This window comes from Cibotium barometz, chromosome 66 (assembly GCF_041138505.1).
Source record: "Cibotium barometz isolate CiBa-2024 chromosome 66, ASM4113850v1, whole genome shotgun sequence".
Classification (NCBI taxonomy): Eukaryota; Viridiplantae; Streptophyta; class Polypodiopsida; order Cyatheales; family Cibotiaceae; genus Cibotium; species Cibotium barometz.
Window position 1 is genome coordinate 2,286,413 of NC_141111.1, and position 277,733 is coordinate 2,564,145.

The window sequence follows — 277,733 nt, forward strand, 5'->3', positions numbered from 1 at the left end:
GAGAGACGGTGGCCCTTAGTGAGGGGACCCTCCACCCTTAGTGAGAGAGAGACGGTCACCCTTAGTGAGGAGGAGTAGGAGAAAACGGTCGCCCTTAGTGAGCGTTTGCAAGAGAGGGAGAAGAGAGAGAGAGACAGTCGCCCTTAGTGAGTGAGAGAGAGAGAGAGAGAGAGAGACGGTCGCATTTAGTGAGGGGACCCTCCCCTCACTAAGGGCGACCGTCTCTCTCTCTCTCTCTCTCTCTCTCTCTCTCTCTCTCTCTCTCATGCCTCCCCTCTTCCCCCCTCCTCTCTTTTGCCCCTCTCTCTCTCTCTCTCTCTCTCTCTCTCTCTCAAAGGCCCTCCTCCCTTACTCTCTCCCTTCCTCCCCTACCCTCTTCTTTTTTCCTTGTTTTTTTTTTCTCTTTTTCTTCTCAGCTCTTTTCTATTTCTTGACTCTTTTTTCTATTTTTAGCCAAAACCCTAAAATATTGAATTTTTTCCTATTTTATCTCTTTTTGCCCTAAAAGTTTGTTTTGTTTCTCTATTTATATCTCTCTTTTTTTTTAAATCTTCTCTTTCTTTTTGGATCTCTCTGTTGTTCTCCACGTTGCTTGCTTATTCTCTTTCTTTCCTCTTCCAATCTTCTTCCTTCTGGTGTTATTTAGCAATCTCTTACCTTTCTCTCTCGTCTCTTGCTTGTCCACTTTTCTACATGGTGCCTCCCCAACTTGAAAAAGGGACACGAGTGTTCTTAACATTCAACAATACGAAAGTAGCTACTGGCACCATGTTGCATGTAAACCCCACTATCAATACAGTCCATGGAGTTCTATTGCCACCGGGGTATATTGGCATATCGATTAAAGATGTCGAAGTGGGAGAAGTGCCCCTTCCTTTTTCCCTTGAAGATGGTGATATCCTCATGTTAAATCAAACCACTCTCTAACTATTCCCACCACCTCCCTAGCTCCCTCCACCACCACCAACCTTACTCCTCCCTTTCTCTCTCTATCTATTACCATCTTCCCTTCCTCTCCTCTCCTCTTTCCTACCATCTCACATCTTTCCGTTGCCTCTCTCTCTCTCTCTCTCTCTCTCTCTCTCTCTCTCTCTCTCTCTCTCTCTCTCTCTCTCTCTCTCTCTCTCTCTCCTCTCTCTCTCTCTCTCTCTCTCTCTCTCATGGCGTGAAGCTGCGCAGACCCCCCCTCCTCTGTTCGCGCTGTGTGCTAGTGACCTGGTTGGTGCTTTCTATCGCGTTGCGCCTTTATTGCCCCGCTTTCGCCTCCCAATTTCCAGCGCACATACACCCTTTGCCGCGATGCGCCCCTGCTTTCATGTTGTACACATGCGCGCTTCCCCTCCACCTCCCTTGCTGCATGCTACTCGTGCTCATCAGGCTGCGCATGTTCGTATACTGTGTGTTCCCAATTTTTAGTGCACAGACGCCCTTTGCCACGCTACGCCCCTGCTTCCGTGCTGTACACAGGCACGCTTCCCCTTTGCCTCCCTTGCTCTGTGCGCTCCTCTGTGCTCGTCGGGCTACGGCTATTTGTATGCTGTGTGTTAGCCAGCCCTTTTCCGAGCCGCCCTTGCTCGGACCCCCAAGGCAGCAACTAGGGGGAAATAGCACAATGAACCTATAGGAGTTGGAGGCATACATCAAGATAGTGGAGGACAACACCAAGAAATTATTGGGCGAACAAAAGAAGGTGCTGGATAGGGTTCTGAACCAATATAAAAAATAGTTAGAAGGCCTCCGCAAGGAGATACAGGGAAAGAACAACAGGATTGAAGAACTGACAGCCCAAGTGAACCACCAGGAAGAGGTGATTCAGATGTTGAAAGAGACCCAGCTGCAACAAATAAGAATGCAAGAAGCTACCCCAATGATAGGGGAACTACGGGCAGAAATGGAAGCCCTAAAGGCTATGGTCAAGGACCATATAGTGGAGGAAGGGGAACTGAATATTCAGGAGGGTTTAAGGACTAACTTGGAGCAGTTGAAAGCTGCGAGTGATAAGCTGTGGGAAGAACTGCAAACCACTAAGAAAGATTGGGTGAAGGTGGTGAAGAAGCACAAACCCCTGCAGAGCATCATACATGAGACTCTGGAGGAGGAGAAATGTAGGAAGGATAGGGCCCTCCATCTGCAAGTATAGGGGCTACAAGTGGGGCCTTCCCCAAAGGAGGATGCCATGACACTTTCCCAGATGCTAGGAGTGGATGAGATCACCCCCCTTTGCAAATACATGGAGGGCAGGAAAGGATATGACACGAGAGCGACCCCTCATCATTAGATTCCCTGATGCCACCAGCAGACAGGCAGGCTGCCCTCAAGGGCACACAGGTGTACATGGGAGATGATCTCACTCTAGCACAGGTGGGACACTAGCGTGAGGCATGGTGACTATTCACGAGGCCCTGTAGAGTAGGCAAGTGGGCTATCTACAGAGATGGTAGAGTCATTATCATTGAGCAACATCCCAAATAGGGACGTGGGGTCTATGAGACCAAACACTTGGGGTTGGCAGTATGGAACTGCAATGACATGTTGTGGTCGAATCATCCAGGAGGCTTGAGGGAGATTCTCACAGTAGGCAAGGATGTCATTTTTTATACAGAGACTCATCAGAGCCCTGAGAGGGGCTTACCATACATAGCCAGGTATGAGTGGGAGTCAGCTTTTCAAGGCGAGACCCACACATTAGGAAGAGTACGTGGCTCTGGGGGGTAGCTATCCTTTTTAGATCCCATCTCTGATAGATTCTCAGCATCGCCCAAAAGGACGAGGATGCACGATATCTCTAGGTGCAGTTACAACTTAGCAGTTGACAGAGTCATCCACATTGCTGTGTGTTAGTTTGCACCACGCCACTCCCCTTATGCTGCACAGCATGGCCAGTCATCGTACTTACCATTATATGAGGATATCATGGAGTTCTCATAGTTGAGGGAAGTCCTCCTGGGTGCTCGGGGATTTCAACGCCAGGATGGGAAGTCAACAGGTCTCACTACTCGATCTAGACAACCTTATCAGACTACAGGAGCTGGACATCACTGACACAGGGCTACAACGATCATCACAGGACCGTGAGGAGGTCACAGTGTACAAGAGATATTTCTTAGAGCTGGGAGCTGCACATGGTCTCATTATCAATAACGGGATATCCCGATGGCCCTCCTCTAGCGCCCTCACCTCCTTCCCTCGCTCAGGAGGTACTAGCACTGTGGACTACCTTATGGGATCTCCGGCTTTGGCACACCTTATCCCCGACTTCTCCATTCTACCACCCCCTTTTGAAGCTGACCATGCCTACCTCTCTTTCACTCTTACCTACACACCATCCGTCCCTCCACCACCCCCCATCTCACATTACACTTAGGTCCTCTTTGATCATGAGGTTGACCTTGTTTACTCCAACCACATCTACCGCCAACTCCAAGATGTGGAACCTATTGTCCCCCTATCCACCCTCGCAACACAACTCACCCCACCATACTCCACACATCCACCACGGCTTCTTTCATCTGCACGTGGTGGTCTACCGCCAAGCCACCTCTGGCAAGTAGGTCGTTTAAAAAGGGACACCAGACTTGAGCGGCAGTGCTTCCAGGCACATTTTTAGGAACCCAGGACGAAGGGTTGGCTTTTTGACACCCTTGTCACACCAGCCTTGATGTATGGAGCAGCTTTCTGCTGGGGGCCAAATTTATCCAATGAGGATTGGCAAACGAGTTAAGAGGCCCCAAGTCACACCAGCCTTGACGCGGGGATATGCAGCCTTGAGCTTACTTGAGCGGCAGTGCTTTCCAGGCACATTTCCAGGAACCCAGGACGAAGGGTTGGCTTTTTGACACCCTCGTCACACCAGCCTTGATGTATGGAGCTGCTTTTTGGGGGCCAAATTTATCCGATGAGGATTGGTAAACGAGTTGAGAGGCCCCAGGTCATGATGTTATCCCGTATGATCCGCAACAAACCATTAGACCCACACAAGATTGTCCAGGCAGAGTTTGTTGTAGCCCCAATGATAGTGGAGGCGCTCTTCCAGACAATCACATACCTCCATCGCATCAATCACATGGATCACCACAGGTACCTGAGGCTTGCCCTGGAGTCCTCCAGATAGTTAGCACTTGAGGGGCACTCTGGAGTATGGTATGCACTAGTTTCCACTTTGTTCTCAGTATATGGGCTCTGCATGGACCGCAAACCCCCCCTTCAGTACAGTTTGGACTCCCCTTTTTTTCAGGCTATCTCACGAGGATACCAACCGAGGTATCCAGTCAGATCTTCTTAGCCTCTACACACATTGCACATGGATCACACCCCCGGAGCTCCCCACGAAGATGCACTTTTACAGAGACCACTCCCTCACACACACTCCCTCACACGAGGATGTATTCATCCAGCAGCCGGGCTCCTTGAGTGTTCACATGTCCCATGCCATGCGGATTGCGATTGGCCAGATATGGGTTTCTTCTCACCACATCAGAGTGGAGACAGGTAGAGTTGAGCACATCTTCAGAGCCGAGAAGCTCATACGGACACCCAGAGAGGAGAGGACATGCCAACTATGCCACACAGAGGTTGAGACGACGACGGAGGAGCATTACATATGTCGCTGCCCAGTATACTATGAGATCCGCGGGAGGTCTCACGATCTATTTCGTGTGGGATTCGGTCCACTCTCCAGGATCATTCACTTCCATGACCAGCGTTGCTTGGGCCTCTTCCTGCTTGAGCTCTGTAGACACCGGGACACCTTCTTGAGACACAGGCCCTAGCCACCCTGCCCCCTCCCTCGACAGCCAACCATCACCAGTTTCTTCCGGATCTAGGAGGTGGAGGACACCAACATAGTGGATCTTATGGACCCTCCACGAGCTGCTCTGGACCTTCCTCACTCGAGAGGAGTTACCTCGGACCAAGCCTCTGCACTCCAGCATGCTCGACGCCCTCGACCTCCCCATCGGCCCCACGATCACCTCATCAACTCTAGATCTAGGACATGCTCCACCGCCATCGAGCTACCTTTCCACATGACATAACTGAGGGAGACCTCTCGGCCATACTCCATGCTTAACATTTTGGAGAGTGGTATACCATCTACTCGGAGCTGATGTTACTCCCATATTTTTATGTTCTTAGTATTCCATGACGAGTTTCCATGAACAGTTTTGTATCACCCCAATGAGAGCTATATTTATGTTTTCTTTCTGTTTTATTTTCCATTCCATGATGAGATATGCCATGGACATTATTGTACCACTTTGGTCTCATAGGCCCATTGGGTCTTTAGTAGACGCTTAATATATCTTTCTTTCTCCTCTCTATCCTCTCTCTCTCTCTCTCTCTCTCTCTCTCTCTCCATCTCTTCGCTCAATGTCTATAGCCTCCTCTCTCTCTTTCTATCCTTCTCTTTGCTCACTCTCTGTATCCTCCTCTCTCTCTCTCTCTCTATCCTTCTCTTTGCTCACTCTCTCTATGCTCCCTCTCTCCCTCTCTCTTTTCTTCTCTTTGCTCACTCTTTCCTCCCTCTCTCTCCCTCTCTTTCTTGCTCTCTCTTCGCTCACTCTCTATAGCCTCTCTCTCTCTCTCTCTCTCTCTCTCTCTCTCTCTCTCTCTCTCTCTCTCTCTCTCTCTCTCTCTCTCTCTCTCCTTCCTTTGCTCACTCTATCTATCCTCCATATCTATCTCTATATATATCCCTCTCATTTCTCAACACAATACACTTAACTCATGTTTTGTGTACAGATCATTTGAGTCTACAAACTTAACACTACCTTATTCATCCACACAATACAAAAATGGTCAATTCTTTATTGCTTTATATGACATGTTGAGCATAAACGTTGTTGAAACTAGCAATGCTATCTTATTGGCAAAGCCCCAACATGCATTGCTATCGTCCTCTCTCTCTGTCTTTTTTAATATAAAAAATAAGATCATGACATAATCCTAAACAATTGTTAAACCCAATCACTTGAATATTCATAAACAAATATGTTCATTACACTATAGTGACATCTTCATCAACACACCCTCCTCCACAATGTCCTCTTTGGGAGGATCAATACAAACAATGTTCATGCCTAATTTGCATGCTACCATAGAACAATCTCCACATCCTACATACAGCTCTACTATCACTTGTTTTTCTTTTACATGACGCTTTAACAAGCTATCCCAAAAGTCATATCCATGTTGACATCCACCTGCAAAGAAAACATTTCTCTTAATTCTTAAAAAAAATGTAACACCCTTAATTTGGAGAACTTGTATGTTTAAAATAACATACCTTGCCATGTTGTCCCATCTAGGTGTCTTGCCCAGCACATCATGGTTCAAGGATCAATGATATAACCAGGTGAGAAAGGTTGTGCATGGTTTATTCTAACTATGCTCGTGAAGGTAGCAGCAATAAGGGTGTATGTATGCACAAGAAAATGAGATGAGTTATTGTAACAGAAAGTGATGTTCAATGGCAACCTCTATGGTTAGTGTTGCTTAGCTCTTGTCCAAATGCCTTTCCAATCTGCATTATACACCACACATTCGCTAGGGTGTCTAAGGAGAAGCCACATTGCTCGGCCTGCGCTATAATGGTTGTCACTTGATACATAGTACCAATGACAATAAGAGAGCCATTGTCATCTAGGATGGTCTCACAAATCTAAAGTAATAAAGGCTCATCTCTATCTACGTGGCAGACATAAAACGTGAGAATTTACACCCCAACATATACACAATAACACTTCAGGTCTTAATGATGGAAAAATCATCTTAATTAATCACATGTACAGAGATTCCATGGCGGGACAATGTCAACGGGGTAGCCATAAACAGAACCTTATGTGGGCAACCTCACTACAATACAATCACATGTTGTGCTTATATTGACACCTTTAATATTAAAAGTCTAATTTTCATCTTTCATGATCTGTAACATATCAAAAAGATGTACTAGCTCCACTAGACACTCCTGGTTCTGAATTGCACGGCCTAACTTCAAAGAATCCCCAACAAATGCCCTCACCTTTGGAGAATCATGTCCTGCTACACCATGTTGAGAAGAGTTACACATTAATTGTCATTACACAATATAAAAGAGTTACACCATGTTGAGAAGAGTTGCATATTAATTGTCATTACATGATATAAAAGACACACATTTACAATCCTTACACATGTGTTCACAACTGATTAGTATACCTGTAGTGCCTAGGTTTCTATAACAGTGTGTTCACAATTGATTAGTATACCTGTAGTGCCTAGGTCTTAATGATGGAAAAATCATCTTGATCAATCACATGTAGAGAGATTCCATTGTGGGACAGTGTCATTAGGGTAGCTATAAACAGAACCTCATGTGGGCAACCTCACTACAATACAATCACATGTTGTGCTTATATTGACACCTTTAATATTAATGGTCCGATTTTCGTCTTTCACGATCTACAACATATCTAAAAGACGTACTAGCTCCTTTGGACACTCCTAGTTCTAAATTGCACGGCCTAACTTCGAAGAATCCCCAACAAATGCCCTCACCTTTGGAGAATCGTCTTGCTACACCATGTTGAGAAGAGTTACACATTAATTGTCATTACACAATATAAAAGAGTTACACCATGTTGAGAAGAGTCACACATTAATTGTCATTACACAATATAAAAGAGTTACACCATGTTGAGAAGAGTTGCATATTAATTGTCATTACATGATATAAAAGACACACATTTATAATCCTTACACATGTGTTCACAATTGATTAGTATACCTGTAGTGCCCAGGTTTATATAAAAACAATGGAGGATCTAGCACTTTGATGTTGTAACATGCTCGAAATACTGAGGACTACTGTCGAGTGTGTACAACGAGACAATCCTACAAAGCATACATTTTTTAAGTGCATGCACTACACATATACATTACATTATCATTACTAATGAGTAAAATCATATCTGGCAATTAGTGTGAGAACACCTAGGCTAGGTGGATTATTATGTTGCAATGGTGCATTTTACGTTTCACCTCTTGCCAAGCTGGCCAAGCTGATCTGGATCCATAACTTATTCATGTATATTAGTATTCCAACCCTATAATAATCAAACCCCTCACATCTTTCCAAGCATCTCTGGACATATAACTAAATCATGTACATTAGTATTCGAACTATTTAATTATATAACTAAGGAATCATGAGTTAAAGAGTGTCCTGCCTTGTTGTTGCATGACCCACTTCGTTAACTTTTGGGGTTGCCTCGATCTTGCGAGAGTGCTATCCTCAAAATTGCTTTTGTCATACTCCGATGTAGAGAAATCAGAGTCATCTTCTTCCCCTCGTGCCTTTGATTTTTTCTCTTCCTTGCTGGCATCCTTCTTTGGCGCTTTTGCCCCTTCATTCATTGTCATCCTCTTCATCTTCATCAGCCCTTCATAAGACCTTTGCCCTTGACTTGAACATGTGATTGGTCACGTAGAATTCTAGTCTTCACGATTCGAAAAGATATAAGAAACAATATTATAAAAGAACTGAAATATCTAATTGCATAGTACATACCATCTTTGATTGCTTTTATTCACAAGCTCGAGTATACATCTTTGCTTGCTTTTATTCACAAGCCCGAGTATACATCTTTGCTTGCTTTTATTCACAAGCCCGAGTATACATCTCCTTCTCGCTCTTGGAAAAATTACCATTTGGAAAGTCAAGGAATCATGGGCATCTCTTGTATATCCCTGCATCCCAAAGGTCTCGAAGTTACTGCTATGTGTACATTGGTTCTCTCATGTCATGGATCGCGCTAGTTGTTCATGATGGCAGCCATGATTGCAATATATTTCTCGGCATGGCACTTACAAATCCATCTACATATAATTGTTTCCATATAAGAGCACAATAAAGGAGTAAGTAAGCTTTCTATAATGTTGCGTATCTAAACACTGCACACTTGGTAGCGTTGATGATAATAGGATTTGAAGTTACCATGGCTTGTTTTTTTAGGGACCCACCATTTCCTCAAATAGCTTCCCAAAATACAGTCTCTTAAGATCGGCGAGGTCCTCCTGAAATGTATCTAGGAAAATTATTTTTTACTTATCTGGATGGCCACACCCTGTGCTCTAATCTTGTGCCATATGACTTCTCTTCTTAGCCAATCCCTAAATAAACTAGCATTTGTTGCATTGCCATTGAAATTGTTATTCTTACAAAATATAGTGGTACAGGAAGCTATCCGCCACCTACAGCATGGACGGGCCGCCGACCATATGGGCGTGCATGGTGAGCATCTCATATATGCAGTGGATTCTTTGGCTCCTTTTCTTACACACCTGTTTAACAGGGCACTAGCAGAGGGTTTGCTTGCGGAGTGGACGATGCACACCATTGTGCCGATTCACAAAACAGGGGATATGCTCGATCCGAGCAACTACAGGACGGTTATGGTTGGCCACGTACTGGCCAAACTCTATGGTGCAGTGTTGGAGCAAGAGCTTAGCTTATATGCTGATGAGCGAGCATGTTTACGCTCATTAGGGCAGGCAGGCTTCAGGAGAGCTTTCTCTACCACTGACCATGTATTCACTTTGAGATGTATGATTGATCAGGCCAGAGTGAGGAAGAGAAAGCTCTATTGCTGCTTTGTAGATTTTCGCAAGGCATGACACAGTACCGAATATGTGAGATCGATGCCTTGGGTAATCTTGGAATATGTGATCGATGCCACATCGTTCACATATGGGTTACAAAATGTCATTGATTGTGGGTATGGAAGTATTCCAAATTGTGTAGTCTGCCACTTTGTGCAAGCTTAATGGCTTCCTGAGCAGTTTCTACCCTTTGGATTATTTTTGTTTAAGGTAAGGACGGTTGTAGTATTGATTTAATTATAGGTGAATTAGGACATTGAGATGTGTCGTGACCTAAAGCTTTACAATGTTTGCAAAATAAAAAGACATGCTTAGGGTAAGCACATTGGGGATTGGGGTGGTAGTGGTGGCAACAATGAACACAAGGCGTTAGGTCCATCAATTTGAGAGGCATCAAGGATGTTTTGTCTTAAGGGAGCTCATTCTCTCTTGGATATTTTGGTTCAAAGTAAGCAAGGTTGTATAGAATTCAGGGAATGACAATTCTGAGATCAATTTTTTTCTTTAGCATTTGCTTCACTCAGTTTAGATGAGGAACATCTAATATCATGATCATCCTCCATCATGATGTCATCTAAACGTATTGCTTCTTTACAACATTGATCGAATGTTTCCACATTGGATAGAATGATCATCCTCCATCGTGATGTCACTCTCATGTCCAAGCCTAACAATAGAGCAAAGATGAGGTAGATGTTCCCAATTTCAACCGCGCAAAGAAGGCATGGAATACCCTCATCTTACATCAAGGAGTTTATTAATACATGTACATGCAATCGTAGCAAGAGTCAACAACTCCCTTTAATTAGGCATCACAAATGGGATCTAAACAAGGAGCCATCATATGCTATACATACAAATAGGGCTGATGTGGACATGCAATTGAAGAATATAATGATAGAGCATATGGTGAGACTAGTCATGGTGCGATCATCAAAGAGACACCATGACTAGTCTCATGCAATTGAAGAATATAATGATAGAGCATATGGTGAGACTAGTCATGGTGCGGTCATCAAAGAGACACCACCTTTCCAAGGCTATGGTGGACTATATGTGTCATAGAGGAGGTGGAGCTAAATGAAGCGAAAAAATAAAGAGGTTACATACATCAAAGAAATGTGGATGCACTTTCAAAGTGCAAGTGGAATACATGACGGGAAGGATGAAGTGTGTATTTTCATTAATCCAATCCATACATGACATAAACCAAGCACAAAAAGTGACTTATATCACTTGCCAGTTCACCCATCTATTATAGAATGTTGCGCGAAAGATTTGTTTGATGTAGGAAGCTCTCGCCATGTTGCAAAAATGTCCTTATCTAAAGAACGATATCATATGGAGAGAGCATCTACTCTTGACTGCACTATCTATAGGTTCTTCATGATTCCTAAAGAGGTTTCTTCATTGTCATATCGAATTCGCACTGAAGGTACTTTCTTGCTCTTTGTTCATGACTAAATATGATTAGATAATTAAGAATTATATTTATAGCTTTGTGATATATGCAAACGTTGTTTGTAAATTCAGGTTCCAAAGGAGATGAGAGATGATATATATACTTCAATGTCAACCCTTATGCATTCCGTTATTACGGAGGATGATTTTGAGGGAAGGTATAAACTACTTCTATAGAAGTATTCAATCCAAAACAATGTCATCCGTTATGTTACAAGAGGTGTGGACAAAATTGTATGTGGAGAAAACGATGGCCCAAGTTTGGATGCCTTTTCAACTATGGAAATGTTGACACAACAAATTTGGTGGAACGGCTATGGCAATATATCAAATACACGCTCTTGGAAGCTTGTATAAATCGATCCATTTTGGATTTAATGCATGCACTTGTGGGCGATTCAAAGACTGGCAGTCACATGGGTGGAACCTTACTTGGTTTCTTTAAGCATAGAAGCAAGAAATAGGTATATGTTTTTGACTTGTTTTTGTATAGCTTGTGTCATCAATCCAACAAGGAATACCTAAGAGAGGTGCCAAAGAAATGGAATTGTCTTGCATCAATTGAAGCTGTCTAAAGATACTCTTGCATCATTGGTGTCTCCAAGCTAAATCAATATGCCAACTCGCGAGAATGTGCGGCAAATCCAAGAAAATGTAACCAAGACGACTTGACTTGGACATGGGGAAGCACAACCAAATCTCGTATCACCAATAGAGATGGGTGCACAAGGTTCCACTTGCAAACCCAATAAGCCAACACATCAAAGTGGCATTCTTAAAAAGAAGCATCAACGTGGTCAACATCGTGTATGTTCTGAGAGAAGGCCTCAAATTTGGTGTCCACATTGTTGCACCAAAATGTTGCTAGTGGATCTAGAAATTACTATCTCATGTCATACTTGTCATGCCTTGCTACCTTTGAGCAAGAGACATGGATCTATTGAAGTACAAGCGAGTCTCATTGGCAATGAGGTTAAAGTTTGCAATGATGCTAATAGTTTTTACTATAAAGTCACTTCTTGCAAGTATGGTAACTTACAAGATGAAGAGCGGTCATTCTCTTTGATTCTTCCAGATGCAAATGAAATTCATAACATTTTTGCATCTCAAGTAAGGATCTTGCTCATGTATACACAACACATGCCAACTAAGTTATTGCTATGTTAACTCCCTTGAAACTTTCCAACAATTAAAGTTTTTGGTGTTTTAAATGTCTTATTTATGCAGTTAACTTTAATGCATGAAAAACATGTCAACATATTTGCTTTTTGACTCAGCTGTAAGAAGAAAGGTGAAAGTAGGGACGGAACCCGAGATTACTTTCACAGTCCGAGATTACAATCACAACAGAGACCCACATGCAACTCACTTGCATGTGGGTCTCTATTGTGAAAGTAATCTCGAGCTATTAAAGTAATATCGGGTTCTCAGGTTTCTGTTGTGAAAGTAATCTTGGCCTGTGAAAGTAATCTTGGGCTATTAAAGTAATCTCGGGTTCTCAAGTCTCTCTTGTGAAAGTAATCTCGGGTACTCAAGTCTCTGTTGTGAAAGTAATCTCAGGCTGTGAAAGTAATCTTGGGTTGTGAAAGTAATCTCAAGTACTCAGGTCTCTATTGTGAAAGTAATCTCGAGTACTCAGGTCTCTGTTTTATAGCCTGAGATTACTTTCACAGCAGAGACCTGAACTGCATGTGTGTCTCTATTGTGAAAAGTAATCTAATAACAAAGGGTAAACATATAAATCTTGAGCACAACAACAGTAATCCACATGCAGTTTAGGTCTCTGTTGTAAAAGTAATCTCGGGTTGTGAAAGTAATCTCGGGTTCCCGAGATAACTTTCACAGCTTGAGATTACTTTATGCAACATTACAGTTTAGGCCAATAAACATAATTAGCAATAGAGTTAATAGTCGAGATTACTTTTACAACACTGCACTCGGGTCTCTGTAGTTTAGGCCAATAAACATAATCAGCAATAGAGTTAATTCTCGAGATTACTTTTACAACACTGCACTCAGGTCTCTGTTGTAAAAGTAATCTCGAGCTATTAAAGTAATCTCGGGTTCTCAAGTCTCTCTTGTGAAAGTAATCTCGGGTTGCTGTGAAAGTAATCTCGATGGGTACTCAGGTCTCTGTTGTGAAAGTAATCTCAAGCTTTGAAAGTAATCTCGGGTACTCAGGTCTCTGTTGTGAAAGTAATCTTGGGAACCCTTTGTCTTACTTTTATAGCCTGAGATTACTTTCAGAGCAGAGACTTGAACTGCATGTGTGTCTCTATTGTGAAAAGTAATCTAATAACAAAGGGTAAATATATAAATCTTGAGCACAACAACAGTAATCCACATGCAGTTTAGGTCTCTGTTGTAAAAGTAATCTCGAGCTGTGAAAGCAATCTCGGGTTCCCGAGATAACTTTCACAGCCCGAGATTACTTTATGCAACATTACAGTTTAGGACAATAAACATAATCAGCAATAGAGTTAATAGTAGAGATTACTTTTACAACACTGCACTCAGGTCTCTATAGTTTAGGCCAATATACATAATTAGCAATAGAGTTAATAGTCGAGACTACTTTTATAACACTGCACTCAGGTCTCTGTTGTAAAAGTAATATCGGGCTGTGAAGGTAATCTTGGGAACTCGAGATTACTTTCACAGCCCGAGATTACTTTATACAACATTGTAGTTTAGGTCAATAAACATAATTAGCAATAGAGTTAATAGTTGAGATTATTTTTCCAACAGTGCACTCAGGTCTCTGTTGTAAAAGTAATCTTGGGCTGTGAAAGTAATCTCGGGAACCCGAGATTACTTTCATAGCCCAAGATAACTTTATACAACATTATAGTTTAGGTCAATAAACATAATTAACAATAGAGTTAATAGTGCAGTCAGTAAACATAATGAGCATCCACTTTAATACAAACATATTGTGATCACTTGTTGTTGGCATAAGAGTACCGTGAGATTCCTTGGTATTGTGAGAGTACTTGGTATTGTGAGATTCCTTGGTATTGTGAGAGTCCTTGGTCAATAAACATAATTAGCAATAGAGTTAATAGTGCGGTCAGTAAACATAATGAGCATCCACTTTAATACAAACATATTGTGATCACTTGTTGTTGGCATAAGAGTACCGTGAGATTCCTTGTTGGTATTGTGAGAGTACTTAAATGTCACACAAAAGATGTCGAATCTCATATAGAAAATGTAGAATGTCATACAAAAGATGTGGAATCTCAATGATCGTCTCCCCGAAACACTTATGGAAGAATATAAAACCCAAAACTGCAACCATAACTTACTTTTAACAAGATTACATGAGCCATGACTCATACAAAAGATGCAAAATCTCATACAAAAGATGTCGAATCTCATATAAAAGATGTAGAATGTCATACAAAAGATGTTGAATCTCAATGATCGTCTCCCCGAAACACTTATGGAAGAATATAAAACCCAAAACTACAACCATAACTTGCTTTTGGCAAGATTACACGAGCCATGACTCATATAAAGGACGCAAAATCTCATACAAAAGATGTCAAATCTCATATAGAAGATGTAAAATGTCATACAAAAGATGTCGAATCTCAATGATGATCGTCTCCCCGAAACACTTATGGAAGAATATAAAACCCAAAACTACAACCATAACTTGCTTTTGACAAGATTACACAAGCCATGACTCATACAAAAGATGTAAAATCTCACACAAAAGATGTCGAATCTCATATAGAAGATGTAGAATGTCATACAAAAGATATCAAATCTCAATGACTGTCTTCCCGAAACACCTATGGAAGAATATAAAACCCAAAACTGTAACCATGACTTGCTTTTGACAAGATTACACGAGCCATGACTCGTACAAAAGATGTAAACTCATCTAGCAACATATGACCATCTCATACAAGCACCCACATCATCTAGCAACATATGACCATCTCATACAAGCACCCACAACATTTAGCAACATATGGCTGTCTCATCTACTGCCGCATGGCCGTCTCCAACATACAAGTTTGGATCAGGATCGGAGGCCCCCCTTCTACCTCTCTACATCCGCATATGAAAACCAAGCTTTTGAAAGCTGAATACGACATATCAACAAGGTAAATGAAATGATAAATTAACCATAAAACTAAAGAACATGGAGAGATAAACTAACCATGAAACTAAAGAACATAGAGATGCAAGCTCATACCCAATTTCTAGGCTTGGAATGTTGTAATCCACCCTTGATAAAAAAACCACATGGTAGCCATAATATAATACCCGCAATCGTACCCATTAGGTTATTGAGGAATCTTGTACATAAATTATAAACCACATAAGCATAAAAGTAGTTTTGTTTTCTATAATAGCTAATTGTTTAATGGTAAACATACCTCTACTGTCGTGACATGTTATGAGAGAATGTCGAATCTCATATAGAAGATGTACTAGGGACTAGTAGGGTGCCAAGGATTAGGGTTAGGTCAATAAACTATACATAAGGCTTATGCATAGGCCTATTGCATAAGCCTATTGCATAAGATACAATAGGCTTATACATAAGCCTTATGCAATAGGCCTATGCAAGCCTTTATACAATAGGCTATGCAACAGGTTTATGCATAAGGCTTATACATAAGCCTATGTAATAGGCTATGCACAAGCCTATTGCATAAGGCTTATGCATAAGCCTATGCGTAAACCTATTGCATAAGATACAATAGGCTTATCTTATGCAATAGGCCTATGCAAGCCTTTATACAATAGGCTATGCAACAGGTTTATGCATAAGGCTTATACATAAGCCTATGTAATAGGCTATGCATAAGCCTATGCATAAACTTATTGCATAAGCCTTATGCATAAGCCTATTGCATAAGGCTTATGCATAAGCCTATGCATAAACCTATTGCATAAGCCTTATGCAATAGGCTTATGCATAGCCTATTACATAGGCTTATGTATAAGCCTTATGCATAAACCTGTTGCATAGCCTATTGTATAAACTTATGCATAAGCCTTATGCAATAGGCTTATGCATAAGCTTTATGCAATAGGCTATGCATAAGCCTTATGCAATAGGTTTATGCAATAGGCTATGCATAGGCCTTATGCAATAGCCTATGCATAAGCCCTTATGCAATAGATTTATGCATAGGCTTATGTTATGTATTCCTACACTAGACTAACAGGAAGAGTGATCGAAACCTTACCATTTCGGTTTGTTACAGTCCATCACTTCCGGCCGGGACTTCTTCATCCTCGTCTTCACTTAATGAATCCTTGTTGAATCCTTGTTTTGCTGACTTGGGAGGGGTCTGTTAAATCTACTAGAAGAGGGGAGAATCTATTATGGTTGATTCTTCTAGGGAGATTCTTGGGGGTCTGATTACGATTTAATATCGTTCCCCTTCTACCTACCTATTGAAAGCCTTGACTATCCTCTTTTGTGGTCGGTTCCTGAACAGCGGGCCCTGGAGGTGGTGGGGTGAAAACTTAATGGGGTAGTTCCTAGTGAAGTGTTCCTTTAAGCCACAATGAAAGCAAGTGTTAAGCACATTCTTGAAAACTAGAGGTTGTTCTAAGATTATGTTTGATCCTACATTTATATTTAGAGACGAAGGGAGTTCCTTACTTAAATCAATCTCAATCAGGACTTGAGGGTGCCACCTGGGGTTAAGCTTTGAGTTTGCCCTTACCCCCAAAAGCCTTCCTATCGGTTCTAGCAACAACTTAATAAGCGGATGGAGATGCAACAAAAGATTGGGAAGTTCTCCCTAGACATGACACAAGGAGGATTTGTGGCCTATCGAGAGAACTCATCAGAGAGAACTCAGGGGTCCACGAGAAGAGAGATAGGGGGATCTTCTAAGGACCCACTATCCTGCACCCAAAGCAGGAAGAGCACCCTGTAATAATAACATAACTTCCATCTTAACAAGCTTGTGGGATTACTTCTTTACACAACATATATAATAAAATGCTAAAAGTAGATTTACACCTGTAAACACATGGCAAGTAGTCTGTCAAACAGTGCATAGACAAGGAATCAAAAAACAAGATTGCACTTTGCTCTCATATAGAAGATGTAGAATGTCATACAAAAGATATCAAATCTCAATGACTATCTTCTCGAAACACCTATGGAAGAATATAAAACCCAAAACTGCAACCATAACTTGCTTTTGACAAGATTATACGAGCCATGACTTATACAAAAGATGTAAAATCATCTAGCAACATATGACCATCTCATACAAGCACCCACATCATCTAGCAACATATGACCATCTCATACAAGCACCCACATCATCTAGCAACATATGACTGTCTCATCTACTGCCGCATGGCCGTCTCCAACATACAAGTTTGGATCCAGGATCGGAGGCCCCCCTTCCACCTCTCTACATCCGCATATGAAAACCAAGCTTTTGAAAGCTGAATACGACATATCAACAAGGTAAATGAAATGATAAATTAACCATAAAACTAAAGAACATAGAGAGATAAACTAACCATGAAACTAAAGAACATAGAGATGCAAGCTTATACCCAATTTCTAGGCTTGGAATGTTGTAATCCACCCTTGATCAAAAACCACATGGTAGCCATAATATAATACCCGTAATCGTACCCATTAGGTTATTGAGGAATCTTGTACATAAATTATAAACCACATAAGCATAAAAGTAGTTTTGTTTTCTATAATAGCTAATTGTTTAATGGTAAACATACCTCTACTGTCGCGACCTGACATAACGTATCTGGATCCAAAAGCTCACTCTGTACCACAGGATGAGAACTGTGGCGTGCTAAAATTGCAAGCACCCTGCAATAATAACATAACCTCCATCTTAACAAGCTTGTCGGATTACTTCTTTACACAACATATATAATAAAATGCTAAAAGTAGATTTACACCTGGCAAGTAGTCTGTTAAACAGTGCCTAGACAAGGAATCAAAAAACAAGATTGCACTTTGCTCTCTAGGCAGCCCATCGACACGTTGAATGGGTCCATGGTCCAGTGAGATCTGTATCATTACGCTTATCACAATTGATTTCACTCTACAAATGAAGTTAGCAACATTCTAGTTTTACAATTCACAAGTGGGCTTACCTATCAAGGATCGGGAAAAAGGTGAACGTATAGCTCTCAAGATCTAGTGTCCCAAAGAAATTTTGAAGTGACACATCATCAACTTGAAGGGACATAAAGGACAACCATAAGCTGTCCACGAACCACACATGATCTAGCACATTATTTGGCAATGTGTACTCCATCTACCCATATGAAACTTCTTTAATATTAGGACACACACAAAAATGTTTTTGAAAAAGAGATGCAACAAAAAAAACTTACAAGGCAAAAAGATTCAAAGAGTTTGTGTGCTAGCCTCCACATCCACACCACCTCCATCCACAAGTTTAAAGTCACAGTCCACATGTAGTCTTGATCTCAAGGATCTCAAATGGTAAATCATACCATGTCTTAACCTATTACATTTTACAAATGAACTTAGCCAAAGAACGGATATCATACAAGTAAGATACTGTGAGAAGCATACAATGATAACAATTACCTATCCATGTAAGCTGACATGGAGTTCGGGGCTGGACTTTGGCAATAAAATCTTCTATTATTGATAACAACGTTCATATCTCTATTTTCGCTACTGTCTTCAAGAGACGCAATGATAATGTGTGTAGATGTTTTCTTATTTTGGAGTCAAATATTGGCTACATTTTACCGCACAAGGGATTGCATCAATTAAAAATGCATATGAAAAATAAAATATAGTATGTTTGGAAGTAATAGATACCTACTAATCTACCTTGCTTACTATGGTATACACTTTGCATGTGCTTACAAAGAGAAAAATAATGCGTAAAGAAAAAATCACCTGTTGACACTCTCTACCACCCTTCTCATTGCCTATTGGAGATTTTTTGGTTCTCGCTCCCTTTTGTGGAGCAAAAGGCACATGCACATATTTTCAGAGGGTCTCAAACCCTAAACCAAAAGAAATAACAATTACGAATTAAAAAAAAAAGAAATTTTATGCAATAATGTTTCTTGAACAAAGGCTTACTGGGGTAGTGACAACATCATCTCTCATGTCATGGACATCGGCATCTCCCACCTCATTCAAACCAACCTTATCATCATCTTGAACATCAACCTTATCGCCATCATGAACATCGATATCTCCCAACTCATGGATATCGACCTCATCATCATCCCCCATCTCATGGATATCAGCCTCTTCTTGATTTAGCTTATTTCTTCTCTATAAAACCTTATGAATATTAGTATCTAAACAAACACTTTGTGTGTAATTTACCATTGCTCAAGACTAAATAACTATACTTATCGCGAAATTATAGCCTTGTGCAATCCTTCTCTACATGCCGGCAATGCGAGTAGGCATTCCCTTCTCCCACTCCTCCATTCTTTCTTTACATAAGCTTCTTCCCACTCCTCGTAGGAACTCTTTTCTTTGTCACCCTTTGACTCCCAAAGAGAGTGTGCTTTTTTGATTACCTCTTTGTGGAATTTTTTCTTTGCATTTTTAATCTTTAGATCAATGTTTGTAAATCGGGCATCGGGCTTCACATTGATGAGAGGATCGTGTGGGTAGAAGCCTAGGGGGTCTCTTTTGTTGTCTTGGTCTACCCATGGGACGCTTTGGAATCTCAACATGAAGCATATGATCCCTTTTTAGGTGACACATCATATCTAATCTTTTACTATAAATGATATGTCTTTTGGGACAATCTTGTGAGGCACGACACTGGCGAATAACATGCCCATTATCTCTCTCGAACTCAACATAATATAGAGATTCGTTACGAAGTGACTCACACTTTATTCTACTATTTTAAAAACAACATAAAGTCATATTCTCAATCACGTAGTATAAAATTAGTTTCCACTTTCTTTTCAAAATTTTAAAGATCTCTTACAAATAACACAAATGAGACTAACATGTGTTTGCATAGTGCCACAAGAGTAGTCTTGGTTGACAAAGATACTTTTTGAAAATCTCCAACTACATGGAAGAGACATACACACATATTAGAGGCGGTTTTTGCATACCACTTACATGTTAAGCATTCATACATACAAAAGACACATACACTCTAATTCCCTCCCTACCTCTCTCTCTCTCTCTCTCTCTCGTTTAGACACGTGTACAAAGAGTGTTTGCTTATATCTTCCTCTCTTCCACACACACATTCCATTTTGATATCATGTACATGCGTATGGCACACATACATATCCAATCGCATTATTCTAATCATCATGTATATGCGTATGGCGCACATACATATCCAATCTCATTATTCTAATCATCATGTGGTTGAGAGAGAGAGAGAGAAAGCCCTGCAATCGCATTACGATAATGACCTTAGCTTTTTATATACAACCCTACCTGGTTGGCGATCGAAAGTAATCGAGCACGCTATCTTGACGCAGGCACACTCGAGCAGTCGCCTCAGCTGGGGGGGGCTTGTGATTGGAGGGCTTGAACTCTACGTTAAGCAGACGACGGACATTAGCCAGGAGTGTTGTAGGTGCATTCGACCAATTGCCTCAGTTGGGGTTGGCGAAGGGTGGAGAGCCCAAACTCTGCGTTAAGGGGTAAGGGGCGTAGCTGATTTTTCGACAGGTAATCTCAGGATAATGCAGGTGCCCAATTTTCGAGTGAAAAAAAGCCAAAAACCCTGCAACATTCCTTCATTAATGGCGGCGGCCAGTTGACGAGAATCTAGGGTGCCAGAGGGCCAGTTGGGGAGACTTCAAATCAGCTGCCTAGGCTTCAGATTACTCAACCGCCACCTCGATCAACGGCGCAGACTGGTCTAACTTCTCCCACCGTCGATCCCCATTGGTCGTGCCCGTTGGCAAATAGAGCCGTCGATCCCCATTGGTGGTGCCGTTGGCAAATAGAGCTGAGGAATGGTCATGTGCTTTTTTTACTTGTTTGTCAGGCTGTTCACACACATGTTGCGAATGGCAAGAAATTCCATCCATGAGGTGGTGGTGGGCAGTGGACGGATGTAAAGTGTAAACCCCGCGTGGACGGTGGCTTTGAATTTTACCGGCAGGTTTGCTGTTTTACGCTGCTGGCAGCTGGATCTTGAAAGTAAAGGGTGGGGGCTTTGTGGCCGGCATCATCTTCGCATCAGTATCATTTGCTGATGATCACAATAGGATGATGATGATGGGGGGCTTGCTCTTCTGTGAGTAGGACTGAAGTTACTCGTAGATTCAGTAACTCGTGTCGTGTTGGCCTTGGCCGGCTGACGATATTTTTCGTGTCGCATTTCCGTTAAGGGAGGGAGGAGGCAGGGAGGGGCCGCGGGCCCATTGGTGCGGAGGAAAACAAAACCCCCACCCACCCTTTTGAATGTGGGCGGAATTTACTTTAGTTTTATCAACACCACCGACAAATCATCTCTTCTTCCTCCTCCTCATACGCTTAATCGCTCCCTCCGGCAGTCCGGACCAGAAGACGACATGAGCCAGTACGCACTGCTCTCCAGCCAGCCTGGTAAGTTTGTATCTCGTTTGCTCCTGGATTTTAGTTTCGCGGCCCTTTATTTCACATGCTCATTGTTTCCATTCCAACCAGCTTCTTGATAGGAACTGTTAGGTTGACTTTGGTATAGTAGTCCGCAAGCATGTAGACAGTACAAGAATTGGAGCGATCCACAATGAAGGTGAGAGTCACTCCTTCACAGGCCATACTACCAATCAGGTAGCTGATTACGCCAAGAGATATGGTAAGAGAGGTAGAAGGAAGAGCAATAAAGTTCTCATGCACGCTTCCCTCCCAAGCTCTGTCATGTTAAAACTACCTTACATTCTTGCTTTACATAGCAAACAAGGTGCCAATCCAGAAGATATCACACATGAAACAATAAGGCCATGCTCTAAGCCTAACAATGATCTTCCAATTTGAGTCAAGGGTGTGGAATGTGAGGTACAAGTATCAGGATGGTCATTGTGACAATCTTATAAAAAATGCTTGCTAGCTATTCAGAAATTCACGTGACCTGCCATCTCCTCTATGAGCTCCTTAACTTTCTCTATAAATAACCTTGGGGGGTTAACTTAGTGCATTTATGGGATGCTACCTTCACGCATGAACCCTTGAGAAATACCCTTACTTACTGGACAACTTTGGAATTTCTATATTCTTTTTAACATGGAAACCCTCAAATAAAAAAACCCTTATTTACCATCTACATAAGGGTTTGTGCATTAAAACCCTCTTTCCCTTTGTCATTTCGTGCACCCACATGATATACACACGCAGATGAGTAAATCCCCCTTAAAAAGTAACCTTTGTGTATTGTTAGAAATGTGCTCTCTATTTATTGATTTCTCCTAGACAGAAGGCAGGTTGGTGGCTCTTAACTGTACCCGTACCCTTTTTGACTGTGTAATCAAACAATGGTATATTTTGCAAAGGTCTATCTGCATCTATTCATCTCCAATCTCCAGGTTATACTGTAAATCTTTTGTGAGAAACCACCATAGATCCAAGGTCTTCAAGCTGGTTGACCACTATTTTTGGAGAGGGTCAATGTACTAGTGCTTGTCTATAGTCCAAGACTCTTGACATGATGTACCATAGCACCAATCAACAGATGCATCCATCCCTTTGATACAGAAGGTAAATAGTGTGTGAGAGAGGTCCAATGTTGTGGATAATCGTCTTCCGTACACTTCCAAAGCCTTGGGGTATTTTAAGTCAGTTTTACTCGGGTAGCCCTTGTGTGAATGGACTTATGGTCCACTAGCTCACCTATTTAAAGGCAAAGCTAGAAGGCATTTGTATGGTGTAAAGGCCAAGTTGTATGTCTAAGCAACTTAATAAGCAAGATCTCTTCTTGTATTTTGGGGTCTCTCTCCTCCACATTTTTGAATCTAGCATGAGCACCACGAAATCTCAACATGGTATCTAGAGCTTGGGTAGATTAGGTCTCATATTGTGTGGTGTAGACTAGGTCACCTTCTATCACTTTTTGTGGAGCTAAACCCCCTGCTAGTGGAGGAGCTCTAGCATCCTGTGGAGGCCGAATCGTGGCGATCCTAGGAAGTGTCAAGGACATCATGGCGGTTTGATTCGTACCACTAATTAGTGGGGTTCGCTTCTTAGAGCCACGCCATTCCGACTAGTTCAAATTGCTACAAGTTTTCGGCTGTCGTCGATTCCGTACCTCCACTACGCCTATGCGTGGAATCACAAGCCCTAAGACCTTAGGGCTTTTGAAGCCCATGGTCTGAAGGTCCTTCTACTCAATTCTGAGCACTAATGATTCACCGACGCGAGTGCTAGAGCCAAAAGACCAGGCTTGGGTCTCTGCTTTCCATGGTAGCTTTTATAAAAGCTTCAAAATTAGTGTTTTTTAAAGCACTAAAGTGTTATTAAACACTATCTCTATGCATTAATCTTCAAAGGCATTCTTTTTGAGGTTGAGGAGCAGAACTTCTTCAAGCCAAGAAGAAGTGGATCAAACAAATCCCGGTGTGTATGCCATTGAAGCCATTTGTAAGCTTCAAAATAGTGTTGTTTAACACTAATCTTCTTCTTAATCAGCATTAGTCATCAATACATTTTCTTCTCAAGCCTTTCTAAGCTTTTGGTGAGTGTTTTGAAGTGATGGGGCATTCACCATTGATTGGTTTATAAGCCTCGACATCAACAAGCTAATCACCAATGAAAGTGTCATTTGACACTAAAAAAAGGTGCTCTTAAGTGTTGCTAAACACTAATGGTGATCTTAATCACCAAAGAAAGTGTTTCTTTGATACTAATGAAGCCCATCTCCATCAGAATTTGTGGCCGGTCACACACCCTAACTGGTAAACCATAAGCTTCATCAACTTAATCACTTTCTATGCAACATCCTTGGCTTGATTAAGGGTTGTTGCACTCTTATAAGCCATTCTCTTTCTACTTAAGCCAAAACATCACAAATTTTTTGGTTTTTTTCTTCATATATCAGCCCATCATACCCATGTCAAAGGAAAACACCCAAATTAAGAAGTTCTCAGGAGAGGGCTTTCACACTTGAAGTTCTTGTCAAGTATAAGATGATGTCCAAATGTTTTTGGCCATTCATTTCCGGCACTAAGGTTATTTAGCGAACTAAGGTTGAAGATATTGAAGATGATGAGAGGGCACAAGCCATCATCATGCTCCATCTTGATGAGGCTCTTATTCATCATGTGGACCAGCTTCCGACTGCAAAGGAGAAATGGGATGAGCTTGATAAGCTCTATGGAGCTCGTGGTAAGAATTCCAAGATCTCACTTAAAATTGAATTTTTCAGCTGGAGCTCAAAGAGGGAGAGAGCATTGGAGCCTTTATCTCTCATTTGAAGGGTCTTATGGCTCAACTTGCATTAGTAAAAAGAGAATGGATGAAGATGATGCAGTGGCAATTTTGTTAAAAGCAGTCAAGAAGGTGTATCCCACCTTAGTCACCACCCTAAAGAACATACCTAATCCCACCCTTGAAGGAGTCATTCAATCTTGTCTTGATGAAGAAAAGAGGCCAAAGGAAGGAGCTGTGCAACCACTTCATTGAATATCGAACAAGCTTTGTTACATCAAGTGATCAAAGTAAGGTGTGTCCATTGCAAAAAGGTAGGTTATTTGGCAAATAATTGTTGGATCAAGTATCCCAACAAGATGAAATGTAACAAGTGTAAACAAACGGGACATATCACTTCTAAATGTTTTAACAAAGAGTCAGAGGCTAACTTTGCATCAGCCTCTAACTCCACTAAGCACTTGTTTTAAATCTCAATGTAACAACACCTATATTCCTAACCTTGTACGCCTAATGTTATAAAGGCAACCTATGTCCAATACCACCTATTCCAAATTTTTCATAGTTGGTATTGAGGGGGTGTATTAAAAGACTAAGGTCATGTAAAAGGGTAGGAGAAGGGTGTGTGTGTGAATGGACTTATGGTCCACTAGCTCACCTATTTAAATTTTAAAGGCAAAGCTAGAAGGCATTTGTATGGTGTAAAGGCCAAGTTGTATGTCTAAGCAACTTAATAAGCAAGATCTCTTCTTGCATTTTGAGGTCTCTCTCCTCCACATTTTTAAATCTAGCATGAGCACCACGAAATCTCAACAAAAACCTTCCAAGGATCAATAGTAGAGGTTGGTCCTATCTCACATTCCAGACAACTGCATGTATCTAGCGGCTCCAAGGGAATAGCCCATGTCAAGAAAAGACTTCCTGTGTAGCAGGTTATATGCTTTCCATACCACCTCTCTTTTCTGGGGAGTGTCTACAGCTGCAAGGAATGGGGGCCTTGGGGATTTGATGTGTATGTCCTTCTAGTGCTAGGCATCCAAACAGTGCTGAAAGGGGGACTTGGGGATTTGATGTGTATGTCCTTCTAGTGCTAGGCATCCAAACACTGCTGAAAGGGGGACTGCATAAGTTGATCGATTAGAAGAGTATTTTAAGGTTGATTACCTAGAGGAATCCCCTAACCCCAAGTTTCCCCAACCTCAACAATAAAGCTATGCACTGCACAGTGCATATTAGGGTCCATGATTTCCAGTCCAGCCTGTCCTGCTGGTCCGTCAAGTTTTGGTCAAAGGTGATTCTGTGTAAGCCTCTTAGCTGATCTGGCTGCAATGTACTTGGAATGATCTGAAGTACACATGCAAACTGCTGTAAGGTAGTGACACTGTTACGTACCCGATGCTAACTGCAAGGTTACCCACACTAATCTTGGGTTGGGGGACCCTGAAGATTAGTGCAGCAGGCTGATTACATGGGCTAGGGTGTTAATTAGTGTTATTTCATATGTTATGGCTATTAAACCGTGGGCGTAACAAACATCCACTTCTGCCGAACAGCACAAATATCTCATTGTCAGTGCTACGAGAACCTAATTGACACTCAAACGAAGAGGTGGTCACATCCGAGATCCAAACACAGTGATTTCTTTGAGGCGTTTGGGATCCTGCTTGCAAGCAGGCTATAAATATTTTTAAGAAGGCCATGGTGTTTTGCGCCGAGCAGAGATTAGTAGTGAGAACTAGAAGGAATTATCAAAGATGTTGCTGCCCTCATGAATTAGACCTGTGTATGATAATTGTCATTCTTAGAATTTTGTGTTTTGCGCTAAGGCAGAGACTAGTAGTGAGAACTAGAAGGAATTATCAAAGATGTTGCTGCCCTCATGAATTAAACCTGTGTATGATAATTGTCATTCTTATCGCATATTAGATGCTGGAGTCTCTTGCTGATTGCCTAGGCAAGACTTTGTCAACTGTGCTGGGGATGATAATGGGTCTCCTTCATATAATCAAGGATCTACTCCTCCCTCTTTAAATGAGGTGGATGAGCATGTCTGAAAGCAAAGAAGGCATTTGATTCTCGCGCTAAATCTCCTGAAGGCCCACAAGTAACAATAGAGCAGATCACAAAAAAAAGATGGGTGTTTAAATTTGTTGCTTCTTGTACACACTTCCAATATGGAATTGCCACTCCTGAACACTTCCAACAATGCTCTTTGCGGTTGATTTGTGCTTTGAAATGCTCTTTGCAGTTGATTTGTGCCTCAAAGCACCTGAAGAGCCACAAGTAATGTTAGATCAGATTACAACAAAGAAGGCTGGTGTCCATTTTCTCATTTCTAAACACTCCAGCATGGCATTGCCTTGCAATTCTCAATTCAGCATCCATCACTTCTTCCATCTTCCAAGTGACCATTTGAGGCACACGTCTCTAAAGTATGTTTAATGCTATGCACTGTCTAGAGACTATGGAAGTATACATATATCTATGTCACCCCTTGCTGCACTACATCTGGATTCCTGTAGCATCTCTAAATCTCTTGATGCTTGTTTTTTCAGGTTTTACCATAGAAAATGAGTGATAGTCACTAGCCCATTGCTTTGTGACCAAAAAGAGTGTGTGGCTTGATACTTGAACCCAGAAGCTGATTGCATTGCGTTGGTCTCCTTGAGCCTCCAATAAGCTTGGTACTTAAACTCAGCTTCTCTGTCCAGAAGCAGATTACCTTTTTTTTTCCCCGGGAAAAAGATCCTTCCATTAGCTATCAATAAAAACAGCCATAATGGCTAAGTACAAACTCAGCTCCGCATGGGGAGCGAGAGTCAAGAAACACAAAAGGGGGGAGGATGCTCTTTTCCTCTGGCTGGATGCCACGCACACAAAGGCATGGAGAGTGGGAAAGAAGAGAGAAGGTAGTGGCGAATCTTCTAAGGAGAGAGCACTTATCATTCGTTTCCCCTCCATGGAAGCGAAGGACTTCTTGAGGAGACGTCCTACACTCAAGAAGACGGGAATATTTCTTGGAGATGACCTCACACTCTCACAACTTGCCCGAGATAAGGGCAGCCCGAGAGAAAGGGAAAGTGGCCTTCTATAGAGATAGTAGAGTGGTGATTATGGAGAGGCGCTCTTCATGACGGCGCGAGACCTATGGGACTACACTCAAAGTTGCTACTTGGAATTGTAATGGATCTCTACGCCTTGATGTAGGGGTTAGAGAGAAAGTGCAGCTAGAGGCCTTGGGACTGCCAGTGTCTTGTTGTGACTAGAGTGCTCTTAACCCTTGGCATCTGAATCCTACGGCCCAGCCGTGCAGTGTGCAAAAAAGGGGGTACCTGAAGTTTCCTCCCTGTCCTCTAGATATGTCCACTCCCTCAGGTCCCACTGGAGGCGTGTGACATACCGGCCCTCCCAAATCCACAAATGCCTCTCTCTCTGTGGCCACCTTGGCAAGTGGAGGGTCAATGTGCCACTCATGTGCATGGAAACCAATCATCCTCACCCTTTGCAAGGTGCATCCCCTGAAATCCTCCAAGGGGGGCTTTGCTCTCTCAAAGTTGCCATGAGGTCCTGTAGACAAGGCGAGTAAGGCGGAGCTCGCATCCGCGCCATGAATTGCCAAGGGTATATCATGCGTGGTGAACACTCCCAGCCACTGCGGGGAAGGAGGGTCCAGGATCGGGCCAAGCCACTCTGGAGGGATGAAGAGTCGATGTCGAGGCTAAGTCTGTCCCTGCCTTGGATCTTGGTAAGGCATGTCTCCTGGGCCTCTGGGGGCAGCTGTCTGAATGTAAGCCAATCTCCAAGTGACCTAGTGGGACCGATATGTGCGGTTGAGCCCCAGGCATGCGACCACAAGACAGACGGATGAGGGGGTTCACCGTTCCAAATCAGAGGTTGTCGGAGATGCTCCTCGGGAGGCTATTGGAATTTGACTGCTGAAGGGCTGGCTTGAGATGATTCCAAGCACGTGTAACTCGCGGCGGTGCCTGGGGGACTAGCACCTTTGACACACTTGTTGATACCATCAATGCTTATCAAAACATTTAAACATGGCCACAACCTTAACACATATCTATCATCACTTTGAATAAAACATAAAAGTTGGACAAAACATCCACAAATGCTGAAAATGGAGCTTGCACGTGTGACACCGCATAGAGGTCGGAATGGGCCGACCCCCCCCTTGGAGTATTTTATCACCCAAGGAGAATAATATCATGTACAAGCTTTGAGGGCCTTACTCTCCTCACAGGAGATGCCGGATTATCCATATACAAATGCTATAACACAGCCCAACACAAGGCAACTGAGCCGGAACATGGGCTGTAGAAATGCCGAGCCAACAACATAATCCATATACCTCCGTGTGGGTACTGATTCTTCCCCAAAAACCACGGGTCTTCATGCAATAGAGCTGGTACAGTAAGTACAACTCTCCAACAGCCGGTACAGTAGGTACAATGGCTGGTACAGTAGGTATAGTGGCTGGTATAGTTGGTACGGTGGTTGGTACAGCAGGTACAACAAGTACAAATGCTGGTACAGCATGTACAGTGACTAGTACAGCAGGTACAGTGGCTTTAGTATTTCTTCACGATGGAAGCCTCCAAAACAGTCCCCAACAGCCGGTATTCTTCATGGGCAGCCTTCAAGAGAGAGAAAGAGAGTAGCCATCATTAGGGCAGCCTGTTAACGGTGGTAGAGGCTAGTGTGCAGCAAGAGAGCCTCCATTAATGAAGAGAGAGGGCTCCAATTTTTAGATTTGGGCCTCCCATGAGCTAAAATGGCAAGAGAAGGCTACAATGACAAGTGGAGAGCCACACAATAGATGAAGTGACAAGTGTGAGGCCACTTGTCTCACTTTGATCCACTTTCTAACAAGTGTCAGGCCACTTGTCTCACTTTGGTCCACTTTCTTGCCACATGTCCCAATCTAAGAGATGGGTCCTTCCATAAACTTTATCTCTAAAAATATTCCAATTGGTAGACATTCTGTCATAGGCACTTTGCCAACTCTTGGTATCTGCTCAATTCCAGATGTAATGACGCGAACAGAATTTCCATCGGAGTCGGGCCAAAAATAGCAACTCTCCTAAATTTTAGGAGTGTGGTCCTTTGTATTCTAGGATAATCCCCCATTCCCAAAGCTTGTACTTTCCAAATATTCGGACATCCGTGAGTCCACCAGACCCCTTTCATACTGGGAAATGTCCAGGCTGGTGACAGCACGCAAGAGATTGGCTGGAACTCTGTCCTCAAATGTTGGGCTAAAGCCACGAGCTTGCAACTCCGTGAAAATCCATCTTGTGCTTTGGGGCCAACGGCCTCCCATAATTGGGGTGCGGGTGGCAATCCTAGCCAGGAGGGACTCCTTCTAGGGCTTGGTGCCCGGAAGAAGGCCTGAATCAACTTGCCCCCAAAAGGGCACGGCTCTGAATGGAGGGGTCGACGATGCCCAGCCCCCTCTGCATCGCAGGCTGAATGATCATTCTCCAGGCCACCTTGGCTCGGGGAGGCCTCCTGTTGTTGCCAGCCTATAGAAAGTTGTGGATCAACTGCTGAGCCCGACCAATACAAGTTCGGAAGAAGGCTCAGCAGAAGGTGATGTACCACATGGTGGCGAGAAGAACCTAGTTCGCCACCACAAAGCTTGGCTGAACGCTAGTATAACTTCTTTTGAATGCTCAAAAGAAGAGGGGCTAGTTGCTGCCTAGGGAACATATCGATGCCTAGCTGGCATCCAAGATAACGAACTCAAGTGCTCGGTGAACTCCAATACAGTTGAGTCTTCTGAATGCTCAGAAGAAGAGGGGCTAGTTGCTGCTTAGGGAAGATATCGATGCCCAGCTGGCATCCAAGATAATGAACTTGAGTGCCCCTCGGGACCCATTGGAAAGCCTCAATTGGACACCAAGTCGGGGCGGGCGATGAGCCAATCCAAAATCTGCACAGCTTGTGCCAGTTGATCCTCCCTCCGAAAGCACGACATAAGATCTCTTATCGCCTTGGCGAATCTCTGGAGGTTCCCGTCGTCCCCAGACAAGTATGCTACTGTTTCATCCACGAACTTGGAATCAAGCAGCTCCTTTACGCGGATGGGAAGACGCACTCCTTGAAGCCCGGCCTCCTGGGTGGAGAGAAAACTACTCATGGCCTCGACTACAAACAGAAAGAGATAAGGTGCTAGTGGGCCTTCCGGACTGAGCGAGAAAGTGGAAATCTGTCGCCTCTGGCTCCTTGAATGAGAATCTGGTTGTGTGAAGCCAAATAGAGTCGAGAAATAGCTTGGACCCACTACTTTGGAAATCCTATCTTGCCCATCGTCCCCTCCAAAAACCCCCAATCTACTTTATTATAGGCTTTCTTGAAATCAAGAAGGAGAACAATGAGATCTTGCTGAGGCATCCTAGCCGAAACGGCTGCCTCCCAGAAAGTGAAGATGTTGTCTAGAATGCTCTGATCGTGAATGAAACTTGTCTGTGTACCATGTATCAAGTCGGGAAGGAAGGGCTGCAGTCATCGGCTGATGGCCTTGGCCATAATTTTCTAGGCAGTCCCTAGAAGGGTGATGGGTCTCCACTATCGAATCTCCAATCTGTAACCACCCTCCTTGGGAATCAAATGGTTCAATCCCTCTGACAACCTCTCTTGCATGGACCCCGTAATCGTTATCTCATTGAAGGCAACTCTAAGGCCACCTTCCATGAAATCCCGGTGTCGGAGAAATAAGAAGACTGGAAGCCTGTCCTCTCCTAGGCATTTGCCCTTAGGTAGTGCTGTCATAGCCTCCGCCAGCTCCTCTATTGTGAAGGGAGTCAACAGGAAGGTCCGGAGAGCGGGAGGAACCACCTCTCTTGTATGTCGCCAAACCCGTTCAAGCGCATCCAGCACCTGTAAAGATATGGGGGCACCCATGAGAAGAGAGTTGAAAAAATATGTGGCAATGGCTCTCACATGGGGGGGGTCGGTAACAATGGATTCATCTTGACCTCACAACTTGCAGATACCATCACTCCGCGTGCGTGGGCCCGCAATCTCAAAGAAATCCCTAGTAACCTTGTCTCCTGCCTGCGTCCTGAAGGAGGCTCTGGCATGGTATGTGTACTCCACCCTCGGCTCCTCTATGGATCTGAGCTCTGTACGGGCGGCCACCAACTGCCCCTCAATCCACTGGCTATTTGGTGCACTCTCTTGAAGCCGCTATAGGGAATCTAGGCCGCGACGAATGCTCCTCTCTTGCTCTTGGAAGCCAGCCAATCAGCTGTGCATTGCCTCCTGTAATAAATTGCTAATCTCTCTAGGGCCTACTTCAATTCGTAGACCTTTCCACCTAGTATGTCGGTTCTTGCAGGTTCTAGTGCACAAGTGCACATGCTTTGTGTGCACTTAAAGAATGCATAAGTAATCGTGGCACCTGAGGGACTTGTTTTGCCTAGCATTTCACACTTCTTGTGTGAGAGGCAAGGAGAGTTGGCTCTGTCAATATGAGCTTTGTGCACTTGTGCACTAGACCCTGCAAGAACTTAGAACCGACTACAATCGTCCTTGTGATCTCCTAGGCCATGTCCAGTATGAAGGATCCAAAACCTATGTATAGATAGCTCCCACACTAACAACAACTCCTACAAATAGATATGCATAGACCTACATGCACATGCAACAAGCATGATAGATACAGAGTTTCTAAAAAATGCTCAGTGTCTTGGATGAGGCTATCAAGGATCCGGGTGCTTAAATGTCTGTCCTACCTAGAGGAGTCTTCCAGGGAAAGAATAACTGGTGCATGATTGGAAAAAGTAGTGCCTACCAAATTACCAGCATTCTCTTCAGATTATGTTCTAGTTAAAGGCCATGCATGACTCTCAAAGTGCCTATCTGGAAAAGGGGGGAAAATTACTATTTGTAATGCTTACATTTGTCTCTAGCTCACTTTCTCCAGTTTGGTTTTCTTATTACAGCCATGTGATCTTCTTCCAAAATCTGTTTGCTTTCTTTTGCCAGATCTTTCTCTTTCTCAAATACTCGAGGAAGCACAACATCGTTGGCTTCGACCACTAGAAGTGTGTGGGATTTTGATGAACTATAGAAGGTTTAATCTTGAACGAGAGCCACCCCAAAAACCACAAGGTAAGACTTTCTTCGATCTCTCTTTTGGCTTGCAATAACTCCGCAATCATGCTGTTGGTGCTTTTTCAGAACTAATTTATCTGTTCTATAGGTTGTATCGGCATTTTAAGGGTTGAGATTGCATGCCAGGTGTTGCAACTGATGCATAGGCTATGATATTCTAATGTGTGCAGGTGGAGCAACCTTTTTGTTTGATCGGAAGGCTGTGCGCTACTTTCGCAGAGATGGCCATAACTGGAGAAAAAAGAAGGATGGAAAGACTGTAAAGGAAGCTCATGAACGGCTGAAGGTATGCATGCGGATGTGAAAGAGTCCATAAGACCTTTTCTTCACTTCATTGTTAGGAGGTATTTCGCAGTAGCTGCAGGAAGTATCACCAGTTACTTTTCTATCTACCATACAATCCAAATGCTGTCTACTTGATTGACTCTGGCCTTTTTGAGAACTAGTGGCACAAGTGCTTATTCTGAGCAGTTGAGAACTATTTCAACACAGAAAAATGCCAAGAAACAAATATATAGTATTTTCTATTGGTCATGCCACTGGTGGTGGCTGTATGCAATCTACTAAGGTTTAGTCCTCTTCTCTTTTTTGTTTGAGTTGTTTTCTAACTTCTTCTATTTTTTCAGGCTGGAAGCAAGGAAGTTTTGCACTGCTATTATGCACATGGTGAAGATAATGAGAATTTTCAACGACGGAGTTACTGGATGCTTGAAAGGTGAATACCTTTTAAAGGATAATAGTACCCATGGTTATGAAACTTGTATGCACAGAAGTCAAATGGAGTAAGGAGAGTCACATAGTCAGGTTTTACTCAACAAAATGAAGACCTGATATATTTCAAGACAGACATCGATCTTTGGGGTGATCCAAGGTTGGTCCCGCAACCTTTAGTACCTGAATAGATCAGGTGCATTTGAAGGCATAAATACGTAAGACCAAGGGAGGCTTGCAGCTCTAGACTGCCACAGTACCGCTGCTAGCATACTGCCCTATTACTGGTGGAACTTAAATAACCACTTCTGGAGAATGATAATGCTAGTAGAAGCACCTGGACGCCAAAGAGATGAAACTAACTTCCCTGCATAAGATCCGGCTCATGTGGAACAAAGGACAAGTCCTCAACCTCTACCAATTCCTGAGGTGTAATGTCATCCTCAGCCCTCACTTTCTCCTTGAGTCTACTCACATGAAAAACTGGATGAACTTTCACATTAGGAGGCAATTCTACCTTATAAGTCACCTTTTCATCAGGCTCCTGTAAGGTCCACAGTACCTAGGGGACAACTTCCAAACCTTTCCCGTCCGCAACATCTCAGAACACTTGGGTATCCTTAGATATACTAGCATTCCCTTGGATAATGCCCTCGGCGAATGATTCCTATCACCAAAAAACCGCCTAAGATTAAGGCAGAAGTCTAGGACTATGTGGTGAAATGTCATCAATCTCAAGTGAATAAGGTTGAGTGTCACGTGCACACCCATGCCATGGCATAATCTCAGTGTATTTCAGCATAATCCTTGTTTAGGACAGCATCATAAGCATCCTCGAGGGCATGGGCACCCAGTTGGCAGCCATGAGAGCTTCCATACAGCCGTCGGCAGCCAATAGGGCACCCAAGCATGCAGTCGCCAAGCTACAGCCAGTCAGCCAACAGATTGGACAACTAAGGGATTCAGCGCAGCTTTAAAATAGCAGTTTTGGCAGTATTCCTTGTCCACAGCGCGTCGACAACAGTGTAGTGAACTGACTTGCAGCTTCATGCCATATATAAGTAGAAGTCATCATTTGCATAAAGTGTCACCTTTTGAAGAAGTTTAGAAGTCAGTAGAAGTATGTAGAAGGCTAGAGGTCACCCTATGGGGTAGACCAAGGGCCAAGAAGTTGTAGACATTTATGTCACCTTTTTGTACCATAATACAAATAAAACCCTAACACCAACTCTCTCTCTCTTCTCTCCTATGTCTTAATCATTTCATTAATCAGCATATTGTTCTTAATCAAGCTTAGGGCTATGGATTAGAGAAGTAAAGCTTCCGTGCATGCAACATTGGTATCAGAGCATTTAGGCTTAGCCACTAAGCATAATCCCAAGGAGGTGTGCAGATCCATCGGACGAATGTAGCTAGGGTAGCATATGGAGTGGTCTGCACAACAGGCGAAGCTGGAGGAAAGCATTCTCTGGGAGTATGTACTCAGAACCAGTACATCATTAGCAATTCCAGAGGCCTAGCAATAGGCATGATCAGTTCTGGCAGGTGACTCGCCATTGTGTGAAGGAAAAGGGATAGTAGGCATGGTGACAGCAGTGGAATAGATGCTGAGTTCTTGAGCAAGACTTGGAAGTGGAGATTAGAAGTGGAAGGTGTTCATGCAAAGTGTCAAAGTCAGAGGAGAAGGACAAAGTCAGAAGTCCAGGAAGGATGACAGAGTGTCCACCCCGTCGTCAAGTTTAGTAGGAGGGGATGTGCACGCCCATGCCATGGCATAATCTCAGCATATTTCAGCATAATCCCTGTTTAGGACAGGGATTCATAAGCATCCTGGAGGACATGGGCACCCAGTCGGCAGCCATGAGAGCTTCCATATAATAGTTGGCAACCAATAGGGCACCCAAGCATGAAATCGCCGAGCTACAGCCAGCAACAGTGTAGTGAACTGACCCTTGCACCTTCTTGCCATATATAAGTAGAAGTCATCATTTGCATAAAACATCTCCTTTTGAAGAAGTTTAGAAGTCAGTAGAAGTATGAAGAAGGCCAGAGGTCACCCTATGGGGTAGACCAAGGGCCAAGAAGTTGTATAGACATTTATGTCACCTTTTTGTACCATAATACAAATAAAACCCTTAAACTTTCGTAAAAAGCCTGTAAAACCCAAGTAAGGTTTTACTTGTCGTATGGTCTTCGGAATAGGCCATTCACGAACTTGCTTCACCTTATCTGGATCTACTTGGATACCATACTGACTGATGATATGACCCAAATATAGAAGCTTTGATTTGAAAAAATCACATTTGGATTCTTTGGCATACAACTCCTCCTATTTGAATATCTGCAAGACAGTCTTGAGATGCTTCATGTGCTCGTGCAATTACTTACTAAAAATAAGTATGTCATCCAAGAAAACCATGACAAACTTTGCCAAATATGGACAAAGCATATCGTTCATGGTGTTGTCTCTTCTCACTTATTCAGAATCTCTTGTATTTGTTCAAACAAGTTTGCTTTTATTACTCAAGTTAGCCAACTTATCAATTTGCTTGTGCAAAAGGATTATTGCTTTAAAAAGGTTTTAAGCAAAGTTTGTTGCTTTTTGAATCGAAGTAGATATATCTTTGAGATTTTTGGTTTTGGAATGTTTAAGATTATAAGTAATAAGTTTCACAAAAATGGGGAGCTTAAAAGCCCATTTTCTATTTAGATTATTTTAGCTCTTAGTTGTTATTTATCATTGCTTCTAGTCTTGCTTAGTCATTGCTTTAATAGGAAAGTGATTTGTTTTTGCTAGTCTAGTTGTAAGTGCTAGCCTTCATCATGGTTGAGTTTGCTCTTCACCTCCGAAGAAGTGATAGAAACTCAGCTTGTTGGTCTCTGTAGAAAAATTGTGTCCTCTTGGTTGGGACAAAATTTTTATATGTAAACTTGCACATACTCTCGGGCACTGACGACGTGAGTAGGGATGTCGTAGCACCTAGTCCATGCTATGCATGATGAAGTTAATGATCTTATACTTCATGATTGGACAATCTTTGAGGTAAAGTTCGCACTTTTTGTATTCTTGTCTTTACTTGTTTTGTTTTAGTGAATTAGTCATTTAAACTTTGTTTTTGCTAATTAGTTATTAAATTATTAGAAATTATTTTGTTGTGGTTCAATAAAGAATTTGTTTGTGTGTATGTGGGTGTGTGTGATTTAGTTATATTTTTGTCTATCTTTGCAAGTTATTATTACTATTATTATTATTATTTTTTCTCGGGTGTCTCTATTTTATTTTATTTTAATAATAATAATATTATTTTTAATTTAAATTTTGTTTGTTTTTGGTGATTCTCTTCTTTCTTTTAAAATTATTCGTAAGTTCAAATTCATCTGGCCTTATGATGGTATATATATATATATATATATATATATATATATATATATATATATATATATATATATATATATATATATATATATATATATATTGCTAGAGCAGGGGTTAACCCAAATGCTAAAACCAAAAACTCGTAATGGCCATATCTTGTGCGAAAGCTAGTTTTTGGCACATCCTTAGATCTAATCTTGATCTGGTGACCTTGGAGAAGTATTTAGCTCCCTGAAACCAATCTATAAGATCATTTTTGAGGTAATGGAAACCCATTCCTAACGGTAAGTTTGTTTAACCCTTTGTAATCTACACAGAAGCGCAATGGTGCCCCCCATGGAGACTTACTAGGTCATATAAACCCTCATTCGAGGTAATCTTCTAGCTACCTTTAAATCTCATCTTCTTTGGTTTGACTAAACTGATAAGGTTGCTTCGAGTAAGGCTTTCTACTAGGCAAAAGCTCAAGAATCCATCTCTGTGTGTGAAGGTAATCCCTTCGCTAAATAGGCTGGAGACCCATTTGCAAATTTACGTTTTATATCTCTTACCGCATGTGCCTTATCAAATTCAATAGGGATGTCGTTCGCATAACAATACACATCATGCTGAAGACCACCCACCGAATCGAATCGACGTTATCGTAAAGAGAAACTAGACTGAAACAGACTAATTAACACAACTAGACATCATACTCAAAAGCGGTGTTACCACGGAACACCGTTCGGCACTCCTGGAACGTGGGAATAGTGGTCCTTGCAAGAAGAAAATCTGGAATGCGCCGGAACGCCTTGGAACGTTCCAATTTGTGGAATGGCCAGGTGAAATGTTTCAGAACATTCCGTTCCGGGGGTGCTGTGTTTGTGGACAGAAAATGACGGCCACCTAAAAAAAAAACGCATGTCTTTTGAGTATTGTGCCGCTGTCTCTCCGACTCTCTGTGCGACCATCCACCGGCGTCTTGCCTGCAGCCTGCTTTTCGCCTGTGCTAGCTGCGCGCTGCTGAGTGCTCATCGCGTGCTAGCTGCAGCCTGCTGCTTATCTCCTGCTAGCTGGAGCCTGCTCTTCGCCTGTGCTTGTTGCCCGTAGCTCATCGCTTGCACACTGGCTGTTGTTCACTGCTTGTGTTCGTTGTTGACAGCCGGCTGCCACTCAAGCCTCACGCCCTACTACTTAGGACAATAGGGCTAGCTAGTAGCCGACAAGGGCCTAGCCTCCTACACTGTATAGCAAGGCTTAAGCACTTGTCACTATCCGTCTCCAAGCTGCATGGCTTCGAAGTGGTGGGATGAGGTTGATAACATTAGCAAATATTCCAGCAAGGAAGGAGCAAGGAAGTGGAAGTGCCGCTATTGTGGCAGCGAGAAGAATGGAGGAGCAGATAGAGTTCATGCCCATCTCATTGGAGAGAAAGGCCACTGCATCAACTTTTTCCGTCTCATTCGAGATGCAAAAAAGCTTGTCTTATCGCATTTGTAGCTTCATTGGATGCACCCAAACTGGCAAGGCCGCTAGCACCTATGGCACGAGTTATGTCTTCTTCATCAAGCTTAAGTGGAGCCTCCTCTTCCACTCCTTCTAGGGCTTCTCATGTAGGGCCCTCTGCGGTTCCTTCTCGTGCTCCTGTTCCATCAGGTAGGCAGGTGAGCCTTGCAGCTACATGGCATCCAAGTAGGAAGGCATAGGTAGATGCGGCTATTGCTTGTTTCTTTTATAGTTGTGGCATATCTTTAAATGCCTCAAGATCTCCTTATTACAAGGAGATGGTTCAGGAGATTGCAAGGTTTGGTCCCTCTTATGAGCCACCAAGCTTTGGTCCTTTGAGGACCAAGCTTTTGTGGGATGAGAAGGCATCCATTGAGCTGGCATTGGAGACTGTCACAAGGAGGTGGGCAAAAGCATGGGATCACTCTCATTGGTTGGAGCGACACAAGGTGTCGCTCCATTCAGGGCATCGTCGCATACTCATGGGGTGAGTCATACTTTGCGAGTTCCATTGACAACTCCGAGGGAGGGAAGACCGCTAAGAGACTTGTTGATATTTGGAGTGAGGCCATGGAGTATGTTGGGGCCTCAAATGTCTTGGAGTTTATTGGAGATGGGGAAAATGCCAATAGGGAAGTAGAAGCAATCATTGATGCACGCTATCCCTAGATTTGTTTTAGTCCATGCATTGCCCATTGTCTTAACAATCTCTTGAAGGACATTGGGAAATTGCCTTTGTGCTTGCGTGCCATTGAGATGGGGAGAGATCATCACACGCCATCATTATATTCTTGTAGTCTATCGCAAGATTGACTCTAAGGATCTATTGAAGTACTCTGACACATGCTTTGCCTATAACTTCTTGATGTTGGAGCGGCTGGATGAGTGTAAGAATGCATTGAGGCAGCTTGTGGTGAGTGATGAGTGGGTGCATTGGCCACACTCTCACTCAAGTGTAGGTACAGGTTGCTCTTAGACTGTACTCGATGAGAGCTTCTGGGAATAGGTTCATCATGTGCTTGCTATTATCTCTCCTATCATTTGCATGATGAGACTTGTTGATGGTGATGACCCTTGCATTGGCAAGGTATATGAGAGACTAGATAAGATGGTGGAGCACATTAGGGAGATTGAGCTAGATGCTGACAGGTTTGAGGACTTGAGGGAGCTATGCTAGTCAGAGTGGGGATAGTTACCACTCACATTTGCAAGCAGCAACATTTGTATTGGATCCAGAGTTTCAGGACAAGGGACAGGAGACCAATGGCGAGGTGGCTAGCGGGTGGGAGAAGACTCTCAAGAGTCAAGAGATTGGTGCTAGATCAGACTCAGAGGAGAACCATCAAAACTCAGTTGGGCTTCTACAGGAACAAAATGGGTCTATTCTCATATGCAGATGCCTTGACAGACATGTTTGTAGCTGGATTAGCTTTATGGTGGGAGGATTATGGAGTTGACACCCTGGAGTTGCAGCAGTTGGCCGTTTGCATTCTTAGTCAAGGGGTTAGTTCCTCTCCTTGTGAGCGCTTGTGGAGCTCATTTGGTCACATAGCATCAAAGAAGAGGAATTGCCTTGGCATAGCAAAGGCGAATGATCTAGTCTTTGTTAATGCAAACTTGCGTTTGCTTAACAATGTTGCTGGGGAGTTCGTGGAGGAGCGCTTCATTGGCTTCGGGTCTCTCATCATATTATCTTTTGTACATCTATAATTTCAATGTATTCCCCGTTTCCAAGGGTCAAAATGTTCCTCCGTTCCCGTTCCTTGGTAACTCTCTCAAAAGAGATATACTCGGGATGGAGGGAAGGAGCAAAGGCCGAAAGGTTATGGTACTTTTTGACAATGGCTGTACGCATAACTTTGTGAGTTCTCGGTTGGTGTAGAAACTGTGGCTGCCAACGGCACCAAGTGACCACTACTATTAGGCACCAAGCATAGTCCCGGAAGTTTGGGACAAGACAGTTCCGAATTTGGAGTTGCAAATTGGAATGTATCGCGAGAACCTGGACTTCCACATCATGACACTGGATTGGGTGGATGTAATTTTGGGAATTTGTTGGTTCAAGTCTAAAAATGAAGCCCTCCATATAGATCATAAAACCCATGTAATCACTTTTGTCCATGATGACTATCTGATTATTACCTGAAATTTTGTGGATTGACAGCGACAACTTGTTGTGCTTTTTCTTATTAGGGAAATCTTTGGCCAATGACCCGGCTGGTTGCACTCAAAGCAAGCTCCTTTCTTCTTTGCTTCGGGTTTCGGTTCCGCCCTCTTCTTTTTATTGCTTTGCTGAGTTTGGTTGGATGAGCTTTGCTTTGCACAGTTCTGGGGCCTCTTTTTGCTTTGCTGCTAGGATTTTAGTTGAAGGTTCCTTTTATTGCCATGTGTGTTATTGAAATTCCGGGCATATTGGATCACATCCTCTAGCATTTGAGCATGATTTCTATACACCTCCGACTGGTAGTCTGGATCAAGCCCAAGACATAAGCCTTGTTCTTTAAAAACATATGGACTTGGGGAATCCTACGATCGTTAGGTGCTCGGATCAACTCAAAATATATAGTCCACTGGTCCAACTAGTTTCCAACCGCCATCACACTCCCTTTTCTTTCCGGAAAATGGAACACCTTAAAACTGCAACGTAGCTTGCTGCACTTGAGGACCAACAAGTCGACACAAGTTTTGAAGCATAGTTTCAAGGGCTATGAGACATGACTTACTTTCTTGCTGCTCGACAGTGAAGGATATATTCATGTTTGGGTACAAAGGAGCCTGAATTGTTGCCGTTGAAGCCGATGCGATGGCTTCCGGGGTAGGAGTTGTAGGATTAGTTTGATCCGACGTGGTGAAGGAAGCGAAAGGTTAAAGAAAGGGTAGATGAGAAAGGTCGGGGGGTGAGGCAAAGTGTCGTGTTGCGAAGAAGGTGAAGGAGAGCGTTGAATTATGTGAACTCCGTGCGCACAAAAACACCTAAAAATATGAGGAAGGAGACCGGAAGAGTGTGTGTATATAGTTGAAGAAAATTGCAAGAGTCGTGTACCGTTAAAGAAAAGCTGGTATGAGGCTTTTGTTAAAAAAAGAGACAAATGTAAGCTTTTTAGAAAACCCTTTATCCTGTTTTTTGTTTTAAAAAGACCCACCTTGTTATGCTTTACACTACATGCTTTTGTTTTTTTTTCTTCCCCCTGGGCGCACCTATGCGGTACCCGTCGGTAGCACGTCACCCAGCTGATTCCTTCGCTCTTGCAGGGCACCCGCTTCCACTACTGCAAAGAACTGTTGCCCGCTTTCACCCTTCTGCGCGCATTGGGCTATCTTTGCCGGCTTGTGTGCCTAGGGCTGCTTTGCCCATGGCTGCCTACGCATCAAGCACTGGCGGGTCCATCGCTGCCTGCTATTTGCACTGGCCAGCCCACGGCCTTCATGGCCAAACTTGTCACATGCACTCTCTGTAGTGCATGGTGACAAGATGGCTCATCATCAGTGCAACATTGTACAACAGTAGAACCCTTTAAGATTTGATATTTGTCGTACGCCATGACCCCATTGTAATCCTCAGTCCAGGATATGTCAGGCACGAGCTACGTAGGTCATTCCTTAGCCTTAGAGAGTCAATCAGTTAATAAAGTCCCTTAACCCACTTGGAGAGAATCATTCATGCATATAGAAGTCAGTAGAAGCCTTAGGGTTTGCATTAGATCATGTTTGCATTTTGCATAACATTCATCCCATATGTATATAGATCATCTAGATCATTGCAGAAGATTCAGAATATCATCTAGTATTTTTTCCATATTTTATAGCATTTATCTGGCATTTTTACCATATTATTATCAACATTATCAATTTTATGCGAGACATGATGCAGTCGGCCAGCTTTCAGCCAGCCGACCAGCTCATGAGAGGCATATAAATAGCTCAGCCTTACATTCATTCATTCATATCATAATCATTGGAGTCAAGCGTTTCTCTTCAGCACAAGTAGCATCTACGCATGAAGCATTCAGCCCTACATCAACAAAGCGCAGCATCCACAACATTCAGCCAGTAGAAGCACATCAGTACCTTGCGTTTTCAGCATTCACTCACATCATCCTTTTGCTACAGCCCTACCGGTGAAGGTAAAACACATTCATTCATTCATTTTCAGCATATACATGCAACCTAGAACAGTCCCAATCAGCCCCTTCTCTCAGCCTCATATTTGTAGCCTTCCTACATTCCCTTGGAAGAGTGCATAGGCTTGAGATCGGTCATCATTGGTGCTTCTATAGCCGTGTACAGTTCAGCCCGACTCTTGGTCTTTCAAAGGTCTTGTGTTTGGCTTATCTACAGTCCCAAGGCAATACTTCATTCATTCTCTTCAAAGATAATAAAGCAAATACTCCTAGCAATAGGTGGGGACCCTTGAGTGGGTAATTTGGGATCCAATAATGTGTACAGATCTCTCTCTCTCTCTCTCTCTCTCTCTCTCTCTCTCTCTCTCCCATCTCGACACCAGCGGACACTACAACAGAGGATCAGGACCATACTAGCACGGCATGGGAGACGTCCAGTTAGAGTACTCACCATGGAGGACATTGAGGATATCTGCCATCGACCGATGAGAGACATCTTTGGATAGTGATGTATATGATGCTTACCTTTTTTGCTTGAGTTTTCCTCCCCAGATGTTATCCATTAGGAGCTCCTAGTACCTTACTTTTCCTCATAGTTATTGTTTCAGTTTCAGTTAGTTGTTTAGTTGTTTTAGCTTTTCTTATACAGACATTGTATCAGATCCACCAATTGTTGTAACCTTTTTGGTCTCATAGGTCATTTTGGCCTTTTGAGGACGTTAATATATCATTTCATTTCATTTGATTTCTCTCTCTCATTTGTTAAAGTTTCAAGTGATAAAAGTGGATTGCTAAAGACTCGCAAAACTCAGGATAAAGAAGGCGGTGTGAGACTTTGTGTGACAGGATCCCTTATTACGCATAATTCCACTGCATGTTACATTGGTATCAGATTCAGCTTGTCCACATACACCGCATCCTAGCGTGAGAGCATCCTTGGATGGTCATACTTTGCTCACCACCGACTTCAGTAACATCTCTACAGAGGAGAGTACGCATTAGTAGGAAGACGTCTCCCCCGAAGGAGACCCTTGCTCTTCCGCCTACTACAGATACCATAGCTCTACTTCGAGCACAAAACCAGCTTCTTATGGAGCGTATCCAACTCTTGGAGGCACCAGCAGCAAAAACAACTCCTCCAGTTAGCCTTGACTTCGTCACCCTCTTCTTTCAGATGGAACAACAAAAGGCGAGAGGATGAAGCCAGACAGCGGGAAGAAAAAGTAGACAGATGCGACTACGAGGAAGCTCAACGTAGGACTTACGAAGACCGGTGTCGGGCTAAACTTGCCGCTCGGGAGCACCAACGAGAGCTCGATCGAGAGCGCATGTTACTCGAATACCAAAGGAAAAAGGAGGCTATACATCTGAAGTATCAACACCTCTCTTCAGTTTTCCCACCCATAGGTGCCACCAGCCAGAATCCCGCGACATCAACAACCATCGTTCGAACTCAACCGAAGTTTAGTAAGTATGATGGTAAGTGTGATCATTTAGCTATCAATCAATTTATTCATCAATTTAATGCTTATTTTCCATTTGCAAAGCCAACCGTTCCTCAAGACAAAGTCTACGCGGCTCCCCACCTCACGTGTGAGGTGGCAGCATTGGTCTAGTCTCCATACAAATCACATCACAGGTGTCAGTTTTTTGCTGGGATACCTTTGTCCATGATCTTAAGACTAGATTTCTCTCTCCTTAGTATTTGACCAACCTGGTAGATGAGTTCTATGGACTCAGACAGAACGGATCACCCGTGCTTCACTCTTCCGGAAAGGTTATAACTTTAGCACAACAGTTATGGTTATTTGAGCAGGCCAAGATGGATCAATTCATTCGTGGATTAGATCCTAACATCCCGCTCATAGTTTGTAACTTTGAACCCAGTAGATATGACTGGGCTTTGACTTTGTCTCAAAATGAAGAAATGAAGATGAACGGAGGCAAGCCTAAGCAACCACAGTCTAGTACCAAACTCCAACAGTAGCAATCTGCTTCGCAACCGCGGAAAGGTAATGCATCTTCTAAAGATGCTAAGAAGGATGACAGTGCTAGCTCTAGTTCAGGGGGTAAGAAGGATAAGGAATCCAAACCTAAGAAAACCCCCGAGGAAAAGGCTAAAGTAGGCATCACTGGAGGCTATCTTCTTCTAGAGGAGCAAAGAAAGTACTAGTCAGAGAACATATGTTTTTTCTGTCATATTGTTGGGCATGGTAAGAAGGATTGCCAGAAATGGCAAACGGAGCAAGCCTCCAAACCACTTTCTTTCACAGTTGCCAGCGCATCTCTTGCTCCTCTAGTCCTGCCTACTACCACAAATGTAGTTTAGCTTTTACCTTCTATGCATCCTATGCTATCCGTGGTATTTGATGCTAAGCAAGAGGGTGAGAGTGATGTTGCACAGAAAAGCCTCATCCGAGCTTATGGCTCTGCCAAGGGCCGCGAGTTTGTAGTTATATTTGACATGGGCAGTTATGAGGATGCCATCTCTCCCCAGTTGGCTACCAAAATGAGTTGGACATTAGTGTCCTATCATTTGGATGTGGACGGGTTCACACTTAGTCTCCGCACCCACATATCTCAAAAGGCACAGCAGTTTGCCTTCTTAGTTGAAAAGGCCTCATTCCAACAAGATTTCACTGTCTCACCTCGTTTGGGGTGTGACATGATCTTAGGAATCCAGTGGTTTTGTCAGTATGAGCCTATTCCCAATTGGGGACAAGATACTTTTACTATTTGTAAAGGTTTTCCTGAGCCTGTCATGATTCGTGGGGATAGAAGCATTCTTGGCATTTTGTTGATTTCTCACCTCCAGGCTCGACGAGCTATCCACAAGGGAGCGGAAGGAGCATTGATTTATGTTCGTGCTCAAACATCCTCTACCTCTTCGATAGCAGCTATCTTATCTTCATCCCCAATCCCAGAGTTAGCCCAGTCTCCTCCCATCCCGTCTTGAGGACCATCATATCGACTTGGTCCCTGGATCAGAATCTCCTAGTAGGTTCCCCTATCGTCTTTCCAAGACTTTAGAGAGCGAGCTAGAAAAGCATTTATCTGAGCTCCTCCGAGCCGGATTCGTTCGGCCATCTTCCTCACCATTTGCTCTACCCATCCTCGAAGGACAAGTCTGCACGCCTTTGTGTACACTAAAGGGCATTAAACAAACTCACCATTAAGAATAAGTTTCCTATGCCAAGGATTGAGTACATTTTGGAGCGTTTAGACGGTGCAATTTTTTTCACTAAGATTGACCTCAAGAGTGGTTACCATTAGGTCCGCATTTTTGAAGCTGACATTCCAAAAACAGCTTTTCGGGACAGAGCGTGGTGACTAAAAGCTCGTAGCCAGCCAAACCAAGACGGTCGGCAATTGCTGTAGCCTCCTCCTCGGAAGGCAATTGGGTTTCATATGTCCTAGCTTCATCGAACGTCTTCTTTAATATCTCCATGCCAAGCAGGTACTTGGAGTCCTGGACTGCAGAATCAGCTAGTAGATAATTGTCAACTCCTTCCTCTATCGAGCCCCTGTCTGCTTCACTAAAATTTGCTAAGGCAGCCAAGCAATAGTCTTCATGAATATTGAAATGTTGCATAATGTCTGTTAATAATACATAATCAGCTTGGGCTGCCATAGTAAAGCTGGGCAAGGAAAGGTACACTACACACATGTCCTTTGGGCTTACCAATGCACCTGCAACCTTCAATAAAATGATGTCCAGGATTTTCGCAGTCCTCATTGGTAAGTGCGTTTTCATATTTCTTGATGACATACTTATATTCTCAGCCACTGTGGAGCAGCATGAGAAAGATGTGGATAAAGTCTTGCAACTTTTGCGAGATAATGGGCTCTTCATAAACGCCAAAAAGTCTATCTTCGGTGTTACAGAGGTTCAATACTTGGGCTATATCATCGGTTCCACTGGGATTCGATTGGATCTCTCAAAGGTTCAAGAGATCTTGGATTGGGACATCCCTCAGACCGCCCAAGAGATCCATTCTTTCGTAGGTCTTTGCCAAGTCTACAACACTCATGTTCACCGGTTTTCCAACCTTGCAGCACCTCTCACTGACTTGCTCAAGGGGGTGAAAACTCGTATACAAAAATTCACAGACTACAGTCGCAGGCAAAGCGCTTGATGCATTTCGTGCACTCCAAAAAGCAGCCTCAGAAGCGTCTGTTTTGAAGTTAGCATCTTGGGATGAACCTTTCGAGGTCATTACCGATGCCAGTAATGTAGCCATAGGTGCAGTTCTTCAGCAGGACAATAGACCCGTGGCCTATTGCAATAGAAAGTTGGATGTTGCCTAAAAGAATTATTCGGTTTATGATAAAGGGCTTTTGGGTGTGATTATAGCGCTCAAACATTGGAAGTCTTTTATTTGTGGACAGTTTTTCACAGTCAAAAACTTAAGTGGCTTCAAACCATGCCAAGTGCCCAGTGGAGTGATCGGCAAGCTAGATGGAGTCCGATCTTCCAACAATTTGGAGGAATGATCGAGTACATCCCAGGTAAGCATAACCCAATCGCAGATGCTCTTAGTCAAAAGGCCAGCATCTAGACCATGCAGGAGTCTATCATTCTCGAAATCATTGGGAAAGACTTAGATAGCATGAGAGATTAGTATGTCGATTTCCCTGAGTTTGGTACTCAATATAGTTTGGCCCTCACTTCTGAGCCTGGCCATTACTCAGTGCAGAACGGTTGGTTGTTCTACAAAACCGCCTCTGTCATTTGGGAAAAGCGAGCAGCTCTTCTCCGTGATGCCCACCATGACTCCTTAGTTGGAGGACATAGAGGTATCAACAGAACCCTCGAGAAATTGGAACGATCCTTTTATTGGCCAAAAATGAGACATGATGTTTATTTACATGTTCAAGCCTGTAAGATTTGTCAAAAAGTTAAGGTTCCACATACGAAAACGACTGGGTTACTTCAACCTTTGCATGTCCTCGACGGACCTTTCATCAACATTTCTATGGACTTTGTAGGGCCTCTACCAGCATCCACCGGATCTTGTAACACTCGGTGTTTTACCATTGTGGATCGCTTCAGTAAGTTTTGCATGCTCATCCCATGCAAGCATACGGCCACAACTAAGGACATAGCCCGCCTTTTTCTCAAGCATTGGTACACCATTTGTGGTTTGCCTAGCACCATTACATCAGACAAGGATTCCAAGTTTCCCTCGCATTTTTGGAGGAAATTATTCGAGAACTTTGGGACCAAGTTACAGTTGTCTAGTGCATTCTATCCACAGACAGACGGCTAGATAAAAATCTATAACCAATTGGCCTTTGATGTTCTCAAGTCATACTGTCATGACCAGCAGCCTAAATGAGAACATTATCTTCCATTGGTCTAAGCCATCTTGAACGATACTTATTCATCCAGTGTCGGATGGACTTCATATGAGGCAATCTTTGGTCGCCGTTTCTCTTGTCTTTTGACAAGAATGGTGTCTCCTCCTCTTGAGGCTAACAAAATGACGGAAGCATTTTCGGAAATCATTGAGTTAGTTAAAGACCGCTTGACCAAAGCCGAGGAAGCTTATAGCAAACATGCAAATAAGTCTAGACAAGATGTCCACTTCAAGGAAGGGGATTGGGTCTATTTGCGCATCATGAAACAGAGATTGAAACAAGTGGGCAAACGCTGTCCCAAGCTTTCTTTCCATAGTTTTGGACCCTTCTCTATAGTTAAAAGGATAAGTGATGTCTCCATGAAGTTGAAGTTGCCTAAGAGTTCGACGATGCATGATGTTTTCCATGTTTCTTGGCTAAAACCGTATGTTGGACCCATAGTAACATAAAAACCCGTTTTGCCCTCTCGAAACGGCACGAAACGTTTCTGGCACGAAACGTTTTGAAACAAAACGAAACCTGCCCATCGAAACGGTGTTTCGCCCAAATGTAAAGTGAGGTTAAAAAAACGGGCCACCCCTCCTCTTTCTCTCTTTTCCTCCACGGTCCACCCCTCCTCTTCTCTCTTCCTCTTTCCTCCTCTTTCTCTCCTTTTCTTGTCTTTGAACTTTCTCTCCTTTTCTTCTCACCTCCTTCCCTTTTCTTCTCACCTCCCTCTTCCCTTCCAACTTGTTTCTTTCCTCCTCCTCCTCTCTCTCTCTCTCTCTCTCTCTCTCTCTCTCCTTTTCTTGCCCAAATTTCGAAAATACCAAGAAACTCCCAAAATCATGAATTTCATACCCACTAGTCTCAAAAAATGCATCTTCATCTTTCTGTTGGCTATGTTATAAATTTGGTATGTGTATATAAGAAGTGTCATTTCGAAACTTTTGCGTTTCGTCCAAAACAAACGAAATGGAACGAAACCTTCAAAACGACGAAACAACGAAACGGACGAAACGTTTCATGTTACTATGGTTGGACCAGAAGTGTTTGACGATTCAGATGAACAACAGCCAGACGTGGTAGACGAATCAAAAGTCATTGAGCATAAACAGATCCTTCTTCATCGTTGGAGGCATGGTTCTGGTCGAAGACTCTATCAATTCTATACGAAGTTCCGAGATCGAGGTACCCACGAAGCAGTTTGGCTAGACGAAGAGTTCTTTCAAGAGTATCCCTAGTTATTCGCGGACTACTTGGAAGCCATGAACTTTCCGCCAAGCTAAGCAGGAGGGAATGTCACATGCACTCTGCATTGTAGTGCATGGTGACAAGATGGCTCATCATCACTGCAACACTGCACAGCAGTAGAACCCTTTAGGATTTGATATTTGTCGTACGCCATGATCCCATTGTAATCCTCAGTCCAGGATATGTCAGGTACGAGCTACGTAGGTCATTGCTCAGCCTTAGAGAGTCAGTCAGTCAAGTCAGTAAAGTTCCTTAACCCACTTGGAGAGAGTCATTCATGCATATAGAAGTCAGTAGAAGCCTTAGGGTTTGCATCAGATCATGTTTGCATTTTGCATAACATTCATCCCATATGCATATAGACCATCTAGATCATTGCAGAAGACTCAAAATATCATCCAGTATTTTTTCCATATTTTATAGCATTTATCTGGCATTTTTACCATATTGTTATTAACATTATCCATTTTATGCAAGAGATGATGTGTGATATGCGGCGGAAGTCTTTGTATTGGTTGATCTTGTCACACAATATGCTCACACCGTCTTCTGTATCCTGAGTTTCGTGAGTTTAGCAATCCATTTCATTTACTTCAAACTTTAAAGAGTTGAGAGAGAGATAGATGAGAACTGTACACCAGATTGGGTCCCGAATTACCCACTGAAGGGCCCCCTATCCCGATAACGAGATAGTATTTGCTTTATTACTTTAGAGAGAATGACTTTGGACTGTAGATAAGCCAAACGCAAGATCTCGGAGGATCGGAGAGCGGCTGATCTGTGCACTGCTGTAGAAACACCTCAATGACTTGATCTTGAGCCTATGCACTCCTCCCAAGGGTATGAGGAAGGGCTGCACACCTGAGGCTCAAAGAAGAAGAAGGTGGACTGTTCTACACACTGTTAGAATGCTGAAAACACATATGAATGCTGTGTTACCTTCACTAGATGACTGCTGAATGTGTTGATGATGCACAGAATGCTGGGTACTGATGCAAACAGCAGATTCAGGGCTGGAAACTGCTGTGGACTGAATCTTCAAGGCTGGATTCTGCTGTAGACAGAAACGCAGGTGTCTGGAGAAGACTATGGACTGAAACGCAGCAGCAACAGATGATTTCAGGGCTGCTACTGTGGCTGGAGAAAAACGCAGCACTTCTGTACTTGCTGGATCAGAAAACGCAGGTAAAACAGGCTGCAATCTGCTGGATTCAGGCGTTGAACTGAGATGAAGAGGATGCTGAATCTATGGCAGGAACTGATGCTGAATTCAGGCTGATTAGAGGCTGAGGACAAACACCTAGGGCTGGACTGAAGCTATGGTTCTCAAGGGCTGGAGAAGAAAGCTTATGGGCACTAGGGCATGGATTAGTCTTATGCTGAGAGCAAGAGAGAGAGGAGAGCTCTTAGCACAATGAAGACTGAATGAGCAAAAGAGGCTCTAGGCAAGCCTATTTATACTAACTGGGGGTTGGTCATTTAATAAACTTAATATTTATAAATGCCCAATAATGCAAATAATGGTAAATAAATACTAATAAATATGGGAAAAATACCAGATAAATCCCAGTAAATTCCCTAAGGCTTTGGGGATGTTCTAAATGATGCACAGGCATATGTATGCATGTTATGCAAGATGCAGAGTGCTTTCTGATGCAAACCCTAAGGCTTCTACTGACTCTACATGCATGAATGATTCTCTCCAAGTGGGTTAAGGGACTTGACTGACTGACTGACCCACTAAGGCTGAGGAATGACCTACGTAGCTCGTGCCTGACTTATCCTGGACTGAGGATGTACAATGGGGTCACGGCGTACGACAAATATCATCCTACTGGGTTCTACAACTGTACAAATGCTGCACTTCTGATGATGAGCCATCTTGTCACCATGCACTTAGTGCAGAGTGCATGTGACATGATGCACTTGGCCAGCTTTCAGCCAGCCGACCAGCTTATGAGAGGCATATAAATAATTCAGCCTTGCATTCATTCATTCATATCATAATCATTGGAGTCAAGTGTTTCCCTTCAGCACAAGGAGCATCTACGCATGAAGCATTCAGCCCTACATCAACAAAACGCAGCATCCACAGCATTCAGCCCGTAGAAGCACATCAGTACCTTGCGTTTTCAGCTTACATACAGTTTTCAGCATTCGCTCACATCATCATTTTGTTATAGCCTACCGGTGAAGGTAAAATGCATTCATTCATTCATTTTCAGCATACACACCCAGCCTAGAACAATCCCAATCAGCCCCTTCTCTCAGCCTCAGATTTGCAGCCTTTCTACCTTTCATTGGAAGAGTGCATAGGCTTGAGGTTGGTCATTATTGGTGCTTCTACAACCGTGTACAGTTCAGCCTGACTCTTGGTCTTTCAAAGGTCTTGTGTTTTGCTTATCTACAGTCCCAAGTCAGTCCTTCATTCAGTCTCCTCAAAGATAATAAAGCAAATACTCCTAGCAATAGGAGGGGGCCCTTGAGTGGGTAATTTGGGACCCAATAAGGTCTACAGATCTATCTCTCTCTTTGATGATCGTAAATAACAATTGAGCGTACATTATGCTTATATTGGCCACTGGGCTTTATAACTGGCCCCAATGCTATAATTAGTTAATAACCCATAAACCTTAATAACTATGCCTCTACTTATAAGCCTCCCCCCTTATGTGTTAGCTCCTACGAGGCGCTTAGTATCCTTGGCCTCCGGCCTTGGCGCGTAGTATGGACTTGTCCTTCTTATCATGAGAGGTAGGCGGCTGTGTCATTTGCAAACTTGGAGTCTAGATATTCCTCCTGCTATCTGATAGGGAGGCAAAGACCATGTAGTCTCGGGCGGACAAAAAACTGTGTATGCCTCTGCAACAAAGAGGAAGAGGAAGGGGGTGAGCGGACACCCCTTGCGATCTGATCTGGAGATTTGGAATCTGGCCCCTTTGCCCCCTGAATGAGGACCTGGCTGTGGGCGGGAGAATAAAGCACAGAGATTCCTTGGATCCAGCCTGCTGGGAATCCCATCTGAAGCATGGGATTCCCAACGGAAGCATGGTGCCCTCTAGGAAAGCCAAATCTACTTTGTTGTAGGCAGGCATGTGTCTACCTCCAAGGCCTCCAATGCAGCCTCCTCATAGTAACCATAACTCGTGTGTATTCGAGAAGCTCCTACCCCAACAAGGAGATGGAGACCCACGAACCCTGTTGTTTTTGTGTGTAGAAAGTAGCATAGTGTAATGCTTCTCCTCTGGCTTTTCATTTGATTATTTGACTTTGAGCCCCTTTAAGTAAAGAGAGTCCACTGGCAATGCATGATTCCTTGAAGCCCAATCTGTGCAAAGTACCCTAACCCAATTCAACTCTATTCTATGCCTTCTGAAGTCTATGTGAAGGGCCCAAAGTGGACCCCAAAATCAGCGTTCACTCCTTGTCCTCTCAAAAAGTAAAAATAGTTGCAACAAAATGCATTAGTATGGTATGAAACGGAATGAAACATAACAATATGTTGAGGGAATAGTCCGTGTTAGGTGTAGAAAAAACAAAGACCACAGCAGCTGCAATGGTCATATTGGCTCCTTTCTATTCTTCTTGGTTTGCTGCTTTGGATTCACCGGCGAGGTTTGTCATTATGCTCAGTGGAGTGGAAACATTACCCTGCTGAAATCTTGGTGGTAAACTACTCCTTGGAGGGAGGAGGAAACTAGGCTCCACTAGAAGTGCCCTCATCATCTTGGCCTTGGCCTCTCCAATTGTCTTAGCCTTTCAACTTCTATGGACTGCTCTTTTGCTTGGCAGCATCTCTGCTTTCAGCAACCTTTCCAAATGAACCACATCAACAACACATGCTTGGCTGAACATACGAGTCCAGATTATTTAAAAGCATCATCCAACTCGTCCAAAGTGGGCTTGATTCCCGCACCCTGAAAGTTCTCTCTCACCCTACACAAAATTTCCTTGCTGACCTTTGTGAGCACTAGCAGCTAACAATGGCAAGAGAAAAAATAACTGAGCACACCTCTGAGATATAATTTGAAAGTACTTGTACTTTAGTTTTGAGAGGAATGGATGAAACAATATCGGGGCTCGAGGAGTTCATGCTGGTGCAGATGATTAGAGGGGGAACCAACAACCACACTTGGCTGCAGCCAACACTGTGGACGTTTGCCCTCTTATTGGGTGTGCATCTTGTCATGCCAATCAGAGAATCCTGCTCCCCTTGCTCTTGCAGTGTCACCTGGCGAGAAAGAGTTGGAGAGCTTACAAGCAGCAGCCAACTGTGTTGCCAATGGTGGTCACAAATTCAAACTGCCATGTGGTGACTGATTCTGGAAAGACACTCCAAGTGGGCGTGGTTCCTCCATCCTAGAAACACTTTCTTACCCTAAGAAGGTTTCCTAGCATAACTGTGCGAGCACTAGCAGCCAACAGTAGCCAGAAAAGAAAAATTGTGCACCCCCCAAAGCGCTAGAGTGTTTCAATTTGAGGTTTGTGCAACGAAGTGCTGAACTTGCTATTTTACTGCAGGGATTTGGAACACATCGTGCTCGTTCACTATCGAGAAGTCAAGGAGGTACTTTCTGCATACGGAATATGTTCTGCATGATTGGAGGAAGTGATCATCTGTTGCGTGATTCTACATGTTCTTTATTTTACAGGGGAATAAAATACGAATCCTTCATCCTTTGAATGATCATGTTAGAGGCTTTGCTTCTCAAAGTCAGGAAACAATCCCTTCATCATCTCAAGTGTCTGCTTTGGTTTCTCCAGAAATATTCAACCAAGCTACAAGTCCAAGTGCATCTGGGCATAGTTTACCCTTATTTTCTCCACGAAATGATGGTTATGAGTCAAGTGATGATCCTGAGCAATGTATGCTCTCAGATCTAGAGTTACCTAGGAACTTATATCAAGAGGGGGTTGCAAAGGGGAAAAATTCTTCCTTTTCTAGAAGATATGAAGCAAAGACTCAGATGGATTCAACAAATCCAGCATTTGGTTATATGCAAGACACAATTTTCCAGGAGGGTAGGTTAAGCTCAATGGTGACAGAGGGTTTCTCTTCAATCCTGGGAAGTGAAAGCATAGCATTGAATGAAGCTTTAAAAAAAAACCACCACCATCAGCAGTCTTTCCCATCGCTTTTGGCAAACTTTCATTCGGTCAAGTGGATGGAACCTTTGAAACGAGTGAGATCTGAAACTCCAGGAAGTTCAATGGGATTTCAAAGACAAGAAACTTTGTCACCACCCACTTGGTCATGTATGCCAGATCAGAAGTCAAGTCTCCAAGACCATAGTCCAATTGATCATGTTTCAGATTCAAGGACACATGTCGCTGAGCACCTTGGAACCACACAACAGTTCGTGGGATCATTTGGGGTAGGAAAGGCTTCATTGACACAACGGGTCATTGATCTGCAAGATGAAGGCTTGTCTAATTTACAGATATGGAGACCCTACATCAAGGTATTTTATATTTGGGCAAAGGGCCTATATGAATCTCAAATATTCCACCATGCTTTTTTGTTTTCTTTTGTGTGTTGTGTGAGAAAGAAAGAAAGATAATGTCTATAAAAGACCCGAAGGATCTATGAGACCAAAAAGATGTTACATGTCATTCATGAATAAAGTAGGTGTCATGACAACATGAAAAAAGAAAACTAGCTGCTAAAAGAGGAACACGGCCACCAACGTAGTACGTAGGTCCTTTGCATACAATGGAGTAAGCAGCAAAAACCACTCATATGAGGAATCATCATGTGTCATCCTCCCCGTGGATGCAGTACAGGGCCTCTGTATCCACTACCTATTGTGGTGCCTCTCTATGTTGCTGAAGAATGTCCCGGTCTGGAGTCACTGAATGGAATGTATTGATCTCTGAGGACGGGTGTCCCGTGCTTTCTCTTAGAGGATTCCATGAGTGCTTGGTTGCTCGTTCATTGGGTTGCCTTGTTTTCTCCTAGTTCATCTGTCCTGATAGATCTCGTGTTGGGTTCTCTGGTGAGGGTATCTCGCCTCTCGGCTTGCTACCTTAGTAGTATATCTCTGTGGACTAAGTATAGTGCCAGGCATCTCTCATCCCTGTGATTCATCACCTGTGACAGAGGCCTGAATTTCTCCTTGAAGAGAGTGGAAGCGTCCCCGTATCTTATAGTAAACTAGGCATCTAAGCATGTAGTGCTCCTGTGATTGTTTCTCCGTCTCCCTAGTGTTAGGCAGTTTACATATCTGTCTATCCCATGGGATGCCATCTGCTCTCCTTGCCTCAATCCTAAAAGGATGTGATGGCATCCTCTTGGATGGCCAATGAGAATCCTCATGGCATGGGACATGCTTGTGAAGATAGGCCTGTCAATGAATTCATCCTTAGTGATCCTCGGAAAATGCGAGCTTGGTCAGGGATACCCATGTATGAAACGGGATCAAAGCCTGGCAGATAATGCTGTTGATCTTTTTCTGTGAGAGATCAAGGAAGGGGAATTCTAGGCTGCTTAAAAGGAGGGAGGCAATCAATCTGAATGCCATGTGACTGAGTGCTATGACCCTCCAACACAGCCAACCGTGGGAGGCGATCTCTTTGCAATGTGTAGAAATGCTATATGTGTGCTGTAACTATTTGGCCCTCCTAGCTCTATTTCACATGATAGAACCCTTACCGAGACACCAGATAGGTGGAAGAAGGCATGGGGACAGGGATCGTGAGGTTTTCTCTCAAGAAAAAGCGCCAATCTTCTTTGCCATCAACACCTTCTCCAACTTGCTTTTCAGATGTACGGTTAGCTCTAGACTTGTATGTGCATATGTATGGGCGATACGGACACGTGTATGGAGTTGTACGGACATGTGCGGAGCTGTACAGATTGAAACTTTCAGAAACCCTAAAAATTTGAGAAACCTTGAAATTGCTCCAAAAACCCTAAAAACATTTTTTTGGAGGTTTTATTGCCTAAAAACCATTAAAACAGGTTTCATATCAGTTTTCTTGCCAAAAAGAGCTTTTACATGGTTTTCTTCATCGACAATGCTGTAGGAGTTAAGGAGATTACTCATGGGATGAGCGAGTGATTCTTGGACTTGAACTTGGATCTAGATTTGGATCTAGACTTGGATATTGGATTTGGACTTGGATATTGGATCTGGTACTAGCCATGTGAGAGATTCTTGTGGGTCGTCCCCATGGTGTGCTCGGCATCAGAGATCTCGTACCTAGACATTGACATCGACATCGACATTGACTTGGATATCCTACATCGGCATATCTGTTTGTTTTGTAATTTATTGTATTGATCCTAGATAGCGTGCCCGTGGATTGTTCTTAAATAAATTCCTGAAAGGGGGCGGGGCCTGTTCCCCGACTGAGTGTGTACCAAGATGCCTATACCCTTCCCTCTCTCCCCTCTCTCTCTATTATTATATCTTGGACACGTGGTTGAATCTGTCACTACACGCCCTGCTGGGCTTACAGTGGTATCAGAACAAGATTTCTCATGAAGAAACTTTCTTGGGATGACAGAGCCATGCCAAGAGCAGAGGGAGACCAAGGGCCTAATGAAGGGACCAACTATGAGAACAATACAGGACTTCAAGATGGGAGCCAAGGCGGTTGATCTATTTCTCATGAAACGGCTGCGGCCATGACATCATCAAAGTACCGAGATTTTCAACATTTTAGACAGTTTCTGCAAGTTGATGAATTTCTAGCTTAGAGAACCAAGAAGGAACAGGACCAAAGAAGGACTCGAATGTTTGAAGATTTCATCAAGGATCGAGTCACCCAAGCCGAAGGAGTTGAAGCTGCTAAAGCCTATCTTTGGGCCAAAGGAGTCACCATTGTAGAAGGATCCAAAGCTACTCGGTCTATTTCTCATGGAGGAAACAGGGAGGCTATCCCTAGGCCTACTCTCTCAAATGCAGGTTCCTCAGGATAGGTAAGAGAAAGGAAGGCAATGAAGCCAGAGAGATCAGAAGATTATCAGATTGACATCATAGCAAGAAGTTTGACTAATGGTTTGCAGTGGTGCTTAGCCCATTGCATGTTTCGACAAATAAAGTCGTGGAATTTTTGTGGACCAAAGCTGAAACAGAACGCTTTTGAAGCATTGAGACTTTATACTAGCAAAGGACCGGTCTTGGTTATTCTAGACCTTTTTGTGGTTGAACATGATGAGATTGCATTGGAGCAGACTTGAACCAAGCAGGCCATGTTGTGGCCTATGAATGTCAAAGACAATAAGGAAGCATATGCATTATCTCGGAGACCCTTGAGCCATGCGGTTTCTATGGGTTACCATATGGATTTCACTTTGATCAAGGATCCTTATGCTACGAAAGAAGATTTCAAAGATGTTTTGGAGCAGATTGCATAATAGATTTGGTAACTTTTTATGTCATCAAGTAGGGTTTTCTTTTGTTGCAAACCCAGGTTATGTGTGTCAAGGAATTGAAGCCAAAGTAATGGAAGAGTGCCTTGCTCCTCCTTACATGGAGCATAGTGGCACCTTGGCTACACTTCAAGCTTTGGAGAGCTACTTCTATTGGCCTACTATGACAAAGGACATTGAACTTTATGATTCGTGAATGTTTGGTTTGTCAGCGGGTCAAGTTTGATCAACAAACACCAATAGGACTATTGTACCCATTGAATGCTCTATGGGAGAACATTGCTGTGGATTTTATCTTTGGATTGCCAAAGTCAGGATTCGGGAATGATGGAATATGGACTATTATTGATAGATTCAATAAGCAAGTCCAATTTATTCCCGTGAAGAAGACTGTCTGGACTCCGCACAGAGCATATGGCGAGATTGTTTATCAGCAGATTTTCAAACATCATGGATTACCCAAATCCATTGTAGGGGGATAGAGATCCTCGGATTACGAGCTTCTTTTGGAGAGCTCTTTTTGATAACATGGGGACAAAGCTTAATTTCTCTTCCGCTTATCATCCTCAAACAGATCGACAAAGTGAGATTGCAAATCTCACTATTTTGGATATGCTAAAGAGTTATGCTCTCGAAGCAAAGGATCAATGGGAGTACTTGCCATTGGTTGAGTTTGCTTACAACAATACCATTCACTTCTCTATAGGCAAAGCTCTTTTTGAGATTATCTATGGCAAACCATTGTTGTTGCCTTTTCAAAAGACCAAGGAAGAGATCTTCCATGCGGACGAGTTTGTTTGAGATTTAGATACACCCTTTGCACAGGTTCGAAGGGCTATTGAGACATCTCAAGCCAAGTAAAAGAAAGCTGCAGATAAGCATAGAAGGAAGGTCACCTTTGAAGAAGGGGATTGGGTTTATTGCGATTTGAAAAAGCCAACTTGGAAAGTCTAAAGCTAAGGAGCACAAGAAACCCAAGCTTGCCTCATATACCATGGGTCTTTTTAGGTTACCGAGAAGATCAACGATGTATGCTATCAATTGGACCTTCGAGATCATTGGAGGATACATAATGCCTTCCATGACAGTTTAGGGAAACCATGCATAGGGTTACCCCCAGAGGAGTCTGTTTTGAAGGATCCTCCAGGGGTGGAAGAGCCATAACAAATGAGTTGTATTCTGTGAGAAAAAGAGGAAAGACAGTGGTCAGAAAGTTCCTCTTGGAATTCGAGAATTATTTGCTATTGGATGTGAAATGGATCCCAGAAAAGTACTTCAAAGACCATCCAGATATACTTTGAGTTTATGAGGAAGTGGCTGGTCCAGATGTATTTGAAGTACAGATATAGACGTCTTGCATTCAAGACAAATTCAAGAGGGAGGAATTGTGCCTCAAGCCCTCTTCATTGTATATATATTGGACTGGAATTGATCATTATTCTGCTTATATAATGATTATTTGGACATGCTCTAGTTTTGGTGGCAATGATGCCTGTTAGCCCAAGGAGCAAGATTTGTATATGGGAGCCAACAATGCCAAATGACCAATTGGACAACGATGATGCCAGATATCTTGGACGTCATAGTCGGGCGGTCATTGTGACTAGATGGCTCTGATGACTGTATTGGATTTCATAGTCGGGTGGTCAATGCGACCAAATGGCCTTCAGCGAATTCTTGAGTGGTCTTAGTGACTAGATGGCCTTGAGCAAATTCTCGGGTGGTCCTGGGGACCAGATGGCGTTGAGCGAACTCTCGGGCGGTCTTAATGACCAGTGTAACTATTTGGTCCTCCTAGCTCTATTTCACACGATGAAATCCATGCCCGGACACTAGATAGGTGGAAGAAGACATAGGGACAGGGCCCATAAGATTTGATTAAGAAAAAGCACCATTCTTGGTCAAAAAGCAAGAAAAAGCAAAAAGTCAAACAGGGTTGATCGCGAGCCAAGGGCACCATTGGAATAGTGTGTGGATAGTAGCTAGGGTTAGCTGTGTGTGGACACAACACATGTAGTGTGTTGTAGCTTATGGATTCCCATTCCCTTTTCTCTCTCCCCTCTCTCTCTTTATATCTTTATCTCTTGGACACGTGGATGAGTCTATCACTGCATGCCCCATTGGGCTTACAGTGGTATCAAAACAGGGTTTCTCTTGAAGAAACTTTCTTGGGGTGACAGAGCCATGTCGAGAGAAGAGGGAGACCAAGGGTCCAATGAAGGGAACAACTATGAGGCCAATACAGGACTTCAGGATGGGAACCATGGTCATCAGAAGAGTATCATGACTTTCAACACTTCAAGCGATTTCTCAGAGGCAAAGAAATCCTTGCTTGGAGAACCAAGAGGGAGCATGACCAAAGAAGTGCTCGAATGTTTGATGATTTCATCAAGCATTGAGCCACCGAGCCAAAGGAGTTGAAGCTGCCAAAGCCTATCTTCGTGCCAAAGGGGCCACCATTTCGGAAGAATTTAGAGCTACCATTTTGGAAGGATTATCAGATTGATATCACGCCAGGAATATCGCCAAGAGGTTTGTAGTGGATGCATTGCACGTTTCAACAAAGAAAGCCGTGGAATCTCTATGGACCAAAAAATAGAACCCTTTTGAAGCATTGAGACTTTATGCTAGAGCAACGGACCAGTCTTGAACCAAGAAGGCCATGCTGTGGTCTATGAATGTCAAAGACAACAAGGTAGCGGATTCATTATCTTGGAGATTCTTGAGCCATGCGGTTTCTATTGGTTACTCTATGGATTTTACTTTGATGAAGGATCTTTATGCTACCATAGAGGACTTCAAAGATGTTTTGGAACAGATTACACAATTGTTGGGTTTTATGCTGTGTATGCACCCAGGGAAGTGCTAGTGATCATCAGTAGGTTATTGGGGCACTTTTTACTTCAGTTAGTGGAGGTTTTTTTCCCCAGTTTTAGCTTAGTTTCACTTATAAAGGTTTATAAGTGATTTGGTCCACCTGGCACTATTTATGGCCGGACCATGTGAAGTTTGAACACACTATTAGGTCACATCCTTTTATGTGGCTATTGTACTTCATTTTATCACAATCAATACATGAGCAGTCGTGTTCCTCTCTCTCACTCTCACGTTTTCAGTTAGTGTGCCTTCCAAACCCTAACCCTAACAGCTCAAACCCTACATTTGGTATCAGAGCAGGTTAGCCTAGCTGTCCGTACAGGCCATAGCCATCAGTTCGCCTGCTTTCAGTTCAGCTTTGCAGCCACTCAGTCACTCGTCATCAGTGCCCGTACAGTTCCACGCTATCAGTTGCCTTCGTCTGTCGTGCCCGTACAGCTGCAACTGCTCGTATTGGTTCGCCATCAGTTGCCCTGTACGTACAGGCTCTTCGCTTGTTCTGTTCTGTACCCTGCAGCTGCACGTACAGTCCAACGCCATCAGACTGTTCTGCTCCGTACACAGTCGCCCAGTACTTGCAGCTCCGTACAGTACCTGCAGGCGACCAGCAGCACCTGCTGCATATACCTGCAACAAACCATCACCTGTCTGTCCATACAGGCGACAGTTGTTTCCGTACAGTACCTGCCGACTGTTTCCGTACCTGCAGCCTCGTACAGTCGCTTCTCCTCCGTACAGTACTCTGCTTTGGACAGCCTGCTCCGTACAGTCGCCTAGTACACTGCTACTGTTCCGTACAACCTACAGCTGAGTGTACCTGCAAAATCACATTTTTGGTAAGCTTTACATGTTTTGAAATTTGGGCATTTTCTCTGTGAAAGTTTTCTGCAGATACAGGGAGGTTTTCTTGCAAAGAAATCTCTACAGGTTTTTTGCAAGGCTTTGGGTGCAGAATGAGGATTGAGAGTGCATGCATATTTGGGTCAGCTGTATTCAGTGGAGTACAGTTGCTTTCAGGGTTGTTGCTTTTGGGTTTTTTGATACACAGGTACAACATTGTGCACTGGCATAATGGCAAATCAATAGCAGAGTGATGTGTTCACGTACTTGTCTAAGGAAGACAAGTTGGATGGCATGAATTACTCCTTGTGGAGTTTTATGCTGAGAAATGTGCTCGTGGCAAAAGGTCTTTGGGATTTTGTTAGTGGTGATGAACCACGTCCAGGTCCATTGGCTCCAGAGACTCCTCCTCAAGGAGGTGCTCGTGGAAGAGGACAACAGGCACAGGCACCAGGTCAGCCACCACTGCCTGTTCAAAGAACAAATGCTCAGAAGACATGGGATGCCAAAGATGCACAAGCCTTATCACTTATTGCATTGTCAGTACAGAGGTCTATTATACCTCATATTCGTTCAGCTAGCTCTTCACCGAATGCATGGGTGACTTTGGAGCAGATGTATGCTGCTCGTAATGAGGCACGGATCTCATTTTTGAAAAGAGAGCTGGAAAATCAGAAGATGCATGAAGGAGATGATATATCTAGCCACTTGAACAAGCTGCAGGATTTGAGAGAGCAACTCATCAATGTGGATGAGATTATTCTTAAGACACATCTTGTATCCACCATCTTAAACTCTTTGCCAAGATCCTACTTGGCTTTTCATACCTCTTTGAACCTCAGCATGAGGAATGCTATTGAGCCCCTAAAGTATCAGGAACTTGTTGCTCTCTTGTTACAGGAAGAGCAAATCAGGAAGAACATGAACATGAACATGAACACAAGTGCTGAACAAGCATTTGTGACAGGTCAAAAAGGGAAAGGCAAAGTTCAGCCAAAGAGTTCAAATCAGAATTCAGGTGATGGTGGTTCATCTCAGGATACCAAGAAAGGTGATGGACAGCCCAAGAAGAAGGGCAAATGCCATTACTGTAAGAAGCCAGGTCACTACATCACAGAGTGTAGGAAGAGGATTGCCAAAGAGAAGGCGAAGGAATCTGGTATGTCTGTAAATGATGCCCCTAAAGCTCCTCCGGAGACTGCTTCTTTTGTTGAAGACAGGGATTACTGTTTCTACACATGCAGTTATGATGCCTCTTGGTCTTCACAGGCACTCAGTGTGACTGAGCATGCATGTACTTGGTATTTTGATAGTGGTGCTTCAAAGCATATTACATCTCGCAGGGATTTGTTTTGTAATGTATGCCCTGCCCCTGTTGGCAAGACTGTTCAGTGTGCCAATAATGCTTCATATCCAGTTCGTGGCATTGGGGAGATTCAGCTCACAGCCATTTATGGCTCTATTCTTCGCCTTACAGATGCCTTATATGTACCAGGGATAAAGAAGAATCTGTTGTCCATTTCTTCTTTAGCACAGTGCGGTATGCAAGTCAACTTTGATGATGACAAATGCATGGTCAGAGACAAAGCTAATGCTTTGACCTTGATGCTTACTGGTACGTTATGTCATGGACTTTATCAGTTGGATGCATTTGAGCCAGTGGATCAGTCTGCTTATAATGCATTCACTCTTACTCCAGCTATGGTTGATGCGGAGTTATGGCATGCTCCCATGGGGCATGTAAATTTTGGTAGTCTTATGCTTATGCAGCGACATAACATGTTGACAGACCTACCTCTTATGGAGAAGCCTTCAGATCACATATGTGAAGGATGTATTTTGGGAAAAATGCATCGGTTTTCCTTTCCACGTGATCAGGCTCTACAAGCAACTGCGAAGTTGCAGCTTATACACAGTGATCTTTGTGGTCCCATGCAGACGAAGTCATTAGGAGGTTGCTTCTATTTTGCTACATTTATTGACGACTTCTCTCGTATATGCTGGGTCTATCCGTTGACACAGAAATCACAGGTATATGATGCATTTTTGACCTTTGTAGCACTTGCTGAAACAGAGTCAGGATGCAAGGTTAAGACTCTCCGTTCTGACCGAGGGGGGGAATATGTGTCACACATGTTGAGTTCCTTTCTTGAGAGTAGAGGTATCAAGCATCAGTATACTACTCCTTATACTCCACAGCAAAATGGGGTTGCAGAAAGGAAAAATCGGTCACTCATGGAGATGGCCAGATGTATGTTAAAGGCAAAGAAGCTACCACATATCTTTTGGGTGGAAGCTGTTATGTGTGCTTGTCATATTTTGAATCGATGTCCCACAAAGGCATTGGTTTCCATTACTCCTTTTGAGGCTTGGCATGGCCGCAAGCCTTCGGTATCACACTTTCGTACTTTTGGGTTTCTTGCATATGCACACATATCCAAAGAGTTGAGGAGGAAGTTGGATGATAAAGCCACAAAATGTATTTTTGTTGGGTATAGCCGTGAGAGCAAGGGCTACCGGTTATATGATCCACTGTCCAAGAAGATATTTACTAGTCGGGATGTGATTTTTGATGAAAAATCAGAAATATCCATGGCTGGTTATGATGCAAATCAGGCTGAAAATGATGTGTTTGAAGGTCTACTACCTATGGAGTTTCATTCCACAGTTGGTGATCCAACCCATGAGGGTGCAGGACAGCCAGCCAATCATGAAGGTGGTGCAGAAATTCAACAGCAAATTGAGCCAAAAGTTGAGCCACACATGGGGCAACAGGCTCCACAGGTCAGACATATACCTAGATGGTATTTGAGGACATTACAGGACAGCCATCTAGAGACTCCTCTTGCTGGCCGTACTCGTAGGGAGACATGGACCAATGAGCATGCACACATCATGGATTTAAATATGGTTATGGCAGCCAGCTTACAGGATGATGATGAGCCTGATTCATTTGTGGATGCACGAGACAATGTGCATTGGAACAAAGCCATGCAGGATGAACTTGATTCTATAAAAAAGAATCAAACATGGGATTTGGTTGATCTGCCCAAAGGCAAGAAAGCTATTGGTACTAAGTGGGTCTATAAGTTGAAAAGACATGCAGATGGATCCATTGACAGGTACAAAGCCCGTCTAGTTGCAAAGGGCTATGCACAGAAGAAGGGCATTGATTATGAGGAGACATTTACTCCTACATCCCGTATGTCGACACTTAGGAGTGTCATTGCATTGGCTGCACATCGTGGTTGGGTTGTTCATTAGTTGGACATCAAGACTGCTTTCCTACATGGGAACCTCGAGGAGGAAGTTTATGTACACCAGCCCATAGGTTTTGCAGAACATGGTCATGAAGGGAAAGTATGCAGGCTGAAAAAGGCCTTGTATGGTTTGAAACAAGCTCAAGGAGCTTGGTATGCAAAGATAGATGCTTTCCTGCTCACTCAAGGCTTTGTGAATAGTCCATCAGAAGCCACTTTGTATGTAAAGAAACAAGAGAAAGATCTGCTGGTCATCAGTCTTTATGTAGATGATCTTTTGCTCATGGGATCAAATGATGACAAAATTGCAGCTTTTAAAGAGATACTGCAACAGACATTTGACATGTCTGATTTGGGGCTCGTACACTACTATTTGGCCATACAGTATTTGCAGGATAACAGAGGCATTGGGTTGTTGCAATCTCAGTATGTTGCTAAACTTCTGGAGAAGTTTAAATTTCAAGATTGCAAGCCTATTAGCACTCCTATGGAGCCTGGGATGAAACTGTCACTACAGGATGACAGTACTTTATTTGATGCCACTACATATGCTCAGGTTGTTGGGTGCCTTATTTACTTGTGTACTACACGGCCAGATATCCAGTATGCCGTATCTCAGTTGAGCAGATTCATGCACAGCCCGCAATTGTCACATTGGCAAGCTGTGAAGCGTGTATTTCGGTATTTGCAGGGTACCTTGTCTCTTGGATTGCTTTATCCTGAGGGGGGTGACATGCAGCTATAGCTTACATCGATTCAGATTGGGCTGGTGATTTTAATACCATACATTCCAGTAGTGGAAATTGTTTCTTTCTTGGCTCTTCATGTATTTCTTGGCTAAGCAAGAAACAGACCACGGTGGCCACTTTGTCTTGTGAGGCAGAGTACAGAGCAGCTTACACTACTACCGTTGAGTGTGTTTGGCTGCGTCGTCTTTTGACTGATATGGATATTTCAGTAGAGGAGCCTACACCTATCTATACTGATAGTCAGAGTGCCATTGCCGTGGCCAGGAATCCTGTGTTTCATGCTCGCACGAAACACATTGAGATTCACTATCACTTTGTTCGGGAGAGACTCCAGGCAGGTGATATCAGTCTTATTTACTGCCCTACAGATCAGAATGTGGCAGACATCTTCACCAAGGCACTACCATGTCCGAAATTCGAAGCATTCCGCACTGCTTTGAATTTGTCTCCTTTTGGTGGATGATGTATAGTGATCACATATCACTCCAGGGGGGTTTGTTGGGTTTTATGTTGTGTATGCACCCAGGGGAGTGCTAGTGATCATCAGTCGATTACTGGGGCACTTTTTACTTCAGTTAGTGGAGGTTTTTTCCCCCAGTTTTAGCTTAGTTTCACTTATAAAGGTTTATAAGTGATTTGGTCCACCTGGCACTATTTATGGCCGGACCATTCTCTCTCACTCTCACGTTTTCTGTTAGTGTGCCTTCCAAACCCTAACCCTAACAGCTCAAACCCTACAAGAATGAATATCTGGTGACTTGTTATGTCATCAAAAAGGGTTTTTCTTACAATGCAAATCTGTTTATGTAACACAAAGGATTCGAGGCCAAAAGTGAACAAAGAAAAGCATGCTCCACCTTACGCAGGGCAAAGAAGCAATGACTACAACTCAAGCTTTGGAAAGCTACTTTTATTTGCCTTGTATGAGAAAGAACATTGAGTTATATTTTCAAGAATGTTTGGTTTGTCAGAAGGTCACGTTTGCTTGACAAACACCAGCAAGATTATTGCACCCATTGAATAATCTATGGGAGATTATTGCTATGGATTTTATCTTTGGATTGCCAAGTTAGGGAATGATGGTATATGGATCTTTTTCAAGATACCAAGAAGATCAACCATGTGTATCATTGGTTGGACCTTTTAGATCTTTAGAGAATATATAATGCCTTCCATGATAGTTTATGGAAACCATGTACGGGGTTACCCCTGGAGGAGCTTGTATTGAAGGATCTATCAGGGATGGAAAAGCGAGAACAGATTGTGTTTCATTCTGTGAGAAAGACAGAGGCCAGAAAGTTTCTCTTGGACCTCGAGAATTATTCGCTGTTGGATGCGAAATGGATGCCAGGGAAGTACTTCAAGGACTATCTAGATATACTTCAAGCTTATGAGGAAGTGGTTGGTCAAGATGTTTTTGAAGTACATGTATAGATGTCTTGCGATCAAGACAGATTCAAGAGGAAGGGATTGTGCCTCTAGCCCTCTTCATTGTATATATATTGGATTGGAATTGATCATTATCCTACCTATAATGGTTATTTGGACATGCTCTAGTTTGGGTGGCAACGATGCCCGATAGCCCAAGGAGCAAGATTTGTATATGGAAGGCAACGATGCTAGATGACCCATTGGACGACAACGATACCAGAACGAGATTTGTATATGGAAGGCAACGATGCCAGATGACCCATTGGATGGCAACGATGCCAGATAGATTGGACTTCGCAGTCGCGCGGTCATTGTGACTAGATGGCCCAGATGACTATATTGGATTTCTCAATCGGGCGGTCTTTGCGTCCAGATGGCCCAGATGACTGTATTGGATTTCGCAGTTGGGCAGTCATTGCGACGAGATGGCTGTATTGGATCTCATCGTCGGGCAGTCAATGCGACCAGATGGCCCAGATGACTATTGATGAACTCTCGGGCGGTCCTAGTGACCACATGGCCTTGAGGATAGTCTGAGCGGTCCTAGTGGCTAGATATCTCAGCACGGTTTTGATGAAACCAGTGAGGACAATCCATGAACAAGAGAATCATTACTTGTGCATTGCATACTGATGTATGTTTGAATTTCTTTGACTGTGTGTGCTGTTTTTGATGCGTGGACAATGCTTGGATTTATGGCATGTGATAGTACACTGGGCTCTAGACTACCTAGCCAGTACCTGGAATACCCAGTAGACGTGAATGATGCATACTTGTTTGTTGACTAGCTTGTGTCTAGTTTTTGCTGGAGGTAACTATGCATTTATTTTATCTAACACATGTGACAGGCCATGTAGATGTACCATCAAGAACAAGGACATCGGTCAAAGAAACGGCATTGAGATGTTGCCAGATGAGCAGATGACACCCCCGATATAGGAAAGACCAGATACACAAGCTCACCAAACGGGGCTAGTACCTTCAAACATATGGATGTACTTGATGTACCTTAAAACATATGGATGTACTTGATGTACCAAGAACATATGGATGTACTTGGAAGATATGGACATATGCTTGGAACACTTGCAGTCCGCAGTTGCAAACAACTACGATATCAGAGGGAGGGAATGTAACTATTTGGTCCTCCTAGTTCTATTTCACATGATGAAATCCAAGCTCGGACACTAGATAGGTGGAAGAAGACATGGGGACAGGGTCCATAAGATTTGATTAAGAAAAAGCACCATTCTTGGTCAAAAAGCAACAAAAAGCAAAAAGTCAAATAGGGTTGACTGCGAGCCAAGGGCACCATTGGAAAGAGGAGACTAAGCCGGACCAAAAAGCTAAAAGACGCTTTCTCAAAAAGCATCTCTAGGGCCAAAAAGCAAGGCTCTGAAGTTGTAAAAGCACAAATCAAGAACTTTGGCTATTATTAATAATATTTAATAAAAACGCAAAAGCATCACTTTTTGGCAAAAAGCAAGGCTTCCCCAAGTATAAAAGAAGCTTGAGCCTCTCTTGAGCATCAAGTTGAAGAAGAATCTCTTCATCGCGTTGCCATCTTCGTTCAAGCGTGGAGATTATCTTCTTCATCATCATCTATGAACCAAATCATGGAGTTTTTCATCGCTACCCGCTCTGATTTCAGAGCGCCTCTAGCAACTGCAGTGCCATGTCACCATCTTTTCGTGCGACTGTAGGGCTCCGTACAGCTGTACTGATAGAAAATTTCAAAAACCCTAAAATTGCTCAAAAAATCCTAAAAACTGCTTTTTGGAGATTTTTGTTGCCCGAAAACTATTAAAAAGGTTTTATATCAGTTTTCTTGCCAGAAAGAGCTTTTCTAGGATTTTCATCATCAACAAGGTTGGAGATTATTCATTGGATGAGCGAAGGGATTTAGAGCTTGGACATGAAACTTGGGCATAGAGCTTGGACATGGAACATGAGGCTTGGACATGGAAGCTTGAACTTGAGCATAGACATGAAGAACTTGGACATAGAGCTTGGGCATGAAGCTTGGACAGAAACATGGAACACAGAGCTTAGACATGGAGCTTGGACTTGGACTTGGACTTGGACTTGGATTTGGATTTGGATTTGGATTCATTGGAATTTTAGATTTGGTACTAGCCCGGTGAGAGATCCTTGTGGGTCATCCCTGTGGTGTGCACGGCATCAGAGATCTTGTGCCTCGACATCGACATCGACATCGACATCGACATCGATATCTGTAACATGCAGCAGAAGTCTTCGTATTGGAGGATCCTGTCACACAAATGCTCACACCATCTTCTGTATCCTGAGTTTCGCGAGTTTAGCAATCCAGTTTAATACTTCAAACTTTAGAGAGAGATGAGAGAGAGAGATGAGAACTGTACACTGTATGGGGTCCCAAATTACCCACTGAAGGGCCCCCTATCCCGTTATTGAGATAGTATTTGCTTTATTATCTTTAAAGAGACTGACGGTGTGACTGGCAATAAGCCAAACGCAAGACCTCTGAAGACCAAGTGTTGGGCTGAACTGTGCACTGCTGTAGAAGCACCAAAGATGTCCAATCTCGAGCCTATGCACTCTTCCCAATGGTATGAGGGAGGGATGCAAAGCTAGGGCTGAGAGAGGGGCTGTTTGGGACTGTATATGAATGCTGTAAATGAATGAGAATGCTGCGTTTTACCTTCACCAAGTGGCTGGAGCAAAACAATGAATGAATGAATGCTGAAAACTGCATGGATGCAGAAAACGCAAGATGGACTGAAGGCTGAACGCTGAACTGCTGTGTTTTACTGATGTAGATGGTTGAATGCTCATGTGTTTGATGCCTAGGGCTGTAGGAGACAAACGCTGCTGAGAGACGGCTGAAACTGCAATCGCCTATGCTCCTGGGGCTGAGGATGGTAAGCGCATGATGGCTCTCTTGCTGAATATGATGAATGACTAAATGATTATGCAAAGCCTCTATTTATATGGACAAGATGTGCCAGTCGGCTGGCTACAGTGCTGGCCGACTGCACATGTCCAAATAAAAATGTCTAAATGATGTATAAAATGCTAGGAAAATTACCAAAAAAATCCTAGATAAATCGTGGATAATTCCTAGATGCTATCTGAGGTTCCTGCAATGGTCTAGATGCTATGCATGAATGATGTGCAATATGCAGGATGCTTTCTGATGCAAACCCTAAGGTTTCTACTGACTGTATATGCATGAATGCGTCTCTTTAAGTGGGTTAAGGAACTTAGACTGATTGACTGATTGACTATGGCTGAGAATGACCTACGTAGCTTGTGCCTAAGTTATCCTGGATTGAGGATATACAATGGGGTCACAACGTATGACAAATATCATCCTGAATGGAACTAATATTGTACAAATGTCGCACTGCTGTTGATGAGCCAGCTTGTCACCATGCACTACAGTGCAGAGTGCATGTGACAATATCCTACTGTATTGATCCTGGCCAGCGTGCCCGTGGATTATTCTTGAATAAAGGGGGTGGGGCTTGTTCCCCGCTCAGTGTGGTGTACTGTGCAAGATCTCCATTTCCTTTTCTCTCTCCTCTCTCTCTCTTTATATCTTTATCTCTTGGACACGTGGTTGAGTTTGTCACTGCACGCCCCGTTGGGCTTACAACCAGATGACCTTGAGCGATAGTCTGAGTGATTTCCCTCGGGAGCCAGATAGCTCAGCATGGTTTACGATGAAACCAGACATGACAATCCATGAATAGGAGGATCATTACTTGTGCATTGCATAGTGATGTATGTTTGAATTTCTTTGACTTTGTGTGCTGTTTTTATGTGTGGACAATGCTTGGATTTATGGCATGTGATAGTCCACTTGGCTCCAGACTACCTGGCCAATACCTGGAATACCCAGTAGATGTGAATGATGCATACTTATTTGTTGACTAGCTTGTGTCTAGCTTTTACAGAAGGTAAGTATGCATTTATTATATCTAACACATGTCACAGGCCATGAAGATGTACTATGAAGAACAAGGACATCGGTCAAAGAAAAGGCATCAAGATGTTGCCATATGAGCAGAAGGCACCACATGTATGAGAAAAGACCAGATGCACAAGATCACCAGATGAGGCTAGTACCAAGAACATATGGATATACTTATATGAATGTACTTGGAAAAATATGGATGTGCTTGGAACACTTGCAGCATGTAGTTGAGGACAGCTGCGATGTAAGAGGGAGGGAATGTAACTATTTGGTGTTCCTAGCTCTATTTCACATGATAGAACCCTTGCGCGGACACCAGCCAGGTGGAAGAAGGCATGGAGATGGGGACCGTAAGGTTTGCTCAAGAAAAAGCACCAGTCTTGGTCAAAAGCAAAAAGTCAAACTGAGTTGACCGCGAGCCAGGGGCACCACTAGCAAGAGGAGACTGAGCTGGACCAAAAAGCTAAAAGCTGCTCTTTCAAAAAGCAGCTCTAGGGCCGAAAAGCAAGGCCCTGAAGTTAGAAAAGCCTTGTTAAAGAACTTTGACAAAAGTGAGTAATATTTTATTATAAAGTGGAAAGCAAAGGGAAAAAGGCAAAAGCAAAAGCTTGGTTAAGCTTTTGGCAAAAAGTAGAGCCCTCTTCAAGTATAAAAAGACTTGAATCTCTCTTGTAGCATCATGAAGGAGATCGTGGAGTGTGTATGGGCATCATTATGATCATGGAGAGCTTTTTCTTCCCCATCAATACCTTCTCCAACATGCTTTTCAAATGTACGGTCAGCTCTAGACTTGTATGGGCATATGCATGGGCGATACAGACGCGTGTATGGAGTTGTACGGACATGTGTGGAGCTGTACGGACATGTACAGAGCTGTACTGACTGAAAATTTAAGAAACCAAAAAATTATATTTTGGAGGTTTATATTGCCCAAAAACCATTAAAAGAGGTTTTATATCAGTTTTCTTGCTAGAAAGAGCTTTTACATGGTTTTCTTCATCGACAACCATGTAGGAGTTGTGGAGATTACTCATGGGATGAGCGAGTGATTCTTGGACTTGAACTTGGATCTAGATTTGGATCTGGACTTGGATATTGGATTTGTACTTGGATATTGGATCTAGTTCTAGCCCGGTGAGAGATTCTTGTGGGTCATCCCCGTGGTGTGCTCTGCATTAGAGATCTCGTGCCTAGACATCGACATCGACATCGACATTGACTTGGATATCCTACATTGGCATATGTGTTTGTTAAGTATTCATTGATTGTATTGATCCTAGCGAGTGTGCCCATGGATTGTTCCTTAATGGATTATTAAGTATTCATTTGGGCGTGCGTGTGGACAAGTCAACTTGGATGGCCCCAATCACTTTGTAGTCAGGCTTCTCCAAGTGGTTGGTGCATGTATTGGGCACCCGTTTATTTAATGGGTGCACTATTCAAAGGTTTGGAAGCTAACTTTTATCTCATTACCATCTCTCTTTCATGAGGACACCAACCGGGTTATCCAGTTAGATCTTCTCAACCTCTACACCCACTGCACATGGAGCACACCTTCGGAGCTCCCAACCAAGATGCACTTCTACAGAGATCACTTCTTCACTGTCAGTGAGGATGGATTCATGCAGCAGCTAGGCTACCTGAGTGTTTGCATGTCCCATGCCATGCGGATTGTGATTTGCTATATACGGGTTTCATTCCACCGCCTCAGAGTGGAGACTGGTAGGGCTGAACGCGTCTTCAGATCTGGGAAGCTCATACGGAGATGAAGAGAAGAGAGGATCTGCCGATTATGCCACAGAGGTTGAGACAAAGGAGCATTACATATGTCGTTGCCCAGTACACTAGGTTCCGCGGGAGGTTTCACTGTCTGTTTCGTGAGGGATTTGGGCCACTCTTCAAGATCATTGACTTCGTAGACCAGCGTTGCATAGGCCTCTTCCTGCTCGAGCTCCAAGATAATTTCTTGAGAGAGCTTCGGCCCAAACCATCCTGCTCCCTCCAGTTTCTTCCGGACCCAGGATGTGGAGGACACCCCCACAATGGATCTTGTGGACCCACCTCGAGCTGCTTCGGAATCACTTGGCCGGAGAGGAGTTACCTCGGATCGGGGGCCTCCGCATTCCAATGTGCCTGACATCCTTGGCCCCCCGGACGTCGGCCATGATCCCCTCATCAGCTCCAGATCTAGGACATGCTCCATCGCCATCGAGCTACCTTTCCACGTGACATGGCTAAGGGAGACCTCTCGGCCATACTCATCAGCCCCATGCTTGATATTTTGGAGAGTGGTATACCATCTATTGGGGTTGATGCTCGTCTCATGTTCCATGTTCCTGGTATTCCACGATGAGTTTCCATTGACAATTTTATATCACCCCAGCGAGATAGCTATGTTTTGTTTCTGTTTTATTTTCCATTCCATGATGAGATATGCCATGGACATTATCGTAGCACTTTGGTCTCATGGGCCCATCGGGTCTTTAGTAGACGTCGGGAGGGGTGGCTTTACTATACATGGAGGAGCTTCAACATGTGATACAGGCGGTCGGACGGGATGAGGCTGCACGGTTTTTGTGGGTGAGGATCCAGACAGAGAGGGCCCGAGACATCTACCTTGCAGTGTGCTACTTTGCACCCTCCACTTCTAAATATGCCACCCATGGAGAGTCCCCGTACTTGCCTCTTTATGATGACATTATGAAGTTTTCCAGTCTAGGGGACATCCTCCTGGTTGGAGACTTCAATGCCCGCACTGCAGGTGCATAGGTACCCTTCTTTGAGACAGATGATCCCATGTACTAGGAGATTGACACGGTGGGTACGGATCTGGAGCGGACATCGCAGGATACTTCAGCCTGCACAGACTATGGAGAGTATCTCTTAGCCCTCGACGGGGCTCATAGGCTAGCCATTTATAATGGCCTCGTCAGATGGCCTAGATCCAACTCCTTCACCTCCTACCCCTTCGGACATGGAGCCAGTACAATAGACTATCTAATGGGATCCCTCTCTCTGATCCCACTCTTTCCGGAGTTCACCATCTTGCCTCGCCCCATCGGTGTTGCAGCCGACCATAGTTGTTTCTCGTACTGGTACGAACCCATTCGTACCATACGGTTCGTATGGTACGGTACCGTACGGTACGAGCCCCCCCCGCCCCACCCTACTTGAGAAAAAAATTCCAAATGCTAAAAAAAAATTGAAATCCTGCTTAACGAACATCCCAAATGCCCGCAATAGTCCGCAACTTTTGTGTCCATTCAGTATTCCATATGGGGTTGTTGAGAGACCTAAAAAATCTAGCAAGGTAGACTAAAAAATCTGGCAAGGTAGATTGGTAGTGTACATTTGATTGGTAGGATGAGAGAATCTTGCTACATCACTTGGAGATCCCTTCTATAGGTAGGCTAGACAGTCAGATCCTCAAGTTATGTACAAGGGAGAAGATTTGGACATGGCCATTTTGATCTAGAGAGGAGTCCCTAAACCTATCACCCTAGAGGCACTGCTCGTATTTGTGCAAGGATGGTCCCTTAGTCATAAACGCTACACTGGGAGACCTTTGGTATTGCATTACCCATGCAGGTTCTTTTTTGGAGACAATTGGGGGAGAGACACATCTCCATGTTCTGGTTCCTCAAGGACTGTAGACTCCTTCAACCACCCCCACCCCCCCCGCAACCTTCCCTCACATTCAAGCTTGAAGCTCCATAGTTTGTGAGTGTTAAAAAAAACCATATTTTATCATACAATAGCTGAAAATTTCATATCGTACCAAAAAATCCCGTACGGTATCGTATTTTCGTACCATGACACTATGCAGCCGACCATGCATACCTGGCCTTCTCCCTCACATGGAGATCCCTCCAACCACCTGCTTTGCCCCATCACCGTCTGAGATACCACTTCACCAGAGAGACCTCTTCCATCTATGGTGATCACGTCTACCGCATCCTCTCCGACCTCGACCCCCACATCCCACTTGATGAGCTTACCACACACCTCTCAGCCACCCTCCATACGTTCGCTGCAGCCGCCTTCTCGCACTCCACAACCACCCCTACATCACCAGGAGGGATTGTCCCACAGAATCGCTAATAGCTGGTACGACGAGGAATGTGCTGATACTTGAGCCCGTCTACATCAGGAGACGGTGCTAAGATCCACCACTCACCAGCAGGTGCGAGTGATCTTTCGACGTCTCACACAAAAAAAGAAGAGAGCCTACCCAGCCAGGCTTGAGCAAGAGCTATACAAGCTATTTCTTGGAAGGGACTGTAAGGACGCCTGGAGGATCTTCTAGGATCATCGCCTGCCGACTCCGATTACTTCACCCGGCACCTGGCACACCTATGCCACCTCTCTCTACCATGCCCCCAAGTCTCCCCCATCCACTCGAACCTCGCCCCCCATGAGCATGAGCTTAGTAGATGGTTTGAGGAGCAGAGACTTAGAGCACTGAGGCAGGCAAGCTTCAGGAAAGGGCACTCCACACTAGATCATATCTTTACACTACAGGGGATCATTGAGGAGGGGAGAGCTCACGCCGCACGGGCATCAGATATATTGCTGCTTTGTGGATTTCTGCAAAGCTTTTGATACCTTCCCACGGGCCAGATTGATCAGGAGACTGCAGGATATAGGAGTGCCAGCAGAGATGCTTTGGGGGATCATTACACTCTATGAGTCAGTCATCACAGGCAGAGTACGGGCTCCAGGAGGTGACTCAGAGATCATACACAGCACTATCGGGGCGAAGCAGGGCTGCTTCTTGTCTCCTACTCTATTTGGTCTATACATTGACGAGATCTCTGATAACATAGACAAACAGGGAAGACCAAGAGCACATTTGGCAGGAGCCCTGATACCGATCCTCTTGTATGCAGATGATATTGTTCTTATTTCTGATTCACCAGAGGGGCTACAGGGGCATTTGGATGCATTACGGGCCTTTTGCGAGGACCGGGACCTTATTGTGAACCTCGGAAAGACCAAGGTCATAATCCTTAACACCTCCTCAGAGTGGATAAGTAGATATGCGATACACTTTACATTCAGTGGAGAGCCTGTGGAGTATGTTACCTCATATGTATACCTTGGGATCACTTTTGCTGGACCTTAGTTCTTGATGCAGAAGGCGGCCGATGCTAGATTGATGAGGGGATATGCAGCCCTTGGCTCGCTAGAGAGGCAATGCTCATAGATACAGTTTCAGGAGCCGAGGACGAAGCTTTGTCTATTTGATACTCTAGTTACACCTGCACTACTGTATGGTGCCCCCATCTAGGAGGAGACAGGAGGAGACAGAGGAGAGAGCCGGCCGAGACAAATAAAGAGGAGGTATATGATGGGCGGAAGCCGATGGAGAGGCTCCTAGTGGTGATGATCTCACGCATGATTAGGAATAAGCCATTAGTGCCACCTTACATTGTGCGGGCAAAGATGGGGGCTGCACCTATAGTGACAGAGGCTCTATTGTAGACGATGACATACTGGCACCGGCTATGGGAGCTTCCATTTGATAGATACCCCCGGCTAGCCCTAAAGTCCTCGAGACAGCTTACCCTTGAGGGAGATACAGAGTGTTGGTATGCACAGGTAGGCGCTTGGTTTGGCATGCACGGTATGCAAATGGAGGCACTCTCCCCGTTCCAGTACAACATAGAGGCCCCGTCATTTGCTCTCAGCCGCACAGAGCGGAACAGGGTTATCAGGAAGGACATTGTCAGACTGGATACTCAAAAGACATGGAGTTCACCTAGTTGTCCATTGGGGACAAAGATGGCCTTCTACAGAGATCACCTCCTATGCCTAACAAAGGACGGTTTCATCATCTGCCAATGCTACATGGAGACACACCTATCTTTTGGGGTGAGATGTGCGATCGGCCAGATCCGCACCTCGTCCCACCAGCTGAGAGTGGAGACTGCCAAATATGGGTCTAGGCCGGCTGCACCAGAGGACAGGATATGCCAGCTCTGTCACATAGAGCCCGAGACAGAGGATAATTACGTATATCGATGCCCTGTATACTATGAGATTCAGGGGAGGTTCCACTGTCTCTTCCGAGCTGGGTTTGGACCACTTTCTAGGATCATGGACTTCCTGGATTAGAGTTGCTTGGGACTTTTTCTACTAGAGCTCTGTAGACACAGGGAGTCCTTAGTGAGATCCAGATTAGCTGTACTTGCTCGAGGACCAGCACGGAGAGCTCTCACCGACTTCTTCTATACCAGCACTACGAGGGCCGATCCACCCATCATACCTAGACCACACGCTAGTGCAGGAGCTCGGCCGAGAGGTGTGACACCCGATAGAGCCACTGAGTTATGCAGAGCTCGATGCCCTAGACCCCATGGCCCTCACCCACGGCCACACCACCACAGGAGGATCCAGGCCATCATCTCCCATCATCGCAGGACCTTGTCGTGCCAGCTCAGTTTTACCACCTTGAGCACCATGTCACAGTGGCCCATGAGGGATGTATTAGGGCGATATGAGAGCTCTCTGCTCATGTACCTAGATCAGATTTTATAGTTCTAGATTTTTGTTATCTTTCTTTATTACTATTTTGCACCCAGGATGTTGTACCTCATGGATATGATGTAACCTTTTGGTCTCATAGGTCATTTTGGCCTTTTGAAGACGTTAATACAACATTTGACACGGTGCCACGAGAGAGACTCTTCTAGCGCCTACAGTCATTGGGGATCCCATCAAAGATGGTTTGGGGCATCTATGCTTTATATGAGCAGGTCTTCGGGTGCATACGATGGCCCGGGGGGCTATCTGTTATTGCTAGCACCATAGGTGTGAAGTAAGGATGCCCACTCTCTCCTACACTATTTGGGCTATACATCGATGAGGTGGTTGACTTCATTGGTCACGGTGGTGGGGACGGGGTAGACATCTCAGGTACCACAGTCCACATTATGCTATATGCAGATGATATTATTCTGGTCTCTGAGTCGCAGATGGGACTACAGCACCATCTCCATGCACTCGATGACTTGTGCACACAGAGGGGGCTTACAGTGAACCTTGGGAAAACCAAGGCCATGACTTTCCACACCTCAGGGCCGGTTCGACGACAGGCCATCTTCACACTAGCAAGAGGACAGGTAGAGGTGGTAGACTCATATGTGTACCTGGGGATTACATTTACGTCTCCGCCAGGAAGATTTACTATGGCACAGGCAGCCAGGGATAGACTCACACGAGGATATGCAGCTCTGGCCATGCTAGAGACACAGTGTCACCAGGCACACTTCCAGGAACCCCGCACGAAGGGGTGGTTGTTTGACACACTAGTCACCCCTGCTTTGATGTATGCTGCAGCAGTATGGGCACCTGGGCTCGCCACCTCCACATGGTCTCAGATAGAGAGGCCTTAGATTCTCATGCTCTCACGGATGATCTGCAGCAAACCCTCCGTCCCACATGACATTGTCCGGACAAAGTTTGCTGCACCTCCTATGCTAGTAGAGGCCCTCTTCCAGACGATTTGCTTCATATAGAGGATTAGAGATATGCCATCAGATCGACTCTCACATAGAGCTTTTGAGGCGTCCAGGCAGCTCGCAGAGAGTGGAGATAGGAGGTCATGGTATTCACAGATGATACAGTGGCTCACTCAGCATGGTCTTGACATAGATCACCTGCCACCTTTCCAGTATGATAGACATGCACCACACATCCAGCTCTCTCACAGTGAGAGGAACAGAGTCCTTCGGCAGGATTTATGGCAGCGATACACTCAAGAGACTTGGATTACTTCCACTCAACCTCTACCGCTGAAGATGCTATACTACAGAGATCAGTTTATGCGTATCTCAGCTGATGGATTCATACAGAGACCTGGATACATGGATGTGTACATGCCTCATAGTGCCCGAGTGGTGATTGGCCAGCTCAGAGTGTCATCACACCAGCTTGAGATTGAGGCAGGTAGGGCAGCATGGATCCCCAGAACATAGAGGATATGCAGACTATGCCAGGAGGAGGTTGAGAGTGAGGAACATTATGTATGAAGATGCAGAGCATATAGTGTCATTAGAGAGAGATACACCACCATCTTTAGTGGACATCCCTCACTCTGCCAGATCATGGAGTCCGCAGACCAGCGCAGATTTGGCCAGTTCTTGCTAGAGACACTGCGCCACAGAGAGACACTGCTACGGACTCATACCACAGTGAGAGGTGGGCGAGAGCTCCAGCTTACTGATTTCTTCCAGAGATCTATCCTAGTGCCTATTCTGACATAGGAGGGGATTACACTTCAGCGCGCTGCGGACCTCCGGGCCAGAGGGAGACCAAGAGCACCAGGCTACCAGACTCCCAGACTACATCAGAGGGAGATCACAGAGATACGGGCTCGACATTAGCACCATATCCAGGAGCGGCTAGCTCACTTACACTCACACCCGGAGATCATGCTCCGAGGTATTTTTGCCTCGCCATCGCCTATGTATCACATATTACACCCCCATGATGGTACTGGTTGGAGCTAGGCAGATCTGCATTGCATCCTTGTATACCCTGCGCATATAGGTTGCAGACTGAGTCTCTAGCAGTAGTGCTCCATCCATCACACCCGCCCACTAGCTCAGCACTTTCATAGTTTACTTCATGTTCATTTTGTCCTTTTTTTTCGTGGACATCCAGAAGACATTGACAGTTGTACATTGATTTGTCTCATAGGTCGAGTTCGGCCTCTAGTAGACGTTAATACAGCTTGCTTTCTTTCTCTCTCTCTCTCTCTCTCTCTCTCTCTCTCTCTCTCTCTCATTCTCTCATTAATGGGTCCACTCTCGAGGATCATTGGCTTCCCGGACCAGCGTTGCCTAGGGCTCTTGCTACTTGAGCTCCACAGACATATAGGGACACTTCTTTGAGAGAGCTTCACCCCTAGCCACCCCGACCCCTCACTTGCCATCACCAGCTTCTTCTGGACCTAGGAGGTTGAGGACACCCATATAGTGGATCGTGTGGACCCATCTTGGGCTGCTCTGGACCCACCTTGCCCGAGAGGAGTTACCTTGGACCAGACCTCCGCATTCCAAAGTGCCGGACGCCCCCGGCCCCCAGGATGTTGGCCATGATCCGCTCATCAGCTCCAGATCTAGGACATGCTCCACTGCCATTGAGCTACCTTTCCACGTGACATAGTTGAGGGAGACCTCTCGGCCATACTCATCAGCCCCATGCTTGATATTTTGGAGAGTGGTATACCATCTATTGGGGGCTGATGCTCCTCTCATGTTCCACGTTCCTGGTATTCCTTGATGAGATTCCATTAACAGTTTTGTATCACACCAATGAGATAGCTTTGTTTGTTTGTTTCTATTTTCTTTTCCGTTCGATGATGAGATATGCCATGGACATTGTTGTATCACTTTGGTCTCATAGGCCCATTGGGTCTTTAGTAGACGCTTAATAGATCTCCCTCTCTCTCTCGCTCTCTCTCTCTCTCTCTCTCTCTCTCTCTCTCTCTCTCTCTCTCTCGCTCATAGGCTAGCCATTTATAATGGACTGGCTAGATGGCCTAGATCCAACTCCTTCACCTCCTACCCCTTCGGACATGGAGCTAGTACAGTGGACTATCTAATGGGATCCCTCTCTCTGATCCCACTCATTCCGGAGTTTACCATCTCTCCTCGCCCCATTGGTGTTGCAGCCGACCATGCATACCTGGCCTTCTCCCTCACATGCGACCATGCAACCACCTGCTTTGCCCCATCACCGTCTGAGATATCACTTCACCAGAGAGACCTCTTCCATCTATTTCTGATCATGTCTACTGCATCCTCTCCGACCTCGACCCCCACATCCCACTTGATGAGCTTACTACGCACCTCTCAGCCACCCTCCATACGTCGCTGCAGCCGCCTTCCCACACTCTAGAGCCACCCCTACATCACCAAGAGGGACTGTCCCATAGAATAGCTGGTACGACGAGGAATGTCGTGATACCCGAGCCCGTCTACATCGGGAGATGGCACTGGGATCCACCACTCACCAGCAGGCGCGAGTGATCTTTCGACGTCTCACATGGAGAAAGAAGAGAGCCAACCTAGCCAAGCTTGAGCAGGAGCTATACCAGCTATTTCTTGGAAGGGACTATAAGGAGGCCTGGAGGATCTTCCAGGATCATCGCCTTCCAACTCCGATTACTTCACCCAGCACCTAGCACACCTATGCCACCTCTCTCTACCATGTCCCCGAGCAGCCACCTCTCCCCCATCCACCCGAACCTCGTCCCCCACACTCTTCCTTCTTTCACCTCAGCATGGTGAGAGATGCTATTCACACGATGCAGACTGGGACAGCACAAGATCATGATGGACTCCTCACCGAGCATTTCTCCCATGCTAGGGACACACTAGCCCCTTTACTGGTTCACATGTTTAACAGGGCTTTATGTGAGGACTTCCCCGTCAGCTGGTCATCGAATACTATTATACCTATCTTGAAAGCAGGTGACCCCATGGACCCCAACAATTATAGGACTATCATGATTGGTCACACCTTGGCCAAGATTTATGGTTCGATCTTGGAGCATGAGCTTAGTAGTTGGTCCGAGGAGCAGAGACTCAAAGCACCGGGGCAGGCAGGCTTCAGGAGAGGGCACTCCACACTAAATCATATCTTTACACTATGGGGGATCATTGAGCAGGGGAGAGCTCACGGCGGGCAATGGATATACTGCTGCTTTGTGGATTTCTGCAAAGCTGTTGATACTGTCCCACGGGCCAGACTAATCAGGAGACTGCAGGATATGGGAGTGCCAGTAGAAATGATGTGGGGGATCATTACACTCTATGAGTTAGTCACAAGCAGAGTACGGGCTCCAGGAGGTGACTCAGAGATCATACACAGCACTATCGGGGTGAAGGGCTGCTCCTTGTCTCCTACTCTATTTGGTCTATACATTGACGAGATCTCGGATTACATAGACAGACAGGGAGGACCAGGAGCACATTTGGCAGGAGTCTTGATACCGATCCTCTTGTATGCAAATGATATTGTTCTTATTTCTGATTCACCAGAGGGGCTGCAAAGGCATTTGGATGCATTACGGGCCTTTTGCGAGGACCGGGACCTTACTGTGAACCTTGGAAAGACCAAGGTCATGATCTTTAACACCTCCTCACAGTGGATAACTAGATCTGCAGTACAGTTTACCTACAGTGGAGAGCTTGTGGAGTATGTTACCTCATATGTATACCTTGGGATCACTTTTGCTGGACCTCACTTCTCGATGCGGAAGGCGGCTGACGCTAGATTGACGAGGGGATATGCAGCCCTTGGCTCGCTAGAGAGGCAATGCTCACAGATACAGTTACAGGAGCTGAGGACGAAGCTTTGGCTATTTGATACTCTAGTTACACCTGCACTACTGTATGGTGCCCCCATCTGGGGTCCTAGCTTATACCACAGGTGGAGAGACAGAGGAGAGAGCCGGCCGAGACAGATACAGAGGAGGTATATGATGGGTGGAAGCCGATGGAGAGGCCCCTAGTGGCAATGATCTCACGCATGATTAGGAGTAAACCATCAGTGCCACATGAGATTGTGCGGGCAGAGATGGGCGTTGCATCGATAGTGACAGAGGGTCTATTCCAGACAGTGACATACTGGCATAGGCTATGGGATCTTGCACTTGATAGATACCCCCGGCTAGCCCTGGAGTCCTCGAGACAGTTGACACTTTAGGGAGATGCAGAGTGCTGGTATGCACAGGTAGGCACTTGGTTTGGCATGCACGACGGTATGCAGATGGAGACACTCCCTCCCTTCCATTACAGCATAGAGGCCCCGTCATTTGCTCTCAGCCGCACAGAGCGGAACATGGTTATCAGGAAGGACATTGTCAAACTAGATACTCAAAGGGCATGGAGTTCACCTAGTCTTCCACTGGGGATGAAGATGGCCTTCTACAGAGATCACCTCCTATGCCTGACAGAGGATGGGTTCATCATCCGTCCATGCTACATGGACATACACCTATCCTTTGGGGTGAGATGTGCGATCGGTCAGATCCGCACCTCGTCCCACCAACTGAGAGTGGAGATTGCCAGATATGGGCCTAGGGCGGCCACACTAGAGGACATGATATGCCATCTCTGTCACACAGAGCCCGAGACAGAGGACCATTACATATGCCGATGCCCTGCATACTATGAGATTCGGGGGAGGTTCCACTGCCTCTTGCGAGCTGCGTTCAGACCACTTTCTAGGATCATGGACTTCCCGGATCAAAGATGCCTGGGACTTTTCTTCTAGAGCTCCGCAGACACAGGGAGTCCTTAGTGAGATCCAGATCAGCTGTACTTGCTCGAGGACCAACACAGAGAGCTTTCACTGACCTCTTCCATGCCAGCACTCCGAGGGCTGATCCACCCATCATACCCAGACCACAGGCTAGTGTAGGAGCTCGGCCGAGAGGTGTGACACTCGACAGAGCCACTGAGTTATGCAGAGCTCGACGCCCCAGACCCCATGGCCCTTGCCCACGGCCACACCACCACAAGAAGATCCGGGCCATCATCTCCCATCATCGCAGGACCTTCTCGCGCCAGCTCAGTTTTACCACCTTGAGCACCATGTCACAACGGCCCATGAGGGATGTATTAGGGTGATATGAGAGCTCTTTGCCAGAGTCACATGGGGACAGGGGACGGGGACGGGGACGGGGACGGGGACGGGGAAGTGCCGTCCCGGGGACGGGGTCGGGAACGGCAAAAAAAAACCTCTTTTTTAAAAGCAATTTAGGAGTTGTATGCATGACATACATATAGAGACACACTTTGAAACAAGAGTCATTTTGAGCAAAATGCGCTAATAAAACATCGATGGCACACTGATTATGTGATTGATAGTCTGATAGATACAAAGAGATAAGTACATGCCTCATGGGCAGTGAGGGTTACAAAAAAGAGTGGGTACAAAATAGAGATACTAGATAGATCATAGATGATAGATCACAATAGATCATGGCCATTGGCAGTGGGCACAAAAAAGGTGAGATGGCTCAAGGCTCAAGAGTCAAGCCTCAAGCTCCTGAAGTGCTAGCCTCGCGGGAGGCTTGGAAGTCGAAGTCGTCGATGCCATTTGAAGCCTCCTCCTCCCCCTCAGGCTGTAGCTCCTCCTCTACCTCCTCAAGATGCTCCTGAGCTGCAGGATCCTGCTGTGCCATCTCCCATTCGGTGAAGGGATCCGCCTTCCCTGTTGCTGTCGCACATAGCATGCGCAAGTTAGCGCTCACAAAAACCAAATCACTTGCCCTTTGCACTTCAAGGCGGTTCCTCTTCTTAGAGGCAATGTGACTGTAAACGCTCCAAAGTTGCTCCAAGCAACTAGAGCTCACAGCCTGGCTAAGGATGCGAATAGCCAAGCGCTGCAACTCCGGCCCATCTGATCCGTAATCGTCCCACCAAAGAGGAGACCCAATCTTGAGGCGGTCAAGCTGTGCATCTAAACATCCAAAAGATCCCTGCCGCGTCCTGTACTGAGATAGTTGGTCTCTGATCTTCCGCCTGATGGTAGGGTCGGGCTCTAAGCGCTCCAAAATGATCCGCCATCCCCTGCTTACTTCCTTGTCGGCCTCTTGCTTTCTGCCCTGGAACTCTAGATCAACCACAAAGGTAGTCGCATGAAGAGGGGAGTAGTAGGAGTTCCACCTGGACTCACATAATGAGTGGATCTCCTCAAACTCGGCCCTGTCTGGCACAAGCTGCTCGAGTGACTCGATCATGCGATCCATGGCCTGATAGCAGAGTCACACGGGGACGCGGGGACGGCCCTTAGGGACGCGGGGCCGGGGAAGGGGGGGCCGCGCAGGGGACGCGGTGCAGAAAGGGGACGCAGAAAGTCGTCCCGGGGACGCGTTCCCGAAACGTGGGACGGGCAGGGAACGCAGACAGGGGACGCCTCCAACGGTCAGAAACGGGCAGAAAACGGCCAGAAACGGGCAAATTTCCAGCTATAAAAGAAAACACACTTTAGGACTTCTCTCCACACTCAAGTTTGAAGCTTCAAGCCTCATTGCTCAAGCCTCAAGCTTCCAAAGTTCCAAGTTCCATTGTCCAAGCCTCAAGGCCCAAGTGGCAAGTTAGCCCTCTCTCTCTCTCTATACTATCTACATTGTGCCAACTTCCAAGCTATCTCTCTCTCTCTCTCTCTCTCTCTCTCTCTCTCTCTCCAAGTTCCATGATCCATCCCTCTTGAGACTTGCAAGCCTCAAGAGTCAAGCGGCAACTTGCAAGTTGCAACTCTCTATTGCACCCTTCTTCCCTCTCTCTCACACTATCATCATTCATGGCATCTCAAGGTGAAGCCGCCGCCGCCACATCTTCCGTTGCGGGCTCTTCACGAAGGAGGCCGGCGGTGCACACATGGTCATGGTGGGATGAGGTCCACTACACTAGTCGTGGAGTGGGCGGTGGTTCAAGGGCATGGAATTGCAAGCTTTGTTCCTACAAGAGAAGTGGCGGCGCCAACAAAGTGCGAGCTCACTTTTTGCACGAGGCCGGTCATCAAGTGCAATTTTGCGCACACATTACTCCTGAGAAGCGAGCGGAGCTTCTTGAGAAGCTCAAGGTTTATGAGGAGGCCAAGGCGGCAAAGAGAGGGCAACATGTTGCCGTTGATCCTCATGATGTGGTGAGAGCACGAGAGCAACCGACGCGAATGGAGGTGGAGAGGAACCCAAATCTTGCTTCAAGCTCTCAACCGTTCAAGTCCTCTCCATCCACATCGGGTGCCTCCATTCCCATCCGCCGTCAATCCACTCTTAACGAGAATTGGAACCCAAAATTGAAGGATGAGGTGGATAGGTCGGTGGCTAGGTTCTTCTACCACGACCACATTGCGTTTCAAGCGGCACGGAGAGAGTCGAGACTCAATTCTCTTCACTCTTTTTTTTTAAATGTCTCATGCTTCAAAGCATTTGTCATATTGCCAAAAAAAGCTAACATGCTACATGGTTTTCCTTACTTGAAATAGGTCTCCTTACTTCCGTGAGATGGCCACAAAGATCGGGGAATATGGCCCCTCTTATGTGCCACCTTCATCGGAAAAGATTCGCACCACTTTGCTTGATAGGGAGAAGTTGGCCGTTGAGCACGCGGCGGCGGATACAAAGGCAATGTGGGAGACTAACGGAGTCTCTCTCATTGTAGACGGATGGAGTGACACGCGCAAGCGCTCCATCCTTGGAGTGGTGGCCTACTCAAGGGGCAAAGTGTACTTCATCGAGTCACATGATGCGAGTGGCACTGGGAAGGCCGTGGATGTGCTTGCCGCGGATTGGGCGTCCACGATCGAGGTCATTGGGCCGGAGCTTGTGGTCGGCATGGTGGCGGATGGAGAGGCGTCAAATAGGGCAGCCGGGACCATTATTGAGTCAATGTATCCATCCATCACAGTTTCTTTTTGCATGGCCCATTGTCTCAACAACCTCCTCAAAGACATAGGTGCCTTGCCATGGATTGCACCCACCATTGAGGAGGCTAACCAGCTTGTATCCTTTGTCCTCAACCACCAAAGGCTGCGACATGAGTTCTCTAAAAGGAGCACTCTTTCCCTCCTCAAGTATTCTGAGACAAGGTTTGCATACAACTTCCTCATTCTAGGCCGTTTGTCTACATGTGGCGGAATCCTAAGAGGGCTTTTCCTTAGTGATGAATTTTCTGCCATGCTGCAGTCAAAATCGGCAACAGGGAGAACGTTGTCGTGACGTGGGCGGTGTTGCTGGGAAAGCGCGGGACTTCTGGCTATGAGAGTAGCTTCCAAAATCCCAGCAAGGAAACATAATAGATAGCTCCTCAAGGAGCATAAGACATCACCATTTTTGTTGACATGTACATGTGCCAATTCACTTCAATTCTCGAAGCTTTGAAATTAGTATCATTCTCCCTTTCTATTCCTTGGTTACAAGTTCATCATCACACATGCACTACCAAAATCACACACACAATTACCATCATAATCATAACACACATACTAGCAGAGAACAACCGAGCTCCGGATCAAGAGGTAGAAATCAGCTCAACAACAAATGCACATCCTATTGGAGCATACCCCAAAGAAACACCAACATACTAGATACTGGTAGCTCGAGGCTGGTCATGAGCACCATAGCACGATTGGGAAGGCCACGACTCCTGGATCTTAAAGCTTCAATCACAATTAATATTTCGAGGATGCTTGAGCTCTTTGTACACTCTATGGGCTCACGCCATAGCTTCCGAGGCTCAGCCAGCAGCAGCGCCCTCCAAAACATTGCCAACGGATGCTACACAAACTACCACAGCAGCAAATTCTCTTGAGCTCGTTTTCAGTCCATGGGCAATGAGGGCCTTATCACCAGAGTGTCCAACGAGTCGCCCTTCGCATGAATTCAACAGCAGTCACCTTCATTTTTCGGAAGTTTCAAGAGGCGTATCACTAGATGCAGCTTGATTTCCTCTGTAATTCGAAACCCTACATGGCATGAACAGAAGATATCCTCCACTTTTTTGAATCTCTGGTTCATCTGCTCTCTGCTTCCACAGGTACCCATCTTTTAGAAAATACCCATATGCTTTTCTGCGGACCCTCTTAAATTCTGAGTCAGACCAATTTTCCTGTCTTGTCAGAGTACTCAAGTTTTGACCAATAAGCAACCAATCTCCTTCATACATTTCCTCAGTAAAAGACTCAAGCGCATTTGATAGGCAAGTATGGTCCCTTTTTGCATATGCAGTAGTGTAGAACTTTGTACCTACATCATCAATGTCACTAATCATCCCTTCTTCATCTTCATACCTGGCTCTTGATAGCATATCTGCAACTGGGTTATCTTTTCCTGCAATATGCTCAAACTCAGGATTTAGTGACTTGATATAGGTAATCCACCTAAGCATAGCAATATCTGGAGTGGTGCAGCTTGCAATCATCCCAAGGAGTGGCAAGCAATCAGTTTCCACAAGTACAGATGCTCCAATAAGATATTCTTTTTCACATTTTAGAGCAGTGACTATTCCCCATAACTCTCTCTTGATCTGCGGATATTTTCGTTGACGAATGCTTGATACCTTTGCTCCAAATTTGATTACATACCTGTGATCATTCTCATCATCTTGCCCTACTGCCCATCCTATCCCAGTAGGACTAGTATCAACTGTAACAATCACAGGCCTGCCACACTCATAATCTGCCTTCCTTAGAGTAGGTGATGATTGGAGCAAACATTTCAGCTTCCGCATAGCTTTAATATGTACTGCACTCCACAAAAATTTTTGATTTTTCCTCAAAAGTTGATAAAGAGGATCTGCTACATGTGCATAATGTGGGATCCAAATAACATAAAAGACACACGCACCAAGAAATCTCCTCAGCTCTGTAACATTAATGCATATCTCTTTCATTCTTTGTATTGCATCTATCTTGGTTGGACAAGGTCGGCGTCCACTAGTACTACAAAGATGCCCCACTATTAGCACTTCACCAACCCCAAACACTGATTTCAGTCCAGATAAAGTAAGATTCACCTCTTCAAGCCTGGATAGAATCATATCACAATCCTTTATATGATTCGCCGCAAACTTGCGGCACCCCTTCGAATCCAAATCCCCATCTTTGTCTTTCTCATCACAGCCCTTTATTGGTACATCATCCAGAAAAGGCATAGTTATTTGTGGTATGAAGTCTCGCAAGACTTTATTCATTCCATTCATCATATGCGCCACTGAGTTGGTGGCTCCCTGTGGTAAGGTACACATCCTTACCAATCCCAAAGGAGTTTTCATTGTGGTCAAGTCCCTGCTTTGTATATCCAGCTGGAACTAATCATATCCCGAATATAGATCACCCATAGAGTATATAGCTTTCCCTGCAAATGCTTCTGCAAACTCGTCCACAATCGGAAGAGAAAAAGTACCCCAACTAGTCCTAATGTGTTCACACATCACTACCAAATATGGCTACAACAATCTCCTAAACCTAAGAAAACAAAATCTACACAAACTAAAGAGGTTAAGCCTAAATCTTAAGACAAGGGAAAGGGGCCTGAAGAAAGCATAAGCCCAAGGGAGGAGGTAAAAGCAACACAATACACAAGCTTTGACACTGACGACCCAATGTAAGCAATAAAACTTGCTATGAGTGCTCAAAAGAAAATTCATTCTCGTTGCATGAAAAATATCAGGGACCTTCTAGTAATCCAAGAAATAATTGTGACCTTGTTTACAGGTTGCATGTCTTGAATGAAGCGCAATGCTCCATTTTTCTTTGGCACGGTAAACCATCTGTTGGAGTATGGAGCGCATGATGGCTCCAAAATTCCCATCCTGATCTTTTCTTTTAGTAATTCCATCAGCTTTGGCAAGAGAGCCTTTGGTACTGGAATCGGCCGCAGGTTCCAGGGCACATGTGGAACAGTGAAGATCACCATTGGCGCTGTTACACTTGGATCAACACAGCCTATCTCATGCGGCTGAAAAGCAAAGGCTTTCCCATGTTTTACAAGCATCTCCTCAAAGCATTCCCTTTCAACTGGCAACAGAAAATCCTTTTCACCAATCTTCAGCTCTTTTAGGGTTTCCTGTATAAACTTATGCCCAATTTTCTTCGGATCTCTGAGATTCGGTTGCATAGAGGCTTCATCTATTTTCTCCTTGCTTCTTGGTGGCAAGGGCAAGGCAACTGGTTTCACCTTCTTTGCAACCGTTTTATACTTTGTATCAACTCGAGCATCTATCCCACAATACATACCTTTGCATTCCACTTCTTCAAATTCCTTGATTACATCATACATACCCACAGACGATACTTTCACCATCTCATTCCCACCCTACAAGCATGAACTTTCCATGGCACAAAGCTCACCCATAGTATCCACAAATGACACCTCATCAAGGACACCTGATATAAACTCATCCTTCTCCAAAAGACCACATTGTTCAAAACCTTTTTGTACATTCTGTACATATTGACGCATACCATGCTTCAAATCCTTGCTTTTTACAAAGACCAGTGACCCATAGCTAGAAAATCCTTGAAAATTTGCTGAAAAGTTATTTACATTGATTGAGTCCTGCGAGAACTCATTTTTCCTTGTACCATTGGAATCCCGCTTTACAATGGCACCTGGCCAAAATCCCTCATCTCCCTATAGTTCATGAATTCTCTGTTTATCTTTGGGAGTGACTGTGCTCGAAGAGACTCACGGTTCCTTTCATGGTTAATGCAAACTGTCAAGAATTGAACAGCTTTCTTACCATCTTTACTCCTTATTCTTGCATATGCCGAGCCATCATCCAAAACCTTTGTTTCCATCCTCACAGCTGTAATGTAGGGTTGCCCTAGGATGAGGGGATACGATGACATCTCCTGAACAAAGAAGTTCTGATCATCTTTCACATCCCCTATAGTTACCCTTACATTTGGACACGCTGCATAGAGCTCTCCAGATGAGTTATTAGCTGCTTTAATCATCCACCCATGATCTACATCCATTGGCCACTTACATTTGTTGTAGAGATTTTTAGCCATAAGATTTATTTTAGACCCATGGTCAATTAGAGCGACATACGGCTTTTCCAAGTCACCTATCTTGACAAGGGTTTCAGTGGTGGCCCTTGCCCAATGGCTCCTGGAGTAATGACTCTTTGTAAGAACTTCTTTTTCATCATCCTCATCCACAAAGCGCACTTGTCGTGCCCCTTCAGCAGAGTGATTACATTCCACCACATTCTCTCTCTCTTCCTTTTGCTGTACCTGTACTCCATGAGTCTTAGAAGTGCTTGCCTCCCCTTGTGATGGAATAGATTCAATTATGGACTGCCTTTTCCTTCGTATAATATCAATTATCTCATCATGGAATTCTTTCTTTGCAATCCCCAAGACTTCCCCTAGTGTAAATTCCACCCTTCTGTTTAAAATCCTCTCTTCAAGCACCTTTTTGAGATCTGTTGCGGCTTCAATATCAGATTGAAGCTTGTAGAGTGGACTTTTCCCTTTACCCTTCTCCTTCTCATGCTTCATTTTTGCTGGCACTTTTTCCATTGATACTTCCTGTGGAGGTCTGCTATGCGGTGGAGGCATATGTGATGGCCCAAGATCCTTCTTTTCACTACCACGAGTGACCCTTTTTGATGGCCTTCCTTCCTCATTTTCCCTCTTACGCTTTTCCTCTACCTGTGCCTCATTATTCTGGCATTTTGCAATGTAGGCATGAACAGATAAAGAATCCTCAGGCTCTTCCCAGCCAGTCTCAAGACGTATACAGTCACCTGCCTCATGCAAAGCCTGCTTAGACACCTTCTTTGACGCAATTAGTTCCATTGTTGATGGCCAAAAATCTTCATTCTCATAATCTTCATCATTCTCAGATTCCTGCTTTGATTGGCCAAACTTTAACCCATAGGTTGCTGCCTCAACCATAGAGATGGCATGTCCAGCGACCATGTCCTCAACTAGTTTTTTCATCCCTCCTTTTCCAAAGTTTGTGCTTAATGGAAGACCAGTCTCTGTAAGGTGGATTTTCCCATCTTTGAAAAACACAAGTTGATTTCTGAGGGCTTCTTTATAGCTAGCACAGTCTTTCTTTGCATGTTCAGGGTCATCACACCATATGCATATGAATGTAAACCCTTCTTTGCTTTGAGGCCTTTGCATAGAAGCCTGTCCTAATGGTAGCCTTTTTTCCTCAATCCTGGACATCTTCAATTTTAGGTCTCACATACCCTTAATAAGCTCATCCATCGGCCCTTCTACCTTTGGGATTGCAGCAGTTGGTTTTGGTAGATTCTCAGGGATAACAGCAGTTATAGGGGTTGCCGAGCTCATCACCATTTTATCCCTCCTTCGCTGCCGCTTTGCTAGCATGGTGACCGCATCCTCGACATCATTCCAATCATTCTTTAGCCCCTGCTCTGTATCCTTATCCTCAAGGAGGATTTCCAGTTTCCCTTGGAGATCTTTCGCAGCTGCTTGTAAGAAGAGCTCTGTTTTTTCTCTGTCCAAAGTTGTGCGCTCTATCCTTGAAAGCTGGGCATAGCGCTTCTCAAACTCTCTTAGCAACTCTGTGGCAGAAATTCCCATTTTGGGTTTTGTGACCCATTCCAAGAAAGTTCGTTTGGTCACCCGCTCGGAATCCTCCATGAAATATTCATCCTTTAAAGCAAGCTTGAACTCCTCCCAATTTCTGCCACCATGTGTTGTCTGTAATCCTCTTATGCGCTCTCTTATTTCAGGAACACATACCAGCTCAAAGCTTCGAACCATATCCTCCTCAGTCACCCTGTTTAGCTCCATTTCCTTTGTGTAATTGCGCAGGTACTTTGTGATGTCCTTACCATCAAATTGATCCACCTTTTTCACAATTGACTGCAGTGCTTTAGTCGTGGAAATTTGTCCCCTCTCAGCAGCTTGCTGCTGTTGCATATACATAGTAAACATCTGAAACATTTGCATAACTCCGGGGTCAAAATGAACCCCCTGACCCTTAGGATTCTCAGCCATAGCTTCCCTGTGTATTTCACCACACTCTCACCCCAGCAGTTTCACGTCGGGTTCACCAAAGCTGTCGTGACGTGGGCGGTGTTGCTGGGAAAGCGCGGGACTTCTGGCTGTGAGAGTAGCTTCCAAAATCCCAGCAAGGAAACAGAATAGATAGCTCCTCAAGGAGCATAAGACATCACCATTTTTGTTGACATGTACATGTGCCAATTCACTTCAATTCTCGAAGCTTTGAAATTAGTATCATTCTCCCGTTCTCTTCCTTGGTTACAAGTTCATCATCACACATGCACTCCCAAAATCACACACACAATTACCATCATAATCATAACACACATACTAGCAGAGAACAACCGAGCTCCGGATCAAGAGGTAGAAATCAGCTCAACAACAAATGCACAGCCTATTGGAGCATACCCCAAAGAAACACCAACATACTAGATACTGGTAGCTCGAGGCTGGTCATGAGCACCATAGCACGATTGGGAAGGCCACGAATCCTGGATCTTAAAGCTTCAATCACAATTAATATTTCGAGGATGCTTGAGCTCTTTGTACACTCTATGGGCTCACACCATAGCTTCCGAGGCTCAGCCAACAGCAGCGCCCTCCAAAACATTGCCAACGGATGCTACACAAACTACCACAGCAGCAAATTCTCTTGAGCTCGTTTTCAGTCCATGGGCAATGAGGGCCTTATCACCAGAGTGTCCAACGAGTTGCCCTTCGCATGAATTCAACAGCAGTCACCTTCATTTTTCGGAAGTTTCAGGAGGCGTATCACTAGATGCAATTCGAAACCCTACATGGCATGAACAGAAGATATCCTCCACTTTTTTGAATCTGTGGTTCATCTGCTCTCTGGTCCTCCCCGTTTCTGCAAATTTTTTTTTTGTATGCGCCGTTTTGCTGGTTATTATCCCTTTCCTGCAAGAGAATCGGGCACCTCACCTTTTGCAGCCCAAAAATCGCATTTTCCCCGTTTGAAATACTGCGCCTCCTTATTTCCTGCTTAATATTCGGAAATTTCTTTTTTTTAAAAAAACTTTCGCATGCCACGCAAGCCGCCACCTTTAAATATGTCTCCAGCTGTTGCCTCTGCTAAGCGCAGCAATCTTCACACGTTGCATCCAGTCAAGTCACGGCCTGCAAGATCCAGACGAAGGATAGCATGTGGCAGAGTATAGCCCTCGTAGATAGGAACGGTATGCATAACACCATCACCCGAATCCAGCACAATACCTGTTGTCCTTCCACTGGCATACAATGAAAGCACAGCCTGGATAGCAACATACATAGCTGGTGCATTGAATGTATCGAACATGATTTGAGTCATCTTCTCTCGATTAGCTTTTGGATTGAGAGGAGCTTCAGTGAGCAAGACTGGATGCTCTTCAGGAGCAACTCGAAGCTCATTATAGAATGTATGATGCCAAATCTTTTCCATGTCATCCCAGTTGGTTACGATACCATGCTCAATAGGATATTTCAAGGTCAATATTCCCCGCTTAGATTGGGCCTCATCGCCAACATATGCATCTTTCTGTCCCATACCCACCATAACACCAGTGTGCCGAGGACGGCCCACAATACTAGGAAACACTGCCCTAGGAGCATCATCTCCAGCAAACCCAGCCTTGACCATCCCAGATCCATTGTCACAGACAAGAGGTTGAACTTCCTCTGAGTCTGCCATTCTTGAATTGACGATATAACTTGGATCTGGGCAGTTGCTATGAGATTCTGCCCCTCCTCTTCTGCTGCAGAACAAAAGAGGGAAGACTAGCATTGACAAGGGGACGTGACTTAGTCAGTCAAACAAGAGGGCCCTTCATCCACTGCTGCAATGGTAAGCATTGACCAAACGAAGGGACGGCACACAGATCCTGCCTTAAAGCCACGAACTCTGAAACGAAGGTTTTGGGTTAGAATTTCTCTGCTCTTGCTCTAATGCTGCTAAGCTTGCACATGCATTAAGTGCACATACAAATGTAATGTTGTTAGGTCTAATGCCTTCAACTTGCATCTCATCATACAAACCCAGAGCCTCCTTGTTCTGCTCAATCCGAATAAGAACAGAAATCATGGTATCCCAAGACACGATATCTCAAAAGGGCATTCTTGAAAACCAATCCTTACATCATACATGCTCTCACATTTCCATACATGTTGAGAAGGGTGTTCCCTACTACAAGGTCTACCATAAGCATAAAACTCCATAATTCACACCACACTCATGTACAGAGGCTTCGAGACCTGGCTCAGCCTCAGCTTGTCTTATTGAACCTCATTTACAATATGAACATATGCACTCAGGCATCATATAATGACTCAAGTCATGGCACTTAATCCCATGCATCGGGATTTGCATTTGATGGCCTCATATGCATGGTTTCACACCATAGACGTGCCATGGCACGACAACGTGCCAAGATCGCGCCGACGATGCCGCTTGGTGGGAGAAGGTGAAGACACTCGACGCCTTGGTCAAGCCTATTGTTCACCTTCTACGAGTCATTGACGGCCGTGAACCATTGACTTGTAGAAGGTGAACAATAGGCTTGACCAAGGCGTCGAGTGTCTTCACCTTCTCCCACCAAGCGGCATCGTCGGCGCGATCTCGGCACGTTCTCCCTGTTGCCGATTTTGACTGCGGCATGGCAGAAAATTCATCACTAAGGAAAAGCCCTCTTAGGGCTCCGCCACATGTAGACAAGCGGCCTAGAATGAGGAAGTTGTATGCAAACCTTGTCTCAGAATACTTGAGGAGGGAAAGAGTGCTCCTTTTAGAGAACTCATGTCGCAGCCTTTGGTGGTTGAGGACAAAGGATACAAGCTGGTTAGCCTCCTCAATGGTGGGTGCAATCCATGGCAAGGCACCTATGTCTTTGAGGAGGTTGTTGAGACAATGGGCCATGCAAAAAGAAACTGTGATGGATGGATACATTGACTCAATAATGGTCCCGGCTGCCCTATTTGACGCCTCTCCATCCGCCACCATGCCGACCACAAGCTCCGGCCCAATGACCTCGATCGTGGACGCCCATTCTGCGGCAAGCACATCCACGGCCTTCCCAGTGCCACTCGCATCATGTGACTCGATGAAGTACACTTTGCCCCTTGAGTAGGCCACCACTCCAAGGATGGAGCGCTTGCGCGTGTCACTCCATCCGTCTACAATGAGAGAGACTCCGTTAGTCTCCCACATTGCCTTTGTATCCGCCGCCGCGTGCTCAACGGCCAACTTCTCCCTATCAAGCAAAGTGGTGCGAATCTTTTTCGATGAAGGTGGCACATAAGAGGGGCCATATTCCCCGATCTTTGTGGCCATCTCACGGAAGTAAGGAGACCTATTTCAAGTAAGGAAAACCATGTAGCATGTTAGCTTTTTTTGGCAATATGACAAATGCTTTGAAACATGAGACATTTAAAAAAAAAGAGTGAAGAGAATTGAGTCTCGACTCTCTCCGTGCCGCTTGAAACGCAATGTGGTCGTGGTAGAAGAACCTAGCCACCGACCTATCCACCTCATCCTTCAATTTTGGGTTCCAATTCTCGTTAAGAGTGGATTGACGGCGGATGGGAATGGAGGCACCCGATGTGGATGGAGAGGACTTGAACGGTTGAGAGCTTGAAGCAAGATTTGGGTTCCTCTCCACCTCCATTCGCGTCGGTTGCTCTCGTGCTCTCACCACATCATGAGGATCAACGGCAACATGTTGCCCTCTCTTTGCCGCCTTGGCCTCCTCATAAACCTTGAGCTTCTCAAGAAGCTCCGCTCGCTTCTCAGGAGTAATGTGTGCGCAAAATTGCACTTGATGACCGGCCTCGTGCAAAAAGTGAGCTCGCACTTTGTTGGCGCCGCCACTTCTCTTGTAGGAACAAAGCTTGCAATTCCATGCCCTTGAACCACCGCCCACTCCACGACTAGTGTAGTGGACCTCATCCCACCATGACCATGTGTGCACCGCCGGCCTCCTTCGTGAAGAGCCCGCAACGGAAGATGTGGCGGCGGCGGCTTCACCTTGAGATGCCATGAATGATGATAGTGTGAGAGAGAGGGAAGAAGGGTGCAATAGAGAGTTGCAACTTGCAAGTTGCCGCTTGACTCTTGAGGCTTGCAAGTCTCAAGAGGGATGGATCATGGAACTTGGAGAGAGAGAGAGAGAGAGAGAGAGAGAGAGAGAGAGAGAGAGATGGCTTGGAAGTTGGCACAATGTAGATAGTATAGAGAGAGAGAGAGGGCTAACTTGCCACTTGGGCCTTGAGGCTTGGACAATGGAACTTGGAACTTTGGAGGCTTGAGGCTTGAGGCTTGAGGCTTGAAGCTTCAAACTTGAGTGTGGAGAAAAGTCCTAAAGTGTGCCTTCTTTTATAGCTGGAAATTTGCCCGTTTTTGGCCGTTTTCTGCCCGTTTCTGACCGTTGGAGGCGTCCCCTGTCTGCGTTCCCTGCCCGTCCCACGTTTCGGGAATGCGTCCCCGGGACGACTTTCTTCGTCCCCTTTCTGCACCGCGTCCCCTGTGCGTCCCCCCCCCGTCCCCGCGTCCCGCGTCCCCGTGTGACTCTGCTCTTTGCTCATGTACCTAGATCAGATTTTAAAGTTCTAGATTTTTTGTTATGTTTCTTTATTACTATTTTGTACCCAGGATGTTGTACCTCATGGATATGATGTAACCTTTTGGTCTCATAGGTCATTTCGGTTTTTTGAAGACGTTAATACAACTCTCTCTCTCTCAGAGATGCCTCGGATTATACTTGCTGGAGCTTCGTAGACATAGAGAGGGTCTCTTGAGAGGGAGGGGATCAGAGAGGGAGAGACACCTACAGAGGCAGATTACAGACTTCTTTCGACCAAAGATTGAGCAGTCAGGCCAGCAGGCATTGCAGCTAGCCCCAGAGTAGAGCCGCACCAGAGGTACACTGATTGATCGGGCTATAGAGCTGGGGCGGTCGAGGCGCCCCAAGATGAGAGGCCCATCTCGACACCGGCGGAGACTACAATAGAGGATGAGGACCATACTAGCACGGCATGGGAGACGTCCAGTCAGAGTACTCACCATGGAGGACATTGAGGATATCCGCCATCGACCGATGAGAGACATCTTTGGATAGTGATGTGTATGATGCTTACCTTTGTTGTTGGAGTTTTCCTCCCAGATGTTATCCATCAGGAGCTCCTAGTACTGTACTTTTCCTCAGTGGTTTCAGTTTTAGTTAGATGTTTAGTTGTTTTTAGCTTTTCTTATCCAGACATTGTATCAGATCCACCATGATGTAACTTTTGGTCTCATAGGTCATTATGGCCTTTTGAAGACGTTAATATAACATTTCATTTCATTTCTCCCCACACTATATTCCACTCACCTCCATAGCGTACCCCCCCCCCCCCCCCCCCCCCCCTCACTATATTCACACCCTATAAGGGTTTCTGTTTACCTTCCATTTCCAGTTTCATTTTCTAGGTGCCTGTAGTATCATCTTTATTTTTCATTTTTTGGGTTTTTTTATCCAGACATTGTATCAGATCCACTATGATGTAACTTTTGGTCTCATAGGTCATTATGGCCTTTTGAAGACGTTAATATAACATTTCATTTCATTTCATTTCTCTCTCTCTCTCTCTCTTTGCTAGAGCACCCAGATTAGAGGTGCCTTGAACTCTTCCTACTGGGGCTCTGCCGACACAGAGAGTCACTACTGAGAGATCCTCTCCCCCAAGAGCCCTCCTCTTACTTTACCATCACCTGCTTTTTCTAGCCTAGAGGGGTGGATAGGGAGGCACTAGAGCCCACCACACTGGATACGAGAGCCTATAGCACAATGTCCTTTTGCAGGAGGCCCATGGGAGTCACATCAGATTGGGCACACACACTTGAGAGAGCTAGACGCCCTCGTCCTGTCAGACCTTGACCACCCCCAGCTCATCAGCCCCGGATTCAGGAGATCCCGGCCAGCCACCATCGAGCAACCTCTTCTTCACAGCAAACTATCAACATCTCTAGCCTTCTTGTATCACCCATGATGGACATCCTGGATGGCCTGACATACAGGGTTGTTTGACTGTTTTTATTCAGCTCTCCCATATCCCATGACTTATTGTACCCTTTACCTAGCGTAGTAGGATCTAGATTTTTTGTCTTGTATAATCTCAAAGTCTGAGATCTTAGCTTTTAGTTTACTGTTTCTTTATCTTATTTCATCCATGACGAGATTCCATGGACACTATGTACACATCATTTTGGACTCATAGACCCTTTGGGTCTTTTGAAGACGTTAATATAACTTTCTACATTGATGGGAAGAGGGTCGAATAGCGCCATCTGGCCTATGAGACACGGAGGAAACAACATGAAGACAAAGAGATACACATAGCAATCTGGAACTGTAATGGAGTCCTATGGACACATCCAGGGAGACTTGAGGAGGTGATGGAGGGTCGGGATATCATCTTGATGACAGAGACACATGAGAGCCCGGAGAGGGGCTTACCACGGGTTGAGGGTTATCAGTGGGAGTCAGCTCACCGACAGGGGATGAGACAGGCCACCTCCCGAGGTTCAGGAGGTATTGCAGTGCTTTTCAGGCATGGCTTACATGAGCATGTTCGAGTTGTAGCACAAGACTCGGAGGCGAGATACGCGTGGATTAGCTTGCGCCTGTCGGAGACCAGATGGATTTATATCGCCCTTTGCTACTTTCCTCCGAAGGGGTCGCGGTTTGCCACCACCGAGGAGCCGGGTGGAGGAGAGGCTAGTGAGTCTCCATACTCTGTCTTATCTGAGGAGATCTTACACTATTCGACACCGGGAGAAGTCTTCTTGATGGGGGACTTCAATGCACGGACTCAGAGCAGACAGTGCGAGATCTATGACTTTGAGGATCCCTTGAGACTAGAGCCGCTAGCTACAGAGGATACAGGGACCACTTCGATCTCCGCTGATGGAGGAGCTGACAGCACTGGATATGGGCAACATTTGCTGGAGCTTGGGGCCCGACACCATCTCGTTATTTATAACGGGATGACTCAGTGGCCAGATTCAGGTGGGTTGACTTGCTTTCCAGTGGGAGGCGGCAGTAGTACAGTGGATTATGTGATGGGATCCCGGGAGGCAGGAGATATGGTGTCTCACTTCACTGTACCACCATGCCCCATTGGGGCGGATCATACATACCTATCCCTCACTTTCAGGAGCTTATTGGAGACCCACCCACCCATCATACAGCCACCACGCACTATTTTTCACTTCACTCAGGACCTAGTCGAGGTGTACGACTATCATGTTCATGATCAGCTATTTGCCTTAGATCCATCGGCACCCATGGCCATGCTCACCTCCCAGCTCTCACATGTACTGCACTCCGCAGCCGCGAGGAGTTTCCCATACCACATACAGACAGGACGGCCACCTACATCTGGGAGCATGCCCCAGAACCGATGGTATGATGATGAGTGCAGAAACCTTTACCACAGTCTCTGAGTGCAGAGGGCTCGCGGGGAGATCACCCAGAGGCAGGCAGGCAGGAGGATGCATACTCTCACCCGCCGTAAGCGGCGGGCTTATGAGGAGGCTCAATACTGGGACACATATCACATGCTCATGAGCAGAGATGCTGCTACTGCTTGGAGGAGACTCAGAGAGCCCCGTCCTCCCACACCTATTGCCGATCCTCAGACCTCGCAGACATATGCAGAGAGACTTTATGATGTGCCTGTACAGCCCCCTATACCACAGCCCACAGAGCCATGCTCCACAGTCTCCACCTTCTTCACCCCACCTATGGTCAGGAGGGCCATATGCCGACTCCAACATGGACGGGCGACAGATCATTCAGGATTACAGGGAGAGCATCTCATCTATGCTATTGATACATTGGCACCATTTCTTGCTCATCTCTTCAACAGAGCTCTGTCAGAGGGGTTTCCGTTTGAGTGGACGATGCACACTATTGTGCCGATCCATACAGTGGGAGATGTACTAGACCCCGGGAACTACAGGACCATCATGATTGGCCATATATTGGCCAAACTATACGGGGCAGTTTTGGAGGCAGAGCTGAGCACACATGCAGAGGTTGGGGGATTGAGAGCAGCAGGCCAGGCAGGCTTCCGTCGAGCCTTCTCGACCATCGACCACATTTTTACATTGAGGTGCCTGATTGATCAGGCCAAGGCACGGAGGCAACGGCTCTATTGTTGCTTTGTGGATTTCCGCAAGGCATTTGATACTGTGCCCAGAGAGCGCCTCTTTCGGCGACTACAGACACTAGGCATACCTTCAGACATGATGTGGGGCACATACAGGCTATATGAGCAGGTCTTTGGGAGAGTCCGATGCCCAGGAGGCTTGTCCGACACAGTTGCTAGCACCATTGGTGTGAAGCAGGGGTGCCCGCTCTCCCCCACGCTCTTTGGGCTCTATATTGATGAGGTGGTCGATTACATCACACAGGGAGGAGGCTCTGGGGTTGAGCTATCAGGTATTACTGTCCATGTTATGCTTTATGCTGATGACATCGTCTTGGTGTCCGACACGCAGGTTGGGCTTCAAAGACACCTTGTGGCTCTTGATGACTTCTGCGCACAGCAGGGGCTCACAGTGAACCTTGGAAAAACCAAGGTTATGATCTTCAACACTTCACCCGGAGTCAAGAGCCACACGACTCTCACATTAGCAGGAGGGCGGGTCGAGGTGGTGAGCTCTTATGTTTACCTTGGCATCACATTTACTAGCTCAACTGGACGCTTCTCCATGGCTCAGGCAGTCCGAGACAGAGTGACCCGGGGGTATGCAGCACTTGCTGGCCCTGAGCGTCAGTGTCATCAGGCACATTTTCAGGAACCCCGCACGAAGGGGTGGCTCTTTGATACATTAGTGACACCAGCCTTGATGTATGCAGCAGCGGTTTGGGCACCAGGGCTTGCAGCCTCCACATGGGTACAGCTGGAGAGACCACAGATCTTGATGCTCTCGAGGATGATACGCAGCAAACCATCCGTCCCGCACGACAGTGTTCGAGCTGAGTTTGCTGCACCATCTATGGCAGTGGAGGCATTGTTCCAGACGATCTCCTTTATATACAGGATGAGGGAGATGCGCATGGAGAGATTATCCCGCCGAGCTTTTGAGGCATCCAGACAGCTGGCCGAGGCTGGACACACTGGATCTTGGTATGCACAGATGCTACAGTGGTTCTCACATCATGGGATAGACATTGAGTGGTTGCCACCTTTTCAGTATGATCAGTCTGCTCCACGGGGTTACCTCTCTCTCAATGAGAGGAACAAAGTGATGAGACAGGACATATGGCAGCACTACATACAGGAGACATGGACAACACCAAAGAGCCCACTACCACCGAAGATGCTATATTACAGAGACCAGCTCACAGATTTCTTCCAGAGAGCTATGCCAGTGCCAGCTGATGTACCACATGGGGTGACCGCACAGAGAGCAGAGGAATTGAGAGCCAGGAGGAGACCTAGACAGACTGGACATAGAGCACCCCGACTCCGTCACCGAGAGATAGCAGCTATCCGAATGAGACACCAGATGGAGACACAGGAGAGGCTAGCTCGCTTTCATTCAGACTCAGGGTACATGTTCATGCCATTCACAGCCTCAGCATCGGCGATGTATGATATCTTATATCGCTCTTATGGCACTGGATGGAGTTAGACATAGATTTGCATAGCATGCTTGTACTACCCCTTCAACATATAGAGATGCATCTTGCCTTAGCGCTCCATCCACATTCCCACCCCCCTTATATTGTTTGTATATGGGCTCCACCGATCCATGATGATTCACAGTTGTATCCAGACACATGCACACTTTTTCTTTTGTTTCTTTTCTTCCGATGACCGGAAGAACACAGTTGTATTATTTTTTGTCTCATAGGCCGACTTTGGCCTCTCATAGACGTTAATATATCTTTCTTTCTTTCTTTCTTTCTCTCTCTCTTTACAAGAGTGCTCGCCTATCTTTTGCCTTCCGACAGCCTTGTACTTTTGGTACTTGCTCTCCTATTGCCATACAGCTTTTGCTACCATGTATGGATGCTACCGCCCACGGTGCTGCCATACTTGAGGCTGTGTCACGTGCATCACCCATGTGAGTGCCACATGGACATGTTGCAGCCGTCTTCTAGGCAACGTATGTGGTAGAGAAAGGCCTGTTTGCGGCTGTTTTGGCAGCCCAATAAGTGCCTGGAGGTGCACAGGACATGGCCCAATAGCTAGGACACAAGTTAGGCACAATATGAACACAATAAAATACCTTTTGGATAACTTTTTGGGGTCATAAAAGGGTTGGTTGACCTAAATTTCACAAGCATGTGTAGGCATATGCTCACTTATGTTAGTGCTATGTGTGAACAAGGCTTAACCAAGGGCACTTTTTCCCATGTGGTTTTTCCCCTTGGATATCAAGTGTGAAAGGACACACTACCTATAATATTTTGTACTTCTATATTATATGGATGTGGCACACATGCAAGAGTTGACTTGCATTTTGTGGATACCACACTTTTGGCTCTCTCTCTCTCTCTCTCTCTCTCTCTCTCTCTCTCTCTCTCTCTCTTCCTTGCCCCCCTTCGCCCCTGCGCCGCCCTGCCCTCTGTTCACCCCTTCGCCGGCTCCCCCCTCTTCGCTGCCCGCCTGCGCCCCCCCCCCCCCCCCTCCCGCTACGCCCACCCCTCCCGCCCTGCCCCCCTTTCGCTTCGCTGTTCGCCGCCCTGCCCCCCTTCGCCCTCTGTTCGCTGCCCTGCCCTGTTTCGTTTTCGTTTTTGCCGCCCTGTGCCCCCCCCTCTTCGCTGTTTGCCTGCCTGTCTTCCCGCCTCCCTTCTCCTACCCACCCTTCCTCAGGCCCCCAAGGCAGCAACATAACTCGCTTCTCCTCTCTTTCCCCTTTTCCCTACATGACTTGAAACCCCCCCTGTTGCTGCTGTTTTGCTCCTGTGTCATGGATTAATTTTCAGTCCATTGGCTGTGGCAATGCAAAAAGTCATGACCAAGACCGGGTTTAAAGAGGAGCTCGTGAAGGTGGAGAACAAGCTCGGCACAATTATCAAAGAAAACAAGAAGATGGTCGACTCTTCCGTCACCGCAATCATAAACTGCCTCTCCAAACTCGAGAAGGGATTCGACAAAATCCAAGAGCTCGAAGAGAGATCTTCCAAGCAAGAGGCTGAGATTTCAGCTTTAAAGGAGGAACTAGTGGAGGCCAAATTGCATGCTAAGAGTCAAGCGGCTGAAATCTCAGCCCTCAAAAAGGAGTTGGCAGCCACTTCAAAAAGTAATCTTGAGGATGGAAGATTTCAGCCCTCCTTTCTTGAAGAGCTGAATACCATCAAGGAACAAATGAGGATCATTCGAGAGGAGGAGGAGCAACATAAAGAGAAGACATCTTCATGGGTGGAGGTGATCACAAAGACACAAAAGAAGATGGACGAGGCGGAGAAATGGATCGAGGTCGCCAAGAAAGGGAAAGGTAAAGAATCGCCACCCATCCCCACTCCCACCATCATCAACATGACCCTTGAAGAGGAGCAAAGGAGGAAGACCCGGGCCTTACATGTACGAGTGTCCGGTCTAAAAGACTGTGATGATGCGGAAGGGGAAACCAAGGAGCTCTTCTCTATGATGGGCATTGAAGCCACGCACACAAAGGCGTGGAGAGTGGGAAAGAAGAGAGAAGGTAGTGGTGGCGAATCTTCTAAGGAGAGAGCACTTATCATTCGTTTCCCCTCCATGGAAGCGAAGGACTTCTTGAAGAGACGTCCTACACTCAAGAAGACGGGAATATTTCTTGGAGATGACCTCACACTCTCGCAACTTGCCCACATGAAAGAAGTTATGCCAGAGATAAGGGCAGCCCGAGAGAAAGGGAAAGTGGCCTTCTATAGAGATGGTAGAGTGGTGATTATGGAGAGGCGCTCTTCATGACGGCGCGAGACCTATGGGACTACACTCAAAGTTGCTACTTGGAATTGTAATGGATCTCTACGTCTTGATGTAGGGGCTTTTGAGGATAGTTTCACTGGGAGGGACATCATCTTCTACTGTGAGACACATTAGGCTCCTGGACAGTCCATGCCACATGTTAGTGGATACCGATGGGAGACAGCTTGTAGACAGGAGACTCGTTCAGAGCATAGAGGACGGGGCTCAGGAGGAGTGGCAGTATTGTTTAGAGAGGAGCTACAGCCACTGATACATATAGTCCGCAGAGATGAGCAGGCTAGGTACATGTGGGTTAGACTGAGGGCAGAGACGGGCAGATATCTCTACATTGCTATATGCTATTTTGCTCCTAGTACATCAGTGTATGCATCACCTAGCGGGCAGTCTCCCTTTTCTATTTTGGATGATGACATTTGGAAGTTCTCCAGGGATGGTGACATCATTCTCCTGGGGGACTTCAATGCCAGGACCGCCCATAACCAGACAGTATTTTATGATACCTCAGAGGAGATGTTGAGGGAGCTTGATGTTAGGGATATGGGCCTATCTAGACTCTCACAGGATGAGGAGCATACAGTGTATGGGCGGTATTTGATAGACATGGGGATTGCACATGGATTGGCCATCCTGAATGGCCTACAGAGATTCCCGACATCGGGCGGTTTCACTTGCTTTCCACATAGGCATGGTGCTAGTACAGTGGACTATGTTATGGCTCAGCCCAGTCTCATTCCCTCTTTTCAGGATTTTTGGTAGGCACTAGGCCGGTTGGAATAGCAGTGGTTTATGCTATCTTGTCCTTCACTCTTACATTTCAGTTGAGCACCGCTCCATTGGGACAGGTCTCCACACACACTCGTTATACCTTTACGAGGGAGACCGACACCGTGTACACGGATGAGATATACAGACGCTTATGTGCCGAGGAGCCAGGACGGCCATTAGATGAGCTCACTCAGATATTGATAGATACGCTTCATGCTGCAGCATCAGAGGCATATCCCCATGGTCAGCCTACACGGAGACGATCTGGGAACATGCCCCAGAACAGTTGGTATGATGAGGAGTGCAGAGAGATGAGGATCAGATTACAGAGAGAGGTGCTCATGGGTGTTACCAGTCACAGACAGTCACGGATTACCTTCCAGCACCTAGTGCGATGGAAGAAGAGGGCTTATCTTGCTCAGTTAGAGAGGGATTTGTATCAATTATTTATGAGTCAAGACTCAGGCGAGGCATGGAGACTAATCCATGAGCATTCACCATCACCAGCCATTACCTCCACAGAGATTTGGGGTGAGTATGCAGCATCCCTGTACACAGCAACAGGACAGCCGCCCCTGCCAGACCCATCGGAGCCATGCCTAGAGACATGTGCTTTCTTTACTGCTGAGATGGTAAGGAAAGCTATTGACAGGATGAGGACTGGGAGAGCATATGATCATGATGGTTTGGTAGCAGAGCACTTTATTCATGCCAGAGATATGCTTGCAGAGCTTATTGCTATGATGTTTAACCGAGCCATGTGTGAGGGTTTTCCTGAGACTTGGAATATGTCCACGATTGTGCCTATCTTCAAGTCAGGGGATTCCATGCTTCCTGGGAATTATCGTACCATCATGATTGGTCACACATTGGCTAGATTATATGCATCTATTCTGGAGCAGGAGTTGAGTAGATGGGCAGAGAGAGAGAGGGCATACGTGCATCAGGGCAGGCAGGGTTCAGGAGAGGTTTCTCCACTCTTGACCATATCTTGACACTCAGAGCTATTATTGAGGAGGGCAGATTATATGGCAGGAGGATTTATTGTTGCTTTGTGGATTTCCGCAAAGCTTTTGACACAGTACCGAGAGCCAGACTGATGCGCAGACTACAGGAGATGGGAGTGCCCACAGAGCTGATTTGGGGAATCATGGCTTTATACAGGACAGTTGTGGGGCAGGTACGTACTACTCAGGGTATATCTGAGATGGTTCACTCCACTATTGGGGTGAAACAGGGCTGCCCCCTTTCTCCCACCTTATTTGGGATGTACGTGGATGAGGTTTCAGACTATGTAGAGCGGGAGGGTGACAGAGGAGCACAGCTAGCAGGGACATGGATTCCGCTGTTATTGTATGCTGATGATATTGTGCTGATCTCAGATTCTCCAGAGGGGATGCAGCGTCATTTGGATGCATTGCACACCTTTGCACAGGACAGTGGATTGTCTTCTAACCTTGGTAAAACCAAGGTGATGGTGTTTAACACCACAGCACAGTGGGTTAGGAGGTGAGTACCCACCTTTACATATGGTCAGGAGACAGTGGAGTATACAGATGCATATACTTACCTTGGTGTGGTTTTCAGTGGCCCACTATTTTCCTTGAGGAGAGCAGCGGAGACCAGATTGACCAGAGCTTATGCAGCATTGGGGAGACTAGAGAGGATGTGTTCGCAGGTTCAGTTTCAGGAACCTCGAACAAAGCTCTGGCTCTTTGACACTTTGGTCACTTCAGCCATGCTGTATGGAGTGGAGATATGGGGACCCTCAGTAGATCACCACAGCCGAGCTGGTAGCACTGATGGATGGAGACATATGGAGAGGCCCTTGGTTTCTATGATTTCCCGGATGATTAGGGCCAAGGCCTTCGTACCACATGATATTATCCGTGCAGAGATGGCTGCCCCCCCATTGGTAGTAGAGGCACTCACTCGATCAGTCTCCTTTATACATAGCACTTGGGCTCTCCCTAGAGACAGATATGCTCGCTTAGCCCTGGAGTCTTCACGACAGTTGGCATCACAAGGAGACGGATCATGTTGGTATGCACAGATGACAGCTTGGTTCCAGTTGCATGGCTTTAGTATGGAATGGCTACCTCCATTTCAGTACTCCCTGGATGCACGCTCCCTCTCTCTCACACGGGCAGAGATTACCAGACTTATCAGGGAGGACTTGATTCAGCTGGACACTAGGAGGACATGGATACAGCCGACACAGGAGCTTGGTACGAAGATGGCTTTCTATAGAGATCTTCTCGAGCTCACGCAGGATGGGTTTGTGATTAGACCCAGCTACATGGATACTCATCTTTCTCATGGGGTACGGTGTGCTATTGGTCAGATGTGCACATCCTCACACCAGCTAGAGATTGAGACTGGCAGATTCAGAGGAGTACCAGCTGAGGCCAGGATTTGTCAGCTATGCCAGATGGAGCCAGAGACAGAGTTACATTACATATGTCACTGTCCAATATATTATGAGATACGAGGCCGTTTTCACTGCCTGTTTAGAGAAGGTTTCGGACCACTTTCTAGAGTCATGAGATACCAGGATCAGAGATGCCTCGGATTATACTTGCTGGAGCTTCGTAGACATAGAGAGGGTCTCTTGAGAGGGAGGGGATCAGAGAGGGAGAGACACCTACAGAGACAGATTACAGACTTATTTCGACCAGAGATTGAGCAGTCAGGCCAGCAGGCATTGCAGCTAGCCCCAGAGTATAGCCGCACTAGAGGTACACTGATTCATCGGGCTATAGAGCTGGGGCGGTCCAGGCGCCCCAAGATGAGAGGCCCGTCTCGACACCGGCGGAGACTACAACAGAGGATCAGGACCATACTAGCACGGCATGGGAGACGTCCAGTCAGAGTACTCACCATGGAGGACATTGAGGATATCCGCCATCGACGGATGAGAGACTTCTTTGGATAGTGATGTGTAAGATGCTTACCTTTGTTGCTGGAGTTTTTCTCCCAGATGTTATCCATTAGGAGCTCCTAGTACCGTACTTTTCCTCATAGTTATTTCAGTTTCAGTTAGTTGTATTTAGCTTTTCTTACACAGACATTGTATCAGATCCACCAAATGGTTTAACCTTTTTGGTCTCATAGGTCATTTTGGCCTTTTGAAGACGTTAATATATCATTTCATTTCATTTCATTTCTCTCTCTCTCTCTCTCTCTCTCTCTCTCATTTCTGTGTGTGAGCTTCTCTATCCTGCACCTAACCCTAATGTGCAGAATTGTGTGTGAGTGTGTGAGTCCAACACCAACAATTGGTATCAGAGCTGGGAGCTGGCCCTGGAATTCTGCCCCTGGAAAATCGCCGCCAGTTCCGGCCACCGACAGCAGCTGGCTGCACTAGTGGGGAGCCCGCCACCGTCGCTCAGCCCGCGAGCGGCACCTCCCTCACGAGCCGGCGGCGATAGTGCACCCAAAACCACCGCCGCCCAACAGCGCCTGCCGTCGTCCGTCACTGCCCCATTCCGGCCGCCACCGCCCCTGCTCTCTTCCGGACACCCAGAGCCGTCGGCAGTTGTCGCCTCCAACACGTGCCCAGCAGACGACTCCCGCCCATTTCAGCTTGCCTGCGGCCTCCGTCTGCACCTCCGTGCTCGCCTACCGCCTCCGTCCACTAATCGCGCGCAGTGACTACGCCTCCATCTGCAGGTGGTCACACCAGCCAGCCCACGGTGCCACCTGTACCTGGCCAACTGGTTCCAGGCCCATTCCGTACTATGCCATGCACGCACTAGCCTGCAGGTACTTCTATTTCAGAATAAATTAAAAAAATAAAAATAAAAGGTTGCAAGCATTCTGGTGCAGGTTCAGCAATCTTTTGGGGTTTGCCAAAAGTTACCCTCTGCCAGAAAAATTGCAGGTGGTGCCGTTCAATTTGTTTGGTTTGGAATTTGGGGGTTTTCCAAATTGAGGTTAAAATCAGCAAATTGAACCGCTTTCAGTTGCGAAAATTTGGGGCTTTTGTGAAAATTGGCCAATTAAATGCACATTGAAGCAATTGGAGTGCATAAAGATTGGGGCTTTTAAGATTGGAGCATGTAATTGGGCATTACAGCTGTGATTTGTCGCGTATGTATACACATTGTGTGTAATTGGACAATTTGGTGTAGGTTTACACTTGCTTTGGTTTGTAGGCAAACATTTGTAGAGGACATTTGGTTGCCTGGTAGTGCACATTGGTGTTTGGTTTGCTTGTAGGTATATTTTGTTGACATGGCAAAAAATGCTACAGATGTATTTGGTGTGCTCACCCAGGAGGACAAGTTGGATGGATCTAACTACTCCCTTTGGAGTTTCATGATCCGTAATTTGCTGGTAGCCAAAGGGCTTTGGGGAATCGTGTGTGGTGATGACACACGCCCACATACCATATAGCCAGCCACGCCTCAAAGGGGAGGTGCTCAAAGAGCTCCTGATGTAGAACCTGCTCCCACACAAGAGCAGAAGAGATGGGACTCTAGAGATGCACAGGCCATGTCATTGATAGCCCTTTCAGTGAAAAGGACTATTATTTCGCACATTCGTTCTTGCAAGACATCGAAGCTTGCATGGGACACATTGGAAGCAATGTATCAGGTACGCAACGAGGCAAGAGTTGCCTACGTGAAGAGGCAATTGGATCTTCTTTCTATGGATGAGGGTGACTCCATGGTAGATCATCTCACCAAAGTGAAAGATTTGCAGGAACAATTGCTCGACATTGATAAGGCTACTCCCAGAAAAAGGGAATAGATTATGAAGAGACTTTTGCTCCTACTTCGAGAATGACCACAATAAGATCAGTGATTGCATTGGCTGCACATAAAGGATGGAATGTGCATCAATTGGACATCAAAACTGCATTCTTAAATGGGGATTTACAGGAGGAAGTATATGTAAATCAGCCCAGTGGTTTTGTAGTTCCTGGTGAGGAACATAAAGTATGCAAGTTACACAAAGCATTGTCTGGGTTAAAGCAAGTTCCAAGAGCTTGGTACGATAGGATACATGCTCATCTAACCAGCCAAGGTTATGTGAATAGTCCAGCTGAAAGCACATTGTATGTGAACAATGCCGATATTCTCATAGTCATCTTGTATGTAGATGACATGCTCATTACATGTACTAGCAAAGCACAAATTTCAGATTTCAAAGCTGATTTGAAAGCTGAATTTTATATGTCAGATTTGGGGCCTTTACACTACTATCTCGGCATACAGTTTATGCATACAGATGATGGCATTGTTATGCAGCAAACTAAGTACATAAAAAGTTTGCTAAAAAGGTTTGACATGGATGAATGTAAGCCCATTTCTACTCCAGTAGAACCAGGTGTACGGCTTACTATGCATGATATTGGAGAGCCTTTTGAGACTGGCATTTATAGCCAGGCAGTGGGATGTCTCATTTACTTGTGTAACACAAGGCCAGACATATCTTTTGGGGTGTCTTTGTTGAGCAAATTCATGCACAGCCCAGGCACAAAGCATTGGCAAGCAGTCAAACGCATTTTTCGTTATCTTCAGGGTACCCTGGATCTTGGTTTGTTCTATCCCAGGGGGGGCAGCTTGCAGCTTTATGCATACAGTGATTCAGATTGGGCTGGTGATTATGATACCAGGCAATCCACCAGTGGGAATTGTTTTTTTCTTGGCAGTTCATGCATATCTTGGTTGAGTAAAAAGCAACCCACTGTTGCCACATCTACTTGTGAGGCTGAGTACAGGAGGGCAGTCTTCACAGCTACAGTAGATTGTGTATGGTTGAGGAGACTATTGGCTGATCTTCGTGAGTGTCAGCAGACACCCACCACCATTCTTACTGATAGCCAGAGTGCTATGGCCGTGGCATGAAATCGAGTATTTCATGCACGTACCAAGCACATTGAGATTCATTATCACTATGTCAGAGAGAGGCTACATGCAGGGGAGATCAGTTTATCTTACTGCCCTACAGAGGATAATGTTGCAGATCTATTCACAAAGGCTTTACCTCGAGAAAAGTTTGAAGCTTTCTGCAAAGCTTTGGGCTTACTCTCATACGGAGAGTGATCTGCTACCTTGTACAGGTTCACACTTCCACTACAGGGGGGATTTGTAGGCATATGCTCACTTATGTTAGTGCTATGTGTGAACAGGGCTTAACCAAGGGCACTTTTTCCCATGTGGTTTTTCCCCTTGGTATCAAGTGTGAAAGGACACACTACCTATAATATTTGTACTTCTATATTATATGGATGTGGCACACATGCAAGAGTTGACTTCCATTTTGTGGATACCACACTTTTGGCTCTCTCTCTCTCTCTCTCTCTCTCTCTCTCTCTCTCTCTCTCTCTCTCATTTCTGTGTGTGAGCTTCTCTATCCTACACCTAACCCTAATGTGCAGGTTTGTGTGTGTGAGTGTGTGAGTCCAACACCAACAGCATGCATGTTACATGCCAAATGCATGGTTTATAGTACATATGTGGCCTTTCTTAAAGAGATCTTTGTGGCATTTTGTGTAGAAGGCCGATGAGTGGTATCCAAGAGACTCACCTGGACACAGTTTTGTAGAGCGTTTTGGAGATGATGCTTCTGATCAAAGGCAACTCATCTGGACACACAGCAAGGATCCCAACCTTCACAAGGACCAGACGCAGCAACTTGATATAGAGAAAAAGAAGCAGCAGGAGCCCTTCTTACTCAATGAACCAAGTCGACTTAATGCCTTGACAAACAAAAACATTTCTCACCCGCTCTACTCTCAAATTTTTAGAGATTTCCAAGGTGACAGTAATCTTCTGCAAGAGGAGCAAGAACATCTGAAGAAGATTGACAGTTTTGGGAGATGGATTACCCAAGAAATTGCAGCTGGTGGTGAGAGCCCCCTCCTAGGAATCTCTTTGGACTCCACTCCACATTTGGCAGGTGCATCGGATGGGAAGGCTGTCAAACATGAAGACTTACAAGAGCTGCAGTTGGGTGTGGGCTTGAGTCTCTCTCTTTTCAGAGAAAAATGCTTTAGTATTGTGGATTTCTCACCAGATCATGCCTTCACAACTGAGGAACCCAAGGTTGGTGGCACTTCTCACTATTTTGTTCATTAATGCATGTATATATTTACTGCATTTGCAAAAAAAAAAAGAACGCTTTTGTTTTACCATTTCCTTGGGCTGAAAGGTTAAAGTTTTTCTAGGCTTATGGTTTCTCATTTTTCCACTGATATCATGTCAATTTAAAAAGTATCAACTAACAAATTGCTGTGCCCATTGGTGAACTTAAAACAGAAACTAATGATCCCGTGTCCTTACCTTGTTGCTCTACCCTTTCCCAAGGAGGGGGTATATTCTTAAGGAATCCATTTGATAGCAAGATTTGGGCTATCCCCTTTCTAGAGTCTTTCTTGTCTGCCTGTCCTAACATTGATTGATAGCTCTTCATCTCCTTGAGCAACTGCTTTCAACCCTTTAGGTACCTCTTCTTCTTAATTCTTTGATTTGGGTACTGTGTGACTTGTATGCAATCTTTTTCTTTTCCGGGTAGGGATCGTGCTATTCAGTCAACGATGTTGCGCCTTGTTCACTCAACCCACTGGGACCAGGGGAGAGGCCATTATTCACCAGTGAATGATCAAGTGTCCATCGGCTGAGGCGAGTGGGATTGAACTCCCACTCAAGAGTCCAACTACTAATCAACTTGCCTGCGAAGCCACGGACGACTTGTATGCAATCTTGTCATTTACGCTCTTATTAAGTATTGCCACTTTCTTGCTCTTCACCCTTGCCTTTAAGTCTTTTCTTTTCACCCATTGTGTTTATCACTTTTTATGGTCTTTGGATCCTTCAAATCCTCTGCAACTTTGATTTTGAATGTTATCTTCACCTTTCTCTTTTGACTCATTGTAAATATAGTTTGGGAAGGTGAATAAGGTTGCCCGGGATAGATGGCATTATCTAGGAAGCAGGTGGCCAAGAGGGGCTGCTAGATTAAGATGACAGAAATGGTGGCGGTGGACAGTCTATAACCAGTAGCATCCAGCTGCATGCTCTGGTGATATTGGAGATGGGCAGTGACAAGGGGCTTTACATTGTTTGAGATGAGCAGTAAGGTGTGACAAAGGTGCAGCTAGGTGTAGTTGGTGGCATGAAGCTGTAGAGTCGGCAATAGGGTTTTGGTGTGTGTGTGTGTGTGTGGGGGGGGGGGGGGGGTTAGTAGTGTTGATGGAAAAGGAAGGGAATGGTTGTTGGGGTGTGGGTTGAAAGGAAAAAAAAAACAAAAACCAATCCTCATGAGATCAATGACACCACCAAAAAATCCAGCTGAAAGCTCATTGTCACTTGGGAAATTTCCTTGTGAAAGCCATGCAGAGCATCATAAATATCCTACTTGAGAGGGTTCGTCCTGGAGAGCTCCCATGGGCTGCATGGTTTGTGTGACCATCTAGGAGGCGTGGCGTGTCTTTGAAGGTATTTCCGCCCTTGATACCTCTCTGAATCACCATACACTATGAGGAGATTGTGGCAAAAGCTGAATACAATTCCTTGACCTTATCATGGCTGTCATGTAGGTGGGCCCTGAAAAAAAAAACCCAAGCACATGGTCTCCTAGTTGGGCTTAGAAAGAGGTCTGAACTTTACATCTTTATTCAACTCTAGACTCTTTGTTAGTGTTGAGTGCAGTCCAAGCTGTCTAAGCTTGATCCTTCACCCATGTATTGTCAGGGGAGTGCTCATGGAGAGGGCAGTCCAAGCTGTCTAAGCTTGATCCTTCACCCATGTATTGTCAGGGGAGTGCTCATGGAGAGGTTTCCGGCATACACTATTGTCATCCACTTTGTCCTTAAGAAGATAGGAATTTGGTCGCCAGGTGAAAGCTGATTAGCTTGCTTGGAACGTTATACAAAGTCCTTAGCCAAGGCATTTAGCTTGACGCTCCAACCTTTCTGGTAGGATTAGATGCACGATACACTTCCAAGGCAGGCTAAGACATTTTGGATTTTCAGAGTCTTGGATCAGAGGGGTGTCTTCCTTTGACAGGATGGCTCACAGTAGAGTACTCATTCAAGGAGCAAGAGGAGAGAGAATTTATATATCCAGATCAGGACAACAGGGTTGCCCTCGTGCTCCATTTCTTGAACTTTTTGTTACAGAGGCCATGAGCTACCTCATGAGAGAATCTTATTTGGGCATCTCTGGAAGTTGTTTGCCTATTGAGATGAAGCATGAGAATACGGATGGTGTGTGCAGATGACAAGATGCCTTCCTAGAGGTCTCTTGGAGGAACTTGTAGTGGCTCATGACAACTTTTAGCACCTTTGTTTGGCTGCAGGGGCTGTTATTAAGTAGCAGAAATCAGTGAAGTTTAAAGTTGCAGACAATGTAGCCTTAGATTGGGATGGCACTTATGTACCAGAATCACCCAGGAGTTAAGATGTACATGCATGTGGTTATCAGCCTGACACAACAATTTGCACACGTCTCAGAAAGCAGTAGAAAGAAATCTCTGTACTTGAGCTATATAAAGTAGATCTAGCGTGTATAGTAGTAGTTGTGAATCAGGTCATACTCGCTACAGCTTGCTACACCACAGCTTGCTGGTGTTGGGCAACTTTGGATGCAGATTGGCAACCACTCACAGTCTTGTTCCAATGGTTTACATGACTCCTCAGCTAGGGTTGCTTGTGAAACCTTTATTCCTTTCAAACAGTAGGGTGGTTTGGTAATCATTGATGCAGATATGCAGAGTAGAGCGGTGATCAAGCTGATGATTTGGGGTTATTTTTCAGGGTGATCAGCCCTGAAAGAGTTCTCTTACACCAGATTGCCAGTGAAAAATGTTGAGGTGTAGTGCAGATTGAAATGTAGTCTTAGGCAATCTCTAGATGAGATTGATCGCAAGCCCATTATGTCAAATGGATCTATCAGAGATGAGCATGGACAACAGCTCGTAGACAGTGGGTATAGGCTTACCTCTTTCATATGTTCTTGGAATATTTGTATCCACAGGGCAGGCTTCCATCCACTGGTGTGAGTCTATAGGGACACCACTTCCTCAGTCTGACAGAAGAGGGGTTTGTTGAGATGCCACGATTCTTGGTAACAAATTGTGTACACTAATTTTCTGCTCTCTCTCTCTCTCTCTCTAAGGGTTTCTGTTTACCTTCCAGTTCCAGTTTCATTTTCTAGGTGCCAGTAGTATCATCTTTATTTTTCATTTTCTGGGTTTTTTTTATCCGGACATTGTATCAGATCCACCATGATGTAACTTTTGGTCTCATAGGTCATTATGGCCTTTTGAAGACGTTAATATAACATTTCATTTCATTTCATTTCATTTCTCTCTCTCTCTCTCTCTCTCTCTCTCTCTCTCTCTCTCTCTTTTCAGTACAGCATAGAGGCACCATCCTTTGATCTCAGCCGCACAGAGCTGAACAAGCCTAGCATGGCTTGAACCCAGCGCTCAACCCTTTGGCTGGCGTCTCAGGCTTTCCTGTGACAGTCTGCTTTCCAGTTCTAAGGAAAGAATCCCTTCCTCTCCTCCCGGTGATAGGTGGTGCTATCGGGAGAGTGATGGGGAATCCCCACCCCCACCCCCCCCTCCCCCCCCCCAAACCGCCGCTTTGGTTCTTGCATGGACGGCTAGGATTCCATCCCTTCGTATCTTCATTGCATTTGCAGACTCCGTGTCTCACATCATTTTTCTTCCTAGTCTGCGGGGGACTTGATTTTGCAGAGAGTTGAGTACTCTGGCCTCCCAGGCCAATGTTTCATATGCCGCTGGATGGGACACCTCGCTAGAGTTTTTCCTCGTTAGAGCAGTCCAGGAGCCCCCCGCCCCCCTTTCGCCCCCCAGCTCAGACGCTCCCCAGGGGGATGGGCGGAACACAGGCCCCAATGTACGAAAGCACCAGGCCCCAACCTTGGCTGAGACTGACACAAGAGAGTGGCAGACTATCGGGCCGAGGCGGACCATTGGCCCGGACCATTGGCGGACTCCCCGAGAAGAGTAGCACCAATAGCGTGCCAGGCTAGTTGGATCCACGAGGATATGGTTGTTGCAAAGAACCGTTTTAAACATTTATCTAAGCAGACCCTGATGGTGATGGGCCCTTCTAAGTTCTTGCGAGGAGCCCCCCCCCCCCCCCCCCCCCCCCCCCCCCCCCCCCCCTTCTGGAGACCGTTACCTTGTCACGATCCCCCTCCAGGTTTTCAGTTTCCCGAGAGGATTATTGACCCTTCCGAGCTTGCAGAGTCTCCTCCTCCCCCCCTCCCCACAACACACCCCCCCCCCCCCCCCCTTCTTGGCTGTCTACTCGGACTCCCCCCCCTTCAGCTTCACCTCTCCCTCTGCTTCTCTAGAGCACTCCTGTCGCCCTCCAACTGCACCAGAACCGGAGTGGAGGCAACCGCCCAGTTCATTTCACTGTTTGATTCGTCGTTTTTCGGAGTCGGTGGAGATGACAATGGCTGCCTCCATGGTGTGGGCTTTCCCTCGCAAGATGCCGAGCGGCCCTCCCAGGGTGTTGGGGCAGCCAGTTGTGATTATAGTTTTTTTCGGTGCCTCCCCGTTTATGGACCTAGTATGTTCGAGGAGACAGTGGCTCCCATTCACATTTGTGTCATGTTATATCACTCCAGGCCAACCACCCTAGAGAGTGGCACAATGAGCTTCTCCTTCCCACTGAGTGCAACATTGGGGACGGACTAGGCCACGGAGTCAATGTCCTTCGCTATACAGGGGTGGGCCATAGAGCTTTCGCATCACCTTCACGACCTACGTATCATTGATGTGCTTACCCACCTCAAGCCTTTGGCTCGGATGGAGTTGGGCAGCTTGGGCCTTAGGGATCAGGCATGGGAGATGTCCTCCAACCTGGAGGTGCTGCTTTTTGTGTTTCTCCATGTTTCAGTGGCAATCCTACTTCGCCCCTCCATAGATAATTGCACTGTGATAGGTGGAGTCCGAGTGTGCATAGTATAGGGGCTCGAACAGAGTGCATCCACATGGAGGCTAGGATACGTGCTCATCTGACGCGGCTTCACCCCAGGACCAAGAGTGACTACTCTCCATTGAAACCCATGCCCAAGACTCTGCGAGTGGAGGGCAGTTCTGAGAGTTCCGCTTCCCACCGCTCTTAGATATGCAGATTGTCTCATGGAACATTCACGATTTGGGGGGTCCACAGTGCTTTCAGAGGCGTGGTGTCCTTAGAGAGGAGCTCCATAGAGCAGGAGTTGGTGGACCCATTGACATTTTCTTCACTTAGGAGCACCATCTTTGAGAGGACGTACCTGCTCTTGTGGGAAGTTTTGTAGGGCAATAGTCACACCTTTTGGTCCCACTCTTTTGGCCCCTCCGGGACACACGGTGAAGTATGCATTTCCGTTATTGAGCAGCTTTTGCAAGTAGTGGTTGACTCAGGCACCATTGCCATTGGATGAGTTCAGTGGTTGACTGTAACTTGGTTGAACACAATGCTAATCAATACACTTAAATACACTAAGATTTGATGGACACTTGTTCAAATACAAGAAGTAAATTGCTGAATTGACAAGAGACACACAATGAGCCGGAACGGCCGACCCCTCCCTCAAATAAAGTATATTGATCTTGGGAGAATCAAGTACATAGTGTCATGGGCATTTCTGACCAGATTTCCATACCAATGCGTATGAATACAGTATTGCAAACAAGTCGTTGTCGATGTATTGTTCCACCAACACATGGTAGCAACAATATGCAAGAGAGCACGTAGGACAAGAGAATACTACACAGGGTATGTGATCTTGTAATCCGGTTTTTCCCTCCTGCTACTTGCTCCCATATTTAAGCATAAAAGCTTACCAATAGCAAGTAGAGTCGATGATAGTGGAAGTCTTCGCGATGGAAGCCCTTGGAGTGTTGAGATCTTTGATTTGTCGTCTTTCTTCGCGACAAAAGTCTTCAAGAGGATGAAGGGAACCTTGGGAAAGCTTCCCCTATGGTTCAACTTGAGAAAGGAAGGCTGAAATTAGGGTTTTCAGCAAAAAGACCAGAAATTACAGCAAAAATGAGAGCTGTTTTGCTGAATTTCAGTCATTGGGAGTGAGTAGGAGAGTGATTAGCACTCGGAAACACTCTTGGAAGCTTGGAAAACACCCTAGCAAGTTGGGTATGGCTATGGAGAGCTTGGAAATGGAGAGAAATGGTGGAAAAACAGAGTTTTCAGCCTCCAAAAATCTTCATGAAGAGAAAACATGAATTTTCTCTTAATAAGTAAGTGAATCGGGGTCCAATTAGGTGAAGGGACATGGGGAGATGCCCATTTATGAGTAAAAGGGGAGGATCAGGTCCTGGACATTGAGTCTTGTCCACATCGGGACTTCAGTGAGTGAGAACTTGGAAGCGGTCATAATTTATAAGTGACTTTTGGGCGCCCAAACTTTAATGAAGTGGAAATGCACTCACTTATAAATATTGGCTAAGTCCTAAGGGCTATTTGAGCCTAGATTGGGTAATACTTACCACCTGTTCACATGCCACACAACCATGTCAGCAGACAGTTTCACACGCACGGTTCACGGGCGGGCGTCCCCTTACCCGGAACTACACATTCGTCAAGCAAGCATGAAAACAGCATGCAATTTCAATTGCAAGCAAGCACATAAAGATGCTATGCAATGCAGCATTGGTATGGACAATCCCCGTTCATGAGACTATACCAAAATAGACGTGCTCCAGGCAAGTACACGAGGTACGAGACCCAATGGAACACCAATCCACCAAGCATTTCGGGGCATGTACACGGAGGCACAAGTCCCAACGGAAAGCGAAGTCTACAGTATCACATGAGTGGCATCAATCCCCGGCATAAACAACTGCCATGGACACCAGTCCAATGTACAAACATGATAAGAAAGCACGGGTGGACCAATTGGGTGGCCAAATGGTGACATCGACCATCATGATTGGAGAGGATTGTGTTGGCTTTCTGAATGTATATGCGCCAAATGTTGCAGCAAGTGGAGCCACCTTATGGAGTAGAGTTCGTTTTTTCCTTCCACAAGTGGATTAACATGCTAAGAGTTGGCCGATGACAAACTCGGAGGTGGCACGGCTACAGCTTCAGGTACAGAGTACTCAGCAGGGGAGGAGTTGATTTTGGCTCTCAGGGGACAAGGCCCTTGGCATGTTCCCGAGTTTGGACGCAGTCCCGGGAGTTTGTGTTTCTCCATATCTGATAGGAGGAGCACTGGCCCTAACCTATCCAGTTTAGATCGATTCTATGTAGATGAGTGAGCTTGTGGTTGTGGTGGCATGATTGCTATTTTGGCAGGCACTACTTTTTCTTATCATGCATCAGTTATCCTCTCCCTAGATGACGCCCAGAGGTAGGATAGACATGTGAGTGCCTGGATTTCAGATAGCCTCATACAGGACCATTAGATTTGCAGCAGGATAGAGGGGATTTAGGAGATGCTACATTTTCACTGAGGAGCAGCCGCCGTAGGCTCCCTGAGTGTAGGCCTTGGTGAGATTAGCAGTTTTTTATAGGAGGCAGCACATAACAGACTGGCTGGCTTCCGAGAGCAAGAGAGGAGTATTTGTAGGGGTCTTGCCTCTCTTTAGCGGCTCCAAGGGAGTGCACCAGGAGTTTCAAGAGGCTATCATTACCTAGGGGCAAATGCCTAGGGAAGGATGGACTCCCAGTATCCTTATTTCTTCGTCATCACTGGGATCTGGTAGAAGGCGGCCTGAGGGTTTCCTTAATGAGAAAATGGTTATAGGAGCCATGCCAGAGAGGTTATCTGAGGGTTCGATCCACTTGATTCCCAAGGAGAGTGGTCACAAATCTAGAGATTCCGCAGTGGAGACCCATCACCCTCCTAGGGGCTGCTTACAAAATTCTGGCGAAGGCCATTAACCGGAGACTACAACCCTTTCTTCCCGACTTGATACATGGTACACACCGGTTTCGTTCAGGATAAGATTATTCCCTAGAAAACATCTTGACCTTCTAGGAAGCGAGAGTGTCGGCCAGGATGTGTCGACAAGATTTGATTGTGCTCCTTCTCGATTTTGAGAAAGCCTATGATTGAGTAGATAGGGGCTTTTTGGAGGGGTTGATGTGCAGGATGGGTTTCTAGGAGGTGTGGTTCCAAGGTGTAGTGGGACTCTACTAGGCTTCACACAGCCAAGTTCTTATTCAGGGATCTAGAAGTGACAAGTTTCCGCTCTCTCGCTCAGTCTGGGGAGGGGTGCCCTCTAGCACCTTGTCTATTCCTGTTCGTCGTTGTGGCCATGGGTAACTTTCTCTCCGCTCACGAGATTGGACTCCAGGGACTACGTCTTCCCAGCTGAGCCTAGGAGGAGCTTCTCGATTCCGAGTTTGCCAATGACATTGTAGCATACCTTTTAGGGGCCGAGGGGAACCTCTAGAGATTCGTCGAGGCGATTGAGATTTTTTGTCGTGCATTTGGCGCACAGATCAATTGGAACAAGTTGTGTGGATTTTGGGTTGGCTCATCGCCTGCCCTAACTTGGCGTCCAATTGAGGTTATCTTGGATGCCAAGTTGGCATTGACATCTCCCTAGGGTAGCAGCTTGCCCCCCTTATTCTGAGCGTTCGGAAGAAGTAGCTATACTGGAGTTCTGCCAAGCTTTCCTTAGCTGGCCTAGTGTGGTGGTGAACCAAGTTTTTCTCGCCACCATGTGGTACATCACCTCCTCCTGGGCTTGTATTGGTTAGGTGCAGCGTTTGATCTGGAACTTTTTGTGGGCTGGCACTAATGAGAGACCTGTGGCTTGGAGAGTGATCATTCAGCCGCGACATAGAGGGGGCCTGGGCATCATCGACCCCTCCATTCAGAGCCAAGCTTTATTGGGCAAGTTGATTGTTCGAGGTCTTCTTCTGGGTGGTGAGCCTTGGAAGGACTTTCGCCTGGCTAGGATTGTTGTCCGCACCCTGATCCTCAGAGGCCCTTTGCCTTAGAGCACACAATGAATTTTCATAGAGATGCGGGCACAAGTTTTTAGCCTTGCATTTGAGGAGAGATTTGCCACCAGTCTCTTGCATGCTTGGGATCATCTTAGACCGGCGTTTCAGTAGTCAGCTCCAATATCCTCCAAGGAGCGGCTCTGAGACAGGCTTTGATATGGAACCCCATGGTCCGGCTGCCTAGTGGTCACATGCTTGGAGCTTGCTGGCACATATCGTGGGGAGATTTTAGCACAGGCCCGGCTCGGTCACTTGGAGATTGGCTTACTTTGAGAGAGCTGCCCCTAGAGGCCTAGGAGAGAGGCTTTAGTGGGATCGGGGGCAGAGACAATCTTAGCCTCGACATTGACTCCTACATCCCTCCGGAATGGCTGGCCCCTATACTGGACACCCTCCTCCCCCGCAGTGGCTAGGACTGGCACGATATACCTCTGGCAATTTATGGCACAGATGAGAGTTCCGCCTTACTTACCTCTTTATTGGGCTTCATGGCAAATTGGAGAGAGCAGAGACCCCCTTAGAGGACTTGAGGGAATGCACCTTGCTAAGGGTGAGGGTGATTAGGTTCCATGCACATGAGTGGCACATTGACCCTCCAACAGCCAAGATGGCCAGAGAGACTTTGGTGGTTATGGATTTGGGAGGACTGACCTCTCACAAGTCTCCAATGGGACCTGAGAGCGTGGACATGGCATTATCCACATGATAGTGAGGAGACGCATGGCGCCCCATTGTTTTCTTGCACTGTTGGGCTAGGCTGTAGGATTCAAATGTCTGAGATGAAGGGCACTTCAAGTGCACAACATGACACTAGCAAACCCAAGGCCTGGCGCCACACTTTCTCTGTAATTTTTGGAAGCCATTGTGGGATAGTTTTCGTCCAATGAAAATCTCTCTTTTCATGTGGTAGCTAGCTCATAGGAGCTTGGCAGTTGGCACTTGGTTGGCCATTGGGGGTAGACCAATAGTATGTAAGAGATGTGGCCATCCCAGGAGTCTCAGTGTCATTGCCTTTGGTATTGCCCGAAGGCACAGTAGGTTTGGGACGAGATCCTACACGTTTTAATAATGGATCGGTCCCCCGCCTGCACTGTTATGTGGGGCACAATTGTTTGGGCCATTAAGGCCGTGATCATCATGCCATATGAGGAGGAAGGTTGGGGACTAGCCCTTCAGCTCTCTCACCTTAGTATTGCTACAGTGCTGGTTCCACCTACCCTGCAGGTCACTCGATGCCAGGTTCTAGCCAAGGATGGGAGATCTGCAGTAGTATAGTTGCTCGATGTAGCAAAGCCATCGAGGGCACCCTCACCCTGCCTACAGAGCATCTGGCTTGATATCATTCATACCCTCCGTGGTCAGTGAGGGCAGCTTCAAGGTGGCTTAGATTGCATGTGAAAGTGCTAGGAGGCCTTCTTGAGGATCTGGCGGCACAGTCCCTTTCTTACAGTAAGTGATGGCAAGCCCACTTGGCATTATAGACCGCCTGTGTGGTTGTTTCTCCTTCCCCATTGTATGAGATAGCCTTCTCCTCCTAGAGTGGCCAGTCGGAGGAGAAGAGCATCCTCCCCTTTGTACACCTTGGTTCTTGCTTCCCATTTGAGGATGGGTTTGTATTTAGCCGTTTTGGTTGTTTTCTCGATAGCTAATCCAAGGATCTTTTTCCCAGGAAAGAAAAAACTTGGAATCCTGAATGAGCAGTTTGGGAACGTGGTGCTAAAATGTATGTCTTGCCTCCATGGGTCCTCTAGGGAGAGAATGACAGATCCATGATCGGAGCAAGTAGTACTTGCCACCAACCGGTTGCGTATGGATGAGTGGGCTTGTGGACGAGGTACCATGTTTGGTATTCTAGCGAAACTACTTTCTTTGACCATGCACCATTCATTCTCTCTTTGGAGGACCCATGGAGGCGGGAAAAAGTTTTGAGCACTTGGATCCCACACTACTTGATTCAAGATTCTGATATTTGCAGTAGGATTGATGAGATTTGGGAGAGTCTCGATTTCCACACTTGTTTAACGTAGGAGCTTTGGACGCAGGCCTTGGAGAGATCAACAATTTATCGCAGGAGGCCACATAAAGAACACAAGCTACCTTCAGAGAGCACGAAAAGGAGCATCCATCGGAGCCTTGCCCTCTACGGCGGCTATAGTAAAATGTCATCAATGTGAGTTGAATGAGGTTGTTATTGTTGGAAGGTCGTGGCCTAGCCGCCTACATCCCACATGCATAGAGTCCCAAGCAATGGGATCAGCTCTAAGTAATAGAAGACTAGGGCCATTCTCATCCCTCCACCAATTTTCATAGCTTGGAAGGGATTAGAGTGGTGGAGGTTAAGTGCATAGTGGCGTAAACGCTACTGGGATGGGTGATCTCCTGAGAAGTGGCCCCCAATTTCCAACATGGTATCAGAGCCATGGAGGGCATGTTGGTATGTTGTTAGCGGAGCTTGTCGACTTGCGAATTCCTCTCGACGGAGTTGAACGAAGGCCAAATGCGTGTATGAGCGGATGGACAAGCTTGCAAATATGCGGGTTGTAATCACGATTCACGGGCCAAAAAGAAGGCTGTGTGGGTAAATCCTAAGGGTACCAACCGTGTCATCATTGATAGTGCGAGAAGCCTCTGAGCCCTGTATCATCATAGTCTTTGGGTACCCTACGTCCTGGCCGCCGAGTGAGGGTGTTGGAAGGTCATGGCCTGGCTGCCTACATCCCACATGCATAGAGTCCCAAGCAATGGGATCATCTATAAGTAATAGAAGACTAGAATCATTCTCATCCCCCCTCCAATTTTCGTGGCTTGGAAGGGATCAAAGTGGCGGAGGTTGAGCCATATTTACGGGAAACGTCCGAATTGGCCGTTTTTGAGGGCTGAAACGCGTTTCGGGGTAGGTGGGGGACTAAAACGCATTTCGGTCACCGAAACGTTTCGATAACTCAGAAACGACTGTCCGAAACGTTTCAGCTAACAGGGGAAACGTTTTAGCTTGCCGTTTCCCACAACACCACACGTTTCAGAGATCTTTCCACCCAAAACAACATGAACTAATAAGAAAATGTCACACTACAACAACTGATATCCATTTTATTCCCCTTTTATTCTTATAAACCATAAAATTCATGTGATAATGGGATCACATGTGCATACAAACAAGCATGAACTTTCAACCCCTCCCCTCCTTTAGCCCTCCTTGCTAACATGGCGTTTCCGTTTCCGTTTCCGTTTCGGCTCTCCTCAAAATTTTCGTTTCCGTATCCATTTCCGTTTTCCCGTTTCCCTCAACTATGGGTTAAGCGTGCAGTGGCGTGAATACTACTGGGATGGGTGACTTCTCAGGAAGTGGCCCCCAATTTCCAACAGTTACATCCTCTATAGATTTCTTTTAAAAAAATGAAAAAGTATTTTGATGGATTTTATTGTCAAATTGCCACAAACTAGTAGAGGGCATGATGCTATCTGAGTGGTGGTAAACAGGTTGACAAAGATGGCAAGATTTTTACCCACAAGGACAGCTCTGTGAAAGTTACTAAATTGACACAACAGCTTGTTGTGCAATTTTTTTTTTGGCTTGTGACATAGTGATAGGGACTCCAAGTTTTCTGGACACTTGTGTGGCAGGTAGTTATCTAGATATTGGAGACTACACTATGTCGCAAGGGACTTGAAGTTTTCTGGACACTTGTGGCAGGTAGTTTTCTAGAAATTGGAGACTACACTGAGTACGAGTTCCTCTGATTATCCTCAGTGTGATGGGCAAACAGATAGGGTGAGTACGGTTTTGGAGGATATGCTTGGAGTGTACATCTCTAGAGGACCATCTAATTGGGAGAAGTACATCCCTATGGTGAAGTTTGCCTATGATAATGCTAAGCCTTTGGCTACTAGATACGGTCCGTTTATGCTAATATGCGTTTATCAACCTAGATCTCCAATAGCTATGGGACTTAAGAGTGGAAGATCAATGTAGCTAGAGATTTCTTAATGGATATGCATGAGCTGCTAATCTAAGAACACGAATGCTCGGTTTAGGATTAGATTTGATTTAGGTTTAGCAATGAAGCATAGAATACAGTGTGAACAAAGAGAGTGAGAGTGAGCTTTTAGAATTACTAGTTCACATGTCACCACTATAAACTTACCAATCCCCCCCTGTAGTGATGATGTGAACATGTATAGAGTAATTGAAAATCAATCTTAAAAAGTTCGTAAGCCCAAAGCTTTACGAAAGCTTCGAACTTTTCTCCGGGAAGAGTTTTAGTAAACAAATTTGCAATGTTGTCATGTGTAGAGACATAAACACCTTAATGTGCTTAGTATGAGCACGAGAAACTAGATTTCCTGCTACTGCCATAGCACTCTAATTGTCAATGAGAATCGGCGTAGTGATGATGTGAACATGTACAGAGTAACTACAAACCAATCTTAAAAAGTTCGAAAGCCCAAAGCTTTGCAAAAAGCTTCGAACTTTTCTCCAGGAAGAGTTTTAGTAAACAGATTTGAAATGTTGTCGTGCTACACCAAGAAGACACCTAGTTGGAAGTTGAGTACCTCTCATCTGTCAAGAGAGTGCATCGGTTAAGAGCCTCTCCAATCCGACTCTTACAAGAGTGCAAGAGTGCTGCCCTCCATGTCAGTGATGCGAAGAACACTATAGATTGGTTGAAGAGCGCTCAATAAAGTCCCTGCCTCCTTCCACCAATCTTCTTGCATCACTCTGCTTGCAAAAGCAACTGCCTTTGGGTGCTTATGGTCCTCCCAGCTCATGTATTCTTGACTAACCACTGTGCGCATGAGTCCGTGTCGGACTCACTACCCTCAACCACAATGAACATATATGCAAACTTGGTTTGTGAGGGCTTCAAAAGCTCAAGGTCACTATTGGCACGAAACATTGCCAAGACCTTGGGCCTCTTGGTAACAAACTTCATTAAGCTACGCGCAGTGTCAAAGATGTCAGCAATCCACTTGATCTTGGCAAGATCTTCAACGAGCAAGTCTAGGCTATGGGATGCACATGGAGTCCATACAATCTGCGGGAACTCATCCTCTAGCATCTGTCCCATAGTTACACAGTTGCTACCATTATTAGTGACCACCTGCACTATGTTTTGTGGGCCTATCTCCATGATAACCTCGCGGAGGTGTGACCATATAAATACTCCTGTCACCACTGTCCCAGGCATAGATGCATCAATGGCACACAAAAACATAGTGCCCTTGCAAAAGGACACCAAAATATTGTACACATTCCTCTTGCGTATATCTGACCACCCATCACATAACAATGTGCAACCATACTTGCTCCAAGTTGCTTTTAATGGCTCCATCTCCACCTCCACTGCTTGTTGCTCTCTTCTGAGCTCTTTAGTGTGCAAGGTCTCATAGGAGGGTCCCTCCCACTCACATCCAATGCGGCTGATTGCCCTTATGGCCTTTTTCCATTGTGGTGTGCGCACAATGTGAAAAGACAAAGCACATTGGATGAAAACCCTAGTGAATTCCCTAGTTGCATCTTTAATTGTCTGCTTTTGCATGCTTGCTTGAATGCTTGCTCTCTTTAGAGAGGCTTTGGGTGCTGCGGGCAAAGGGGTTCGTGTTACCGTAGGAGTGGAACTACCAGCACCCCAAATCCTGCTTGGCTTTGTGCATCTTCCTCGAACCCAATCGTGTTCTCTTTGATGCATCACATGTATCCTCACTAGCCCAAATATCCTCAAGCACAGGCCCACAACCGCGTCTTGCCAGTTCCTGTCTTTTCCATTCTTGTAGCTCGGCTTTGATGTTTGCAGGCACAAGTTTGCATGCACCAATGCCTTCCTCGATTAAACTTGTGAAATGGGCCTTAACACGGATCCGAATTGCGAGGGGACAAGGTGGCCTAGAGGGTTATTATTCATCCCTGTCATCATAGTGGGTTGTGCATCATTGATCTAGCTATTTAGAGCAGAGCACTCTTGTGGACCAGCTGGTCGCTCGAGACCTTCAGCCAGGGGGTGAGCCTTGAAAGTCTTTCCTCTTCGCTTCGATTTGGAAAGCACGCCAGCTCTTGGTAGACCCTAGACCCCCACTATGCGGTAGATCTTCACGGAGGCTCAAGCCTGTAGCCTCGGCTCCTCCTTCCACAACCACTTCGTAGCCAATTTGATTAGAGCTTGTGACCACCTCAAGCGAGCCCTCAATTAGTTCTGACGAGGAGAGATTCTGCCAACTCTTGATCAGTGGTCACCCCTTGAGCACTCTCTCTCACATTGCATGGGGGCCCTTCCGCTGGTCCCATTTAGTCAGAGTGGGCCGGCTTCAAGAGGCTCCTCCCAGAGACACAAGACACACGGCATGGGGACTCGGGGCCACCCTCCTCATTGGCTCAGGCATCCTCCTGATTGGTAGACCCCCCCTCCAGGATCATCCACGCCCCCGCCCTTGCCCCCCCCCCCCCCCCCCCCCCCTCTTCTCCACGGGTTGACAATTTTGCTCGCCATGATTGACCTCTTGTAGTCCTTGATTTTGATGGGGGGCCCACACTCATTTTCTCAGTTGGTCCCTTGGGCCCCCTAAGCCTCTCCCCAGAGACGACTAAAATACTGGATCTCTTCAATGGGTGAGGATTCTTGGCTTTCATGATCACTAATGGCACATCAACTCTCCGACGAAGGAGGCCCTCGACAATTCTGGGCACTTATGGTTCTAGGAGAGCCAACCTCCACTGGGATCCAGGCGGTTGGGAGTGGGAGTGGCAGTGGCAGTGGCAATGGTAGGAGCCTTTAGCATGGAGAGCCCGACCACCCCCTTTTTCCATTACATGACGAGGATGGGTCGCAGGATCTAGATTCATGAGATTGTTGGCACCCCCATAGCGGGTAGACAACCCGTGGAGCACCTTGGGCATTTCCTCGTAGTGGCTGTGGGGTAGCTATTGGCCTAGGAAGGTCATACTCTTCCTCTAGTAGTTAGCCCGCCGCAGCAGTGTCGTGCACTTGGTTGGCCATTGGAGGATGGCCAGCATGGTGCATGCAATGCAGCCACCCCATGGAGTCACAATGGCACTACCTTTGGGACTGTCCCAAAGCACAACATGATTGGCAAAGGATTTCTTCGCCTATACACGACGATGCGGTCTGTGCCACGTATGTACTATTACATGGGGGCAGTAGCTTGGGTGACTGCAAGGAGGCGTGCGACAATTCTTGTCACCTATGGTTCTTGGAGAGCGAACCTCTGACCTGCATCCACCAAGGGGTTCCATGCGAGTGGGAGTGGCACTGGCCCCCTTTAGCCCGGAGAGCACCACCACCCCCTTTTTTCATTACATGGCGAGGATGGATGAGATTGATGGCACCCCCGCAACGGGCAGACCAGCCCCCCTAGGTGGCCTTGGTCAGTCTCCCATCACTGTTAGCCCATACAAAGTTTCGGATCAAATGTTCAACCTGACCAATACATGCCTAGGAGAAAGACCTGCAGGAGGTAATGTACCACATGGTGGCAAGAAGAACCTGGTTTGCCACCACAACCCGACCAGCTAAGGAAAGCCTGGCCGAACTCTAGTATAACAGCTTCTTCTGAATGCTCAAAAGAAGGGGGGCGAGCTACTGCTTAGGGGAGATGTGGATGCCAACCTGGCATCCTAGATAACGAACTGGCGTTCCCCGCAGGACCCATCGAAAAGCCTAAACTGGACACCAGGTCGGGACAAGCGATGAGCCAACCCAAAATCCACACGACTTGTGCCAATTGATCTGTGCTTCGGATGCACGGCAAAAAACCTGAATCGCCTCGGTGAATCTCGGGAGGTTCCCCTTGCCCCCTCCACAGGTATAATGCTGTGTCGTCGGCAAACTCGGAATCAAGAAGCTCCCCCTGTGCTCGGATAAGGAGACGGAGTCCCTGGAGTTCGGTCTCTTGGGCGGAGAGAAATAGAAGGCACCCCTGTTGGACTGAGCATGAAAGCGGAAATCTGTCACCTCTAGCACCCTGAATAAGAACCGAGTCCGCTATGAGAAGCCAAGTAAAGTCCTGACACATCTCGGATCCAATTCTCTGGGAAACCCATCCTACACATCGTCCCCTCCAAAAAGCCCCAATCTGTCACAAGCGGGCGCGTGAATACAGAAACTAGTTGCCAAAACACACCAGAAGATAATTTTGCCCCCCCCCCCCCCCCCCCCAATGAGGTATCTTGATTACCAACAGAGAATTCTCTTGTACAAGATGTGGGTGCCCAAAAGATCCACTCCTCTGCCAGCACCAAATTTATCCAAATCAATGGAATACAACAAAGAAAACAGGCCCTTGGTCACCAACCCAGGGCAAAGTAGTCACCAACTGCCTTCCAAAGAAACCAAGCCCTCAGTCACCAACCCAGGGCAAAGTAGTCACCAACTGCTCTCCAAAGAAAACAAGCCCTGGATCACCAACCCAAGGCAAAGCAGTCACCAACTGCTCTCTCTTGATTAGATAGCTGTCCGCACAGCTGCTCACACAACCAGCTATGTATCAGGCTTCCTCGCCACCCGAAGGTTCCACCAGATCATGCATGAGTTCACGAGGCTCACCAGGGACAAATCTTTCAGTCACCAACTGCCTTCCAAAGAAACCAAGTCCTCAGTCACCAACCCAGGGCAAAGTAGTCGCCAACTGCTCTCCAAAGAAAACAAGCCCTCAATCACCAACCCAAGGCAAAGCAGTCACCAATTGCTCTCTCTTGATTAGATAGCTGTCCTCACAGCTGCTCACACAACCAGCTATGTATTAGGCTTCCTCGCCATCCGACGGTTCCATCAGATCATGCATAAGTTCACGAGGCTCACCAGGGACAAATCTTTCCGGTTTTCTTGACTGAATCTGCGTGCTTGCTGTCCAAGAGCCCCAAACAGGCCCAAAAAAGTCAAAGACAGCACTTTGGCTAAATCGTTTAGTAGCCAGGGAGCAGAGTAGAAGCTTGGCACAACCTGCAATTGTTCCGACCAAGGAAATCCTTGATATCTTCTGGAATTATACTGGAAAACAGCACAGCCAGCCTATGGAGAGAGAGGAGAAAGTGCCAACCAGCCCTAGGGAGCCTGTATGCAAGTCGGCCAGTCGTATAGCACCGTGTGTGCTAGTCAAGTGAAAATGCCGACGAGATTTCCCTCATCAAAACATGCAGGCTATAGATAAAAGAAATTTATCTAGAGAATGCCCACACTATAACTTCTAGTGAATTTAGAAAATAAGATTGTCTTTGAATGTTGAGGTCAACATGCTAAGTGATGTAAGCAAAGCAACAATCTTGAGCCCAAATATCCTATAAGATAATATATGTGAGGGATCACTAGCGTCCCATACCACCATGATACCACCCATATATACCTTAACAATTTGAAACTCCCTAGTATGCCGTCTAGGAAAATATGAATAAAATCCTGTATAAAAGGAATAAGATGGCCTTATCCAGACTTACACATACTAAACTTGTCTCTATATACTTGAGACTACATCAAGGAATAACTCCTAGCTGTTCCAGGCCAGTAGGTCATGCAGCCAGCAGAAAGAGAGAGAGAGGACTCAGTCGACCAACTCCCTAGATCATGTAACAGCAGTCTTACAGCTCCCTAACACATGTAGATGCAGGCGACCAGCTTCATGTCTCCATTGTATGCTGTCTAACAGCCCTATGCTTTCTCTTCAAGAAGTCGACCAGCTCCCTCTTGCCCCTTTTGGCTCCCAGGACTTGTGTAGCACACCAGCCTCCTAGAAAAGCAACTCGTGGTCTTCAAAAATACCTCCCCAGCTTCTTTTAGCAACTCATGGGATCTTGACCTGGTGCCCGGGTGCCCATCACCAATATTTGGCCTCGGTACATTAATACAGTCCAGCCCGATGTGAACTCTCTTAGAACTTATAAGTTTGTCCACCCAAACTTTAATGAGTTTGAACCTGCAACCATAAACTTTAGTGGACAAAGGAATAATAATTAAATAGGGTTGAGTGTGCACACATACCACTTGACAAACACACAAAATCACCGCCGTAGTCCCAAACAAGTGTGCACACATGCGTCCACGCAGTGTCCAGGCGTCCACGATGCCCGTGGACATTCACAGGCAAAATACTAGGCAATGTCCACGCAAACAAAACAAATCAGACAAAAACTGTGATCTCTGAAGATAGCGACAGCAACGAGAGGACCGCCTAGCTCCCCGAACCATGACCTGCGCCCCTCCGCCTCTGTGGCTGCTTCGCCCCCTCCTTCCTCTGCCTCCCTTCCTTCCTCCATTGCTGCGCCCCTCCGCCTGTGTGCCTGCTTCGCCCCCATCCACACTCCGCCTCCCATCCTTCCTCCATCGCCATTCGCCCCTCTGCCCGCCCTTCTTCGCCCTCGAGTTTGCGTTGTTTCGCCCCCCCCTCCTCTCCCCGCCTCCCCTCCTTCCTCCGCCTCTTCCCTCTGCGTAGCCCTGTTGTGCTGCCCTTCCCCCGCCCTTCTTTGCCTTTGCGTCCAGCCATCTCCCCCTTGCTTCCCTTTCCTTTTTGCTTTTCCCTTTTCCACCCTCCCTTCCTTTCCTCCGCCTCCTTGCCTACCTCTTCCCCATGGTTCAGATTGCTCCTCATCCGGGTTCAAGTCGGCCTTTTTCTTCGATTAGCATCATGGCTAATCATTCTCCCTCGGCCGGTCGAACCATTGTTTTTTCCGAAGCCGAAACGACCCTCATTGCCAGAATCTTTGGATCTCCCCCGTCCCGTCTCCAAGCTCGGGATTGGGTCCTGGCCGCTCTGCCCTCCGACCTCGCTCTACACTTTTGAGATGTCACGTTGCTTGGAAGAGGTTTCTTCCAAGTGGATTTTGATTTTGAGGATGCAGCCTCAGAGGTTTTGAAGGGTAGCCCTTTGCCATTGGGCACGAGGAAGATATTCTTTCTTCCCTACTCCAGCTATTTTGACCCTGTTGAGGAAGACCGGAACCGTTTCCCGATTACTCGCAAATTCCTAGGTCTTCCTCGCGCATATTGGCCTATGTTCGAGACCATCCGGTCTACCTTTGGGTTGGTTCTTCAAGTGCCCCCACTTCACGCCTTGCCGACATCTTCTGCCCAGGTGGTCATTGCCTCGGCAAATGCTGTCCCCAGGGTCATGGTTTTTGCCCGTGACATTGAGCTCTTTGAGGACTATGTTTTGCTTCCGGGCCCTTGTGGCCCTTTGAAGCAACGTATGAAGATTGCAGGTAAACCCGATCAGTGCTGGGTTTGTCACCAACAGGGTCACTTTGCTCCAGATTGTCCTTGGGCTCGAGGTCGCAGGAGGCCTCGAGCCCAAGATTGTCCTTGGGCTCGAGGTCGCAGGAGGCCTCGTAAGCGTGCTTCTCAGGCGCCAGCTTCCTTGGTTCCTTCCCGTCCTTCAGTCCGCCAGGTGTGGCGAGCTGTCTCTTACGCCCGCCCCCCAGGTGCGATTGATGGGAAGGCCTCCTCGGATCATGTACAGATAGATGATGTTTTTGGTCAGAGGGATGTGTCAGCTGATGCATCTTTGTAGAGAGATGATATCTCAGATCAGGATGATTTTGTTGAGTCCTCTCTACTTGGAGGGGACGATATGCAGGATGTTCAGCACAGTGGGGATCATGTATTGCAGGATTTTCAGCGTGATGCCATTGCCCTTGATGCCCGGCAGGGCGAACAGGTTTCTTGTACATATGTAGGTACTGTGCAGGGCCTCGAACAAGGGCATGTCAGTGGACTTTGCCCCGTGGATTTTCCCGTCCTCTAGCATTATGAGAGGCGTCCTCAGGCTGCCCATCGTCTTCTTAGATCGGGGGTCAAACCCTCTCTTCCATGAGAATCGTCTCATGGAATGTTCAGGGCCTTGGAGGGCTTCCCACCCGTGGTAGGAAGCGCCTTCTAAAGGACCAGCTTCACCCTGCTGTTACAGGAGGGTCTATGGATGTGCTTTTGTTGTAGGAACACAAATTGGATAGATCTCAGTGTGGCAAAACTGGTAAGATGCTTTTTGGCCACACCTTCTGGCCCTCGGTAGTGAAAAGATGCAGGGGGGAAGAGAGCTTGAGCTCTTGCAAGCACACACACACACTCACAAAACCCTAATAGAGAACACACAAGGTGAGAGGCTGAAAATCTTCTTCTTCTCTACTCAACACTCAACACACCATATACAAGAATAAGAGTACACACCATATGAAAGGTACTCAACCAAATACATACACGGGTTCTCTATAATGTGAACCCGACTAAATGAGCTGGCGCTATAACTATGCCAGCCTCTAGAATGGCTGTCATACAGCCTGTCATCCCACTGGCCGCATATCACCCAAGATCTCACCAACCATGCCAGTGGTGTAAGTGTGGGGCCTATCCCCCAGGCGGGTCATCAGTGGCCACCGCCACACCAGACGAGCTCGATATCTCAACACTCCCCCTCGAGCTCAACTCCATCTCATGTACACCAAGTGAAGCCCTGAATCTGCGGAGCTTCTCTGTACCCAATGCTTTGGTGAAGATGTCAGCTTCCTGATCCTCTGTGCTGACATAAACAAGATCAAGGTCTCCTGCCAAGACCTTCTCTCTGACGAAGTGGTAGTGGACCTCTATGTGCTTCGTACGAGCATGAAAGACTGGGTTCCTGGCCAACTGTATACTGCTAATGGTGTCACAGAAAATGACAACTTGTCTATCCACTGATAGACCCAAATCTGCAATTAGCTTTCTCAACCAAGCTACCTCACATGCTGCCATAGCAGCTCCTCTGTACTCGGCCTCCGTACTCGATAGAGCAACAATAGGCTGCTTCTTGCTGCTCCAAGTCACAGCAGCACTCCCCAAAGAAAACATGAATCCACTGGTAGATCTTCTGTCTGAGATACTACCAGCCCAATCAGCATCTGTGTACCCATGTACACATATGTCTATCCCAGTCTCATAGAATAGTCCACAATGCAAAGTAGACTTCACATACCCTAGTATGCGTCTCACTGCATCCAAATGCGGTTTCCGTAGAACCTGCATAAACTGACTCACCAACCCAACAGCATAGCTCAAATCTGGTCTGGTGATCGTCATGTAGATCAAACTTCCTACTATGCTCCTGTACATAGTAGGATCCTCCAAGATCTCTCCTGAATCTGCACTCAACTTGCCATTCTGATCCAATGGCACAGAAATAGGCTTACAGCCTGTCATACCATACTTGGACAACATGTCCAAGCCATACTGTCTCTGCAGTAATCCAATACCATGTGGTGACCTAATCACCTCAATGCCCAAGAAATATCTGAGCTCCCCCAGATCCTTCATCTCAAACTTCTGTCTAAGCAAGTTTTTTACATCAAAGATCTCTGCATCATGGTCCCCCGTAATGATCAAGTCATCTACATAGATGACAACAAGCACAACTCCTCTATCACCATGTCTCACATACAATGAGAAATCTGCATTGGCTACATGAAAGCCAATAGTGACAAGATATTCAGAAATCTTGTCAGACCATGCTCTTGGTGCTTGCTTTAAGCCATACAAGGCTTTCTTCAACCTGCAAACATACTCGGGGTGACCCACATCCTCATAACCAGGTGGCTGCAACATATACACCTCTTCTTGCAAATCCCCATGCAAGAATGCATTCTTTACATCCATCTGATGTAAAGACCATTGCTTTGACGCAGCCACTGCTATCACAACTCTCACCGTTGCCATCTTGGCAACTGGGCTGAAAGTTTCCTCATAATCAATCCCATATGTCTGTGCATATCCTTTGGCTACCAATCTAGCCTTGTACCTGTTTATGCTTCCATCACTGTTATGTTTAACTTTGTACACCCACTTGCATCCAATGGCTTTCTTGCCTTCAGGCAATTGCACTAAATCCCAAGTTTCATTTCCATATAGTGCATCCATCTCCTCATCCATAGCTTTCTCCCAACACACATTTCCAACAGCCTCATCAATGCATGTGGGCTCTACAACCTGCACAACTTTTGCCATATATGCATAGTGATGTGCCACATAACCATCATATGTAAATCTCTGCACAGGGTTCTTCACTCTCCCTGATCTTCGCAGCTTTTCATTCATGGCCTCCATAGCCTTCTTTACACCAGGTGTTCTCATAGCTGGGATCCCAAGCTCCTCATCAAGGCTCATATCTGAGCCACTAGACTCTCCATCAACATGAGAATGCCCTGCAGAAATGTCAGGCATACCAAGGGGCTCAACCACTTTCTCTTTTCCTTTACGTGATGTAGTAATCACATTTGCAGGGCTGGTATTATGACGCAGCCTGCCACTCCATGGTCTATCAACAGACCCACTAGATGAGGACTCTCCTGGTCCACTCAAAGACTGTGATTGCTGACCTGCATTCTGTGCAACCACACTTCCACTCAAATCAGCCCCAACAGCTTCTTTTTCAGCAGCATACCAGCTGCTCATCTCATCAAATACAACATCCCTGCTTACCCTCAACTCACGTGTAGCAGGGTTATAACACCTGTATCCCTTTTGCTCAAGGGAATATCCAATAAACACACATTTTTCAGCTTTCGGATCCAGCTTAGTTCTCAGCTCATCTGGCACATGCACATATGCAATGCATCCAAAGACTTTCAGATGAGACAAATCTGGTTTCCTGCCAGTAAACCTCTCCTCTGGAGTTACATCATGTATGGCTGCAGTTGGAGTCCTGTTCATGATGTATACTGCTGTAGAAACAGCCTCAGCCCAATAGCAATGCGGCATATTCTTCTCTTCCATCAATGCTCGCGCAATCTCAGCAATGTGCCTGTTTTTCCGCTCAGCAACTCCATTTTGCTGCGGGGTGTATCTGCATGTATACTGTCTCCGAATACCATTCTTCTTCAAATATTCAGAGAACTCATTGGAGAAGTACTCTCCCCCTCCATCTGACCTTAGGCACTTTACATATTTCCCTGTTTGCTTTTCAACCAAAACTCTGAAATTCTGAAAGTGAGTGAACACCTCACTCTTCTCTTTCATGAAATATACCCACACTTTTCTTGTGTGGTCATCAATGAAAGTGACATAGTACCTGCAGCCTCCCATAGACACGGTCTTTGTAGGACCCCATACATCTGAATGCACAACATCTAGTGCATTTCTGCTCACATATCTGTTACGTGGAAACACATGCTTTGTTTGTTTCCCAAATTGGCATGCTTCACAAATTTTATGCATACCTTCCACTTTAAATTTTGGCAGCCCTGTCACAATTCCTTTTGTCTGCATAGACTTCAATCTCTGCACATTCACATGCCCAATTCTTTTATGCCAAATGTCTGTGTCTGCAACAATTCCTGAACCATTTGCAAACATCGCAGCACTCATTTCAGGCATGTCTACATCCAACGTAAACATTCTGCCCACTCTGTTGCCTTTTGCAACCAACCTGCACTTGTCTTTAAAGTCTTCGACATAACACCCATCAGGGTTAAACCTAACCTGCAAACCCTGCTCAATCATCTGGCCAACTGAAACCAGATTCTTTGTTATGTTCGGTACATGAAGTACATCTGCAAGGTACTTCACTTTGCCATCCTGCATAGACAATGGCACATCTCCAACGTGGGCAATTGGATGAGCAGTGTCATCCCCTGTTTCCACAAAACCTGGTCTTTCCGGGTTTTTCATCTCCTTGAACCACTCCCCATGACTCGTCATGTGGTTCGAAGCGCCTGAATCCACATACCATACATTATCTTTTTGTGCTGCATCAACATTTTCAGACATGGCATTCACAACATGCTGCATAACAAACAACCTTTCATTATCCTCATTATTTCTGCTTGAGGATGCATAGTTGTTTTGCTGCACTTTCCCATTTTGCATGTCAGCCTGCTTCTTATAACATTTTGACTGCACATGTCCAGGCTTACCACAATAATAGCATTCACGTGTATCATTATATTGTCTTTGCCAATTTCCACGGCCTCTTTGACTCCCCCTGCCTCTGAATCTGCCTCTTCCACCTGCGTGTTGTTGTTGTTGTTGATTCTGGGACTGTTGTTGTTGTTGTTGCTGCTGCTGGCCATAATTCTGATTACCTGTTCGGCCACCTCCTTGACCGCGTCCACGGCCTCCTCTACCTCGTCCTCTTCCTGAACTCGTGTAGAAGGCCTGTTGCTCTGAACTGTTTTTGCTTTGTGAAGACTGTTGGTCTTCACCCAAGTTCTTCTCTTCGATAATCAGCATAGACACCAAATCTGTAAAGTTGGGAATGTTTTCCCGAGTCTGAATAGACGTCTTAAATGCCTTGTATTGTGGCCCGAGACCACGTAGACAGACTTCCACCTTGTCATCATCATCTACTGACACACCAATAGATGCAAGGGATTCCACAATACCCTTTATCTTCAGCGCATAATCATTCACAGACGTGCTCTTTTTCTCCACAGTATGAAGTTCATTCTTCAACCTAATCTTACGTGCCTTGGTATTTGTTTCATAGAGCTTTACCAAGGTGTCCCACGCCTCCTTGGGGGACTTGGCATCCTGAATATGCCCAATCATGGTGTCTTGTATACTAATGGATAGCCAATACATAACCTTCCTGGCTCCTTGGTTCCAGTCTTTAAACTCTTTCACATCTGCAGCAGTCGGATTTATATCCGGTATCTCCGGTGCCTCTTCATGCTCACCTTCTATGTAGTCCCAATAGCCTTTTCCCATCAGGAAATTCGTCAACCTGAACCTCCAAGCATGGAAGTTATTCTTATCCAGCTTCTCAGCCACAATCTGTGTTATGCCATCATTAGATATCTTGCCAAACACACAATTTTACCAGAAACTGCACTCTGGTTTTTCTGCACAACTGCTGTATTTTCTGCACAGCGGTACTGCAATCAACTCAAATGTCACAACCAGTGACCTCAATGTGCATACATACACCCAATGGCAACTGTAGACCTCTTTGCAGCACCCACAGTGTCTGCACAGTCAATCTATCTTCCTGCAGTTCTTAAAACAGAGTTCTGCAGAGAATCGATGACTTACCCGCAGTGCTCGAAATCGCCTGCTTTCTGAAAAACGGAGGTCCAGACGCGCCCGAAACGCGTTTTCGGCCCGGAAATTTTAGTCCATAGGACTGTATAGTTGCCCTGTAGCTTCACTCCCGCGAAGAAAGCTCCTCAATCGGAGATCGTTTGCCGGTGCCTCCCGTAAAACTCCCGACAAGGGTGTAGTCACCAACACAATAGGGAAGAGTAGTTGAAGCTCTTACCCTCGTACCGCTTCCTGTGGTTCTCTTGCTTGCAGCTCAGCCCTTAGCACGAACCAGGCTCTGATACCATGAAAAGATGCAGGGGGGAAGAGAGCTTGAGCTCTTGCAAGCACACACACACACTCACAAAACCCTAATAGAGAACACACAAGGTGAGAGGCTGAAAATCTTCTTCTTCTCTACTCAACACTCAACACACCATATACAAGAATAAGAGTACACACCATATGAAAGGTACTCAACCAAATACATACACGGGTTCTCTATAATGTGAACCCGACTAAATGAGCTGGCGCTATAACTATGCCAGTCTCTAGAATGGCTGTCATACAGCCTGTCATCCCACTGGCCGCATATCACCCAAGATCTCACCAACCATGCCAGTGGTGTAAGTGTGGGGCCTATCCCCTAGGCGGGTCATCAGTGGCCACCGCCACACTAGACGAGCTCGATATCTCAACAGGTAGTTGGGACTAGAGGGGGTGTTTGTATTTCAGTGGTAGTATCTATTATACCTCATGTTATTGGGCACAGTGTTATCATCCCTGCTAGAGCACAGTGGAGCTTGATCATGCATGAGGGTCAGAAATTGGGAATCTTGAATATCTATGCACCTAACGTGAAAGGGTGGCCTTTTGGGACACCATTACAAATGTCATTCCCCAGGTTGATCATTGGATAGTGGGAGGAGATTTTAATATGGTTGAGCAACCTTCTGACAAGAAGGGTGGACGCGAAGGGGGTTTACACCCTTTGGAGCGAACCTCATGGGAGAGGTTCACGCTTTCCTTTTTTGGCAGGGATTGGTGGACGGAGGATGATTTCCAGAGAAGGCGAAATTCCTTATCTTTCTCTTGGCATAACCGCAGGAGCGGGGATGAGAGCATCTTTGCACGTCTGGACAGGTTTTATGTGGATGATTGGTCCTTGGACAGAGGAGGCACCATGGATCAGAGGGGTGTCTTGTCTATACAGGGAGGCTCATAGCACTGTTTTAGCCTGGGGGGGGGCGCGGTGAGCGTTTTTAGATTTCCCGTTCAGTGAGGCAGGGCTGTCCCCTCGCCCCTTTACTGTACCTCATAAGGGCAGCGTTGGCTAGCTTCGTCGCCTTATTCGGAACTTTCTTTGGTCAGGGCTTGATGGAAATGCACACACCAGGGCTAGAGTTGCTTGGGAAACCATTATTAGGCCTAAGCAGGAAGGGGGATTGAATATCATTGACCCTGAGGTGCAATGTAAGGCTTTGCTTTGTAAGCTGGTTGTTAGGGGCTTTCTTCCAGGCACTGAGCCGTGGAAGGACTTTCTCAGCAGATCACGAAATGTGTCCTTGTTCGCGGAGGTGACTGGAGGTGTTCCTCTTCAGGTTATGGGTCTCCCCTTGCCTAGGGAGGATGATTCACCGGTCTTTTTTTCTGTAGAGGATGGATGGCAGCTGGAGAGATGTGACGTGCAGGACCTTATTGAGGGCCCCTAGATTCCTCCGGTCAGAGTTGTTGGCAGGTTAGGGAAGCACGTCTTTGTTGACCCCCCCCCCACCCCAGGGATGATCACAGAGAGTGTTAGCCTTTGGTTGTATGGTGGCTGCCCTATCAGACATTTGCATTGGGACCCCGGTGAGTGGGAGTGGAAGGATGCTTGTAACCCTTTGAAAAGCATGCCTTTTTTCAGTTACACGGTGCGGAATTCCAGACATCTTATCTTGGGACACATTCAGAGTGTCCCTACTCTTAGACCCCATTGGGAATCTTACGGCATTTCGATTTACATTCAAAGGGTTTTTTGGCGGAGATTGTGGCATTCTTATAGGAAGCCACAGATTTCCTCCTTTATCTGGGTTTCTCTTCATGTTGGTCTGGCACCAATCAGTGGAGGTCTGTTACTGGTGCTTGCCCAGCATGCCCTAGATGTGTAGGAGTTTCGGAGTCAGTTTACCATTGTTTATGGGAATGCAAGGAAGCACAGAGGGTTTGGTCTGCGATTGCACGCCTGTTTGGTAGGATTAAGAGGGATGCTATCATTTCTTTTGGTTCTATCATTTGGTTGACACAGTCTGGGCCTCAGCTGAGATTTGAGGGGACTGACAGGAGCTTGGCCATTATGGTTAGGCAAGGAGTTGCTTGGTAGTGTTGTCTTCAGGATTTGCCACTTTCACACTTTGTCCCTCCGGCACAGAGGTTAGCCAGCTCTTGGGAGATTATTGCTAGCATCTCAGCCTGGAATATCTGGAAGGCTAGATGCACCGAGGCCATTGAGGGTACTCCCGTTCTTGTTTTGTCTTTGCAGGATTTGGAGTGATATTATTCACACCATCATGGCTACCTGGGCCAGAATCTAGGGATCTTCGAGGGCTGTGGAGAGGAAGCGCGGCCAGTTTATGAGAGAGTGGGACATTGATATCTTTTTCACGTCCTCTCATTTGGGCCCTATTGGCAGCACAGGGCTCCTGATTGGTTGAGATCTCCACCTTACTTGGTGTGAAATCTCCATTTTGTAAAAATTTTTCAGACTTAATAGAAGTCTCCTTTCTGAAAAAAAAAAACAAATCAAACATGCAAGTGCATTTCACAAGCAAATGATGGTGCACAATGATTTGGATTAAATCTCCCAACTTGCCATCTTGTCTACCAAAATAGTTGCAATCATGGGCGTGGTACCACCCATGTAGGATCCAAGTACTGTACTCACTTGAGCAACTGCCCTTCCATGAGTTCAGATAACTCACCACGGTCACCCTTCCATGAGTTTACGTACTCACTAGGGTCACCACCCCTTCCACTAGTTCACATACTCACTAGGATCACCAACCCTTCCACGAGTGAGTCCATCATACTTCTGCATTCTTCCAAGACAACATCATAGAAATCCTTCCGCATGTTACAGCTCTTTGGAGGATTGTGACACAATCTACTATGTCATAGGCTTTCTTGAAATTGAGTAGGAGCACGATCAAATCTTGCTACCGCATCCTAGCCGACGTGGTTGCCTCCCTGAAGGTGAAGATGTTGTCCAGAATACTCTGATCCCGAACGAAACCTGTCTGTGTACCATGAATCAAGTCGGGGAGAAAGGATTGCAATCTTCGGCTAATGGCCTTGGCCATGATTTTGTAGATATTCCCTAGGAGAGTGATGGGTCTCCACTGTCGCATCTCCAATTTGTCACCGCCCTCCTTGGGATTCAAGTGAATCAAACCCTATGATAGCCGCACCGGCATGCCTCCTGTAACCATTATCTCATTAAAGGTAGCTCTGAGGTCACCTTCCATGAGATCCCAATGTCGTAGAAGTAAAGAGGCTTGAAGACCATCCTCTCTTGGGCATTTACCCCTCGGTAGTGCCAAAGAGGCTCTGGCGTGGTATTTATACTCCACCCGCCGCTCCTCAGTGGATCTGAGCTCCATGCGGGTGGCATCCAAATGAGACTCTCAATCCACGGGCTATCTAATGCACTCTCCTGAAGCCGTTGTAGAGAGGCAAGACCCTTCCTTGCAAATACTCCTCTCCTACTCTCGGCAGCCAATCTACTCTATGGTGCCTCTTGTAAAAGACTGCTAATCTCGCCAAGGCTTGCATCGAGGGCTTCTGCAAACAGCTGCTCCTGAGCAACAGCTGCTCCTGAGCAGCGTCACCGCGAAACATTTCAGCCCCAAAACATTTCACCTTGAAATGGGGCAAGAAATGCGAAACGTTTCACCCCCTCGACAAGTGCTTATTGAAACGTTGGACCAAAATGGCTACACACACACACACACACATTTACATAGCGAGAGAGAGAGAGAGAGAGAGAGAGAGAGAGAGAGAGAGAGAGAGAGAGAGAGGAGAGAGAGAGAGAGAGAGAGAGAGAGAGAGATGAAATGAAATGAAATGTTATATTAACGTCTTCAAAAGGCCATAATGACCTATGAGACCAAAAGTTACATCATGGTGGATCTGATACAATGTCTGGATAAAAAAACCCAGAAAATGAAAAATAAAGATGATACTATTGGCACCTAGAAAATGAAACTTGAACTGGAAGGTACACTATGGAGGTACCTCCATCTCATAATATGTGGCGCATCGGACACTGGCGGATCTCCTCAATATCCTCTGTGGTCAGCACCCTGACTGGGTGTCTCGCATGCCTCGCAAGAATAATCCGAATCTGCCGCGCTGCAACCTTCGTCTATGCTGGGATGCCCTCCTCCGTAGTCGTGGGCGTCTGGACCACCCAAGCTAGAGATGAAATGAAATGAAATGATATATTAACATCTTCAAAAGGCCAAAATGACCTATGAGACCAAAAAGGTTACAACAATTGGTGGATCTGATACAATGTCTGTGTCAGAAAAGCTAAAAACAACTAACTGAAACTGAAATAACTATGAGGAAAAGTACGGTACTAGGAGCTCCTAATGGATAACATCTGGGAGGAAAACTCCAGCAACAAAGGTAAGCATCATACACATCACTATCCAAAGAAGTCTCTCATCGGTCAATGGCGGATATCCTCAATGTCCTCCATGGTGAGTACTCTGACTGGACATCTCCCATGTCGTGCTAGTATGGTCCTGATCCTCTGTTGTAGTCTCCGCCGGTGTCGAGATGGGCCTCTCATCTTGGGGCGCCTGGACCGCCCCAGCTCTATAGCCCGATCAATCAGTGTACCTCTAGTGCGGCTATACTCTGGGGCTAGCTGCAATGCCTGCTGGCCTGACTGCTCAATCTCTGGTCGAAAGAAGTCTGTAATCTGCCTCTGTAGGTGTCTCTCCCTCTCTGATCCCCTCCTTCTCAAGAGACCCTCTCTATGTCTACGAAGCTCCAGCAAGTATAATCCGAGGCATCTCTGATCCTGGTATCTCATGACTCTAGAAAGTGGTCCGAAACCCTCGCTAAACAGGCAGTGAAAACGGCCTCGTATCTCATAATATACTGGACAGTGACATATGTAATGTAACTCTGTCTCTGGCTCCATGTGGCATAGCTGACAAATCCTGGCCTCAGCTGGTACTCCTCTGAATCTGCCAGTCTCAATCTCTAGCTGATGTGAGGATGTGCGCATCTGACCAATAGCACACCGTACCCCATGAGAAAGATGAGTATCCATGTAGCTGGGTCTAATCACAAACCCATCCTGCGTGAGCTGGAGAAGATGATCTCTATAGAAAGCCATCTTCGTACCAAGCTCCTGTGTCGGCTGTATCCATGTCCTCCTAGTGTCCAGCTGAATCAAGTCCTGCCTGATAAGTCTGGTAATCTCTGCCCGTGTGAGAGAGAGGGAGGGTGCATCCAGGGAGTACTGAAATGGAGGTAGCCTTTCCATACTAAAGCCATGCAACTGGAACCAACATGATCCGTCTCCCTGTGATGCCAACTGTCGTGAAGACTCCAGGGCTAAGCGAGCATATTTTTCTCTAGGGAGAGCCCAAGTGCTATGTATAAAGGAGACTGATCGAGTGAGTGCCTCTACTACCAATGGGGGGGCAGCCATCTCTGCACGGATAATATCATGTGGTACGGAGGCCTTGACCCTAATCATCCGGGAAATCATAGAAACCAAGGGCCTCTCCATATGTCTCCATCCATCAGTGCTACCAGCTCGGCTGTGGTGATCTACTAAGGGTCCCCATATCTCCACTCCATACAGCATGGCTGAAGTGACCAAAGTGTCAAAGAGCCAGAGCTTTGTTCGAGGTTCCTGAAACTGAACCTGCGAACACATCCTCTCTAGTCTCCCCAATGCTGCATAAGCTCTGGTCAATTTGGTCTCCGCTGCTCTCCTCAAGGAAAATAGTGGGCCACTGAATACCACACCAAGGTAAGTATATGCATCTGTATACTCCACTGTCTCCTGACCATATGTAAAGGTGGGTAATGACCTCCTAACCCACTGTGCTGTGGTGTTAAACACCATCACCTTGGTTTTACCAAGGTTAACAGACAATCCACTGTCCTGTGCAAAGGTGTGCAATGCATCCAAATGACGCTGCATCCCCTCTGGAGAATCTGAGATCAGCACAATATCATCAGCATACAATAACAGCGGAATCCATGTCCCTGCTAGCTGTGCTCCTCTGTCACCCTCCCGCACTACATAGTCTGAAACCTCATCCACGTACATCCCAAATAAGGTGGGAGAAAGGGGGCAGCCCTGTTTCACCCCAATAGTGGAGTGAACCATCTCAGATATACCCTGAGTAGTACGTACCTGCCCCACAACTGTCCTGTATAAAGCCATGATTCCCCAAATCAGCTCTGTGGGCACTCCCATCTCCTGTAGTCTGCGCATCAGTCTGGCTCTCGGTACTGTGTCAAAAGCTTTGCGGAAATCCACAAAGCAACAATAAATCCTCCTGCCATATAATCTGCCCTCCTCAATAATAGCTCTGAGTGTCAAGATATGGTCAAGAGTGGAGAAACCTCTCCTGAACCCTGCTTCCCTGATGCACGTATGCCCTCTCTCTCTGCCCATCTACTCAACTCCTGCTCCAGAATAGATGCATATAATCTAGCCAATGTGTGACCAATCATGATGGTACGATAATTCCCAGGAAGCATGGGATCCCCTGACTTGAAGATAGGCACAATCGTGGACATATTCCAAGTCTCAGGAAAACCCTCACACATGGCTCGGTTAAACATCATAGCAATAAGCTCTGCAAGCATATCTCTGGCATGAATAAAGTGCTCTGCTACCAAACCATCATGATCATATGCTCTCCCAGTCCTCATCCTGTCAATAGCTTTCCTTACCATCTCAGCAGTAAAGAAAGCACATGTCTCTAGGCATGGCTCCGATGGGTCTGGCAGGGGCGGCTGTCCTGTTGCTGTGTACAGGGATGCTGCATACTCACCCCAAATCTCTGTGGAGGTAATGGCTGGTGATGGTGAATGCTCATGGATTAGTCTCCATGCCTCGCCTGAGTCTTGACTCATAAATAACTGATACAAATCCCTCTCTAACTGAGCAAGATAAGCCCTCTTCTTCCATCGCACTAGGTGCTGGAAGGTAATCCGTGACTGTCTGTGACTGGTAACACCCATGAGCACCTCTCTCTGTAATCTGATCCTCATCTCTCTGCACTCCTCATCATACCAACTGTTCTGGGGCATGTTCCCAGATCGTCTCCGTGTAGGCTGACCATGGGGATATGCCTCTGATGCTGCAGCATGAAGCGTATCTATCAATATCTGAGTGATCTCATCTAATGGCCGTCCTGGCTCCTCGGCACATAAGCGTCTGTATATCTCATCCGTGTACACGGTGTCGGTCTCCCTCGTAAAGGTATAACGAGTGTGTGTGGAGACCTGTCCCAATGGAGCGGTGCTCAACTGAAATGTAAGAGTGAAGGACAAGATAGCATGATCCACTGCTATTCCAACCGGCCTAGTGCCTACCAAAAATCCTGAAAAGAGGGAATGAGACTGGTCTGAGCCATAACATAGTCCACTGTACTAGCACCATGCCTACGTGGAAAGCAAGTGAAATCTCTGTAGGCCATTCAGGATGGCCAATCCATGTGGAGTCCCCATGTCTATCAAATACCGCCCATACACTATATGCTCCTCATCCTGTGAGAGTCTAGATAGGCCCATATCCCTAACATCAAGCTCCCTCAACATCTCCTCTGAGGTATCATAAAATACTGTCTGGTTATGGGCGGTCCTGGCATTGAAGTCCCCCAGGAGAATGATGTCACCATCCCTGGAGAACTCCCAAATGTCATCATCCAAAATAGAAAAGGGAGACTGCCCGCTAGGTGATGCATACACTGATGTACTAGGAGCAAAATAGCATATAGCAATGTAGAGATATCTGCCCGTCTCTCTGCCCTCAGTCTAGCCCACATGTACCTAGCCTGCTCATCTCTGCGGACTATATGTATCAGTGGCTGTAGCTCCTCTCTAAACAATACTGCCACTCCTCCTGAGCCCCGTCCTCTATGCTCTGAACGAGTCTCCTGTCTACAAGCTGTCTCCCATCGGTATCCACTAACATGTGGCATGGAGTGTCCAGGAGCCTGATGCGTCTCACAGTAGAAGATGATGTCCCTCCCAGTGAAACTATCCTCAAAAGCCCCTACATCAAGACGTAGAGATCCATTACAATTCCAAGTAGCAACTTTGAGTGTAGTCCCATAGGTCTCGCGCCGTCATGAAGAGCGCCTCTCCATAATCACCACTCTACCATCTCTATAGAAGGCCACTTTCCCTTTCTCTCGGGCTGCCCTTATCTCTGGCATAACTTCTTTCATGTGGGCAAGTTGCGAGAGTGTGAGGTCATCTCCAAGAAATATTCCCGTCTTCTTGAGTGTAGGACGTCTCTTCAAGAAGTCCTTCGCTTCCATGGAGGGGAAACGAATGATAAGTGCTCTCTCCTTAGAAGATTCGCCACCACTACCTTCTCTCTTCTTTCCCACTCTCCATGCCTTTGTGTGCGTGGCTTCAATGCCCATCATAGAGAAGAGCTCCTTGGTTTCCCCTTCCGCATCATCACGGTCTTTTAGACCGGACACTCGTACATGTAAGGCCCGGGTCTTCCTCCTTTGCTCCTCTTCAACGGTCATGTTGATGATGGTGGGAGTGGGGATGGGTGGCGATTCTTTACCTTTCCCTTTCTTGGCGACCTCGATCCATTTCTCCGCCTCGTCCATCTTCTTTTGTGTCTTTGTGATCACCTCCACCCATGAAGATGTCTTCTCTTTATGTTGCTTCTCCTCCTCTCGAATGATCCTCATTTGTTCCTTGATGGTATTCAGCTCTTCAAGAAAGGAGGGCTGAAATCTTCCATCCTCAAGATTACTTTTTGAAGTGGCTGCCAACTCCTTTTTGAGGGCTGAGATTTCAGCCGCTTGACTCTTAGCATGCAATTTGGCCTCCACTAGTTCCTCCTTTAAAGTTGAAATCTCAGCCTCTTGCTTGGAAGATCTCTCTTCGAGCTCTTGGATTTTGTCAAATCCCTTCTCGAGTTTGGAGAGGCGGTTTATGATTGCGGTGACGGAAGAGTCGACCATCTTCTTGTTTTCTTTGATAATTGTGCCGAGCTTGTCCTCCACCTTCACGAGCTCCTCTTTAAACCCGGTCTTGGTCATGACTTTTTGCATTCCCACAGCCAATGGAGTGAAAATTAATCCATGACACAGGAGCAAAACAGCAGCAACAGGGGGGGTTTTCAAGTCATGTAGGGAAAAGGGGAAAGAGAGGAGAAGAGAGTTATGTTGCTGCCTTGGGGGCCTGAGGAAGGGTGGGAGAAGGGGGGCGACAAGGCACCGAAACAGGGCAGGGCGAAAGGGGGGGGGCAGGGCGTCGAACAGCGAAGCGAAATGTGGGTAGGGCGAGGGGGGGGGGGGGGGGGGGGGGGGGGCGCAGGCGGGCAGCGAAGAGAGAGAGAGAGAGAGTGAGTGGCGGGAGGGGGCTACGAGGAGAGAGAGAAAGATGGCGGGAGGCTGAAAATGCAGGGGGCGGAAGAGAGCGTGGGCGGCAAGGCAACGAAACAGGGCAGGGCGAAAGGGGGGGGCGGGACGTCGAACAGCGAAGCGAAAGGTGGGCAGGGCGGGAGGGGGGGGGCGCAGGCGGGCAGCGAAGAGAGAGAGAGAGAGACTTGAAACTGAGAACACGAAACGGCATTTCAGGAATGGTGTTTCAAGGTTTCATGAAACGTGAAACAGGTTTCAAAGTTTCAAGGCTACCGAAATGCGTTTCATGGTGACCATGCTCGTGAGTGAAAATCCAGCCTCTCGCAAATCCCTTCTATCCTGCTACAGATCTCTAGGTCCTGAATGAGGCTACAGGGTAGTCATCTGTCTATCTTTCCTCCAGGGGAGAGAATAACCAAAGCAAGTAGTGCCAGCCAAAATACCAATCATGCCGCCACTTCACAAGCCCTACGTGCGAACTCTGGAAGATGCCAAGGGTTTTGTCCCCTGAGTTCCAAGATCAACTCCTCCCATGCCGAGTACTCTGCAACTGATATAATGGCCATGCCACCTCCAAGTCTATCATCGGGTGATTGCAGCATGTTAAAGTCCTCTTCCATACTCCAAAAATCCGCCTAAAGCAAGATCTGACAGACTGTACTCCAGAAGGGTTGCCATGTTCGGCGCGTAGACATTTAAGAAGCCAACAATCCTCCCCTATCCTAATGGTAAACCACTGAGCCCATCCAGTGACAATGGCACCTGAGTCTACCACTGTCGGCAAAAGCTGCTCACTGACAAAAATATATACTCCACCCTATGTCCCGAAGGGGCCATAAGAGTGGGACCAGAAGGTGTGGCTCCTACCCTGGAAGATCTTTCGTAGCAACGGGTCCGTCCCTCTGAAAGACGGTGCCCCTATAAGAAGAGAATTTCAATGTTTCCACCAACTTCTACTCTAAGCTCTTCTCTAAGGACACCACACCTCGGGAAGCACTGTGGGTCCCCCAACCCTTAGATGTTCCATGAGACAATCCGCATAGCTAAGAGTGGTGAAAAGAGGAACTATCGGAGCTACCCTCCATTCAAAGAGTCTTGGGCATGGGTTTCGATGGCGAATAATCACTATGAGTCCTGGCACGTATCTTGGCCTTCATGTGTACCTACTCTGTTCAGGCCCTAGAGTATGCAGGTATCTGTAGGATGGGGGAAGAGGTACTGCCACAGAAACATGTAGGAAAACAAAAAGGAGCACTCCAAGCTGGAGAACACCATCTTCCCTGTCTGATCCTCCAGGCCGGAGCCACCCAACTCCATCTGAGCCTAAGGCCAAAGGTGGGTAAGCACATTTGTGATGCGTAGGTCATGCAGATGATGTGAAAGCTCTATGGCCTGCCCTTATATAGCGGTGGATACTAGCTCTGTGCTCCAATCTGTCCCCTGTGCTACACTAAGGGGGAAGGAGAAGATCATTGCTCCACTCTGTGGGTGGAGTGGTATAACACGACACAAATGCGGATGGGAGCCATCGTCCCCTCAAACATGCCAGCTCCATCAACTGGGAGGCATCAGAAAAAGCTATAGTTGATTGGCTGTGCCAACAGCCTGTGGGGGCCGGTGGCACCTCTAGAGGGAGAGCCCGGACCGAAAAGACAACAATCTATTGGCTTTGAAAAATGATGAATTAACCGGAAGGATGGAGCTGGCTGGCTGTCACCGCTCTAGATCTGGTGCAGCTGGAGGGCGGGGGGAGTGCTCTGGAGAGGCTAAAAGGAGGTCTGAGGGGAGAAGGGGGGGAGAGGGTTTTCTAACAAACCTGTATCCTCCTGGATCCTACTGGCCTAGCGCGCTTGTTGACTCCACTCGGCTCTCAACGTCGGCTGGTGGTCCTGCTTGGGGCCAACGAATTGCCACTCTCTTGGGCCGGCCTTAGGCGGGCTTAGTGCTCCGGTACATGGGGATTTGAGTCCCGCCTATCCCCCTGTGGAGGGTCTGAACAGTGGCCCGGGGGGGGGGTGGGGCAACTAGAGGCGGCCTCCTGGAACATTGGCCTAGGAGGCGAGACTACTCCACTCTCTACAGAAACGGGTTCCCTTGTATAGACTAGGGAACGAAATGATGTGAGGCATTGAGTTTGGGGAAGTGATGCAGATATGAAGGAATGGAATCCCAACAGTCTGCACAAGAACCAAAGCGGCCGGGGAAAAGGGGGGGGGGGGATTTCAATCATCCTCCTGATAGCACCACCTATCACTAGGAGGAGAGGAATGTATGCCTTCTTGAGGTGTGGTAAGCGGACTATCACAAGAAAGCCTGAGGTGCTAGCCAACGAATCGGACGCCGGGTCAAAGCCGTGCTACCACCTTGCAACGAAAGCTTGGGCCGTACTCAGTGCAACAAGTCTCAGCTACATGACTCTGTCCAAAGCTTCAGGCGAATCGAACTCAACTTGCTAGTAGCCACGCCCAAGAGGATGAATGTCTGTGAGCTTTCCAAGCGGACCCCGTAGGCTTGCCTGTAAACAGATCCCTAAACTGTCCACGCACCAGGCGGCTACCTACAATCTCTCATACCAAGGTGGAGGCCTCCAAAGAGGCAATTGTCGAAGCGAGGAGCTGGAGATCTTCGTCGCAAGGGACGACGGTGTTACAGGACTAAGTATTTTACCTCTTTTCTTAAGCATTGTGATTATGTTTTAAGCATGTTTAGCATTCTTTTTTTTTTGTAAAACCAGTTGAAATTGCATTATATCATAAATGTACAAAAGGGTTTGACATCAAGAGGATGTCTGAACCCTAGAACTTAAAAACAGCAGTAAAAAAGTTCTATGCAAGATCAGGGCAGTGCTCAAGAAAAGAGCCTATGCCCTATCCATCAGAAACAGTAAAAGAAAAGTTGAACACAAGAAACATCCAAATCTTCCTCATGTACGGCATCATATAAGGACTGCCGCAACGAGGCTCGGAAGAACTCATAAGGGTGCTGAAGGGGTGAATTCAGATATGCATGATTTCGGTGTAGCCTGAGGGTCCATAAGGCCCAGTATCTGATCCAATGGAAGAAAAGAGAATACTGTGACAGAGATGCTGATAACGTGCCAAACATCCAGAAAAACGTGTAGAACCTGTGTGCAGGAAATCTAAGAGATAAGAGATCTTGTCCAGAAGGTCTCTGGAATATGAACAAGACCACAATAAATGTGGAATACTCTCAGTAGTATGATGACATCTTGGACAAAGAGGAGAGGCAATCCTTCTTTGAGCCAATTTCACTCCCACTGGAAAAATACCGACAATGCATCTCCAGAGAAAGAGTCTCTGCTTCAATGGCATTTTCAACTTCCATATCAATGTCAGTTTTCCTTTCCACCAAGCTAAAGACTTATCCAGATGCCAAAGAGAATTAGCATGCTGAGCAATCCATGGAGGAGGTAATATCAATCGATAAGCCTGTATAGAAGTCAATAGATGCAAAGGTTGAGAGGATAATCTTGAACTTGAAGACTGAAGATGCCAATCTTGAAGCCTGTCTCTTACATCCAATGTTGGAATCGGAATGAAAGGGTGTAAGAGATCTGCAATAGCTTTCCATATAGATCTATGATGCATCCCAAGATTATATTGTTGGCATGCTGCCGGAAAAGAAAGAATTTGCCCTCGAGTATCTACCACGTCGTCAATGAACCGGATGCCCAACTTCATAAGATTATAAGCTCTGATTGGTTGTTGTACAGCAAGGGGAGAGTAAAAAACAGCACTCCAATGTATGCTTTCCATTCGAAGCGAGGAAGCTATAGAAGCAGGATGGGGAGACCATTTGATGCGAGAGAGCACTTTCTTCCAATCCTGAATCAAGGAAGTAGAAAATGGACAACCAGGGATTTTACCTTGAAATTTGCCAAGTACTACTTCCAATGGATCAACTAACCAATGACCATAAGCATTTGTGCGCATCTGACCACACAAAATTGCCAACATGATAGACAAAGGCTGCTCTTGTTGAAAAAAGGTTTTGAGCATAGTGATCTTTCTTGCGAGCACATGAAATTTGATGTTTATAATATTCAAACCACCATGCATTCTTGGCGAGCAAAGCAGGTCCATTTTGAGCAACCTTAAAGCTTTTTTATGAAGCTTAGTTTTCCAAAAATCTCCATGGCTTGAGACATAAAAGAAGAAAGATCTCGAGATGACCAATGTAAGAGAGGAAGGTAGAACTGGACATAAGCCAGAACAATGGACTGAACAATTCGAAGCCGTACGTGCAATGGCCAAGTGGAGATCTTCCAATATTCTAATTTGTCCTGAATTTTGTTTAGCACCCAAGATATTTGTTGCTTATTTCTGATTTTCCAGCCAATGGGATAGCCCAAATGTCTTACTATGCTTTCCGGATAAATAATCTGGCCAGGCCACAGGATAGCATGCCAGTCACAATGCTTGAGAGGTAAGAGTTTTGATTTCTGAAAATTAATTTTCAGACCAGCTGCCAACCCAAAATCTGAAAGAGTATCCATCAATAGACGAAGCTCCAAAGGACTGTTCTTTGGCATGAAGAATGAATCATCTGCATAAGCCTGTGCAATGAAAGGCCGTGAACCAGAAATCTGAAGCCCCTCTAACTGTCTAGTATCAACCAGATGATCCATATAAAGAAGCAAAGGATGTGAAGCAATAGCATAGAACAAAGCACTGAGAGGGCATCCCTGTCGAACTGATCGTTCTAGAGTCCAAGACTCAGACAAATGTTTCCCTATAAAGCATTGAGCAGTGGAATCTGAGTAAAGCCAATATATGACATTAACTAGCTTTGGCCCAAAACCAAGTTTAGACATGATTTGAGAAACATAATCCCACTGTACCGTATCAAATGCCTTTGCCACATCCACCTGCATGACCAAGACATCTTGAGCAGAGTATTTTGCATATTCCATTGCAATGAGAGTATTGGAGATATTATCATGTATATGCCTTCTTGGAACAAAACCATATTGCCTGGGATGAAGTCCATCATGAAGGATATCCTTTATCCGGTGTACCAACATTTTAGTAATAAGTTTATATATAACAGGCATCAAAGTGATAGGCCTCCAGTCATCCATTGTCTCACACAGGGGTTTTTTGGGCAGAAGCTTAACTAGACCATGCTTCCACGCTGAGGGAAGATGTTGATGCTACCAGGCTACATTAATGAGCTTCAAGATTGGACCCTTCAATTCAGCCTAGAAGGCTACAAAAAATTCAACCGTCAAACCATCCCAGCCTGGGGATTTATGTTTACCCAAATGCTTGAGGGCTTCATCCAATTCAGTATCTGAAAAGGACATTTCCAGCATTGAAGCTTTTTGCAAAGAAACAATAGAAGAAACAAGCTCAATAAATCTGCTCCGAGCCAATGCAGCCTGAGGTGTAGAAGAAGATGGTAGAGAAAAAGGAAGCTGAAAATGATCCAGACATTGTTTTTCTAGCTGCGATAAAGTCTGGGTCCAAGGACCATCAGGTTTCCTGACTCTCATGATAGATTGACTTTGTCTGTACGTGTGTAAGTTTTGAAAGAAAGATTTCGAGGAGCAACCCTTATCTAGCATAGGTTTAACTCTAGCCCTTGTCTGCCATTTGGAAAGCTTGCGTTTATCATTAGCATCAATTATGGAAGAAGCACAAGACAATGAATTTTGTTCAGAAGCAGAAAGAGACCTTTGATGGCTAATTTGTACCAAGGACTGCTTGTATGATTTTGCCCACTGGATATGTTGTCTGGTTTCTGCCATGTACCATCTTCCATATTCCTTAATGACATTTTGAATACGATGTACAAAAGAGTTCCAAGCAAAATCCAGATCCTCCTGAGCATGAGATAACAATGGCTTACAAGCCAATCTGATTATTTGCTGGAATTTTTCATGAGAAAGATATAATTGATTAACCTGCAAATGTCTGACTAAAGAGAGCTGAATATCGTCCAGAGGCATACCAAAAGAAAGGCTGAGCCAAAGTGGAGTGTGATCAGATAGTTGTTGAGAATAATCAGTCCACATTTGACATGTATAATCATCATATTGCTGAGCATGAATAAGATACCATCTATCAAGCCTGGCCCAATATTCTGTAAAAGTATTATGATGATATGTGAATCCCAAAACCGAAGGGTGAGTTGCTGTCCATAAATCTGCAGTATGAAGTGATGAAGTCATATGTTCCCATTGCTGGATTTCAGAGGGAAGCATATGGGATTTATGTGTGGTATTGTCCTTCCAGTGAGGAGAATTATTAAAATCACCACAAAGTAGAGCATTTGAAGACCAAGGATATTGGTTTATAGAGTCCCACATTTGAGCTCTGGAAGCTGAAATTTGAGAGGCATACAAGGAGCCTATTTCAAAAATCTCTCCATTGATCATGCATTGGATAATCATCCATCGGCCACAAAGATCATTATATACTACACAGGGCTGCAGATCATGTCTGGCACAGCCCAGAGAATTGTCCAGATCCTGCATAAAATATATCATATCCTGAAAAGAACCCATGCTGGCCAGCAAAAGAATGCTGATTATGCTCTTGCAGACACACAACATCTGGATGCGTATTATTTATATAATGCCATAGGAGCCTCCATTTATGCTGATTGCAGAGGCCCTGTATATTATAAGAAAAACATTTAAGAGAAGTATGCATGAAAATATGTACAAGAGATGAGCAGTCCTCAAAGAGAAAGGGAGGCATCAGGCCTCTGCCATTGCCACAGGGTCTTGCTGACCCTCAGAATCCAATTCCCTGACTAAATCATCTTCTTCACAAATTGGAATACCCTTCTTAACTGCATTGACCCATGCCTTTGAGATGGGGCTATCCGAAGAGGTGCATGTTTAGCATTCACTAATCATGTTTTACTCTGTATATGCATATGTAAGTTTGTACACGTGTGTGGGTACATATACATGCTTGGTGTGTGTGAGTACATGTGTGCGCATGCTCATATGTATGTACATGTGCATATGTGTTTTTGGGTATGTTTCTTTTATTGTGTTGCAAGTGCAGCTGAGACCATCTCTTCCTCTTGTTTGGCAGTCAAGGGCAGCTCAAGGGGCTACCCTAGGGCCACCCAAACGGCAGCCCAAGGGTTACCCAAACGACTGCATAAGGAGCAGTTAAGGGACAGCCTGGTGGGGCTACGTTGGGGTAGCCAAGGGAACAGCCGGGTGATGCAAAAGCAAGGGCAGCCCTGCAGCGCAGCCCAACAGGCTTGGCAGCCCGTGTGGATGATGTGGCACTGCCACGTGGCAGGGGCACCCGACTGCAACAGAAAACGGCGCAGACAAAGCATTGCTGAGCCAGAAAGCAGCGCTGAACCCTACAACGCAGAAGAGAGAGACAACGAGCAGCAAAAACACAGAAGAGAGAGAGAAAGCAGCGTTGAAACAAAAAACGCAGAGAGAAAAGCATCTCCCGTGTGCGATTCAATTTTTTTAATAAAAGAAAAGCACCCGCAGAGATTTTATATAAAAAAAGAAAAGCTATGCTTTTTAGCCAAAACTTGTATAAAAAGGGGGGGCCAAGGCCCATTGTAACCCACGAAAAAAATTGGGTGAAAGCTTTAAGGAGACTCCCTCTTCGTGAAACAAGGAGTTCTCTTCCCGGAAGTTGTACGAGGCTACGCTAACTTCAATAGATAAATAAATACCTGAGGGGGCGCCACGCTTTAGGGTCTATCGGTCTCTTGTGGAGGAGCGCTCTAGCTCCATCTCTTATTCTTTTTCTCTTGCATAGTTTATTAATCCAGTTAAGAAAGTGTTTTAAGTGTGATTAAGTTGTGCTCACGGCCGGTCAAGTCTCTGAAGGCCGGTTTCAAGGTTCCATTGCTGGGATCCATCGTCAACTTTTTCAAGAGGGCGAGCCCGTGTTGGACACACTTAACACTATGGCTGGAACTAGTGCGGAGATGAAGGATTTGTCTTCGGAAGAGGATGACCTCTACGAAGAAGACAAGGAAAGCGAGCAAGAAATACCTCCCGATATGCCAATATTTGAAGATGATGATGCCACCTATGAAGCAAAGATGCAGAGCTTGATGGAGGGATTAATGGAACTCGCGAAGGCCTCACGTTTTCCATAAAACTTCAAAGTTGATTCTAAACCACGGAAGCAGGGGTCTGAGAAGAAAGCTAAGCCTCAACATTCGGCTCCCATCTACCCAAATTTTCAGCCATACCTTGATTCTTCTTCTTCTTTTCCCCCACCTACCTTTGGAAACCCTGCTAATACTTCTCATCTTGGTTTCTTTGGCGGAGGCTCTGTCTTTCATTCCATGACGGGTGTACCCAACATGGGCATGACTGGGAGCTATGGTATGCAGCCAGGTATGTATGGAGGAATGCCAGGAGGTATGTATGGAACTTATGGTGGTGGTGGTGGAAGTGCTTTTGGTATGCCTGGTCTGGGAGGTGGTATGATGGGCATGGGGTCTAATGCTTTGGGAAATTCTTTTCTCAAACTACATCCCTATGATAATCTGATTCCGGGTGAGAAGCCAAAAGATTATAAAGAGGGTGGTGTTGCAGTGAAGTTTGATACTTTCAGTGGTGTGAAGGATCGTTTGAAGGCTGTCACCTTCATTCAACAGTTTGATGTGGCAGTTTCTGGTGGTAACTTCACTGAGGCATCTAAGGTACGGAAGGTAGCTTCTTTCCTAAAGGGAAATGATCTTCAATGGTGGTCGACACTTCTTCATCAGGGCATAGCACCAAGCACTTGGGTGGAGTTCAAACAAATCTTCTCTTCTTTCTGGTTGACACCGACTTTTGACATGGATGTTATGACGGCTTGGCATCGATTAGATTTTAGAGACTGTAGCAATCTGGAAGAATATAACAAGAAATTTTGGGTTGCCCTGCTGCCAGTCACATCCGTTAGGCCAGTTTCACTGGTTGAGCAGGTAGAGACGTATTGCTGTGGGTTACCCAAGGAGCTTTGGGACTATTGCATTAAAACAAAGGTCACCAATATGACTCAGATGATAGAAAATGCTCAGATTGGATATGCCATGCTTATTACTGGTCAGATGTCAGGATTCAAGGATCAATGTCTCTTCTCAAAGAAAGCATCTAAAGAGGCAAAGGAGTCAAAGGAGACCAAAGACACTGAACCACGAGAGAAGGGGCAATCCAAGAAGAGAAAATTTCAGCCCTTACCTCAAAGAACAAATGAAGAAAAGAAAGAACTTATAGCTGCCAACAAATGTTTCTTTTGTGGAGAAGAGGGACATCGGTACTATAGGTGTCCGAAGAGAGCACTTAAAAATGATCCATAAAGAAGATAAACGTATTAACCAACAAGTGATGTCTGTACTTTTTCACCGCATGTACCATGGCAGATGATTCACAGGAAGAGCCTAAAGCAAAGAAATAGAAACCGTCTGCTTGACTGGTACCTGACTTCATCGGGTTGAAGCAAGGGGATGCATCTTCAGAGTTGTGCAGAGCATGGGGAAGACTTCGGGATCAAGAGGTTTTGATCTTTTTCGACCCTGGGGCTCGTGCAAACTTCATCACCCCCGAGCTTGCAGCAAAGTTGGGCATCAAACCAGAAGAGGTGGGTGTGTTGCATGAGGCTACTTTGGCTCATGCACAAGAATAAGGAACACACTGTTGATGTAAAGCTTAAAGGAGAATCTATTCCTGTTGTATTGACCTCGGCCATTTCTCGTTTAATAAAGAAACATCTTTCTGTTTACTTAGTGTATGTTAAAGAGAATCAAGACACAACAGAGTCTAACCTGTCTGAGTTGGACAAGGAAAGAATGGATTTTCTCAAAAGTTTTCAAGATTGTTTTTCAGAGGCTTTGCTAGGGGAGTTGCCGCCTGCTAGGCGTGAGGATCATGTGATTGATTTGATTCCTGGGAGTTCACCACCGAATAAGCCACCTGATAGAGTAAGTGCAACCCAACAAGAAGAGATTATGAGCCAAGTGCATGATCTGTTGGACAAAGGGTTGATTCAGTCGAGCTCTTCGCCGTATTGTTCACCAGTACTTTTGGTACAAAAGAAAGATGGTTCTTGGCGGATGTGCATTGATTACAGGGCATTGAATAAGATTACCATCAAGAACAGATTCCCTATACCACAAATCGATGATATCTTAGACCGGTTACAAGGAGAAGCTTACTTCAATCGCATTGATCTAAAGAGTGGATACCATCAAATTCACATCAGACCAAAAGATGTGCACAAGACAGCCTTCAGGACAACTTTTGGACTTTATGAGTTTTTGGTCATGCCTTTTGGTCTTACGAATGCTCCAGTGAGTTTTAACAGGACCATAGTTGTTACGAGGCGCGCCTCTAATAGTTCGAGGCGTTCGAGGCCTACGACTGCCTGATCGAGGCGTCCACAAAATATATATATATATATATATATATATATATATATATATATATATAATTTTTTTTTCTGGTTTGAGTCTTTAGACGGGGGCTATAAGAGCCCAAGGCAGCCCCTCTCACACATACTCTCTCTCCCTCATTCTCTCCCTCCCTCCCTTAAGCCTTTCTCAAGACCCAAAGTTCAAAGTTCAAAGTTCAAACACACTAGGATAATGATGTTTTTTATACCCACTTTTGGAGCTCTCTCTATACTCTACCGGCTCATTTCAGTTCATTTCATTTTACTTTGTACTCTTGAATCTTGATGATGTATCCAAATGATGAGGATGGATTATTTTAGTCTCATAGGTCATTTTGGCCTTTTGCAGACGCTTAATACAGCTTTCTTTCTTTCACACACACACTCTCTCTCCCTCTCTCATACACACCCTCTCTCTCCCTCCCTCAAGGCTCATACATACACTCTAGTCTCTCTCTCTCTCTCTCTCTCTCTCTCTCTCAACTTTCACTATATATATTATATCTATCTATCACTCTCTCTCTCTATATATATATTAATAGACGCCTCTAACACGCCTCTAACGTCTCTAAAAAATACGAGTCTTTCCAGGCGTGTACCATACCTGACCTGTACCAAACCCCTCTGACGCCTCTAACAACCTTGATAAGGGTGATGGATCAAATTTTCCGACCTCACCGTGTTTTTGTGGGCACCTTCTTTGATGATATGATTGTGTTTTCTCATTTAGAGAAGGAGCATCGGGAGCATTTGGCCAAAGTGTTTGAGGAACTCAGAAAGCATAGGTTAGTTTTGTCAATGGAAAGAAGAGTGAATTTTTCATGCAGAAGATTCACTTTCTTAGGCACACAGTATCTAAGGATGGCGTCAGGATGGATCCAGCAAAAATTGAAGCGATAAAGAATTGGCCAGATTTGCGGTCTGTACATGATGTGAGAAGTTTCTTGGGACTTTTTTCAAATTACAAGAGGTTTATCCGATTCTTTGCAGAAATTGCTTCACCTTTACATCACTTGACCAAAAAGGATGTAAAGTTTCGATGGACAAAGAAGGAAGTGGAAGCTTTCAACAAGCTTAAGGAAAAGCTTACCACCACTGGTCGAGTTTTGGTTCTACCGGATCTACATAAGCCTTTTGTGGTACAATGTGATGCATGTGGGAATAGCATTGGAGTTGTTCTTATGCAGGATGGGCATGTTATTGCTTATGAGAGTAGAACTTTGTCATCCGCAAAAAGGGATCTACAAGTGTATGAAAGGAGCTTCTTGCGGTTATTCATGCTCTTTCTACTTGGAAGCATTACCTTCTTGGGGCTGATTTCATTGTTCAGAGTGATTAGCAGATGTTATGATACTTCCTTACTCAAACGAAGCTCTCAGAGAAGCATATGAGATGGGCTAACTTTTTGTCCATGTTTCACTTTCAGATTGTTCATGTGGATGGCAAAAAGAATGTGGTTGTGGACGCCTTGTCTAGTAAACCACATGTGGCCGCCATCTCTATTATCTTTCATCATGAACTTGATGATATGCAAGAACAATATGCTCATGACGTAGATTTTGAGCGGATTTTTGATCGTTTGACTGAAGGAGAGCCAGGTGATCATTATTCTCTCAAAGAAGGATTTTTGATGATGCATGAGAAATTGTGTCACATCTCAGTTGAGGCAGAAAGTTATGACTGAATCCCATGCTCCGCCTTATGCAGGCCATCGTGGTATTGAGGCTACAATGAAAGCTTTGGAGGCATTCTTTTATTGGCCTAGTATGCGTAGGGATGCTGATACTTTTGTTCATGATTGTATCATTTGTCAGAAGGTGAAGTATGACCGTTAAAAGACACTTGGGTTACTTCATCCTTTGCCTATTCCAAATAGACCGTGGGAGAGTATTGCTATGGATTTTATCTTTGATTTTCCTAGAACAAAGAGTGGCAATGATGGCATCTGGACCATAGTAACATAAATACCCGTTTTACCCTCTTGAAACGGCACGAAACGTTTCTGTCACAAAACGTTTCGAAACAAAACGAAACTTGCCCATCGAAACAGTGTTTCGCCCAAATGTAAAGTGAGGTTAAAAAAAAGGGCAAAAGGTTTTTTTTTGCGAATGCGATTTCTGCCGTCCTTTCCGTCCTTGTTTGCTGTCCATTTTCCACTTCACGCATCCGACGCTTCTTCTCGGCTGCAACCTGTTGCTCTGCCTCTTCTCCTTGTCCATTCCTCCTTTTTGCTCCTTCACTTCTTCTCCTCCACGCCTCCTCTTCCTCTTTCCTTTTCCTCTTTCTCTCTTCTCCTCCACCGTCCACCCCTCCTCTTCCCTCCTCCTCTTTCTCTCCTTTTCTTGTCTTCCAAGTTTCTCTCCTTTTCTTCTCACCTCTCTCTTCCCTTCCAACTTGTTTCTTTCCTCCTCTTCCTCTCCTTTTCTTGCCCAAAATTTGAAAATACCAAAAAACCTACTTCCAAAATCATGAATTTCATACCCACTAGTCCCAAAAAATGTATCTTCATCTTTCTGTTGGCTATGTTACAAATTTGGCATGTGTATATAATTAGTGATTTCGAAACTTTTGCTTTTCGTCCACAAAACAAACGAAACGAAATGAAACAAAACCTTCGAAACAACGAAACGACGAAACAGACGAAACGTTTCATGTTACTATGATCTGGACTATCGTGGATCGTTTCAGCAAGCAAGCCCATTTCAGTTGTATTGGATCTTCTGAAGTGTTATGTTTCGGCTCATAAGGAGAAGTGGGAAAAGTATCTTCCTTTGGTAGATTTTGCTTGCAACAACACCATTCACACTTCGACAGGTAAGGCACCTTTCAAGATTGTGGAAGGTAGCAAGAAAGTACCTCTGATCCTGCATACCAAAGATAAGATCTTTGAGGCAGACCATTTTGTGGAGAATATGGATGAGGCTTACAAGAAGGTCAAGTTGGCTCTTCAAAGGACTCAAGAGAAACAGAGGAAGGCAACAAACCTTCACCCCGTCGATCATTCGTTTTTGATTTGGGTGATTGGGTCCTTTTGCGATTTGAGAAGGCTAGACTCAGGAAAATGAAGGGTAAACAACGCTTATATCCTAAACTGAGTATGCGGTACTATGGGGCTTTTCAGGTGATTGAGAAGATGAGTGATGTTTCTTATCGTCTTCGGTTACCAGATCTTTGGAGGATTCATAATGCATTCCATGTGAGTCTTCTTAAACCTTTCAGAGGTGAGGTGCCTACAGATCAGGTTGATGAGCCACAACGAGAAGTCGAAGAACTAGATGAGATTCTTCAACTGGAACAGATTTTGGCACATAAGGAAAGAAAAGTCAGAGGAAAAGTTTCACGTCGATATCTGGTGAAGTTTGTGAACTATTCACCTATGGATTCGAAGTGGATGGAGGAGGGTGACTTGGCAGATTCACCAAGGATACCAAAACTTTACCTCGAGGCTTTTGGTTTGGAGCCTACCTTAGAAAGTGATTCAACAGGTTCAGTTGTGGATTTTGGAGTGCTACCTGCTACTCAAGAGGGGGGTGACTCCGCTCCCTTGTCACAGAGTTCACTTGGATGAGATCTAGAAGTCGCTTGGTGTTCTTATCAGGACACTTGAGATACTGAACTAAGAGTATATTTGCCTATGGGACTTCTATGATATATGTGTACTAGTCACATGGTTTGATTCATGGAAAAATGGATCTTTTGAGAGGATGGGGACGCCTATTCTAGACTTTCATTTGATATGCATACTTTTGAGATGTTATATGTTATGAATCCCAAACTTAAAAACATATGAGAACACCTCAAGAAGTATTTATGGGTATGCATGTATGCTTGCTTTGATGCATCAGTGTTTACTCATGTTCATGATGTACTGTGCTGATCGTGGGTCTTGTGGGTCCTGTGGGATGGTCATGCATCAGTGTTTACTCATGTTCATGATGTACTGTGCTGATCGTGGGTCCTGTGGGATGGTCATGAGCGGAGCAAGTAAAGCAGCCAAGGGGACATGACTATTCACGAGGTGGATGCCGATTTTGTGAAGGACTCTTGATTTATAATATTCTGATGTTCTGTTTCACTCGGCAAGACATAGCTTTCTTAATGCTCTCTTAGGTTCTATTTCAGTTTGGCAGATCCTTTGACTGAACAATCGAGGATGATTGTTTTTTTTAAGAGGGGGGTATGTTACAGGACTGAGTATTTTACGTCTTTTTTTAAGCATTGTGATTATGTTTTAAGCATGTTTAGCATTCACTAATCATGTTTTACTCTGTATATGCATATGTAAGTTTGTACACGTGTGTGTGGTACAGATACATGCTTGGTGTGTGTGAGTACATGTGTGTGCATGCTCATATGTATGTACATGTGCATATGTGTTTTTGGGTATGCTTCTCTTATTGTGTTGCAGGTGCAGCTGAGACCGTCTCTCTTCCTCTTGTTGGGCAGTCAAGGGCAGCTCAAGGGGCTACCCTAGGGCCACCCAAACGGCAGCCCAAGGGTAACCCAAACGACTGCATAAGGAGCAGTCAAGGGACAGCCTGGTGGGGCAACGTTGGGGTGGCCAAGGGAACAGCCGGGTGATGCAAAAGCAAGGGCAGCCCTGCAGCACAGCCCAACAGGCTTGGCAGCCTGTCTGGATGACGTGGCACTGCCACGTGGCAGGGGCACCCGACTGCAACAGAAAATTGCGCAGACAAAGCAGCGCTGAACCCTAAAACGCAGAAGAGAGAGACAACGAGCAGCAAAAACGCAGAAGAGAGAGAGAAAGCAGCGTTGAAACCAAAAACACAGGGAGAAAAGCATCTCCCGTGTGGGAATTCAAATTTTTTAATAAAAGAAAAGCACTCGAAGAGATTTTATTTTTATTTTAAAAAAAAAGATATGCTTTTTAGCCAAAACTTGTGTAAAAAGGGGGGCCGAGGCCCATTGTAACCCACGAAAGAAATTGGGTGAAAGCTTCAAGGAGACTCCCTCTTCGTGAAACAAGGAGTTCTCTTCCCGGAAGTTGTACGAGGCTACACCGACTTCAATAGATAAATAAATACCTGAGGGGGCGCCACACTCTAGGGCCTATCGGTCACTTGTGCAAGAGCGCTCTAGCTCCATCTCTTATTATTTTTCTCTTGCAAAGTTAATTAATCCAGTTCATAAAGAGTTTTAAGTGTGATTAAGTTGTGCTCACCGCCCGTCAAGTCTCTGAAGGCCGGTTTCATGCGGTGTCAGTCGGGGATGACGGAGCGGCTGCCATGGAGTCCTCGTGGGGGTACAAGACCAGAGAATGCCAAAACTTGCCATAGAAAAGACTACCCCGAAGGTTGAAAGAACTTGACCAAGGAGAAAGAGGCGCGGGGGGGGGGGCGCGGGGCGCGGGGGCAGCACTAAAGGAAGGGGGCGACGGAACACAGCCTGGTAGGGTGCACAAGGGGGCTGAGGTGGAAAAGGAGCATGCGAGGGGAGAGCCGAGGCGAAGAAGGAACAGGGCAGGCAGAGGCGATGAATGAAAGGGGGGGTAAGGGAGCTGGGCGGCGCACGGACTGGAGAAGGCGGCAGCGCTGGGGAAAGCAAGGAGGCGGACAGGAGGGCAGAATGGTGCAAGAAGGAAGAAGGCGAAGGTGGAGAGCTCAGGCAAGAGGCGCCATAGGGGGGAGGGGAAGGTCAGGGCAAAGGAAGAAGGTGGAGTGAGAGAGCTCAGGCACGAGGCACCACAGGGAGGGGCGGCGTGGGCATTAAGGTGGAAGGCAGTGGGGAGGAGACAGCAAAGGTCAGGGGGCAGCGCATAGGAAGGGGGGGTTGGGGTAGCACGCAGAAGCTGGAAGGCAATGGCGATGGAGGGCTGATGCAGTCACGTACACGAGGGGGGAGCTCCAGCAGCTCGTTCTCTCCAGCCCTGCTCTTTTCTATGAGGAGGCAACACGTGGGCAGACCCTCCGACTCTCATTGGAGGGTTGATACAGTTCCCACCCCCAACAGGTCGGCAGAGCCGTGGTCTCCAGGCACCCCTCTAGCGGAGTCCATCCACTCCATTTGGACTGGCATCACTCATACCCTATGTGGTTGGTGGGGGGAGCTTCAGGGCAGGTCACATGCCTAGATGTCAAGAGGCCTTCCTGCGCATATGGCACACAGGTCCCTTTCTCACAGTTCAGGCTGGTGAAATTACTTGGCAATATAGGTCACCGGTGTGGCTCTTTCCCCCCTCTGTATGAGGTAGTCTCCTTCCAAGAGCAACCAGCCATGGACGGAACCACCACTCCCCAGTTTCTTCTTCTTCTTCTTTTTTTTTTGTTTGCTCTGAGGGTTATGAGCATGTACATTTAGCAAGGATCTCTTTCCGGGGGGGGGGGGGGGGGGGGGGGGGGGGGGGAGAAAAAAGGTCGTCCCAAAAACAGAACCAAAAGATGTGCAACCTCTCCAATCTTTATGCTGGGGTTCCTCAATTGTAAACATGTTGGGTGCACAAATGTTGAAGTGCACGAAGAAATGAAAGAAAATGTTCAATTAAACACATCATTGATGGGTTTGTGAAAGAGATTACGGTAAAAGGCAAGATTTCATTAACATCATAAGCTCGAGTCACATCAAAGGAGCTAATTATGATTCCTATGACAATATATCACAATCAAAGCTTAATATGAGACTAGAATGCCATTAATATCTGTTTATTTAACATATAAACATAGAGATTAGTGTAGAGCATTAGGAAATCTACACTATTATGTGTAAGTGAACAGCAATGAAACCTCTATAATCTAGGCAAACCTATGATCAATTGTGCTCTCACAAGTTGCAATGAACAATAATAGAAGCATTCAATCTAAGACTACATAGGTTCGGATGTTCCATGCCCCACGTCAGTCATACTCTTTAGCACTCTCATTGTCACCAGGACCCTACTAAAGCTGCGTAATGGGTGAGCTAAGGACCACGAGGATCTTGTTGTAGAACACTTTGCACGTGGGCATGACATCTTGGCCCGCATTCTTACAGAATTTTTTATATGGTCTTGCGCAAGGACTTCCCTACTTCCTTGACCACCCACACCATTGTGTGCATCTCTTAACAATGTCAAACTATTATCACAGCAGGGTCTTTGACTTTCTCAAATGGTCTTAGTTTACTTTTGCTACAAGTGTGCTTTGTTCTGTTGGTTAATTTTTATTGCTGGTCATTTGTGCAGGTTTTAATCACAGGGGTGTTCTTGGATACTACAAAAGATTTGAGTGGATATAAATGGGCTTGTATGTTTGGCGAAGTTGAGGCCCCTGCAGAGTTGATCTGTCCTGGTGTGTTGAGAACAAAATCTCCTTCCCATGCTCCTGGAAGAGTTCCTTTCTTTATTACCCAGGGTGACAGAGTTGCTTGTAGTGAAGTAAGAGAGTTCTACTACCAGACAGGTTCAAATGACCACCCAAAGGACTCTACCTTAGAGGAAGACCCAGTTTTAAAGCAAATTGAGCAAGACATGCTGCTTCAAATCCGTTTTTCTAGGTTGCTTTCATCCATTTCCCAGAGTGACTTAAGCGAGGTATCTCCTGGTAAAAGGGATACAAGTACTGATAATGAGTGGGCCGACCTTGAGCATGCTTTAGCTCATGGAAATCCCCTGCTTTTGACTGTCAAAGAAAATTTGGTTCAAAAACTTCTGAAAGAGAAGCTGCAAGAGTTGCGAAAGAGTAATGTGCTTGAAAAAGTTGAATCTACGTTGGATAGTCACGGACTTGGAATGCTGCACATGGGAGCTGCACTTGGTTATGATTGGGTTATAGGTCCCCTTTTGTCCAGTGGTGGTCTTAACGTCAACTTTCGAGATTTACGGGGCTGGACAGCTCTCCATTGGGCTGCATACTGTGGCAGGTGATTTGAACCATCTAGACTTCTTCCATTCATTTTGTTGTAAGTTCTTTTTGCTTCTCATTTTGTAAGATGGATATCAGGTACTTTGTAAAGAGTTTGGCTTGCATGTGTGTGATTTCTACTTAACTTACCCCAGCATGTCTTTTCTGATGGGAGAGGTGAACAATCTTGTCATGCCAAGTGTGTTCAGTTCATGATAAGGTGTCTTACTGTATAATAAAGGTGTAAAGTCTGACCCTAAATTCAATCTACACTATAGAGTTAGTTTATTTAAAGTGAATTCTGAGGATAACCTCACAAAATCTTTAAAGTTGTTTTTTTTTTCATTAAAGAGACTTTTATTAAGTATGATAGAAACAATACAAGAGCCAAGGGTATGGCAGTGTGTACAATCCTCCTGCTAATCCCTCTGAAATCTTGCGTGACCTGGCTCATCTTGTCCTCAGGAAGCCTTCCACGATCCAACTGAAGACGTGTAATCCTACCCTTCGTGACCACTGCATATATCCTGAAGCTCCAAGAAGTCTGTGATTGCTTCATTTCACGTTGTGGGATGTGTGTTGATCTTAGATCCTGTGGAAGGAAGCCTCTGCCTCAAAGAGCCTCTCAAACTGCACCAGGCTGTAATGATGGCAGGCGTACGATGGGTGAAAGGAAAACCAATAGTACTTGAAGTGAAAGTCTGTCTATCATTGTACCTTCATTCTCCCCTATAGGAAAGCATATAGGAAAGGACACTGCAAAGGGAAAAATAAATTCCATGACTCATTTCTTGGTTAAAAACCTAGCTTGCAAAGCAAACACTTCACACTGAATGTCCCGATAAATATTTTTGACGCCCCCCCCCTCATTAGTAGCAATACCTAATGTCTCCCAAGAAACCCAAGCCTAGTATCTGTATTAAGCCCAAATCGAAGAAAATTCTTCAATCTCCTAAGCTATCCTAGGCATTCACACGAATAACACCAGCAAGACACAACATATCAGGCAGTGGCTAGTAACTGGTTCACTACTACCACCCTTGGGGCTAAATCCAACCTCCGAGAGCTCCCCTCATTAGTAGCAATAGTTAATGTCTCCCAAGAAACGCAAGCCTAGTATCTAACATTAAGCCCAAATCAAAGTAAATTCTTCAAACTCCTAAGCTATCCTAGGCATATCCACAAGAATAACACCAGCAAGACACAACATATCAGGCACCCGGTTCACAACTAGGCTAAATCTAACCTCTGAGAGCTCCAAAAAGCAGCCTCGTGTGGAAACTCATTGGAATCATGGAAAACCATTGGGTAAAGGACATATAAATACCCAGGTACTTGACAAGAGTGCCTCTCAAGTTCAAACTGGGAGAGAAGAGTGTCAAGTTCGATGCTTTCCGATTATTATTTTGCGTTTTTTTTCGCTCGCTGAAGCTCACGCTCCCCCCCTGGCTCGCGCTGACTGCACGCCTTCCCCCTCTCCCGCCATCGCGTTTGCTCCCCCCCCCTCCCCCCCGCCTGCACTCGCGTTTGCCCCCCTCCCCTGCCTGGCTGTCCTGCGCGCCCCAGCGCTGCAGCGCCCGCCGCCCCCTGCTCCTCCTCCTCTCCTTCGCGCCCTCCCGTTTTTCTTCAGCGCCTCGCCCCCCCCTTCGCCGCTGTCGCCTTATCTTCCCCCCCGCCCCCTGTTTCGCGCTGTTTCCGCCTCCCCCCTAGGGGCTTTTTTTTGTCTTCGCCGCCTTACCTCCCCCCCCTTTTTTTTCTGATTTTTCCGTCCCCTGGGGTCTTCCTTTTTTTCTTTTTGCCTTCCGCCTTCCCCCTTCGTCCTTTGTGTGCAGCTCGGCTCTTGCAAGACTCTCCGCTTTCGCTCGGCCTTCGACTTAGCTTCAGACTCTGATGGAGGCTCCTCCCGCCCCACCTCAGAGGGACTCTCCCGCAGCCCCCTCGCCCGCCCCTGAGGATACCCCCATCAGGCTTTCTCTTTCGCCAGAAGAGGAAGCGAGCCTTGCGCAGAGGTGGAACTCCTCCAGGCACACTCCACCATCTGCCGTATAGTCAGCACTCGCCCCAGCAGAGGGGAGATCCAGGATCTTCTCCAGGCCCGCCTTCTTGCAGATGTGGGCAAGATCCTGGACGTTTAGCTACTGGGCCGTGGTCACTACCAGATCAAGTTCGAGACTGCCCAGAGCGTGGCCAAGGTCCTAGCCATGAGTCCCCTAGACATCAGGGGTGCTCGGGCATTCTTCAGACCTTGGCAGCATGGCTTTGACCCAACAGCGGCCGAGCAGGGAGAGCGCCTTTTCCATGTTACAGTTTGCTTCCCTGGACTCCGCCATGAATACCTGCCGCTCCTTTCTAGGCTAGGAGCATTGGTGGGTTCGGTGCTAGAGACTGGCCCCATAGCAGCTTCAGTGGTGGCCAGAGCAGCTGGGCTACCTTCGGTCAGAGTTTTGGTTCCTGACATCTCCTCCCTTCCGAAGGTCATTCAGCTACCTAGGATAGGGGGGGGGATGGATTGATCAGAGAGTGGAGTTCTCGGGGCTCCCGAACCAGTGCTTTATTTGCAGGCAGGTCGGCCATCTGCCAAGGCCTGTCCTCGCAGGAGACCCCGACCCTCACCGCAGCAGCAGGCCCCGGATGGCCCGCCCACAGATGCGGCTCGGCAAGCAGCCTCCGGGACACCTGCTCAGGCCACAGAGACCTCGGAGTGGCAGCCTGGACAAGGGCGCCGTCGAGGGAGACAACCACAGCAGCACGCCCAGAGACCGATGCAACAGCAGCAGCCACAGTCTCAGCATCACTGGGTTCCCGTGAGGAACAGCTTTGCTCCCCTACAGGAGGAGACCCCTGCGACGACTGAGGACCAGGAGATGCCAGCACCCCCTCCTTCTCCCCCCCCACCCCCATCCCCCCCTACCGCCTCGCTTCCACCTTCGCCGCCTCCCGTCCCCGCTCCGGTTTCAGCAGCGGCTCCTTCTCCACCCCCCTCGCCCCCCCTCCTCCCCCCCGCCCGCCTCAGCTCCCCGGGAGGCCCTGGCAGTCCCCTGGCGTTCACCTGCAGTCCGGAGGGCTCTGAGCACGGATCTTGATCGAGCACCGCAGAGGAGACTTACCATGCCGATTCGGGCTTCACGGATATCATCTATCCGCAGTCGGCTGAGTCGCCTCGGCACTAGACAGCGCTCGGAGGCTTTTGATTACTCCTTCACACGGCTTTTTGGAGCAGAGGGCCCCCATGAGCCAGCACCCATCCGAGTTCATGTAGTGATACCTCCGGCCCGAGGGGAGGAGGCACTTGATTCAACGGTGGCCTTCTCGTTCCCTCTCTGTGGCCCATGCGACCCGGAGTGGACTCTCGAGCTCGCTCTTAGCACTTTGAAGACTCAGGCAGTTGAGTTTTCCCACCATGTGAGCGATCTGGAGGTAACAGATGTGATAGGCCGACTATGGGAGTTGGCTCATTTTTTCTTGGATCCCGGGAGTGTGGATGCCTCAGGGATTCGTCATTTGGTCGTTCGCATTGTGGCAGACTTAGCACGCGACCCTGGATATGTATGCATACACGAGGTTGCTCTGTCTGAGCGGGAGGCAGTCGCCATGGGACACAGCCACTGGCGCCTGATCCGTGATTCTTGCAGCACACCGGGTGGGCAGATTCGTAGCCGCTCGGATGGGGACTATTCTCCATCCAAGCCGCTTGCGAAGGCCCGTCGTACGGCTGAGACAGCATCCACGTCAGCAGGTCATCCATGAGGATCATCTCATGGAATGTACAGGGCCTTGGCGGAGCACATTATATACGCTATCGTGGTTGCTTGAGGCAGGAGCTGCAGAGATGCCTGGTTGGTGGCAGTATTGATATTTTGATGATGCAGGAGCACCACTTGGGTGAGAGCAGGATCCGGAGATCTGGTTCCGTGATGCCTGGTAGATGGGACACCTTTTGGTCTGCAGGGTTTGGCCCTTTGGGTGGACAGGGAGGAGTATGCATGGTCATTGCAGATGTATGGCGGCAGGCCATTGTGGATCGAGGGATCATTGTGCTTGGTAGAGCACAGTATGTCATTTTGAGGATGCATGATGAGCTCTTGGGCGTGCTCAACGTCTATGCGCCCAACCATGCTAGTGCCCGAGCAGAGTTCTGGACCCAGGTTACGGATGCATTGCCAAAGGCCGCACATTGGTGTGTCGGGGGAGACTTCAACATGCTTGAAGACCCGGCCGATAGGGTGGGAGGCAGTCATGTTACAGTGCACGGCACGGAGCTTGCAGCTTGGGAGCGATTTTGCATGTCACTGAGGATCATTGATGCATGGCAGCATGGGGCCTTCTCCCGCTCTCAGGGCAGTCTTAGTTTCTCTCGGTCGGATCGCTGGCAGGGAGGGACTAATCTATCACGGATTGATCGCTTTTATGTGGGCGACTGGTTAGGGGAGCGAGGGGGCTCCGTTGGCATTCTCGCTGGCACCTCATTTTCAGACCATGCGCCAACTATTTTGACACTTGAGGAGAGGACACGGGAGCCCAGCCTGCAGTTGAGGATCCCAGAGAGGGTACTTACAGATCCTAGTCTCGATGAGGACATTGAGAGGATCTGGCATGATAGTCAGTGCTCTGACCAGGATGCAGCAGGCCAGTGTGCCTAGGGACTCATCGAGCTTAGCTCTTTTCTGCACGCTGCAGCTTTGACACGGCTGAGACGCAGCCTTGCTTCGCTTCAGCGCCTTCAGGAGCAGTAGCCTGCATGTGAGTGGGTGGCGTCCCAGCTGAGCCACGCACGCCAGGAGGTTAGAGAGGCAGAGGAGTAGAGACATGAGTTTTACTATCGTCGCCAGGCCTCTCAGTGGACGCAGCTTGGTGATAGAGTGACTGGGGAGTTTTTTGAGATCACTGGACCCCGCCATGCTCGAGCAAGAGTCCATCAGCTTGGGAGGCCGGACGGATCGGTAGCTACTGAGCCCGGGGAGATCAGAGCCATTGCCACTAGGTTCTATAGAGACCTGCTTTCAGCGGAGCCAGCCACTGAGGCTCGGGATGCTTGCAGACAGACTGTGTGGGCCCACGTGCAAAGGAGGGTCACAGATCGTATGCGTACAGTTCTGGGTGAGCCTCTTTCAGAGGTTGAGCTTGCTGAGGCCTTGAGGGTCCTGCCGCGCCATAGTTGCCCAGGGGAGGACGGATTGACGCCTGCCTTTTTTATGGGCTATTGGGACCTTTTGGGGCCAGGCCTCCGCAGGGGCTTTCAGTATGTTTTGGACACTGGGGTGATGCCACAGAGCTTTTCAGAGGGCTTGATCTTTCTTATCCCCAAGGGGGACCCCAAGGGGGAGGGAGTATCAGATGATATTCGGCATTGGAGACCTATTACGATCCTCAATACTGTCTACAAGGTCTTAGCAAAGGCCTTGAGTTTGAGGATCCAGCCCTTCCTGGGGGAGTTGATTCATGCTACCCAGACAGGATTCGTCAAGGAGCATAGTATCCTTGACAACATTTTCACATTCTGGGAGGCGACGGCCCGAGCTAGATTTCTTGGTGAGGACTTGGTCGTGATGCTTCTCGATTTTGAGAAGGCATACAATAGAGTCGATTGGGGTTTCTTAGAGGGCACTATGCTTCGCCTGGGCTTTGAGCCAGGTTGGATTAGAGGGGTGGCGGCTCTGTATTCCACAGCTCGTAGCCAGGTGTTGATTGGAGGAGGACGGGGGCCGAGTTTTGAGCTGACCAGATCAGTCCGCCGACAGGGGTGTCCTCTCGTCCCGTTTCTATTTCTCTTCTTTGCTGAGGCTATGAGCATGTATTTGACGGCAGAGGAGGTTGGTTTGAGAGGACTCCAGCTCCCAGTCCGAGGGGAGGACCTGCTCGATGCTGAGTTTGCTGACGACACGGGCTTATTTTTGCATGGCCAGGAGGCCAATCTTCTTCGGGCAGAGCAGTCGCTCCAGGTTTTTAGTGCAGCTTCGGGAGCATTGATCAATTGGCGCAAGACAGTGGCCTTTTGGATCAGTAGCGCTCCCACTCCGGCATGGAGCCCAGACCTCGGTTTTAGATGGATTCCTCCTGGCACAGCAGTGCGATATTTGGGATGCCAGATTGGACTAGATTTGTCACCTGAGCAGTAGATTGCCCCGCTTCTTCTGAGCATTCGGAAGAAGCTTTTGTATTGGAGTACAGCTCGGCTATCCTTGGTTGGGAGGGTGGTGGTGGAAAATCAGGTGCTTTTAGCGACCATGTGGTACATTACGTCTTGTTGGATCTTCTTGAGCTCTTGCATCAGCCATGTACAGAGGCTGATCAGGAACTTTCTTTGGTCCGGGCGGGACGGTCAGCCAGTTTGGGCAAAGGTTGCTTGGGCAGTTATTACACTTCCGCTGGCCCAGGGAGGCTTGGCCATTATAGATCCAGTCAATCAGAGTAGAGCCTTATTGGGGAAGCTTATTGTTCGGGGGCTGCCTCCAGGCGCGCTGAGCCTTGGAAAGAGCTTCTTTTGCAGCGGCTGCAGGCTCCGGCTCCCCCAGTAGGGGGCACTTGGGCACCAGAGATTCGATGGATCTTCATAGAGATGAGGAGGACAGGCCTCAGTAGAGGATGGGAGGACAGATTTGCTTTGAGCATCCTGAGAGCTTGGGAGCTGCTGAGACCGGGGCTCTCTCAGAGACCTCCTCCTTGTGTTGAGAGGAGGGGCCAGACAACCGCTCATCTGGAGCCCAGCGGTTCGCATAGAGCAGGGTCATATGCTGGGTTCTCGGCCTCGTCTAGCCTGGGGACCTTTGGCGGTAGGCCCAGCGCGTAGCTTTGGAGACTCGCAGGCCTTTTGGCCGCCGCTTCTCGGAAGTGGCATATTGACCCAAACCCTGCAGATGTGCTCTCGGAATGGCGCATATGGGCATATGTAGCGCGCCCCTTGGCCCGGCTGTAGTGGGACCCTGGTGAGTACGAGTGGCATGATCCTTATGCATCCCTTGAGGCCACAGAGATCACCTTTTTCCAGTATACTGTTCGGTTGGGGCGGCATATTTTGACGGCGAGGAGGAGGGTCTCTCCAGCTGCAGCGGGGCACTGGCGGCTACAGGGACTCTCACAGGAGTTCCTGGAGGATTTTTGGGCCCGGCTCTGGGCTAGTCGACAGGCCCGCAGGATCTCGACTTTCCAGTGGGGCTGGTCGCCCACAAGGGCTCAGCAGTGGGCACCTGGCTTGTCTACAGCGGTCTTCCGGCGGCCTGCGTCCGATGCGGCCACCCTATAGAGACACAGAGACATTGCCTATGGGATTGCCCTCAGGCGCAGCAGATTTGGCTGCGGATGCTGCGTATTCTGGCCCCCCTCTCTCCAGAGGGTATGTATACGTGGGGTGCCGCTGCTTGGTCGACTTCGTCAGGGCCTGCGATGGGCTATGAGACGGAGCAGGACAGCCAGGCCATCAGATTCATTAGGGGCCAGCCTCGCCTTGTTTCTTCACCGGATTTCTCGTCCGCCAGTTGGACACAGGAGAGGGATCTACGATGGGAGCTCCTCAACAGCCTCACCATCTGGTTCACCTAGAGGGCCCGGTGTTTCAGGGCCTTTGAGGGGAGACTGGAGCCACCAGCAGAGACTATACGGGGGATTTGGCAGGAGTTGATCCACATCCTGCGAGGACAGTATGACCGCATCCGGGGCGACTCGGATGAGGCGATCTTGCGGCGCCAGGCCTTTCACACCACCTGGGGCAGCGGCCCCTTCTATACCCTACACGCGGGGTCCCTCCGTTGGCATTACAGGCCACCTGTTTGGCTTTTCCCCCCTTCTATTGTATGATTTAGCCCCTCAGTTCTCTGTACTGATGCTTGTACTTTTCAGCACCTAGGGAGAGTCTCCCGGACTGCCTTGCTTTGTTCACTGCTCTTTTTTTCTTGTGAGCAGGAGAGGATCTTTTGTAGCCCTACGGGCATTTTTATATAACTAATGAAAGGATCTTTTCTCGGAGAAAAAAGGGGAAAAAAAAAAGTTCGATGCTTTCCAGGAAAAAAGGGATATACAAAAAGCATTATCTTTTGTTAAGCATTTCGATGCCGCTTTTGGAGGAGAGGAATTTTCTAAAAAGTCAAAGCTTCATTTGGTTCGCATGCACTTGAAGAATGCGGCCTTGAATTGGTGACTAAGTGGTACAAGAAGGGACGGAGCCAAAGACATGGACTGATTTCAAGGCTATGTTTTGTAGGCATATGCTCACTTATGGTAGTGCTATGTGTGAACAGGACTTAACCAAGGGCACTTTTTCCCATGTGGTTTTTCCCCTTGGATATCAAGTGGTATGGCTGACCATTTCTCATTTTTATCATTCTTTATTTAAATTGAATTAACCCAAATTAGATTTATAGAACTCTAATCTACACAATTTTCTAAATTCAAGAGAGTAAACAATAAAAAGAGTTTAATTAATCCTTTAGTTAATCTTTCCAGGATTAAGAAAGGCTGGAATGTAAAGAAGAGAAGGGGGTGGCCTTTTCATCAAGGCATAGCATTTGAATTTAATTCAATTAACTGCAACCTTGTACCACCTGCAATTTTTCTTTGAATCTGACTTGCACAGAAGTGTCTGCAAAATTTGTATGTTTTAATGCATATTTTTACTCACATGAAAAGTACCTGTAGGCGAGTGCAGTACGCATAGCAGAGACTTGTATTGCAGGCGTCAGTCCAGGTGCAGGTGTCGGGGTAGGCAAGCGCAGGTTAAGAACGGTGGCCTGAGCGGCAGGGCAGCCGCCGGAGTTGCAGCACAGAGTCGACGGACGGGGAGGCGGCGGCGCACAGAGCCGACGGGCTAGGCAGAGGAGGCGCTAGCAGGCGCAGCTGCGCCAAGAACCCGGTGGCGGCGGAGACCTGTCCAGTATCGCAGCCGGCCAGGCTGGGCGGTGGCGGCTGTCTGCGCAGTAAGAGCGCCGGCCGGGCTGGGCCGCGGTGGAGAGCTGGCCACTAACAAAGCCGGCCGGGCTGGGCGGCGGCAACTGGCTCGGCGGCGAAAACCAGACAACGGACGGTATCGACGGAAATTTGCCGACGGAATTCCACAGTCAGCTGCAGGCCCTAGACTGAAGCTCTGATACCAATTGTTGGTGTTGGACTCTCACACTCACACACACAAACCTGCACATTAGGGTTAGGTGCAGGATAGAGTAGCTCACACACAGAAATGAGAGAGAGAGAGAGAGAGAGAGAGAGAGAGAGAGAGAGAGAGCCAAAAGTGTGGTGGCCACAAAATGCAAGTCAACCCTTGCATGTGTGCCACTTCCATATAATATAGAAGTACAAAATATTATACGTAGAGTGTCCTTTTTGAGGCCAAATTGAAAAATTGGACATGTTGCTTTGCTTGCAATTTGGGGGTTTTCCAAAATGAGGTCAAAATCAGCAAATTGAGCCTCTTTCACTTGCAAAAAATTGGGGCTTTTGTGAAAATTGGCCAATTAAATGCACATTGAAGCGATTGGAGTGCATGAAAATTGGGGCTTTTCAGATTGGAGCATGTAATTGGGCATTACAGCTGTGATTTGTCGCATATGTATACACATTGTGTGTAATTGGACAATTTGGTGCAGGTTTACACTTGCTTCAGTTTGCAGGCAAACATTTGCACAAGACATTTGGTTGCCTGGCAGTGCACATTGGTGCTTGGTTTGCTTGCAGGTATATTTTGTTGACATGGCTCAAAATGCTATAGATGTATTTGGTGTGCTCACCCAGGAGGACAAGTTGGATGGATCTAGCTACTCCCTTTGGAGTTTCATGATCCGCAATTTGCTGGTAGCCAAAGGGCATTGGGGCATCGTGTGTGGTGATGACACACGCCCACTTACCATACAGCCAGCCACGCCTCAAAGAGGAGGTGCTCAAAGAGCTCCTGATGTAGAACCTGCTCCCACACGAGCAGAAGAGATGGGACTCTAGAGATGCACAGGCCATGTCATTGATAGCCCTTTCAGTGAAAAAGACTATTATTCCACACATTCGTTCTTGCAAGACATCGAAGCTTGCATGGGACACATTGGAAGCAATGTATCAGGTACGCAACGAGGCAAGAGTTGCCTACTTGAAGAGGCAATTGGATCTTCTTTCCATGGATGAGGGTGACTCCATGGCAGATCATCTCACCAAAGTGAAAGATTTGCAAGAACAATTGCTCAACATTGATGAGGTTATCCCAGACAGACAGATGGTCACCAACACTCTTCATTCTTTACCACCTTCCTACTTGGGCTTTCACACCTCTCTTAACCTCTCAATGAGAGGAGGTGGTGATCCCATCACTTTTGAAGAGCTGGTGGGTTTACTCTTGCAGGAAGAGCAAACAAGAGCAAACTTATCGAGCAACCGTGGTGGAGACAAGGCATTTACAGCCAAGGATAAGGGTAAAGCAAAGAGCTTTAAGCATGGGGGACAACAGTCTAGCAAGGCTGGTCATGGATAGCCCTCTTCTGGTGGTGAGAACTCTGACAAAGGGGATGCAAACAAGCCCAAAAAGAAGGGCAAATGTCACTACTGCCATAAGCCTGGACACTACTTCAGTGAATGTAGGAAGCGGATTGCAAAAGAGAAAAGGAAAGAAGCAGGCAATGCAGTAGCAGACTCTTCTGATGACAAAGCACAGCAATCAGTAATGTAATCCAGGAAGAGTACACTTTTTTGGTCACATGCACTAGTGGCACACGAAGTGCTTCAGACAATGGTATGTCTTGCATTGCATCTGACAGACAGGATGTATCATGGTATTTTGATAGTGGTGCTTCGAGCCACATCACTTCATGCAAAGATGTATTTCAGCACTTGGTTTATGCTTCAAATGGCCGCAATGTATCATGTGCAGATCATACCACATATCCAATAAAGGGAATTGGCAATGTCATACTTATTGCAGCCAATGGTGCCAATATATGTATGAAAAATGTATTGTATGTTCCAGGGATAAAGAAAAATCTGCTCTCCGTCTCAGCAGCCATAAACGACCAAGGTTTAAAGGTTGAATTTGAAGATGGGAAGTGTTTGGTAAAAGACCCATCAAAGGGTTATGAAATAATCACTTCTGGAACACAATACAAAGGCTTGTATAAATTGGACAGCTATGACAAGCATACCTATGATGGAAATACAGTGGCTGCCCATACTCCTACTATGCATGATGCAGAGCTATGGCATGCTCGTTTTGGGCATGTAAATTTTCGGAGTTTGATGCTTATGCAGAAGCATCATATGGTTGATAATATGCCGCCTCTTGAGTCTCCAACAAGACATGTATGTGAGGGTTGTATTTTGGGAAAGATGCAACGAAAACCATTCCCCAAAGATGGAGCTGTTAGAGCTAAAAGTAAATTACAGCTCATACATAGTGATGTATGTGGTCCAATGCGGACACCATCCATAGGGGGCATCTTTACTTCGTCACATTCATTGATGACTACTCCAGGTTTGCTTGGGCTTACCCCTTGAAAGCGAAAGCAGATGTGTTTACATGCTTTCGACACTTTGTAGCAATGGCTGAAAATATGTGTGGATGTAAAGTCCAAACACTCTACTCAGATAGAGGTGGAGAATACATGTCAAATGCATTCAAGGATTATATGCCTTAAAAGGGCATCAAACACCAAAGTACTGTCCCTTATACATCGCAGCAGAATGGTGTAGCTGAAAGGAAAAATAGATCTCTTATGGAGTTGGCAAGATGCATGGTGAAAGCACAAATGTTGCCTCACAAATTTTGGATGGAAGCTATAATGTGTGCAACTCATGTGTTGAACAAGTGTCCAACAAAAGCTTTGAAAACCATAACATCATTTGAGTCTTGTTATAGCCGAAAGCCAACAGTGGATTATATGCGTACATTTGGGTGTTTGGCATATGCACATGTGCCAGAACAACTCCGAACAAAGCTAGATGACAAAGCAATGAAATGCATTTTTGTGGGCTACAGCAATGAGAGCAAAGGATATCGTCTTTATGTAGAACATGTGGAACAGCCAGCCATTCAGCCCCCTTCTATGGAAGAAGTGGAAGATCTTGTCAGGGAAGAGCAAACAGCCATAGACACAGCCAAGTCAGTGCCAAGATGGTTGCTGAAAACTTTGCAAGAAAGCAAACTTGCAGCTCCACTCCCAAGTAGAACAAGGGCTAGCTCGAGCCATGCATTGAATATACATCGTGGGGAGTCTGCATTAGCCATGGGTGGTCTCTTCAATTCTGAAGAGTCTTCTTCTTATGAAGAAGCACATGAGAATGAGCATTGGTTGCAAGCTATGCAAGCTGAAATCTCTTCTATCATGAAGAACAATACTTGGGATCTTGTGGAATTACCTAAAGGCAAGCATGTCATTGGAACAAAGTGGGTGTACAAAGTCAAAAGGAAGTCTGATGGTACTATTGACAGGTACAAAGCAAGACTTGTGGCTAAAGGATACTCTGAGAAAAAGGGAATAGATTATAAACAGACTTTTGCTCCTACTTCGAGAATGACCACAATGGATCAGTGATTGCATTGGCTGCACATAAAGGATGGAAAGTGCATCAATTGGACATCAAAACTGCATTCTTAAATGGGGATTTACAGGAGGAAGTATATGTAAATCAGCCCATTGGTTTTGTAGTTCCTGGTGAGGAACATAAAGTATGCAGGTTACACAAAGCATTGTATGGGTTAAAGCAAGCTCCAAGAGCTTGGTATGATAGGATACATGCTCATCTAACCAGCCAAGGTTTTGTGAATAGTCCAGCTAAAAGCACATTGTATGTGAAGAAAACCGATGCCGATATTCTCATAGTCATCTTGTATGTAGATGACATGCTCACTACATGTACTAGCAAAGCACAAATTTCAAATTTCAAAGCTGATTTGAAAGCTGAATTTGATATGTCAGATTTGGGGCCTTTACACTACTATCTCGGCATACAGTTTATGCATACAGATGATGGCATTGTTATGCAGCAAACTAAGTACATAAAAAGTTTGCTAAATAGGTTTGACATGGATGAATGTAAGCCCATTTCTACTCCAGTAGAACCAGGTGTACGGCTTACTATGCATGATATTGGAGAGCCTTTTGAGACCGGCATTTACAGCCAGGCAATGGGATGTCTCATTTACTTGTGTAACACAAGGCCAGACATATCTTTTGGGGTGTCTTTGTTGAGCAAATTCATGCACAGCCCAGGCACAAAGCATTGGCAAGCAGTCAAACGCATTTTTCGTTATCTTCAGGGTACCCTGGATCTTGGTTTGTTCTATCCCAGGGGGGGCAGCTTGCAGCTTTATGCATACAGTGATTCAGATTGGGCTGGTGATTATGATACCACGCAATCCACCAGTGGGAATTGTTTTTTTCTTGGCAGTTCATGCATATCTTGGTTGAGTAAAAAGCAACCCACTGTTGCCACATCTACTTGTGAGGCTGAGTACAGGAGGGCAGTCTTCACAGCTACAGTAAATTGTGTATGGTTGAGGAGACTATTGGCTGATCTTCGTGAGTGTCAGCAGACACCCACCACCATTCTTACTGATAGCCAGAGTGCTATGGCCGTGGCATGAAATCGAGTATTTCATGCACGTACCAAGCACATTGAGATTCATTATCACTATGTCAGAGAGAGGCTACATGCAGGGGAGATCAGTTTATCTTACTGCCCTACAAAGGATAATGTTGCAGATCTATTCACAAAGGCTTTACCTCGAGAAAAGTTTGAAGCTTTCTGCAAAGCTTTGGGCTTACTCTCATATAGACAGTGATCTGCTACCTTGTACAGGTTCACACTTCCACTACAGGGGGGATTTGTAGGCATATGCTCACTTATGGTAGTGCTATGTGGTGTGAAGAGGGCTTAACCAAGGGCACTTTTTCCCATGTGGTTTTTTCCCTTGGATATCAAGTGTGAAAGGACACTCTACATATAATATTTTGTACTTCTATATTATATGGAAGTGGCACACATGCAAGGGTTGACTTGCATTTTGTGGCCACCACATTTTTGGCTCTCTCTTTCTCTCTCATTTCTGTGTGAGCTACTCTATCCTGCACCTAACCCTAATGTGCAAGTTTGTGTGTGTGAGTGTGTGAGTCCAACACCAAGGTGTTCAACAAGAAGTTTTTACCCACAAATTTTGAAGCAAATGTGCAAAAGGAATGGGATGAGGTAAAGTAGAAAATCGGTGAGAATGTGGCAACTTATGTCAACAGATTTTCAGCCGTTTCATTGAAGTTTACTTCATATACTCCTATTCCACTGCTAATGGAAATGCGTAAGTTTGTGAATGGACTACAACCAAAGTTTATGCCAGCAGTATATGGCTGGTCCGAAAACTTTGGAGAAGCCCAAGACAGCTTTACAAGCCAAGGCTTTGTACATGCCTTGGATGGAGGGCAAGACATAGAACGACAATCGGGATCCATCTCAAAAGAAGAAGTATAAAGACTAGTCCCTATCAAGAGCCGAGTCTCAAGAGAAGAAGGGAGGGAGTGGGGACAAACCTCCACTCTTTCGAAGAAAGAAAACTATCCCTCCAGCAACGTGAGGAATACACCAAAGAATGGAAGTGTTTCCAATGTGGAAAGAAGGGACACTTGGCTGCAAATTGTTCCGACAAGACAAAGCAAGAAGCTAGAGAGATCGGAAGATCATCAGATTGACATCATGCCAGGAAGTTCATCAAAAGGATTGCAGTGCATGCTAGTCCATTAGAAGTTTTGAAAAAGAAAGCCGTGGGAATCTTTGTGGATCAAAGTCAAAAAATAATTCTTTGAAATTTTGGCCAGATAGCCCAAGGAGCAAGATTTGTATTTGGGTGGCAACGATACCAGATGACCGATTGGACGGCCTTTGTGCTAGATGTTACAGGACTGTGTATTTTACCTCTTTTTCTTAAGCATTGTGATTATGATTAATCCTGTTTAACATTCACTAATCATGTTTTGCTCTGTATATGCATATGTAAAATGGTACACGTGTGGGTACAGATACATGTTTTGGTGTGTGTGAGTACATGTGTGTGCATGCTCATATGTATGTACATCTGCATGTATGTGTTTTGGGTATCTCTCTCTTACTGTGTTGCAGGTACAGCAGCTGAGAACTCTTTTTCTTTTGGAGGTAGCATAGGGGTGGCCAAGGGGGACAGCCACGTGGCACTTGACTGCAAGCGTAGAATCTAGGGGATTTCTTCTCGAAAACTGTACAAGGGCTACGCCGACCTCGAGTTATAAATAAATACCTACGGGAGCGCCACACTTTGGGGCCAATTGGTCTTTTGTGCAGGAGCACTCTAGCTCCACTTATTCTTTTTCTTCTTCTTCCAAATTTATTATTCCAGTTCGTGAAGCGATTTAAGTGTGATTAAGTGTGTTCACTGCCCATCAAGTTTCTGAAGGCCGGTTTCAAGGTTCCATTGCCGGGATTCGTCGTCAACTTTTTCAAGGGGCGAGCCTGTGGTCGACACATTTAATTCTATGGCTAGAACTAGTGCGGAGATAAAGGATTTATCTTCGGAAGAGGACGACTACTTCTATGAAGATGAGGAAAGTGAGCAAGAAATACCTTCCGATATGCCAGAACTTGAAAATGATGATGCCACCTATGAAGCAAAGATGCAGAGTTTGATGGGGGATTAATGGAACTCGCGAAGGACTCACGTTTTCCACAAAACATCAAATCTGATTCTAAACCACGGAAGCAAGGGTCTGAGAAGAAAGCTAAGCCTCAACATTCGGCTCCCATCCACCCAAATTTTCAGCCATACCCCGATTCTTCTTCTTCTTTCCCCCACCTATCCATGGAAACCCTATTAATACTTCTCATCCTTTTTACTTTGGCGGAGGCTCTGTCTTTCATTCCATGACGGGAGTACCCAACATGGCATGACTGGAAGCTATGGCATGCAACCAGGTATGAATGGAGGTATGTATGGAGGTATGCTAGGAGTTATGTTTGGAACTTTTGGTGGTGGTGGAAGTGCTTTCGGTATGCCTGGTATGGGAGGTGGTATGATGGGCATGGGATCTAATGCTGTGGGCAATTCTTTTCTCAAACCACATCCATATGATAATCTTGTTCAGGGTGAGAAGCCAAAAGATTATAAAGAGGGTGGTGCTGCACTAAAGTTTGATACTTTTAGTGGTGCAAAGGATCGTTTGAAGGCTCTCACCTTCATTCAACAGTTTGATGCGGCATTTTTTGGTGGTAACTTCACAGAGGCATCTAAGGTACGAAAGGGAGCTTCTTTCCTGAAGGGAAATGCTCTTCAATGGTGGTCGACTCTTCTTCATCAGGGAATAGCACCTAGCACTTGGGTGGAGTTCAAACAAATCTTCTCTTCTTTATGGTTGACACCGACTTTTGAGGTGGATGTTATGATAGCTTGTCATCAATTAGATTCCAGAGATTGTAGCAATCTGGAAGAATATGACAGAAATTTTGGGATGCTCTGCTACTGGTCACATCCTTTAGGCCCTTGTCACTGGTTGAGCAAGTAGAAACATATTGCTCTGGGTTACCCAAAGAGCTTCGTGATTATTGCATTAAAACAAAGGTCATTAATATGACTCAGATGATAGAAAATGCTCAAACTGGATATGCCATGCTTACTGGTCAGATGTCAAGATTCAAGGATCAACGTCTCTTCTCTAAGAAAGCATCAAAAGAGGCAAAGGAGTCAAAGGAGACCAAAAACATTGAACCACGAGAGAAGGGGCAATCCAAGAAGAGAAAATTTCAACCCTAACCTCAAAGAACAGATGAAGAAAAGAAAGAGCTTATTGCTGGCAACAAATGTTTCTCTTGTGGAGAAGAGGGACATTGGTACTATAGGTGTCCGAAGAGAGCACTTAAAAACGCAGATGATTCACAGGAAGAGCCTAAAGCAAAGAAACAGAAACCGTCTGTTGGACTAGTACCTGACTTGATAGGGTTGAAGCAAGGGGATGCATCTTCAGAGTTGTGTAGAGCATGGGGAGGACTTCGAGATCAGCAGGTTTTGATCTTTTTCGATCCTAGGGCTCGTGCAAACTTCAGCACCCTCATGTAGGCCTTTCTTAGCCAAGGACTAAGTAGCTCTCACCTCTTCATGAGCAATTTCTTTGAAGGGCAAAAATGGCCACCAAATGGAATGTTGACAATAGAGACCAGTAGACATCCTGTAGTTGGGGTTAGATGTGATGGTGGTGGGATTGGGGGCTGATTTGGTACCTCGTACAGGGATCATGCATGTTTGCGCCATATGGATGGAGATGTGATGGGTGTGGGTGGGTGTTTCTCCCGGATTTTCTTTCAGCCCTCGCTGCAGTTCACACCTTTGAGAGATTGGTATTAGTCCTTGTATTGGCCCTCAACATGTGCTTGTTTCTTACGTCTGGTTGTGTATTGGTTAATCCTTTGAGCATCTCGCTCTCGGATTTGGCCACTTGCAACCTTGCATAGGAGATGCTCACGTGTTGCGCGGCATTCCTCGTCATACCAATTGTTATGGAGCATGGTGCCAGTAGGGGGTCTGGCGGTGGATTGGCTAGTGGATGGAAATGCGGCGGGTGATACCAAACAAGGAAGAAAAGATTGCACAACTCAAATGATGCTCAATGTTATTAGAACCACCCAAGTACATGCTTTTATAGGCATCAAGCCTTATCTTTTGACCAAAACCTAATAAGGGTTTTTTACACCCAAAGAGGGTGTTCACACCAACTTACTCCAAAATACCCAACAAAACCCCCTTCGAAGTGATGGAGGTGTTGCTTGACCAACCTTCATCAGTCACAATGATATGGACTCTAAACTGCAATCACATGATACAAAAGAACACATTGATGTGATCCAACCCTCATGTTGAGCCTGATATAAGAGCTTGACCACTAGATGACAGTTTACATCAATCTATCAAGACACACCCCCCTTGTTCGAAGCAAGGGTAAAGAGGGAATGATGGAGCATTACAAAAGGAAACACACAAAATATTGAATTCAAATGTTGGTGGACTTCCTAGGAAGAAAACCATGACTCAAACATAATAGGAATTCGAAAATCTTGGAACTTTTCGTCAAGCATTGCAAATTTTGTTGAGGAAGGCAATGATGCCCTAATGAAGATGCTTAGACCTTCCATGGCATTGGAGAAGCTCCAATTTGATGTAGTGCTTTTGCCGATATGGTCTCCCTCCTTATGCTTGCTGATATGTTCACCCTCCTTATGCAATGCTTTTGCCTCCCTTTCTTGCTTCGGCTGAGAGGTATGTGCCCCACTAGAATACTAATAGGATAGAAAATGCATCGCTCAGATTAGAAAACTCATAGGGGGAAAATCCAATGAGCAAACGCAAAGCTTCAGAAAGAAAACACAGCATTGAAAGTGATGATGGTGGGAGCTCTAATGAGAAATGCATGGCTCAGTAAAAAACGCAGCATTGAAGACGTATGGAACATAACTAAGGTGGCTCTAATACCGTATGTTAGCATTCATGGTGCAGCATGGAGCATGTGCAAAGAGTGTTGGAGATTCAAGCCACAGCTAGTTGATCCACAGCGATAGAGAGATAGACAGGGTAAGAGGGAGAGAGAGATTGAGATGTGATGCAAACAAGAGAGAAAATATTGCACACTCAAATGATGCTAACCACCCAAGTACATGCTTTTATAAGCATCAAGCCTCATCTTTTGACCAAAACCTAATAAAAAATAGCCAAAAATTTGTAACCTCACTCATAGAGATGATCTCTAGGCTTCTTCGCACCCAAAGAGGGTGTTCACACCAACCAACTCCAAGATACCCAACAACATTGTGGTACCTACTGGCGTGCGCACCCCGTTGGTGCACTTCTTGGAGATTCTTTGGAGATCTGTTGGTGCCCTTCTTGGAGATTCTTTGGGGATCCGTTATTGGGGCCACTGGATGATCCGGCCAAGATGGCCCAAGATGACTGAGTTGGATGGTCCAAGATCGAGCCAAGATGGTTCAGCCAAAATAGTCGAGTTGGAACATTGCACACACTGCAGATTGTGGGCACCCTTGGTGGCTACAGAGAATGATGGGCTAAGGCCATCAAGTCTTGGTATGAAGGGCAAACAAGGAACTTTATAGCTCTATGATGGTGTTCAAGACAATAGCTTACCTTAAGGCCCTTGCTTAAACAAGTGTTGTTTGGTCTTGCCTTAGAGCCGCAAATGCAACTTCCCAATGTTGGTGCTCTAGCCGGTCCGTCGCGGCTTCACTTCATTGTCACACCGGAATGCTTCCATGGCTATGAGGGTGAAGAGAGAGCTCTCTTTGCCTAGATGGAGGCAAGAAGAGAATAGCCTTCGCGGTGGTTGTTTCTCACAAGAGAAGGGTAGAGAAGAAGTTCATGAGAGGGAGAAGCCGACACTCATCCTATCTAAGCAAGCAAACAATCAAGCTAAGCAAAGATCCATGAGAATATAAGCAAACAAGAGAGTAAAGAAGAGGAAGAGCTCACAAGTGTTCTAATGTAAGGGAATGAATGTGTATTGCTTAATGTCAAAATTGACTTATATAGAAATGACTAGGTTTCACGCTAGGCTAGACAAAGCTTTAAAAAGGTCCATTGGCACTAGTTCTAGTCTTGAGAAAATATATACACAAAGTCTTTGGCATTAAGCTCAAGGTGGTTTATGTGAAGTGCAATGTGGGGAAGAGAGTTGGATGTGCCATAAACAAGACTCAATGAGACAGAGGCTACAAAGAACGACTCACTAGATGCAAAGACATGGGAAAAGAGTTCTGCGGGCCTCTTGTGGACTTGGAATGAGCTTAGTGTACTCCACGAGCTTGGGAGTGCGTGGTTTGTGTAATTCAGAATCTAAAGTTATGTGTATAGTCTTCGTGTGTGTATTTGGACTGTTCGGCTGTATGCAGTTGGACTTTCCGGTGTGTCTTGCACGACAATCCCATCTGTACCTGCTCTATCCACTCAAGGGCGAGCCAAATAAGCAGTAAAGGGAAGAAAATTACCGCTCAAACCTATTTGTTCAATGAGGGTTGAAGCTAGCATCTCTTCGAGGTATGCTTGCCGGGAGGGGATTTTGTGGGAGGTTAAGGTGGTTGCTTGACGGGTTGGTTGTTAGTTCTTGTCTCGATGCTGCCATCCTCACTGTGGTGGTCGTCTATGCTCTCCGTTGATGGCGCTCTCGCCTTTGTTGATGACCTGCATATGGGGTAAGCAGAATAGCACAAGAGGAGATTATGAAACAGGTGACAAAGCTTTTGGACCAAGGTTTGGTTCAGCCAAGCTCTTCGCCATATTGCTCACTGGTCTTGAGTCATCAGGCCCTATAAGAGGCACATAGTCCGGATTCTCATCTTCACTATCCAACTTATTCTCATCTTCACTATCCAACTCCTTGTTGAAACATTTGGAAATGTTGACCTAAGTAGTTTGGACGGTTGTATTGGGCTCAAATTGCTAGGATGCCTTGACCTATCAGATGAGTTTCCTTGTTTTCAAATCTATTTTCGATGATTTGTTACCCTTGCATATATAAATGTGATGGGTTTTCCAATCATGAACCAACCTTGCGTCTCGCATGTAAGGCCTTCCGAGGATCATGGTGTGCGACCCGCTTCTGTGGAAATCCATCACCACGAATGAGTGGTGGAAGCTTAGTGCTAAGGTCTTGATTTTTGTATCCAAGAGGACATCCAATGTTTTAGTTGTATTTCCGTCGGCCAGCTTGACCACACGAAACTGGTGTCTTTCCGTCGGCCAGCTTGATTTTTGTATCTAAGAGGATGTCCAATGGTTTAGTTGTATTCCCGTTAGCAAGCTTGACCACGAGACTCGTTTGAGTGTTGGGCTTCCCTAGGCCTTCCAACAATTTTTTGTCACACCAGTAGGATGTCCAATGGTTTAGTTGTGTTCTCGTTGGCAAGCTTGACTGCAAGACTATTATCTACGAGTGGTGGGCTTTCCTTGGCCTCCCATCAATCCTTTGTGATTATGTTGACACCAGCACCACCAAGCAAGATTGTAGAGACTATCTTTCCTAGATAGATGATAGGTAGCATGGCATTCATTTCATCGCTTTCAAAGAAGTAATTATGTTGACACCAGCACCACCAAGCAAGATTGCAGAGATTGTCTTTCCTTTATAGACGACATGTAGCATGGCATTCATTTCATCACTTTCAAAGTAGTGTCCCAGCTTGTTCACGGGCACTTTCGGCTATCCTTTGGTCTTGGGTATGGAAGGAGAGTGCTTAATGTGGCATGGTTCTTCCTCATCCTCTGCAAGCTTTGGTATGCAGGCTCTCAGATTCTCATTCATCCAGTCGGATAAGTCTTTGCAAAAGAGAACTTACCAAGACTCGGACAAGAGGGCAGTGAGGCATACTACATCCCGCGGCAATATTAAGGTGCGCTTGGACCTGCCATCGTGTAAGGGATGTGCATTGAATCTTCCCTCAGAGGTAGAGGCTCTGGAGGGGACGAAATGTACTTGTTCACCAATCACCTCGGAGAAAATATTATGATGACCCATGGAGGGCTAATTTTCACCTCCCATTGAGTCCTCTTTTACTGCACCTATGAATGGGAGATGTGGTTGAATTGGTTCTAGAGGCAAAGGGTATGGAATTTGCTCTTTTTGCGGCCTTGAGAATGGTTACAAGTTCTATCAAGGCCTTTGGCAAGCTCTGGGGTTCCCTCAAGAGGTTCTCTGAATGGCTTTCGAATAGGGTCTCGGATACGCTCAAGTGAGGTTATTCGTATTCGATCACTCGCTCAAGGATAGGCTCTAGTTAAACGTGCACCTTCCTCACAAGCTCTTGGGCTTGTTTCATTCGCTCCTTATCCAACACGGGGTTAGGGTACTCTTTGAGTTTCTTGGAAAGGTTTGCGTAGTCGATCAAGACCCAAGAGAGGACAGCAAACCCTAACCCTCGAAAAACCAGTCTACATGCAAAAACGTGAAGAAGAAGAAGACAACGAAAAGGTCTTCCAAGAAGGATGTAACACCCTAGCATGGTATACCTTGTTTAACCACCCATCCATATATACCAGTGATTCCGGGCGTCGAGTTACTCACGTGCCTCCTCCCAGCTAGTACGCCCTTGCTACACATCACACTATCTTTAGGTTTATAGATGTCACCTAGGAACTTCGTTAACTACAGACAAGCATGCACACTTATGACCTACGTAATGATGTGTCATCATATCAGGCCAATGAATCACATGCTTTACTAGTTTGTACTTCTAGGGGTCGTAAGAAGTGCAACACTTGTACATATAGATTGTGCTTACTGCTTTGAATCCTTGGTGGCACCTTAGTTTGGCAGTTGAGTTGAGAAGTTTGGTCTCTTTATTTAAATTATGATTCGGGACAAAGATTGAAAGTGTTAAGGATTCAATGTAATTTGGTCACCAAGGTCTAGCGCAAGTAACATGGGTCGAAAAGGGAAGGCATGGAGCTTCTAGCGGTAGAGTCTACAGGAGTTGGTCCTGCAGGACCGCCTTAGGATGCGGAGAGGATTAGTACCACGCGGAGAGGGTCGGAAGTGCATAATCATGGAAAGTGAATGAAAAGAGAAAGCGAGAAAGGAGGAGCTTCTGTCACCATTTGGCCACCCAATTGGTCCACCCGTGCTTTTTCATTCATGTATGTACATTGGATTGGTGTCCATGGCAATTGTATATGCCGGGGATTGATGCCACTCATGTGATATTGTGGACTTGGCTTTCCGTTGGGACTTGTGCCTCTGTGTACATGCCCGGAAATGCTTGGTGGAAACTGTTTGCTGACATGGTTATGTGGCATGTGAAAGGTGGTAAGTATTGGTCATAAACCTAGCCTTAGGAGTTAGCTCTCATTTATAAGTGAGTGTGTACACACTTCATTAAGTTTTGGGCAGCCAAAACTCACGTATAAATTATGACCAGCCCGGTGTTCACACACACTGATGTCTCGAGGTGGACGAAACCCAATGTCCACCGCCCAAGCCTTATCCCCTCTGTACAAAGGGAGTAACCAGCCATGTGTCCACTCTAGCTTGCTCCACAAAGCACTTGCCTGCCACCTACATTGGACAACTCACCACCTCACTCCTCCTCTCTCTAGAGATTGGCACCTCCTTCATGAGGGCATTTGGGTTGTATTTTTTGCACTTTCTCCTTCCCTACTCCATATCCAAGCTTGCTAAGGTGTTTCCCAAGCTTCCAAGAGTGTTTCCGGGTGCTAATCACTCTCCTACACACTCCCAATGACTGAATTTTAGCAAACTAGCTCTCTTTAATGTTGTAATTTCTGGTCTTTTTGTTGAAAACTCTAATTTTAGCCCTTCTTTTTCAAGTTGAACCATAGGGGAAGCTTTCCCAAGGTTCCCTTCATCCTCTTGAAGACTTTTGTTACGAAGAAATGCCACAAATCGAAGATCTCATCACTCCAAGGACTTCCATCGCGAAGACTTCCGCTGTCATCGACTCTACTTGCAATTGGTAAAGCTTTTATGCTTTAATATGGAAGCAAGTAGGAGGAGGGAGGAACCGGATTACAAGATCACATACCCTGTGTAGTGTTCTCTTATCCTACGTGCTCTCTTGCAGATTGTTGCTACCATGTGTTGGTGGAACAATAGAAAGAAAGAAAGAAAGAAAGATTTTATTAACGTCTTCCAAAAGACCGAACTCGGCCTATGAGACAAATCGGAGTACCTGTATGGGGTATCCTCTGTCATCCCAACAAAATGAAAAAGTACTGAATAAAAAAAAGCTGAATCTGGGTGTGCAGGGGATGGAGCTCTACTACTAGGAGAATGCAAAGCTATATGCATGGAGTATACAATCATGATATGCAACCTAGCTAGCTCCATCCTGTACCATACTGAGAATGCAAAACTATATGCATGGAGTATACAATCATGATATGCAACCTAGCTAGCTCCATCCTATACCATACTGGGGGTATAAAATGGTATACATCAGTGAAGGGGGTGTCCACAGCTCCCTGAAGAACATGCCTGGGTGTGCTCTGAAGCGAGCCAGTCGCTCCGCACCCTCTCTGTGAAACTGAGCTCTGATCTCTGTCATCTCTCTCTGGTATAGGCGTGGTGTCCAAAAGCCAGGTGTCCTCTGTCTCCTGCGGGCTCTAAGTGTCTCTGCTCTCTGGAGAGTAATTCCCTGCCGTGTAGGGGCTGGGAGGGGGATGGATCTCTGAAAAAATGTAGTAATCTATGTCTGTCGCCCCCCCTCTGGAGCTGTCTGAGCCTGTAATAATGTCTCTCTGTGGCGCTGTATGTCTAGAATGTATCTCCCCAGTATGCGCTGGTCTGCTACCTCAAAGATCTGGCGTAGGGAATGTGGCTCTTTGAATAAAATGGGATTTCTCTCTCTGATGGCTGTATATGCTCTGCATCTGCATACATAATGCTCCTCACTCTCCACCTCCTCTCTGCACAATCTGCCTACCCTCTCCTCTCGGGGGATCCGTGTTGCTCTGCCAGTCTCAATCTCCAATCGGTGTGATGAAACTCTGAGCTGACCAATAGCCACTCGGGAGCCGTGTGGTAAAAAGCCCTCCATGTATCTAGGCCTCTCTATAAATCCATCATCAGTGATACTCATGAAGTGATCTCTGTAGTATAGCATCTTCGGTGGAAGAGGCTGTGTAGGCGATATCCATGTCTCTCGTGTATAGAGCTGCCATAGATCCTGTTTCCTGTCATACTGGAATGGTGGTAGATGATCCATGTCTAGGCCATGCTGTGAGAACCAATGTGTGACCTGTGCATACCATGATCCTCTGTCTCCTGCTGCATAGCCAATGCTGCATATCCCCATGTCAATCTAGCTCTGGCTGCTGAACCCATGGTGAAGTGTGTGGCTGCTGCAGAGAAGGTAACCCCTAGGTACACGTATGATGTCACCACCTCCACCTGGCATCCTGCGAGAGTGAATGTCAGCTGACTCCTGCCCTGTCTCGATGTATGAAAGACCATAACCTTGGTTTTCCCAAGGTTCACAGTAAGACCCCTGTGTGTGCAGAAATCATTGAGTGCATGTAGATGCTGTTGTAGACCACCTGGAGACTTAGACACTAATACAATATCATCAGCATAGAGCATAATATGTACTGAGGTACCTGCTAAATCAACTCCATCTCCGCCTCCCCGTGTAATGAAGTCAGCCACCTCATCAATGTATAACCCAAATAGCATGGGGGAAAGTGGGCATCCGTGCTTCACACCAATGGTGCTAGCAATAGTCTCAGACATACCTCCTGGACATCTGACTCGCCCAAAAACCTGCTCATATAATGCATAAATGCCCCATGTCATATATGCTGGTATGCCAAGAGACTATAGGCGCTGAAAGAGCCTCTCTCGTGGTACTGTGTCAAATGCCTTGCGGAAATCCATAAAGGAGCAATAGAGCTTTCTCTTCCTCACTCTGGCCTGATCAATCATACATCTCAAAGTGAATACATGGTCAGTGGTAGAGAAAGCTCTCCTGAAGCCTGCCTGCCCTGATGAGCGTAAACCTGCTCACTCAGCATATAAGCTAAGCTCTTGCTCCAGCAATGCACCACAGAGTTTGGCCAGCACGTGGCCAACCATAACCGTCCTGTAGTTGCTCGGATCGAGCATATCCCCTGTTTTGTGAATCGGCACAATGGTGTGCATCGTCCACTCCGCAGGCAAACCCTCTGCTAGTGCCCTGTTAAACAGGTTTGCAAGAAAAGGAGCTAAAGAATCTACTGCATATATGAGATGCTCACCTTGCCGGCCCATATGGTCGGCGGCCCGTCCATGCTGTAGGCGGCGGATAGCTTCCTGTACCATCGAGTGGGTAAAGAAGCTAGCTGTGGTAGGTCGAGGCTCCTGTGGTGCTGAGGTATAGGTGGCTGCTGTGGGGCATGGTATAGACCCTCTGCATATGTGTGCCATGTCTGTGGGTCTGCAATAGGTGTCGGGGTCCGGGGCTCTCTGAAGTGCCGCCATGAGACAGGGCTATCTCTACTCATGAAGAAATGAAAGATCTCTAGCTCCTGTATCTCTGCGAAGGCCCGCCTTTTGCGGGCGAGTAAGTCTCCTCATCTCTCTCCTCGACTCCTGCTCTGTGATGGCTCCCAAGGCTCTCTGTATGCGGAGCCGTGAGTATAGGGCTCTGCACTCGTCATCATACCATCTGTTCTGGGGCATAGTCCCAGGTCTCGCAGGCTCTCCTGAGTGTACACGATGTGGGAAGCTCTGTAATGCAGCCGTGTGTAGGAGTGATGCCAGCTGGGCTGTAATGGTATCTATAGGTGCCAGGGGATCCATGAGTAGGAGTCCATCCTCTACTCTGCCAATGTATATGTCTGCCATGTCATGTGTGAAGTAGATGGTAGTGTGTGGCGTCGGTATGTGGGGGACTGGTGATACTGGTGATCCGGCTAGTAAAAATGCCAAGTATGTATGATCTGCCCCAATAGGACGAGGTGGAATGGAGAATGAGGTGACAAGCTGTGATGCCTCCACAGACCCCATAATGTAGTCTACCACCGTGCCTCCGGTCCGTGTATGACCCCCATGTGGGAAGCATGTCAGCCCTCCTGATCCCGGCCACTGTAACATCCCGTTATAAATAACGAGACGATGCCTGGCTCCCAACTCTAGTAAGTGGTCCCCATAATGTCCTCTGTCTGGTCCAGTGTCCTCTGATGCCCGACTAGCCCCTATCTCCTCTGGATCCACAGGGTGGAGGATCTCCATGTCATCATAGTCATACACCTCACACTGTCTGCTCTGTGTGTGGGCATTGAAGTCGCCCGTAAGAAATACTTCCCCTAGTGTAGAATAATGCATAATCTCCTCTGACAGACAAGTGTATGGCGAGGCTCTTGTCTCCTCCTCCTGTGGCATGTCCTCTGTAATGACATAGGAGGATCCTGATGGAGAAAAGTAACATAGAGCTATGTATATAACCCTGTCCTGTGAGAGCTGTATGCTGATCCACATGTATCTGGCCTCTGGATCCTGTGCTACCACTCTCAGTCTCCCCTGTAGCTCTCGTCTGAATAGGACTGCTACTCCCCCCGACCCTCTCGAGGTACCCTGGCGTGTGGTCCTCCTATATGCTGACTCCCACTGGAATCCCTCTACTCGAGGTAGCCCTCTCTCTGGGCTCTGATGTGTCTCTGTCAGAAGTATGATGTCTCTCCCCACCATAACATGCTCCAGTCGTCCAGGCTGCACCCATAGTGAACCATTACAGTTCCATACTGCCATGTGTATCTCTGTCAGTTGCCTGGTCTGTGTCCCATAGGCCCCAAACCGCTAATCCATGGGCCGGCCATCAATAATGACCCGACCATCTCGATAGAAGGCCTTCTTGCCTTCTCTCCTCGCGTGTAAGACTCGTGGCATGCAAGTTCTCCTATGCTCAAGCTACATCCTCGTGAGATCATCATCCAAGAAAATAGGAGCTCCCTCTAAACCTCATAGTATGACCCTCTTCCTCATGAAGGTGACCCTCTCCGTCTCTCCTGCAAACTGTAGGATGAGGGCTCGCTTGCGTGTTGAGTCTTTCCCGGCTCTCCATGCTTTGGTGAAGGGGAGAGGGTGCTCTTCCTTGTAGCCGAGCTTCATGCATAGAAGCTGTCCATCTTTCTCGGGAGTGGAGTCGGGTGTCTCGGCTATACCTGTGACTCGAATGTTGAGGCGGCGGGCATGCCTCATCTTCTCCTCCTCAATGGTGGTGTGAATGATTTGGTGTTCTTCCCTTTGAGTCTCCTCCCTCACTTCTTTACGGATGTTCTTCTTCACCACCTCGACCCATCCTGACTTTTTGGCTTCGAGCTTTCCCTCCATGTCCTTTGTGATCTCCTTGGAGATCTCTTCTTTGATGGCCGTGAGAGTGTTGTCATTGATCTCCCCTTCTTCCTTCTCAGCATTCTTGATGGCTACCATTTCCACTTTCAATGCACTCACCTCCTCCTTGAGTGCCGTGTTCTCTTGTTCGAGGTTCGTGACCCGTGCTTCAAGAGCTATGACGTGCCGATGTAGTTTGTTTTCCACCTCATTGAGGTTGGAATCGGATGTCTTCTTGTTCTCCTTGATTAGTGCCTTCATTGCCATCTCGAGGGCCTCGAGTTTCTCTTGGAGACTCGGGGCCATCCCTCCAGGTCACTCTGCAGTCCTTCCCACAGGCAAGGAGGAGAGAGAGAGAGAGAGAGAGAGAGTTATGTTGCTGCCTTGGGGGCCTGAGCAAAGGTGGGTGGCTGGGTGGGTCGGTCGGTGGGTGGGTGCGTGGTTTTGACCTCTTTTTGGATCTTGCTACCCTCTCACTCTTTCATCCCTGCTTTGCAAACCAACTTTGGTGACATTACTCGTGAGCTCTAAAATTTTCCGGTCTCAGCGTCTTAGAACTGGGGTTCCATATCAAGAGATTTACAAAAATTCTATCTTTTGGCTTGAGATCTCCCTTTGTATGATTTTATATTACTTAATAGAAGTCTCTTTTTTGAAGGAAAATAAATAAATAAATAATTGATTACTTGTAATCTTTAGCAGTACAGTAAAGGCCAAAAGATGTATACGCCAAGAATACATGAAGGTGTTTTGTGTGTTGACTGATATCTCCATATTGTTGAAATTGAATCAATGGTGATTGTTGTGTAAAGTTTCTAATCGTTCTACTTGTGTATGGATAGAGAAAAGGCTGTTGTGGCTCTTCTGGCAGTTGGAGCTGACCCAGGAGTAAAGACAGACCCCACACCTGAGTTCTTGGCAGGGCAGACACCTGCAGATTTGGCTTCCAGTTGCGGTCATAAAGGGATTGCCGGTTATTTAGCAGAGTCTTCTCTTACCAGTCATTTGTCCTCATTAACCGTTCAGGACTGTAAACTGGGCAGTTTTTCTACACCCATGGCAGATCGAAAAGCTGTTGAGACTGTCTCAGAGAGGACCAGCATCAAGCTTAGTCTCTTTGGATCAGAGGGCCAGAGTTCTATGCAAGACTCCCTTGCTGCTATGCGGAACGCCACCCAGGCAGCAGCCCGCATTCAAGTAGCTCTCCGGGTACTTTCATTCTATAAAAGACAGGAGGAGGAGAAAGTGGAAGAGGATGAATATGGAATTTCTGATCATCAATTATGCTATATGCTTGCTGCTAAGAAGCCACCCAAGCCTATTCAAAGTGCCAGGGCAGAGGACATGCAGTCTGCAGCTATCCGTATTCAGCAGAAGTTCCGTGGATGGAAAGGTCGTAAAAACTTCCTTCTTTTCCGCCAGCGTGTTGTGAAAATTCAGGTAAGCCTTACAACAATGACTAAGTTCTTGGAACGCAGGTTCCCTTCAATCCCTCCCCCTCTCTTCTGTATATACCATCACCACCCAACCTCCACACAAAGATAAAAAAATTACTTCAAGATGTTTAGAAATAGTTGTGCAGAAACTAATCTAAACTTATTGGTCATCAGGCACATGTCAGAGGACACCAGGTACGCCAGCACTATAAAAAGATTACTTGGTCAGTTGGAATTCTGGAAAAAGCCATTTTGCGGTGGCGCAGGAAAGGCAGAGGCTTACGAGGTTTTCATAAAGGGACACCTCCAGCTGAGTATCATGCACTTGATAGTGATGGGGACGATGATTTTTTGAAAGCTGGGAGGAAGCAGATAGAGGCAGGTCTAGAAAAGGCTCTGGCACGGGTGCAATCCATGGTTAAATCTCCGGAAGCAAGAGAACAGTATCGACGACTCCTTAATGGCTTCCGGATGGCGAAGGTAATTCTCAGAGATTCGACTTGTGTGTGTGTATGCTTGGAAAACTTCTGTGGCACACAGTCACATGTGGAAACCCATTTTATCCCTACGAAACAAGAAACGGACCAAACGTTTCCAAACAAAGCCAAACGCCATTTCGCCCAATTCCACATTTGATTTTTTCTTCACAACTTACCCCTCTCCTCATCTTCTTCTTTCCTTTCACTTCCTTCTCCTCTCCATCTCAATTTCCAAGACAAAAACGATGAAATAGACAAAATGTTTCTTGGAACCGAACCCAAATTTGACTTCTTAGTCAATTTCATCTAATTTCATATCCAATTATTGAAAATTCTTCTTCAATTTCTCACTTCTTCCCAATTTTTAGATCGCAATTTCATACTTTGAACTTCAAAGGTCGAAACACCGTTTTGTCCAAATTCGACTTCTTGGTCAATTTCATCTAATTTCACATCCAACAATTGTTGAAATTTTTTACAAGTGTTCCACTAGCTCTTCAATTCCTCACTTTCTTCCAATTCATAAATCCCAATTTCTTGCTTCAACCTCAATGGCACCTAATTTATCACCCAATCATTGACAATTTCTTACTTATAAATTCCAATTTCATACCTTCAACCTTAATCGCATCTATTTTCACACCCAATTTTCTTATGTTTTCCTTTAATTTCACTCAATTGGATCAGACGTGTTGTCACTTCAAAACCTCTTTGTTTTGTCCATGAGGCAAAACGAAATGAAATGAATCGTGAAGCAAATGAAATGTTTCTTGTGACTATGCTTCTATCTCAATCTAGTTTCTAATTCCTGCTGCTTGGCATCCTTTGCATACATTGTATCGAATACATTGCTCATGGAGAATAAGCACATAAGATGTTGTCCACTTGATGCTTCCAAACACATCAGCTGCGACATATATGCTATTGCTGCTACTGATTTGTGTAAAGCTACTGTCTTGTTCTTTGCTCACATCATGGATGGTTTTTGATCCGTAGGCTCATTTGGATGGCGGGCACTTGTGTGAAGACAGCTCTTGTTCTAAGAAAAATTTGATAGATGAAGTTGATTCCTCTATGCCCATGACAGACATGTGAAGTGCAATATTGGCTGTACTTTTGAGTGGAAACCTGCTGCAGACTCTTCTGCAAAACTTTAAGAGGTATAAGTATCATCTGTGCTCTCAAAACAAAACGTGTCAAGCTTTAAATTACATTATTATCAAGTGTACCTGTAGAAATGCCAACTAACTTACAGATCAAGTGTACATCGTGAAAGTAAATGCAAGAGGCTAATGCCAGTTCTAGTCAAAGACTCTGGTCTAATTTGCATTACTCTCCCTCTCCTTTCCTCCATCCTTTGTGGCCACTACTCTTATGCAGCAGGTGAACTATATGCTCCATTCAATGATCTATGCTAAGAGCTTTGGTATTGAAATATGCACAATTCTGTGTTTTGGGGTTGTTCACATTCTTTCTCTCTCTAAACACAATCATCTCACGAACAAAATGACACAGAGAATCATCTCAGTTACTTGATGTTTGGAGCTTATAGCATTGTTCTTTATTAGTCTATGTATATAGTGTTTCGTCTTGGCCTTTTTTGACTTAGCATATATGCCCCAAGCACACATGTTAAAATGCATATTTTTTCTTTCGTAACTAGAAATGAAAGTGTGATATCTTTCGAATAGTTCATTGTACAAGTGGTATAATATCTATTGCTGGTTTTTTTTTTTTTTTGGGGGGGGGGGGGGGGGGGGGGGGGGTTGGTTTGTGCTTAAGTATCAAAGTTTTTTCTCGAAAAAATCTCTAAATATCTTCCTGGTCAAACTATATAGTCAAAATATGAAGATTTAGTTTTTGTAAATGCCTTTGGTAGATACAAAATCTAATCTGTGAGGTTCAATTTCTAGTACATATGTGTCTTGATAATCAACTCTTTTGTTGATATTTATGATGTATGAACATGAGGGATGTGCGCCGGCATAGAGAGACCAACTGATGAAAACAAACTAGTAGGTTGGACATCTCTTATTTCTTTTGAAGGGTATATAGTTAGTCCGACACAATGTGAGGTTATAGATGTGTAATTGTGCTCATCAACGAGAGAGCACGATTAGTGTGATGGCGTACAGCTTGTTGAAAATTGCTTTCACACAATAGGATCCTTTTGTTGAGAATAGCATTGTATGCTCATATGAAGCCTTCATCATTTCTAGTGATTAGCATTTAGTTGTACTCTTTGCATGATTTTTCTTCTCAAATCAGCTCCCTAATCTCTACATTGCATAGTAGTTCACGGCTTGTCCGGAGTGTAAAGCTCTCTACTGTGAAAGGTGTGATCATCTTGAATACATTGATCTTATTTCGGGATGAATTGGGCGTCAAAGGAAAGCTGAAATCATGATATGGCTGAAATCAACTGTCTTGAGAGCTCATGTGATATGTCTATAACAGTGGGTTGTGAAGCTTTCCACAAGCGGTTTATGGACATCTACTAATCCGGATTCGGCTACGAAAAAGTATTTATGGGCATCCGCTCAGTAATCCAACTCCAAGGGTGGGTGTGTGGGGTGATATTAGAAGCGTACATGTACACTTGGTGCTCTCATATCCAGTTGTTGCTGCTGCTGCTGCTGCTGCTGCTAGTATGTATTGTGGTTACAGGGACGGAGTTTTGAGCACATTCTACCAGCACAAGAAGCTTTTTCGAGAGATGCTGTACATTGGTGATTGCAAGGAAGGACGGGGAATGGAGGGAGTGACGCTCATCCAGTTAGGCTGCTGCTTCTACGTGTACTAATTTCTTGTCTGGTAAGTCTCTCTCTCTCTCTCTCTCTCTCTCTCTCTCTCTCTATATATATATATGTATATATATATCCTTTTCCTGCTCTTGCATTGCATTCCTTTGGCCTGGACATCTCTCCAAGTAGTAGTATGCATATTGCAAACTTTGCATGCATGAGTGAGTATCTATCTATCTATCTGCTCTCTTTTGGATCAGCACTTTTTACCCTTTTGTGTGGAGTCTTGCAAAGGAATCTTTGGAGGCATTTTGGAGTGGTTGCTTAATTAAGCTCACATCACACAACCAAAGTGCTTGAGCTCACATCATACAAGCAAAGTGCTAAAGGACCAACGGCAATTTCAAGGATTCCATCCTTGAGCACCCTTGTGCATCTAGTCTTGAGTATTTGGAACCTCGAGCAGTCATTAAGAGAGAGATGTATTTGCATCATTGCTTACATTCAAGTTAATCTCTTACTTGGTCATTCTCTTTCATGGAGTTTTTGGTTAACATGCACATCATAGCCAAACTATTGAGAGCTAGTAGATCTGGCTTGTCCGGTAGGAAATCTCTTGGCTTAAATTTGGTTAGAGTTTGGAGCATTTCCATGCCCAGCTCTAGAGATACCATTTTGGTTGAGTTTTGATACCATTTGCATAAATATAAGAGCTTTTAGGAGATGAATTACTTGGTGAAGATGATGATGATCTCACACTCTTACATAGGAACTAACACTTTCGTTTTGGTGAAGGAGACCGTGCTCTCATCTCTCTTACACTCTTACATAAGAACTAGCACTTTGCACAATAACCTTTTTAGTGAAAAGTGTTGATAAATCTAGACATAGGTTATTTTCGAAAAAAACATGCATGTAACTTGCTAGTTGTGCAATTTTAATTTAATTTAACACTAGTTTGGCAACAGGACATAAAAGTGTCCCTGGACACTTTTCCATCATTTTAAGTTATGACCTTCAAAATGGTTTTCCAAGTTATCTATGATGGATTTTCACATGTTATTTTTTGCATCCTATTTCTTATGCATTGAACTCCATCACAAAATATACTATCAGTACATTTGATTTATAGTACGAGAATTCAATGAAAATCCATAACCTACATTCTTGGTAACAAAAACAAGGCCTAAAAGAGGGAAAAAATAGGCTTGGAGAGAAAGGAGAGGCACAAAGGAAAGCCCTTGAATTAAAATCAATCTTACATGATTCAAGGGCTCATTTGCACTAAAACTTGAGGGATCTAGCATTGTGACAAGTTTTGTAACCCAAACTTTCTCCCCATGTTGCTCTTTGAGACGACAAAATAGTGATTTGTAATCCAAGAATTACCAACACCCTCAATGTATGTTTTTATTTGCATCAACGAATTCATCTTTTCATGTTATGTGGAAGTATCCTTAGTGAATTGAAATATGGAGGCTCTAGTAGCATTTTTAGAATGTATCTGGGTGAAACAAATTTATAAAAATGTAGATTTGGAAGGTCCATATCTTTGACCAGACTTACTATATATGCTAACATATATGCATTTAATAATTTTCACTACAACTCAAATGATTTTCATTAGGACTCAAATAATTTTTTAGTGTCTCCAAGAACATTAATCTTTGTTTATTATAGTAGTAATGACTTGGAAAAAAAAACGTAGCATCTAGATTTTTTATGGACATTAGATATTAGGTTTTTATAGAAAATACAAGTGGTTTAAGTGGAAAGATTTCTCTTCATTTACTAAGAGGAAATAGAATGCCTTATTGATTTTCTTTCAATATTTTTGCAAATGGGCTTTGCATGGCCGCTCCCAACTTAAGTGGGTGCCCAATTCATATCTTTACCCATATATAGAACGCTTGTGGCTACGGATGGTTTTGATACGTCATTGCTCCCCTCGGCCTTACATAATGTGAATACATTCTAGGCTAGAGGTGAGGGGATTTTGGATGAACAAAAAAGAGTTAACAATCCCCTGCTTATACCTACTTTTGTCCTCAAAAGAGTGCGTCTATGAGAGGATCTTCTCTTTATCTTCAGGAGACAATTGCATCATGTGGAAGTGTTGCACCACCTTTAGATGTTGGATTGGTTTTTAGGTACTGCGGGTGCACACAAAACTGTAGCCAGAGAGGATGAACTTAAAAGAGAATATCTCTTACATCTTAAATGCCTCCAAAAATTAAATCCATGAAAACATCCCATAAATTTGGCTAAGTGTGGGCTCAAGGTTGACATCGAAGGCAAGGCCTGCACATGAGATTCGTTGTACGTGTGCCATTGCATGAGTCTCTTCTCATCTTGGAAATCTTGGAAACATATTCGGATATTCTTAAGGAGTTTAGAATTTGATGGCAACTTGGATGCAATGTCTAGGATGTTTTGATATAAGGCAATAAACTAGACTGTTAGCTTGCACACCCACTAATGGGAGCATGCCAAATTTCAAAAAGTTGAGGAGGAGATGATTGATCTTCCAATTTTAGCATCATATGTCTTCCATCACATGCACCTATGCAGTGGCATGTACATTGGATTGATTTTGGCCTAGCAATCTAGATTGCAAAGATATCGAAGCTACCACTTGGGCTGGTTCTTCATCTCTACATTGGTGAATGTTCTGTCCTATATTGGCCTTCTATAGCCCCCGCGCTCTTCAATGGGCATGTTTTGTAGCCAATGTCTATACTATGCATGAGTGGAACCTCAAGCTTGTGCAATCCATTATGGGCTCTCTGCGAAAAAGATTCTCAGTCAACCTATAAATAGATTATCATAGTCATGGATCTAGGGGGAGGTGGGAAAGATCCTTTAGAATCTCCTCTTGTACTCTTTCCTCCACCTCAAGGAATAAACTAGATGGGTTAAAGTGACTAGGTAGGGGGTTGCGTGCCCGTTGTAGTATGGTTTTCTAATCGTGCTAGGTGGGACCTCACCTCCTTGTGGTTTGCTACCCTCTTGCGGCCGGGGTGGTTCCTCTAAAGTGTCGGCATTGAGGTCTAATAATTCCATCCCCTTGGGGTGGTCTTCTTTTTCTATTAAAGTTCCTAGGAAAGCCTTGGTGTCCTTAGGTTGCTCTTCAGTAGCCGTACCCAAGGGTGGATTCTTTTGTCACCTTCTTCTGGACCCTTTCTACGCTTAGCCTCCTTGTTGTCTTCTTCACTTGGTCCTCCAGGGTTTGAGCCACCTAACTTCTCCAAAAGTTTAGACAATGGCCTCTACATCTTGCTCTTTATAAGCTTGGTAGAGTTTAAGGAGTACCCCTATGTCTACTTATGTAAAACAATTAGGACATTGCTTTGATCGGGGCAACTAGGACAGGTAGCCGGACATTAGTAGAGTGAGGCTTGAATAATTTAGTGGGGCCAAACAGGTAGTCGGACAGTGGTCCAATGAGGCTTGGTCAATTTAGTGGTAGTTGGACACATTGTCAAACATGGCTCCAATGAGGCTTGGTCAATTTAGTGGTAGTAGTTGGACATCGATCTAGTGAGGCTTGGTCAATTTAGTGGGGCCAAACAAAGCTACCCTTTCTACCTCTATGGCATTGTGTTTAATCCTTGCATAGCTGACTCTAGGCATCCTTAGCGCATTTTGCACTGCTCCACCACCTTGGCTTTATTGGATTGAATCCATATGGGATGCTTTGGTTGTGCGGTCATATGATGTCATTGCCTAGAAGTAACTGAGAAGGTCCATTCCCTAGGGTGGTATTCTAAAAAGTTGAGAGGGCTTACTTTCTATAGGAGCGTGCTAGCATTAGCATCCTCAAGAACAAATCTGTGGGATGGCACCATTACATAATATGATTTCACTAGGACTCAAATGATTTTTAGTGTCTCCAAGAACACTAATTTTTGTTTATTATGATAGTAATGACTTGGAAAAAAAAGGTGTGGCATCTAGATTTTTTATGGGCACTAGATATTAGGTTTTTATAGAAAATATGGATGGATTAAGTGGTAAGATTCCTCTTCATTTACTGAGAGGAAATAGAATGCCTTATTGATTTTCTTTCAATATTTTTGCAAACGGGCTTTGCTTAAGTGGGTGCCCAATTCCTATCTCTACCCACATATAGAAGGCTTGTGGCTATGGATGGCTTTGATACATCATTGGCCCCCACGGCCTTACATAATGTGAACACATTCTAGGTTAGAGGTGGGGGATTTTAGAGGAACAAAAAAGAATTAATAATCCCTTGCTTATACCTACTTCTGTCCTCGAAAGCTATGAATGATGGGTGCGTCAATGAGAGGATCTTCTCTTTATCTTCAAGAGACAACTCCATCATGTGGAAGTGTTGCACCACCTTTAGACGTTGGAGTGGTTTTCCATTATTGTGGGACACAAAATTGTAGCCGGAGAGGATGAACTCAAAAGAGAACATCTCTTGCATCTTAAATGCCTCCAAAAATTGAATCCATGAAAACATCCCATAAATTTGGCTAACTACAGGCTCAAGGTTGACATCGAGAAGGCGAGGAGATGATTGATCGTCCTTTTAGTGTCATATTCCTTCCACCACATGCATCTATGTAGTGGCGTGTGCATTGGATTGATTTTGGCCTAGCAATCTAGATTGCAAAGGTATCAAAGCTGCCACTTGGGCTAGTTCTTCATCTCTACACTGTTGAATATTATGCTCTATATTGGCCTTCTATAGCCCTCGCGCTCTTCAATGGGCATGTTTTGTACCACTGTTTATACTATGCATTAGCAAAACCTCAAGCATGTGCAATCCATGTATGGGCTCTCTGTGACGAGGATTCTTGGCTAGCTTATAAATAGATTCATCATAATCATGGATCTAGGGGAGGTGGGAAAGATCCTTTAGAATCTCCTCTTGTACTCTTTCTTCCACCTCAAAGAAAAAACTAGATGGGTTAAAGTGACTAGGTAGGGAATCGTGTGCCCATTGTAGCATGGTTCTCTGATAGTGCCAGGTGGGACCTCACCTCCTTGTGGTTCGCTACCCTCTTTGGGGTCAGGGAGGTTCCTCTAAAGTGTCGGCATTGAGGTCCAAGAATTCCATTCCCTGGGGGTGGTCTTCTCTTTCTGTTAGAGTTCCTAGGAAAGCATTTGTGTCCTTAGGTTGCTCTTCAGTAGTTGTACTCAAGGGTGGATCCTTGTCACCTTCTTCTAGACCCTTTCTATCCTCAGCCTCCTTGTTCACTTCTTCACTTGGTCCTCCAAGGTTTGAGCCGCCTGACTTCTCCAAAAATTTATACAATGGCCTTTACATCTTGCTCTTTATAAGTTTGGTAGAGTTCAAGGAGTACCCCTATGTCTACTTTTGTGTAAAATGATTGGGCTTCTAAAAAGAGAAATATGTGCATATTTCTTTGACAGGGGTGACTAGGTAAGGTAAAGTGAGGCTTGAATAATTTAGTCGGGCCAAACAGGTAGTCAGACATTGGTCCAATGAGGCTTGGTCAATTTAGTGGTAGTAGCCAAACAAGTATCCGGACATCAATCTAGTGAGGCTTGGTCAATTTAGTGGGGCCAAAGGAAGCTACCCTTTCTACCTCTATAGCACTGTGTTTAATCCATACATAGCTTACTCTTGCCATCTTTAGCGCATTTTGCACTGCCTCCACCACCTTGGCCTTATTGGATTGAATCCATATGGGATGCTTTGGTTGTGCGGTCATATGATGTCATTGCTTGGAAGCATCTAAGAAGGTCCATTCCCTAGGGTGGTATTCTAAAAAAGTTGAGTAGGCCTACTTTCTATAGGAGCTTGCTAGCATTAGCATCCTCAAGAACAAATCTGTGGGATGGCACCATTACATAGTATGATTTCTCTGTGTGATCATCTTTGAGGTGAAACTTTAGCATGTAGCCATTCACCCTCTCTAGCTATTTGGCACTAAAGTACCCTACCTTGTTTATAGTGATTTTATAGGTGATATAGGGGGGATCCCTTTCTTAGGTGCTATAGTTTGCTTCCTTATGGGCATGCTGATCCTGGCTGCACCCCTAGTGACAATCATTGTGATTCTCTTTTTGCACTGATGTAACTAGCTAAATATAATAGGCCTTCTTAGCATGGCAATGCTTGCAATAGGCTATTAGACATGCAACAACAACCTTTGTGCCCAAATTTCTACAAAGGTTCTATTATGCCTTTATGTACACTCCTTGTAATCCCCACCCTAGCTTAGGTGTTTCACATTGTATTTGGCTCTAAAGGGGCTACCATAGTATTCTTTTGCTAACTCTAACCTAAGCACTTGGAGGGTTTCTCTTCCTTCTTCCATCACTCCATTGATCAAAATCAAGAAAACAAAGAAAAAAAAGATGGTTAGAGTTAGCTAAACTCACACAGAACTCCAAATATGCTTCATTTTTTGTAAAAAATCTTGATTTTGGTGTTTGATGCTTAATTGATGGCATTATGCCATTGAGTAGAGCCTTAAACTATTTAATAAGTGATTTAGGGAGAAATCAAGCTCAAAAGGGAGGGTAGAAACAAGACTATGCAAGGAAAAACAAGCAAAACCTACTCTCTGGAAAGTTGAATCATCGACATTTAGAATCCAATCGTTGGGCCCAAGGTCCAGTCATTGCTTAAGATTGAGAAAATGTGAGCTAAAAAGTCAAATCATTGGTACTTTATCAGCTGTAGTTATAAATGCCTTAAAAATCAACTAAATGGGGAGTATTATCGATTACTGCCAAATCTGACATCGAATCCAACAGAGGATATTGAGGGGACGTGCACATTGAATGCACACAAATCTAGGAGATTTGTTAGACTAACAGTACATCGGTAGTACTTACATACAGAAAAAGTGCAATCGTCAAACAGCTCGATCGCCCAATGGAATCAATCTAATCGTCGATTACTTTATGAGCATCTGATTGCTTAGAAAAGTGCAATCAATGTACGACTGATCGGGTGTACGAGCATCGCCAAAAGTTTAATCATTGACTATAAATTCTACAATCATGGGCATAGCTCAATCGTCGATATGATTGATCATGTTTGAGTAATCATGTATGGACAATTGTAAGACTAGGCAGTTGTCCACCGACGTTCGATCCTCGACGTTCGATCCTTGTCAATTAGTGAGTCCAATCATTGTCCAGTCCCATCATCAAAAAGTACAATTGCAAGGAGTTCAATCACGCAAACTAGTCCAATCGTCCGATTAGAGATTCTGAGGAGAAAATTTCCAAAACTTCGTGAGACTGATTTTGGTAGTTTCCCATATCAGTGTGAGACCTAACGACCTCCTGAAGACCAAACATTCCTCAAAGCACATAAAAACTTGAAAACCATTAAAATATTTAAAACCCTCCCCAAAACCTAAAAGTGCCAGAAATTCAAGAAAAAAACATTTAAAAATCCTCAACAAGCGATTCTAGCATTGAACCAAGTGCTTATGCATTTATGTTTGGGCCAAATCATTACGACTTCATAATCAAACTCAACATTTGAGAATGAAACATTATCGTACATGCCAATGCTAGGGAGTGGGAATAGGACCAAGAGTCGATTTAACCACCTTACTAGCTCCAAACTCCAATTCGGAAGCAAAACAAGAATCCTTCACTACTACAAAGGGTACCAGATCAAGATTATGGATAAGCTCAATTCAGCATCCAAACTCGAATATGGCTGAACAAGATCATGGAGTGTTCAAAGGTTAGTCATTAGAAAGAGCTAAAAGGCCCCAAACTGGAAGACCAATGGGTGAGAGAAGGGCCATGAGTGAACTAGTTAAACGCCAGGCTTAGCAACATTGGAACCAGTGAAGCGTATATTTTACAACATTATGACTTCCACACAACTAACCAAGTCCGAGTCTTCATTAACACTAATGGGATATTCTTGGAGAGATGGCCAATGCTATCAATGTATGAAATTGAGCAAGACCTCTTGGTGGACAACCCACGAGTAGTATTATCTGGTAATGGAAACTAGGAGTTCTATTTGGACTCCGAGGGGATGATGTATATCCCAACAAGGGATATTAAGAGGGTTAAAGCTTTGTCCATAGTTGATGACATAGAAAGGCCCAAAAAATTGCAAGAAGCTACCAGAGCAGCACAGGAGCTTAAGTAGAGCTGGAAAAGACTCACCTCCCTCATGTCATTGATAAATTATTCTTGAGGAGTTTTAGAGTCAACAATGAGGGAATGGTATGATATGAGAATGCCTCATATAATCTCTACACGATCATTGATATCCCTTGGGATTTGTTAGGGTCATTTCAATTCCCTAATGCACTCCTAGTGAGAAAGTGTTACCAGTAAGCCACTGATCAAACGATGTATGTTGATGAGGAACGTAACAACTATACCCCAAGACTTGCCAAGGATGCAAGTAATACAAAAAAATCTAAGCAAGGGGGTCACACCACCCTTAGCCTACAAAAGTCAAAGGATAATAGGAGAAAGCGAAATGTGGACCTCTCAGGAGAAAATCACTTCAAGAAGAGATAGTCTAATCAAGGAGCAAGAATTCTCATTCTATAGTTGTAGACAGGATGCCAACTTTCAGATTCCTTCCTGAGTGGATCCAATCAAGGAAGAAAGCATGAGGGAAAATAGTACCGTCTAGACGAGAGGCAGTACCTCTCAAAAGAGCAAGGGTAGCCACTACCTTAGAGCCAAGAGTACCTACTCAAGGAGCATGGGAAACTGAAAGACTATATAGTCATAACGATGAGCTACAAGCCAACCGGTAGTAGTGGGACACCCTATGACACATATGGCCAATATACTCCCCGAACCCTTACCAGAACCCTTACCAGAATCATGTTTTAGAGTACCATCCTATGGGTATGCAAGCAAGACCATCCTATGCACCTATACCTCCCAAAGCCAAACCTAGATATGTACCCCTGATGGCCTTTGCAGAACCAACAATTCAATGTAAAGAACATAGAGTATGAGCTTGTGTTCCTACTCTGTTCCTAATGAAATGAGGAGGGCTAGATGTCGTTTCCATATGGTTGTCAGACTTCCAAGAGGAACGAGAGATGACTACGGTCACAGCAGCTATCTAATGATTAGAGCCTCACACATATCCAAGCTAGTGTGAAAGCTCAAAGGATCAAGGGATCCCTACAGCCACCTATCTTCCGCATTTAGATAAATTTGTATGACTGAGAGGGTAACCAATCCTAGAACTAAGATCGATGCCCTTTAGATTGACCCTAGAAGATAATGCATTGTTGTGGTTTTAATGCTAGGGACCATAAAGGATCTTGAGCTATCATTTACCACACAAGCTTCTCAAAGACTAGGGTCAACATAATTGTATCAACTTAGGGGAAAAACCAAGCCAAACCAGGTTAATCTCATTGTTCTTAGAATGATTAAGAAGCAAAAAATTTCATAATACATTATATGCTAGAAGACATAGAACACTAGTGGAGTGTTACCTAGACGCAATAGATTTTGATGATAACTTTATAGGTATCCCTTCCACAAAAAGAAAAGGACCAATGAAGCATTACCTAGATGCAATAGATTTTGATGATAACTTTATAGGCATCCCTTCTACAAAAAGCAAAGGACTAGTGGAGTGTTACCTAGATGCAATAGATTTTAATGATAACTTTATAGGCATCCCTTCCACAAAAAGTAGAGGACTAGAGTCCTTAGTTAAGATAGAACCCAGTGTCAAAAGTCAAGACACTAGGAAAATAGAAAAGCCCAAGAGTGCAAAAGACATTGCTAAGATGGACCGAAAGGACAAGCTTCTTGAAATGACCAAGAAAGCCGTGGAAGGGAAGTACAAATTCTAAGGATTAGAACCCCTTCCCAAGAAGTTACAAGCTTACCCCAACCGGAGAGTGGTATTCCCACAAAGAACCCTCGTCATAACACTATTAGAGAGGAATCACACAAGAGGAGTGTCTCGAGTAAGGAGATGAAGAACTACCTACAAAAATGCTTGAATCTCTCAAAGAGCTCAAATATCAAACAAAAACATTGGAAGAGCTCCAAGATCTTGGCAAAAACAGAGAATATGAGGTTTCTCTATGAGCACATCACAAAGAAAGGCTCGACCAAGAGAGGTAAGAATCCCTAATGGGAGGACACACCGAGAGACTACCTTCAAAATGGGCATGGGAGTGTCTCGAGTAGTAAGGAGATCAAGAATTACCTACAAAAATGCTTGAATCTCTCGAAGAGCTCAAAAATGAAGCAAAAACATTGGAAGAGCTGCAAGATCTTGGCAAAAACAGAGAATATGAGGTTGCTCTATGAGCACATCACAAAGAAAGGCTCGACCAAGAGAGGTAATATGCCCTCGAAGAATCCCTAATGGGAGGATACACTGAGAGACTACCTCTTCAGAATGGGCATGGGTTCCATGCAAATCTAAGCCTTGCTCATTACCCCACCACATCATCCTACATGGATACAGATGTGGAGTTAATGACAGTCATCACAAACATGCCATCTTTAAGGACTACATTGAAAGGAGAAATGGGAGCCTCGAGAGCAATCCTCTCAGCCCCTGTCACTATAACCATGGCCGAATACTTGGCACGCAAGCCAAAATCTTGGGATAAAGTCCATCAATGGATGAAAGAGAATCTTAAACCTATTGGAAAAATTATGGAAAATTTGAGGAGAGAGACCAAGCTAAAATAGATAACTCACGACAACAAACATTCAAGGATGTTCCAATCATTGTAGTTGGGAAGTACTATGAGGGAGATGATACCAATGCCACAATTCCAATCAAATTAGGAGGAGTGACCACCAATACGATCCTTGTTGAAAGGGGAGCAAGAGTGAGAATTGCAACCAAAGACGTGTTGCAAAGATGCGGAAGTAAGCCCCTTAGAGAGAGTGAAGATAGTCCTCAAGCTAGCGAACGAAAATTTAGGAACCCCTATGGGAATCCTAAAGAACATGGAGTTAACATTGTGCGGTCTGACCTACAAGCATACATTTGTTGTTGTTGACTTTGGAAGGCCCACCAATTATGACATGATTCTTGGAAGGCGATTCATGCACCAATTTGTCGATGATCCATGATTGGAGTTATGATGTCATCTACCTCTGTCAAGAGGGAAATACCATTAAGGTAAACCTAAAAGACCATAAGTACAAAGAAGTCGCTAGAATGCCTAACAATGACTTGGGGTCAGATACGATGGCTCTCTTGGACTTAATACACATACACCACTTCAGTGGTGGACAATGGCAAAAGATGCGAGCCAGAAGATGAAGCTTCCATAGCTTCATTACCAAACCCTGAAGAGGAGGAAAATTGGATGCACTTGCTAGCGATGGATGTATGTTCTACACCTCTAGGAACACAATGTTGTTATGAAAATGGTAGAGATATATGTTTGAGGTCTCTTAAGAATGGTTAAGGGTCTATCTGAAGCCCATGGCAAAATCTAAGGCTCCATTATCGGGTCTATGATTGGCCCTGGAACATGTTTTGAGATACATGCAAGCAGAGTTAGTGGTCCGCAGCCACTTGCTCTAGCATTGGCTCTAGTTTAGCCTACACTTTCCTTACAAGCTCTTGGGCTTACTTCATTCTCTCTTTCTCCAACACGGGATTGAGGTACTCCTTGAGTTTTGTTGGAAGGTTTTTGTAATCTATGGGTTTATTAGATTGTGACCCCAATGTCTCCAAAAACAGAGACATGGATTCTGGCAAGGAAGGAGGAACCAAAAACAAGGGAAAAGTCTTTCAAAGAGCCAAAAACTATACCAATCAGGGGCTCAAGTACAAGTCTTGCACCAAGAAACTTCTCTAAGAGTAAAGACAACAAAGAAGAAGTGTTACTAGAACACCAAGCCCTTCTTAGAGAATTCCTTTAAAAGATAAAGAAGCTCTACTAAAAAGAGCTAAGAAACCAGCAAAAACATAGAGCCAAAAACCCACCAAGCCTCAAGGGGAAGAACAATATTTACAACCGAGGAATTTTGCTCTAGTTGGAAGGATTTAATGAAAATACCTAGTGTAAATGCCATGAGAATAGATCCTGAGATAGCTGAAGTGCTAGCTCATGAATGACTACTCTTATGATGTAGTTTTGATGGACTCCAAAAAGACTTCCAGGTCTGGATGGAGAAGACAAAACAAGGCCATAAAGGAAGGGAGAGTCAAGAAAGAGGCTGAGCCTTCAAGCATATTGATTAGGAAGAGGAATCTAAACAAGTCTTTTTTCGATTCAAAAACTATAAAGGAAAACCGAAAGGTGTGTACGTCACCCACAAAAAGGGAAAACCCAGAGGAACCAAGAGTGTCCTAAGATGCACTAGAGAATATAAAACAAGTGGATTTAGCATTGCATGGGGAGGAACCCAAATTGGTGTGAGTAGCCACCAACTTACCCCAGGAAGAGGAGATAGAACTGGTAAACAATTCTCAAGGAACATATAAATTTATTTGCTTGGAGCTATGCTAATCTAAAAGGAGTTGCTCCACAGGTTTGATATAGTACATAATTCCTTTAGTAGATGATGCTAGGCTAGTCAAACAACAATTTTACATATACAATGAGACCTGTGCTAAGGTAATCAAAGATTAAGTCGACATACTTATCAAGGCAAGTTTCATTGGGCGTTTTTTTTGTGAGCATTGTTGAGCGCTTTTTGGTTTTAGGGCGAGCGATTTCTCTCTCTACTCTTCCTCTCTCTCTCTTTCTCTCTTCTCTCAATTTACTACAGTTTCATAGCATGCTTTTTTTAAAAGACACCATACAAAGATGAAACTTCCAATATATTCCAAAACGTTTACATATTATGACCACCACCTAGGAGATGTTGAGCACAAGCAACAATACAAGAAAGAATTTGAGACCCTGTAATACTATTGGGACTCAGCATCATCTTTCTCTCTCTCTCTTCCCTCAATTTACTAAAATTTCATTGCTACTTTTTTACAAAGACACCATAGAAAGATGAAACTTCCATTATATTCCAAAGTAAAATTATAAGACTCCATCATATAATGACAAACATAAGATGTTGAACACAAGCAAAAATACATGAAAGCATGTGGGACCTTATAATACTATTGGGCCTCAACTATCATCTTTGACTACTCCGACTATCCCAAATTTGCAATCAAGGTGGCAACTTCTCATTGAAGAGGATCCTCTTTTGCCTCTTCAATGATGCCAAAGGCTCTCCACATCCCAATGGCTTTTACCGCTTTCACCCCTAGCATGTTCTTATCTGCAAGGTCTACCACCTTCTCTGTTGTGAGCTTCTTGTAGAGCTCCTACACTTTGGGTGGACATTGTTGCCCATGCCTCCAAAAGGGCATCTGATCTTTGTTCTTTTTCTTTGAGGTGTATGAAAAATGCAAGAGCACTAATTAAGATGCTTGCAACATTGTATTATTAGAGGGATTGGTGGATGAAGCCATGAAAATAGAGTGTATGCCCAACCTATGACAATATAAAGAAATAAGGGGTATGTGGGGTGGGATGTATCCTCTCAAATAAGAGTAGTGGAACATGACAAAGTCTATTCTATTTATTATAAGGTTTCAAAAATATTATATAAAAATAACTTTTGACAACATATAAAAATATCGAACGTCTATACACGTGACTTACGACATACAAAGACAACAACACAATCTCCCTCTCACTCAAACTTTCTCTCTTTCACTCAATCTCTCTTTGTTGGGGCTCGGGAATGGGGGAAGGGATAGTAGTGTCTCCCTGTATAACATACGGGCTTGGGTAACTCCTCCCAACCTACGGCATGGTATAAGACTTTGGTGAGTAGGGAGGAGGCTGCTAGCTTGCCTTGGGGATTTGAGCATATGGCATGGATCTCTTTGTGTAAGTATGTGGCCCAATTCATGGGCACACCTTGATGGACTATGGCAAGGGGGGAGAGGTTGCAGTAGTTTAAACAATCCGCCCAATGGGTGGTGAGAAGAAAGGCGAGGGCTCTTGTTGGCATCACCAAGTCTTAGCAGGTGATGTTGTGCCATTCCATGCCATCCTTGGTCGTGGGACCCTAGAAGGTGTCGCGCACATGCCTCGTAACATGGCTGTGGCTCACATGGGCCACTCGATTCTGGGGAGTTACAGTGTGTCCTTGACCAAATCGAGACTAACATGCACTACGAGGGGAGCGCCTTCTGAGTCTAGCACCTGCCCGGTAACCTGGTTGGCATTGTAAGTCTCGATGAAATATACGCAGTTAAGGAGATCAGGTTCCCAAGGCTTTATTGTGGATAAACCATCGAGCCCAATTCGCTCTAGGCATGCAACCAATATGGGTTCTGCGATGGCACATGGTAGCACGGCTCGGTGTAGTAGAGAGAAACTTGTGCACCACTTTGTGCATGCCCTTCATGAGGCTATGAATGGTGTGACCATCGACCCGCTTCATAAGTGCATCACCCAGATGAGATAGTTGGGTAGGGTGCTTGCCATATTCCTCAAATCGATGGCCACGTGCCATATCTTCTCCTAGGGAGTATGGGCAACAACCTTGAGAGAGGAGTCAGAGTGCTCGGCAGTGGTTGGCCATGTGATGAGCGAGGAAGGGGTGGCAAGAGGGTAGGAGGCTGCTGAGAATCAAAAGAAAAAAGGGCAAGAGTTTGGCTAGGGAGCAAGAGGAAAAGTGGGAAAACTGAAGTGTGGTGGGCCCTTATATAGATTTCCAAGGGAGGTACGATTAAGGCTTTGTAGAGGTGCGCGCGGCCATGGCTTTGCTAAGAGGAATGGTCGTAGCTTGGCAACAAACGATCACCGTAGATATGGGATAGGAATGGCCAAGGCTAGATCGAGTGAGTGGTCGTGGGTGATCAAGAGTGAACGGCCATGGCTTGAGGGAGTGAACGGTCGTGGGTGGACAATCAAGAGTGAACGGTCATGGCTTGAGGGAGTGAATGGCCGTTCACTCGCCCTTAGAGTTTTTTCTTTTATTTTTTTGGGCATCCTATTTGGCAGGTTTTATACCCTTGGACTATGTGGTCAGCTCCCCATTGTAGGTTTTGTACTGACTCCTTGCCCAATTTGCAATGGCTACAAGTCGGGTCCAATTAGGTTTGGGCAAGGTTGGCAACTCGTCTTGTTTGATAGGTAGGGGTTGGGGGGGTGAGAGGCTAAGTAGGGGTGAAGCTTAGGAGACGTGTGATGAGGGCAGGTGGGGTTTTCGAGGTTGAGGGTATATCACTGATGAAACTAGTTGTAGAAGGCGTGTCTTAGGCTCCCTCCTAGACTTTCCCTTTGTCTTAATCTGGCAAAGTACTAGTGGTAACAGATGTGCCCATCTTTGGCCGCCATTGGGAGTGTTACAGTGCGATGGGCTTGTGGGGAAGGGTGCCGCATGTCAAAAGCCTAGGTAAACATACCTGCCTATTACCTTCATAGAACTTTTGGGCCGTCAGGAGATTCTTAGGTACCCATGCTTGAGTAGTTGTGGCTTGAGGATGAGGTGGGCTTTGTCAATGTCTTTACTTCCATGGGTGGCTATCTTTGGATGTTCTTCCTAGCCTTGTGGGTTTGTGGTTTCCTTGGCAGAGGCTAAGGTGAGGGTCTAGTAGTGTATCTTTGGTGTCATCTTTGGTGTCATCAAGGTTTGAAAGGGAAGGTGGGATCTCTTGGGGATCCACAGGGTGGTGGCACCCTCATAGTAACCTTGTGTGACAAAAACCTTCTTGGGTACCCACCAGTGAGTAGTGGGTCGGCGGGTGGAGAACTTCAATTGGGGGGTTCAGGTGGAAAAGGTATGAGGCGCTATCTTCTGGTAGTTAGTAGTGTTAGCATTGTTAGCTGGGTTAGCATGCATGATTGGTAAGGATTGACGTGGTGTGGAATTTGTCCAGGATGGACTTTGTTGGAGGGGGGATCTTGGTAAAGGATAGGCCACTTTCTTGGTGGTATGTTTCTATCTCTTTCGATTATCAGGGGATTGTAGTTGGTGAAGAGGATTGTATACCTTGTGGAGGTGGGGTCCACAAATCCGTCTATTCGTTAGTCATCATGAGGACAGCAACTTGCCCTGAGGCAAGTTGTAGTGTGGCCGTTCTTGCATCCCAATCAATGTGACACCTGTTGTGGCCCATCCATCCTCTTCTCCAAGGAGGATTTCTTCTTGCATTATCCCTACAAGCATGACATATAACTTCCCTTCCCAATGTGAAATAGAATTGTAACGACACGTAAGCACTTAACACAATTTAAAGCAATGGTAGTGATAGTGGCTGGGGTGGTGGAGAGTAAAGTTGGTCGACCGAGAGAGTCCCACATGTCATAGGACATTAAATTATGATTAGCATCGTGTCTAAAAGTGCTAACCTTTGGGTGAAACTTGTCAGTGTAGTCATTCCTAACCACTTTACTTCTCAATCCTCTTCTTCGAGGTCTGCTACCTAAGCCATGTTTATAGAGATTTACTTGCCTCTAAGTTTCTCTTGCCTTTCCTTGGTTTCTCTTTGTGTTGTCTTTTTCATATATTTTTTTCCTCCTTTTTGAGGCGAATTGCCCTCAAGGCATTTTGCATGAGTGGTCTGTACGAGCGTCATAATCTACTACCATGAAATAGCCTACCATCTCGATACCATCGAGTGTTTCAATGCACACAGTGCCTTGTGGGGTTATTTTAGTCACTAGAAAGGGTCCTAGTCCTCTGTATTTAAGCTTCTTTTTATGATTTTTTATGCTATAGAGAAGGACCATGTCCCCCTCATTCATCTCTTTATCCTTGAGCTAGTCATCCAACATTGTTTGTGCATTAGTTTTTCCACAATCATACCATACATAGCCCTTAGACGTATTTCATCAAGCTTCTCAAGCTTAAAGAGTCAATCGCTCAAAACATTACATGTTAGTATTTCCTGTACTGCTACCCTTAAGCTTGGTACCAGGACTTTCTATAAGCATGACCACTTAAATTCCATATGTTAAGCTAAAGTGTGTAGTGTTAATGGCCACTTTGTATGATGTGCAATAAGCCCAGAGTGCAGCCGGAAACTTGTGTTCCTAGTCATTGTTTGCGACTCGCCTCTACAATCTTGGTTAAGATGGTGCATAGAGTCTTGTTAGTGCTTTCTGCTTGGCCATTATCTTGAAGGTAGTAGGGTGAAGATTTACAGTGCATGACCAAGAACTCTTGTAGCAAGAATTGTATTACTCATTATGAAGTGGGTGTCACTACCACTGACAAGCTCAAGAGGACACCCAAAGCCAGTGTGATCACACACTCATAATCCTTATGGCTCGAGCTTCGACCCATTTTATGCAATAATCGTGGATCTTACATCAGCTTTCCTTATGGCTCGAGCTTCGACCCATTTTATGCAATAATCCATTGTCGCTATGATATATCGGGCTTGGGTGTGTCGAGCAGTCGGGCTAATGGGACCGACAAAATCAATGTCCCATTTCTCGAATGGTTGTAAGGACATGATAGGATAGAGGGGCATCCTCTCCTTATTGTGCAAAATTGCAATCCGTTCACATTCATCACATCGTTTGACATATTTGGCCGCATCTTCGAACAATGTTGGCCATCATAAGCCTGCTGCCCCAGGAGAATCTTCTAGGCAGTGGAAACCACTGCGAAGTGTCCGCCTGCAACCCCAGAGTGGGCTTGTTCCAAAATATAGATGTATTCATGCTCACGGATGCCTCGTCTCATTATTCCATCTTTTTCTTGTTTGTAAAGCTGTCCCATGATCAATTGATAGGGAGAGGCCTTCTTAATAAGGTGTCTTGCTTGATCCTTATTTATCAGCATTACGGTGGGTAGGCCATTAGCTAGGAAATGTCCCCATTCTAGAATCAAGCATAGTTGGAATAGGGGAGAATTTGGCAAGTCATCTCAACTCCCATCGGTGTTTCTCCATTATAGGAATGCTTGACATATGGTCAACTAGTACATGTTGGGAACCTTTGTGTACCATGATGGAAAAATCAAACTCGAGCAAAATTAAGAGCCATCTCGTGATCCTACCCACGGTGCAAGGTTTATTAACCAGATAAAGAAGAGCTTAATGGACTACAAAGAAAGCAAATTTAGTTGCCAAAAGGTAATGACAAAACTTTTTAACTATATAGACCATGGCCAACCCTTCTTCTTCTGTGGTGGTGTAATTTCATTCTGTTTCGTTCAATTGGCGACGACTCACAAAGCTAACAGCAGGGAAGTTCTTGTTGTATTCTCTGGGTTGAGCCAGCACAACCAATTGTTTTGCAAAAGACAAAGCATTTACGTGGACATGAAATATGATTTTCCAATTAGGGGATCTCAAAATAGGAGCACTCACCAATGCTTTTTTGAGGGTATCGTACACTTGTTGGCTTTCCTCTATCCATTTAAAGATAACTAGGGGCCCATAAAGGGGACGAGCTATGTTGGCATTCATGAAGACAAAACACCGATTATAACCAACTTGCCCCATAAATCACTAGACTCCCCTAAAGTTGGTAGGGGTGATAGCTCGAGGGGATGAGTCGCACCTTGCTATCATCTATGGAAATGCCATGTTCTAAGATAATGTGTCCCAAGATTACTCCATGTCAGACCCAAAGCTGGCATTTCAGAGGGTTAAGAGAGATTATGTAGAGTCGGCATTTCTCTAGAACTTTTCTCAAACACCATAGATGTGTTTTCCATGTAGAATTGACACAGATTGACACAGAGGTCATCCATAAAGACTTCAAGGAATTTTTATAGATACTCCTTGTAGGTTGTACACATTAGATGTTGGAAGGTTCCTGGGGCATTGGTCAAACCGAACGGCATGACATGGTATGCATATGTTTCCCATTTAGTGGCAAAAGTGAAGGTATTTCCAAGTGAAGTAATCTTGGAATTCCGTGAGTAGGTCAGTTTGGTCCCTCTCTTCTTCTTGAAGTAGTCTTCCCCAATATAGATATGTCTCGGATCTTCCCTTGGACCTACCGGGTTGATCTCCTTTATCATAAGATGTTCCCGGCTTTCCATCATGGATTCTTTGGGCCTTTTCATATTGTACGAAGAGATCATCCACCTTGTAGGCTTTGAAATGCTCAAGGACTTATTTGGTCTCCTCAGCTTTAGCACTTTCCTCATCCATTCTTTTTTTAGCCTCTCGCTCGGCTTGCCACCCCAACTTTTTGTTTCGTGTTCTACAAGTAAAGTGATGGAGTTTTTGGGATTCAAATTGGGAGTCATATAACCCTTCTTTTTTAGTGGTTACCTTGTTAACCAAAATGGGAAACTCATCAATATCCTTTTGCCAGACCTAGCATAAGTCAAAATGTGCATGAGAAGACGTAAGCTTCCTTTCTTGTGAAGCCGTTTGTTTTAAGGGTCTTATGGGTGGAATTTCCCCACTATGGCTGAAGCCGTTTGTTTTAAGGGTCTTATGGGTGGAATTTTCCCATAATGGCCTTACTTCTTTGGTGCTTACAGGTTCATTGTTCGTAGCATCGGGCATGCACGCAGCACTCAGCATGTAGAGGGATGTGATTTCTTTGCCATGGCAAATCTTGTTCCCTTGCATTTTTGAAGTATATCCATGGTAGCAAGGATGTGCATCCAGTTCTCGGAATCTTCTGACTTTGGAGAGGTGCAAATTGTGGTGGCATGTTTGGCCAAAGGTCCCCCATTCATTGAAAGCCATGCAAATAAAAGGTATTATTAGTGGTTTTCCAAGTTTAAGTATGATGGGAGTACACATATATGTGTGATGCATGTCAATTTAGGAAGTAAGCTAGATTGCCATTTCCCAAAGACGGTCAAATAAGTAGAAGACCATTAGAGGTTGTGCACAGTGACGTATGGGGTCCTACACAAAATCAATCCATCAATGGGAGCAGGTACTAAATTACATTCATTAATGATTTTCGTAGAATGACACGGATCTACTTCTTAAAAGAGAAGAGTGAAGCCTTGGGTAAGTTCAAGGAGTTCAAAGCACTTGTGGAAAAGAAATATGGTCACTAGATTGAATGCGAGGACAGATGGTCTGGTGGTGAGTATACCTCACACATACATTTGATGAGTTCTTGAGAGAACATGGTATTAGAAAGTAGCTCACATGTAGATATACCCCCTTAAAAAATGGGATTGATGAGAAAAAGAATAGACTGATTGGTGAAGTTGCAAGAGCTATGATGAATGAGAAGTGTATGCCATTGTATTATTGGGTAGAAGCATGTACTATAGTGGAAACATCTTGAACAAGACAACTACAATGTTGCCATACATGAGAGTACTCCTAAGATGAGGATGATAGGATTTAAACCCAACATTGGATACTTAAAAGTGTTTGGATATATTGCATATGTGCATGTGTGAGATGAGGAGAGGACCAAGTTAGATCCAAAGGCTAAAAAATGTGTGTTCATTGGGTGTGTACAAGATCAAAAAGAGTATAAATGTTATGAACCAGTTTTGTCGTGATATGATATTTGATAAGATGGCTAGTTGGTACAAGGAAAGTGAGAATGTCATGGTTGATGACATTGATGCCAATGTGGATGTACATATACCTTTGGAGAAGTTTACTAGTATGTCTAGGCCACATGAGACATCTAGTAGTGGAAATGAGAGTTCATGGTCACGGCTGAGTGTCCCAACAGGAAGGGGATGGCGACGATGAACGAGTACCTCTGTAGAGCAGGTTCTCCTGCCTTGACCCCATTGTGTGCTAGGTGCGGTATTGATCATATGTATAACGATTGTCTGCTAAGACCAAGAATAACTGGGAGGGCGGCTCACGAGGCTAATCCTAGCACCAGCCTAGAGATGGCTTCATCTAAGCAGTCCCGCTCAATGCAGTCTCACAAGACTGCAAAACCGACAGAGGGCCGTGACACATGCTGCTGCAGAGGCATCGACTTCACAAACCCAAAGCCCAACAAGATCCCCCGAACAAGCACGAGTGACTCGACATTCACGAAAGAAAGCCACAAAGATTGGCAAGGGTGAAAGCCGAGTAGTTATCAAAAGTGGTTCGAAAGACGTCACAACAACTCACCCTTTGAATCCTTCATCTGAAGAAGAGGATTTGCTACATGCTGCAGCCCGAGCCAAAGAACCTATTGACACCTACCAATTTCCTAAAAAGCTCACACAGTATCCTAACCCCATTAAGGAAAAGGAGAGACTCCTAGCAGCCCAAGAGTTGGTCAGAGAATGCCAAGCGCAATTGGAAGATGACCCTCCCAACGCATACCTTGAGCCATGCCCATTGATCTCAAACCTGAGACCTACTGAGGAAGCTCAGGTGTATCCAAGAGAGATTCTAGACCAACTCCCCCACAAAGGTTAAGGAAAGAAGCAGCTTCCACTGGAGTAGCTACCCCCCCACCAACAAAGAGACAGGGTAGCTGAATATCTTAGAAACCCAGGGGATGAACATCTTAGGGAAACAAACACAAAATTCCATATTCCTATCCCTTACATGCAAAAGATCTTAAGACGAAGCCAAACCAACTTTCCTCATGAAACAGTCCCAATTCAGAGAGACATTGCAAGTCTCTCTTCTTTCCTCTCTTCTCAGGTCCAGGTCTCTATCGGCACTTTGCTTCAAAGTGGCCCAAGCTTTTGGAATGACTTGAAGGATTAGATGGAAGGATGCCTCGGGGAAGGTATGCATGAAACCATGGAGGCTAACAGCTCTAATGAATCTGAGGAAGAAGAATTTCACAAACCCCTTAAGGTAACTGGGACTCCTACAGTTTGAGTGAACAAGCTTGGACAGTTCTTTGAAGGTGATGAACTCAATGCTGCTTTGCCGATAACCTTCAATGGCCACCAAGTTATAGCAATCTTGGATGTGGTGGAGCAGGTGTAAGAATTGTTACAAAAGTAATGCTGGGAAAAATGGGGAGCACCTACCTTGGATGACACTACCTTATTGGTTAAACTTGCTGATGGAGCCACTGCGAGACCCATTGGTCTACTAAGGGATCTTAAAATAAAGATTTTGGGAACCACCTACTGCCACACTTTTGTGGCGATGAATCTTGGACGTCAGCCAGTTTCACACAATTTCATCCTTTGAAGACCATTTATAAGAGAATCTAAAATGATTCATGATTGGGATGATACTGACCACATATACATCCGAAGAAAAGATCTTACATTCAAGATCAATCTATGCACGTGGACAGTACACCCCATGAGCGGTAGACCATTCGCAGAGGATTTGGTGACAACTGCACGATCCACAGCACTTCATTTGTATCAAACGCGCCACAAGACACTTGAGGATTAAAAGGAGAGTGAGGGATGTGTACCTCTTCCAAAGCCTGAGGACTCTGAGATGCATATCCTTGCTACCCTGGATATTCTATTTAGAAGAACTGGTACAAGGTTTGCCATGGGTAGACGGGTAGGAGATCACATCTCTATACATGCTTAGTTCAGCATACCTGCCCGATGTTGTCACCCAAGGGCTTGAGCATGCTATAGAACAAAGCCACTAGGGAGTACACGCTCCCATAAAACATACAGGCCTGAGGGATTCCCTAGGCCAGAGCGATACGTCTTCCCTGATGACTCGAAGACCCATTGGGTGGTTGAAATATTTGGGAGATGGGGAAGCACATGATCATTTTAATGAAATGTGGAAAAAGGAGTTTGCCAATAGCTCTCTTTTGGTCCACACTTCCGTCCCACAACTAGCAAAACCCACCGAACCTAAACCAATACCAGAAAAGCTTTGCCACTCTACACGTAAAGCACGTAATAAGAAGCTAGCACTTGTAGAAAGAAGGAAGCCAAAAGGCTATTTGTTGATGAAGAGAGTGCTAAAGCCGAAGAAACTATATAGGCGCCTAAGCATTTCAAGACCTTCCAGATGGCTGACCAATTTGTCCAATACGATTCGGCTCTCAGAGGTCTGAAAGTGGGCAACCTGGGACCTCAAATATGAACAATCTTACCCAATGAACCCAAAGTACTCTAAGATGGTCTAAGAGGAGATCGAAAGACTCATCGATGCTGGATTCATCTATGAAATCGAGTATACGGAGTGGGTATCACCGATCGTGATAGTGCCCAAAAAGAATGGTAAAGTCAGAGTGTGTGTCGACCTCAAAAAGATCAATGCTACTACCATTAGGGACCAAGAGGAAGCCTACAACTTCCTCGATCGATTCTCTAGTTATGATCAGGTGCATCGATCCAAAGGACCAACACAAAACAACCTTTGCCACACCGAGTGGGGCACCTATGCATATCGAGTCATGCCCATTGGGATGAGCAATGCCCTCGGAACCTTCCAACATCTTATGTGCACGGTTTACAAGGAATATCTTTAAAAATTCCTTGAGGTCTTCATGGATGACATTTGTGTCAATTCCTCTTAGAAGGAGCATCTTACATGTTTGCATTGAAAGTGCTAGAAAGGTACAGGCTATACCGTATCTCATTGAACCCATTGAAATGCCAATTTTGGGTTTGAAATGGAGTGATCGTGGGACACATCATCTCCAGGCAAGGAATCTCAACTGACGATGACAGTAAAGTGCAGCTCATCTTAGAGCTGCCACCACCCACAAACTTCAAAGGAGTCCAGTGCTTTATGGGACACATCGGCTACTATTGGCGATTCATTTTTATGTACGCTAATATTGCTCAACCTCTTTATGGACTCCACATTATCTTTGAGTGGACTAAAGAATGCCAACAACAACGGGCTTACACTACACTCAAAAAAGCCCTAGCAAGTGCCCCAATTCTTAGATCCCTAAATTGGGATATCATCTTTCACGTCCACATTGATGATGTAGCCTTTGCTATTGGATGCGTGCTGGCCCACTAACCAAGAGAACACAAGATGGATTTCCCCATCAGCTTTGCCAGCCGCCAACTACACCACAACTCAGAGAGAGGTACTAGCCATGGTCTACATTGTCAAGAAGTTTTTCCATTATCTTTTGGCAACCAATTTTAAATTTTTCGTAGACCATCAAGCCCTCCTGTACCTGGTAAATAAGCCCTGTATGACAGGCAAAATCACCCAGTGGCTGCTTATTTTGCTTGAGTTTGACTTCACCGTTACAGTGAGGAAAGGCTCTCAGCATGTTCTTGCAGATCACATGTCAAGGATCCCCAACGGTGAACGGGAGTAGATGATGATTTACTGGATGTCGCCTTATTCCAACTATGTTTGATTCTTGAGTGGGGTGAGGAAGTGGCTCACTTTTTAGCCAATGGCTTACCCATTAATCCACTCCTCAACAAAGACCACGCCCGCCCCTTGATCAAAAAAGTTTCCCTCTACCAACTCATTGCAAGGTCAACTGTATAAATAGGGTAAAGACAGAATCCTTCGAGGATGTGTCCGAGAAGATGAGTATCTGTCACTTTGCCTCCTGCGCTAGGGGGCACTTTGCGGCGGCGACGACTGATATCACTGCTCATCGTAAAGTCCTCACCACCACTAGGTTATGGTGGCCCACTTTAATGGTTGACGTTGCTGAGTATGTCAGACGATGACTATGGTACTGAAGCAGTCATGCCCATGGAGTTCTTAGTCGGTAGTTTGCGTGTCGCAGTGCAAGAAAAATTTATCGAAAATTCCCTAGGCTGTCACCTGAAAAGCTTGATGAAACACGCCTTCTAGCTGTATATACAACATGATTGTTGAGAAGCTAAGGCACAAATAATGGTTTGATGATCAACTTAAGGATAACCAAATGAATGAGGGTGACATACCTTTCTCCTCAATCAGATTTGGATATTTAGCTAACTTCCTAGGCAAACGATTGGAGTCTATTTTCTCCCTTGTTTGAGGAGTGGATGGCGGTATTTTTCTTCATCAACAGATGAGGAAGATGACATATTTGTTAGTCTAGGTCTCAAATGTAGACATTCTTTACTAGTGTGGTTTGCTCGGCAAATCAGGCACGCCACTAGTTCTCTCTTAGGATAAAGATGAGGTTGCCCAACTTGGTCACGGCCTTGACCTATGCTCCATTGTTGGGTTATTTGCTACATTAATGTAGCTCTACTAGCTACTCCACATGTTATCCTAAAGAGGATTCCTTCCCTTTTCTTTCAAATTTTATGCTTGTGGTTTTGAAGGAAGCCTCAGAAGTGCCCTCGTGTAATTCTCAGGAAACGAGCTCCCTTGAAATTGTCTTCAAAATCCATGGTGCTTTTGCAACATTAATCAAAGCAGGTATGTCCAAGAGCTTGTAGATATTTATGCAAGACTACATCTTCAAGTCTCTCAGGAATTGATCGATTAGCCTTTCGTCAGAGAGCTTATCCCTATCGTTTATAGCAAGAGTGAAGATATCTCACCCGGTTAATATAGTCGCGGATATATTTTCCCTCCTGCTTCACATTATGCAACTATTCAATCGGCCCATCGAGTTCCCTAAAAATCCTACTTTGAAGCTTCTTTCAAGGCATCAAAGGTAGCCTTATCTTCTGATTTTAGTGATTGGAACCATTGTCGTGCTTTTCCATCATCGAGAGTGAGGCCAAATGCACTCACCTTAACCTGATCTTCCATGTGAGCAAATGCTTCACAGATCTGGTTAAATATCTCCAAATGAGGTATAGGATCTCCTGACCATCAAACTTAGTGATAAGTTTGGAGATATGGGCCAGTTTATTCCTTTCTAGTCTTGGCCATTACATCTTCTGTGTGGGCGCAAGTGGTATGATTCCTGAAGCTATTCCCCTTCTTATTTACATGGCTATCCTCAACATTTCGGGCATCAATCCTACCATAGTCAAAGGTGGTGCAGGTGGAGGTGTGATAGGTGGGGAATCAAGGCCTAGAGCCATCTATGGACCGTGCCTTAGTGGTGGGCCAATGTGCACTTCATAAGGATCTATATGGTATCCGAATACACCCCTCGAGGTGGGTAGTTACTATACATGGGTGCCGTGCATTATTTGGAGAGTTATGGGGTGAACTCTTTCACTTTGGTAAAGGTATCTAGGCCTAGGTAAGTTGGTTCTCGACCTAGGCTTGGCACTAGTCTAAGTTCTTGAAATGAATCTACCAACAAGGTAGTCAACATGGCTCCCCATATTGTTGGATCAGTTTGAATTAGATTATCTAGGCCCTACCCCACCTTCGGTCTCGGGTCTATCAAGGATGTGATAGTTCTCTCAGGTTGATGATCCGTGCTCGTTTCCCTTGGATGAGACTCTTCTAATTGTATGTTTTGTTTTTTAATCTTAAGGCAAGACTTCTTTATGAATGCGCAGGGGATCCTGGGGTGTGCTCTTGAGTTAATGGCATGTTCATACACTGGTGGGTAGCCAATCCTCTTGTCTCTAAGTCAGGGGTGGTTTGTCCCATGCTTGGGTGTTCTTCACTTTCACTGGTATTATCAAAGACCAATACTATTTGACTCTATGCGGTGTTGACCAAAGGGTTAGATCTAGCAAGCGATTGTGTGTAAGACAGTTCAGTATCGTCAAACAAGGGGTTATTTCACACCAATTTCCCTAAGCATAGGTGCATGAATATGTTGAGTGACGGTGCAAAATCACACTCTAGAACATGGAGATTTTTTCCCTCTGAGAGTTAGAAGTGACTGTTTATTCACAGAGAAACAGACGTTTGTTTACTATGGGTACAGGCGTGGCTTAACTGGAGCGCTGACCATTCATTATCTCAGGTATAGTACGATCGTGGACTGAAAATGGGAACGGGCATTCCCTTTTGGAGGAACGGGCATTCATGCATCAGAAAGGTGCAAATGTGGCTAGATAGAAGAATGGGCATTCTTCTGCACACAGGAGCAGTCGTTTAATTTTAAAAAGATGCGGCCATGGCTAGTATTAGGAAAAGGACATTCGCTAGTGAGGGGGAACGATCATGGGCTTGAAAAGGTATGACCATTCACTCAGGGAGGAACAGACATTCGTGTGTGAATGTACGAATGTTCACTCACAAACTTATAGGCACATGTCTTAACTATGCCAAAATGGCGTATCTGTGATAGTCGCCTCCAAATATTCTCCTGATAGAGTTAGCTACACCACATTTATGCTCTTTTAATGCCCATTACTCTCATTGATGAAATAGATTTAGAGAGATCTGGAAGTGAATGGGTGTGGCTAAATAAGGTACGGACGTACCTCTGTGAAGTGAATGGGTGTTCACTTTTCAAAGATGTAACCCAAGAATGAGTTACACCCGAATTTCTCTTAGTTTTTGCCTGATTTCTCCTTAGTGATGATTTTTTGAGGTTTTCTTTTTATGTATACCTTAGGCTAGTCCTAAGCTAGCTAATAATTCAAGGAATGCCTAGTTTAACCTAATAACCTAGGATTAATGGTGTGATTAAGCTAACATATAGTTTTTTTATCTACTTGAAGAAAAAACCAAAAATCAATGAAATCTAGGGCACTTACTTGTAGCTTTTGCTTTTGTTGCCTCCAAAGCTCCTATTTCTCCCAATGCTCCAGTGCAACTCCATTGTTTCAAGAAAAACAAAAAATAATACAAATCAAACAAACAACGCATACCAAACTCCTACAACCGATGGATTTGCATTCCACCCGGGCACGATAAGTCTCTAGCTTAGGAAGAGGATGTGAAGGACCCTAAGCTAAGTGCTATCCTTGATATAGCGGCGCCAAAGATGTTCACCTAAATGAGCATTCTCCTTGCATGAGAGAGGAAGGAGAGAAGGGAAGAGAGAAGATACGAGGGTCGAATTCGGGAACCTTCACTTAGCCAACCCTAAGTGGGTTAACTCCTCGATGTGAAGCCAATATGGGCTTACTCCACCACCACTTGTGTAACCCAAGTGGAGCTTTCCTTGAGCTAGGTAAAGAGTAATGAGAGAAGGAGCTATGGAAAGCTCCAGTCTTATCTCAATGTTGTTAAGATGTCAACCTCAACACAAGGTGACACTTATGATATGCTTGGGTGACCATTTTTGCCACTTACATCATTGGCGTATTTGGTAGGTTGCTGATATGATGGATCTTCGCCAATGATTCTACAGCTGGACTATACCATCTACTAGTTGAGTTATGGCATACTTATCTTGCCAACTCACTCACTTAGTTGGTTCCCATTCTGGACCACATGTACATAGTACTTTAGTACTTATGTTGTATTTTCCTTATCTCTTTTGTAAACCTCTTTTGTTGAGAAGAAGAAGAACAAATTTTTCTTAGGCCACAATACAAGGCATTCAATATATCTATTCAGACTCAAAAGAATATCTCAAAATTTATAGATTTGGTGTCAATGCTAATCATTGAAGAAAAGAATTTAGGTGAAGACCAGTCTTCACAAAACAAAGGCAGTTCGGAGCAACAATCCTTCTACACAAGTGTAGGTAGAGGATCACGTAGAGGTCAAGGACGAGGCCATGGCCATGGCCAAGATGGTGGGCCAAATAGGTAATCAAAATTATGGTCAGCAAACAATCCCATGACTCATAACAATCAAAATTGCTTGTTTTGTTATTGTCTGTCAGTACTTTTGCTTTCAAAAAAAAACACACAAACCACCTATCATTTTGCTTGCAGGTACACACTGGAGATTCTACTCTTCCTTGGCATCTACGCGCTCGAGGACGTGCACAAAATAGGAAGGGGGGAATGTTGCGTGACGAGTGGTGATCAATGCAAGGATGCAACACAAAGATGGAAGCAGGAAAACAAGAGACTTGACATTCTTATTTAGGGCTCTTGTAAAGAGTTCCAAGTTGTAGATGAGTGTGGGAGTGGGCTTGAGAATAATCCCACATGGGAAGTTTTGGGAGTTTTAGGAGTTTTAGTATAAATAGTGGCTCATTTGAGAGCTTATGAACACATTGGGCTAAACTTATGCATGAGCTCTCTTGAGACTAGCTCTCCCTCTTGTTCATAGAGGTGCAAGCTCTTCTCTCTCCCCATCTACACTATTGTATGAGCAATGCTCTTCTAATTCAATGCAATGAGATGATGTTTTTCTCTCTTCTCATCTCTATTCTCTAGTGTGTATGCTTCTTTGTTGATGCTTGTGGATTCTCTATTAGGCTTTGTGTGGTAGTGGATTTAAGCTTAATCTTCTCCATAGCTTGTAGCTTATCCATGGGCAAGGCATTGCTTGAGTAGTGAATGAGAATGCATGTTTATTTCAAGTTCCATTAAGCTTCAAGGTTTGTGTGCATGCTAGGGAAGTAGGTGCTTGAGAATGAAATATGCTTTGATCTTGTGTATGCATTAGCTTAGCTTTCTTCTTCTTGTATTGGATGCATGAATGAGTGGGATGATGAGTGAATGAGCTATGGCAAGATTGAGCTTGTGTGTAAAGTCTATATCAAGGTAGTGGTGTTCATAGCATTTTCTCCATTCATGGATAAGCTTCCGTGCACCGGTACGGGTTGAATCCCTAGCTCCGAAAGGAATGCAAATCCCATTGGATTGAGCTACACGTGGATCATGCTACTCTTGCTACAAGTGTAAAGAGTCTTCCGTCTCTCCATTGGCGCCGCTGCCGGGGAGAAGACTCAAAACCGGTTGAGAAGCTTGCATTACTACCACTAATTCTTTTTGTTTATTGCAATGCTTTCATTCATGTTTATGCTTTCCATGGTTACTTTCATTGTTGTGTTCATGTTTTGTTCATAGACTAGAGTTAGAAAAGTTAGTTTTAAAGTGCTTTTTATTTGCTGTTTTGTATTAAGAGAAGCATAGGATTAGTGTAAAGTTAGTGTAGCATAGATTAGTGAAAGAATAGACATTAGTTAGTACTTAGCAGAGGAGGAGGAAGAAAAGGCCGCAAGAAGGCGGAGGTGGCCGGAGGCGAAGGAGAGGAGCCAAGTAAGCAAGGCCGGTGGCTGCAGCGAAGGTGCGGTGAAGGCAGTCGTAGCAAACGAGGAGGAAGAGAAGGCGACAACCGCCAAGGTGCCCAGGACCAGCCTCCACGCCAGGGCTCACCCTGTCGCCACCAAGGCAGCAGCCGAGGGCCCATGCCCTGAGGCAACAATCACATTAGCAAACTGTTTCAAGATCTTAGCCCCTCGAAGATGAAGGTGAAGGAGAGGGGCCGGCAGCTGTGGAGGCGCGTGTGGCGTCAGAAGGAGAGGTGCTGGCCGAGCTTCAGCTGCTGGCGAGAAGAAGGTAAGGAGGAGAAGGCGAAGGTGGCCGCAAGGAGGCGACGGCAGCGAGGAGGCGAACTCAAGCTTCAGCTGTGCAGCAGGCGAAGACGAAACAGAGCCGGCGAAGGTGAGGCAGCTGCTGAAGGCAAAGGGCCGGCAGCTGCTGGAGGAGAAGACGAGGAGGCCTCTTGTTAGGGGCGAAGGAGGCAGCGAGGCTGCTGGAAGAACAGTCATCAGCGGCGGCGGAGAGCAAAGGCGAAGCGAAGGGCCAGGAGGAGAAGCGAAGGTGGCGCAGCAGAGAAGGTGTGGAGGTGAAGGCGACAGCAGAGGCGCAGCAGAGAGAGCGCCGAAGAAGATAAGGTGGCCGGCGCAAGATTCGGAAGAAGATAAGGTGGCCGACCCAAAAAGGTTAGTGTTTTATTTTTTTATTTTTTATTTTTTTTTTGTTTTGTTAGTCTTTTTTTTTTAATCTGCAATTTTTGCATACTAGGCAATTTTTTAGTTTTTTGCATTTTAAAAAAAATATAAAAATAATAATAATAATAATAAATAGTATTAAAAAAATCTATAAATTATGTGTTTTCCTTGGAGTCCACATTTTTTGCATATTCTGCATTTTTTTAAATTTTTGTAATTTTTTGCATAATTAGTGTAATCTACATAATTAGTATTTTTAGCATAATTCCTATTTTTGTGTAATTATTAAAAAATAAAATAAATAAAATAAAATAAAATAAAATATGTATTTACACACATATTCATGTTAGTTGCATTTAGTGGTTAGGTAGGGTTTTATATATATATATATATATATATATATATATATAATTTAAAAAAAAACTGGACACTACAACGTGCTAAAAATAGCGTATGCATCTACGCTCGGGAACAATACTAGGGGGACGTAACACTAGTGCACCATCTAGGGTAACCACTCAAGGGAGCGGCAGTCAATCGGTTGTTGGCAACTTGGAGAGCATTCTCGAGACATCTTCGGGAGTCTCAAACAGAGAGCCTCTCAAGAAGAACCAAGAGTGATATTTCAATGGACATAAACGAGTCATTTGGCATGAATAGACCGTCCACACCCATTGGTATGGCAGATTCTGCTAATCCATTTGAAATGCCAGATGGGGAGTTGATTGACAACATGAGACTCCATTTCTTGTATACAAACACACATGGCGGTGAGATCTACAAAGATCCAATGAGCCGGTTTGTTGTTAAAATTGCAGACATTAATTCTGCATTTGAACCAACACCATGGGTAAACTACCAAGACGATATGTACATGGGTAGAAATGGAGTACGCTACGAGGTCACCAAAAATCCTGAACAAGTGGATGCTTTGGGTGTACTTCAACCTAGCGCACAAGCAAAGTAGAAGAAGGAGCTTCCATCGGACCCAAATGTGCCAGGAACATCGCGTAGACCTGGTACGCCCATTTCTTTACTTGAAGAATTGTTTTCCGACAGGAATTGGGAGGATAGAGAAAGAACGGGAAAAGAAAAAGAGTCAAAGAAAAACCCATGGGACATAGTAAAAGAAATTCCAGTAGTTAAAATCTATCAAGACGACCCAATTAAAGGTGTATAGGGATGTGGTAGAAACCTACTATGCAACCACTAAGCACCCGAGCTTAGAGCTTCTAGTCACACATACAATAACTGTAGAGCATCTAGAAGGTTTCACTAAGCGTATTCATGATAGATGGGGAAACGACTTTAGAACCCTTGAATGGCCAGAGGTTAGGGAAATGACATGGAAAGGAAGGCCCCTTTTCACTGAGGTGTCTACCTTAGACACGGCACGTCCAGATGAATCTGCCTTTCGAGGAGAAACTCTAGCACCACCATGGGCTAGAACCCCAAGTGTGGCTCGACCAGCACCTTCCATGCGAACAACTACTAAAGGACCAGTCTTTCCAACGATTGATCCTATGAGGAGACCCGGGGCTATTAGAGAATCTAGGGGAGAAGAAAGACCACGAGCAAGTGGATATGTGCCTCCAAGAGAACCCCATAGACCAAGTGAACTGACATTTGAAGAGCCTAGATTTAGAGGCCGAGACTCATATAGGAGACATGACGATGAATATTCTAGAAAAGTGAGACCATCTGCGCTGCAAAAGCTTGTCAAGAAGTATGACGGATCCGGTGACCCATATGACCATATAGCAACTTTTAAGCAAGCTATACATACGGAGCAAGTCATGGATACGCATACGCAAATCGAAGGATTTGGCTTGACGCTAGAGAGTAAGTCTTTATCATGGTTTCAGACTTTAGAGCCTGAGGCAAAGCGATCTTTCGATGGGCTAGAAAAGAGCTTTATAGCTGCATTTTCAAAAATGGGAATTAAGCACAATGCGGTAGCTCAAATTTACGCCTTTAAGCAAAAAGATCAAGAATCTGTGCGAGATTGCGTAAATAGGCTAAAGCAGTACATCAATCGATGCCCTAACAATGAGAAGCCAAGCCAAGGAAGATTAATTTCTATCTTCCTGGAAGGCTTACGAAACAAGACGCTTCACGCTCACTTGTACGCAAAGAAGCATGTCATCTTCAATGAGTGTTGCATGGATGCCATAGATTACGATGACATCTTTGACATGACTGGCATGGGAAACCAAGATAGTAATCCGGATGATAAACGTAGCTCTGGGAAGGGCTCTGACTCTAGTGTGCCATTAGTTAATACAGATCAAATTGCTGAGATAGTACTGAAAAAGATGGGGCAATACTACAGACCTTCCTACCGACCCCAACCATCATACATGCATATTGTACCTACAGGCCCCTACCTCTGTGGAGGATGTGGAGGTAGCCATAAAACCGAGCAGTGCCCAACCTTCTCACCATTGGTTGGCAATCAACCAACAAAGAAGTGGTGCCAGCTTTGTAAATGGAACTACACACATGTGACTTCGGATTGCAATCACATTACAAGGATACAAAGGGAACAAGCAGCCAACCATAGACAGCAAGTTGTGAACCATGAGAGAACCTTAGTTGCTCAAGAGCAAGCACGGCCGGTGCAGCTAGGAGCTCAACCTCCTCCACCTGGCACAGCTTTCTTTAGATTTGTGGAATATGAGAATCCTGAATTACGTATGGAGATGGTTAGCTCTCAACCATACTACATCGAAATGGAGCATCCTCTTGTCGAACCCTACTTTGAGAACCCCACCGGACCAAGCCTAGCTCATGACTTTAATGGAGACCCAAGCTCTTTGATGCTTATAGGATCTCAGCCAACCAAGACTCAAGGTTATCCAGGACCATATCCTACAAAGAGACTATACCCCACGCAACAAACAGGACCATGCTACGAATGTGGTGGACCACATTGGGCGAGAGAATGTCCAAACAAGAAACGACCCCTCTTAGCTAACATAGGCACAACATCTATGTTTCCACCTATAGAGAGGTTTTGCCAAGGGTCTAGCATTGACCATCTACCAAAGGATTGCTTGTTGAAACCTGCATATCCGGCAGCACAAAAAGCTAAAGCGTCCCTCAACTATGTTGAAGTGATTCCATCACCCACGACATCTGAGGAGGAGAACGAACTAGTGTCGCTAAGAGTAGTGACTAGAGCCCAAGCGCAAAAGAATGTCAAAGAGGTTGTTGAGAAACCCTCTGAGATTAAGGTTCTATCCAAAGATAGAAAACAGAGAAAGAAATCAACTCGACGTAAACCACGCAGCAAGAGGAGTAAGAAGTTGAAGGAGCAGAAGAGCTCTGATGGAGGAAATTCTATCCCAAAAGAGCTAGAAGGAATGTTGAAAACAAAACAAATAGGAGAAAAAACTCAAAATGAGCAAAAGGGAAAAGCATCCGATTCTGAGGAAAGCTCAGGAGGATCAGTCCTTGTGGACAAGGTGTATGAGCCTTTAGATACAGCGCTTCAAGCGTATAACAGTAGGATCACAGCTCTGACCGAGCTGCCTAAGAAGCTGCAAGAATATCCCAACCCTCGTGAAGAGACAATCAACTTGGCTATCCATAAGCAGTTGATTAGGGATACTCAGACTCTAATAGACGGCCCACCACCTATGTACGCAAGAGGACCTGCTTCTCTGAAGCCTTAGAGACGATACCAGAAGCCACGCCAAGCATGGAAAAGGGAAGTGAAGTTGTATCTCTACATTTCCCAGAAATGCCTGAAGGAGATGATTTACCTCATACCAATGCAGACGAGTCAAAACCATTGACTACCGCGGATTTTGGAGATGAAATTCCTGAAATAGAGGAAGCAGTAGCAAGGGAGATGTGGGAAGCGGTGCAAAAACAAGTTGAGGATCTAGCATCTTCTGACAAATCACCACCGTTCTCTATAGTAGAATTCTCGAATCAAAGGGTTCAAGAATTTGATGCTTTATCTCTACCAGATGATGCTCAGACTGTTGTCTCAGCTCAGAGCAACAAGATCACATGCAAGACACAATACTACGCTTCTTGTGGAGATCAACAAGATTGAATCTATAGCTATTCTAGATAGCGGAGCAGGGGTGAGTATAGCAACAAAAACTGTATGGGAAATGTGGGGAAAACCTGCAATTAGAAGTACAAGGATGAGTTTGCAATTGGCAGACGGAAATCTGGAGAGTCCCATAGGATTGCTTGAGAACGTTATAGTCAAGTCATGTGGCATTGAGTACGGACATACCTTTGCTATTGTAGACTTTGGCACAAGAACACAAATTACGAAGTGATCCTAGGAAGGCCATTCATGTGCCAATTCAAAATGATTCAAGATTGGGGTTACAATTACTTGTACCTCAGACATGAGAATGTAACCACGAGGGTGAATCTGAAAAACCATGCTTATCGAGATGTGACGCACTCTCCTGTGGATGAGTTTGATTCCACTTCTTCAAAAGCATCGGGAGCAACTATGTCTGAAGGAAGAGCTAATCTATGGATCTGTGGAGCATCTTGTCGAGACTTGCAACCTGGAAATGTTACCATAGACAGAAGTGTGACGGATGAGGCGTATATCCCTATACCTTTTCCTGAGAACTTGATAGATCCCTTAGAATAGAACCATGTTTTAGCTACCATAGACACTTGTGCATTGCCAAGGCAAACACAGTTCTGTGATCCAGATGGGTATGACATTATTCTCGTAAGAATGCTAAGACCAATCTATGCAAAGGAACCTCAAGAAGCCCCTAGGTATGAAGCAAACAAATCATTATTGCTAGGAGATATGGTAGAGGAAGTATCCCCTCTTGAGTACAGCTCAGCTGACGAAGGAGATGAGGATAGATGCTTAGAATCCTCTGATGGGAAGGATTCTGATGACGATGCCATAGTCCCTGAATCAGAGTTAGAGAAGATAAGATTGTTGTTAAAGGGCAGAGAGGTCTTGCTGAGTATTCCTAGTGACAAACTGAAACGTAAGTTTTGCAAGTCACCGGAAGTTTCGCAAACAGAAAGTCAAGGAAAAGAGATAACAACAACAAAAAGAAAGAGAAGATGTGGATAAAGAAGACTTTATTTCACCTCCAACCTTTTTAGGGAAGAACGAGTACTTGTACTACTTGTTGGGAGCTGATGATTGCATCAAAGACGAGATGAAATGGAGATACGGCTTTCAATTAGTGCAAAAGCTAAACGAGAAGGAGAGTAACAACCCAAAGAAGAAGAGAAAAAGGAAACCGAAGCTAAAATCTAAGGCTTCAGTGCATTCAATCAAGACTGAACAAAGCATCATGAGAGTGGAGCGTAAAGCTCTAGTGCAAGAAAGGAAGAGAATGCTAAAAGCAGCATGGTCTTCCATGAGTGATGACTCAAAAGAAGAACAGGATACCACAAATATCCCCTCAAACTTCAAGAAATTCACCATACAAGATCGGAAAATAGTCTTGCAGTAACAACCTATTCGACAGAAACCTGAGGAACCAGGAGTTTCCTATGATGGCCCTGAGGATGCCAAGAAAATAGACCTGGCAGAACCAAGCGAAGAGCCACGTAACGTGTGGATTGCCACAGACTTAACCCAAGCGGAGGAAGAATTGCTAATCTCTACTCTGAGAGAGTATCGAGATATATTTGCTTGGAGTTACAAAGACCTTAAGGGGGTAGATCCAAAGATCTGCCAGTATACAATTCCCATGCGAGAAGATGCCAAGCTGTCCAAGCAGCGTCCTTACACGTATAACGATAATTTTACCAAAAAGATCAAAGAAGAGATTGACAAGCTGTTAGCGGCTGAATTTATTTATGAGATTGAACATACAGAATGGGTTTCACCGATTGTGGTAGTACCTAAGAAGAATGGAAAACTACGAGTATGTGTCAATCTAAAGAAAGTAAATGCTGCTACTGTCCGAGACCACTATCCGCTTCCACTCACTGATCATGTATTGGAGAGGGTAGCTGGTAAGAAGGCATACAGTTTTCTTGATGGATTTTTGGGCTACAACCAAGTATCTATTGATCCTCCCAAGGATCAACACAAAATCGCATTTGCTACAGAATGGGGAGTGTTTGCATATAGAGTCATGCCTTTTGGTTTGACTAATGCTCCAGCCACCTTTTAGAGGTTGATGAGCCATGCATTCAAAGAATACCTGCGATTATTTCTTGAAATATTCATGGATGACGTGTGTGCATTCCATCGATAGAGAAGAACACATAGAGCATCTCAAAAAAATCCTTGAGAAATGCAGAGTGTATCGCATATGCCTTAACCCTGATAAATGCAAGTTTATGGTTAGGCAAGGGAAGATTCTAGGCCACATTGTGTCTAGGAATGGTATATCCACGGCGGATGCGAAAAAGATAGCTGTTATTGTTGAGCTACCTAGACCTTACAATGCAAAAGGGGTACAAGTTTTCATGGGTCATTGCAGCTACTATCGTAGATTTATCTACATGTATGCTGAAATAGCATGGCCATTGTATGCACTCCTTGTTGTATTTGAATGGATAGAGGATTGTGAAGAAGCCTTTGAAAAGCTGAAGAAAGGATTAGTGAACGGCACCTATTCTCAGGTCGTCGGATTGGGATAATTTATTCCACGTACATATAAATGCTTCAGCTTTTGCAATTGGTTGTATTTTAGCTCAACCAGGCGGCGAGAACAAAATGGACTTTCCAGTCTCATATGCTAGCCGCCAGTTGAATAGTGCTGAAAAGAATTACACCACCACGGAAAGAGAAGGCTTAGCTATGATCTATGCTGTGAAGAAGTTTCGGCATTACCTTTTGGCCAACAAATTTACATTCTTCGTAGATCATCAAGCTTTGCTTTACCTTGTGAACAAGCCATGTGCAACCAGAAGGATTGTACACTGGTTTGTTATTCTACTTGAATTTGAATTTGAAGTAGCGGTAAAGAAGGGAAAAATGCATCAGCGGGCTGATCATCTTTCCAGGATAACTTCAGGAGAAGCACCCATTGGTATAGATGATGATATTCCTGACGCTACTCTATTCTTGGTTGAGATAGCACCAAGATGGGCAGAACCCATCATTCAAGTTTTAACGACAGGATTTGTTAACTCCATTAGTCCCACCAATGAAAAGATAATGACCTTAGAGCATTGTGCTCCTTATAAGCTTCTTTCTGGACGATTGTATAAATTAGGAAAAGATGGAATACTTCGTCTATGCCCTGACCTTGATAAATATGATGAGATTATCTCATATGTCCACGTGAGCTTAAGAGGCAGACATGTCTCTGGAAAGGATACGGTTAAAAGAGTTTTGTGGGAAGGATATTGGTGGCCAACACTTCATGCTGATACAGAAGAGTACGTACGGAATTGTAAAATTTATCAACAAAGGAAACCCATTCCTCATGTGACTCTATTTTATATTTCAACAACACCCAATTGGAGTTCGTACATTGTGAAATATTTGACGCAGGGTCATACGGACGATAAGATGCCTAGCCATAGAAAGAGAGCCATAGAGGTAGAAGCAACAAGTTTTCAGATTATTGAAGGCCAGCTGTACAAAAGGGGCAAAGATGGAAACCTACGGACTTGTGTTTGTGAGAGTGACTACCTTAGCGTATTGACTCATGCACATTCAGGAGTTGGGGGTGGACATTTTTGTGGAGGAACAACTGCCAAACTTATACTATGTTCAGGACTATGGTGGCCTACGCTTTTTCATGATGCAACAGAGTATGTCAAACGATGTGATCAATGTCAAAGAGCCAAACCTCCTACCAAGTATGAGGACATGCCATTGAGACCAATTATGGGGGTTAGAGTTTTTGCAAAATGGGAAACTGATTTTGTGGGACCGATTAAACCACCAGCACGCCATACACATGCTGAGTATATCATTGTAGCCACATATTATCTTACAAAGTGGGTAGAAGCAAAAGCCACAGTAAAAAACGATGCTAGGACCAGGGCAAAGTTTTTATACAAACATGTGTTTACACGCTACGGTATACCTATTGAGATTGTGAGTGACCAAGGTGTGCATTTTATCAATGAAGTCATTACCTTTCTTTTGGAAGACTTTATGGTCATCCATACGAGGTCAGCGCCTTATCACCCGCAAGCAAATGGTCAAGCGAGAGCACAAACAAGACTCTTTGCACTGCGCTTACAAAGATTGTTGAGGGACATAGAACAGATTGGGAACAGAAACTTCACTCAGTTCTATGGGCTTACCGAATTGCTTACAAAACGTCCATAGGCACGACACCTTTCAATCTAGTTTTTGGATTGGACGCTATCCTTCCGATAGAATTTATTGTACCTACACTTCGAGTTGCAAAACAACTTGAGTGGACGGATCATGAATTCTCTACACGGATCGATGAATTGGAGAGGCTAGATGAAGATAGGCTATTGGCAGTCATTGGCATGTATGATGAAAAACGATGCCAAAAGCGTTGGCATGATACGCATGTGAAGAAAGGTCGCTTTAGGAGAGGTGATCTAGTGTTGCTTTACACATTGAAGAAACAAAAACGCAAGCTAAAAATGTGAGGACTTGGTCCATTTGTGATCAACGAGCTTAGTGCGAGTGGTGCAGTAAGGTTGGAAACCTTAGATGGAGAGCCAATGACTAACTTCATCAATGGAAGCCGCTTGAAGCGCTATGAAGAACCTCTAACAGATGATATGCTGATACGCATACATGCTAGTCAGACACGTAAAAAAGCTCAAGCTTTGTTACAAAGTCAAGCAAAAGAAGAAGCTAAGGCTAGAGTAGCACTAGCACGAGAACGCCGCAAGGTAGCTATCATGGCCATCCACTTGAATGATGATGAAGACTTTGTAGATCCCTTTCATATTGATGTAAGGATCCCTACTCAAAGAGAAATCTTTGCAGTGTCTGCACTTATAGATTCGGGAGCCGACTGCAATGTTTTGTCTTATGAAGCGTGGACATCATCAGGCCAACCTTTGCTCACCAATGCATCATTGAACTTCTAGAGTTTCTCTGGTGATGAAACCCCAGCCCTAGGCAAGTGCTCTATTAATATGTCCATTCAGGATCAATCTATGCATGTGACTTTTTATGTTGCTAACAAGAGCCAAGCAGTAGTGGATGTTGTTCTAGGCAGATCATGGATTAGAACCACCAGATGCGATATGGACTGGAACTCATGACAATACACCTTGTTGGTAAATTCTACTCACCTTACAGGATCAAGTGCTTCGGCACTCCCATCTTTTCAAAAGATGGAGACCATCACTACTATGATAGAGACAACCTCAAAAGATCCAATGATTTGGGTGAATAATGACAATGACAATACACAAGGATGGCATGTGCCAACATCTCTCTTATATGCACAAGGCTACGGAAGGGGGGAAGCACTTAGAATTCAAATCTGGTTACCTAAAGCAGCTCGCAAGCCAAGACCCAATGCTGCCAAGGAACATCCAAGGAATACAAAGCTAAAGAGGAGGTTCACCAAAACCAACAGTTCCACCTCCAACAAGACCACTCAACCATGGTGGATCCCAAAGAAGGTTCTGCAAGCACAAGACTACTACGAGGGTGCTACTACCTTGTGGCTACCAAAAAAGAATGCAGGGACTACTGCAGCAAAACATAATTATGTTCTTGAATCTACTCAGGAACAAAAGCAGTCAATACCACCTCACTTACAGAAACCAAATCAATACTGGAAACCACGCCTTACCAAGCCTGAAAGAGTCCAAGTGGAAACACAAGCTGACATGTCAATCGGACATCATCAGAAGGTCTCGAACAGGAAGGGATACTCCAAACTGACATGGGAAGAAAAAGGCAAGTGGGTACCAGTTCAGAGTCTATTCCTCAAAACACAAGAAATGTCAAAGTTTATCTTACAAAGCCGACAACTTTCAATCAGGCTCCTACACAAGTAGACTCCCTGACTATCAAGGAAAGAGCGTTCTTCCTACAACTCCAACTATTTGGAATGTCGTCGGTATTCTACTCTTTTCCTAATCAAATTACATTAGCAGCCATAAGTCTACAGGCATAGGTGTTAGAGTTGGGCACTCTGAAGACCCAAGAAAATTTTGATAGCCCAATGGGATGGCAAGAACACAGCTGCCATATGGTTGCCAAAGCTCAGAAGTGTTCAAACATCTCCCTTCACACCTTCTCCTATTTGTCCCAATGCATTTCTTATGCCTATCGCTAAAATCTCACCTCTGACTAAACTTCAATCTCTTGCACGTACTCTGAAATGGGTACCAAAAAGGAACCTGTGCCATACGTCAACACCCCAAAAATAGTTTACATAATGTTACATCCAAAAGCAAAATCATTTTTGAAAGAGCTATCATGCTACAATAGCTACTTTTTGGCAATTCATCTATCGAATCTATTAGCTCTATTTCCGTCATGCCTGTACATACTAGCATTCTTCGTTCAACTTGCATTAAATAAAAAAAAATCTGAACACTCCCTTATGTGTTGTGTAGAATAACCAAATGGAGACTTGGCTGGACACATGCAGTCCATATTTGGACCTAGATAGCACTCACCCTGACCATCAAGGGGGCTATAGCATTGCACCTTTTCAGACGCACTCCCGATATTTTTATGCCCCAATGGGTGAGGATTGCTGTGGAAGACAATTTGTGGAGTTATACTACCAGCAACATCATCCGTTTCCACACTGTCGTGACTGTGCTCGTATGGTATTGGGGAATGCTTCCCATATATGTTGGTAGTGTCGCACATACTTCCATCGCTATGGCACTGGTATGATGCAACAGATCATGGGGGTCACACCTCAACGACATAATCTCTGGGCAATTATGATGCCGCAACGTGGACCCAACCAACAAAAACTCCCGGAAGAGGAAAGAGCTCAAACATGGCGCGAAGACACCCTTCGTTTGCTAACCCCTCCCATTTTGCAGGTTCTTCTTCCCCATGAATCTACATGTCAGTTTTGGCTCAATGTGAGTGAGTCTTTAGAACGGTTTCAAAACCTTAGGTGCCTCTTTAGCCTTCCTACTGTGCCCATACCATATGTTAGTGAAGATGCACTTCTTCCCTTGCCATCTTCTCCATGGGTAGGATTACGTTCTGGGTTATCTTTACATCCTGAAGCTATTGATGTCAACCCACCTGAGAATGCAGAAATACATCCACCCCCAGTGCAAGACTAGCACTTGTACTCTCTTAATAAGAACTAGAAGCCAGGGCACTTTTTTCCATTGGGTTTTTCCCCTCGGCCAAATCCGGTGTTTAGCACCAATGTTTCTTATTTTTTTGTCTTTTTAATTTTCTTTCTCTTTAGTTTGTTTTGTTGGAATAAAACAAATACAAGCACCAAACTACATCTTCCGCTTCAGTACCGCAACTGACAGTCATACAATCAAGTGCAAACAATTCTTCACCACCCAGCGCTTTAACAGAAACAGGTGAACTCATGCCAATCTCTAATGTTTTCTGTATTATAAATTTCACTTTACTAAGCATGGCAATATGCATCTCCTTTGGTCTAGAGTAGGGATAGCATTTTAGTAGCTTTAGACTTGATAGTGTAAGTTTGACCGTAATTGTTTTTACCCGTTTAGCAATACAAAGTAATTAGTATTTTGTGCTAAAGGTAGAGTTCTAGACCTAGGACAAAGAGACTAAATTAATCATAGGACCGTCAGTGGATATCTTGCCCTTACTAGGACATTGCTTAGGGACAATCTAATAAACATTCCATAACAAAAATTGGCATGACAAAAATAAAAGAAAAGTGTATATGTTTGTGGCCTATTGCCTTGTTATTCATGGTAGGCAAGGGAGGTCTATACCTTTCCCAGACCAATGCCTTGTGTAGCAATAAGGAATAGCCATACCGCGGGTGCGCAAACATACTCTTGAAGAGAGCCCTGTCCCAAAAAAAAAAAGACAGAAAGGCACCAAGAGAAATGCTTGTCTAATCCAGGATGGTCGCCGTTGTGCTTAAAATATTAAACCTTAACACTAAGCAATATCAAGAGTCTGCCACTACATAATTATGTTAGATTTATTAGTGTTGAACCTACTTGATAGTCCCTCGATTAACTGTTGTCTTTTGCCTTCTAGGAAAAGAACAATACATTTGGCATAAAACATTCTTTACTTTAGTTAGCTGCTGCAGGTAGTAATTATTAAGGCTTGAACAAACCTATTCAATCTCTACACTGCTTCAATGTTTCCTTCCTCTAGCTAATTGGACGTTTATTGCCATGTCTTATTCAGTAAAATTGCTTGTTTCGTTATTGTCTGTCAGTACTTTTGCTTTCCAAAAAAAAAAAGAACACACAAACCACCTATCATTTTGCTTGCAGGTACACACTGGAGATTCTACTCTTCCTTGGCATCTACGCGCTCGAGGACGTGCACAAAATAGGAAGGGGGGAATGTTGCGTGACGAGTGGTAATCAATGCAAGGATGCAACACAAAGATGGAAGCAGGAAAACAAGAGACTTGACATTCTTATTTAGGGCTCTTGTAAAGAGTTCCAAGTTGTAGATGAGTGTGGGAGTGGGCTTGAGAATAATCCCACATGGGAAGTTTTGGGAGTTTTAGGAGTTTTAGTATAAATAGTGGCTCATTTGAGAGCTTATGGACACATTGGGCTAAACTTATGCTTGAGCTCTCTTGAGACTAGCTCTCCCTCTTGTTCATAGAGGTGCAAGCTCTTCTCTCTCCCCATCTACACTATTGTATGAGCAATGCTCTTCTAATTCAATGCAATGAGATGATGTTTTTCTCTCTTCTCATCTCTATTATCTAGTGTGTATGCTTCTTTGTTGATGCTTCTTTGTTGATGCTTGTGGATTCTCTATTATCTAGTGTGTATGCTTCTTTGTTGATGCTTGTGGATTCTCTATTAGGCTTTGTGTGGTAGTAGATTCAAGCTTTAGCTTCTCCATAGCTTGTAGCTTATCCATGGGCAAGGCATTGCTTGAGTAGAATGCATGTTTATTTCAAGTTCCATTAAGCTTCAAGGTTTGTGTGCATGCTAGGGAAGTAGGTGCTCGAGAATGAAGTATGCTTTGAGCTTGTGTATACATTAGCTTAGCTTTCTTCTTCTTGTATTAGATGCATGAATGAGTGGGATGATGAGTGAATGAGCTATGGCAAGATTGAGCTTGTGTGTAAAGTCTATGTCAAGGTAGTGGTGTTCATAGCATTTTCTCCATTCGTGGATAAGCTTCCGTGCACCGGTACGGGTTAAATCCCTAGCTCCGAAAGGGATGCAAATCCCATTGGATTGAGCTACACGCGGATCATGCTACTCTTGCTACAAGTGTAAAGAGTCTTTCGTCTCTCCAGAAATCAGCAAAGGCAGCAAAATGATACACGAGACTGTTTTTACTATGGCAAAGCTAGGCATTTACATGTAGATTACATGAGAAATGGAAAAGTGCATCAAAATAACTATGCGTCCTCTAGTAGAAGTAATGCAGACAATGAAAGGTTGGTTGTTATGCGGCATGTGCTTAATGCTATGTCAGAAAATGATGTATCTACATGCAATGATGATGTATGGTATGTGGATTCACGTTCTTTAAACCACATGACTAGTTCAAGGATATATAAAATCCTAAAAAGCTAGGTTTTATTAAAACAGGAGATGATAGTGCTCATCTAATTGCCCATGTTGGAAATGTGACATTATCTATGTAGGATGGTACGGTGAAGTACTTGGTAGATGTACTTCACGTTTCAAATATTACAAAGAATCTGGTTTTTATTGCCATATGATTTAGTAGAGTTTGCATGTGCACTTTAACCCTGATGGTTATTATGTCGAAGACTTTAAAGATAAGTGTAGATTGATTGCAAAAGGTAATAGAGTGAAAGAATGTTAACACTAGATGTAAAGATGCCTAAAGTGAAAGCTGCAATGTTTGCACAGGGATCAAGAGTTCTTGTAGTAGATACACACATTTGGCATGAGATAATTGGGCATGTAAATGTGCAAAGAATGAAGTCTATGCAGACTAAAGAAATTGTGACAAGGCTACCTAAGTTTAAGGTTGAGGGTATGTAGAAAGTATGTGACGCATATCAATTTAGAAATTAGACAAAGCATATATTTCCACATAATAGAAATGTGGGCAAGAATTTACTAGATGTTATGCATTCATATGTATGGGGTCCTGCAAAATAGGTGGCTATAAGTATTATATAACATTCATTGATGACCACACAAGAATTTACTAGATGTTATGCATTCATATGTATGGGGTTCTGCAAAATAGGTGGCTGTAAGTATTATATAACATTCATTGATGACCACACGAGAAAAGTGTGGGTGTATTTCATAAAGGAGAAGAGTGAAGTTTTTACTCATTTTTAGAATTTTAGAGTAATGGGGCTGAAAAGCAGGCAGCAAAGCATGTGAAGTGCCTAAAAGGTCAGATGGAGGGGGAGAGTACTTCTCCAATGAGTTCTCTGATTTTTTACAAAAGAATGGCATTCAGAGACAGTTTACGTGTAGATACACTCTGTAGCAAAATGGGGTTGGTGAGCGAAAAACAAGCACATTGCAAAGTTATCGTGAGCATTGTTGATAGAGAAGAATATGTCGCATAGCTATTGGGTTGAATCTATACAACAATTTATACCATGAATAGGACTCTGACTGCAGCCATACATGATGTAACACCAAAGGAGAAATTCCCTAGCAAAAAACCTGATTTGTATCACTTGAAAGTTTTTGGATGCATTAACTATGTGCATGTGCCAGATGAGTTGCATACGAAGCTAGATCCAAAAGAAAAAAAATATGTGTTTATTAGATATTCCCTTGAGAAAAAGGGATATAGATGCTATAACCCTACTACAGAGATATTGTGTGATGAAATGAGCTGTTGATATGCTACTAAAAAAGATGTTATTGGGACTAATGTAACTAGAAGTGTGATTACACAGAATGCAAGTCAGTAATCACAGTCATTGAGTGGACTTGGAGAGTCCTCTTGTGTTGGGTCTGATAGACCATGAAATGGCAGGCTGCGTCAAAACACCAGTCCTGTGCAGTTGTTTGGTACATCATGGAAAGGCAAAGAGAAGGTTGATGAGTCTCTTGGTATGCCTGATATCTATGTAGGGAATTCTTTTATATCAGAGTAGACTCTTGATGATGATGAGCTTGGGATTCGAGTTATTAGAACACCTAGTGCAAGGAAGGCAAGAGAAGCTACAAAAATGCTAGGTAGTAATCATGGACAACACATGCCAAGGAGATTTAGAAAACTTGTTGTGACAAGTTGACTTATGATGGTTATGTGGTTCATCATTATGCATATATGGCTAAAGTTATGCAAGATGTTGAACCCGCATGTCTTGAAGAAGCTGTTGAGAATGTAGATTGGGAGAAATCTCCATGGATGAAGAAATGGCTGCATTGGATGCAAATGAGACTTGGGACGTGATGCCATTTCTTGAGGACAAGAAGGCTATTAGATACAAGTGGGTGTACAAAATAAAGCACAACTCAAATGGAAGTATTAGCAGGTATAAAAGCAAGATTGGTTGCCAAAGGTTATGCTCAAACTTATGGCATTGATTATGAGGAGATGTTCGACCCTGTTGCCAAGATGGCAACCGTGAGAGATATTATTGCGGTGGTGGCTACATCAAAAGACATTAAATGGATTTACCATTGGCTTTCATGTGACAAATGTTGATCATTCACTCTATGTGCAGAAGAGTGATAAGGGCCTTATGGTTATCATAATCTATGTGGTAAGAGTGATAAGAGTGATAAGGGCCTTATGGTTATCATAATCTATGTGGATGACTTGATTGTTGGGGGTGAGAGTGGAGAGGACGTTGAGAGTGTGAAATGTCTTCTCAAGCAAAAATTTGACATGAAGGATTTGGGTAAGCTAAGATACTTTCTTTCCATTGAGGTTATTAGGATGGCCAAGGGCATATGGCTATCTCAACATTGGCAGTATGCATCGGACATGTTTTCCAAATATGGTATGTTTATTTGTAAGCCAATTTTTACACCATTAGACTCAAATGGCAAGTTGAGTGCAGTTGTTGCAGGTGAGATCTTGGTGGAGAACCCCACTATGTACAAGAAGATATTGGGTAGCTTAATCTATATGATGACCATCACGAGGCCAAATTTGAACTATATAATTGGATTAGAGAGTCAGTTTATGCAGATTCCTTGAAAGCCACATTTGGATGGTGTGGGGCACACATTGCGCTATGTGAAATCCACATTAGACTATGGTCTCTTTTATGAGGCTGGTACAAAGTTGCAAGTGTTTGGATACATCGATGCAGATTGGGCTGGTTGTATCACCACAGATAGGAGATCTACCAACGGATTTAAGTTCTTCTTTGGGAGTGGTGTTGTGACATGGAGTAGCAAGAAGAAGCAGCCAACAATAGTCTTATCAAACCCATTTTTTAATGCACAGACCAAACACATAGAGGTCCACTATCACTTCATCATCAAAGAGAGGTTCTTAGTAAGGGACATTGATCTCATGTATGTTAGCACAAAGGAGCAAGTAGCTAACATTTTCATGAAAGCCCTGGGAGTAAAGAAACTTCACATATTCCAGACTATGCTTAGAGTCCTAGAGATGGAGTTGAGCTTCAGGAGGAGTGTTGAGATGTCAAGATCAACACAAGCTAACACTTATGATATGCCTGGGTGACCGTTTTCATCACTTAGATCACTAGTGTATTTGGTAGGTTGCTGACATGATGGATCTTCCCTAGTGATTCTACAGCTGGACTATACCATTTACTAGTCCACCCGCTAAGTTATGGCATACTTATCTCGCCAGCTCACTCACTTAGTGTGTTCGCATTATGGGCCACATGTGCATAGTACTTTAGTACTTATGTTGTATTTTCCTTATATCTTTTATAAACCTCTTTTGTTGAGAAGAAGAACAACAAATTTTCAGCCTCTCATCTTGTGTGTTCTCTTCTAGGGTTTGAGTGTGTGTTTTCTTTTTTGCAAGAGCTCAAACTCTCTTCCCCCTGCATCTTTTCAAATGCTTTCATGTGTTCAAGAGGGAGAGAGAGGAAGAGAGACCAAGAAGAAGAAGAAGAAGAGGGAAGGAAGAAAGGAAGCATCACCTATAAGCACACAATCACAATCAAGCAGGCAAGCATGCATCAACACACAAGCTTACCACCATAGCCACAAGAGAGAAAGAGGGGAGAAGAAGAAGACTCAATTGTGATAATGGGATTGTCCCCTTTTCATATTTCTCATAAGTCACTTATATACATGAGCTTTCTTTTTACAATGGCCGGTTGACCATTAACAATTGGGGACCCAAAACTTGTTCTCTAGTTCTATGTATACCTAGGCTTTGTTTCTCATGGCCAGCATTACACATGTCGTAATCTAATGGAGGTAAGGGATATGCCTATTAACCAACATCTATATCCTAGATGGGAGTTGGTATGGTGTTAATATGCCAACAAAATCACACAAGCACTGAGTGTCCTCAAAGTGCGACCCCACCCATTAATGTATTGCGTGAACTCTATACAGCTTGGGAATCATGATACTAGCATGTGTATGTACCCATGTCAGCCCCAACAATAACCACAAGTACCTCAATTACCTCAGTTGCCACCTATGTGAAAACCATTAGATTTACCTCAATCACCCCAACAACAGCCACAAGTACTTCAATTACCTCAGTTTGCCTCCTATATGAGCACCACCTAGGAAAGGGCATGTTAAAGGGGAAAGCATGTCAAATGTGTAAAACCAAACAAGGGGAATGTATAGAGTACCTAAAGTGCCTATATTGCCACTTGTCCTACCACCAGAACCACTAGCACCTAGAGTAATGCCAATAAATTGCCAATTGTCCTACCATCATGAAGAGTTTCTAAAAGAAGGAGATTATGTATGGGAACCTCGATAAATCATGGAGGAGTTAGATGACACTTGGGAGGTAACCTGGAATATTTTCTAAGGCATGGAAACACACCAGTACTAGTGTTCCTGATTGTAGTGAAATGGAAGGGTAATAATATTAATGCCAAAATAACGAGAGCTCCATTCTACAATGTTATCATTACTAAGAACCTCGTTGTGTGGTTGATAAGTGTCCTCACACAAGGTCAATGCAATGAACCCACAAACTACCCAAGTTAGTACACACCCAGGTTTGAGTTGTGTGAAATGAGGAATTGACCACCTTATTAAGGATTATCCTTATAAAAGCATAGGAGAGACTTTGATGATGATAACCCAACCACGAGACTCCAAATGATTGGGATACAATCAAGGGTGGTGGCAACACCACTTAATGTCATAACCTGTGCACAAGTATGAAAGACCCTAGAAAATACTAGAGAACCTCTAGCTAAGTCTTCTACTCATACATCAGGAAGAAGAAGAAGGGCTACGAAAGTGGGACGAGGAGACTCTGCCATGGTGATACAAGATGGTTCTGATGAGGGAACAATCGATATTGCATCAACCGAGTCAATCTAAGAGAATGTGTTGCTAAAATGAAAGAAAGTGGTGATACAAGAAGAAGCCGAACAAGCCATTAAACCCAAAACACCAAGAGGGGTGGGTGAGTACCCAAATGCTTAGAAGGAGATAGAGAAACTAGAGGCAACACAAGCCCTAGTTCAGGAAAGCCAGAAGAAGTTTGAGGAACGGTTGCAAGCCAATCAAGCCACTAAAATGGTCTATCCAAGATGAAATATGACATGGTAATCAAAATAGTTGAATGTGCTAGAGCCTATGTAAGAACACAACAAGGGTAGAGCATAAGAACACAATGAGGGTAAGACCAAATCTAAAGGAGAGAAGTACAATTTATTCTCAAGGATGTTTGAGGAAATAGGAGACTATCCTCTCTATGACTTGATAAATCCTAGCCTATAATCTCATGATAATGATGTTGATCAAGTCCAAATGCCCAAGGATGTGGTGGGGTTGACAGCATTTCTCTCTGCAAAAACAAAAAATGCCAATTAGAACCTGGCTTAGTGGAAACCCCCAATTATGGACTAATTTGAAAGATTGGGTGAAAGGGAGAATGCAAGCCAATCTGCTTAACCAAGAAAGAATTGCCCTTGCCTGTCAAGGAAGATTTGGAATTGGTAAAAGGAGGGAACAACCTTCCAAAATCAGTTCAAATTCTAATTAACCAAATGGGAAACTATTTTGAGAGTGATGACACGGATGTAACACTTTTAGTGGGTACATAAGGGTTATCAAGCTCTTGCAATCCTTGATGATGGAGTAGGAGCAGGCATCATTACGAAGAAATGTTGGGAAAAGTGGAAAAACCTAGCCTTAGAGAAAACAACCTCATTGTGAAAATGGCAAACGGTACCATGTTGTGACCTATGGGAGTTTTGCAGAAGCTAAAGATGAAAGTCTTCTCATTCTACTCCTATTGTGCGTTTGCGGTCATAAACTTTGCTGGACATGCAGATTCATACAATGTGATACTTGGTAGATCCTTATGAGTGCTAAGGTAGTTCACGAGATTAGGCTACGAATCACATTTGATGTCATGAGAATGATTAGGACAAAATATGTGAGGTCATATTGGGAGGATGAAATGACAGTCCACCATAGTGTGCATGATGAGACCATCTACGATGGACGAATCATGGGGAAGCTCCTTGGAGGAGCAAGATTCTGAGACTATTTAAATAGGCAAGAAAGAGACTTCAAATTCAACTGCTGCTACTACTGCAAGGCTGAAGTTTTAAAGATTTCAAAGATGGATGAAGAAGATACGTTTTGTCATGCTAACCATAGTGGCATTCTTAGCAGAAGACCCACGAATGCTCAATGGCTAAGATACCTTGCAGCCACACAAAAATTCATGAGGAGTTCTCTAAGAATTGGGGAGCAGATTTAAGCCAAATAATACTGCAAGAACCTTGAGAACCAGCAGTGAGCTAGGAAAACCCCAAGCTCACATGATCGGAAAAAAAAGGAAAAGAAACAATGCATTGGCTAAAGCCGAACAGGAAGTGAAAAAGGCATTATCAAAAAAGAAGGAGAATGAGAAGAAACTAACTCACAAACTTGGGGGGGGTGTCACTCTGTTAACCCCCTATGTAGCACGTGCATTTAAGGGGTATTTAAAAACCCCCTACTTAAAGTTTTTAAATTTTAAAAACTCCTTTTGTAACACTTTTTCCAATAAAAGTACCCCTTCTGTACCAAAAGTTTCACCATTTCAATTAAAAATCCCCTTATGTATGTAAATGTTTTGTAACTCCACAAGAGAAAAAAAAACCCTTCTGTTGAACTCACGTGCTATCTTACATATTTTTTACTGACCCCCCATCAGTTCAAAACCTTTGATGTTACTGAAAGGAAAGTAGTTCACCTAAGGGCACAATGTTCAAAGGGTGAACAAAAAGGAGTTTTATATGATGGACATGCAGCAAAGGTGAAAGAGGTAGATATTGTAGAATTTGGGGAAGATCTTAAACTAGTCTTTATTTTTACCATGGACCTAACCCCATACGAGAGGAAGACGAATTGATTACTTTTTTGAAAGAGTTTAAGGATTGCTTCGCTTATTAGAACTACAAGGACATGAGGGGCATATATGCTGTCTCGAAAGTGGTTCAGCACACCATTCCTATCATGGAAGGCTCAAGGCCAGTCAAGCAACATCCTTACCAGATGAATCCAAAATACTCAACAATTATAAATGAGGAAATTAGCAAACTTATTGCTATGGACTTTATTTATGAGATTGAGCACACATATTGGGTATCACCAATTGTAATTGTAATTGCTATGGACTTTATTTATGAGACTGAGCACACAGATTGGGTATCACCAATTGTAACTATACCTAAGAAATATGGAAAGCTTCATGTTTGTGTGTGTGTGTGTGTGTGTAGATTTGAAGAAAGTCAATGCAACCACCTAGGATCATTACCCATTGCCATACATAGAGAGCATGTTTTGGAGAGAGTGGTTGGGGAGGAAGCTTATAGCTTTTGATATGGCAAGGCTATTATGCAAACTTTTGATTATCTTAGAATGGACTGAGGAATGTTAACAAGCTTACAAGATAAATTAAAGAGGGCATTAGCCAATGCACCTATCTTGAGACCGTCGAATTTAGACCTCATATTCCACATGTATATTGATGCCTCAAACTTTACAATTGGGTGTGTTTTGGCAGAACCAAGAGAGCATAAATTAGGCTGAGATGAAGAAGGCATTAGCCACTAGCACACCTATCTTTATACCAGTGAATTGGGACCTCATGTTCCATGTGTATATTGATGTCTGAAACTTTGCAAACTGGGTGTATATTGGCACAACCAAGAGAGCATAAATTAGACTATCCAATATGCTTTGCAAGTCGACAGCTCAATAAACTTGAGATGAACTACACCACAATGGAGAGGGAAGGATTAGCCATGGTATATGCAGTTAAGAAGTATAGACACTATCTACTAGCTAATAAGTTTGTATTCTTTGTGGATCATCAAGCTTTGTTATATCTTGTCATCAACAAGACTTACATGACTGTGTGGGTTACACCACCTACCCGTCGTGCTACTAATGGAGTTTGACTTTACCATTTTGAAAAGAATCATAACATATCTTGGTGGCAGATCACATGTCAAGGATATCTAATGGAGAGCCTACCAACACGTGTTGATGATGAACTTCCAAATGTTATGCTATTCAAGTTAGATCTAGTACCTGGATGGAGTAAACATATCTCTCAATATCTTGCCTTTTGATTCCCGTGCAAGACAAGGTATTAAATAAGGATAAGATGAAAAACAACTTATTAAGTTAGCAGCACCTTACCAATTGATAGCATATCACCTATACAAATTACGCAAAGGGAGAATGAGTTCCTGGCCATTCTTGAAGAGGCTCATAGTGGAATCGTTGGTGTGGACATTTTGTAGGAAAAGTAACTACTCGCATAAGATCTTGCAAGCTAGGTTATAATGGCCAACTATGTTTGGTGATGCCATGGAATTTGTCAAAACATTATGATGGGTTTGATTTTTTTGCGAGCTTTATTTGGCGAGCTTTTTGGAGATAAGATAGTTTTATGCGAGCTTGTAAGAAAAATGATACATTTTGGTGAGCTTTTATATAGTAAGTATTTATGAAAAAGAAATAAATACATTCACATACATACATACATATATACATGTATATTCTCAAACACACCTACCTACCTACCTACCTACCTTCCTACATATATACATACATGTATACATACATACATATATACACACATTTGTACAATACATACATACATGCATGCATGCATACTCCAAACATATACATGTATGCATACATACATACCTACATACCTACCTACCTACCTTCCTACATATAAACACACATTTTATGTCAAAGAAACTTAAATATAGGCACAAACATACCTATCTATGTACCTTTCTTCCAATATTTATTTCAACACAAGTAAAAACAAGTATACCCAGCTCATATTTTCTTAAAAAAAGATTGAGTTCACATTTTCTTACAAGAAGATATATGGTTGGTACAACTCCTTTACCATAGCATCGCAAGCTATCTACAATAAGACTTTAGAGTACGTGACAGTATACTCCATCCCAAAGAAAGACAAAAATATTGGGTTCAAATTTTCTTACAAAAAGATTGACTTCACATTTCCTTACAAGCTTAAGTAGGCACAAACATGAGAGGCTTGATTAAAGCTTAAGTATAGGCACAAACATCCTTGCTTCGAGGACATGATAGTATATTGCCCACTTCCTCTGGTGATAGTGTCGGTTGATGCATTACCATATCCTCATTCTTATGTAATCCCAAAACTCGCAAGAAGACAAAATAGATATGTTTACATGCAACGTAAGACTTTCCTCTAGATTCTCTTTGTATGATATCAGGACATGTACACCAAGGTTGTACCTTGATGTGTATAAAATAGTTATCTCCACTCTCACATGCCAAATGAAAAATAGAGTAGGGGGACGGCTGCATTGCACTCTCATTAAGGACTGTCGCTGTCATGGCCTTGGCACTACCAATCCTCTTTTTTGCTTCTTTGAAAATCCAATGCCTCCACTTGGTTGATCTCTTTGTATTTTGTGTAGCATCATGTGGCCTCTTGTCACTTTCTTTGTTGCCCGCTGCTTGTGTGGACGTTTCTCCCACCCCTGACACAAAAGGTTCTTCATGAGTAACATCTAACTTGAACCCTGCCTGTACTAATTTCTCTACCTCTTGGCTGGTTATGTTGGTCCCAACATCCACTTTCCACATATCTGGGTATGATGGCTTGTATATTATGTTTGGATCTACATGCCATGTGTGTGAAACATCTGAAGGACAAAACCACATCATTTGAGCCTTTGGTCCTCCCGGACCAGGATGTTGTCGCTCTGAGTTGTAGAAGCTAGGGGCAACAACTCCAATAGAGCTTCCCTGTATGTATGAGTTGCACTTAAGTCTTCCATCAATACCTCCCAAACATTTGACTTTTGAGTTCAATGGGGTTCGTCTAATGGCCCACATTGTGCATCCACGGCCTCTTCCTTTACATGCATTTGTCCTCCGCTCATTGTGCCATAATGTTGTTAGGATCTTCATGTTCGACATCTTTGTTTCCTCCAGTCATTGGACTTTTTGGTCCTCCCCTTGAAGCATGACTTGCTGCATTGTTTGTTCTAGATCTATCTTTAAAACTTACTCTTCTTGTTGTTCCTTGGTTTTGACGATGTCTGCTCTGCATGACATAACCTGGATGATGTGAGCATTGGTCTACTTCCGTTGTCCTCACCCTCTTCCGTTGAATAGTCTCCTTATCTCCATGTAGAGGCCTTGATTCCTCATACATAGGAGTATTAGCACTAGGACCATGCGAGCCACTTGTGGTGGTGTCGGTCTTGACCTTGCTACCACACCTGTCCAGCAACTTGCTCAAGCTTGGTCCCTCACCTTTGTGCTTCCCCATCTGATATGCATATTACTTTTCACTTTGTATAGTAAAGCGTTTGCCATATCTGAAATGCACGCATCATACAAGCTAACCTTTTCCTTGTATCCTTCACCAGCAAGGTAACTCCCATGTTCACTTTCAGATAAGTTTGTTCGAGGGGTTTGTGCTAAATCCACCGAGAGCTTAAGACCACCTGCACACAAGAGGTTTCATACATGAATTCACAAAATTGACTCCAATGCAAATACATCCATACAACATATCATTTCTCCATAAAATTTCTCACCCTTGACATGAGGTTGCCCCAATGTGCTATTCGTACTTCCCACCAACTCATCCACGTATCCATTACTGATAGTTTTCCCTCATGAACATGTCCATTTCTCCACCACTCACGAATCTCTTTACTTTTTAAGAAAGCTGACTCCTTATTGGTTGCCAATCTCCATTCTTCACACAAGTCAATATGGTGTTGTCGACTTTTTGCCTTCACGCATTGTTTAGCATGCTTCATCAAACTTTGTTTCCAATGGAATAAGCACATTCGCTCCCTGTCCTCCATAATGTTGTGCGGACCCCCATTGAAAACGGTCCTAACTGCACACCAATTTGACCCTGCTTCATCAGCCACCATAAACCCATAGAAGTGTGCGGGTGCATAACCGCATTGCTCCATTGTGCTATTCAGCATTTCCCAAAATAGTACTTGGCTTTTTGTACCCTCCTCCTTCATTTCGCATGTGGCAATTGTCAACAGCTCTTGAACACTATAGGATTTTGGAGAGAATTTTTTTCAATCAACTATCAGTCAAGGTAAATGAAAGAAAGGAAAAAATTGAAGTACGTAGTCTCACCTTGGGTCGTAAACATGACAAGCCATTGTTGACTAACCAAAAACTCGATGAGTGTGATCAAACAAAACCCAAGACTTTGACAAGTCACCTCCACTATCACACCGCATGCGATTCACCAAGTCCATGCCTGATGCTGGTCCTCTCGCAAAGACATCTTAAAGACATAACATTTGTCATCAGGGCCACCTTGTCTTGGGAAACGGCTACCTTGTATAAATGAATAGCGAGATCTTCTCTGTATAAGAAGGATACTATCAAAGCTCTCTCTTGCCGGTATCAATTTTCTTTTCTCCTGGGATACAATGCATCTAAACCTAAAAAATATAATTTCATAATAAAGAGAGGACCGAATGTAGAAAAATACATCCAAATATAATTAAGTTACAGAATGAATACTCACCTCTAGTTTTCCACAAGAGGACTCAACTCCTCCAAAAAATTGCAGAGCTCATGATTCCCAATACTTGTAGGTAGCTCATCATTTTGATTTAAAAAAGGGAAACAGCATATCCTTCACAATATCCATCTGTATTTTTCGAGAACCTGCACTTCTCTGGGCTTTCAACACTTGATAAACAAACATTTTCACGTGCTCCAACATTGACCTTGAAGTTCCTGGCTGAACTGGATGTTCATGCAGTCCAGTGTGGAGCATCATTCTTGTCATAGTTGTGTCACGAGGCATTACGTAATACACAACACATCTACACACTTGCACACAGTGTGCAGTTTTGCGACAAAAGTGACAAACTATTTTAGTTTTCTCATCCTCTACCAGAAGTCCAACTGCAATCTTTTTTGTCAGATGTCCATGAAAGAAGGTGTTGTTATACCTTTTATTGTTCAAGTAAAAAGGACAACTGAGCCTATGGCACTCCAAAGTACCAACATAATAGCTAATACGCATGGTACAACTTACAGACATGTTTGATGTTACTAGACGTGTCCATAGGTGACCATCATATTTTTGCTCCATTCCATCCATATTTCCTATTTTGCCATATGTTGGTGGAAACTCTAGGATGGAATCACCATCATAATGTCTTGGCACCTCCTGGACTTGGATGACTCGAGTAACTTTTTCCAACAATGAACGTAGAAGAGAAGGTTTCTCCTTCTTACGAAGAGCTGAAAGTATACTCTCTGAAGCAATACATTCATCTTCAGAGATATTGTGCTTTGAACCTTTTGGATTGCTTGTGCCTTCACCTGGTTGCAAAACAGTTGCTGAGCCATTCAAGTCACTCTCAGAGGAGGAGCTCGAGATATAAACATGGGTGTTTTGTGTCCCTAATTCTTTATCCACTGAAGTCTCCAAATGTCGGACATCTTGGGCAATGTCATTAGCACTAGAATCAAGACTATCAGCAGCACAGAGAGGACTACATTGTAGCATATATGTTTTACTTTGAGTAATATCTACGAGGTAGTTTTTATTGCCCTCCATATCATAATGAGCGATGATTTCCTGTAGGCTTCCATTAGTCCTAGTAGCTTTCACTCCAGAAAGGGCGTGTGATGAAGGCAGAAACCCTTGTAGATATCCATGAGACTGACAAGCGTGGTCTGGTGGAGAAGTATTAAAGTTTGAGATTTTTTGCTGTAGCCATCAAAGCTCCCACTCAAAGGTGACAGTGTGCTCCATAGGGAAGGTAATACGAAGATGCAGAAAGGACAGGAGAGACGAAAATGTGAAATGAAAATATAAAAATGAAGGAACAGGTGGAGCAATCACGATTGAGAATGAAGGCGGTTGAAATGATAAAACAAGGTGGAGTAATCACGATTGAGAATGAAGGCGGTTGAAATGATAAAACAAGGTGGAGCAATCATGATTGAGAATGGTAACAAAATTTTTTTTATAAAAATTATACAAATATATATGTATCTACAAATATATAAAAAAATATACAAATATATACATTTATTGGTTCTAAGTATTATTTTTATAAAAGGCTAGTCTCTTTGTAAATACACACACACACACACACTAAAATACATGTGTGTGTGTGTTTACAAAGAGACTAGCCTCGAGTGGCCGAGCAACGAGGGCAAGGGGGGAGAAGTGCAGTGGAGATGAGGCATGGAGGTTGCAATCTGAGAGCCCGCGGCAGTGCTGGAGGCGGAGGCAGAGGCAGAGGCGGTAGCATTGGATGCGGAGATGGAGGTGGAGGGCGAGGTGGATGGAGGTGGAGGCATGGAGGTGGGCGGAGATGGAGGTGGATGGAGATGGAGATGGAGGGTGGAGGTAGAGAGAGAGAGAGAGAGAGAGAGAGAGAGAGAGAGAGAGAGAGAGAGAGAGAGATGAGGTGTAATTATAAGATTACTAAATTAGAAACACTCAACATAGATAAAGATAGGCTTTACATGTGCAACATACTAAAAGGAGTATTCATCATGAACATGAGAGCCATTAGTGTCTTACCTTGGTAATTGGTTGGGGTTTCTGAAACATGGAAAATTATTGACTTTAATCGTGATGCTCAATGGCTACATGAATCTTGCCTCTTTCTTCTTCAAAATCTTGGTGTAAGCAGTGTTGGAATTACCCACACACACACACACATACATGTATATCTATATACATGTATGTAATTAATTAATTAATTATATGTATATCTATATACATGTATATGTGTGTGTGTGTGTGTGTGTGTGTGTGTGTGTGTGTATACATACACACATACATGTAGTGTGTGTGTGTACATACGTACATGTATGTATGTATGTGCCTCTTGTCCTAGCCCTTTCTTGGCCTCTAGGATCTCTGTTAGCTGCCTTTGTAGGTTTTCCACTTGATTGGCTTATGCTCTCCTCAAGATTGTGCATTTCTTCCTATAGTGGTTCTTGCTAGCTCCTCAATTCTTCTGGGACTTTGTGCTCTAAGAACATGCCATATCTTTTTTTCCTTATGATTGTTTGTAGTTTGGACATTTATTTGGGGACATTTGTCATGCATTTATTCAAGTAATCTAATACTCCCTACATCCAGTCCAATTCTATGGTTTCCAGAAAACTAGATGGGCCTGGCACTATTGGGGCTAGTTTGGGCATGGTGGATCCAGCACAGTGGGGCCCACTAGTTGATGATGGGTGAATGTTTCTTTCCTAGAGGTTTCTTTGAATAGGGCCTCGAGATACGGCCCAATCTTGGTTTTCGTCTCCTATCTGTCATTCAGCTCAAACTTTTTGCTACTCATATTCAGGGCAAAAGAGAGAGATGGCTCCAAGAAAAGCAAGAAAACAACAGGCAAAGACTAAGAAAGGTATATGATGTGAATAGCCAAGATTCTACTGAGATTGTGTTTTAATGTTTTTAGATATGCTTACTTGGGCTTGGTGTGTGTGTCTTACAGACAACAGGGGATACTCACTTAGATCTGGGCGTGTTTGTTTGACTCTTAGCAAGGAAGCTCAATCACGGACACCTATGTCCTCACGTGTATCTCCTGTTAGAGAGGAAACAGAAGCGCATAATTCTCTTGTTCATGAGGAAGAAGCGCTTGTGTTGGAGAACGAAATGAGCTCACCTCCTCCAACTCACACGGAGATGCCTGAATCTAGTACTAGTCAAGGAGAGACCCATAGAAGGCTTCTTGGAAAATCTATTGAATTGGGATTGCTTGGTGATGTATTCACAAGTTTTTTGTGCAACGCAATTCCTCTACCCCATTGGTCTCTTTATGTAGGCTGATTCCAAATGAAGCCATCCGTACAGTTTCTAGCCAACTTGAGGTGTTTCGTGATTCCTTTGACATGGCTATATCGAAGCATCTCCTCCTTTTTTAGTTTCACTTACACGTCCCGGAAGCTCTATGTATTTTGCGGTCACACAAATAGACTTGCAAGAATAGGGACCATACTGGTACAACATGACAGATTTGAGGATGAAATCAGAGGAATTGAGTGGGAGGATCTCAGTGGTTGGTAAGAAGTTTCTTGTTTGGGATGGCAATCATCGTGTGAAGGCATGGATGTCTCGAGTGCGCGAAGGTATGTTCTTTTGAATGCCATAGAGTGATTTTATGCAACATTAAAAGTAATATATTACAATATCTTTATTTTGTTTTCTCTAGCTTGGTCTCATAGCCCCTCACGCCATGTCCAGGTCAAATGTCAATTTTTGGTTGTGGACGAGAAGCAAGAAGGAGAATTGCTATTGGCTTTGCGATCTCAAAATGAGTAAGTGATCTCTCTCTACTTAATTACGGACATTGTGAAGTCATTGTTAAGTTCTTGGCTCATTGTGACTCTTTATAACAGATTGGTGCGCACTAGTGTTACACCCACATTGTCACCACATGAGATCTTCATGTTTCAACGATTTGGAATGGCGAACAAATCATCCATATTGGACTACCTTGGTGAAGACGTAAGGAGGTGGGCTTTAATGGAGCTTAGTTTGGAGTGACGAAGTGGAGAGCAATGACAATGCTCCAGCTACAATCTTGGCACAGCTTGTGTGGAAGGTAGTGTTTGCATTTCCCATCTTTTATTAATAAACAGATTATGTTTGCATTTCCCATCTTTTATTAATAAACAGATTATCAATGTTTGTTAATCATGTGAGTGATAATGAGTCCTTTTCGTTATACGTTAGACATCGTTTGAAAATGCGGTGAAGCAAGCTATATCATGCATTGATAGACATGCCATGGGGCTGCAAGAATATGAGACAAAATGTGAGAAAGCTAGACGTGGTGTAGAGCAAACATTTCGAGATAGAGCGTACAAGATGCTCATAATTCCAAGCCCATCCAATGGTGATGCATTCTTTCAACTCGAATATAACTATGATTGGTCTAAGAAGGGATTAGTTGCTCTGACCAAAGAAAAGCTCTACACAGTCGCCATATCTCAGATTTCAACTCAAAGGTATGTCACATGTCAATAAACCTCCCTTAAGATAAACTAACCTTAACATCTAATCTCTTATGGCTTTGGTATGATGCTGAAATAGGAAGACGAAATCGCTTCAAATGCTTATGATGACCGGGAGGGCAAAGGACAAGGTAATTTCGGAGATGTTTGGGGATAACAAAAAGATGTTGCTGCATATGAAGAAAGAGTTATATTGGGAAGAGCTAATAGGGGAGGCGGACTCTATTTTGGAGGGTTTATTGGTATATGATGATGTTATCTATGTCCCACCATGCAATGGGTGCAAGAGGAGCAATCAAAACACATACCATGGGCCTTCCATGAGGTGTGGGCAAAGATTGAAAAAGTGAAGGAAGGCCAAAAGCAACCTGAGGTGGAGAATGCCGCAAAGAGGGTTGTCTACAGGTATATATCTTCTAATGCCATTCTATTTTTACAGAAAATACATATACACATTAAAAAATTTATTTTAGTGCTGTTTGTTTTATTTTGGATATGTAGGTGGGTGCGGCTACTCATTGGCCAAGGTCTAATGGACGAAGAGACGAAAGCAATCAAAGAATGGGTAGATCTGAATTCCTCAAAAACAATGTACCCGAAGGAATGGGTTGAGAGAGGGGTTTCTGATTGGAAATATAAGAGATGTCCTTGGTGGTTGGACTATCCTCTAAATCATGTGCCTCCAAGTGAGGAGCTCCTAGACAAAGGTACTTTTTTGCTTTCTACTGAATTATATGCATGTAAATGTATATGTATATGTATATGTAAACCTTCCTACCTATACAAATACATACCTATACATACATATAAATATATATAAACTATCCATATGCATATACATATATTAGATACATATACATACAGATATATACATATACAAATACATATGTAAACATATATGTACATATACATATGCATACATAAATACATACCTACATACATACACTAAATTATATACTAAATTCCTACATACATACAAAGTTCATGTTACATTTAAGATTTTGCATGTTAGATTTTAAAGAAACATTGTTAAGTTTTGAAGTTTATTTTGGGATTTTTTAGAAAATGCAAAGGAGATGCTGTCTAATTTTTTTACAAATTTGTACATGCATACATACATACGTACATACATAGTTCATGTTACATTTAAGGTTTGGTATATCAAATTTCAAAGAAACGTTGTTAAGTTTTGATATATACATACCTAGATACATATACATATAAATAGATACATATACCTACATATATATACATACACATACATATACATAGATACATACCTACATACATATACATATACATATGCATATACACATACATACGTATACATATACATAGATACATATACATCTACATACATATACATATACAAAAAGATCTGGGGATTTCTACCTTTTTACTAAATTATCTTGATTTATTTCTTGAAGAATTTATGAATTGCCAATCTGAGCTTGAAAGAGAGCCCCTAACTCAAGAAGACTCTAGAATACCTTCCCCGCAGCCAACAAACTTGACCCAGTCTCCAGTAGTTGGATCCTCGTGCGTGGCCCCAAAACCATCCACACCACTGTCACGAGTGCCACAATCACACCACGAGCATACATCTACATCGTCTCAAGTGCAACGTGAGAGGCGAACAAAGAGACGTCTTAACATTATGCATAATGTTCAAGAGGGAGACTCCACAAATGAAGATCAAGAGAGAGACCCTCCAGAGCATCTTCAAGAGGGGGAGGTGTCAGGAAAACCTGACATCATGGACATGACTAGTAAGAGTACTTTCCATCGCAAATTTATTTTGAGAAGTGTGTGCTTTCGAAATGCATCTCATTTTTTGTCTTGTTTACTTGCAGGTGAGAGATGTTCTTCACACATATTGCTGGTAGACGTCCACACTCTTTCGGAGGGCTCAGATAGGTAAAAAGAATAATTTCACCATATAATTAGTTTTCCAAGTTATACTTACCAAAACCAAACATCATAAATCTTTTATGTAGTGTGGAAGAATTCTTGATGAAGATTCCCAAGGCTCTATCTCATAGAGGTGCTCCCTCAGATATAGTGGCTCACCTTGTATGGGATGACTTTCCTACAGGTTTACAGGTTGTTGATGTAGATACAGACGGGTGTCCCTCATGGAATCAAGTTTCTTCATCATTGATACGTGCCACACTCAGTTTTGTTGGTTTGTTTGTGGCTGATGAGGGTTGGTTTGTGTGTTTGAGTCTAATGGATCAACTTCCTAAAATATATTCCATGGGAAAGAAAGTTGGATTGGTCATGCATCGAACAATGTCTGTTCATGTGGAATCAAGTTATTTATATGAGAATGGAGAACGGGTAAGTCATAATCTCTCAAATATTTCCCTTTATGTATACATGTTATGTGGTATGGATATCCAAACATAATGTTTTCTTGTTATGGTAGGTGGATACATTGGCGCTTAGTATGTGCTATCGAGTAAATTGCCATGTCCCTATTATTGATCGTGAGGCTAGGCAAAATGTTTCAAAGAAGTTATTCAACGCTCAACGAAATTTTATTTTTTATAAGAATAAGAAGCATCCATTCCAACGCACGATGGTCTTGGAGCGCTACATTCGAGGTGGTGCAGAAAGATCTCCTATGTTCTTTAGGTGAGACAATTTTCATTCTGTTCATTTTCATAGCTACTTTTCCTTCAAAATACTTAGATGCACGTTTATGATTGCATTTCATTGTAGGTGGCTAGTGGAGACCTTCTCAAGTGATGGAGATGGTGTCTTGGACATTTTTGCGGGATGTGGAGGCTTGGGACGTGCATGCCAAGAGTTAAAAAGGCACTATATGGGGATAGAGAATGACATGGAGGTAGCCAAAGCATGTCTGGGAGATTTCTCATTAGGTCGGGGATGACACGTAGAAGAATGCTATAATTTGTGGATCAAAAGACTTTGTAATCGAGATTGTCATGGTTTGGAAGTTTAAAGATCGATATATACATTTTTTATCTTTAAAAGATTATGTTATATATTTAAGTAAGTAAGAAAGTATGTATGTAATGTATGTATATATGTTAGTGTTGCGTAGGTAGCTCTTGTATGTATGTATGTATATGTATACGAGGTGTATGAATTTAGGTAGATATATGTATATATATAATTATATCAATAAGTATGATGTGGATCAAAAGACTTTGTAATCGAGATTTTCATGGTATCAAGATTTAGGTGTCTCCTAGAGCTAGTGATAAGGGCTCCCATTTCATCAATGAGGTCACTGAACATCTATTATGACTAGATTTTTGGTGGTGCACTAAAAACCATCATCGTACTATCTCTCTAATCCAATGGACAGCTAGAAAGTACTAACAAAGTCCTTTGTGGTATCTTAACCAAAACTATAGAATCTAGTCACAAAAACGATTTGGAGAACAAGTTGACAACAACAATATGGGCCTATAGGACTTCTTATAAGGTGGCCACACAGGACAAACTCCTTTTTCGTTCACCTACGAGATTAAGATAATGATGCCTATGGAATATCTAGTGCTAAGCTTGAGGATAGCAATGAAAGAATATCTTAGGGAGACTGCTCTAGCCAAGAGGTTAATTGAGTTGGAAAATTTCAATGAAACTAGAGATGTTACTTACTCTCCATAGGATGATTATAGAAAAGCTCAGATGCAAAATATGGTTTGACCAAAACCTAAAAACAAAAGAGCTACAAGAAGGCTACAATACTCATGTATGGATTTAGTTCTTCCAAAAGGAAGAAATTAAAATATAAAGGTCTAGGGCCATTTAGGGTTTTACATAACTCACCTCATAAGGTGCATCGTGTATCAAAACCATTGATAGAGTAGAGATGCAAGGCTACATAAATGGTAGTAAGCTAAAAAAGTATTCTCGACCCTTAACCCAAGATATGTTGGAATAGTCATGAAAAAAGAATCAAGAGAAGTTGAAACAAGAGACTCAAGAAAGAGGTACAAGAGAAGGCTAAGGTAAAGGATCCCAAAGCTAAGGTAAAATAAAACAAGCTAACACTAAAAGTGAACATGGCTATTGTAACTCTTATCGAAGAGAATGACCTTGAGATAGATTCTACTCATCTCAAAGTTGTACTCTCTATTGAGGGGACAACCATAAATCTTCTCACAACTTACTCTTGTATGAAAAGTGGGTGAAACTAAATAAACCAGAGTCAGAGTTGACAGTAGCCAAAGTTAAGGGTGTGTATATAGGAACGATAAGGGCCTTTGGAAGTTTAAAAGTTAATATTTATACAAAAAATAACCCTTAGCCATGTAAGGTTTTTATAATGCCTGCAAAGTGCCTTGGAAGAAGAGATGCTACTAGAATGGAGATTGATTTTAGAAATGGGTTGCAAAGTAGATTAGGAGAAAAGGATAGCATGCTTATCATCGAGAGGATCCAAATATACATTGCTATTGTGGAGTTTGCTAGACTCAAGTAGCAATCTGAAGACTGAAGAGACAAAGCCACCAAGGGATTTAAAGTTCTTATGTCTCCCCACTCCAGAAACATTGTAGGTGCCCCAAATAAAGGTAGCCAGTGTGTCAAACAAAGGCAAGACTCCCACTCCACAACAAACTTTAAAGATTAGAAGCCTTATGTTCTTAAAACATTAGGTCACACAAGGATACGATGAAGGGAACAAGAAGATTTGGGTACCTAAACAATGGGGCCATGAAGGCAAGTCATCTATGTAAGAACCTCGTCACCCATCGACTACCAAAACCTCATACTACTACACCAAAGCTAACTGGCACAACTAGGATGGAACAAGGAAAACAATAATGGTTCCTTATTAAGCAATCAGGTACTCAAAGCTAAGTAACAAGGAAGGTGTGGGTGCCCAAAAAAACCAAGTCAAAAATTGGACCTCACTAATCACGGCCACGAGGTTAAGGTTAATTGAGAATGGTGCGACACAAACTAGTACCCACTAAAGATGTGAATGAGAATCCACAAGAACCTGAACAAAAGCCATAAGAACCTTCCCAACCTGACGTCACATCAAGTGCCAATCCAACTTGGGTAAAATAGAAGAATTGCACAATTCCTTTTGCAAGGGCAAAGCTATTGTAGCAAACACATAAGAACACATCTCTAAACAAAACATAAGTTGACACACAAGAACACAAGAACCTACTATAGGTTCTATGGATTGGTTGATTCAATGGATGGAGCAAGAGTTGCTATGTTCCAAGGATGAACTACAAGTGTGTATCAGTAAGCCCCCTCTACATCAAGAGCTTCACCAAGATATGAATGGGTCTAACCAATTGAGGATCAAGCCATTAAATATGTCATGTAGAAAATCCGAAGGGCTATCTTGCTAATACTGAGTTCTAACAAAGTCAGACTGGCTTACACAAATAGATTGGCAAAACTCCAGGCATACCAATAGCCCTCAAGGTTTTCATAAGCAATGGGTCCGAAAAGACTTACTACTACGAGCACAAGGATACTACCAAGGCAATACAGCAATATGGGTACCCAAACCCCACTTAGTGGCCACCATCACAAGCAGTTCCGGTAACAAAGGAAAGAGTAGTAAAAGCATACAACATCAACTCCCAACCAATGCGGGAACTACACCAACCTTGGTGTGGAGGAAGAAGACAACTCAACAATGGGTTGGAAATTTCCAAAGCAATGTCAGTAACCACTTCGGTCACATAACTAAACAGGGACCCTAAAAGTATAAACAAAGAAGTTTAGCAAAGGGACACGCATAAAATCCCCCAACCACAGGACCCAGTAATAACATTGTTCAGTTGGGTGGAAGGAAGAATCAAAAACTCCCACACGGAGCTAAAACGCCTGCAACAACACTTACCCAGAAGTGCCAAGGTGTCACCTTAGTTTTCATGGCACAATGGATACAAGATAAACTGGGTTTCATCCACTCACTTGATTCATGTTTGAATGACTAAGCATGAAGGGAAAAATAGAAGCTATCAATCTTGCACATTCATAGTCCAAAAAAGTTCACGCTGTGAAATGATCCAAAAATGTCCATGCCATGAACTGGTTCAAGCCTGAGCCAGCAGAGAAAGTGCAATGGGAATTGCTACCAAAAGAACCACCACTAACAATTGAAGAAATACAGGAGGGTCAAGCTGTCCTCATGGAGACCTAGGCCATTATGAAAGAGAGAAGGAAAGGGAGAAAGAAGAAGACAGAGAAGAAAATGTGGGGCATCATTCCAGACATAGCTCAGAATCACAAAACGACTGGAGACTGAGGTGGTGCTAGAAATCAGAAAGTACCAGGAAGCATTGACAGAGCAAGAAGCCACGATCAACCAAGCCCCTCAAGCGCAATAGCAGCAAGTTACTCCCCCGACGAGCCAACACAATTAATTTTCACCAACCTATCTCCACTTAAGGATTCCGCTTTGATAGACACACCGACTGAGATGGAGCCCGAACAAGTAGCATCAATTCCAGTACAAGTTGAGGAAACACAAGGCATTGAGGCAGCAATGGCTCAAGAGCATGAACCAATAGCCCATACAGAAACAAGCAAAAGACCACGAAGTGCAGAATCATCAAGCCCAAGCAAAGACGGTATTTGGAAGATGAGGAAAGAATACCCCAGCAGGCCTCCCTACAAAACATCGACTATCAACAATTCATGCAAGAAACAATGGAGGGTCTGGAGCACAAGTGCACCATAGGAGTAGAATCTGAAAGTCTAGCGTTACCACCTCCTCACAACACACATGCTCCATGATCATAAACGCTGCCCTTTGGAAGCAGTTTAACTAGTCGAACACACAAGTGCGGACCTTAAAAGACCACTTGGCAGTAACAGAGGCCACACATAGGGATGTCATAATGAAAAGCTTGAAGGCAACGGAGGAGCAAGAGACCAGATATAAAGCACTAGGGAGAGCAATAATGTGGTCCTTAGCCAAACCATTGTACAAAGGATCAAGGAAAATACAAACCTCAAGGCAAAGTTAGAACAAGCTAAAGAGCAACTTCAAAAGGAGGTCACCCACACCCATGAGCTCACAGCCCTTCATGCCCACCAAGTACAATTCTAGAGTAAAAGAAGAGGAGCTGCAACAACAACAGATCCAACAGCTATCCTCTAGTCTAAAAGCAGCGGAGGACAAAGCCACCCACTTACAACAAGAGAGAGAACAATTGAACAAGGCACATGCAGAAAAAATAAGAACACTTAATGACACCACAAGTGCAAGTCAAGTCGAAATGCAAAGGATGGAATTGGCCCACCAAGAGCCAATGGCACAACTTACACAACAACTACAAGACTTTCAGAGGCTGGTTGGGGGCTGAAAGGCTCCATAGAATTACTGAAGCTCAAGAAAGCGAAGCAACAGCCAGGCGTGCCTAAGAGGAAGCAACCTGAAGATGTGGATGCTGCAACAAGGATGGTTTGTGAAACTGCCATATCAAACCTCCTCAGCAACAATGACTCTCTGCTACAAGAGTTAAAACGCCAATTGGCAATACAAGACAGAAGCTAGCGGTCGGAGCCTACAGATGATCTACGCCTACTCCTTGAGTGTGCCTCGGAGTTGGGTCAGTTTTGCCAGTAACTCCTCGAGCCCCTCCTTAAACTCTCACTCTATTTTTGTCTACACTAACCCTCTCTTTACTTCAATACGATATAAATCTATATGAAGACCTAGGCCTAGGTGAACTAACCCTTATTAAATAGAATACTGAATGTAATGCTAACCCTACAATAATAATGGGAATTTTGCAGGGGGACATAGTCTTAACTAACCTACAAGATATCTTCTTTTACCCATTACATCCTATTGTGTTAAACCTTCGTAGTTGGTGTTGGGTACTCCAAAATTCCAAAATTCTAGACAACAATGTCAAAAAGTTAGACATGTTTGTTCCAGATGACATTCCCAAGACTCTGGCCAACTATGAGGTGGTAGCACATAGCTATCAGTGGATTATAAGTCATGGGTGGCTCGAAGTTTATAATAATCACCAACATCTTAACTTATACGAGTCTTCCTTGTATCATCCTTTTGGAATTATAAAGCTATACCCTAATATCTACAAACACTTAGAATCCATGTTAACCAATGTACAGTACAATTTTGATGCCACTCATATTGAATATCCTACTATAAATCCCAAGGAAATCCCTGACTTACAAGAGTTTATGAAATCTCACAAGCCTAGCCACCCAGCCCCTAGCACATGTCATGGTCAGGAAGAATCTTCGTCTTCATCTTCAATGTCCACTTAGGCCAACTACATATTCTCTACTTTCATTCCTCCGCCGATAGATTTTTCCACTAACCCTCTTGCCCCCGAGGAGATACTGGCACCTCACCCATCTCCCCAATGGCAACCTCAAAGGTATGCTATCTTATTCCCCCATGACAATATTGAAGCCTTCACTAACGACACAATTTTGGAATCATTATCTAATGCAGAATACGAGGGCTTCATTCGTGCTAGCAATCCTCTCTTCAAGCCCAAGTTGATGTTCAAGGTGCTCATACAAGTAACTCCATTTGAGCCAACTCGACGGATTATGCCAGAAGCAAGTTGTACATTATGAGATATTGGCCACCCATGGCCTAGTTAAGTAAGTTTTGGGCACCCAAGTGTGAATAAGGGCCAAATGTATATAAGGCATTTTCTCAATGAAAAGACACAATCCCCTTTTGTGCTATAGAGAGCTCTTCTTTGTGTCTTGAGAGAGATTGAGAAAGGGAGCATTATAGCATTGTGCCTCTTTTATGCTTATATGATTCATGCTTGTGTAAGAGAGTGAGAGAGAGTGATTGCCTTATGCGACGGTGCGAGCAACTCTACGGTGACAACGTGGAGGTGGAGCTTGGAGGTTTGGATGTTAACAAGTAAGCTTGGAGGCCTCAAGGGACTCAAGTTCGAAGCATTGGTAAGTGCCCTACGACGGTTGTGATCTATTACTTATCCTTTAGGTGAATGCATTGAGTTCCTTCTTGGAGGTGTGGTAGCCCATAACATTTACTCATAAACTACACCTCTCTATTCAAAGCTATGGTGCAACAAAGAGCAACGGACCTCAACAATATGTTCCATAGGCCACTAAATGCAATGCTTCCACCAATACAAAGTCTCTCACTATATTGCAAAGTGACCTCACAAAGAGCCTGCACCAAATCCCCTGAGTGCTCTTAGCACTCTAAATCCCATGCAACCCCAATATAATTCCCTATAAATTTCCATGCTTACAAGGATTATCTCAACAGAATGACAATCACCCCCGTGGATGCAGAATCATTTGTTGCTACCTCGATGAGCCTTAACTTATGATAAGGAGGAATTATTCTCATAGTCTCTTCCTTAATTCCATTACAAGGCTTAAAGACAAGACAAGGGTAGCTAAAGTAATATCAATGCTGCCAACAATAAGCAGAAAGCCTAGGCTTCAACTTCTAAGCAAGTAGCCAAAGTTCTATAGGTACAAGCCCGAAAGTTTACAGTAGCCCCCAAAAGGGATAATGAACCAAAACTAGAGGTTTAAAGAAGAAGATCTCTAAGAGCATATCACATGATTAATTATCAATGGCACAAGGAAATCATGATCACCATTGAAAAGTGTTTAGATGAAAGCTCTAAAGATGCCTCCCTTACAGAGATAGCTGGTGATCTCCCACTCAAACAAGGAAAAGAAACCCATATACTACAAAAACCTTCCAAAGAAACTCAAGGAGTACCCTAACGCCGTGTTGAAGAAAGAGAGAATAAAACAAGCCCAAGAGCTTATGAGAAAATTATAGCCTACACTAGAGTCAATGGTAGAGCAAGTGGCACTAAACCTACTTAATTGTATCCCAGATCCTATCCAAGAACCAACCATAGAAGAACCAGTGTGATGAAGGAACCATCGGTTCTACCCAAGTCCTTAGATAAACTCATAACCATTCTTAAAAGGCTGTAAATCTAGAGTTGATTTCATCCAAGCCCCACATTGCTAGATGTAGTGAGGGCGAACTTAGTGGGAGGTGAAAGTTGGCCTTCCATGGGTCACCATAGCCAATTCTCAACATTTCTCCAAGGTGATCGGTGAGATGACTTTATCTCATCTCCTTCACAGGCACGGTCAATACACATAACTTACACATTGGTAGGTCCTGGCCCACCTCAAAGTGAGTATGAACCTAGTGAGTGCAAGTATCACCCACGAGACATAGGAGGCTTCACACCCTTCTTGTCCTCAAAGGTCCAATTTTTGATAAGTTCTCTTCTATAAAGAAATTTACAACTTTGGAGAGACTTATCAAATTGGATAAATGGGAATTTAAGAGCCCACATAGTTGAAACCTGAACTCAAGAAGGAGGAGGAAAAGCTATCCTATTGAACGTCATCCCTCCATGGTCAAAACCAAAGGATAGCCCAAAAGTGTCTATGAACAATCTGGGACACTATTTTGAAAAGTGTTACCTACCATGTACAAGGAAATTATGGTCTCCACAATCATAGACGGTAGTAATGGTGTTAGGATAATCCCAAGGATTACTAGGAGGCCTAGGGTAGGTTGCCACTTGTAGGAATAAGCCTCATATAATGAAACATGTTGTGACAAGAACATAACCAAACCCATAGGCATCCTATAAGATGCAAAAATCAAGACCTTTGTACTAAGCTTCCACCACACATTCATGGATGGATTCTTTGAGAAGAAGGTCATACACAATGATCCTTGAAAGGCCTTACATGAGAGAAGCAAGGAATTGTATTTATATATGCAAAGGCAACTAGTCCTTGAAGATAAACCTAAAGACTGGAAAGACACATCCCACCATGGGTTGAGTCATTCTCACTGATGAGTCTGACACAACTGGCTAAGCCACTTTGGTCAACATCTATAAATGTTGTAACAAGTTGTGGATAGTGAAGATGAGAACCACAACTACAAGCCTCTGCTAAAGCTTAACGACTCTGAGGATTGGGTCCGTCTTGACAACCATGGACACTCTTCCACAAAACCATGGAATAACATTTACACGATTGGATGGGATAGAAGTACCCGTGTTCATGTCCTTTGCAACATCCCTTTTGGCAACCAATAATAGTAAACTTGAGCCAGGAGTACCTACTCCTCCATAGAAGGATCAACCCTATGTTATCCCCACAGTCACCCCGGCGCAAGAAGGAGAAAACCAAATGCAGAGCTTAAGGAGTATCTTCTCCCCATGGAGGCAGATCTTCATTGGATTTTCTATCTTAAGATGGATTCACACAAAACCTATACTTGATAGTGGAAAGATTACCTTTATGAGGTTACTATTTAGACTAAGATTGTGGAAAAGTGACAAGGAACCCATGGGCTTTAAACAAGCCAAGCTTTGTCGAGCTACCAGATGATGTAAGTTGAATAAGGTCAAGGCTAAGGTAATGAAGGAACCTATGAGCTTTAAATAAGCCAAGCTCTTCTGAGCTACCAGACGCAAGCTAAATAAGGTCAAGGCTAAGGTAATGAAGGAAGCGAAACTCAAAGAGCTCACAAAGCCTCAAGTGGAAGATTTGAGGTAAGTGTCTTAGTAATTTAAGTCCGAAAACATCGGAGATAGAGTGGTACACACAGTAAGAAGGCTCAAAGAATCCTAGGAAAAGAGCCACATGCTTTATATAATGGGCCCACATGAGGTCAAAGAAATTCTTACTAGCCCAGGTAAAGAACCCAAGCCAATCTTTATTACTAGGACCTCACCCCTAAGCAAGAAGGAGAATTGATAGCCTTTCTCAAATGAATTTTAGGATGTGTTTGCTTGATAGTATACTAACATGAAGAAAATTCCTCCAAAGTAGAGCGAGACACACCATCCCTCTACATGAAGGCATAAAACCATCCAAACAGAGAGCCTATCATCACCAAGTACATTCAAACAGTCAGAAGAGCTAGACAAGCTCATTAATGTGGGATTTTGTTAGGAAATCGAGCACACTGAATGAGTGTTGCGGATAGTGATCATTCCCAAAAAGAAAGAAAATGCTTAGAGCATGTTTTAACCTCAAAAAAAATAATGCCACCATATTTCGAGATCACTACTCCTTGCCCTACATAGACAACATGTTGGAAAGAGTCACTGAAGTAAAAGCTTACAACTTCTTGGATGGCTACAACCAAGTCATGATCAACCACCTAGCTGACCAATACAAGATGATATTTGCTACAAAATGGGGAACCTACATGTATTGCATCATGCTATTTGGCTTGACCAATGCCCACCCACCTTCCAACGCTTGATGTGTAAAGCCTTCAAGGATCTGCTTTGAAAGATCTTGGAGATATTCATTAATGACCTATGCATGCATTCCAAGTGGAAGGATCATCTTGCTCATCTCTGGAAGAATTTTTCACATCTCGTTAAACCCACTTAAATATCAATTCTAGGTTAAACACAATGTTATCCTTGGACATAATGTTTCCAAGAATGGCATCTTGATTAATCTACGTGATCTTAGAGTTACCACCACCCGCATCAACTACAAGGGGTAGATATTCATGGGGCACATATTCATAGTGTATTACAAAAGATTTATCTTCTTGTATGCCATATATTCCATACCTTTGTATAATATATTAATTATCTTTGAATGGACAAATGAATGCTAATGGCATTATGAAAAATTGAAGAAGGCATTAGTAAGCACACCCATCTTGAGATAGCCCAAGTGGGATTTAATTTTTCATGTGTATATTGATGCTTCAACGTTTCCTATTAGATGCATGTCACCAGCTAGGGGGAGCATGACAACATGGACTTCCTTGTTGTGACCTTTACTAGCATTTAACTTAATGATGTTGAATGCAACTATACAACCACTGAAAGAGAGGGATTAGCCATGGTATATGCCACCATGAATAAGTATAGGCATTACTTGTTGGCTACCAAATTTGTGTTCTTTATCGACCATCAAGCCTTGTTATATTTAGTGATAAGCCGTGCACAATGAGGTGCATCACCAAATGTTTGCTTATTCTTTTAGAGTTGTATTTCACCATCACTATGTATGAAAGGGATCTGTGCATGTCCATGCTGACCACATTTCTATAATTCCAAATGGAGAACCCTCTCTAGGACTGGAAGGTGATCTTCCCGATACTCCATTATTTCACATTGACCATGTACTGGATTGGATTGAAAATATCACCGACTTCTTGGCCAATGGATTTCCCATCGACCAGCCCACAAAAAGGATAGAGACAGATGCCTCATTTGGAAGGTGGCCCTATTAATTGATAGTGATGATTTTTTACAAGAAGGGTCAAGATGACATCATGAGAAAATATGTTCAAAGATAACTTTGTTGCCTTTTTTGAGCAAGCCCATCTGGCACATAGATGGAGGACACGACTACCCGAAAGGTTCTCCAACTGGATTTTAGTGGCCTACACTCTTTGGAGATGCAACTAAGTTTATTAAACAATGTTATTATGTATACCAAAGGTTCACCATAGTCCATGAGAAGGGTTGAATGCCCCTAACCCCATGAGACGAACCGAATATCCTTAACTCTAATATGTTTAGAATAACCATTTGAAAAATGGGATTTGAGATGACTCTAACACAAGAATCGGTGGTGACTAAAAAAGGAAAACCAAAAGTGACACTAATTCTATAGAAACCACAAATAAAACACAACTAACAATATTGAAAGATACCTTGGGAAGTGAACCTAAAATGGAGACTAGCATCTATGAAATTGGCATTGAGTCCCAATCTAAAGAAAGGAATGAGCATTCTTAAAAAACTAGGGAATATCTCAAAAAAATGGTAGAGACATAAGCGTATCATCATACAAAGCTACGAGACAGGATGACTACTACTGCCCAACAATTGCAGTATATTGGTGCATTTGATGCATGTTGCAAGTTTATTAACAATTAAAGAGAGGAATCACAAAAGGTTATGTATTGCTACCTTTCTCTCCCACACTGATTTAGTAGTTAAAATGGATATCATTGATGAACCAAGCTTAGTTGTTCACAGCCAAATGAAAGAAAAATAAAGAGCAAGCCCGAAAGGTGAAGGAAGCAAAAGTTATAGCTAAAGAAGTCAAAAAAAATTGTGAGTCAACACCTGACTTGCACCCTATGCCAGAGCACTATAAATCTTTTACAAGTAGGGACCACAAGTTGGTGTTTAATAATGCCACATGAAAACCAACAAGTGAGGTAGGAGAAGTCTATGATGGCCCGGTTGAAGTAAAAGAAGTAGACTTGGTTGAACCTTGGGAAGACCCTAAACCGGTCTTTAAAGCAAAAGACCTCACCTAAAGTCAGGAAGTGAAACTCATCACTCTTCTTAAGGATTGCTTTGCATGGACTTACCATGACACGAAGGGAGTGCCTTTTGAAGTTGTGCAACACACAATCTCCATGGTACCAAATGCTAAACTTGTCCAGCAAAACGACCCTATCCTGTGAATCCCAAGTATGCTAAAATTGTTAAGTAAGAGATCGCAAAGCTTATTGAATGTGCATTCATCTATGAGATTAACTACTCGAATTGGGTTTCACTAATGGTGATTTTACCCAAAAAGAATGGAAAATTGTGAGTATGTGTCATTCTCAAGAAGGTAAATACAATTACAAGAAGAGATCATTACTCCATGCCATATTTAGAACATGTTCTTGAACGCATAGTAGCTAGCAAGCGGCATACAGCTTCTTCGATGGATACTCAAGCTATAATCGAATTTCCATTGCACCACAGGAGGATCGAGAGATTATGCAATGGTACTCGATTATGCAAGAAATTCCACACAAAGGTGTTAGAGGTGGAAATCATTACTGGCACTAACATTAGTCATTTCGAGGATAACTTTCATTACAAGTACATTTTACAACTTCCATACAATATGAGATAGCGGAGGTAGTTCCCTATCCAACTTGGATTCGGCAACAACAATAAACAAATCATAAGGCCAAACAATGTCTCTCTTAGGATTATACTTAACAACTCTTAATGGGCAATTATATGTTGCTTTCTCACATGTGCTATCATTGAATGCTATCAAGGTATTTTTTTAAGATAATACCTATGAGACTAATGTGAGTGGTCTAGAGATGGTTTGTACTAGTAATGTTGTATACAAGGAGCTCCAACAAGAACAACCTAGAAGCAATTTGGTACCTTCAACATGGTTGCCATTTACCATCGAGTTATACTGGTGGGTCACAACAAATATATCAAATGTAATGGCAATTATCCATTCCAAGGATAAGCTTGCTTTATTTATTGCTTTTACTTGCAATCCAAACTGGCAAGATGTTTTAGATGCTTTACTTCCAGGACAGAGTGCATGTGATCGACTTGATTTGATAGTATAATTTTTTACTAAAACCACTCAGCTATGGTCTCAATCTGGAGGGAGGATATCCACCTCATTGCTTGGCTTACCATAAGTAACATTGTTTATACAAGTGGGTTAGATTTTAGATGCTTTAGGTGATAATTTCAGGTATCATATTGAAATCATGCGTTCTAATTTTTTGTATGTATCTTTTTGTGTGCGCCTTTTTTCATTTATGTGTATCTTTCCTATTAAGCGTGTTCCTTTTCCCTACCACCTGGTAAGACGAGTCTCCATGGCTCTTTATGCTTTATTTTTTGTATGCATTCTAAAAAGGTTTGTTTTGTTTTAGGGACAAGCATATATAACATCATGCTCACTTTGGATATGTTGGAGTTGAGGGTTGAAGGTTAACAATTTTATATGCATTTTTTGCTATTTATTCATATTTTTTAATACATGACATTATATAACTTACTTTATTTACAGAGCCACCTATCTGGTGTGCACCCCTTCCCTATCAACATATTGCTGGGATTATGCTAGACGATCACAAGGGTGGGTACATAAATTATTACAATATTTGCATGTTTCTTTATGTAAGTTCTTAATATCATGGGAGTGAGATTTTTCAAAATATTTTATCATGGGAGTGAATCCAATTAATTATGTGTGATGCATGGTTCATGTGTGAAGCATGGTAGTAAATGATTTCCATTTGTTAGAATTAATTTTTATGAGTGATTGTAAAGAAATTGTGATCTAACATTGTGGACTATGTTGAGTATAGATCATGAGTTCGGGGGACAACCACATTGGATGAGATTATCTAAATATTTAATTTTGTATGGTTTGGCCCATTATACATATGTTGGGCAAGGTTTATTTTTTATGAGATGCTTTAAAAGGATTGGACTAAGGTTCAATTTTGTAAAAAACCCAATTTTGGAAAAGCTAAGCTTTTTATGGCTCCAAGGGCTAAATTTATTAATATGATTTAAATACCACACGTGTGGGACTGGAGCCACGCACGTCACGGGGGAGATTGCACCCAATCTTGTGTTCTTTGATTTTCATGCTATTGATTTATGCTTTGATGTTATGGTTTATTTTTATTATTATTTAATTTGTGAAATAATCTAATCTTCATGTACCATGGTCTTGTAGCAGTGGTATCAAAGCACTGTAAATTCAAGTATTGAATTTGGGACACGGAGAGTTGAACAAAAATCAAAAAAATTATTTTTACTCAAAAGTTATTGGCTTGGAGCAAATTTGAAAGCTTTTCAACAAATTCAAAATACTTACACAGAAAGAGCACAATGTGCACCAAGGGTAGAAGGACTTTGGACACAAAGAGAAGATTAATTCAAAAGTCCAAGAGATAAAGAAGAGGAGGTGTGGAAGACCTTTGGTTATGTGAATTATGGGGAACCTTGGATGAATGTTTTGATCAAGGGATGGGAGTAAATTATCACCTGCTTCATGAAACCACCCTGCACAAACATAAAACCACTCCTACAAGCTTGAAAGTGGTTTTACTCCATACTATGTCTTCCTCAGATCCAACTCCAACCGTATGGATGGATTCACCATATTCCAAAACCTTTACTCCCACTCTATGATTTTCAGAAGATTGAAGCTACAAGAAATCCATCATCGACGGTCACGGCCTCCCTCTCTTTTTCTTTTCGCTACACAGTGCCTATGCAGCCATGGGGAAATTAAAAAAACCATACAGCCATGGGGAAATTTAAAAAAAACCATAATTAAGTCTTCTTATTATTATTTTCCTTCTAATTTTTTCCTTTTTCCTCCACTGTTTGGTCGGCCAGCGCCAATAGCTAAATCGTCTCTTCTTCTCCTTCTGTTGCGCGTTGGCTGTGCGGTCATCTTCTTTTCTCCTTCTGTTATGCACTGGTTGCAAGGCACTACAGCTTAGCTTTTCAAGTTTTCTATCAAAGTTTATAAAACTTATATATATATATATATATATATAAATTATGCTCACTACCTGCGACCAGTTTATGCTGGCCGCCTCTACCTTCGCATTATCGACCAGTTTATGCTGGCCGCCTCATATACTTTTTGATTCTTTTTTTTTTAAATTCCCATGCGTTGAAGCGCTGCTAGCAACCAACTGTTTCTTAAGCTTTGCTAAAATCTTAACAAAGCTAAAAATTATATATATAATTGTGTGCTTTTACTTGCGCATTGAAAAGCTGTCGACTGCTTTCTTTTATTTTGTCTTCCCTTTTCTTTTACGGGAAAACCACCTATAGTCTCTTTTTTGGCTGTGTGTTTAATGCAACTTGTCTCACAAAATACAACTCTTAACATCTTAAGTGTACAAAACAGGCAATTGTCCATAGTGCCATTGAATGTGCTTACACTTTTATAAGCCAAGGCACGACAAATAATAAAAAAGAATGTAAAAGACAATACCTCAACATGGGTAGAAGAACATGCTTTAAAACAGAACCCAAAAGAGAAAACAAAACCTTCTAAAACCAAAAAAAACAAAGGACAATAAATTGTCGAAACCAAGATCGAATTAAAAGACAGGGAAAAGGAGTTTGCAGAGGACATAAACCTAAAATGGGACTTAAACACAAAAGAGCCAAAAGCTATACATGATGCATAAGCATCTACCTCAAAGACCACCATGCAAACCACAACATTCATACGTGCCACACATGACACAAAAACCCAGAAGAAAATTCGATCTCGTCGCATAGGTAAACATAATGAAAATTTGACAAACCAAGGAAAGTCAGAGAATAAAACAAGTTCTAGTACATCACTAAGTGAGGATGAAATGAGTTCTTACTCTTCGCTCAGTGCACCACATAGACCAATCAAGAAACTAGAACCCACCCAACCACCCCAAATGGATAATGATAATCACATGACATATGCGGAATGCAAAAGCAAGCTAAAGAGAGCATGCTTAGCTTGGTTGAATGTCTTACAGGGTCACTGGTTGTGATTGAGCCTCATAATGCCAAACCTAAAAACAGCAACCAAGATAAAAAGCCTAGAGGAGTACCACTTTCCCTTTCAAGAGGAAGACATACTCTCTACAGAAGAGTCATTTGAAACAGATTGTACGCACTATTGTAATAAAGTAGGAACTTTATTCAATAGGGTTAATAATGGGACAAGTCCATGTATAAAAGAGGGGACTTGGACCATGGTTGTAACTTTTGATGATCATTTTTAGAAATGGAAACTTATGTTTCTTGGAGCTCATGGCTTCTCTCTTGGCTTGTGGAAGGCTATTTCCATTCTCTTGGTGAGAGACTAAACACACTTAGGCATCATGTTTACATGGTGATTACTCATATTTTTCATGCATTACATCCCTTCATTCCAATTGGTATCAGAGCTCTTGATTTTGATCATGGGCATGCATGGGTTGTTGGAAAAATTTGCTTGAAAATTTGAGTTTCTTTTAATTTTTTTTTCATTTTCTTGTAATCCTTGAGTGATTCTTGACAAATCTTCTCTAATCTTGCTTAATCTCATGGAGATGGTGAGCATTTCATGGAAATTGCTTGAATTTTGAGGGATTTTGGCCAATTTTACCATTTTTGGACCAAATTTTGGGCCTCTGGACCAAAAATTTGGGGCAGTCGGGCCAAAACTTAGGGCAAGTGACTAATTGCAATTAACTTTTCTGCTAATCACGATTAGTAATCATCTTCTTCTTCCTCAAGCTTTCCATAGCCATGGGATGCTCTTCCTTTACCCGTTTTGATGCCAAACCTTAGGGTTTTTGTAGAGCTCATTGAGATCTTTCATTTGAGCCTCTTCTTGCAAATTTTTTTCTCAAGATTGGAGAGCTTTTGTTCATTCTTCCATGGCTGTGAGAAACCCTAGTATACCTTGCTACATTGACCACATCTTGCATTGCTAAGCTCTTACACTTCATAGGCATCTTTGTGAGCATTCTCATCTCATGAAGGAGGCAAAGAGGAGGGCGACGGGCTGCTGCAGGCTGCCGCCTATGCGCGAATTTCGTGGGTGAGAGGAAGCTAGGTTACCTAGTTCTACTACCTCAAGAGTTGGAAGCCTTTCAATAGGGTTCTTAGCCCTTGTTTGGAGCATATTTTCAAGCCTTATTCAAGCACATGGGAGGTGTTATTTGGCTGCAAATTTTAGAGCAAAGAGAGGCTACGTTTTTCTTCAACAAGAGGCTTCTTCAACATTTTCTACCATTGAAGCTTTCCGGATGACATTGGTAAGTGGTTTGATCAATTTCTTGCAAGTTTGAAGCATTTGGTGGAGCTTGGGAATGGATTAGGGTTGGACACATTCAAACTCCCCTAATTTTCAGAAATTAACCATTAAAGCTTGACCATTCACATGCCAATATTGCTTCTCCATGCATTATTGATGGCAATGGTGAAAGGAATTGATTCC

At 44.5% G+C, this 277,733-nt stretch overlaps 1 protein-coding gene, 1 long non-coding RNA gene and 4 pseudogenes across 6 annotated transcripts; 3 read left to right on the forward strand and 3 right to left on the reverse strand.

Annotated features, from left to right (window-relative positions):
• The first annotated feature begins 21,202 nt into the window (after positions 1-21,202).
• On the forward strand, positions 21,203-196,428 carry LOC147602671 (calmodulin-binding transcription activator 2-like). 4 transcript variants are annotated; one of them, XM_086797727.1, is made up of 11 exons: positions 21,203-21,658; positions 32,453-32,578; positions 32,752-32,867; positions 33,208-33,296; positions 53,390-53,435; positions 53,521-54,330; positions 111,106-111,654; positions 164,752-165,428; positions 194,046-194,643; positions 194,814-195,119; positions 196,115-196,428. In XM_086797727.1, exons 1-11 carry the CDS (start codon positions 21,625-21,627, stop codon positions 196,211-196,213), a joined length of 3,450 nt encoding a protein of 1,149 aa, XP_086653853.1. In that variant the 5' UTR covers positions 21,203-21,624; the 3' UTR covers positions 196,214-196,428. The 4 variants fall into 4 exon arrangements, with proteins under 4 accessions (XP_086653853.1, XP_086653854.1, XP_086653856.1 ...); XM_086797728.1 differs by having other exon boundaries at positions 111,109-111,654; XM_086797730.1 differs by lacking the exon at positions 111,106-111,654.
• LOC147602672 (uncharacterized) lies at positions 84,626-86,184 on the forward strand (annotated as a pseudogene).
• Positions 88,530-89,348, reverse strand: LOC147602673 (uncharacterized; annotated as a pseudogene).
• Positions 92,988-93,648, reverse strand: LOC147602674 (actin-3 pseudogene; annotated as a pseudogene). The gene has a single exon (XR_015265754.1). The product of XR_015265754.1 is annotated as an actin-3 pseudogene (transcript).
• On the reverse strand, positions 94,425-95,958 carry LOC147602675 (uncharacterized; annotated as a pseudogene).
• A 909-nt stretch (positions 196,429-197,337) lies between the features above and the next one.
• LOC147602676 (uncharacterized) lies at positions 197,338-198,590 on the forward strand. Its single transcript, XR_015265765.1, has 2 exons — positions 197,338-197,932; positions 198,123-198,590. It is a non-coding gene; the product is annotated as an uncharacterized LOC147602676 (long non-coding RNA).
• The last annotated feature ends 79,143 nt before the right edge of the window (positions 198,591-277,733 follow it).

Coding starts and splice junctions, on each gene's coding strand:
- LOC147602671 (XM_086797727.1), top strand. CDS start 21,625: ATGAGCCAGTACGCACTGCTCTCCAGCCAGCCTG. Junction 21,659..32,452: donor ACTGCTCTCCAGCCAGCCTG/GTAAGTTTGTAT, acceptor TTCTTTTGCCAG/ATCTTTCTCTTTCTCAAATA. Junction 33,297..53,389: donor AGTTACTGGATGCTTGAAAG/GTGAATACCTTT, acceptor ATTTTACTGCAG/GGATTTGGAACACATCGTGC.